At 37.4% G+C, this 236,620-nt stretch overlaps 1 protein-coding gene across 9 annotated transcripts; it reads left to right on the top strand.

The window, feature by feature from the left end:
* Positions 1 to 55,819: 55,819 nt before the first annotated feature.
* Positions 55,820 to 230,853, top strand: Pcnx1 (pecanex 1). 9 transcript variants are annotated; one of them, XM_074067662.1, is made up of 38 exons: positions 55,820 to 55,974; positions 86,724 to 86,932; positions 98,036 to 98,141; positions 103,903 to 103,948; positions 104,671 to 104,760; positions 109,741 to 111,447; positions 118,854 to 118,986; positions 124,525 to 124,709; positions 134,797 to 134,887; positions 136,761 to 136,818; positions 138,337 to 138,554; positions 151,364 to 151,517; positions 156,359 to 156,391; positions 158,966 to 159,137; positions 159,613 to 159,723; positions 161,247 to 161,338; positions 164,501 to 164,610; positions 165,091 to 165,196; positions 167,572 to 167,664; positions 170,375 to 170,525; positions 172,631 to 172,772; positions 174,106 to 174,283; positions 177,009 to 177,117; positions 177,864 to 177,993; positions 180,626 to 180,684; positions 183,024 to 183,239; positions 189,507 to 189,760; positions 190,927 to 191,157; positions 193,085 to 193,185; positions 193,934 to 194,084; positions 195,625 to 195,855; positions 197,109 to 197,383; positions 200,181 to 200,386; positions 202,403 to 202,845; positions 203,251 to 203,391; positions 203,583 to 203,619; positions 211,984 to 212,059; positions 216,032 to 216,713. In XM_074067662.1, the coding sequence occupies exons 1-38, from the start codon at positions 55,822 to 55,824 to the stop codon at positions 216,072 to 216,074; spliced, it is 7,041 nt and encodes a 2,346-aa protein (XP_073923763.1). In that variant the 5' UTR covers positions 55,820 to 55,821; the 3' UTR covers positions 216,075 to 216,713. The 9 variants fall into 9 exon arrangements, with proteins under 9 accessions (XP_073923763.1, XP_073923765.1, XP_073923762.1 ...); XM_074067664.1 differs by lacking the exon at positions 211,984 to 212,059 and having other exon boundaries at positions 216,032 to 216,712; XM_074067661.1 differs by lacking the exons at positions 203,583 to 203,619; positions 211,984 to 212,059; positions 216,032 to 216,713 and adding an exon at positions 230,674 to 230,853 and having other exon boundaries at positions 118,857 to 118,986.
* The last annotated feature ends 5,767 nt before the right edge of the window (positions 230,854 to 236,620 follow it).

Genomic DNA, 236,620 nt, shown 5'->3' with positions numbered 1-236,620 from the left:
TCAGATATTATCACCAGAGCAGAGTTCTTTCCCCTATTCCATGCCTCCTTTCACATTACAATTTTGTTTTCCTGAAATACAAGAATTTTCTTACTCTCACTATATAAATGTTTCTTTGTACAATAAATATTTAACAAAGAATCTAGATGCAAAAATCCTAAAGTATTCACTTCCACTAATATTCAAGATCTACAGATTATGTCATTAGGGATACAGAATCCAAATAGCATAACTTAATGCACACCCAAATCTTAACTAATTATAACAGAACAAAGGAAGCTGCCAGTACTTTGTTGTTGTTATTTATTTAGTTGGTTTATTTATTTATTTATTTATTTATTTATTTATTTATTTATTTATTTATTGGAGGCAGTATCTCCTTGATTGATTGATTGATCAATTGGAGGCAGTATCTCAGTATTTAGCCCCAGCTGCCTTATCATTCACTGTCCTCCTGCCTCAGTCTCCCAAGTGTTGGGATTATAGGCATGAGTCACGTCTGACTTTGTTACTGTCCCAAAGTGACTCAATTATATTGTTCAATCAGAACCAATAAGAGGAAATGGCAAGAGATTTGATTTGAGCAATACATTTTTAAAGGAACTGCTCAGAGGCAGTGAGGTCCCCATTGTGAGAGGTCAAACAAAGGTAGAACTAATAACCTTTGGGCAAGGATGTTTTGAAACAGCAGCTCTGCAACTTTCACAAGTACCAGAATCATCCCAAGGACTCTCTCAATGGCTAATAACTGCCTTCTCTAAGTGCCCTAATATGTGAGGGGATGGGATGGGTTGGGATTGGGGACACAGCACAGGAAGGGACCAGGGATAAGGAACCCTTCAAAGGCATGCCCCCAATGACCTACTTCCTCCATCCCACCACCTCACAATAATGTCATCTATGAATCCTTCATTGGACTAATCCATTGATGAAGTAAGGAGCCTTATGATTCAATCACCTCTCAGTGATTAGATCTACCAGCTGGAGAACAAGCCTTCATTGAATACATGAGGCTTTTAGGGGACACTTTCTATCCAATCCATAACCTGAATAGAGAAATAGGTCATCTTACTGTGCCCTTACAGCAGGCAGAGTTTTGGCCTCTGGATATTAGTGTGGTGTCAACTCTAGTGGCTTGAACTCCTAAAGTTTCGCTAGTGTTTTACTTGTATACATGGATATTGGTCCAAAACTCCATAGTGCTGGATGACTAAATCAGGAGAGGTTTCTAGCCATAATTCCGCCCACACCAGCCTTTCCAATAGGTGCTGTCATTGATCCAAATTGCCATTCAGGTTCTTCTTGTTGTCAATTGAGGTTGCCTCTCAGAGACCTTGTTATCCCTTTCTGCCTATGGGTATTGGTTGGGACCATCTCAGGCATCAGAAGAATCAAATAATGGGAGATGTAGTTTGAGTATTGTTAGATCCCTTTCATCTACTGGGGATCCTGGGCCCCCAGTGAATATTTCTCTATCTTCCCCCAGGTCAACCATATACCAGGGATGAGACCAACCTTAGCCATGAAACTCACCTTGCTTGCTTTATTCCTCCAGGACAGTGGCCCCACTTGCTTTAACTTTGCATAACTGAAGAGCCAACTCAGACTCTTGCAAAACGGAATCTTCCCCTAGGCCCATTGTTATACCATCTCAGACACAGACTTCTACTGAAGCCCTTTTGTTTTCTATTTTTAATATTGATTGATTTTGAGTTTGTGGAAGCAGGCTGGCCTCCAACTTACAATTCTCCTAAGTGCTGGATTACAGGTATGCACGCCCAGCTCTGAAGCCCCTTTATAAACAGCACTTTTGCTCTCTTTTATGAAATAATTAAATCTTTATCTTGTTTGGTCCTTTTTGCCCAAGCATTGGCAGCTTAATAGATCATTATTTGGCATATATACAGGACACTCTGCTGGAAGCCAGGGACAGAAATAAGATACAGACTTTCCACAATGAAGAGGATGAAGGCTATACAGGCTGCAACATCAGTCCTAGGTCTCCTGCTACAAAGACGACAGGAAGAGAACAGGAGGGGAAATGAGCCACAGAATAGATAAGAGAGAAGAGGCAGTAAACAGCTTTTGATATCAAAATAGCTATTTTGCTATCAAAATAGCCAAAGCTATCAAAATAGGTCCACTTACTAAATACAAACCCAAACTTTTCACTCCCGCTCAACTCCATATAGAAACATCCTACTAAAATAGTTTTTTTCCCCCAAAACACTTCTGTGAAATACATAGTGATATTTCTGTTCAAAAAAGCAAAATAGCTGAGTGTGGTGGTTCATGCTTATAATCCCAGCAAATTAGAAGGTGGAAGCAGGAGGATCTTGAGTTCAAAGTCAGTCTGGGCCACATAGCAAGACCTTGTCTCAAAACAAAACAAACAGCAACAAAAAAATGGAAGAAAAGTAATTGAGGTGCAGTTGGTAAGGGATTTGCCCAATGTTATAAAGCAAAGCAGTAGAAACACAACAGATTCTTAGGAGCTTGCTGGGGACTGACTTAGATTTCACAAATGGCAGGCCTGTAGGGGAGGATCACAGTTTTTTTTTTTTTTTCATTTTTCTTTTATTATTCATATGTGCATACAAGGCTTGGTTCATTTCTCCCCCCTGCCCCCACCCCCTCCCTTACCACCCACTCCGCCCCCTCCCTCTCCCCCCCCTCAATACCCAGCAGAAACTATTTTGCCCTTATTTCTAATTTTGTTGTAGAGAGAGTATAAGCAATAATAGGAAGGAACAAGGGTTTTTGCTGGTTGAGATAAGGATAGCTATACAGGGCATTGACTCACATTGATTTCCTGTGCGTGGGTGTTACCTTCTAGGTTAATTCTTTTTGATCTCACCTTTTCTCTAGTACCTGTTCCCCTTTTCCTATTGGCCTCAGTTGCTTTAAGGTATCTGCTTTAGTTTCTCTGCGTTAAGGGCAACAAATGCTAGCTAGTTTTTTAGGTGTCTTACCTATCCTCACCCCTCCCTTGTGTGCTCTCGCTTTTATCATGTGCTCATAGTCCAATCCCCTTGTTGTGTTTGCCCTTGATCTAATGTCCACATATGAGGGAGAACATACGATTTTTGGTCTTTTGGGCCAGGCTAACCTCACTCAGAATGATGTTCTCCAATTCCATCCATTTACCAGCGAATGATAACATTTTGTTCTTCTTCATGGCTGCATAAAATTCCATTGTGTATAGATACCACATTTTCTTAATCCATTTGTCAGTGCTGGGGCATCTTGGCTGTTTCCATAACTTGGCTATTGTGAATAGTGCCGCAATAAACATGGATGTGCAGGTACCTCTGGAGTAACAGTCTTTTGGGTATATCCCCAAGAGTGGTATTGCTGGATCAAATGGTAGATCGATGTCCAGCTTTTTAAGTAGCCTCCAAATTTTTTTCCTGGATCACAGTTATATATTACGGCATAAAAAACCACTCCAAAACTCAGCCACTTGAAACATAGTTCTGCACTTGAAACATGGTTCTGCCCATGGTTCTGCTGGGTTTCCCTGGGCTCTTCTGCTGGAAAGTGACTGGAGTCACTCATGAGCTTGCAGTCATCTTGTGATTTGACTAAAGGATGATCTAAGATGACCTCACTTACAGGGCTGCGACTTTGGCACTAGCTGTTGGCTGTTCTTCTCAGTTCATGCCGGTCTGTAGCCTGTTACTATCTAATATGGTGACAAGAACATGTCAATAGTGTCCTGGTAGAAGCTACAAGGTCTGCCTCTCTCCCCCAGCACACACAAAGGAAAGCCCATATGAGGTGGTTACCAATCCCCTGGCTGGGATCCTTCTCTACCTGGTAGGAATCGCAGATAGGTGCGGAAAAGCTCTTCTGCTTGTCTCAGGCCCGTGGTGGCTCTTTGTAATTCTTAGCAAACAGCAGCTAGCAGCACTAGGGGCAGCCTCTGGTGCTAAAGCTCTTGTGCTGGAGCAACAAGTGTTTCAGCCCTTGGCCTCAAACGTTGGGACCCTTAGCTCAGCGACAGGTGTTACAGTTCTCTTCCGGAGGCCAGGGGCTGCCCTTTCTCTTCTCTCTGGCTCTTCTGGCCTTCTGACTGTCTTTACCTCAGCTCTCCACCCCTTCTCACTTTCAGTTTCTACCATCATGCATTGTCTCTGACAATTCTGCTCTCCTTTGCTGTTACCCTGGCCACCATCATCACTGCTACCCCCTGCCACCATCACAGTCACCACTGGGTTGGCTGCTCCGCCATAGCTTCTGTTCGTTTGTTTCTTCTGGTGGCCCTGGGGTACAAACTCAGGGCCTCATGCTTGAAAGGCAGGTGCTCCTACCACTTGGGCCAATCTTCCAGCCCTGTGCTATAGCTTCTGGTTCCATGGCTGTCTTTTACTGCTGCCTATGCTATCACTGCTACCACCACTACTCTGCCACCACTGCCACTGGCACTGTCTGTACTGTCACCACCACCAGTACCAGCTCCACTGCTGCTCCTGCTGCTGCTGGGGCAGCTATTTTTAACCCTGATACCTCTTCTCTTTTCCTTGTGTTACCAGCTCTGCTACTCTACTAATCAAAAGTCAGCAAGAAAAGATCACTTGAGAGGAGCCTTTATTGGTGTTGCAACACCAGGGGGCATCACAGGATGGTATCTCAGGCCAACTCACAAAGTAAGCCAAAGAGCAAGCTTATATAGCCAGAAAGGGGGTGTGACAAGGGTCTCTGCACCAATCATGGTAGACTTTCATGCAAATGAAGAACTGTTTGCACCAATCATGGCACAGTGTCTCAAGTCTCCAGTCATAGCAGTCCCTTATGCAAATAAAAGGTTGTTTTTATATCAGTCATGCATCTTCTGTGGGCCACCAGGTGAAGTGCCCTCCCTCTGGCCTCAGAGGGTGGATGGAAATGTCTGTAGGGTCATCTAGAGTTCACTGAGGCTCGTGGTGGCAAAAATTCTGGCATAAGCTATTTGCTGGGACAGTTGTCATATAGTTTCCTTAACATGTCTGTAAGGTGTTCAAAGCAGCTGGTGTTGGCATGAGTGCAGTCCAGACGGCTGCCTGGCTGATAGTCCTTCACTCAAATCAGCCAGAACTACAGGGAAGGGTATTAACAGTTGTAAATTATGGAATCAAATTGCCCAGTCCTCAAGAGCTTAGCTTATTTAAAGGAAAAGCTTAGAGCTGGATGCCAGTGGCTCATGCCTATAAACCTAGCTACTCAGGTGGTAGACATCAGGAAGATTGTGGTTCGAACCCAGCCCAGGCAACTAGTCCACGAGCTCCTATCTTGAAAATACCCAACACAAAAAAGGGCTGGTGGAGTGGCTTAAGTGGTAGAGCACCTGTCTAGCAAGTGTGAGGCCCTGAATTCAAACCCCAGTACTGCCATTAAAAAAAAAGGAAAAATAAACATTAAAAAGGATGCTTACAATAAAGGCGATTATTAACATTAATGGTGCTTTAACAGTATTTAGTAGTGCATCTAACAATGCTTAACTCCTATCCCAGTGCTCCAGGAGAGGTGAGTCTCTCTAATCCATCTCAAAGCAACTATCCACAAGCTAGGAAGATGATCAGAATAGGAACCCTGTGAGGACCTTGACTATGGACTTTCTGGCTTCCACAACTGTGAGAAAATAAATTTCTGTTCTTTAAGCCACAGAAACTGTGGTATTTTGTCATGGCAGCCTGAGCAGACTAATACAGGTTGTTTATAGTTTAGACTATAAAGCTGCTATGAACTTGTATACAAGTCTTTATGTGAAGATATTTTTTCATTTCAATTTTGTACATACCTAGAAAGTAGAACACCTGGATTATACAGATGTGTATGTTTACCTTTTAAAGAAATTGTCCAAACTTCTTTCTTTCCAGAGAAACTATACCATTTTGCATTCCGAACCAGCAGTGAATGAAGCTTCCAGTTGTTTTACATCCTTGCCAACACCTGGTATAATCCATTTTTTAAATTTTAACCATCCTGCTAAATGCATAGTGGTATCTCATTGTGGGTTTCCTTTGAATTTCTCTAATGACTAAGATGTTGTTCATCTTTGCATGTATGTATTTGCCATCTCTGCATCCTCTTTAGTGAACTAGCTGTTCATACCTTTTGCTCCTTTATTATTGGTTGAGAGTTAATCAAATACAAATTTGAGTAAACATAAGCATAGACAATCATCAATCCAGAATCTTACTGAACTGTCCAAGTTAGGCATGCCTTGGGGACCAGAACATATAGGAAGAGTCTCTGGCCATTAAAACTTGGAGGGGACAGGGTGCTGGTGGCTCACAGCTTTAATTCTAGCTATTGTGGAGGATGATATCAGGAAGACTATGGGCAAACAGTTCATAAGACCCCCATCTCCAAAATAGCCAGAGCAAAATGGACTAGAGTTATGGTTCAAATGGTAGCATACCTGCTTTGTGAGTGCCTGCTTTATAAGCTCAAAGGCCTGAGTTCAAACTAAAAATAAAAATTAAAAAAAAAGAGAAAACTTGGAGGTGTTGTGAGGCTTGGAAAGAAAATAATGAGCCTGAAGATAAATTTTTCCAACTTTATAATTTTGTCCTAACTTAATCTTGAGGCCTTCCTAACGAATTTCTTAACATTAGCACTGAATTCCAGCCCCAGATCCTCTAGATCCCCAATTTCATGACACTTTCAAACACTGCAGGAGTTTCCTGGGTTAGGAGTGCATCACCAAAGGTCCCTCTTGCTGGAAGAATTTTGCCACATTTATAGGCAAATAAAAAGACACCCACAAGAAGTACCTTGATAAGATTTGGCCCAGAGTCTTGTCTGGGGGCAGAGCTGAGCACTAAGTGATGTCTAAAACACATTCCACTCAAATGAAGACCTTGGAAGGAAGGAATGGTGAGGAAGGACTGAGGAGAGATAGGAGTGAGGACATGCGATAACACTGGCAGCTACAATCAAGGACACTGTGTTCAGCCATGGATAACTCCATTCCGGAAGGAGATAAGTGGGAGAGAATCCAGGCCAGAGCAGCATAAATGATTAAGGAATGGGGAAGCTGATTTGTGAGACTGATTTAATAGAGTTCACCAAAGCTCATTCATTTAAGAAAATGTAACTGAAGCTAATTTTCCATCAGAGCCTGAAAGGCAATGGAAATGCACACAAAAAAGATTAAGGAAATAGCAAATAAAAAAGTCAGTTTGTCTAGCAAGCCCAGTAAGCAAAATGAGCACAATTTCTGCATTAAGCTGGCCAGTTTTTAATCTAAATTTTAGTCTGTTTGTTGCAACAGCCTCTTGTTGACATTTTCTCATTCTCTTCCACATTTATCTTCATTCCCTGTGTTTTCCTTTTTAGGTCTGATGAATGTTATAGGCAGACCCCTAGACCTTAGTTCTTATTTCTTTACCTTTTAGAGGAATCTTCTGACTGGATTCTGTTCATGGCTCTACCCATCTAAGGCATACTTGTATTGCTTGGGATGCTCCCAGTTAGTCTAAAGTTTATCCCAATATATCCCCAACTCCTCTTTGAATTCCTCAAGCCAAGAGCTCAGGAAAGACAATGATCCTAATTCCAACATCTTAACACAATTACCCATAGCATTCTGTAGCACTTTCTTCTGATCATTTCTTATGCATGAGAACTACTTGGGCCAAACCACATTATCTCAGTGCATACACCGGAGAAAACATTGTGAACGGTTAGTTTTATGTGTCAACCTGGGTGGACCACGATGCTCAGATATTTGTTCATTATCCTAAATGTTTCTGTGAGGATGTTTTGGCAAAAGATTTATATTTATGCCAACCTTTAGGGAGAGCAGATTGTTCCCATCAATAATATGGTGGACTCCATCTTTTCACTCAGGGCTTGACTAGAACAAAATGCTGACCTCTCCCAAGCAAGAGAGAATTCTCTAGCATATTGCCTTTGAAAGTGCAACATCAGCACTTTCTAGATCTATAGCGGACTGCCTTTGGACTTGACTGCAACTCTTTCCTGTATCTCCAGCCTGCTGACCTCCCCCACCCCCATTAAACTTTGTATTCACCCATCCTCCATAAGATATGGTAAGGCAATTTGTTAAAATAAATCTCTTCATACACACATACCACACCACATCCTATTGGTTCTATTTCTCTGGAGAACCCTCTCTAATACAAATTTACACATCATTAAATATCACTAGTGATGTAGGCAAGCATTCAAAATACTAAGAATGTGATCATCAGCTTCCTCAATTAAAGAATCCAGAACCAGGAGCTTTTAAGTTCCTGAAATTATGATTTGTGCAGGAAGAAGCTTTTGCAAGCAGATGAGGCAATAGTTTTTGGAGATGTTTTCAATGGCACAAAAGGCCATTGGCAAAAACATATGTATTTCAACTGTCTTTGAACTTTGTGTATTAAAAATAAAAATTAAAGTGTCTTAGTTTCAGTATGATCATTAATAAAGTTGGCTACTTTGCATTTAGTCCTCTTGCAGCTTCCTTATTTTGAGAAGAAAGCCCAAGGTATCAGTTGTACACAGAAAAAGAAGCTTTAGCAAATGAGATCTTATAAGATAATAGAGTAATGACCTTATCATCAAGATGCTTTAGTAAGTGTTCTTTTACATGTGACACTGTACAGATATTATTCAAAGACTTTTTCTTAGCAGTTCATATCACATAACAATGGCTAACAATTACCACTTTAAAAGTTTTATATGTATAAATGTCTCATTCTCACAATAAATCTGTTAAGGAGTGTTGTATACTAAAAGAATTTTTCTGGTCTTCTCCCTGTTTCTTGCGGGGTCGTGGGGGAACTAAGTTCTTAGAATTTCCTAAGTGATAGGAGTGTTTTGTTATTCATGGTGGAGCACACTTGGGTTTATGATAATGAGTACACTTCCATTTAGGCTGATGAGATGACACAAGGTGAAGTTTGTTCATACTACAAAGACAACTCATGTGATTAGAGTGTTGGGACTTTGACCTTGTGATGTCACTCCTGGTAGTGATAAAGGTGGGAAGGAAGACTGGAAATTGAGTTTAGTCATGTGGTCAGTGATTTGATCAATCATGGCTATGCAATGAAACACCAATAAAAACTCTGGAAACTGAAGCTCAGTTAAGCTTTATGGTTGATGATAAACACTGTGGACTGAATATGTGAGTCTTTCCTCTCCCCTCAATGCATATGTGGGCACCCTAATTCCCAATGTAGTGGTATTTGGCAGTGAGGACTTCAAATAGTAAAAGGCAGTGCTGGCTTTTCCTACACCCTCAGGAGTGGGATTCATGACCCTAGAAGAAGGGGCATAAAAAAGGTCCCTCATTCTGCCATGTGAAGATATAGCAAGAAGGTGTCTGTCTTTCAACCAGCAAGAGAACCTTCACCAGAACCTGACCATGCTAACACCCCGATCTTGGACTTCCCAGTCATGAGAACTGTTGTATAATCCACACCACTCTACGGTCTCTTGTTATAGCAGCCTGCACTGACTCAGATACACACTGATATGCTGGGAGCATGTCTCCTTGATGGCATGGAAGCTCTGTGTTTGATACCCTCCCAGACCTGGCCCTATGTGTCTTCATTTGGTTGACCCTGATTTGTACCCTTTATAAAAAGCCATAATCATTAATATAATGCTTTTCTGGGTTCTGTGACTTGCTCTAGTGAGTTCCCAAATTTGAGAGGTGGTGGTGGTAGGAACCTTTGAATTTGTTGCCAGTTAGTTAGAGGTGTAGGTGACCTGGGAGCACCAAGCTTATGTCAGGTGTCTGAAATGAGGAAAATCTTATAAAGGACTGTGTTCTCAGCCTGTGAAATTCTTCCTAAGGGTAGTTCATTAGTGTCAGAATTACACTGCAATAGATATTATTATTATTGAACATAAAAGAAAAATAAGGCTTGAAGAGGGGAAGCAACATGTCCAAAGATATATAGCTCATGATGGACAATACCAGGTTCTAAAACAGATTCATCTAATTCCAAAATTTGCCCTCTTTCTAGCATTCTGAGATGAGCTGGATCTCTGGTTCAGTCTGATAGATTTGTTGTCAGATTCTCTGTCTCTTGGAATAAGTTATTTATTCAATCTACAATGATTTGCCCCATAAGGATTTGCTTGTTCATCTAGAGAGTGGTAGTAAAAGGCCAGGTTGGCTCTGGCAGGAAGAAAGGATGCACCTCCAATCACTACAGTAGGGCTCAGGCTTTTGATGCTAAAATGCCAGACTCACAAATTGAGAGTTGTCTTACCCAATTTTGTTTTATAAAGGGCAAGAAATTTGAACAGAAACATCAAAGAAAAAAATGCACATAGCAAATAAGCACATGAGAAGATGCTAAATATCATTAGTTATTAGGGAAAGGCAAAATAAAAGTACAGTTAAATACCATGGCAAATCCATTAGAAGGGTTGACATGATAAATAAACTAACAAAAAATCAAGTGCTAACCAGTGAAACTAGTATTCTCATATTTTGCTGGTGGCAACACAAACTAACACATATGTTGGAAAAGTTTCAGAAGTTTCTTAGAAAGTTGAATGTATACTTACCTTATGGCCCAGCAATTAATTCCCAGTTAACTACTGAAGTGAAATAAAAAGATTTATATTCATGTAAAAATCTGAACATGACTATTTGTAGTGATTTTATTCATAGTCACCAAATATAGGAAACCACTATCTCTAACAGGTGAATTGATAAAGTGTGGTAAATCCGTAAAATGCAGTACTTCTCAGCAATAAGAAAGAACAAACTCACACCAATGCTTATAGCAGTATCAGTTACAATAACCGAAAGATAGAGAAGCAGCCCAAATGTTCATCATTGGATGAATGGACTTACAAAATGTGGAGTATACATTCAATAAAATTCAGCCTTAGAAATGAATGAAATTCTGATCTGTGCTATAGTGTGTATCAGAATTATGCTAAGTGAAACAAGTCAGACACCAAAGGAAAAATAGAGACAGAAAGTAGAAGAGAGGTTACCAGGAGATGGGAGAGGAAAGAATGGGGAATTATTGTTTAATGGGCGTAGAGTTTCAGTTTTGGAAAAAGTTCTAGAGATGGATAGTGGTGATGGTTTCACTACAAGGTGAATGCACTTAATAACACTGAATTATATGGTTAAAATAGCTGGGCCCAGTGACACGTTTGTAATCTTAGCTACTTGGGAGGCTGAGATTGGGAGAATTGTGGTTTGAAGCCACATGGGCAAAAATCCAGAGTCTCCATTTCAACCAATAACTGGGTGCAAGTGGCACGCATCTGTTCCCCCAGGGAGTATGAGATAGAGAGAATCATGCTTCCAGGACAGTCTGGGCAAAAACATTTGCAAAACCCCATCTCTTCAGAATAAAACTGGGCATGGTGGAGCATGCCTGTCATCCCAGCTACAGTGGAAGCATAAAATAAGAGGAACATAGTCCAGGCTGGCCTGGCAAAGGTGAGACCCTCTCTTCAAAATAATCAGAGCAAAAAGGGCTGGGGATGTGGCTCAAGTAGTAGAGTGCTTGCCTAGCATGCATGAAGCCCTGAGTTCAAGTCCCAGTACTATAAAAAAAATAAGATTAAAATGGCAAATTTTATAGAATATATATTTTTACCACAGTTTTTTAAAAATAAAAGGACCAAGCTACTGATATGTATGTGTGGATGAATCTCAAATACATTGTGTTGAGTGAAAGAAGATAGAGCAAAAGTTTACATGCTATCATTACATTGGTATTTTTGTTTTAATTCCAAAAGGAAAACTATAATTGTTTGGGGCTGGGGCCAGGCCAAGGACTGACTACAAAGAGATACTGGGGAATTTGGAAGAGTAATTGAACTTGATTGTGGTGAGGTTTCCATGAATATATACTTTTGTTAAAACAGACCTGCACACTAAAATAGGATCAATTTCACTGTAAGCAAATTTGACTTAAGTCTATTTTCTGTTGCTATAACAGAAGACCTGAGACTGGGTTATTTATAGAAGAGGCCAGGAAGCCAACATTGTGATGCCTCATCTTCTCAACTTCTGGTGAAGGCCTCGCGCGACTTCAGCTTATGGTAGAAAGAGAAAGGACACACAGGCACTAGTGAGAGAGAAAGGGGGAATGCTAACCCATTCCCAGAAGAAAGGTATCAATCCACTCATGAGTGCTACACTCCCATGACCAAGTGCCTCTCGCTCGATCCCACCTCCCAACATGGCTGCATTGAAGAATGAAGGTTCCAACACGTGCACTTTTGAGAGGCACACTTGAATCATGGCAAAATAGTATCTTAGCAAAAACAATGGAGGGGAATGTCAACAGTTGTAGCATACACCTATAATCCCAGATGTTAGAGGCCATCCTGGGAAAGTTAGTGCTAGACCCTATTTTTAAAACTAACTAGAAATGGAAGGATTAAGGGTGTGGCTCAAATGATAGAGCACTTGCCTAGCAAGCATGAGGTCCTCAGCTCAATCCTCAGTACCACAAAAAAACAATGTGGGGAGTATTAGTTTTGAAAGTCTATATTAGTCCTCCACAAAAATGAATGCTAGTTAAGATATAAGGACTTACAAGAGGAAAGTGCCTGGATTAAATATCTCAAAATATGAAACAATTTGCTGTCATTATGAATTGTCCTCTGCTACCTTATCTACCTTATTCATATGTGCTGATGTCAGAACCACGTTAAGTAGCTTTATCCATGCCACCACCTATCATAAGAATGCCAAAGTCCATGCCATGGTGGTATCTTGGATCTTCCTGAAGTGTTTTATTAAGAGGATATCAGAGTGGACCTGAGTTCCATATGAAAGCCCAAAGAAAGGCCTCCTTCCTGATTGACTTTAAACCACACTAAGCTTGGGCTGACTTATCCATTAGGCACAGGGGCCCATGAAATAGTTTCATTTCTTTTAAAATCAGAAGAAAAAAGTGAACTTTAGGGTCAAAAAATGTTTTAATGTGTGCGAGAGTTTGGATGTTGAGTGTCCCCAAAGGTCTATGTACTAAGGATTACATAGTGTAGCCATTAGTACATAGGGTACTATGTACATGGGTGGTGATGGAAGCTTTAAGGGATGGAGCCTAGTGGGAGGTCCTTAGATCAACAGAACATACCCTTGAAGAGGAAACTGGGACCTCAGCCCCTCTTCCTCTTCTCTGTTCCCAGACTCACGATGTTGGGTTTTAGTCTCACTTAATGTGTTGCTTTATTTACCACAGGCCAAAAGGAATACAGCCAATTGATCATAGATTGGAACATCCAAAACTGTAAGCCAAAATAAACCCTTTTCTCTTTATAAGTTAATTATTTCATGTACTTTGTTATAATAACCAGACGCTGACTAACACAATATATAATATTAATATATTCACCTTTAAACCAATGTAGTTGTTACATATAATTTTTTTATGGAGGAAGAATACCTAAAACATTTTAAAGTCATAATGCATCCCTTCCTAAAGCAGTTCTCTGTGTGTCAGACTTAGAAAGTCTCTCTTGAACGTTAGGCCATCTTTTTGCTGTTGATTAGTTAACCATAAGGATTCAAGCTAGATCAGATAGCAATCACACAGCTCTTTCCTCTTCTTCCCGTCTTTTCCTGCTCCCTCCTTCACCACAATTCCGCTCCACTTCTCAAGTTACAAAACCAAAACCATGCAGGCAAACAAATTCCAATCTTCTTTAAGAAGTTGTTTCTTTTACCTATGATGTTGGTAATATGTATCCTTTTGGTCCAAAATTTTGTGCTTAAATTGAACATTTGAGTGTGTGGTGTTTCCCCCTTCATTCTCAGATGATCATGGCATAAAGGCCAATGCCTACAGCGTTCCTCTCACAATTCAAATTCAAGTACTAACCATTTCAGGTACTTGGGACCGGCATGCAGAGAAGTCTGCAGAGGCATGTGAGACTTTAGCTCTCCTGGCATCCACAGAGAAAAAAACAAAAGGATTGACTCTGTCTGTGTCAGGGGACTTGGGAACTGGTCCCTGAGAGATATGAATAAGGGCCAAAGGGAGTCAGGTGGGGAGAGATGAATGGCCCCACCACCTCCACCACCTAGGAAGGGCAGCAACAGGCAGCATATTGAGTTCTAGAAGATGCCAACAGTGAGTGGGGCAGGCTGAGTTCCTTCCTTGGGAGTGCAAATCACTGCTTCTGCCACTGTGAAGACAAGGGAATAGAGAGGCTTCCTTACCCCACTCAGCCACCTTGTATGATCTGGTAAAGGACCAATGATGTACACATAGGATACACACTTCCCTCCCACCACTCACAACTCTGCCTGGCTCAGGAGCTCCAAAAGTTTCATCAGAATGTCAAATTCTTATGAGAAGTCACCAGATATAGATGAAATTGTCCTTGACCTTCCCAAGAAATGTCCCAGCTAGTTACCTCTTTTCATATGTAAGGAGTAACTTGGATTCATAACCCATTAGGAAACTCACCAAGCTTAGGTAGCCTTTTAAAAGATGAGTTGAGAGCTGGGCATGGTAGTACACACCTGCAATCCCAGCCCTCAGAGGCAGGAGGATCAAGAGTTCAGTCAGTTTGGGCTACGTATCAAGACCCCTGTCTCAAAAACAACAACAAAAAAATGAGTCAGTGAACTTAAGAAAATCCATTGATGCTGAAACATAAATATATGCATAAACATAGCTATTCCACAAGAACAATGAATGCCAAAGTCTTAAACTGATAAAATCTAGTATATGACAAAGTAGGGATGACATTTCTCCATCCTGTTCACATAGTTACAGTAAAGGGTAGAGGAATCATCTGGGAATTTTAAGTGCTGGATTCATCTGACTCTGACTGCTTAAGTCATTTTATCATTCAAGTTTCAGTCTCTGCATTGGAGAAATAAGGATTGTACCAAAAGATTTCATCAAACTTCACTGTATTATTTGCCTGGTTCTACTATAAAGAAGTACCCACAAGATGGGTGGATTAAACAACAGAAATTTATTGTGCCACACAGTTCTGAAAGCTAGAATTCTGAAATCAAAGTGTCCTTAGGGTGGATCCCTTCTGAGGGCTGTGAAGAAAAATCTGTTCCTTGTTCCTCTTCTAGCTTTTGTAACCTCAGACATTCCTTGGCTTATAGATGAACATCTTTTCCTATGTCTTCATATTACTTCCCCACACTCCTGTGCATGTCTTTGTTCAAATTTCTCAGTTTTATAAGGACACCAGTCCTAACTTGATCATCTGCAAAGACCCCAAGTTCAAATAAGGTGACATTCATAGGTTTTGGAGAGGTTCAAACTTCAATGTCTTTTTTTTTTTTTTGGCAACACTGGAGTTTGAACTCAGGGCCTCATGCTTGCTAGGCATGCATTCTTACTGCTTGAGCTACTCTACCAGCCCTTTTTTGTATGTTTTTTTTTTTTTTTTCAAGATAGGGTCTTGCGAGCTATTTGCCAGGGCTGACTTCAAACCTCAATCCTCCTGATCTCTGTTTCCTGAGTAGCTAGGATTAGGTGTGAGCTACCAGTGCCCAGCCAAACTTCAATGTCTTTTGGCAGGGACACCATTCAATCCATACACTAACTTTCTAAAAAAGGAAGGATACACACGAACCCAAAAATAAACTAAATACCTACCAGGAGGAGATGGAAGGAATGTTAGTAGATGGGTAGGTAACCACAGATGACTATTAGCCTGATCTCTACCCACTGTCTCTCACTGGCTCCTTTCTTAGAGATGACAAATCCAGGGCAGGGAGAATGCCCAGAATGGAAAACACACCATTCCCAGAGGCTCAGCAAATAGTGCCAGGAATACGTACCTAAGAGTGCAAAGGTATATGCAGCTTTAATTATTCTGTACATCTAGACACAGAGCCACCAATACTCAAGTACTTACAACCACATTTACACTTTGAGTGAGAAGCCAAAATGAGTCTCTTGTTCATTCAGTAGCCTAAACCCCATCTTTATTTTGCCTGCTGGGTGAAAATGGAAATCTCACTGGCTCACCCTAACCCTCAGACCCTCAGCAATAAAGAGTGAACCTTTCATGAGCTGCAGTGTGTAGGCCAGAACTCAGAGACTCCTCTAGGTCCTGACCAAAGGTCAGTTCCCTTTCTGCCTTTGCCTTTCACCTGTATTACCTTCTCCTTTTTTGCTCCTGTCCTATGAGAATTTCCCATGCCTCTCCTTTTACACAGAGATGTAAAATATTTAGTGAGTAGTAACCTTTGTAACAATGAAAAAAAAAAACAATTCCTCCCCAGATGACTTGGGACAGATTGGAGCCAAACCATTTCCTTCAGTCCCTGAGCACATTGTTTTCCTCCAGTAACTTCTGCAATCCAGAAACAGCTGCAAATTCCAGTAAAACAATGTTCTGATCCTGTCCCTCCAGCCATCTTTACCCTTTTGTTTTTGTCTGTGGAGGGAAGAAAGAGAAAAAAAAATCCCTGAAAAGCTGCCACAGTGCATTATTTCCAAGCGTCTGTTGATGGAGGCGTGAGCCAAGCAGCCCTTTTTATTGGAGGAAAGAAAGAGAGAGTAAAAATGGAAGAAAGAAAGGCATAAAAATGATGGAAAAAGGCATGGAGAAAAATCTGAGTGAGTGGAATAAAGTTACACAGTGGAAAAAGAATTGAGCAAAAACAGTGCTTATGCAATTGAAATGTGTTTGTTCAGCCTGCTTAATTCACCTGCCTCTCACTTTGGGTGAGCCAGGAAGTCATTCTATTTCAGTATTTAATTCAGGCCATTCTTACTTGAATCTAACCTATTAAAGGAACATCCTGATATAAAAAATGATTCTGCATAATGAGGATATTATGTCACAAAATAATTTCCAGTAATACTTTTGTAATTTGCATCCTCTACAATATACTTAAATGATGTATTGATTTACAAGTAATCTTGCACTTGCCCTTTCAGACTCACTTATTACTTTCATCCATTCCTTGCTGTGTCTGGAACACTGGTCTCTAGATGGAATCAGTGCTGGCCCTCCAGCTTCTGCTTGGGTTAGCTAATGGGAAGCATCACCAGGAGACAGAAAAGTGGAAGGAGTGATGTTGAGGGATTTCTCATTGTGGGTCCCTCCATGATGGATCATCAAGAGTTAGATATTTCTCTCTGCTAAAGGTCACAGCTCCTGGGAAAGGGGTAGATACCTCCTTCTTCTTTTCTTTCTTTTTTTGACAGTACTGGGGGTTGAACTCAGGGCCTTGCACTTGCTGAGCAGTTGCTCTACACTTGAGCCACACTTCCAGCCCTGGACCCTCCTTCTTCAGGCAGCTAGTTCTGTCTTGCCCAGCATGTTTTGGGGTTATTGTACTGTTGTTAGCCCCCAGGTTCCTGCAGTATATTTTTCTAATTCCCTAAACCTCACCAACATCTTTATAAGTAGATTAGTCCCTTAAACTCTCCATGGTGTCCAGCATGACTGTGCTCTGTTTCTAGAAGTTCCCTTACTATTACAATGCATCATTTTACTCTCAGTGAGACTATAATTCTCTTGAATGCCATATTATCAGATGTTCTGTGTTTCCTTCAAAATATGTATTGTGATCCCACCTACCATACAAACATTTGTCATTCATTGTGTTGATCTAGGGAAAGTCCCTTCACTTGGTCTGGTGTCCCTCTTTCCAAGGTCCCACTTCCAGACCCATTTAGTGACTCATACATAATTCTATCTGTTCATACAAAATCTGCTCACCATTGTTGGCCAGTATCGGCTTTGAAGGGATTTTTTTGTTTATGGAGAGTAGTTGACGTAAGAGACATGCTGTCGGTAGGTTCAGTCTCTGATCAGAAGATTTCTAAATTCTTTGTGTCCCACATGGAAACATCCAGGCAGGACACATGGTATAGTAAGGAAGATAATGGCACTCGTTAAAGATTAAGGAAAGGGGTTACAAAAGACCATGGGGAACCAGGTAGAAGCTAGAAGCAGAGAAAGAGTCTTTCTTTTTTCTGGTGCTTTTAAAAACCAACACTAACTTATGGGAAGGGAAAAATCTGGTGATTCCTAACTACCAATAATCAATGAGTGATGAAGGACATGGATGGTCCCTGGGCTGAGGTGGGGGTGGTTTGAGTTGTCCCTGCACCAGGGTGTGAATAACCTACACACATTTAGAATTGAAAAGAAAGCTCACAGAAAGAGAGGAATGTTTAATCTGAAATGCAGTATTAAGTCATATATATTTTAAAACTCCTGAACTTTTCCTATCCTAACCTGCCTCAGACACAGTAGGTGTTTTGGGACCTTACTGACTCAAGTTCAACTTCCATTTCTGTTGCTTACTAGTTGGGTCCCATGGGGAAAAATACTTAAAGTCCCCCAAATCACTATCATTATATATAAACGTGAAATGCAGATTTGCCACATCTCTGCCTCCCTCTCCCCCTGCTCCTTCCCCATCTTTACCAGGACTATTCTGCACTCTTCAGGGAAAAGCCAGGTTCCTGAGGAAAAGGGGATAGAAAAGAAAGAAGGGAACATGGCACAAGGTATAAAGAAAACAACAAGGCTATGACCAATATTTAAATATTATTTTGGGAGATGTGGGGGAGAATGTGATACCTAAAGAGGCTGATGAAAAAACATAAGAGGAGGTATAGAAAGCGAACAAGATGGAATACTCCAGAGTTGCTTGTCTGAAGCAATGGTGCTGTGTTATTCGTCTTTCATGGAAAGCTGGCTGAAGGAGGGAATTTATTAAATGTAGATACTAGGGCAGTAAGCAGAGAACATATTCAAAAGAGAAACACACAAAGTGACCATGATTCCTTCTACCCTTTAACTGAGCAAGTTTATGAGTAACTCATAAATTCCAACCAAAATGGAATTTAAAATTTCCCAACTCTACCAACAAAGTGAGCACCATATTGCAGAACTCTTGGAACAGATAACTTACTCAATTATTTTCTTTGTAGATAAATACTCAGGGTTAGCTTTGTTGGGTGGAGAAAGAAGTTTCCAGGCATCCCTGCAAGGCAGACTTGAGGTAAACTAAAAGACAACCCAAAGGAGGAAGACAGGAATGTTTGCACCAGAGTGTCTCCATCATTGACTGTGGCTAATTGTCTTCTTTCAGGCAATGGGCCAAGCCTGTTTGCTTGTCTGGCTGTTGTGAAGAATCACCACAGGGTCATAGGTTATAACACCTTCTTCATGGGGTTGCTATGAGACAGTAGAATAACACACACAAAGCACCTAGTACTCAACATATAGCTGGCACTCCATACATGTTTTTATTTTTGGTAGGGGTTTAGAGACTGCAGGGAAAAGATCAAAGGCTTTTTAAAAATTAATTTGGAAAATCATTATGATTGACATTCTTCTAGTTGCTCATGCCAACTATTGCAATGGCCCCTCAGGGTTATTTTCCACCTCCTTCCACTTAAGAGACCTTGGATCCATGATAAACGTGGAGAGGATCTAACAATACTCATTGTACCAAATGGTACAATAGAGTTATAGTACACAAACATTTAAGTTGCTTGAATTCAGATATATGCTCAGCAAAACAAAATAATCCAGATGAATATATATATATATATATATACATCTATATCTATAGATATAGATATAGATGTATATATATATATTTACAGTCCCCCTACAATATGGCCCTTAAATTCAAGCCAACTTCTTCATCTGGTGCTCAACCAAAGAAACAGCCATGGCCATCTGTTCCAACTCTGGAGGGAAAGCTGGCTGTGTTGGATTTACTGAGATGGCACAGAATGCATAAAACCATGTAATTTGTACTATATGGGTGATTTAAGATATTTTCAATGTTGTTTTCTATATAAAATTTTTACCATATGTGTTCATTTTAGTCCCCAAACTCTAAGCATGTATGTCATTTCAAATTGTCATATGCTAAGAGCATATGAAAAATGACTCTTAGCAATACCCAGTATTACTCTAAGGTAATTACTCTAAGTCCCTAATTTAGGGACTGGACAACCTCATTCCTGCAAAAATGTCTATATTACCTTGCACCCTCCAATCAATTCCTTCTGCCAGTACTGACCTTATTGATAGTTCCAATTTTTTATTAAAATAAACACTTATGGAATGTCTATGACCTACTAAGCCTATGTGCAACTCTAGGAATATTGAAGTTAAAAAAGAAGACTTGATATTGGGTCTCTATTAGTTCACATTATAGGGGGATAGTCAGGAGCATCAATCAATTGGTCACACGAATTCTTATATTCATTCCACAAATATTCACGAAGAGTCCAAGCATGTGCCAGGTCATTGTACTAAGCCTTAGGACCATATTGTTAACTGAACAGAAAACTATCTTGTAGGGAGCTTGCATTCTATTATGAAAGACAGAAAGTAAGCTGAATGAATATGGAAACTATATAATAGATCTTTATAAAGCCTGAGGAGCAAAAACAAAGAGCAAGAAAGTAGATTATCTACTTTCTGGAGGGGCCAGGTGTGGTGGCACACACCTGTAATTCCACCTACTCGGGAGGTAGAGATCAGGAAAATGTCAGTTGGAGATCAAGAGGGCAGAAGTCAAGAGTCTGGTGAGGAAACTGTTGTAGTAACTCAGGCAGATATGATGGTGGCTTAGATGTATAGGCCTGAGGTGGTTGAATTCTGGATATGTTTTGAGAACTTTCTGATAAATCAAAAGTAAGTAAGGAGAAAAAGAGAAGAAGCAAAGATATTACCAAAGTTTTGGCCTGAGCAATGGGAAAGATGTCATTGATCTAACTTAGAGAAGGAGCTCATTTCAGAGACAGGGTAAACTAGTTTAGGCCTTCATGGAGGCTGGCTTGCCTATTGAAGACATTCTAGTAGAGGTGTCCTGTAGACTATTACATAGATGGGTCTGGGGTTCAGAGAAGATGAAATTTGAGAGTTGTGGGACACAAACCACAGGACTGAATGCAGAAAGAAAAGAAAAGCCCAAAGATTGCTGAGAGCTCTAACCTTTAGAGTTCAGGAATATGACTAGAAACCAGGAAAAAAAAAAGGCTGAAAAAGATAACATAGGAAGATAGAAAAAAAACACATGGTTTTCTTGGAAGCCAAGAGAAGAAAGTATATCAAAAAAGGAGAGATCAATTATCAAATTTTTATTAGTGTTACTTGGGAAAAGTATGGGGTTTCATGAAAGAGGATAGCAGAGCATACAAGGCGTACTGAAGACTCAGGGAAGTGATGTTCACGCTGAAGGCTAAAGAATGACCTTGACCTACACAGTTCTCTTCCTTTCTGAAGTCATCCTTGCTTCCTCCCAAGGCTGTCTCTGGTCAGTTATACATACAATCTACCTGTGGACCTATAAGCCCACCATCACAGCCACCATGTTAGATAGCTGAGCAAGGAGGAGGCTTGGAGGATGAGAATGAGTAAGGACAGAGAGAGATGCTCAGAACAGCTTTCTCAAGTAGGACATATGGTATAGCCATCCCCAGCCAGGCATCGTGGTCATGCCAATAATCCCAGAATTTGGGAAGCTAAGGCAGGAGGATTGGGAGTTTGAGGCCAGCCTGGGCTACATAGCAAGACCATATCTCAAAAATAAACACTCAAACAAACCAGCTACCCTATTCTCAATGTTGCAGTCACTTGGATATTATTTCTGGCAGTTAAGTATCCATTTAGTTCCACAGCATAAGGCACTGTTTTTACACAGGGGTTCCTGGCCAGTGTTGGTTGGCTACCTTTGCAGATGTGCCCACTCAGTTTTTCATATCTAAGCATCACTAGGTGGGTCCTATTTTCTCTAGGCAAGAAACCAAGAATCAAAGAGAGGATGGAAAGAAAATCTGATGTCAAGGTATTTTAGAGAAACTAATAGAATCTTAAAGTCCATATTCACAACTACCATTTTAAGGAAAGCAGGCTCAGGTGCTCCTGGCAGGGAAAATCATACCCAGCTGCTCTGGCACAGATGATTGGACTAAGGGCTATTGCAACCAGGACAACTCCCTAGGAGGAAGCCAAACACAAACTACAAAGAGGAATATTCTGGATTGGACAGTGGCAGGGTGACTCATCAAACCCCTTTGGGAAAGCTTAAATTCTACAAATGAGTAAAGAAAAGCAAGAGGCTGAGTGAACACTTCCACACCCAAGTTTTTAGAGGCACTATGCACAAAAGCCAAGAGGTGAAGCAACCCTGATGTTTATCAGTAGATGTTTTCTCTCTTGTGCTCTTTTTTTTTTTTTTTTTTTTGCAGCACTGAGGTTTAAGCTCAGGGCCTCACACTTGCTAAGCAGATGCTTTTACCATTTGAGTTACTCTGCCAGCCCTTGTCAGTGGATGAATAGATATGTGGTCGATACATACAATAGAATATTACCCAGCCTTAAAAAGTTGGGAAATCCTGTTACATACCACACTATAGACAGACCTTGAGGATATTATGCTAAGTGAAATGAATCAGTCACAAAAACTCCACATACTGTGATTCCATTTATATGAGATGTCTAAAATAATCAAATTCATAGAAACATAAAGTAGAATGGTGGTTTCCCAGGGCTTGGGGGAGGGGAAATGGAGAGTTTCGCTGCAAGATGGAAAATATCTAGAAATCTATTGCAAACAATGTTCATACACTTAACACCATGTAGTTGTACACTTAAAATGATAAAGGTGGTAAAATAATATATTTTTAAAGTCCCATTAAAATAGTTTTTTAAAAAGAGGCTAAACTTTTCTGTTACCTTTGAGACTCACTTCATTACCCAGTATCAGAACTAAATCTAGAACCAAGAAGAACTGGGCCATAGATTAGACCATATTCTGCATCATGGTGCACATAACCAAATCACCAGGTCTGCCTTTCCTTAAAGAGTGTGACCAACTGGATGAAGATGTTTAAGAGGCCAGCCAGAAAATCAAACTGATACTATAAGCTAGCTAAAAACTGGCAAAAGAAAAGAATATGGTACCTATTTACTCTAGGGTTGGGATTATTGAAGGTCCTGATAGGTAGATAAGAAGAGGTAAACTTCAAGGGAGAATCCAAAAGATGGGGATTTCCTTTACAGATAAAAGTTCTCTCTCTCCTCTCTCTCTCTGTCTCTCCTTCTCTCTCTCTCTCTCTCTCTCTCTCAATAAAATGTTCCTAGTAAGAAAACCACCACCACCACTCAAGTTGTCATTTATATGGCATAAGATTGCTGGAGCCTTGCCCCCTAGTTTATAGATTTAGACACCTTTTCACCTTTGCAAACTGATATTACTTCTCTAATCAGAAGTAATAAATTGAAATGATTTTTAAAATAAGAAATCCATTCTACATAAAGCGTGACGCTGAGGGCACATTGCTTCATATTCTTTGTGTCTCCTTCCCTGGTATGGGTTCTTATACATTGTAGACCACAGTTCCTGAAAAGTCTTGCATTGGGTGTGAATGTGTTTGTTTTATCAAGGGGGAACATTAGAATAATGATTTAGAATAACCATTATTAGAAATAAGATATAAAAACATGAGATTACTAATTTTGTTTTCAAAGTCTTACCTCCTCCAGTCGTATTTTGAAGTCCTGATACCAATAGCCCCAGAATGTGACTGCATTGGAGTCAGCATCTTCAAAGAGGTAATAAAATTAAAATGAGGTTATTAGTGGCAATATGGTGTCCTTATAAGAAGAAGAGATTAGGACACAGAGAGATGGCCATTTGAAGACACAGGGAGAAGATAGCCACCTACAAACCAAGGAAGAAACCAACCTTGCCAACTCCTTGGTCTCTGACTTTTAGCCTCTAGAATTGTAAGAAAATTAATTTCTGTTGTTTAGGCCACCTAGTCTGTGGCACTGTCTTATACTCGTCCCTAGCAAACTAACACTAGGGTTAGAACTCAGAACCTTGTGCTTACTAGGCAAGGACTTTCCCACATGAGTCATGCCCCAGCCCTTACTGCTTTTGTTATTTTGCAAATAGGGTCTCACTTTTATGCCTAGGCCAGGCTGGGCCAGGATCCTCCTATTTACACTTCCCATGTAGCTGAGATGACAGGCACACACCACTGTGCCCAGCTTTTTATTAGTTCTTATGAACTTTTTGCCTAGGCTGGTTTTGAACTGTGATCCTCCCAATCTCTACCTCCTGAATAACTAGGATTGTAGCCACTACTAGTGGCTCCTAGTATTTTTAAATGCATAGAATAGACCTGTTTTCAGAACATTTGCACACAAACAAGTGCAAAAATAATGTCCAGGCAAAAAACTGTGCAATATAGATCATCCCAACTTATGATGCCTGATGGTTTGAGTTACAATTTTTCACCTTTACAATGGTGCAAAAGCAACAGGTACTCAGTAGAAACTATATGTTGAATTTAATTTTCATCTTTTCCCTGTGATATGACTTTGTCTCAAAATGCTAAGCAGCAGCAGTGAAGTATAACACCCAGTCAGCCACACAATCGCAAGGGGAAACCATCAATGTGCTACAGTGGGCTGTTGCTGTTAAGCATAATGCGATTTGGTAAGTTAGGAATATTAAATGCATTTCTGTGTGTGTGTGTGTGTGTGTGTGTGTGTGTGTGTGTGTTTAGTACTGGGGACTGAACCTAGGGTTTCACACATCATAAGCAAGTGCTCTTGAGCTATGTCCCCAATCCTATAAATGCACTTATGATTTTTAATATTTTCAATTTACAAAGAGTTTATCAAGACATAACCCCATCATAAATGGAGGAGCACCTGTACACTATTGGGTGATCTGCAAAAAAAAAAAAAGCCTTAGATCAAAATGTGGCTTGAAACGACACACCCCAAACTGTTCATCCATAACGTCAGACAGAAAGCAGCTGAGCTATCTATATGCTTGGTCTCAGGGTTCACCCAAGTTTTACCACCTCTGGCAGCCCAGAATAATGTGCTAACGGGTAGGTTAAGATAGGAATGCTAGCTCCATGTCTTTCCTGGGTTTGGGACAAGACTATGTGATTGTATAAGCCTCCACTTCATTCTCTGTAAAATGAAAGTTGGTCAAAAGACACAAAATTTGCTGGGCGCTGGTGGTTCATACCTGTAATCTTAGCTACTCAGAAGGAAGAGATCAGGAGGACTGTGGTTCAAAGCCAGCCCAGGAAAATAGTTCATGAGACCCTATCTTGAAAAACCCTTCACAAAAAAGGGCTGGTGGAGTGGCTCAAGGTGAAGGCCCTTAGTTCACACTCCAGTACTGCAAAAAAAAAACACACAAAATTTCACTTAGATAAGAATAAATTCAAGAGATCTAGTATACAACGTGGCAAATACAGTTAGTAACAATGTATTATGTTACTGAAAATTACTAAGAGAGTGGTTTTCAAGTGTACTTACCACATAAAATAAGTTTGTGACATAGTGTATATGTTAATTAGCTCAGTTTACCCAGTCCCTGACGTATGCATGTTTCCAAACATGTTGAAAAAATAAATACAATAAAATGGAAGTAATGATAGTAACTAACTTTAGGGATTTTATGAAGACTTAAAATGATAAAGCAAATCAGGGATGAAGCTCTATGGTAGAATGCTTGCTTGGCATATGTGAGGTCCTTTGTCTCATATTGCCCAAGGTGGGTTGGGGGTTGGGGGGAGAATGGACTGAGAAGGTGTGAAGCTTTCAGTACAGTATTTACTACTTAAATGTTTTTGTAGATCTCTCTCACCTCTGGAGGTGAAGGAAAAATTAGTAAAGAAAAAAACAATTTAAACAAATGATCCTTTTTACCTTAATGATACTAAAAGGATCAGAGAACCTCAAGCCAAACTGAAAGCCAAGTCAATTTAATTGTCTGACTTATGGGACACAGGATTTCAAGTACCTATATTGCCCACAAATGAGCAAGGTGATCTTTACATATGACCACAATCTCAGTGCTGTGAAAGGGAGTTACTGTGTGACAGAGTTTCACGCACATGTGGATCTGACCTGGAGAGTTTCTCATTAGGCCTGCTTGTGGAGAAAGGGAGAAAGTACTGTTCACGTGATCCCTTCCTCACAGCTTGAGTGGGACCAGCCTTCTCCCAAATCAGATGAAAACTAATGTCCATTGCGATTGTTAATGTTGGTTGCCAACTGAACTGGATTGACAGATACCTGGGGGGATTAGTAAAAGCACACTTCTGGGTATGTCTGTGAGGGCATTTCCAGAGAGGATTGACAAATGGGAAAGCAACTGAGGGGAAAGGCTACCCTAACCATGATGCTAGTCTTTATACTAAAAGTTTTCTGTTAAAAAAAACATAAGACCCAACCTGAATAGGTTGGGGGAGGGGTGCAGATGGAATAGAAGTGGAAAAGAAAGCCAGTCAGTAGGCACAAGCTCCATTCTTCCTAGGAAGAGTGTTTATTGTTATTGTCATTGCCTGTGTTCAGCAGACTCCAGCTTCTTCAGCCTTCAATGCAAACTCATATCAGTGACTCTCCAGGGAGATTCTAGGCCTTAGGCTTGGACTGGGGCTGCATCACCTGTCTTCCTTGTTCTGAGACTTCTGGCTTCTTGAACTGAGCCACAACTTTGTTCTCTGACTCGCCAGAGGGCCATTATTGGACTACCCAGCCTCTGTTCATGTAAGCCAATCTAATAAATCCCCTTTTATAATTATGTATATATACACACACACACACACATACACACACACACATTCTATTGGTTCTATTTCTCTAGAGAATCCTAATACACAGATAAAAATTACAATTTAATACCCAGGGCATGTTTTCGTGAGAACAATCTTCAGCTTTAAGAAATACTATAACTTCTGGCTGGGACTAGTGGTTCATGTTTGTAATCCAAGCTACTTAGAGTAGTGGTTCACGTTTATAATCCCAACTACTCTGGAGGTAGAGATCAGAAGGATCACAGGTTGAGGTCAGCCCAGGCAAAAAGTTAATAAGTTAGTGATGCCCCATCTTACCTAGTAAGTCAGGCATGAAGGCACACATCTATGATCTCAGCTATGCAGGAGGCTATAGGTAGAAGGACTTATGGCCAGAACCATTGCCTCTAAACCCAGACTGACAGCTTTGCAAACTGATGTCTGTCTTTTAACTTGATTCAGAGCTAACAGGGGAACTGAGATAAGTGCTGATGAGTGGAGGCTGCTGCAGGACTAAAGGTATACCTGAGTTTGGAGGAGTGCAGGAGAAGTTAAAAAAGGGTGACCCGGGCTGGGCTGAGTGTGAGAAATGACAAGGTCAGAGGTGTGAGCTAGGGAACAAATGGTGAGGTAAACGTGCATTAGAATTCTCTATAACTCCATCTCTTCACAGCCTACAGATTTACAATGCATTATTACTCTTTCCCCAAGGAGCTCCCAGGGTTAGAATAGGTGAGCATGTAACACTGAGATACAATACACTAATGCATTAAATTAATGAGTACCCATAATGCCTTGCACATAGCATTTAAATGGAAGGCAAGGCTGGATGCCTGAGTTCCCCCATGAGAACAATGGTTCTGCAAAACTATCAACTGAAAGCTACCTAAGTTTATTTATCTCCTGTTTCTGAACAAACACCTACACAGGACTGCCTTTCCTGAATCCAGGAGGACAACCGTGCAATCTCTTTGGTTGTATTCTTACATTCATTCATTCAACCAATATTTTTTTTGAGCTCTGTAAATGAATAAAGCAGAGGTTGAAAATGATAGAATAAAAGAAAAAAAATGTTTTTTGCCCAGCGTAGTTTATAGTCTAGCAAGATGAGAAGAAACAATAGTCAAGTAAATACATAGATGTTTCCATGTGATAGGGGCTATGGAAGAAAAAAAAAGTAGAGTAAGGGCAAAGAGATAGGGGGCAGTTAGAGACAAATTTTTAAAAAATGTTTTAAAAGGATGGTCAGAGTAGGCTTCTTTGAAAAGGCAACATTTGAGCAAAGACTTAAATTGACCAAGAGTAAGCCATGCAGATATCTGGGGGAAGAACATTCCAGCCAGAGAGAATAGCCAGTGCAAAGGTCTGACGTGGGAGTAGTTTTGGCTTTTTATACCACTTGGTTAGTCTGGGCTACATAGTGAGACTGTCTCAATAATAACAATAAAAAAAAATCCCTGAATGTATTTCCATGCCTGCTGTATTGGACGTACCACACCAGCCCAAACTCATCAGTGTGGAAGAGAATCTGGTAAAGAATGAGTTTGGGGGTGCAGGATCACAGTTGACTTGCCTATGGCTCCCATACGCAGAAAAGGTAGGTGAATAGCCATGAGCCAATGATGGGTCACTAACTCAACAAACACTACCAAGTCTGTGCACTAGGCACTGAGAATATTAAGATGAATAAATCATGGCTTGTTCTCAAGGAGTTCCACGTAGTCTAAAAGTTTGCTACCAAACAGTCATTCTTAGCCTTACTTGGAAGCTTGCTAGAAATCCTAACACTCAGACCCTATCCCAGACCTAGGAATCAAAATCTGTTTTTTAAAAAGGACTCCAAGTATTTCATATGCATACAGAAATCCCAGCAGCACTCTTCTAAGCCAGATAGCTAAACTAATACAGGTAATTCTGGTATAATATCATATATGCAGCCCTGAAAAACCTCACAGTTTACAAGATTATGCACTAAAAGTAACTAAAAGTCTGTGGGGGAAAATAGGGTTAGAAACAGAGTTTTGAAAACCAGAGCACTAACAAAGATGATCATAATCTTTGAGCTTGTCGTGGTGGTACACACCTGTAGTCCCAGCTACTCAGGATGTTAAGGCAAGAAAATTACTTGAGTCCAGGAGTTTAAGGCCAGCCTGGGCAACATAGCAAGACCCTGTCTCTAAAAACAATAATGAAACAAAATCAGAATTCAAGTAAAAATAATAATTTAAATCGACTTGGTTTTGCACCCACTGTCAGTCAATTCTATGCTGTCTTTAACCTGGGGAATCTAGACTTCCTTTGAAACATAGGATCTAGTCATAGGTATTTTTATTAAAATTAGAATCATGATCCATGTAGTAACCTTTTTTAAATTTTATCCACTGTATTATTGCAAGAAGAAATGATATCACAGCTTCCCTTGCTGCACTCAGCTTCCCCAGGTAGTTTACCTGGTGGAAAGCAGCAATTCTTAAAGTCATTAAACAAAGCAGAACTAGGGCTGGAGATGTGGTTCAAGCAGAAGAGTACCTGTTTGCAAGCTCAGAGCCCTGAGTTCAAACCCCAATCCCAACAAAAAGAAAGAAAAATAAAGCAGAATTTGCACTGTCAATTTTAACTTGTTGTCAAGGTCTTCAAAAGGCTATGGATTTTTCTGTAAACATGGAAAAGCTCACTGTAATTACTTGAAAAATTTAACTTTCTGGGGAAATCATATATAAATCAATGGGACTTTCACGTTACATAGATATCATGCATGACAAAGAAATGCACACTGTGGCAAAAATAACTGTAACTGTTATGTACTGAATTGTGCCCCCAAATCTGTATGTTGAAACATTAATGTTAAACTGTGATGGTATTTGGACATTGGGCCTTTGGGAAGTAATTAAATTTAGATGATGTCATGAGAGGGGGATTAGTGTCCTTATTAGAAGAGACACCAGGCAGGTGTGGAGGCACAATCTGCAATCCTAGCACTTGGAAGGCTGAAGCGAGAGGATTGGGAGTTCAAGGCTAGCCTGGCTACACAGTGACACCCTGTCTCAAAAAAAAAAGTAAAAACAAAAAGTACAGATATCAGAGCTGCCTCTCTCTCTCTCTCTCTCTTCCCCCTGCCTTTCTTCTCACATAAGGGCACATCAAGAGGCAGTTATCAGCCAGGAGGAGGGCCCTTACCAGAACTGGATCATGTTGGCACCCTGATCTTGGACTTGCAGCTCCAGAACTGTTTGAAGGAATGGGGGTTGGATAGACATTTGTATTGGGAAGAGGAGAAAGGTGTTAGGAAAGTCTTCACATAATAAGTGTTTCTGGCTATTGAGTCTAATCCAATGGGATAGATAGCAGTTCTTCAAATGGTCTCAAGGCAGAGCTAAGAGCATTAAATATGGGATAGAGTAGTAATCTTTGTTATAGACTGTCAACCATTGTGGAACCTATAGCTTCACACCTGTTGGTCTTCCATGAACTCTGCAATGATGTCTTGGGCTGTGTCTTCATGTATAAACACAATATGACTGACTCACTCCCATGCAGCATGTACTTCCTGTGGTCTCATTGTTTCCTACTAAGGTGGTAGGTTTGCACTGCTTTGATCAGCCTCCTCCAACTGATCACCTGAACAATGGAGGCACTTAAAAGTGTCTGGTCAGGTTCAGCAGAGCCATCTGTAGTCATACAATAGATGAAGAAGGTTCACCATATTCTGAAATTGAAGCCATGACCCTGATTTTATCAGAAAGTGCTCTAACCAATTGAACAAACTAGGCCTAGATGAAGCTGGAATTAGCTGCAAGATTCTTACAACACAGAGCAGAACATTCACTCTCCTGCTTGCATATGTACCATGTGTGTGTTCCTCTCCACCAGTTTTGTACATTTCCATCTCTGCCTTAATTATATTCAGATAGTATTATATTTAAATGCTTTTAATTATAATGAAGAAAAAAAGAGGAACTAAAATGGTTCCATTCCATTCCTCACTAGAAAGTTGGAAAAGAGCCGCTGGATCTACCAATCCAAAACCCTCCCCTACCTCTGACTTCCTGTATTCAAGTCAATTAATTTCATGATGAAAGCTAGTGTGAGGTTGGGTTGCATTGGATTTTCTGTTACTCACATTTAAAAACTTCCTATTGACACAGCCTGTTGAGGTATCAATAAGTTTATACCAAACACATAATATGAGCAAGGCATTTTGCTAGACACTATAAGGTTACCAAAAGGGGAAAAAATCAGATGATTCCTACTCTCAAGAGACCCTTCAATCTAAAAGAGGAGAAAAATGTGTATATAATTGACTATGATGAAATATATGAAACTGTTAAGTGTTAACAGTAGGTGCAGATAAAGTGCCATAGCAAAACAACAAAAGAAAGAGACGATGTCCATTTGAGAGGATTAGGGCCATTTCTGCAGAGAAGATGGATATTTGAACTAGATCTTAGATGATTCAGAGTTGGTACAGATAAAATGAGTATTCCTTGCAGAGGGGAACAGAAGCAAAGGCTCAGCAGAAAACCACAGAGAATGGACTGAAAATAGTTGGCTGGGAAATACAATTGCAACTTTGAAGAGTCATGGGGAAGGGATGTAATTCCTGGTCAAGGTATTATTCTGTGGGTATTAGGGTGGATCTTGAATCAGGTATCAGCTGGGCAGTAGAGTGTGATTTGTAAGAAAGGAAGAGTATTCCAGAAGGGAGCAAAGCAGGAGCAGAGATACCTGGGTGGTATCTCTGCAATCGTGAACCAGGCTGGAAGATTCAAATGACTCTACTTGTGAGGCTTAGAATGAAGGGTAGTGTGATTTTTAACTTTAGGTGTCAACTTGACATTCAGGAATACTTAAAAATATGGAAAAGCTTTATTTTAGATGTGTTTGTGAGGGTATTTCCAGAGAAAGTTAGCATGTAAATCTGAATGGACTAGAAAGGGGAGCCCCACATCCAATGTGGGCTGCACTATCCATCAGCTGGGAGCCTGAAAGAACAAATGCAGAAGATAGACTTGGATCCCACCTAGAGAGCTGGGATACTCTCATCTCCTGCTTTGGACATCAGATCTCCAGGCTTGCTGGCCTTTGAACTCTATTTGTTACACCTGGGGCCCCTTCTCCAGGTACTCAGGTTTTTAGCCTTAAACTGAACATTACAATGTTAGCTTCCCTAATTTTGAGGCCTTTGGATTTGGACTGAACCATACTACCAACATTCCTGGGAAGCAGCCACCAGATGATCTGTCATGGAACTTCTCAGCCACCCTAACTGCATGACCCAATTCCCTAATAAATCTCCTTTCATATATCTATATACAAATTTATTGGTTCAGGAGAACCCTGGCTAGAATAGGCAGTTACTCAGAATCTGGGAGTATCAAGCCAGTATCTTGTTGGTCAGGCCCAGCCAGCACTCCTGTGAGCAATAATATTAGGAAAGCTCTGGATCAGAACCAGGTGGGCCAACACGAAGTAGGTGAGTGCTATATGTATCCAGGGGTCAAACAATAAAGAAGTCAGAACCCAGAAGTGACACAAACCTGGATAGGAGAGAGGCCATCCAGGAGCTGACTGGGCAGTGGCATCATAGGCCTAGGTAAAGGGTCTAGGCAAAGGCTCAAGAGTATTGGCAAGCTGTCAGGACAACAGCTGTGGTGTAGAGACCAAGTGAAGAAAGTACAGGCTTCAGAGTCCAAGGGACTCAGGTTTGAACCAAGGATATTTTATCTGCTGTGTAAACTTGGGCAAGTCACTTAACCTCTCTGGGGCCTCTGTTTCCATGACTAAAAAAGAACATCATAATGTCTATCTCATGGATTTATTATAAGTAGTATAAATAATGTATGATCAGTGCCTGGCACTTGGGACACTCCGATGAGAGCTATTGTTATTATCTACATCATCCTCATTATTTATATTGAACAATAGAGATTACTGTAGTAATCTCAGGCTAAGATAATAAAGCAAGTGAGAGAGGTATTTGTTAAACAGAGAAGCCAGGAGGGGGAGCTGGGCCTCTCCAGAATGGATCACAAATGACTTCTGTGGTTTACTATTGGTTATTTGAAATTGTTGATTTGTGCTTTGGTTCTTAAATTTGATGATACTAACACCATTGTCACCATTCTCTTCAGCAAAAATAAAATGAATACTAGATTTCCGTTAAGCCAGCCACGTGGCCTGGGTTTGCCCTTAGCACATCCATTCATCTTTTCTGTAGGGTGAGTTGTCATCAGTGTTCAAGGATACATACCACCTTCTCTAATGATCATATCATATCACCTGATCTAATGATCATCTCTATGGTTTCTAGCCAGACCTTATTAGCTAAGTGAGCTAAGTGAGGTCGAGCCCAGTGAGGTTAACTGACAGGCGAGATGGCAGAAGACACAGGGAGACAGACACAGGTGGTTATAAGAGATGGTGCTTGTGACAGGAGCACATGACTGACCCAACCTGGTGGTATGGGGAGGCTTTCTGGAGTAGAAAACTAAGGTTGCAATTTTCTACAGTCTTTGGGGACTCCAGTGACAACATATTTCACCAAATGGGGACGTTGACCACAGTGATCCCACATTTCTGACTGAGGTAGTTTGCTCTCTTTATAATTTTTCCAGGTAGTAGTGCCCAATCCAATAATAACCAACATTTATTAAGCCCTCACTGCATACCAGGCTAAAGATAGGCTAAAATATTTTACTTTCTGTCCCACTGAAGTCATTCTTACTGTTTCCTCTTTTTACAGATTCATAGACCCTCAACGAGGTTAAGCAACTTATCTAAGGCCACATAGCTAGTAAAACTGTTGAGCTGGATTGGGAACCTGGGTTTCGCTGATGATAAATCTCCAGGTCTGAATTATAATGCTAACTTGGACTTCAATGTGTGTACCGGTCACCAGGAGATTTGTTAAAGTGAAGGTTCTGATCCAGATATGGCCACGACGCTCTGTGGGTGCTGTTGGTCTATCGAATGTACTTTGAGTAGCAAAGTGGTTGGTAAGCTTCTCTTTGAAAGGAGATTAGAGTTTGGTGTTAGATAAGGGACTTTTAAATAACAGGGGCTTGGGTTGTAGCTCAGTGGTAGAGTGCTTGCCTGGCCTGCATGAAGACCTGGGTTTAATCCCCCGCACTGCAAAAAAGAAATAACAACAACAACAAAAAATCCCATTGTTTATGAAGTGTGTATCTAGTTCCAAGCCAAATAATAAATTAGGAGCGCCACATTTTCTCACCATTTTTACACACACAAACACACACAAAATAACAAGAACAAAACCATGAAGTCTGGAAAAGGCAATTCTCTCTCAAAGACTGAATCAAAGTGTCTGCCAGACTCTTCCTTCCTTTTCCTGTTTTTTGTTTTTGAGACAGGGTCTCACTATGGCTGTATTCTTATCTGGAACTCAAAGCCCTGTCCAAACTCCATCAGGTGTCCTAGGATTCCATTTCTTGTGGCTAGTATATTGAAGCCCTGTTTCTTGGCTCCTCCGCTGGAGGCCATTCTCTATTCCTAGACTGCTGCATTTCTTGCAATCTAGCCCTTCTATCTTAAAGCAAGCAGTGGAGAATCTCCCTTTTGTTGAATTCTTCCCATATTCCAAAACTCTGACTTTTCCTATCTCTGACCTGTAGACCCAGATTTAATGGGCTCACCTGATTAGATCAAGTCCATCTAGAGTGTTTTCCTATCTTAATGTCAACTGATTTTAGAACTCAATTGTATCGGTAAAGTCCCTTCAGAGCAGAACCCAAGATAGTGTTTGGATAACTGGAAGAAAGAAGGTTCATGGGTTCCAAGGGCAGGAAATCTCATGCCTGTTTCAGAATTCTGGCTGTCACCAAGTTTTGGTTTTTCCCAGATGAGCTGAATTGTTGATCACTGTTTTTAGGGTCATGGATAGTGAGACTATAAAAGCTGCCTAATTTCTGCTTTCATTTCTACTTATTTGTCGTCAGCCTATCCTTTAGTGTACAACTTGCCAAAAATGGTTTCAAAATACAAATGGACCATCAATTTCCAGCAAATGCAACTAAGCTCTTTTTTGTTAGTTTGTTGTGTAAACTGAAAGTGTAAGATAGCAACTGATTCATAGATCATTTGTGGATTTTCACTGACTCATTAGCAGTGTCCAGGAATAAGTCTCTAGATGTTATTATGAAGGCAGCTCTTCTTACTCATAGAACCCTGGGTGCTCACAGATGATGTGAGCCAACAACTCAAGGCCCTGTGTTTTGATGATGGAGGGTCTGTGACATCCTGATATCAAAGATCTGACTGAGATCACAGGAATTGAGCCCATCTTTTCTGATTTCTCATCCCAATGGCACATCCAATGTTGTGTGACTTAGAAAATATTAGTCCAGCATTTTTTCCCCAACTTGATTCTAAGAGAAGTCAAAGTAAGAAGTGAGAAACAAGTGCTGGAAACCTCAGAGGAGGGAGTTCCCAGGGGTTTACCATACTGGGAAGAGTTCATTTCTCCCCAAGCAAATGAGAGAGAAGCAACATACCCTCTCTGTCTTAGTCCCTTGGGGTTGCTGTAACAAAATGTCATAGATGGAGTGGCTGATAAGGAACAGAAATTTGTTTCCCACAGCTCTTGGTGGTTAAGACATCCGAGATCAAGGTGCCAGTAGATTTGGTGTCTGGTAAGAGTCTGCTTCCTGGTTCAGAGACAACCAGTTTTCATGGCAGAGGGATAGGGAGCTATTTGGGGTCTTTTCCATAAGGACACCAACCTCATACATGAGGGCTCCACCTTCACGATCTGAGCACTCCCAAATACTGTAATATGTAGGATTAGGTTTCAACATAGGAGAATTTTGGGGGACATGTAGTCTATTGCAGTGGCCAAAAATAGTTCCCATCAAGGGGCAGAGCTAAGCAGGATATAATACTGGTGATTTTGTTTCATTGCAATTCTTTTTAGTACCTCCAAAGCTGCATAGTAACATCGTGACACAGAAATAGTCATAGTTTTCTTAGCTCACTCAAGGCATAGAGCACATTGAAGTAATGGCTGTAGGAAAATCCAAGTGTTCATTGCAACCTCAGGATGGGGCGGGAAACTGATCATGATGTCACCTCCTCCAGAGTTTAACAGGCACAGCTGAGGTGACTGCCCCTAATGACACTGTTCCCAACACACAACAAGCTGTGCTTTGCATTTTTGGTCCCATGGCATCATTTTTGAAATATGAATCATAAAAGCAGTACATTTCTTTTGTGCCTGCTGAGACTTGCTTTATCACCCTCCCATCTCAGCCTCAATAAAATGATGCTGTCATTCCAGCTGGGAGGTATTTTGATTGTTCCAGACAGAGAACTGGATGATCACTCTGTGTGTGTGTGTGTGTGTGTGTGTGTGAAAGAGAGAGAGAGAGAGAGACTGAGAGAGAGAGCGAGAACATGTGCCTCCTTTCTGGGGCACAGAGGGATATTGACACATCTTAGCAAAGGATAGATACATTTTGATGGTAACCGATTACTAAGTTGAGACTTTCTATTCTAGCGTCATAGCAATTTATCAACAAAGAGAATTCCTTGATAAAGGCATCATTAGCAAAAATTTTTATGCCACTTGCTTCTAAATAGAAGCAAAAATGTAGGGTTTAGTAGTCTTTAGTTTTTATTCCTAGAAAACTAAAGACTAGGAATAAAATAAGAAAGTTGGAGTGAATGATTGTAAGGGCCCTTTTGATTTAATGAATCAAGCTTAACATTGGGAAGCTTAGAAATGATGCTAAAAGCCTGAAAAGGGAGAACATAAATTTAGGAAGGAGTTGAAATTTGGGTGTTTATACTTGTGTGTGTCTTCTGTGTCCCTAACATTGAGCCATCATTCTGATGGCTCAGAATGGAAAGGATTCTGAGGCCAGCCAGAAACCTAGGAGCAAGGCAACTGTTCCCAGAAGGTCTTGGCAGCAAGAGTCAGACTGAGAAGCAGGCTGGCTGGCCAGTTCTGGGAGCAGGGGAGCAGGGAGTGAGAGATGAACTGAGGTGGGTGGAGCACAAGCTGTACAGTACAGAAGTCTGGGAAGTCATCAAATCTGAATTGGCAGCTCTAGGTAGTGGGCAGCAGGTACTGTACTTAGAGGGTGAGGTATAGGGGAAGCATTTGGGTTCTTAAGAGGATTAACAGGAGCAAGAACACAACATCTAATCTATAACAAATGGGATGTCAGCAAGAATTACTAGAAAAGAACTTAGAGACAGGCTGTTAGGGACTTCATCTCCTAGTATAAGGCTGGCTACCAGAATCAGGGAGAAGATTTGTGTAAGTTTAGTAGTGAGGCTGATTTGATGCTATGCTCTTGAGAAACTGGTTTAAGGCTCCTTAAATTCTCCCAGGCTATGCAAATCCTCTAGGGACTAAGTAGCTCCCAGGTGGGCTCTTTGCCAAATAATAGAATTAGGAAGGAGATACCAAGAAGCTTAAGATGTGACTCCTGTCCTCAAGGAGTTTGTTATCTATTTAGGAAGGAAAGGCTGATCTCAACATACGAGAAAGAGAAAAATTTGTCTATGTTATGTATAAGTTACAGGTGTTAAGAAAAAAAAAAACTTGGGGACTAGGGATATAGCTCAGTGTAGAGTACATGCTTAGCATGCATAAGGCCCTATGTTTAATCCTCAGAACTGCAAAAAAAAATTAGTTTGTGATGGAGAGGTCAAGGAAGGCATCATAGAAGAGGTGAGGCTGGAGGGATGATTTGGCTTTTTTGTTTTGTTTGTTTTAAACAAAGAAGGGCAGAATCTGGGCCCTGAGTAGGAGATATTTATGGAAGAAGAAAGAGTAGAGTAAAAAAGCATCCTGAGATATCTTTTTCATCCTGTTTTTACCCAAGCAGAAATAACTGAACCTCTCATTCCTGTAAAGAAAGTCAGTAGGGGAGCCACTAGTGAGTGCTTAGAAAGTAGAACACAAAGAAAGGAAATAAAGTTTGCTTGATAAGAGCAGAATGTGGTTAGGATGACTGTGGAGGTAGCTCCCAGCCTCTTTCTCTGGGGCTAAGAGTGTGTTTCAATCCTAGATGGACCTGGCTTTGACTTCCAACAATGCTGATTTCTAGTCTCCAGGGCATCTTCTACATGCTTCCTGTCTGTGCTGCCCATCCTTATCACCCCTGCTCCTTGTTTTCCTCTGCTGAGTGAATCAAATTTTCCTATTAATTAGAACTCTGGGATCTTGGAGTCTTAGTCATCTTCCCCCCCATACATGACATAATGATTCACATTGTGTTCCAACGGCTTTCAATCCCACTGCTGACAGCATAGGTCACCTGCTTAGCATCGTCAGGATAAATGTCACCACCAAGTTGATTATTCTATATTGAGGAGTCTGAGTCAACTTAGCATATTTGTCTATCTTCGTGACTTGTACTGTTAAAAAAATAAAAAAGAGTTTCAACATACTCCTTAGCACTGGCACTTGACTTTCTCAGTCTGCCACTGTTTAAGAAATTCCTAATGGTTAATGTCAGATCCCAGGGTACTGGCCTATAATGCTGAGAAAGAAACAAGTGTCAGAGAATCTTGGCTCTTAGCTGCTGTCTTACTCTGTGGGAGTAGAGAGAAATCTGAGCAGTGATAATTCCTTTCCTTTAGCAGTTGCTTAAGCCAACTGGACACTTGGGTTAGGAAAGAATATGAACTCACCTCAATTTAGAGAAATTATGCTTAACTTCAAGAAAGTAATATATGTACTGCACCACTGAGGGGGTCTCTTCCATGGACTTATAGCAGGGGAAAAACAGACACCCTAGAGCACTACCCTATAGGCTTGGGGAGTTATACACAAGGCTCTGTGGCAGTGGGAGGTAATAACAATGATTGATACTAGTCTGGTTCTTAACAGCACATTGCTTTCAACCTCTTTTAATCTTCTCAACAAGTCTGAGAGAAAAGAGTTCTTTTATTATTCTATGGGTGAAGAATTAGACTTACTTTCTTAAGCAATAGTCAGTGAGTTGCAATCCAGAAAAGGACCCAGTCTTTCTGAATCCCAATCCCACAATCTTTCCAATAAACCAGAGATTATATTTCACTGTGTGGCAATCATTTGAGATGTATCACATCATAATTTATCATTAAGAAAATTAGATTTGTTGGTGATATACTAAAGAGTCATTAATCAGAGTAGGCAGTATCTCTCATTTTTTCATATTCAAATATGCTTTTGATCAGGGAGAATGGGTCAAATTGGAGCAAGTTACCAGGGGAATCACACATCAGTTTCAGTTGTATGATAGCACTAAATGACCATGGTTGAGGGAAGCAATAATAGTTGTCATGATTATAAGTTATTGTCCTTTTCTTTCCTGTAAAAGACTGGGTTTTACCAGTTTCAATCTGAGTTCTTCCATGAGAGTTGGTTGTATGAACGTCATCCATTTTGAATACCTCCAAAAGATGACAGAGGAAAATGTGGTTCATTGTGCAGTCTTCTGGATGGATCTGACTCTGGTAGTACACTCATACTTGACACATACTAATGTAAGGGACTTTTGCTTATAGGGAAAATTTTTATAGTCAATAAAAAACAAAACAAAACAAAACAGGATCTCACTATGTCATTCAGGCTGGTCTCAAACTCCTGGGCTCCTCCCACCTCAGCCTCTCTAGTAGCTGGGACTACAAGTGTGTACTGCCATACCCAGTACACACTTATAGCTAACTTTCAATTAAAACAGTAGTGTTTTATTAATGGCAATACTATTACTATGTAAATATAAGCTATAGAAAACTGTATGCACAGCTATTACACAAATACAATGTAAACATTCTAGAGGAACTGGGGACTTGCTGGGGCATCACTTCTGGTCACTCTCCAGAAGTTCAGAAATTGTATGATTTAGTGTGGACAGTAGAAACCCATGAAATAGTTTTGGGAGAAATTTTCACAAAATAGTGTGCTGCTCTCTCTCTTTTTTGAAAGATTAAATAGGGCACATTTTGATGTGAAAGGCAGGACATGAGTGTGCACTGAATAAAGATGTAAATCTATACCAGAAGTTTTCAATGCCCGCCCCACCCAAGGACATTTGATAATGTCTGAAGATGTTTTTGATTTCCACAACTGGGGACTCGTGTGCTAATGCCATTGTTATCTAATGAGTAGAGGCCAGAGATACTGCTAAACATCTTGCAATACCCAAGACTGCTTCTCTTTCCCACAGCAAAGAATTATTTGCCCCCAAATGAAACAGAGTTGAGGTAAGGAAGCCGATATGCACTGATACTAAAATGCTAAGCATGTTGAGAGATATCATATTTGATTCAGCTAAACAAACTGAACCAGGTTCAGTCATAGAAGGCAAACAAAACAAAAGCATGTGTTACTATAACCCAAGTGTTCCTATATCTTTGAACTTGTTTGGGGAGCCATTTTTGCTTGAGCCTCCAGTCCATGGTAGAAAGTCACAGTCCTCCCCACCTTCTACCCTTGTAGTAGCTGTGGGCTTATAGGTGACTTTTGTTTTACCTGTGAGTGGGGGGTGCTATTTGTTTTACTGCTATTACTGTTCCAAACTACTGCTTTCAGCTCCTGAACCTTCTATATCTTCCCAGGACCACTGTGTTTCAGATTGAATATCATTCCTCTTTCTTCTTCCCTAAAAACATCTCTTACATGTGCTTATTGTGGGCTACAAACTATTGCTGACAGTTCAGGGTTATTTTTGAATGTCTCAATTCTTTCTCACCACAGGAAATGTCCCATTGCCCATAAATTGGCATGGGATTTAGCTGTCCCACAAAGTTGCCAGAGTTCCTTGCATTCTCATCTCTTTTTCAGATCCTTGTGCTGTCTTTTGAGCTATCAGGTAAAACTTTGTAAATTCCTATTTCTTTCTTATACCGAGCAATTTATCCTTCTTTATTTCTCTTCCCTCGTTCTGGGTGGGGTAGGAGTGGGATTACTCAAATAGGAACATCAAAACATTCTCCTAGACAAACAACTACAATCATAAAACAAAACCCTTATCCCATAGGGTAAATTATGCTACTCTTCTGATGGCACAGTGTAAGTACTGTACTTGTTTTATGTAGAATTTTCTTCTCTACACACTAGAAAAAAATAATGTAGCATAGCTGTTAGGAAGTATGAGTACTCAGGTTAGACTGCCTGGATTTGATTCTTGCCTCTGTCACCTATTATCTGAATACTGTAGTTTGGATCTTGACTGTCCCCCAAAGACCCAGATGTTAAGTCTTGGTCACCAGCATTGTTCTATGTGAGAGGTCTTTAGGTCATTGGGGGTGTGTGTCCTTGAAGGGGACAGTGGAACCCTAACCCTCTCCTGACTCTTTCATGTCCCGGCCATGAGGTGAGCAGTGCTGCTCTGTTACACCTTTTCTCTGTGATGTGCTGCCTTCCCACAGGTCCAACTAGTCATGAACTGGAACTTCTAAAAACACGGCCCAAATAAACATTTTTCTCTTTTTAAGTTAATTATCTTAGGTATTTGTTACAATAATGGAAAACTGACTAACATACTCTATGAACTGGGGGCAAGTTTAACTTCTCTGTCTCTTATTTTCTTTACTATTACAACGGGGGAAAATAATAGACCTTAACAGAGGTGTTGTGAGAATTTGCAAAAGGTAACATACATGAAGGGCTTTAGTTGAGTGTCTGACATTTGATAACTGCTCAACAAATAGTATATATAAGCTTACTGCTCACATAAGAGAGAGTGAGCAGGCAATAAGCACATTCCAGCAGTGAGGAGTGTATTAAGTTATATGGATGAAAAGAGGACAAAGAGCTTCTGCCCTTAAAGCACTTCCTGTCTCCTGGGAAAGACAGGAAAGCAAACAAATAACTATAATGCAATGTGACAGTGCTACAGAAGTCTGTTTGTATTTGTCAAAAGATTTTTCCTCAGCAGTGACCATGACATCCTGTTGTTGTGGATAAATATCAGTTTCTGTCCCACTAGAGAATGACAATGCATATTACGTTTCCCTGCAGTGAAAGGACCTTACACAGAGGGTTCCTGCGTATACGGATTTGGCCAGTCCCATTGTTCAGATCCACAGCTTACAGAACCAACATGTGTCTGCTCATCTTTGCAGCTGAGCTCCCTTCTGTTGGACAGCTTCTCATATCTCCTAGTGGCTGTTTCTTGATTAAGACTCTGAGGGTTCAGCAGCATCTTTGAATGCAACCAAGCATAAGAGAATCCCATAAGAGAATAAAAGAGATTCATCATGCCACATCTAAAAAGAGTCTATAGGGCTGGTAGAGTGGCTCAAGTGGGAGAGAGCCTGCCTAGCAAGTGTGAGGTCCTGAGTTCAAACCCCAGTACCACCAAGATAGATAAATAAATAAATAAGTAAAAAGAGCCTATGCTAATGGTGGAGTGGCTCAAGTGGCAGAACATCTACCTAACATGCTTAAGACCCTGAGTTCAAACCCCAGTATTGTACAAACAAACAAAAACTAATAAGCTAATAGGTAGGATTTTAAACATGCTCCAAACATAAATCACTGAAACTATATTTTATTGTTTTTAATGATTTGTATGGTGAATAAATGTCCTAAGGACATTTCTAAATAGCAATGGCTATGAAAATGCAATGAGCATTATTCTTTGTATGATTTCAAAATCTTTTTACCTTATTCTTCCCCATCTCCAAAATATATCATAATCTAGGGTAGGTTACAGAAACTGTGAGTTACTGTTTTGCTAAAGTTTCATGTGTAACAGGGCAGGGTGAAGAACACTTGTAATCCCAATACTCAGAAGGCTGAAGTAGGAGAAGCATGACTTTTAGGCTAGTCTAAGTTACAGAACAAGACCCTGTCTCAAAAAATGAAAACACAAAACAAAACACAAAAGTTCTAAAGCTGTCTGTGTGTGTGGTGCTAGAGGTTGAATCCAGTGCCTTATGCATGCTAAGCAAGTGCTCTACCACTCAGCCACACTCCCAGTCCCTGTTTTGCAATTAAAGTCAGTAAAAATGTGTACTTTCTTTTAAACATCTGTAGAGAACACTGGCAAAAATTTGGCTGTCACAAAATACTTAGGGCATCATCATGAAATAGTATGAAAGTCAGATGGAAATAAATTACTTGAATTTATTCATTACACCTAACCAGAATATTTAAATGTATAAAATGAAACTATCAAAATTTTGGAAGAAACTAAAGTAGAGTTATTCACCATAAATATGGAAAATTAATGATCACATTAAACACAAAAACATAGAAATAAAAGATTGTAGGGGAAATGTTTCAGGAGATTGTAATGGGTAAGGATTTTTTGGACAGGACCCCAAATGCACAGGAAACAAAAGTAGGAGAATGGGATTATATCAAATTAAAGACTGTGTACAACAAAGGAAGCAGTCAACAACGTGAAGAGATAACTTACAGAAAGGGAGAAAATATTTTCAGACTATACACATGACTGAGGTTAATATCCAGAATATATATAAAGAACTAAAAAAAAGCAAAAAACCAACAACCAAATTTAAAATATCAATAGACTGAAATATGCATTTTCTCAAAAGAAGTAGTACAAATGACTAAATAGGTTTATAAAAATAGGCTCACCATCATTGATCAAATCAAAACCACAATAACATATCACTTTGTCTCAGTAAGAGTGGACAAATAGACTAAAGACAACAGTGCTGGTGAAGATGTGGGGAAAAGGGAACCCTTACATACTGTTGGTAGAAATGTAAATTAGTATAGCCATTATGGAAAACAGCATGGAGGTTCCTCAAAAAATTAAAAATAGAACTACCAAATGGGCCAGCATTCCCAGTACTCGGTATATAACCAAAGAAAATGAAATTAGTATGTCTAAGAGACATCTGCACTCCCATGTTTTTTGCAGCCCAATTAATAATAGCCAAGCAGTGGAATCAATCTGTCTATCAACTGATGAGTAGATAAAGAAAATATGGTACAAATATTCAACTGGAATATTCAGTCATAAAAAAGAATGCAACATGGGCAGAACTGAGTATCATTATGTTAAGTAGAATAGAAAGAAAAACACCACATGTTCTCACTCTTGTAGAATATAAAAAAGTTGATATAACAAACTTGAGATTAGAATATTGGTTACCGGAGGCTGGGGGAGTGGGAGTGAGGGAGAGATGGGGAAAGGTTGATCTGTGTACAAAAATACTAGGAGTGACAATTAGGAGTAACAAGTTCTGGTGGGTTATTGACATTGGATGGTTATAAATAACAGTAATGTACTATTTAATTCTAAAAGGTAGAAGAAAGAATTTTGAATTGTTTTCACTTCACTTTTCATAAAGAAATGATGAGAGTTTGAGGAGATATGTTTAGCCTGATTTATGTACAATTTTTGTGTTTCAACATTTCAGTTAAAATACATTTGCACTTGAAAAATAATAAAAAGAAAAAATATTGATACATTTAATCTCATAACATCAAAATAGTGCATGGGGGAGAAAAGCTATAAGCAGGATCAAAAGACAAGTGACAAACTGGATGGAAATATTTGCAGCTGTATTGCAGACCAAAGACTAATTTTTCCAAAATATAATGAGTTCCTACAAATCAGAAATCAAGGATTAACATTACAGTAGAAAGAGAGGCAATGAATACTAACAGACAGGGCTTGGGGGAGGAACTACAAATGGCATTCCCCCAACGAAAATGGCTCAGCCTCACTCACTAAAGAAGAAATTTGAGCTAAAGTTACCCTAAAATATCAGGTTTTGATTATCAAAGATCCAAAAATCTGACAACAAGCTCCATTGAAGATGGTATTCTGAAACCAGCAGTTTTGTACCCAACTAGCACATAAATTAGTCCAACAGCTAAGGAGAATAATTTGGCACCAACTCCAAATTTGAGGAATTTATATATCAGAGAAATATTTACCAAATTATAAAATTAAACATATATGATATTATCCATTATACCAGTGCTTTTTTTTTTTTTAATTGTAGTGCTGGAGATCCAACCCAAGGCCTTTCACATACTAGGCAATTGCTCTATCACTGAGATATACCCCCTAGCCCTGTACCAGTTTTAAGGCAAAACATTATAGCCAGCTGCATGCCTATCCATGGCCATGACATCAGTTATGGCACATCCCTATACTGTAATACAATGCAGTGAAAAAAATGATGGAGGTTTTAATTTATATATGTATGTGTACTGTGCATATATAATATAGTTCTTTCTCATATGTATTAAATATCTGTTTGGTTGGGGTCAGGAGTAAAGCGATGTACTATATCCCCTTTTATATATATTTATATGTATCAAATATCTGTATTTACATAATTTTGTTTCGGCAGAACTGGGGTTTGAACACAGGGCTTTGTGCTTGCTAGACAGGCATTCTACCTCTTGAGCAATGCTTCCAGTCCTTTTTATTCTGGTTATTTTTGAGATAGGATCTCACAAACTTTTTGCCTGGGCTGGCCTGGGACCATAGTCCTCCCCATTTTAGCCTCCCAAGTAGCTAGGATTACACACATGTGTCACGGGGCCTGGCCCTTTTTATATCTTTTATTGATTACTGAACTAGTGAAGCTATTGATTATTAAAACTTTAAAAACTAAAATTAAAAATAATAGGCTGGAACTTGTTTAAAGTATATATATGTATGTATGTGTATGTATGTATAGATATATATGTGAAGATCAAGTTTCTGAATTTCTATGTAGTTGTTTGCCTGTTTGATATCTATTTCTCATCTCAGATACTTAACATAATATGGTTTTACATAGGGATTTACCACTCCCAACATATTCCCTGGGCCTCAGTCCACATCTGAAATTGACCAGCCTAAGGGTGATCATATTCTCCTGACCAGAATCAATCTGTGTATGGCAGAACTCTTAGGACAGAGGCTGGCTCAAAAGTAGGCATGTGAACAAAGATATGCTGAAGGTTCTTGGGAAAGAAATTTCCTTGTTCTTGGGTGAACTTCCAAAGGATGGCATCTCTAGGTAAAACCATTAACAGTTATAGACATTTTGCCTCCATGAATGAAGTGGCCCAAGATCAAAACAAACACATGGATGAGACCATCTCAGGGTATTGCAGTTCCTGAATTACTGCCTCTGAAGTTGGCCTACCTCCTGGACTTCCAGTTACACAAAGTGATAATTTTCATTGTTTATGTGAGTTGGAATAGAATTTTCTGTTACTTGCAGCTGCAGGCTAGTACCCGTGTAGCACAAAGAATGTTTCCAAGAATCTAAGTGAAACACATGGGTAAGTCAGAAGGAAAAAATGCTTCTTGAAGTTTCTCAGACTTAGCAAACTGCCAAAGCACATGGCATGTGTTGACATAAAAAATTTCCAAATCATATTCTGGATTCCAATGAGAATATAGTACAGAGCTGAAGGGGAAAAGGGATGTAGAGTCTGAAAACAAAGATCTCACATATCAACTGTGGTTGTGATTTGGTAGTGGGTAATTATTAACTTTCTTTTATACAGTTTTCTCAGATATAAATATGAATATATTACTTATAGGATTAAACACTAGCCAAAAAGACTAATTAGATGTAAAATGGCAGAGGGTCTGGCCCAAGCACACCCCCAATAAATTAATGTCAGGTTTTCAAAACACAAGCCAGGGACTAAGGTTATAGCTCAAAGGTACAGTGCTTGGCTAGCATGTACAAGGCCCTGTGTTTGATACCAAAAACAAAACAAATGACAAAATACAAGCCCAAAGGTTGAATACATAAATGATGCTTATTTTAAAAAACTTCATAAATTAGAAATTATGAAGTTTAGGAATCCTTACTATACCTGAGGCATTAGCAGTGAACCTCCCCCCCCCAAAGCAAGTTTAAATCATAGCTCTAAAGGTAAAAGCAGAGACAATGATTAGAAATACAGATTTTTAAATTCTAATCATTTCTCATAAGTAGTTTTTCTGGTAATTTTGGAGGTTGAAGGTCACTACCTGATTCAGATTGGGAAGGTATAGCATCTTCTGGATCAAAAAGAATCCTGGAAGTGGGATTCCCCCCCCCCACCCCGCCCCCTGCACCCATTAGTCTTTGAGGAGTAGAAAGAAGATGAAGAGACTTGAATCTAGGGTGATCAGGGGTTAAATAGGGTTAACAAAGGTTAAATAAGACAGAGACTGAAAAACACCTGCTGAATTTGGAAACTAGGAGATAATCGGTGCTGTGGGCAAGAGCAGTGATGAGACTGGAGTTGAAGGCAGGGCGGGACAGCCTTTCACTCTTAAGAAACTTGGCTGTACTAGAGAGGAGAGATGTGGAAGCTAGCATAGGTGTAAAGATACTAGTGCCTGTGGGGTGGGTGGAAGGAAAGTGCCAGTAGAAAGGGAAAGCTTGTGACATCTGGGGTCAACACTGAGTGTGGGTTGGAGTCAGGAGATGAGTGGTTCCAGAGCACAGATGAGGGAATTTCCTTAGGCAGAACAACACCTCTTCAGCCAAGAAAAGAAGGAAGAAAGGGAAGGATGAAAGCATATATAGATAAATTTAAATTAGGGGAACAGGAAATTGAGGAATCACAGTCTGATCTCCTCTGTGTTTTTTTGTAAAAGTGTCTTGAGAATGCTGTTGGGATTTTAAAAGTCATTAAGAGAGACAAAAGAAATACTGAGTAAGGACCAAAGAATTGCCAGGAAGAGTTTAGGTAACAGTGGAGGTTTGAATCTGGAAAGCTAGCCTGTGTGCTAGAGGAAGATCCATCCCAGTGTCATGGTCATGGTTCTGGCTGATGGCAAGGTCCAGGGGGAAAGAAATGGAATTGCCAGCCATGAAGTTGCAAAACTATGAGATCTAAAGTGGATAAAGAAATGAAGAGGAGCTGGGACTCAGTGGTAGAGCATGTGCTTAGCATGTTTGAGGCCAGGGTTCGATCCTCAGCACAGGAACAAAAAAAGGGAAGAGAAGTGGTGCTGGTGGTAGTGGTATGAAGTCAAGAGAAAGAAAAAAGAAAAGGAAAGGAGAGGTCAAGCACAATGGTTCTTAATACTAATTTGCAGACGAATAAGGGAGCTTGTTAAAAAAAAATACAGATCTCTGGGCCCATGGGAGAGATTTCAATTTGGTAGGACCCAGGAATCTGCATTAGTTTTTCAAGTTATTAATTACCTCCTTAAAATGTGCATGACTTAAAATTCAGAGAATACAAAAAGATATTCGAAGAAAAGTTAAGTCTTTCACTCCTGTGGCAACTCCATTTTCTCAGACATCCTATTAGGGACATTCAATATACAGATAATCACATGAAATAAAATAATTCTTTTTCTTCTTCTTTCTTCTTCGGGATTGGGTTTTGAACTCAGGGCTTCAAGTAGAGCACTTGCAAGCGCTCTTCTACTTTAGTTATTTTTCAGGTAGTGTCTGGGGTCAGCCTCAGACCATGATCCTCCTACCTACAGCCTCCTGTGTAACTGGGATCACAGGTTTTGTGATCTATGAACTACGTTCACCATGCATCCATCTTACCTTGGGTAACTGGATTACAGCTGTGAGGCACCATGTCTGACCTAGAAATTTTTTCTTTACAAAAATAACAGCATATGACACATGCTATTCTATACTATTCCTCCCCAAACCTTTTATCAAACATTAAAAAAATTTTTCATTGCTTATATACATATATAAGAACATTTACAAAAGTTCTTACAGTATATCATAGTTGAATTTACCCCCTCCATCATTTTCCTTTATCTCTCCTCCCCCATTCCTAGAGTAGTTTCAATATGTCTCATTTTTTTCATTTACATACATGTGAATACAACATTTTCACCCTCCTACACTCTCTCCTCACATCCTCCCCCCTCCCACTGGTACCAACCCCACCAGAGATAACCTGTTATACCCTCCTGTTCTTCATTTTTGTAAAAAAAAAAAAAAAGTGACGTTTTGTTTAAGATAGCTATACATTGTTTTCCTTGTCTCATTTCCTTGTGACAGTTCCATGCATATATGTACTATAACCTGAATTGGATCATCCTATTCTCTTCTTTCTATCCTAGTCCCCTTCTTATGATGATTTTAACAGCTTTAAAAATTCTATATTCATTCTTGTATATAAACTATGTTCATTTTCTCAACTTGTCTTTTACTCTCTCTCTCTCTCTCTCTCATGTGACCTCCCCTTATCGTGATCTGTTTTTCATAATATTGCTTGCATTTGTATTCCACATATGAGGGAAAACACGTGGTCTTTCACTTTCTGAATCTGGCTAACTTCACTTAAGATGATGTTCTCTAGTTCCATCCATTTACCTATAAATGACAAAATTTCATTCTTCTTTATGGCTGAATAAAATTCCATTGTATATAAATACCACAATTTCTTAATCCATTCATCAGTAGTGGGACATCTTGGCTGTTTCCATAGCTTAGCTGTTGTGAATAATGCTGCAATAAACATGGGTGTGAAGATGTCTTTATTGTAACCTGACTTACATTCCTTCAGGTACATCCCTAAGAGTGGTATTGCTGGATCATATGGCAGTTCTATTTTTAGTTTTTTGAGGAGCTTCCATATTGTTTTCCATAGTGGTTGTACTAATTTACAGTCCCACCAGCAATGTATGAGGGTTCCTTTCTCTCCACATCCTCATCAACATTTGTTGTTGTTTGTATTCTTGATGGCAGCTATTCTAACAAGAATGAGGTGGAATCTTAATATGGTTTTGATTTGCATTTCCTTTATGGCCAGGGATGTTGAGCATTTCTTCATGTGTTTTTTTTTTTTTTTTAACTGTTTGGACTTCCCTTGAAAAAGGCTCTGTTCAGTTCATTTGGGTCATTGTTTTTCTTGGAGTTTTAATTTTTTGAGCTCCCTGTATTTTCTGGTTATTAATCCCTTGTGAGATGTATAGCTGGCAAAGATTTTTCTCCCAGTCTGTGGGCTGCCTCTTCCATCTGGTGATTATTTCTTTTGTTGTACAGAAGCTTTTTAATTTCATGTAGCCCCATTTGTCAATCATTTCTCTTAGTTGCTGAGCCTTTTAAGTTCTGTTTAGGAAGTCATTGCCTATGCCTATTAATTCCAGTGTATTTCTTATACTAGCTTCAAAATTTCAGGTATTATATTAAGGTCCTTAATCCACTTTGAGTTGATACTTGTACAGGATGAAAGACATGGATAGTTTCAGTTTTCTGCATGCAGCTATCCAGTTTTCCCAGTAACATTTGTTGAAGAGGCTGTCTTTTCTACTTCATATGTTTTGGGTGGTTTTGTCAAAAATCAGGTAGGCATAGCTTCGTGGATTCATATCTGGGTCTTTTAATCTGTTCCACTGGTCTGCATGTCTGTTATTCTGCCAGTACAATGCTGTTTTTATTGCTATGGCTCTGTAGTATAGTTTGAAGTTGGGCATTTTATCCAAACATCTTATGAGTTCATCAAAATACTTTTTATTCTACTGGCTGCTTGGAATTCTATCTTTGAATGTCAAAAGATGGAAAATAATAGGTGTTTATACAAATTCTCAAATCAGGGATTCCCAACACTAGGGTAGTTTCACCAATGTCCTATGTGTAGATGTACCATAGCTTAGAATTCTATTTTTAAAGGAAGATTGCAATTTTAGTGGTTTGTAGACTACATATTGAGGAACAACTGTCACAGGGCTTAGGCCATATGAGTTTAAAAGATGGAAATATTGAGAGAAATGGAGAGTGAGAAAACTGGAAGGACAGGGAGATTTTGAGTCATGATCTCCACTGATTTGAATTTTCAGCTTGCTGAATGTTGCTGGGAAAAGTTGAATTTTCAGCTTGCGCATGTCACTCCTCAAGGAAGTATATGCAAAAGATACTATTTGTGCACAGTTAGAAAGTGGTTATGTATAGAGCTAAGGGGCTGAATCCCAGTGACACACAGGGAAAACAAAACCTCACCAAAACCCAAACCAAATGAATAAAACAAAATTAGTAAAAAAACACATCACATGTACTGTCAATGTTCCCATAAAGAAAGCTGTGAGAAATCTCCCAGGGAAAAATATTTTTATTACATCATTTGGAAAATTTCATGTTTGTTTATTGAAAAACGCTCCAGCCATCAAAACACAATGAGTCTGCAATGATGAATTCCTTGCGATTCTTTAATTCTCCCTGGATTTCTTCAGTTGGGTCTAGGACTAATTTAGAATGTAGCAAAAGGTGGATCTACATACCATGATCATTCTAGTATGAATAGTACCTTCCCATCAAGGAATGTTCCTAATGTTCCTCGCCAGAGAAGTCCGATATCTGGCTTCCAGAGGTGACAACTCATTTCTGCTTAACTACTGAACAGGTAGGTGATACAGATGACACTGGTAGCTACTAACAGTGATGGGGAGCTCTTCAGAGAAATCACCCATCTACATTAGTTGGCCCAGTAGGTCCTGCTGCAATTAGGCTCTGGGGCAGAAGCAGAAAGGTCAATAAGCTCTTCACATTAGATACCAAACTAACATAGAAGGTTCTTCTAATGCCAAAAGATGGAAAATGATGTGTGCACATATTGTTTCTAATTTAGGGATTCCCAATATTTGGGGAGTTTTGCAATATCCTATGTTCCTCCCCATTTGTTTTGTTGCCCTGACCTGAAAGGGCTATGAGTGAATTTAAGAAAAGTAAATTGTGTTGAGATATAAGAGAAGATACCTTCAGGATGATATCAAACTGTAAGGAAAATTACTGAACTAGTTAGTGTCAATTAAAACACATTTTAAAAGACTTGTCATATGGAACTGACATTTTAAAAAGATTGAATTGAGTGCTGGTGGAGTGGCTCAATATGTAGAGCGCCTGCCTAGCAAGTGTGAGGCCCAGTTCAAACCCCAGTACCACACACACACATAAAGATTGAATTTAGATTTCCAAGAACGATCTTTTCCTAGGTATTAAGAAAACCTTTAATTTTGCTTATTTAATTCCATATCCAGATATGGGTATTCCATAATTATGTAAGATCTGAGCAGTTTCCTCCCCTTCCATCTTTTGACATTTATTTTCCTGATATGTTAGATAGCAAATGGCTAAGAAGATAACCAGGGAATTATTGTAGGGTGCTTCCCTTCTCTTCCTGTGTTTTCCTTTTTTTGAACTAATCTTCTAAACTGGTGGAATGCTTTTAAATGTTGAAGAGCTACCAAATAAATGCTGCAACAGATTAAAACAGCAAATTGGGAAGTCATTGATTTCTGTGCTTTATTCAACTTGTCTGAACTGTATCCACTGATCTTTACAGCTTTCTACTAAGCACATGGAGCATTTTGAGAAATTCTTTGCTCTCAAGAAATACATAGTTCAGGTGCAGGGATATAAAGTAGCATACAATTAAGTGCTAAATAAGTGGAACATGTGAGTGTTCTAGGCTGGCCAAAAAATAGATAGACAAGTTTGGAGTAGTCAATGCAGATTTTAGTAGGCAGGTAGAAGGGTAAGGTTTTCTAGGTAAGGCATTTGGTAAAAGCACAGAGTCAGAATTAATAAATGGGTGGGCTGATAAAAATAAGTAAGTAGGTATGTTGATAATCACCAAAAAAAAAAAAAAAAAGGGGAATGGGCATTTAGGTTAAAGAAAATAGCGACTCAGGTTGCAGGGGACCTTGAATACCTGGCTAGGGAGCAAGTCTTTAGTCCTGTAGGCAACTGAAGGGAATTAAAAGCTTTTAAGAAAAGTGGATGAGGGAGATGAATTAGCTGGTTTTGAAGAGGAGAGAGTATGTGGCAATAAGAAGCTATTGGGTATGAGTGGATGAGGGCATTTACTTGGATGGATGATCTGGCAACATAAAGGAAAGGCAGAGGAAACAGACTATAGGAATCTAGACCATGTGGGAGGGAGAGTAAATTAGGGTCCAAGCCAGAGCAAGCTGGAAAACACTGGTTTCATTAACAGAAAGAAGAGGGGCTGGCTTTAAAGCACTCAGGTCACTGGCAAGACATGTAGACCCTAATGTCTGAAGTAGCTGATTGTCACCACACAACCGACAGAACTGCAATACATATGTATGTCTGTGCTTCCAGGTGGGCTTGGGTGGGTTCATTAAAAGGTTTTGCCCATTCAGCTTTGTTCCTTTCAGGCGGGAGGGAGCATCTGCTGTCCAGCATTTCCAGTCCTCAAGAGGCCTATGAGCTAGTGAGGAAACATGATTTTAACAGGATTAGCTGAAAGATGAGCAGATGTCAGGTGGTGGTTTGGTAGTATGTCATGGCTGCTAACTCTGACATGCTAAGTGTGACATTATTGATGGCTTTTATGCTTGGCTAAGAGGGTTAACACTTAGCAAATTAGATCTCTTAATGTTTGTCCTGCTCTTACTTTTATGGGCATGCCAAAGTGTGCTACCTGGGGCAAATCATTTAACCTCTTTGGGCCTTGGTTCTGTTTCTAAAATAGGAAACTGGTTGTGGCAGGACTCATACACATTTTGAAAGGTACAGATAAAAAACATGCAGATTCTCCCTCCTTCCACATGACTGAGTCATCCATTTTGAAAGGTCAGTCTTTTTTGATTCTTCTATTGCTAACTCCTTAAGTTAATTAATTAGCATTTTTCTAAAATGCTTCTACCAGTCCAGATGAAAGATAAAGACTGTAACTGCCTTTTTTTTTTTTTTAAACCCTGTGGTCCTGCCCATCTTGCTGGCCTCCTTTCATCTAGTGGCTATTGCCCTGTGACTCCTATTCTGGGATCAACCCCATGCATACTGGAGCGGAATTAAGAGTTCTGTACTAGCACTCAGGGACTGAAACGTAAGCTAACCACAGTTCTAGGTAATAAGCCTTTGTCTTCTAAATCTGCCCCCCAAATCTGGCCTTTGGATACTTATCTTGCTCTTCTGTGTCCCAAATCCTGTCCAGTGCATCAGCTGAATTTGGGCCTACAAAACCAGGTTTTGCATTGAGGTTGGCACTCACTATAAGCTGCACATTTTGTCCATGCCTGCCATGAGTTTCCCATTTTTTCCTGCTTCTGGAGCTCCCAAGGCTGTGTTCCAGCTGTCCATTGGCTTACAACACCCACATTCTCTGTGTTGAACCAGCCTGATGGCGGCTGCCTTTCTGGCCTGCTGCCGGCTCCATATTCTCCAGACACTGTCTCCTGGCTGAACATTCACCACACCAGCTGGGTCTGCCTTTCATTCCATGGATGCATCTAGTTTAGTCTCCATTTCTCCTGGTCTACCTCACCCTTATTACAGTTAATCCTTTTATATTAAACCACAGCGGATGTTTGCTGGTGTGGAAACTGATGTGGTATTGGAATTTTATCCTTGTTTACATCTTTCTTTGTGTTGAAAGCTTGGGATCACTTCCAAAATCTCCTCAGACAGCTTTCCTGTCTCCTCTGGTAGAAACAAACGAAAACTTGACAATACCTTGTGTCTGTGATCAAGCTGCAAGCCATATTGCATTATTTAATCTTAACTTTTCTTTTAGACATATTTTTAAAAATATGTTTTGAGCAGTGTTCATTCACGTCTCTCAGTTTCAATGTATTTTATGGACGTAATGGGGTGGTTGTAAGGAAATAAGCCAAGGCTGAGGATGGTGTTCTACAGTGGTAGTTCCTATCTTGCAGGTCCTTTGAAATTCTCTGGAGGGCTTGTTAAAACAGATCCCCCACTGCTCCAAGTTCCTCTGGAGTGGTGCCTGAGAATTTGCATTTCTAGCAAGTTCTCAGGTGATGTCCAAACTTTGAGAACAAACTGGTCATACATTTAAGCTGACCATGGGGAACCAGAAGTTGCTGATCAGCTCAAACACTTACCTGAGTGGACAGCTGGAGAGTGCTAAAGTGCAGTTTCAAAAACTCAGTCCATGATGTGAGGACAACTACTGGTTTCAGAGTTCTCAACCATTTATTGCTTATGAGAACTTGGGCAACCAGTCCCTTTGAGTGCAGGTTCCCTCATTCATAAAATGAGGACACTGCCCTCACAGAAAGGTTTTGAAGGCGCAAAGAAACGGGTGTGGATGGGGTTTGAACTCAGGGACCTTGAGCTTGCTAGGCAGGTGCTTTGCCACCTGAGCCAGTCTACCAGCCCGTCACTAATCTTCTTAAACCATCACCGTTTCTTTGGCTCACTTCCCTCATTAGTTATAGAAACCTTAATTTGGGAATAGAGTACTTTTATTGCTATAATAAACTCAAACTTCAAACTCTTTTAAAAAAATTTCATTCAATGATATCAGACATGCCCTATAAACATTACAGAGCCAAGAATGATCTCCAGTTTTTACAGCTATAAAAAGTACAAGACTCTATTGTAAATTGGCAATAATTTTTCAACCCTGTTTAGACTGGCCTATTAATAAAAATCTTTAAGAGGTATAGCACATTAAATAACAGTCACTGTGCACAAATGATAACTTGTCTATTCCACACTTTCAGATCTCTTGCAACTTGTATTAATTTCTGCCTCTTTGGAAGTAGTAAATGTTCACAATATGAAACGGACGTGGCTCTTTCTCTCACCCAGGTTGCCTCTGTCCTGGCTGCGGCGATCGCCATGGTGCACTTGTGACCATGGATTTCAAGGATTTCCTCAGACCTACCTAATTCTTCCATGTCTTCAGTGACTGTCTCAGACCTTACCTTCAGTCGTTCCTAGGTCTTTAACAAATATCACAAACTGAAGCCAGGATGCTTTTCTGAAAGATTTTGCGGTCAGAAGGACCTGGATTAAAACTGATCAAGAATTTGCCAGGTTTGCCTAACCCGGGGCAGGCAGGGCGGAATGGGCTACCCTGCCGCCAGGTCCCAGGGCCGCGTCCGCACGCGCTTCTCCAGGGCGCCGGCAGGGGGCGCAAGCACTGCCGAGGCGCGGCGCGCACCCGCGGGGACCCGCTCGGGGGGCGGAGGGAGAGGGAGAGCGAGAGCGAGACGGTGACTTAGAAAGGGAGAGAGGAGGAGTCGGAGGGGGCGCGGCTTCCTCCGCGTCCCGCCCGGGCGCCAGGTCGCGCGCTCCGCAGAGCCCAGGCTGGCGGCCGGCTGGGGTCGCCGTGGCGGCGGCGGGGGCGCTGGCGGGCGCAGGCCGGGCTCCGGCCCCGGGTGTTAGGAGACAAGATGGCGGCGGCGTTCCCGAGGCCGGTCTCCTCCTCCTCCTCCTCTTCGCCCTCCTCCGCCCCGCCGCTCATCGCCTCCTCCTCCTCCTCCTCCTCCTCGGTCTCCTCCTCCCGGCTCGCTGCCTCCTCCTCCTTCTGCAGCCACACTAGCGAGCGCCGCGGCGCCGGCCTGCTCTCCCGGAGCTCGGGAGGAGGCTAGACGGGGATAGCGGCGGCTCCGGCGACGAGGCCGAGCTGGGGCCGGGGCGGGGACGGCGGCGGCGGCGGCGGCGCCGGGTGGGGATGGGGTCGCAGACGCTGCAGATCCTCCGGCAGGGGGTGTGGGCCGCACTCAGCGGGGGCTGGTATTACGACCCGCACCAGGCCACCTTCGTGAACGCGCTGCACCTCTACCTGTGGCTCTTTCTGCTCGGCCTGCCCTTCACTCTCTACATGGTGAGTGGGGGCGGGGAGCGGGTGCCTCCCTCCCTCTCTTTACCACCCGTTGCCCGCGCGCCCGGTTCGCCGCCTAGCTCGGCTCGGCGGCGGAGTCGCGCCCCTGCCTGGCGAGCGCCCCGCGGCCCTGCGCCCCCGCGCCCCCCGCGTGGGCGCAAGCTCCCTTTCCCGCCCCCACTCTTTTCTGAGGGCTTCCCCTCGTTCCAGGGGGAGTCGAGGGACCAGTCAACAGCAAAGCAGCCCGCCCCCACCGGCTTCCCGGGAAACCAAGTGGGGTCCCTTCGTCCCAGGGCCTCGCCAACCTTCCTGCCCCGGTGGGCAGACCTCCATCCCATTGGCACTCCCTCCCTGCTGGCGCGGTTTGGGGAGGGGGTCGTCACGGTCGTATTCTGTACGCTGACCGGTTGACGCTCCGCTCCCCGGGTTCGCCTCCGGTTCTATGCGTCCCCTGGGCGCGTTGCACTGCGCTCCGCCCGGGGCGCAGAGGGGCGCGCGCTGCCCGATCGCGATCGCGGGTCGTCCCGGCTCCCGCCTGCTTCTAGCTGGAGGTTGAGACGTCAAGCCTTGGTGTTGCTCCTCCAAGGGTTTTTTGCGGTGGCTTTGGTATTTCCAGGCCAGCCCTGGGGGGAGGGAGCGGAGAGGTTCGGGGGGTCTGGCTGGCATTTCACAGATTTGTTTGGGTTGGGTCAAGGCCTTAGACTGATAGGAAAAAGGAAAGTACTGCCTGTTGCTGCTTAGTTCACTGCGACTAGCGTCTCTGAGTGATGTATGTTTTTAAGGGATATTTTCATGAAAGGGGTGAACGCTTTTTTTTTTTTTTAAATAAGTGCTGTGGGTTAGGGTGCTGCGTTTGAGAAACTAACGTAGAGAGAGATGATAATTAAAGCTTTTGTTAGACTTTTTAAAGTAACCGGAAAGGGAGAAAGGATAGTAACTTTGTTAGAGAATTCCTTTGACTGTATCTCTGGCTAGTTTTGTGGTTCTTTGTGGAGCTAGCATAAGGGTGCTTGCTGGGTTAGAAAATCCCCAAATCCTAGTATGAGACGTGCCAAAGGTCTCAATGACGCGCAGTTTCACTAATTGGCAGGAACGTGCCGCTTGGGGGAAGATTCTCAAAATTTCACATTCTCAAGCAGATTCTAATTTTTCATTGAAATTGTTTTGAAGGTACTTACTGCTTGAGCTTAAAAAAGCTATTTTTAAAAAATGCTGATGGTTTTATTTTATTAGAGGACTTGTTCAGTCTTGTCACATTCTGAACATTTATCATGAAGTGTTATAATTTCAATTAATTCTTGCCTAGGGTGTTCTATTTGTATCACTATACCTTCCAGGAATATGACATCATTAATGAACAGGTTAATTACCTTGGGTGTAAGAATTCTCAGGCTGTCACAGAGCTTTCAGAACAGATTTCTCTTGTACCCAGAAGAGTTGTAGATTTGAAATGATTCTTGAGATGTTAGGATTAGTTGTGGTGTGCCAATGTAAGATTTCTATGTTAGTACCTGCAGTTAACTGTGTGATCATGGTGTATGCTGCTTTATGTAATTAACAAACACTACTAAGGGAATATTAGTGTAAGTGAAAACCAATACAGTGCATTTATCTGCTTCATTTTGGGAGTTTATACAAATTCTCAAATATTTGAGTATCTGCTATGTACTAGACACTTTGCTGGGTTCTTGGAAAATAAAATTGCTTCTCAGACTTGTTTCAACTAATGGCAACTGTACTCTTTTCAGGTCTTTTAAAAGCTCCCTTTGATTCTTTTCTTTCTCTCTTTTCACATTTAGTCCATCAGCTAATCTAGCGGGTTCTGTCTTTAAAACCTAACTAAAATCCAGCTAATCATCACTACCATCAGCATATTTTTTTGGTTCAAGCCACAGTTCTTTTCCTTCTCAATTTTTGCAGTGTTCCAACTGTTCTTTATTCACTGCTTCTGTTCTTTATTCTCCATATAGAAGTCTGAGTGGTTCTTTAGATCATGTCACTCTTCTGCTCTTAGACCCTGCCTTCCCATGTACCTCAGTCCCTACCCCCAACCAGGCACACAAGTATATTTCTGCCCCCAGGTTGTTACGCTTGCCCTTCCTTTTTTGTCTGGATGCTCTTCCCCTTTTGTGTGGATGCCCTTCCAGTTAACTGTGTGGCCTGCCCCACATACTTTGGGTTTCTGGTATATGTGAAGCTTTCCCTGATATGCTGTGTAAGATAGCAACTTCCGGAGAGCTCTTATCACATTCCATGCCCCTCCTATCCTCTTCTTAAAATAGTACTCACCACTAATATATGTAGTTATTTTGTTTAATGTTTTTCTTATCCCAATAGAATATACACTCTAATGGGGCAGGGGCTTCATTTTATTCACTACTGTAGTCTCAGAATGTAGATCGGGTCCAAGCACGTAATAAATAATTAGATGTTAAATGCATCATTAGAAATGAACAAGACATAGCTTCTGCCATCAAGGAACTTAAAGTTTAGACTGGGAATAATAAATAGTTGCAAACATTAGAATGATAATGAAAAGGTGAATGACACTAGTTTATAGTTAAAGCATGGATCCTACTATGTGTGTATGGGGATGTGTGTCAACAAAGAGATTTTGTAAACATTTTAGGAAGTATGCTAGTACTGTAGTATTAAGGTAGTTTGAAGTATATGTCTAAAATAAAGCAAATCTAACATTCTGCATTAAAACAAAATCTCAGACAGCGATGTGTTCTTCCAGTAATAGTTGCAAATGATAATGATTTTATTGAGTATATTGTGTAGGTTCTTATCCCAAAGCCCCTTGTCTTCATGATACTTAGCCGTTAATGACTTGTTTTGTGACCTTAGGCAGATAGGTGAGCTAGAATTTATTACACAGGGCTTTTTGAAGCCAAAACCACTGTACTGGCTACCTAGCCTATATATAATATATGATACATGGTTTATATATATATATATATATATATATATATATATATATATATATATATATATCTCCTGTCAGGTGCTTTTGTGGATACTTTCAAAGGTGAAATTTATAGTTTCTGTAATTCTAGAACTTCTAAGTAGTGAAAATGAAGAAAAATTTATTTCCCTCTTTACTCTGATTATCTTTTATGGTTCCCTTAAGTTCTCATACCCTTTTATCTTGTTATAGTTATTTATGTACCTGATAGGACACATGGTGTGAGCTTTTTGGGGTGGGTAGTATTTTTGCTTAGGGGAAAGCAGACTGGAATTGGTGTTAACCTTGATTTTTGAATCTTGACCTCTGTTGATTGATTGTCTTTTAGGCAAGACACTCTACCTTCTGAACCTTAATTTACTAATAAGTATTTTGCAAGAAAATATTTATCATGTAGTGAAATTTTTTCCCTCAGAATGGCCTTCATTTAGTAAATGTCATCTGAAAGAATGGCTAATTAGAATGTTTCCTCTGTAATGCTGTATGCCTGGAGGAAATTAGATAGTTCTGAATTTATTGAGTCAAAGCATCATCGTAACATATTGCTCAACACATTGTTTCCTTCTATGAAGAGCTGTATCTCTAGATAATGAAATAGAACACTAAATTCTATTTACATAAGGGGGGGAGGTGTTGAGGGTATAGCTCAATGGTAGAGTGCTTGCCTAGCATGCAAAAAGACCCTGAGTTATCCTCAGGACCAACTAACAAACTAACCACCAAAAACAAAAAAAACTTGTTTACTTGTAAATTCTAGTTGACATCAGAATCACTTGACAGTGTTAGAAATGTACTCATGCAAACCCATTCTGATCCAGAAGATTTGGAGCATGTCTGATTAATTTGTGTATTATAAACTCTCTAGGTGAATGTAAAGAACTTGATTGGTATGTCCCTAATTCCCATCTCTGCTTAATTACCAACTGGTACTCAACATGTCCTTTTGGCTGTCTCACAGGTGTCTCAGAGGTAGCATGTCTGAAACCATTTTAAATTTCCCATTAAATTTCCACTCCCACCAGCCCTCTCCCACCTTTTCCTTTACTCTGTCATTTTAATTGATACCACCTTCTTGTTTCTACTTGCTTGTACCATCCCCTCTCCCTAACTAATGAGTATCTCTTAACATTTCTGCTGTCAGAATAGCTCAGACCTTCTTTAGACTTCCTATCCTAGGCTATTTTTCCCCCTCCGGTACTACTGCCTTAGCCTCTTTACTAGTCTTTTTTTCTTCCTGATATTTCACAACTTCCCCCCCCCCCCCCCGCTTTTTTTTAGGTGCTGGGAGTTGAACTCAGGACTTCCTGCTTGCTAGGCAGACACTTTTCCACACTCCCCCTTTTTAAAGGCCCTTTGTGATTTTCTTTAACACATAGAATAACATGCAGCATCCCTACTAAGGCCTTAGTGGAGCTGATTCTGGCTTTTTTTTTTTTTTTAATTACAATTTGTGCAGTGTTCTACCATGCTGGAGTCACATGGCTTCTTTTTTGTTACTTCTACCTACTGGCATTGTCCCTCCTGCAGGCCCTTTGCACATGCTGTGTCTTCTGAGAGGATACTCTTGTCTCTTGTTCTTTTCAGGGCTGGCAGTCACTTGTTTTTTAGGATTGTGCTTAACTGTCATCTCACAGAGGCCTAACCCCAAACCATAAATGGGTTCCCTTTCATTTTCATCATTTCTTCCTGTAGCTTTCTTCCATAGCACTTTACAAACATATGTTTATATCTTTGTGTACTTGTTTGCTGTCTCTAACATCTCTCCCACCCTAATGCTTTGTAAGTTCCATGAGGACAGGTGCCAAGTTTGATATATTGAGTAGCATATATCCAGTGTCAGCTCTGAATAAATACTGGTTTTTTTTTTTTGTGGTACTGGGGCTTGAACTCGGGGCCTTCACCTTGTGCCACTCCACCAGCCCTTTTTGTGATGGGTATTTTCGAGATAGGGTCTCCAGAATTATTTGCTTGGCCTGGCTTCAAACTGAGATCTTCCTGATTTCTGCCTCCTGAGTAGCTAGGGTTAAAGGTGTGAACCACCGGGGGCGCTCGGCTATGAATTTTTTATTATATATGTGAGCCTTCTTTAGACTTACCAGCATAACTGATACCAAATAGTTGGGGGTGGAGGGAGTATTGTAGTCAGCTGTATTATATGGCAGAGTCACATCTGGGAGTTAGTTTCAATGTGAGTGTGCAAGATAAAAATCAAGTACAGAATTACTGAAAAATCAAATGCAGGATGATTCCTGAAACCCCTTACATTACTTAAAGTGCAGAATATAAGGCTCTTTGTGTTAACAACTTTGTGTAGCTGTGCATATGCACATGGTATGTACAGTATATGTTACTATGTAGTTTGTAAAGATTGTATTCACAAACGGAATCATTCATAGGAAATTTATGAAGGCTTTAACTTTTTCTGGTCGTCTCCATTATTTTCTGTAGCTGATCTTTATCATGGTGATTTCCCTGAAGTCTTGAGGTCATTTTCTTTGCCAGAGAATTAAAAATATTTTAAAGACGAATATAAATAAGATTTAGTTAAGGTTCCTAAAATAGAAAATTTCATATTTAAAAATTTCATTTCTTAAAGTACTTTAATTAAAATAAAAAGTTTGGGCTGGTGGAGTGGCTCAAGCACCTGCCTAGCAAGTGTGAAGCCCTGAGTTCAAACTCCAGTACCATAAAAAAAAAAAAATAGGAAGGTTACCATTATAACTTAGCAATTAAACATTTACTGTTTAGTGTTGAGTGTTTTCAGTGTTCTTTAGGAAAAGCTTAGTCAATAGTGGAATGGCCTGTGTCAAACTATACTCTGGGGCTCTTCTTACCAATGTTTTACTATTTAGCATTAAAATGACTATAATAATTTTCTTAATTGGCTATGCAACTTATGGCTCTGACTTTTCTGTTATGGTAAACAAGGTCCAAAAATGTTCTATAAATGAAGTCCCTAAAAAAGCAGTTAGATCATTAACTTGTAGGAAAGCTTATGAATTACAAAAAACAGCAACTGATTCCTAAAATGTCCTATGTTTTGTTAAAGATGGAATGCTTTCTACCATTTGAGAAATTACTGTAAGTCATAAAATCATTTGGCAGTTGAAAAATTAGAGTTTCTGTTTCTTTTCCAGCTTTTGATTATATGCTAACCTGATACTTTGTATTTTGTAGCTTACTCAACTGAAAATTAAAATTCCTAGTATTTTATTAATGTGAATCTTCAGAAATATAGAAAAGTTGAAAAGTTATACACTCTACCTGGATTCTGTAGTCTTCTTCTTTTTTTTTTTTTTTTTTCTGTTACATGTCTTCATTATGCATCTCTCTATCTATCTACTTGTTTGAGGGGGGGTGCATGTAAAGTAAGTTATAGACATCAGTATAGATCACCCCTAAATACTTCAGCAGGCCCATTAGTCCTTTAGTTCTAAAGGCACAAATCTTAAGTGAATCATTGTGTGAGTTTTGATAAATACTTACACCTGTGCAGGGCAATTCACTATGTTGTAGAATATCAGCATCACTCTAGGTAGTTTCCTCTTCCCAGTTAATCTTCTTAGTCTGTTCTCTCTCTTTTGTTTTGTTTTGTTTTGTTTTTGGAGGCAGGGTCTTGCCATGTAGCCCAAGCTGGCCTCAATTCTTTCCTCCAGGCTCCTGAGTGCTGGGAGTACAGGCAGGCCCAACTCATCCCTTTTTTTTTTTCATTGTCTGTTACTTTCCCCTCTTCTAGATTATACATATGGAATCAAGTAGCATATGCTATGCTTTGTGTAAGCCTTTTCCACCCAGCCTTAGCCTCTTTCCAGTTTGGCTACTATGTATAAAGGTGTCCCTATAACATAATGGTAGCTTTTTGTTGTTTTTGTTTTTGGTGCTGGGGATTGAATCTAGGGCCTCGCACATGCTAGGCAAAAGTGCTCTATCACTCATTTTTACAAAACCTCAGCCCCATAGAAGGTTTCATTAGAACTCAGAGGTATTGGAAAAACTTTATTGAATATCAGAATCTTTCTCTTCTCAGATAAGATCATGTTTTAATTTATAATGAATGATAATTGCATACTTCATCCTCATTTTGATTTTAATAATTAGTCTTTAATACCATAAGTTTTGTCTATTTATATTTTTTATTTAGTATTAGATTTTTAGATTTAAATTGATTTGGTTTAGATTTTTTTCTCAATTTTCAGTAGAATCTTTTTGCTCACCTGTTCTGATGTTTTTGGGCTAAATAAAAAATTGCAGAGCCTATAAGAGGATGGCCATCACTTTAGTCTGAACATTTTAGTACCAAATGTTATTTGGACATGTAAATTCTTACACTGTAATGCTTACAAAAATGGGCTCAAAGAATTTGTATTTTAAAAGCCTCTTGTTTTCACTTGTCTGTATATTGATAATGTTAAAGTGATTTTTAAATATCTGTGTGGCAGCCCTTAGTATATGGATGTGTAACAGTGTATCAGGTTATTTTCTTATTACTGGTTATATTGGTTGTTTCCAGTTTTTAGCTGTTTAGAAAACAGTAGGGTGAATATTCTTAGGGTTAAATCTTTGTTTTAGTCTTTTGTATACATTCCTAGAAATAGATAAAGAAGCATGCTTCTTTTTGATGGAGGAGGGGATAAAAGTTGAGGTCCATCTTTTATGATTGTATGATCCCGACATATAACATGTTGTAGCATATTTTCTGTTGGAAATGAGGAGTTGCAGAGGATATTCAAGTGTTGAGAGGATCTGTAAATGTGGAGTGTATTCCTTACTTTGATGAGTGGATGGGGGAATTGACTGTTGAGAGTGGTAGGATGACTGAACTACCTTGAGTTTACTGTTGAGATTAGGGACCTCCAGTTTAGAACATTGAAGAGGAATGTTCAGGAGAGAGATCTGGGTAACACTTCTTGGAAGTTATCAGCATATGGATAATATCTTCTAGGGAGAATTTGAAATCCATTAAAAAGAAAATAGCCTTGGACCAAACTCCAAGGCTCAGTACTTAAAAATTAGCAAAGGAGACAATAATGGTAGGAAAATGAAGAGGGGAACAAAGCCAATAAGAGTATTATGAAATAAAGAGAATGGTCAGAAATGCCAAATTGCCCTCCAGAAGGTGGTGCTGCTTTAAATTTCCATCAGCTATATTGAGATAGGCTAAGTTATTGTTGTCAGTTTCTTATTCAGTGGGATGTTAGAGAAAACCATTTCAATAACATTTTGTCTTTGATAATAGGCAGACTTTTTCTTAAAATACCTTTTCACTCAAACTTTTCTTAGTTCAAATTAAAGATGTTTACTCCACTAATATGTGTCACCCAGCAACTTTGATCCGATTTTTGCTATTCTTTGTATGCAGGTAAATCTGAGGAGATTTCTTACTTCTTTCTGTTATTTTATCTGAGTTAAATCATGCTTTTCTTTGTCTTTGAGCATGGCTGGGGAAGGTGAGAACTAATCAGTGGGTGTGTCAGGACACTTAGGACACTGGAGTAGTAACACTAGAAGAATGGCATAGACTAACAGTGTGGGAAGGGAAAGAGGGTAATAGATCATTCTGTAGGTTGTACCTAGACCTCTTTAGCATGTACATGAACTTAACCAAACCACAGTGACATAGTAGCCACTGATTCTGAGTCCTGTGGTTCCTCTGCCTATATTTCAAAAAGCTGATTTGATGCATTTTTTGGTAGAATTACAAAACAGAGTTCTTCCTTTATCATTGGACCTGAACATCTGCATCTTTCAACTTGCACCACTGATGTTAGTCTCTTTTGTTTGTGTTATGATAAGAAAGAAAAGAAAACCTAGGGAAAAGTAAGCCATTTCCCCTTGAGGATTTAAGGAAAAAAAAAAAAGTCCCATTCTGAAGATCTTTGTGTAAACCAAGTAGAACCTGGGAGCTTACTGAGAATAGTCAGGAAGATTAGTCACCAATTTGAGAAGCTTGAATCACATAGCCGCCTGTTTTCCTTTTTCTACCCCTCCTCACTCCTTGTTTGAGTGTCGTCTAGACATAAACCAAACAGGTCCAACCACCTGTTATCCTCTTTAGAGCTTTACATTTTGACATAATTTTAGATTTATAGACTAAGTTATAAGAATAATTCAAGAGTTTCCACATACCTTTTACCCAGCTTCCTCTCATATTAAAATGTTATATAACAGTGGCATATTTACCAAAGCTAAGACATTAACATTGGCATGATCCTATTAATGGACTACACATTTTTATGTGGATTTCTTGAGATTTCCTTTCCTGCTTCAGGATCCAGTCCAGGATATCTGCTGCATCATCATCCTTAATGTTTTCTTACTGTTTTCCTTTAACATGTCTGGATTCTATTAAGGGTCCTACAATTTATAACAATTTTTCAAATGTCTCCTAGAGGGTTTTTTTGTTTGTTTGTTTATTTTGTCTAGGACTGATACATTTTATATGGATAGAAGAGGAGAATATTCTGAACATTTTGAGTTGTGCACTGACTATTAGCCTGTACTGGGCTATTTTAAAATTAAGATATTTTACATGTGAAGAGTTACATAAAATGAAAATTCTAAAATGAAAAAGACTACACCTTATTCATGAGAATGGGCATCTGTCTCCTCTTGTTTAAAGCAGTATTTCCTAATTTATAAATTAATGGTGATGAGACAAGTATATAGCTATATTACAAGGTGGGATGTGACTAATCCCTTACGTGTCATAAAGTGTTGAGGAATTGAGAGGAAGGTTATTTGCTAGAATGCTTCATGCAGAGAGTAGTCCGTACATTTAAGAAGTTTGCTGTGTGCCAGGTACTGTGATAGGCCTCATGTTGGGATTGTTATGAGGCTTGTTATTTGGCCAGAATGTTTCCTTGATCTTCCTACCAGGCAAATGGGTATTTATTCTGGGGAAAAGATTGTTTATTAAAAGAATGTGTATTCTTGTGTTTAGTATCTTGTTCTATCAAATATTTTATTGTAATAAACATATTAAATGTTTCTCAGTGAGTTATTTTTTTAGTTTCTGAGAATACCATTTATGTCTATAAGAGTACCGTTCCTGGTAAATACCTGAAATAGTTAAAGCATGTAAAAAGAAATAGTTAAGTAAACCCAAAATACAGTAGTTATCATTTGCACACAGCAGTGTTTCATTTATGTCACAAATACACGTTAAACATCATTCCCCTCCAGTCCCACCAAAAACAAAAAAGAAAATTAAACATCATTTCCACGAATATCATCAATCTTCATGGAAAAACCAAAACGAATTTGGTAGGGTAGTAAACAGGGTTTTGTTTTATTTTATCCTTAATGATAGAAAAGTAATTATGGCTAATCTAAAAAAATTATACTGTATTACCAACAAGAGTTTAAAATGTTTTAATTACTCCCATAGGCCATACTCTGTTATGTTAAAAAATAAGCTTAATCTTATTTTCCCATTATCTTGATGATTTTCAGATGAACATCGAAGTTGAAAAATAGTAAGTACATGATCACTCATATCTCCATGTACATTCCACAGTTAGGAACTTTTTTTTTTTAATATACTAGCTTTAACTATATGTGTAGAAATCTGTAGTTTATAATCTCTCTACACAGATGCATAAGACTCAATTAAAGTGTGTTTCAGACATGATACTTCAGCCTGAAATGCTTTAGGGTTCATCTCCTACGTAGTGATAATACCCTTATCACATCGAAGGTAGTTGATAGTAATTCCCTAATCTGTCACATTTAGTTGATATTCAGATTTCCCCAGTGGTCTTAAAAATGTCATTTCTGGCCAGTTTTTCCAATCTGGGGTCCAGTTAGGATATAATCACTTTTCCCCATCAGTTGACTTTTTAAAATTAGGCCAATTATAATCTCTGTTATAGGTTTGTTTAATTGTGGTGTTTTTCCCTCTATTTTCTGTAGCTCCTGTAAACTTAAACCATATTTTACTGTCCAAAATTACAGTTTTGTGGGTTTTTTTTTTTTTTTTTTTTTTTTTTGCAGTACTGGGGCTTGAACTCACGGCCTTCACCAGCCCAATTTTTTGTTATAGGGTTTTTCGAGATAGGGTTTTGTGAACTGTTTGCCCAGGCTGGCTTCGAATCTTGATCCTCCTGATCTCTGTCTCCTGAGTAGTTAGGATTATAGGGGTGAGCCACCAGCACCTGGCATAAAGTTATACTTTGTAGAATTTAAAAATTTAGCCTAATGAGTGTTAAAAACTTCACATAATTACTGTTCTAGTGCAGATTTCTCTTTTGTTATTTTGCCTTTTATTTGGTGATCTTACATAATTACTGACATATTTATAACATTGTTTTGTTCACATTATGCAGTGTCATTTACTCGAGCTTTCATTGTGTAATCTATTTTTTTCCTTATTAAAGAAATAGTTCAAGTCTGTAATCCTAGCTACTTGGGAGGCTGAGATTGGGAGGATTGAGGTTTGAGGCCATCCTGGTGAAGTAATATGCAAGAACCTACCTCCAAAATAACCAGAGCAAACTGTACTGGAAGTGTGGCTCAAGTGGTAGAGTGCCTGCTTTGCAAGCTGGAAGTCCTGGTTCAAACCCCAGTCCCACCAAAAAAAAGACATGGCCACTGGTAAAGTCAAAATGATTATAAAATCAAGTATACCACCTAGCTCTTCATATTACTGCAGGCATTGGCATGTGACCTAAAGCAAATTATACTTTTTTTTTTTTTTTGGCTATTAATAGGATAGGGATGAGGAGAATTAGAATTCTTTATGGTACAATTGCAAACTATATCCTCCCTCCCCCAACCATTTCATTGTGGGACATTGGTCATTTCTCTTCTCCCATAGCAAAAAATTTATATCAAAGAACAGGTTAAAGTGAGGTTTATGCAAGGATGATCCTGAATCTGTTTTTTTTTTTTAAAGGAAGTTATTCACCTGCCTTAGAAGATTAAATTTTTTTTTAATACCTTATAGTTTGTGTCATGATACTCTACTGAGAGAATTGCTGGTTTGTGGCACATGATAGTCTTTTACATAGGTGATTCATAGCACAGAACTATGATTTTCTTCCTTTAAAACAAAACAAAACAAAAGCCAACTATAACTGGGAATTAGCTTGTATGAGGTCTTGTCTGCTCCACCCAGTCATCAATATCTGGGGAAGATTCTGGGAATATGTACTCAGAAAACTCCTCTTAAATGTACAACAAAACATCCCATAGGAAATTCTGATAGATACTCTCGAATTCATAGTCACTACCTTGAGAGACCTTAATCTGTTAATTTGTGAATGTCTTAAAATACTTTCTTGTTTCCTGCTTATGTTGCTGGTTTAATTCATCTCCTTTTCCCAGTAGTGAGTAAATTGCTGAGTAACTTTGATTCTGATGATAGTGTACACCTTCATGGTACTGATAATAATTACATGTAGATAGTGCTTTTTTACTCAGAAGAGAATATTCCTTGAACATTTCACCTTTTACTTAAAAATCTTTTATTAGCTTTCTGTCATGAAACTTCTTGCTGTAGAAACTTCGAGGCAGTAATCAAGTATAGATGGTCTATAGCAGAAGTTCTCTATTTTCTTCTCTCTTCTCCTATGCTACACCAGTTCTCACTCCCCAGAGATAGTGATTATTAGCCCTTGCTATTGAATGCAGACAAACATGCATATATGTACACATGTATTGGAATATCCAGTGGGATTATACAGAACTGCTGGTTCTACTGAAGTACATACGGCTCTTCTGATTTTTTGAACCATGTGTACAGTGATCTATTGTGTGAATATAGTATACTTTATTAGTTCCCAATTGGGGGGGCATTTACATTATGTGTTGTTGTTATAAGGTTTTTGAGTATATAAATTTAAAATATTTAGTAGTCATATTTGCCAGCTTTCATCATACTATAAAGGCCTTTCCTAGAAAATGAAAAAAATTCATCTCACTTTTTTAAAAAAGTAAATTTCATCATTTACTTTTTAAATTTGGCAATAAACTTGCATGATAAATAATAAAAAGAGAACTGTAAGATGTGGTTAAAGGTTGCCCTTCTGTATCTGTCCACATTGTCCCATTTTCCCCTCTTACACTACCTCCTGTGTGAAACCACTGAGAATCAGTAATAGTTCTTATGAATCTCACCACTCATACAGATGAAAATTCAAGTATATTTGTTTCTTTCCCTCACCACATTATTATATATAATGGCTTTTACCCCCCACTTAATGTATCTTCATTCTATTGGTACTTTTATAAAGGGTGTTAGTTATTTTAATAGTTGCATAATATTCCATGGTCTAGATGTTTTATTTAATTGGTTTCCTGCAGGTGGACATTTAATTTTTTTTTTGCAGCTTTTACCAGCAGGAAACATGCTGCAGTAAATAATTTGTAGAAAAGTCATCTTACTTGTGTTCAGGTACATTATCAAGACAAGTTTCTAGAAATGGGATTGCTTAGTCAAAGGGCAAATACTTTTGTTATTTTGGAAGATACTGCTAAATTGCCCTCTAGAGGGTTCATATCACCTTGCTTTCCATGTCTGCAAGCAGTGTATGACAGTGCCTGTTTTCTAGTGTCTCACATCATTTTGCTGGTTTCATGAATAAGAAATAGTACCTTAGACTAGTTTTAATTTGCATTTCTCCTATGGTGAGGGGTCGAGCAGTTTTTCAAAAGCTTAAGGATTATTTTTATTTCATCTTCCTGTGAATACTTCATATGCTTTATCCATTTTCCTACTTGGTGTTTTTTACTGATAATTAGAGACTTTCATATATTAAGGAGATTAGTCCCTTGTGATATCATCACAAACATCTGATATTTTTATAATTTAAGTCACTTGGATTTTTTTTCCTGTAGGCAACATGTCAGGGCTAGTTAAAAAAAGGACTTTGGAAGACAGTTGTTACAGCCAACCTAATTTGTTTAAAAATCTCATTTTTTTCTCAAAGGCTTAAATGCCATCTTTTTCATAATTAAATTTCTACTGAAATATTTTGGACTTTGTGTTCCATCAGTATATCTATTCTTACATGAATCCTGTATTTTTCAGTGACTAGTTTTATATAAATGTATATTTTTTTTCATAGTAATACTCTTACCGTGTTATTCTTTCTTTTCACTACTTTCTGGCTATTCTTGCATGCTTACTCTTCCATTTTGTTTGGTTTCTTAGGGTATTATTGAATTTTTAAAATTGAGATGGCATTAAGTTTGGGATTACTTTGGGGGAGGCGAGTTTGGCATCTGTATGATATTGAGTTAAGGTGATCTCTTCTTTCAAGTTTTTAACATTCTTCAGAATATTAAATTTTTTTTGGATAAGCCCTGCTGTACATTTTCTCTTAGGATTAGCCTTAGATTTTAGTTTCTGGTATTAGTATAAATGGAATCATTTCTTCTATTCTGTTTCTAATTGGTTATTGCTTGTATGTAAGAATACTTGTAATATTTTAAAATAAACCTTTTATTTTAGACTTGTTTTAGATTTGAAGGTAAGTTGCAAAGATAGTACAGAGAGATTCCATATGCCTGCATGCGGTTTCTCGTATTGTTAACATCTTAGGTGACCATGGATGGACTATTTGTCTCAACCAGTGAGCCAATAATAGTCTTACATAATTATTCACTTAAAGTTCATAGTTTAATCGGATTTCTTTTTTTATTTTCACTTTTTTCTGCTCCAGGATCCCATCTAGAACTATCATATATATATATATCATATATATATCTAGAACTTTTAATATATTAATTGTAAACCAGCCTTATAGAAGTGGCTTGTTCTAATAATTTGTGCTGATTCTAAAAGTTGTCAGATGTATAATTATATTTATAAATAACAATTTTATTACTTTTTGATGGTTATCAAAAAAGATAGTTATACTTTTTTTTCTGTTGTTGAAAAATGGCACTTAAATAATACTGAAAATACAGCCTTGTAGTTCAAGGAAAATACTTGCCTTCCTTACTGTAATGGGAATTCAGGTGTTTCTTTTTTTTTTTTGACGATTTTGTGGTCTAAACTCAGAGCCTACATCTTGATCCCTCCACTGTCCCCTTTTGCTTATGTCAGGTGTTTTCTGGATAGGGTCTGGGGAACTATTTGCCTAGGCTGGCTTCAAACCATGATCCTTCTGATCTCTGCCTCCTGTGTAGCTAGGATTACAAGCGTGAGTTACTGGCACCCAGGCACTCTTACGGCTTAAGCCACTCCACCAGCCAAATAATTCAGGTGTTTTAATGGGAATTCTAGTGTTTTTGTTGGGAATATTCATTCTTTTTACTGTGTTGCAGAATTATTTCTCTTTTTATTTTCCAATTTCTCCTGGCCATTCATCAGACTAGTATTTACTTTCATGTATTCTAAGGCCCCACAGATCTTACTTACCTCATCTTTTTTAGTAGCTCATCTGTAGTATCTCTGAACCATATGTACTCAGATGTCTTTTTGTTTGTATATGTTAATCTTGTTACTACATTGCTTAAACATTAAAAACATCACATTTATTGTGCTTTATGTGCCCATGCACCATCTATTTTCAAGTTTTCTCATTTAGTCTTCATCATAGCTTTGTGAAATGAAGGTACTGTCATTCCCATTTTACAGAGGAGGAAACAGGCTTCTAGGAGTTAAGTCACTGGCTCAGGCTTACACAGATTGCCTCTGCCATTTCTTTTCACTGACTTCAGAAGCAGCAGCACACTTGCTTTCTGTCCTCCTATACAGAGTCATGCAAGATGCTTCTTTCTGATTAATCTGGTTTTAAAAACCTACCTGTGATTAACCTGAGATGAAATATGTGTCCCTGATCATTTTCAGAACATATTCTGAATCTAGAATTCTCAGGGCTGTCATTCCCATCACCGTCTAATTATATCTTTAATTTTGGCTCCCCTTTTTCATTAGCATATTATGTGAATGCAGTGGAAAGCCCATTTATAAAGTGTAGTGTTCTCTCAGGGACTTAGTTACAGTTTTCATATATACTTATGGTTAGATAGTTTGTTTCGTTGATCACTCAGGGCAGGGGTTAGCCTTGTTCTATGGTACACATTATAAGTGGATTTTATTAAACTTTTATGTCCTTTCACTTACTGGTCTAATGTAGGTTCTTTCCCTGCTGTGTTTGTGTTAGGTACTATCTCCTTGCCATTGCTGCTGCCATTGAAACTGTGCTCCTTCATTCCAGCTGTGGAGATGTAGCTTTTGCAGTTTGCTTCTATTCTTTCTATTCCAGTTTATTATGAATTGTAGCCCTTATAAATATGTAAATGGGAGCACCTAGTCTCATGTTGCAAGGGATGGAAACGTTTTTGGTGAGATTTTAATATAACTTTGGATTGGCGGTGCTGTTGGCTTCTACTGGAAAGAGGCTAAGCAAGCATAGTGCTGAACATCCCACGCACCCAGGACAGCACCCCACACCCACGGGCTGAGCACCTGCCCTAGAGTATGCATTCTCAGTAGGTGTGATGTGAGGGGGCTGTGAAAAACTATTTCAAATCAGAGTACTGATGTATATCCAGTAATGGATATAAAGTATACCTGAAGTATTAAAAGCTCAGGTATGGGGGGGATCATGTTAGGGAAAAAATGTTGAATAGGGCTCCTTAAGAAGAGTAGCATTTAAAAATAAGGTTGAGAAACCATGCCTTGGACTAAGACCATCTAGTTAATGGTGGTTAAAAACTTAGGGTCTGGAGTCAGACTGTTTAGATACAATCCTGTTTATATCATTTAACCAGTTGTGGGTGAATGAGTTCATAGAATCAATTTTGTTATCTGTAAAATACAGATAATAATAGTACTTTCTTCAAAGGATTGTTGTGAGCCAATCTGTTTAAAACAACAAATTGGTCATTTTCCTAAGAGAATCAAGCAGAGAAAAGTTCTTGTGTACTGCTGCATTACCATTCCTTAGAAAACTATCTGAGACTCATAGGTGTTCAGTAGATGTACATTGAGTGAATGTGGACTGTGTGTGTTGCCTTAATGGAAAACAGAGAAATGGTGATGGTAAGATATGCAGTACTTTCCATCAATCTTTTTTCTGTTAGGCATCTTTCACATTTACTTTACCTCAAATCTAGTGTGTGATCCATTATCCATTTTTAGTACTTTCTTTTAAAGGTAGAAATGGATCATATAGTGTACAGTACCATTATTCTGTTTCAAGTAAATTGAATGAGTTCAGGGCAGATGTGTTAGAAATGATATATAGGTTCTGGTTATAGTCTTAGGAGAGCTAATGTACTCTTTAATTTATAAGTATTATTGATTTGTATTAGGATTTTAGCTTGCAATTTATTCCACTGAATTTTTAGTGAAACATAAGAGAATATAATCAATTAACTTTTGATGATCTAATTTTTATGTGTATTAATATTTAAGATATTTCTTCTTGATCCTCAATTTTAAATCTTTGTTTGGCATAATATTTTGTTACTGAATTAAATTATTTTGAGTTTAAGCCTTGAATTTTTTTATGGCTCCAAGATTTTATTACAGAGGAAATACAGCTTCTTTTGTTTTTTCTTTCAACTTCAATTATTTTTATTAGCATGCATTAATTGTACAGAATAATGAATTTCATGTTGACATTTTCATACATGTATATAATGTAGTTTGATCATATTTACCTCCCAATTGCCTTTTCTCATTTTCTCCTACTAGTCTCCTTTCTCTTCCCAAATAATCCCCCCTTTTACTTCAAGTCTTTAAAAAAAAAAAATCTAGATTCTGCATCTGAAAGAAAATATTCAGTATTTGTCTTTCTGAATCCGGCTTATTTCCTTAACATGGCAATCTCCATTTCATCTGTTTTCCTACACATGATATAATTTTGTTCTTTATGGCTGAATAACAGTCCACTGTATATATATACACCACATTTTCTTTATCCATTCATCTGTGATAAGTACCTATGCTGATTCCATAGCTTGTGAGCCTTAAATTTGAGCTACTGTTACTTAGTGTTAGCATAGTGTACTGCATTTATGAAAGTATATGCTTTTATTTATGAACAAGAAGAATATTATTTTATATGTATTTGACTATAAGGTAACCTCATTAAATATGTCCTGAATTTTTATTTTTTTGAGGTATGTATATCTGTATAGGTATATATGTACATACATACATATATAAAACCTAGCTGCCATTTTTTAGACTTGTAGTCATGTTGACAGAACTTGTTAATGAATGTTTAATCTCACTGAGTCCTGAAAAATTGTTTCAATAGAATATATCGGAATCAAGTAGGATAAAGAAGTAGATCAAGCTGTTTACATTGGACTTTATGAGAGCTTGTGGTCCTCATATTTACCATTTGGAAATTCAGTGTTATCAGTTTACTTAAGGATTTACTTAGACTGATTACTAAAGGAGTGATTCATACAACAAAATGTCATCACTGATTTATAAAAGGAGGTATTAATCAAGATACTTCTTAGTGTAGGACATCCCACTCTCTTTGCAGAATGGTTAGGCTTACTCAGAAAACCACATATAAATCAAAACATTATTGGTATGTTTTTATGAAATAATTCTTTCAGATCTCATTTTGGGAAGTTTTGGGGAAACAATGTCATTCAGTCTTTGAATGATAACCATCTGAATGATACTGAAGTCTGTACAGAGACTTTCTTTTGGATATGTAAATACTCTACTTTTCCATTTTTATTTGCTGTTCTGACATAGTTTAACAACCAGTTATAATTTCCAGACATGGCTTTTTTTTTTTTTATTACAATTTAGGTTTGCTGGTGCTTGATGGCTTGTAGGTTCCTTGATCTCATCAGAAAATAATTTGGGACATAAGATAGAATAGGTTGGGGTTGGAAAGGATTTTTGTGAATCATCAGTTCAGTTATAGGTGATTTAGATGGTGTGTATGTTGTTTTTAGAAGCTTACCTCTTAGTTATCTTCATTTTGAAAAATTCCCTGATGTGCTATCTTTGACAAACCCTTCTAGACAGGAAGGGGATCCTTTTGGTAATTTTGAAAGTTATTCTTGGCTCCTTTTGTTCTCCGCAGTAATTTAAAAATGATTTTGAAAACTGGGGAAAAGCCCTGCTATTAAAATACATTCCATTTTTATTACTTCCACCCATCTTCCACCCATCTTACTCTTGTTTTATAGAATTTTTTTATCTCTTGTTTGTGTATGAGAGATACTGCTATGCAGTTGTCCCTTGGTATCCTTATGGGATTCCAGGACTGTTCCCAGATCAAACTCTGAGATGTTCAAATCCCTTATATTAAATGGTGTAATATAACCTATGCACACCCTTTCATATACTTTAAATCATCTCTAGGTTACTTAACAATACCTGATACAAGGTGAGTGACATGTAAATAGTTGTTACACTATACTGTTTATGGAATGACAAGAAGTGTGTAAATAGTTGTTACACTATACTGTTTATGGAATGACAAGAAGTGTGTACATGTTTAGTACAGATGCACATTTTCCACATGGATTTCTTCAGTTTGCAATTGGTTAAATCCATAGATGTAGAATCCATGGACGTGGAGAGTTAACTATATATTTGATTATAGGACTAGGTTCCCATGCCAGAGAAGTGTCCCTTGGCAAAGAATCATATTGCTTGGTTTATTGCAAAGCCTCTTGTATTACTTGCTACTTGCTTACTTTTTCCCTCCAGTGTCCTTTTGTGTGTCTGCAACAAGATGACTTGGTTTTAAAAATTTTTAAAAAACATTTAACATAGATAATAAGTATTATTAATGTTATAACTAAATAATTTTCAAGTACTGAATACCATAAATAATTGCTAAAGCTTAAGTTAAAAACCAGTTTATGAAGATAGGAATATGTATTTATGGGATGAATGGAAAATAAATTATCCCAATGAAGCACAAATAACATTTTAACTATGAAGAATTGATTTCCACCAAAATTCATAGATTCAAATAGTCTAAAAGCCTTTCTTTTGATTTTTGTTTCTTTAAATAAAAGTATAGGAGAAATCCTATAATGTATATAAGATATTTTTAGTTCATCAGTATGCTTCTTCACCTTTACTTCTTAGGGTTTTTTGGGTGGGACTGGGATTTGAACTCAGGGCTTCATGCTTGCCAAGCAGGCTCTCTACTGCATGAGTCATACCTCCACTCTTTTTTGCTGGTTCTTTTGGAGACGAACTGTTTGCACAGGCTGGCCTCTAACCATGATCCTCCTGATCTCAACCTCCTGAGTAGCTAGGGTTACAGGTGTGAACCACTGGTGCCTAGCATATCCTCGTTTTTCATGTCTGTGCCCTTGATTTGTCTCTGTGCTTTGAGCTGCCCTCTCTAGGTCACAGTATAGTGACTTGCCCAGAGTAAGACATTCAGTATTTGTTGATGATGAATCAAATGTACTTTATTAGTTTTGTCCCTTTTCAGCTGGATGGTAGATGTAAAATTTGAGTATTATCTCTCCATAAGAAGATCATTCTATTGCACTTAAAAATATAAATACAAATATATGTTATAGAGTGACAAATATAAAATACCAATATAAACATAAAAGTAAATAGTATCTAGTGTTGTTAACAATTCTACTTGTATTAAAGTATTTCTTATGTAGAAGAACTCAAATTTCAGAACTGTGGATAGGCTCAAGTTCTAATAGCTCACTTGTAAGCCTGTTGCCTTTGGGGAAACTGTATTCTGAGTTTGTTGGAGGGTCATAGCTGACCCTCTCAAATTAATTTGACACATTGTATAGTAGGATGTATAGAATATTATATATATATATTTTTTTCTATGGGAAAGTATGCCCAAATCTCAACACTGAGAGAATGTTTTTCCTTTTCCTCTACAGTCTCATCCTCTGAAAGGAAACATCTATCTGGAATGCTTTTCCTCAGTTCCCAAAGGAGACTGTGGCAAGAGGGCAGATCCCTAGAGCCATGGCTGCTAACATCAGGGTCTTTTCTGTGTCCTTTGGGAGCAGCTTGTATGTGAAAACTGGAAGGCTTATTAAGAACATTCATTTTCTTTCAGATCTAACCTCTCCTCTCACTCATTTTCTGTATTGGGGCAGTGTTTATGAAGCCCTTTCCAATATTTCCATTCTCTAGAGATGAAAGATGGTATATCTATGAAACTGAATCTGACACGTTGCATCCATCTATCCATCTTGTGAATATGCCAAAGGGATTTTTGCATCAGGATTAATAAGTAGAGGTCTGTCAGCCCATCCCTCAAACCCTCCACCCCCCCCCCCCCCGCCAAGCTTCAGGTGTACAGTAGAAAAGTTTGCTTTTATCTGTTAGTTACATTTTTTTGCTATCATTTTGTATTTAATTTTTATTCCATTTTCTACAAGAGATTTGCAGAGCAGACAACTTTAAAGTCAAGAAAAGCAGCTGGGCAGTGGTGGCTCATGCCTGTCTGTAATCCTAGCTATTCAGTAGGCAGAGATCAGGAGGATCGTGGTTCAAAGCCAGTCTGGGCAAATAGTTCGCAAGACCTATCTTGACAAAACCCATCACAAAAATCAAAAAAGGCCTGGTGGAGTGACTGAAGGTATAGATCCTGAGTTCAAACCCCAGTATGGCAAACAAAATAAAATAAAACAAAGTCAAAAGAAAAGCTTGAGCTCAGTTTTTCTCTCCAAACAGTGATTCTGTTTTTTGTTTTTTGTTTTTTTTTTTTAAACTTAGAGCCTACACCTTGAACTACTTCACCAGCCCTTTTTTTCTGATGGTTCTCTTTTTGAGATGGGATCTCGCAGACTGTTTGCCTGGACTGGCATTGATCCTTCTCATCTCTGAGTAGCTAGGGCTATAGGTGTGAGCCACTGGTGCCCGGCTGTTAAAGTAACTGTTAAAGTACACATTTTCTTACCTTCTTAGTTGGTAACATTCAAAGATCCCAAAGAGAGAAGCCCGAACTTAAGAATAACCTTGATAAATTTAGTGTTTTGAATTTTGAAACAAAATGATTAATCATCTTTTTCTAGTAGCTACATATTAAACTGTAATGCATCATAAGGCAGTAAGTTCTGCCTCAGAAGAGTGACAGTTTTATTAGTTATATATTCATAGTTAAACATTTTAAGGAAAAAAAACTAATTTGAGAGGGTATAGAGAAATGTGAACTTTTGAGTATTACCTTTGTTTTTTAACTTCTATGATTCTCTTACAATTAACCTGCCTCTTTTTTTTTTATTTTTAAATGGCACTGGAGTTTGAACTGAGGACCTCACGCTTGCTAGGCAGGTGCTTTTACTGCTGAAGCCACTCCACCAGCTCTTTTTGCATTGGTTATATTTGAGATAAGGTCTTGCTTTATGTCCTGGCAGTCCTGGGCTGCAATTCTATTTATGCTTTCTGTCATAGCTGGGATGACAAGTGTGCATCACCATGCCCAGCCCAGCCATTGGTTGAGGTGGGGTCTTGTGAACTTTTTGCTGGGGCTGGCCTTGAACTGGGATCCTTCCAGTCTCTACCTCCCAAGTAGCTAGGATTGCAGGCTTGAGCCATGATGCCAAGCCACTAACCTTTTTTTTTTTTTTTAAAGATGAGACTCAGCTTTCATGTTTCTATTTTTACATTTTCCTTTATAGTCTCTTGCCCTTAGTTGTTTGTTATGAAATTGTTAAATAGTGACATAAGACCATTGATGTTTTAGTTATTTTAAGTGATTCTATGGAACCGGTTTTCCATAAACCAGTGTTTTCTAGTGCAGAATGATAAATTTTCTCACTGATGGGGAAGACACCAAAAGCAGAGGTTGTATCCAGAATTATAGCTTCTTATAATAAAAGGTAGCTATGCTTATACTTTTATCAAAAAACTTTTAGAACTACTTTAAAAAGATTATTGCAGTTATTTTGCTTGGAGAATAAGCAAAATGAGCTGTTTTCAGAATTTAATTGTCAAAGGACATTGTTGAATGTGCTTTAATTTCAGGTGCATACATTATGAAAGAGCCGTTACTGGTCTCGATTGCTTGCATCTTCTTTGCTTCACAGTTGGACAAAACCAATGTTACCAGAGGTTATAGATTTGCACTTGGTATATATGAGGTATTAGGGAGAAGTGCTTGATGATCTTTTTTATTTTATTTTATTTTTTAATTATTGATTGGTTAGAGAAGAAAGGGCTGGGAGTGTGGCTCAAAGTGGTAGAGTGCCTACCTAGCAAGCTTGAGGACTTCAGTTAAACCTGTTTCCACAAAAAAAGAAAGAAAATGAAAATAATTTATCATTTAGAGCAGAGTTCAGCAAGTTATGTTCTATGTAGCTAATAATGGCTTTTATATTTTTTTTAATGCTGAAAAAATTTAAAAATGGTATTTTGTGATAAGAAATTTATACAAAATTTAGATTTCATTGTTCATAAATAAGGTTTTATTGGAGCACATCCTCATTTATTTGCACTGTTTGTGGCTACTCTTACCCCTACAACATCAGAGTTAAGTAATTAGAGGAGATCATCTGCAAATTGTGAAATTTTTTTTACGGGGGGTTTACATGAACAAGTTTGCTGATGGATACAAAGTCACAGCCATATGGGAAGAATAAATGGAGATGTTTGTTCAATTACACAGAGGCTGCTTATAGTTAACAAAATTATATCACATAATCAATGTCTAGAGAAGATTTTGAATGTTTTTATCACAATGATAAATGTTTTAAATGATAGATAAGCTTAAGTATCTTGAGTTAATCGATATATAATATAAAAATGTATGAAAACATCACTCCAAAGTGATCACCATAAAGATGGACAGTTATTATCTGTCAATTAGAAAATGTTTTTAAAAAGTTTGCTCACTCCTGACTGTGGAGTAACTGCTTCTTAAGGTCTTATTTTGAGATCAAGTTACTTATTTATCTCATGTGTCTTAGCTTCTCCATCTGTAAAATAGGGAGAATAATAGAGTTAACTTCATGATGTAGTGTGAGGGTTAAATGAGTTACTATATATAAAGCACTTATTAATGTGGATTGCATGGGATAATCACTAAGTGTTAGATTTAGTTGAAAATCACTTTGTAACAGACCAGAAAAGATACACTGAAATTAGTTCAGTAGATGGAGAACCCACTCAAGTATATTAGGGAAGCAAGCAGCCTTTGACAATAGTATACTTCCACATGTTGTCAGTAGTACAGAAAGTAGGGAAGATTAGGAATCCAGAAACAAAACATAGGCAGTGAGCTTATGTCTTTACGTAGCTGCAGAAGAAATGGACGTTACGGAAAGGGCTGTTTCTACCTTGCAGAGTGCTGTGGCTATTGGGGAGAATCATTTCCTTGACTTTCTGAAATGTAGTATATGATAAGGTTACCTCATGATTGTGACAATTCTATTTTGCCTATTTCTGTGATTCTAGATGGCTTCTTCAAAAGTCCTATCACAAATGTATTTGACATCTTGAATAGCTTGAAGCTATCACTTCTGGACGAAGTATCACAATTTTTTATGTTAAGGATAAGCTGTCCGAATTTAAGAAGACTATCTTGAGTTGTGAATGGCTGAGTCTCCCAGCTTGTTTGTCAGCATTTTGTTTTCATTCCTCACTGAAGAGAAGGCAAAATGAAGTAGTCACCCAACTTAAAAAAATTTAGTGAGAAAAATATAAGAAAATTTGCCTTCATAACCATTTTTTTAGTCATGAAAAAAATCCGAACCATTTTTGAGTATATAGTAGTCTTCTTTATCCGTGGTTTCACTTTCTGCAGTTTCAGTTAACTTTGGTCAGTTGTCTGAAAATACTTAGGGGAAAATTCCAGAAATAAGTTTTAGATAGAGCACTATTCTGACTAGGTGTCTTCCTGCTTCCCTTTGTCTAATGTGTCTGTGCTGTATACTGTACTCACCTGGTAGTCACTTATGAGTCCTGGTTATCAGATCCACTGTGGCAGTATTGTAGTACTTGTTCGAATAGCCTTCATTTTACTTGAACACAAAAGCTCCAGAGTCGTGCTGCTGGTAGTTCATAGCTCCCAAAGTGAGGCTGTAAAGCGCTTCCTTTAAGTGGAAAGGTGAAAGTTCTTGACTTAAGAAAAATCATATGTTGAGGTTGCTGAAATCTCTTAGTAATTGTTAATCTCATTCTGTGTGTAATTTATAAATTAAAGAATTTTATCATACAGATAGATAGATAGAGCTCTGTGCTATCTGCAGTTTCAAGTACTCACTGAAGGCCTTGAAATGTGTCTTCTCCGTGGATAAGGGGAGAACAGAACTACTGTTCAATGTGTTAAAAATGTATCTTCAGTTTTGCACAACAGTTCTGTATTTTTCAGCTTATGAAATTGGAACTATACTCATTAAACAACAACTTTTTTCCATCACCCCCTGTGCCTGTCAGCCCCTGGAAACTCCTATTCTACATTTTGTTTCTTTTAATTTGATTACTTTAGATACCTATAAATGATTCACCAGGTGTGTCATCTTTTTGTGACTAGTTTATTTCACTTGGCATAATGTTTTCAAGGTTCATCACGTTGTAGCATGTGACAGGATTTCCTTTTTAAGGCTAGATCATATTCTACTGTATGGACTTTGTTTGTTCATCCCCTAATGGATGCTTCTACCCAATTGTAAGTAAGGCTGTTAAATATGTGTGTGCAAATACCTCTTTGTTAGTCTTTCAGTGCCTTTGGATATATATTTGGATTCATACGCACTAGTGGGATTGGTAGATCATATGGTAATTCTGTTTTTAACTTTTTTGAGGAATATTGTACTGTTTTTATAGGGGCCACACCATTTTACATTCCCGACAGTAGTGCACAAGGGTTCCACCAATTTGTCCACAGTTTAGCCAGCACTTTTTTTTTTTTAATAGTAGCTATTGTGTTTGGTTGGATATGGCTTTGACCTGTGGTTTTAATTTTCATTTCTATCCATCCCACTTTTAAGAGGAGTGATTTTATTAAAAGTATCCAACCCAGTTCTTAGCAAGGAGACTTTCATTATATTTGATGTGAATATCTAGAGCTATCTGATTGATATTGAGACTTTTTTTTTAACTTCTTGCAAATCAGAAAAAAAGGTAAGAAACTGCCTTGATGTAGAACTTGATCTGTTGCTAAACTACTCATAAGAAGATAAATATAGATATCTTTGTTAAGGATAAAAGCTAATGTAGTCTTCTATATTACCATTTTTATTACTATTAAAATTTTAGCTTTTTCCTCTAATTACTAAAGAAATATACATACTCATTATAAAACAAAAATCAAGATGGCTGGAGGCATGACTCAAGTGGTACAGCACCTGTCTAATAAGTGCAAAACCCTGAGTTGAAACACCAATACTGTGAGGAAAAAAAGTAAGGAAGTACAGTAAAGCATAAGCTTGCATTTGGCGTATAGTGTGTTGTCTTTGTACAGTTTGTGCTGCTGCAAATGGGTGTAATTTTTACTGCCATATTCCACTGATAAATAGCTAACATTTCCCGGTTTTCCTTTTGATTTTCAGTTGAGGTTTACAACCATTTGTGGTAAAAAAATCTCCTACTGTTGCATGTGCTAGGGATTTTCCCAATTTTATGCTTATAAGAGAAATTGGGTCTTGGGTTATGTATCTGTTAGTTTATATTGTGTAGCAGTTTTATAGAGTTCTGGTTCTTATTTGGTGTCTTAATTTGTACAAATGAGTATTAGATGATGTATTGAGATTTTGTATTTTCCTCATATTGGTGAAGTCAAATGCATTTTCATGTGTTGTTTTTATTGGCCATTTATATTTCCTTCTCTTTGTAAGCTTGGTCTTTTGTCCTCTTTTATTGGTTTGTTTTCCTGTTTGTTGTTGCTTTTGAAGGAGTTCTTAATGTATTTTTTTTGCACACATACATGCATATACACAGATATATTTTATATACATGTATTTGTATGTTTATGCGACTTCTCTTAGTTTGTGACTTGTCTTTTGTGTTAATTTGTAGCATCTCAATGAGTTCTCACTTTTTAATTCATTAATATTTTTATAGTGTGTTCTTTGAGACTCATGCTTAAGAAATCTTCCATCTTTTAAGTAATAAAGATAGTCTTTTATATTTCTTCTAAAACTTTATTAAAGTTTTTCTCTTGAACTTAAAGTCTTTAATGCACCTGCCAGCTTAAGAAATTAAAATGTGATGATTCTTAAAGTACATAGTTCACATGTATCCTGAATGCTTCTTAAGTCTTTGATGCCAAAAGTTTGGTAGGCTTTGCCTTAAATAATGAGGGAGTTGCAACTGTAAAAGTTCTCAAAACAGATATAAAAGGTGTCTTGAAATAATGATGTGTATTTTAAGAAATTTGTTTAATTTTTTTTCATCACCTTGAGCTCAGTTGTAAAGTGATATCCCTGCCATTCTGTTAACCTTAAGTTACAGACTACTGAATTCTGACTGAACTGGGTTGAATACCTGAGTATCACTACACAATAAGTGAATCTCAAAAGCCAAGAAGCTAACTAATTACAGCATAATAGAATGAAAAATTTGCAGCTTGTTTGCTTTGATTTCATTATCTTTTAAGTTATACTTTTCTTTTCTAGAAGATGTATGAGACACTAGTGCTTAACATGTATGAAGAGAGCTACTTGAAACCTGTGATGACATTGCAGGCCTTTATCTTGCACTTCCACTGTTGTGACCTTTATAGTTATCTAATGAGGGCCTTGTTTGTTCAGCAGTAATATAAATGCTGCTCTGCCACCTTCGATCTATACTGTCCACTCTCTGTTGTATCCTAGGAAAGGAGGAGACCCAGCCTTTCTGTACAAGCACCTTATATCTGTAGATAGACTTTTATGGTAAAACAGATTAGCATTTATTACCCAGGAACTTTTAAGTGCTTGGTTGCATCAGCATTAATTTGAAGATAACATTCACAATAAAATATTGTAACTTAAGATAAATAGTAACTTTTGGAAATACTAGTACTTCTTAAAGTACTGTTTGTTATGGGACATAACTAACCTAAAATCAGTAGTTACCTGTCAGAAAGATTAATAGTAGAGGTTTTAATTAGAACTAGGTGGTTGAATAAGACGTTAAAATTAAGTTTTAAACATAGGAATAAGTGGCTTTGTCTTATAAATTATTTTTTCTTTCAAAGAACCTACTTTCCCATGAACTAATTAGAATTCTGAATGTTTGTAAGAGATCTTTCTTTGAAAACAGTATTTATATTTTATTTAAACAACTATAAAAGCAAATACTGCTTGTTTTGCCCTTTTGTCATATAATCCGTAAAACTGAGGAATAGATGAATTAAATAGTTTTTAGGTTTTTTTTTTTTAATGTTTGATTTTAGGGGGTCACTGAAACCCTATAAAGGAAGAAAGCATTTATTAGTGAACCATAATTATAGGGAAGGTTGATGATCCGTTATGATGAGATGCTAATGTTGTCAGCTGCTCTGGAATCAGCTGGGAGCCCAAGGCTGTAATGCATGTGAATTAGAGAACAAGTTTAAACACAGTCACCTAAGAGCCAGGCTTTGTGCACTTTTACCTCCTTTGGGAAAAGTGAGACTGTCCTGTGTCCCTGAAAACCTCAAGGATAACCACAGACAGGGCTTATGCACCTAAACTTCATAGTGTAAAACAAATGGCAGCTTTTGTAATTTGAGTAGAAAATACAGGTGTTACTCATTTTCAATATGTAATGGTCACTTAAAATTTTCATTTTGTCTTCAGTTTTTTAAAAAAGAAATTCTATACTTCACACTTCAGCACGTTTGTTAGTGCTCATTATCCATTATTCTTAACAATGTGGTAGGGGTGAAAGTTTTTTTTTTTTCCATAATCTTTAGTTATTATGCAGGCAAATGCCACAGACAAGTCAGTGTTAAGTACTCTTTTATCTTTTCCATTTGGAGAGGCCATTGACATTTTCATTGAATTTGTTGTAATTGCAGTAATATTGAGGCTGTTTCCTTTCTGTCCATTTAATGTAACTAGTCATTTTTATATATGGACTGTGGTGAATTAGGATGCAATTGACTTATTTTTATTTATACATTATACTTAAAAGTGGAATTGATAATGCGTGTGACCTCCCTTAATACTGTTAAGATATTATTAAGATGGGTAATCTTGGCTAAGTCATTCAAATTTAGTATACTTCAGTTTCCTATCTGGAAATGAGTTTGTTGAGCCAAATGATCTTTATGAATTCTAATTCTATGTGAACTTTTCAGACAGAGAACAGTACTACACAGATTTTTTGTAAATTCTCTAAATGGGGTGTGGGTGTTGGGGGTATATCTATGTGTATGTACTTGAGGGATATTTTGCTAGAAAAGTTTATTCGGAGCACTTTTGTTTTTATAATGAATGTTAGATTTTATTAAAGTTAAAAAATTAAACACCTAAGAATTTTAAACAATTCTTTACAAATCTAACATTTTAACAATCATTTTAAGAGGTTTTTTTTTTGTATAGCTTAAGTTCTCTTTAACTTGGATTGCATTTATAAATTGAGCATTCATTTTAAAGTACTTAAATGATCTGACAAATCTTTCCAAATACTTAATTCTTCTAGATCTAGTATTTATGAATTTTATAAAACTCGAAATATATTTTTTTTCAACCTAAAATCATTAGCCAGTAGGAATCAGAAGTATAATTTTTTAGATGTATTGATATGAAGAGCTTCTTAATTCACATATTTAAAAAATCAAATATATCCCTATTATGTTCATACCCAACATAAAAGTATTACTCTGTGGGCTTGATTTACTCTTCCCCCCACTTCCTAATTCCAGTCCACACTCTTTCCTTCTCAAGTAACTTAAAAAAAGTTTTTGTTTTCTGTATTCTAAACCTGCCTAGTTGATCAAGACCATTTCAGCTTTTGTCATCCCTATATCACCCAGTTTGAGGTTCCCTTTTTCAAGTCAGTTTGGGGTTATGTTCTCAAATGGGTAATGCTGAATCTTAGGAAAACAAATTAGATCTGGAGCTACATGCAAGGTGACTTTTCTCATGAAAGTGGGGATGAGTTGAGCCTTGCTTTATGTTCTTTGCCTACAGTGTCTGTGAGGCCATCCCTTCCTAGTAGGGCAGTCTCTAATGCTGTTACCCTGGTCTTTAGGTTTCACATTACTTTATCCTAAAGTATAGTGGGCCTGCAGTCTCCACACTCAGGATGCTTACCTGACTTATTTCAGTTCATCTATTTATTGCTTGATTCTGCTTTGAATTCTTTCATCACTTTTATTTGGCATACTATAATTTTTGAGTATTTTAAGGATTTAAATATTTTAAAGCCTACTTGAATTGTGCTTATCTCCCATGTCTTATTTGGTTTTAGACCATTGTCAGAAAAGTTTTAACTTCCAGTTTTCTGGAACACAAGAATATTTTTATCCTAAAGAAAAAAAGATCCCAGACCACATATACAGGGATTATATTTCACTTACAGTAATGTGATACCTTAATTCTTCAATTTTATTATAAGCTTTTTTACATGGACTGTAAGGAAAAAAACAGGTGAAATTTATTTTAATGATGTTTTATTTAACAGTATAATCTAAATGTAATTTTAGCATGCAGGTAACATAAGAGTTGAGATAGTTTATGTTCTTTTTTTCATATCGAGTCTTTGAAATTCAGTAAATCCAGTGTTATTTTGTCCTCACTATATATTTAAATTCTTACTAAACTACATACGTAGCCAGTGGCTTCTCTATATTGGACAGTACAGTCTTTTACCTTTATAATTTAGCACTAGTAACATAATTACTTTGTATGTAAATGTATTTATCGTTTTAGATACAGATTTCTCTAATTAAATAAAATATATTCTAAAATGCCTCTCTTTATATCCTTTTTCTTAAAGGCCCTTCCTTCTTCCATGATTATAGTAGCAGTTTATTGTCCAGTGGTAGCTGCTGTTTTCATTGTTCTCAAGATGGTCAACTATCGACTACACAGAGCTCTTGATGCTGGAGAAGTCATAGATAGGCGTGCAAATGAGTTTACAGATCAGAGAGCCAAAGCTGAACAAGGCAACTGTTCAACAAGGAGAAAAGACAGCAATGGACCGAGGTAAGGAAACCTGAGTGACTCACATTGTAATGATGTAGATTGTGCTGTGTGTACAATGATGTGTTAATTTTGTTGTCCCTATTTCTTATGTGGCTTAAAGGTAAAACCATAAAAATATTACCACTTTGGGTACAATGACAAGTGTAGATTGTAATATTAGAACTGAACAAAACTAACTAGAATGTTTTGGGGATTAAATTAGTACCGTTGACTTCATTGCTAAACAAGTTAGAACAGTTTGCTACCGAATAATAGTTACTCATACCAAAGACCACACAGCTTAAAGAAATAATTAAGCTTGGCTTGTAAGTCTCAGCATTTCAACATTTACTTATATAGAAGCCAGGTATAGTGGTGAAGGCCTGTATCCTATCTGCGGGCTACATAGAGTGACTTTGTCTTAAAGAAATTTACTTACATGAATAAAATGTGTATGTATCTTAAGAAAATGGTGATACTTTACTTGACGTAATCTGCATTTGTCACTTAACCTGTTGTATCTTCAGTTTTATTTTCTTACCTTAGGAGCCTAGTTATTCCTTTCCTCAAACTTCATGAGACTGAGTTCTTAGGATTCATGTCTGGGTAGATGTCACCTTCTCCTAGAGGCTCTCCCTTTGTGTCCCAGCTGAAGTATACCGCTGTTGCTCATAGTCATATAATGTATTTCCTTGGCTCTACCAACTTTCTCTTTGGTAGAGGTATGAACTTTATTTATAGTCAGATTTTTTTGTGACCTTGTAGAAATAACAGGTATCACTAGTATACCTCTTTAAAAAAAACATTTCCTATGTGAACAGTTGATATCTGTAAGCTCATTCAATCCTCAGAACAATTCTGTGAGGTAGATACTGTCATCATCTCTGATTTATAGTTGTGGAAATCAAAGTGAGGATAATCAGTAATTTCAAGAGCTCAAGCTCTGGAGTCCATGCTTTTAGCCACTGTGCTATGTTTCACTTAGTATAATGTGAATAATTTTGGGTATTAAGGTCTGAGTAATATAATGAAAAGTGGGTACTCCTCTGTAACTTGTACTTTTTCTATATGTTCTCCAGCACATTGAAATGTTTAACCCTTTTAAATTACTTTGTTCTTCATGTCTTATATGATTACTTTGTTTATTGAGCAAATATTTCATATTAATTTTGCTCATTGTATTCATTACTACCTGAACTTATCTTACTTAATCACTATTTGCATTTATAAGTTTCTTGATGTCAGAGACCTTTTTTTCTTATAAACAATTATATTCCAGTTCTTGTACCAGTGTCTGGAATTGATAGTTACTCAGCAGATATGTGAGGTAGTGAAACAATTTTTTTGCGATATTGTTTTTATTGATGCATAATATTTCATTGTATGGATGTATCATAATTTAATTATTCTAGTTTTAGTTATTTCCATTATCTTCAAATTTAAATTTCTTTTTTCTTTTTTGGTGGTACTTGATATTAAACTTGGGGCTTTTTTTTTGGCTCAACCACTTGAGCCATTCTGCCAGTCCTTTCTGGATTAGTTATTTTAAGATAAGGTCTTGCTTTATGCCTAGCCTGTAATGGCCTGTGTTCCTCCTATTTGTGTTTCCCCGTGTAGCTGGGATGACAGGTGCATGCCACCATGCACAGACATTGGTTGAGATAGGGTCTTCAAATGTTTTTGCCCAGATTGGCCTTCAAACCTCTCCATCTCTGCCTCCAATGTAGCTTGGATTATAGGCTTGAGCAAACTGCTGGTCTCAAATTCATATTTCAAGGTTAAATCACTGTAGTACTTTAAAATTTAAGTGATTAAGTGTTTTACTATAATTTATCAGAGGTGTAATTACGGGAAAGGTTATATATGTTTCTAAGTTTTCCAGTTTACATTGTCAACTTTCAAAGGTTTTGCCATTTGATTGCTGTGACCAGCAGTTTGTAGTCTTCTTTTTTATACATTTGACTGCATTGGATAGTTAGTATTTTGACAAAACTATTTTGGCAAAACCATAATAGATATTTCATTGTTTAATATTTCTGCTTTTAGATTACTAGTGAATTGGAAGTATTTTTCTTGTGTTATTGCCATTTTTTATTTATTATTCTGTGATTTGTCTACTTTTCTATTGCTAGTATTTTTTCCATTGATTTGGGGAAGATACATATTTAATGCAGAATATTAATTATAATAATTCTGTATCAAATACTTTCTCTCAGTTTTTAGCATTTGTCTATATGCCACAATTTATTTTTATGTAGTGTATTCTATATTTCTTATTTCTGCCTTTGATAGCTCTTTTTATAAGATTTCCTCTTCCCCCCAAATTATATAAATTATATCTGCTTTCATTTTCATCATTGAACATTTTATTTTGTATTCTTAAATTGTAGTCAATTTGAAAATGTTCTAATATAGTTAAGATTTGTTTGTACCAGTCTTTAAATAATAAATCCATTAAATGTGTTTTTTTCTCAGTAATTTTAAATGCCTTTGTTTTCATATAAATGGTGGTCCCTTGGTATCTGCTTGGGGTTGTTTCCATGTTGATCTGTAAATACCACAGATGCTCTATCATACATATATATGTATGTATGTAATATATACATATTCACATATATATGTATGTGTATAATTTTTTTATGATCTGTGTGTAGCCTCCTGTATACTTTAAATCATTTCTAGATATACCTAATACAGTGTAAGTGATATATAAATATACTATCTTTTTTTAGAAAAGAATGACCAAAAAAATCTATACATGTTGAGTGCAGACATATTTTTTTTTTCTGAACATTTTTGGTCCTCCATTGAGTGAATCTGTGAATACAGAACCTACAACTGAAGAGGGCCAACTGTATTTGTGACATCAGTTTCTGGGCTTTGTTTTCTGCCCTATTCATCTTACGCAGTATTGTTTTTATCATAATAGTTTTATAATATGCTTAATTTCTTATTAATGTGAATTATTGTGGTTATTCTCATGCGTATATTTAGCTTTTTGTGAGCTATCCCCTGGTGTACTCATTTTCCAAAAAGTTCCATTAGAATTTTGATGATAATTATATCAAATTTGGAGAAATTAAGCCTTTAAAATAAGAAATCTCCAAGAATGTAGTGGTTGAGATTCCATTTGCTATCCATTTACTTGCTAATATAAAATTTCACACTTTAAAAATGAGTTCTTCACATTTCTTCAGTCTATTCTACTTCTATATAAAAAATACATACTTTTATAAGGTAGGTAGACAGAATGTAGACTCTGTACTTCGCTGAGGTTTGAGTCATTATGTGACCTTTGGAGAAATCACTTGAGCTTGTTATTCCTTGGCTTCCTTATCAGAAAGATAAGGCAAATAATAGTGCTATCTTGTAAGATTATTACAGTGAATGAATGAGATATATAAAGCACTTAGCACATTCCTGACACATAATAATATTTTTTTCCAATTATTTCTAGATATTATACATGTATAGTATGTGGTAATGCACCAGCAATTTATATTAATTGCTTCTGTTAATTGTTTTTGTTTCTTTTAATTTAAAAAATTTATTTTGAAAATGTATATTCCAGAGTATATCAAATACATGTATAATTTAGACAGTGATAATCAGAGGAATTCTTACTTCTTCACCACACAGCTTAACAAATAGGGCAGTATACAAATACCATACAAGCTCTATGAACTCCTTTTACATTTCTTTCCACTCTTCCCTGTAGGAGTGACCATTTTCTTGCCTGCATAATTTCCTTGCTTTCCTTTATTATGCTATAATCTTCGTAGGTGTGCCTAGGACCTGTCTGTTCTAGGACATCCTAAAGTGAATCATACTGTATGTATTTCTCTGTGAGAGTCTTTTTTTGCACACTTTGTCTTATTTTATTGATTTGCTCATGTTGATATTTGTTAGCTATAGTTTATTCATATTTGTCATCATATATTCCATTACTGGAATAGACTACAATCTGTTTATCCATTCTTCTGTTGATAACCTTCAGATTATTTCCAATTTTTTCCTCTTTGATTATATATGTCTTCTGGTACACATGTGTATATCTAGTTTACATAAGTCAATTCATGGACATTTTCATGTTCAGTTTTGTTATTTAATTCCAAACTGTTTGCCAAAATGACTTTTACCAAATATTGTTCCACATGCTCCTAACATTTATAACTTTAATAATTTGCCATTCAGGTGAACATAAAATAAGTTTCCTTGTGACTTTCAGTTAACTTTACTAGTATTAATGAAGTTGAGCATCATAGTTTATGTATAGGCCCCATTCAGGTTCTGGGTTCTTTCCAGTGCCCATTTATGTCATTTCATTTTTCTTTGAAGTTGTTTTTTCTTATTAAGAGAAAAATTTTAATATATTCATACTACTCCTTTATTAGTTACATGTATTACAGACATCTCCCAGTTGTGATTGTCATTTTACTTTCCTTAAGGTTTCTTATGATTGTCATACATTCTTAAATTTAATAAAATGAAATTTGTCATTTAAAATAATTAGCATTATTAGGAAATTATTTTCTACCCAGAAATCTGAAGGATATTCTTTCTTTTTTTTTTTTAAAGTTTTATGTTTCTTTTCACATTTTAGTTCTATCTGAAATTATTTTAGTTGGTAGTGTCAGGTAAGAATTCAGACTTATTTTTTTTCTTTTTAAATTACTAGTTTACCCAGTACTTCTAAGTAGGGCTATCTTTTTCTTTGCAACCTGCAGTATTCTCTCTTTTATAAAGTGAGTTTTTATGTACAATAGTATGTTTCTAGGCTGTCTTCTGTGCCCTTACCACACTGTTCTAATTATTGTAGCTTTATAGTCTGCCTCTTGATGGCTGGTGGGACCAACCTCCTACTTTATGGGTATTTTTTGGTTATTGTTTGTTTTGTGGTACTGGAAATTGAACTCAGGACCTCATCCTTGCTGGGCAGGTGCTCTGCCACTTGAATAACACTGCCAGTCCTACCTTATTTTCTTTAAGGAACGGCTGCTATTTTTGGCTTTTTACTCTTTAATGTAATATAAACTTGGGAGTCTACCAGAAAAGGTCTGTAACCACTTGGTATTTTTACTGGAATTGCTTTGAAAAAATAGGTCCCTTTGCTGAATATTTATCTCTTTACAATATTAAACCTCTATTTATCCATTTTGTCCTTCAAGATTCCTTTTAGTAAAATTTTACCATTTCCTGTGCTAAAAGGAAATGTATTAAATTATTTTGTAGTTTTTCTTCTTTAAATTTCTTTTTAAATTCTACATGTAGCGATTTTATTAAACTTTTATTGATGATACTTTGTAGGTTATTTCTTGATTATCTGTAAATGATGAGTTTTATTTCTTTCCTTTCAGTAGTTCCTATATGTCTTGTTTAATTTTTTCATTGATTATGACTTTTTAACACCAGCTTAAATTGAAATAGCATTGTTGTGTAGTCTTACATTTTTTTCAATCTTAAAAAGGATTTTTCAAGCTTTACTGTGGAGATAAGATCTTTGCTGTAGGTTTTTGTTTTTGACACCTCTTCTTCCTCTCCCTCCCACTTGTGAATCTCACATTCTGTTCTGAGGAAAGGAAATGAACAGGAAACTGTATACTTTTCTATCTAGAGCTGTCAATTTGTTTGCTTGAATGAATGAATATGGTAGGACTACTTGAGCCTTATGGTTTTCATTGACCTTTCTTATGTGGTACAGCAGTTCAGCTTAAATCTTTATCATAGAGAAGGAGTCAGAGTCTTTTAATGTTTATATTACATTTTTAAAGCTTCAGGAGAGAAAGTTAGTATAAGGATTTGAATCCAAGTATTTTGGAGACAATGGTATAACACTTGTAATAATGTAAACTAAAGATCCATTTAGACTACATGAAGCTGAATTTTAGGCTAAGTTTTCTGAGGGAGATTCTATTCTGTTTAGGGACTTTGTTTTAATATAGTCATACTTTATGAGCACCATTATGACTTAGATTAGATTTATAAACTTAGTATTGTAATGGTGCAGCAAAGTTTCTGATCAAAGCCTGAACACAAGTAGTTAATATGATACTGATAACCAACAAATTAGTTTGTGAAGTCTCCTCTGTAATTTAGATTAGACCCCTTCTGCTTTTCTGCCTTTCCCTGTACTTGGTTTTGTTTTTTTTTTAACAGATGGGGAAATTAAGGCATAAAGGTAGAGATTCCCTGAATTTGGTGTATTGCTTACTGCAGTAGATCACTTTGCTTCTGTGAGAATTGTAAACTACTGTACTTTCCAGGTATGTGCTGAAATCTCCATTGCTAAAAACCTGCAAGTCTTGCTAATAAAGAAAAACTCTTACTTAGCTATTTTATATGTTTAGCTATATTTAGGCACATTCAAGTTGGCTGAAAGTTTTACTTCTGAATTTGTAGAAAAGAGCAAAGTATGGAAATTTTACTAGAGGATTTTTTAAAAATAAAGGCATCATCCATTTTTTCCTTTGTCTTTTTGTTCCTTTGATACTCCTTTCCTCCCACTTGATAATGATCATTGACCAGTGTTAGTTTTAGATCATCGGTTTTCTCCTGGGCATGATTTTCCCTCTCCGGTGACATTTGGCAATGCTGGGCAATGTTTCATTTGTCATGATGGGGTGGGGAAACGCTGGTGTCCAGATGGGTAAAGGCCAGGAATGCTGGTAGCCATCCTACAATACAATACTGCAGGATAGTTCTTTACAACCAAGAGTAAAGTGGCCCCCAAACGTTAAGAAACCCTGTTGTAGATAATGGTGCTTACCTTTCAGTTTTGAGCTAGAAAGAACTTGCAGTGCTTATTGTTGAAAGGCAGTGGGAAAATGATGGAGGGGTGAATTCAACTATGATATATTGTAAGAACTTTTGTAAATGACACAATGTACTCCCAGCCCAACAATAATAATAAAATTAAAAAACAAAAAGGCAGTATGTTTCTCAGAAAGAACATGCCTTTAAAGTTTTACAGACCTAGTGTTTAAATCTTGTCTTGGTCTATATCGGTTATAAGTACGTGTATTCAGATATGTGGAAAAGAAAAAAAAACAGATACAATAACACATTGTAGAGTGCTGAGTACAGTTGCACTCTCCCCTTCCTTCTGAACTCAATATGTTAGTGTCCACAATTTATGTTGCTCACTCCTCTGAGACTTTAGGTAGAAGTTTATGCCTTCTAGCTTTCAATTTTTTTCATCTGTAAAATGAGGATAGTAGCACTTATATCATAGATTTTAGGGAAGATTTCATCAGAAAATATAAATAAAACATACTCCTATGACTGGGATATAAGTACTTAGTAATATTTGATTTTATTTACTATTAATAATAACTATTTTGGTTGTAATCACTTGGATTTACTCTCAGAAATAATATATAAAAGTGGGCAAGATTGTCTTTCCTGTGAATGATAAATAAAATGTAGTCTATCCATACAGTAAAGTATTACATTATGAAACATTATGCTATGGGAAAGAATCCAGTCACAAAAAATTACATACTATATAATTCCATTGATATGAAATATCCAGAATTGGCAAATCTATAGCTATGGGAAGTATATTAGTGGTTGCCTAGTGCTAGGGAAGATGGAGAGGAATAATAGCTGAAGGAGTTGTTTGTGAGGTGATAAAAATGTTCTAAAACTGACTGTAGTGATGAATATATTAAAAACAACTGAATTTACAGTTTAAATGGTTGAACTGTAGGATTTGTGAATTACATATCAATAAAGTTGGTATACATATGAACATATGGCATAATGAGGGCTCTCTTGTCCTTTCTGTGGTAGTGGATATTCTATTCCTTAATTTTTACTTTACCCTCTTATCTTTTGGTTCTGTGGGTCTGACTTAGGGGATTCATTCCAGAGCAATAAAAGCATCATTGTTATTATTTATCCTCACTAAGTCAGTGTGTTGGTAGCTAGCTCTATGTAAATTCTTAATATTTGTCCAATTAACAAAAATTTCTCAATTTAGCCTATGTAGCTGATATGAGTTAACTCCAAACAGCTAACAAACTTGAGTGTAGCTCACTTTTCTTACACATGGACATTTGTGTATGAATTGGCCATTAAATTTGTAACCAAGTTCTAATATATTTTTTTAAAAACATTTTTATAAATAAAAATTAGCAAGTTATCTAGTTTTCCTTATTCGTCTAGAATTAGGAACCCACTAAGAAACTCAGGGACATTATACTTATGAGACTTTGAATAACAAAAACACTCTAAACTTCTATAGTGGTAAGTACTTTTATAGAAGATATGCTTGTAAACAAATTGTCTTTTGTTTAAAACTTTTGAATTGCGGCACTATTCACAATAGCCAAGTTATGGAAACAGCCAAGATGCCCCACCACTGACGAATGGATTAAGAAAATGTGGTATCTATACACAATGGAATTTTATGCAGCCATGAAGAAGAACGAAATGTTATCATTCGCTGGTAAATGGATGGAATTGGAGAACATCATTCTGAGTGAGGTTAGCCTGGCTCAAAAGACCAAAAATCGTATGTTCTCCCTCATATGTGGACATTAGATCAAGGGCAAACACAACAATGGAATTAGACTTTGAGCACATGATAAAAGCGAGAGCACACAAGGGAGGGTTGAGGATAGGTAAGACACCTAAAAAACTAGCTAGCATTTGTTGCCCTTAATGCAGAGAAACTAAAGCAGATACCTTAAAGCAACTGAGGCCAATAGGAAAAGGGGACCAGGAACTAGAGAAAAGGTTAGATTAAAAAGAATTAACCTAGAAGGTAACACCCATGCACAGGAAATCAATGTGAGTCAATGCCCTGTATAGCTATCCTTATCTCAACCAGCAAAACCCCTTGTTCCTTCCTATTATTGCTTATACTCTCTCTACAACAAAATTAGAGATAAGGGCAAAATAGTTTCTGCTGGGTATTGAGGGGGGGAGCGGGAGGGGGTGGAGTGGGTGGTAAGGGAGGGGGTGGGGGCAGGGGGGAGAAATAAACCAAGCCTTGTATGCACATATGAATAATAAAAGAAAAATGAAAAAAAAAAAAAAAAACTTTTGATTGTAGCAGTATATCCTAGATGGTTAAGGGAGTTTATGGCTCATGTTACTGAGAAGTCTGCACATGAGGGATGTCTTTCATATATGTCAGGGTACAGTCTCAAACAACCACCTCATGGTAGTGCTTTCCTCCTTTTAACCAAGCTCTGCTTTTTCTGCTCTTTTCTATTAGTTAGCTTTTTATACAGGGTCTTCCTCATGGTTGTAAGATGGCTGCAGCAGCTCTAGTCTTTAAGACTAACAGATATGGACATTTCCTCTCAGGTTTGATTCATACAAGACTGAGTTGGGGTTTGTGATTATTCTAGAACTAATCTCTGTGACCAGAACACTAGGATATACTGATTGACTTTGGCAAATACTTAAACCTGAGGGGTTGGAGTCAGCATTTCTCAAAACCTATGAGAGTTTGGGATGAGGTGGTTGTTTCACCAGAAGAATTTTGGGTTCCTTTTTTTGGTTAAGTAGGATGTTGAATTTGATGCTGGGTGGCAAGACAGTTTATGTTCTCCATACTGTCCAGCCTATATACTAGAACTTTTATCCTGATAATAATAGCTAAAAATTAATTGAGTACATACTCTTTACACCAGGTAGAATGTGTGAACAACTTTGTGTAAAAACTAGGATTATGAGTTGTTTTTTTTGGTGGTACTAGGAATTGAACTCAGGGCCTTAGACTTACTAGGCAGGCACTCTTCCACTGAGCCATGTCCCTAGTCCATGAGTTGCTTTTAGAGTTGTGTTTTTGAGGAAACTTATTACATAACATTTTCTAAGATATTTAAATTAGGTATGAATTTTTTCCCCCCTAATTCTGATTTCCCATTATTTCTGCTACTCTATATGGGTTTCACCAGCTATTTGAACCTAATGCTATTTTCTCTTTTGACTTCTTTTTTTTTTTTTCTTTATTCATACATTCATATGTACATATTTTGCTTGGGCCATTTCTCCCCCCTGCCCCCCACCCTCTCCCTTTCCCCCTCACCCCCCTCACTTCCAGACAGAACCTGTTCTGCCCTTTTCTCCAGTTTTGTTGATGAGAAGACAAGCAAAAATAAGAAAGACAAAGTTTTTGCTAGTTGAGATAAGGATAGCTCTACAGAGAGATTCCTAGCATTGCTTCAATGCACAAGTGTATTACAACCTGAACTGATTCATCTCTACCTGACCTCTTCACTACTTCCCAGTCACCTTCCCATATTGACTTCTGTTGTTTTAAGGTTACTGTATTAGCTCCTCTGTAGTGGGGACATCAAACACTTTCAAGTTTTGGGTTTCCAACCTATTCCCATTCCTCCTGTATGTGATCTCTCCTTAGCATGTGACCCAAGTCCAACAACATTACTGCCTTTGCCCTTGATCTAAAGTCTGCATATGAGGGAAAACATAAAATTTTTGGTCTTCTGAGCCTGGCTAACCTCGCTCAGGATGATCCCTTTTGACTTCTTAATACCTGTTGTTACTACATAGCCTTATTTTACTTTTTAAACTTACGCCTTCTAACTCAACAAACACAAATTTCCATTTTGTAAAATAATTAGTAAGTATCCCAATTAACTTATGCTTACTTAAAAAAATGCAGATACAAATAGCTTCACCAGAATCACTCTTCTCTTATATAGTCATCATTGTGACATGCAACTTGATCAGACTTATCTCTTGAAGACAACAGTTAGTGTGATACCTGATTACTTTCTGTGTTTACAGTTGACCAGTTTCTCTTTGCTCTTGGGAAACAAAAGGCAATAATTTCTTTGCAAGAGAGGTTTTATGGCACATGTAATAAAATATTTAATATGCTACAGTTGTAATTAAGGCCAGTTTCTAATACTGGACTGGGGATAGACAGTTCTGGATAAGAGAATTTTGAGTATTTTGTATGGTTATTAAATGATTCCAGTTTTCAGTCTTTTGTATAAAGAATGATCATTGTTTTTTTCCTCTTAGAAATCAGAACCTCTTGGTTTTATAGAAAAAGATAAAACTTAAAATAATTAAGATACAAAAAAAAGTCATTGGTGTCAGAATAATGATAGTTACTCTCCTTTTCTCATTCTTCACATACAGTGATCCTGGTGGAGGGATTGAAATGTCTGAATTCATTCGAGAGGCCACACCTCCAGTTGGTTGTAGTTCAAGAAATTCTTACGCTGGTCTTGATCCAAGCAACCAGGTAGGACCTCTGCTGTTTTACTTTGCTTTCCCCCCTCTTTCTAACAGTAGTCTGAGTCATTCTTATGTCTTTAACAGTCAGTTGATGTTTATCTTTCTGGTGATTTTTATTTTATTTATTTACTTTTTGTGATACTGGGGTTTAAACTCGGGCTTGTTCTTGCCAGGCAGATGCTCTACCGCTTGAGCCACACCTCCCAGCCCTTTATGCTTTGGTTACTTTTGAGATAGGGTCTCACTTTATGCCTGGGCTGGCCTGAACTGTGGTTCTCCTATTTATACTTCTTGTGTAGATAGGATGACAGGCACAGCACCATACCCAATTTTATTGGTTGAGATGGGTGGTCTCCTGAACTTTTTGCTCAGGCTGGCCTTTAACCGTGATCTTCCCGAGTAGCTACAATTACAGGCTTGAGCCTTTGCATCTGGTCTGATCATTTTTTGATTATTTATACCATCCTTATTCATATTCTTATTTTAACTAACTTCATATTAATAAGTACATATTCGCTAAGCACATACAGTATGCTATCTATGTATATATAGTTTTGATCAAGGCAGTTATGGTGAATGCCTTAGGAAATTTAGCTTCTTGTTTGTTCCATCTTATTTGCCTTCCCATAATCTATCTGTGGCTATCCCTAGTTTAAACATGCCAAAAAATGAAATAACCCAAAATCTCATAGTGTTTAAAATGTTAATGATAGAGCTAGAAGCGAAACACAAATGCACTTTTGACAATTTTAATGTCTTTCTGCTATATAATTTTACTTTTCACTTTTGAGAAAGTGTTTTCTTAAAACTTGGCATCAGCTTGTGTCCTCATTGTGTCTTACCTCAGCTCTGCACATCTCTGGTGCTAATCCTGGTCCTAGTCATTCCTGTTGACTTCTCAGCAGATGGCTTCACTAGGTAGAGTAGAGTAAACTTTGGGAGAAACTTCTTATAGTATAACTTACGAGGTTTATTGGCCAGTGTGTGAGCCCTTCCATTATGTATGAGAAACAGCTGATTTTTATCAGGGTCTGGGCTAGACCTAACTTCCTGAGTCTCATTCCAACATTCCTGTTGTTACATACATAGTTTGTGGATTGAAAATAGTCTTCCTTCCTTTCCCTTTTTGTCCCAGAGAGACTCAGTTCTTATTTTCTGGCCTAACTCTGACTCTGCTTGAAACCACACCTATTCCTCAAGATTTTCAAAGACCTTATGATTTTTCTCTTGCAAAGACCCTGTGGTTAACCCATTCTCTTGCAGATGGAACACTTATTATTAATCGCAGCATTATTTTTGGCAAATGCTGATAAGTGGCAGTTTATAAGCTTCTAGAGAGGGGATTTTCATCTTTCTACTGTTATAATATGTTGCCTTGTGCACAGTTGACTTTCAGTTGATAATTGCTAATTATCTTTATATGTATAGAGATAAAACTTTAGAGGCAGAATTGGACTTGGTTCCTCATTTAACAAATGAGTAAGTAGCAGACCTTATTTTCCTGACTCATAATACTGGTAGCTCAAAACTACTTAAGAACAGTATTATGAAAAATACCATATTCTGTGAGTCAGAATCTTAAGTGGGATCTTATTTCCTAATATGTTTTGATAGAAGATTTGCTTCTATTTGAATTGTAATCATGATTTAAAGTTCAAGTGAGTGAATTTGGTAATAGTTTTAGTTGTGATTTGAGTATAATATAGATTAATTAGGATTTTACCTTCCATAACAAGCTGATGAAATGGGAGATGTTGTGTTAAAAAAATATTGTGAAAAAGGGTTATTCTGTTAATTAGATAGGTACTTTTTAAGTTTCAGGCTTTACAATACTATTTGAAGAAAAATGTTACTATCCGTGATCCTTTTTTTGTTGGCTTTGTGCTTTTCTCAGTATCTTTTTATAGAATGAAATAACTTAATTCTTAAATAAGTCTACATGTTTTATATTCTTAGTTGACACTGGTTTCTTATTGACAGCTGTGTAGGCAGTGCCAGATTACACCGGGGATATGCCCTTCATTTCTCCAGTAATATTTTGGGGTACCACATCTTCTTTAAAGTTTTGCAGAAGGGCAGGTGAAAGGATGTAACAATGGCTGGTCACCGTTGGGTACTCTGTCCTTGGCTTCATTTCTTTTGGAACTGGCCTTACTTGTTTTAGGAAAGGAATTTCCTCTTGACTGTAATTAAAGCCTATGCACTCATAAACGTACACCATACCCAATTAGGTTTCTCTTTAAATAGCAGCTCTTAAATGAAAATGGGCAAATATTGGAGACTGTTGTGCTTCTTGGGTAATAGTGTCTTCATTTTGTTTTGTTTATCATGAACCGTATGGTCGACATTATTATCCTTCAGAGAGGTTGAAGCGGGACACTTACTACACACTATCAGTTATTTATGTAAATGTTGTCTGTAACAGTCAGCTTCTTTACATAATGACTATGTCTTAGTCCTGTTACCATTCTTTCCCTCTTGCTACCTCTAACCCGCTCCCTTACATCTTCTACTCTTATTTCTTTTGCTTTAATCTTTCTTCTCCGTTTATTTCTCTCCTTTACTTCTCTTTTTCCTATTGTATCTTGTCTTCCTTCAAATATTTTAGTCTTAATAGTATTCAAGACATCTTATTTGGTCTTGGATAGGGACTGGTCTTACTTTTAAGAGATTATGATAAAAGTAACCAAAGTTACTTTTAACTAAGAAACTAAGTACAAAGTCCTTTTACACAGTAATAGTTGCCATTAGAATGGTACAGAAAAAGGGTTAACTACAGAGGAGAAATAATTAATTCTAGCTAGAGAGAAAGGCAAGGTTTCATGGGGGTGGTAGCCCTGTTTGATAAGCTCTCTAGTTAGAAATAGCTTTTCTTCTGACATCCATAAGACTTCTGGACCATTTGTATGGCACTTACTAGGGAGAAGAAACACTGGAATGTTTCATTTTATGTGAACCACTTAAAAAAACTTTATACTCAAGTGAAGAAAGATAGTATTTTTTTTTCTTTTCAATCTTAGAAAATTTAACAAATAAGGGTAAACAAAGGGAAGAAAATTAAAATCACTCATGATATATATAATAAAAAAGTCTGTAATCCTAGCTACTTGGGAAGTGGAGACTGGAGGATTGAGGCCAGCCTGGACAAAAGTTAGCAAGATCCTATCTAAAAAACCAAGCTGAGTGTGGTGGTACATATCTGTAATCCCAGCTATGTGGGAGGCTGAGCTAGGTAAGATTATGGTGGTTTGAGGCTTGTAGGAGATCCTATCAGAAAAGCAAACTAAAAGCAAAAGGACTGGTGGTGTGGCTCAAGTGGTAGGGTATTTCAAGTGTGAGGCTCTGAGTTCAGTCTCCAGAATTGCAAATAATCAAAAAACAACTCCCCCCCAAAAAACTTTTAAAACAAAATGAAGTTACAGTGTGCCTTCTCTTTTCTTTACTAGATGAATGTTAATGTTATTGAGTGTTTTTCTGCAATGACACTTTGGGGAATGCACCGCATTTGGGTGTACCGTAGTTTGTATTCTCAATTTCTTCTTGTGTTGCACACAAAGTCATGTGTGTGATATTTTAGGGGGAAGCTTACATACAGAGAAAAGCATGAAGAATCAAATACAACCCCCATGGTGTCCATTATGCTTTTGTCAACAAGTGGTAGAATATTCAGCTAAGAATCATGTAGACCAGTAGGAGTTTGTATATATCACCTACATCTGGAGGTCATTGTATGGCTCAGTAATGCTCAGGTCATGGGTTGGCATTATTACAATCCTTTAGACTTCTTCAGGACTGCAGAGTGAGCACAGCAGCCTCACTCATGATGCTGTGGAAGAGTTTGGAAGCTATGGGGGAAGAGAGGGTCTCCTTGGTCCTTTTCTTTAGACATGAAACAGTCTTTCCCTAAAGTCTTCAGTAGACTTTTCCTCACATCTGTTGAATTGACTGGAGCTAGACAGGGGCTGGCCCACTTCTCATAGATCAAAAGACATATGACATCTGAACAAAGTCAGGGATCTTGGTAAGGAAGGAGAAAGAGAGCACTTAGAGATTGTGAACAAATGATTAAATCCATTTTCAAAAAGGTTTATTTTGGCTGGGTGTAATAGTGCAGCACCTAAGTAGGTTGACAGCAGTCTGGCCCCAGGCAAAAACTTGAGATGCTATTGGAAAGACACCCCCCCAGAACTGTTCCCCCGCCCCCGCCCAATATATATGTGTTTAAATTCCTAGAAGAGTGTTACAAAGGTCTATCTAGGAAGTTATATGATTTTGATAGACAAATAATATATTTTATTTCTACAACTTGCCTAGAAGATTAGCAGGTTTAGTATGAATGAAACTTTTTTTTTGCAATAAAATGTTTTTTGGCTTGCTTGTTTTAAGACAGGGTCTTGCTGTCTAGCCTAGGCTGGCCTTGGACTCAGGATCCTCATATCTTGGCTCCCAAGTGCTTGGACTATAGACTTGCACTACCACACCTGGCTGGCTTTTTTCTTTCTGGCTAATTACAGGGTCTTCCCCCTTCCCCCCCAAGTGTCTTTTATGGTTAATTGAAAGCATAAATTAGGAAAAACTGGAAGAATCAAACTTAATAAGCACTTCAAAAAATGCCACAAGGTTTCTTTTCTATTGGTCGCATCAGCAGTTTATAAGTAGTTTCACCTGTATTTGTATGCTTCTGTTTATTTACTTTTCCACCAACATCTCTATAGCTTACACATCATAGTGAACATCTCAGGTGAATTGTCCAGTGAGTCTTTTGCATTTGTGTATATCCACTCAGTGCCACGCAGGCCAAGAAATTCCCTCCTCTGTCCAAAGACAGCATTGCCCTGTGTTCTTAGTGTATTTCTTCTTGTATATCCTTGTTACAGCAAATCAAGGAAAGGGAAGAATTGGTAGAATATATAAAGAATTTTGTGACTTAAATGTTATCTTACAGTGCTGAGTTTGCTGAACTGTTTTCTTCTTTGAATCCTATGAAAACAGCTCTAGGAAGAGTTGCTAAGACTTTTTGATTTAGTTAACTATCACATTGTAGTTGGTTTTCTTACTCTGCTTGTGGAATTTGTGGTCTTTGTCTATGTGATCTTTATGGTAATGTAATAAGTAATGGTATGATTTGAGGGAAGTCTAATACCATCTTATATAAGTGCTAAAATCTCAGCAATGGCATTTCAGTTTTCTAATTAGTTTGTGCTAAAAATACATTTTTTGTGATGACTTAGGTTTTTATTTTTTTTAAATATTCTGATCATTTAAAAATGATTCCTGTCCTGGAATTAAAGAATTGCTAGTGTATATTAATATACTAACAATTTGACAGTAAGATTTATGTTGCTCTCTATAGCATTTATTAGTATATTTTATCCCCTGAAACTTTCTCTTTAGTCTTGAGTTTATTTCAGATAGACTCAGTGCGTGGCTTTGCTTTTGTTTCTAATGTGACCATATTGATACAGTATAAAAATGGTAATAATTGTATGACACAAAATGCCTGGGGTTGGAGGATTCTAGTCCTGGGCATTCTGAGCATGCAGAGGAATCCAGAATCTCAGCACATCCAAAAGATAACACAGCTTGTGCCACAGCAAACAGATCATGTGGCTCTGATAGAAAATGCCTGGTGGTGACTCTTAGTTGATGTGACTGATAGCATGTTCGATAATATGATAATTTTATTTGCTAGTCTTGCTAGTTTGTATTGGTAATGCCATATAACTAACATTTTAATTAGTTTTTTTTCCCTTATGTCATGTTTTCAGATTGGATCTGGTTCCTCTCGTCTTGGAACAGCAGCAACTATTAAAGGTAGACACGATCTAACTTGAACACTGCCTCTGATTTTCTATTTCTTTTTTAGTTGTAATATTATCTATTGTACATTCAAATGTACTAAAGGAATCCTTCTTGAAATTATAGACAAAATTATTTATCTTATTAAAGGTTGCTTGATTTAAATTGTGTTACCCTCTCATCATCCATATTTCACCAAAATGTTTGATCATTTGTATTATATTGCATGAATTACAAGTTTCAATCTATAAGAACCTTTCCTTGCTATGAGGGAAAACACTTTCATACATTTAGGTCCCAGGTCATGGAAAGTTAATTTGATGTGAAAAACTTAAATGTGAGCATAAACAAAACACTAAAAAAAGGGAAAGTTTTTTTCCCTTTTGTTCTCTCCATCTACTTAAGATAAATTCATAGTATTTTTTCCCTACAGATTTTTTATTTACTAATTTTCCCTGGGAAGAAAAGTTGTGTTATTTCAAATTGTGATAACTTGCATTTGTCTTTTAAATCTTCTTATTTTTAAAGAAAGTTTTACTAGCTAACATTATGAGGCTTTCCATATTACTTGTTTTGTAATTATTTGGTTTGCATTTTCCTAGATAGTAACTCTTGATATATAGAAACTGCATTTATTGATATGTATCTACCACATTCCTGGTATCTTTTCTTAGTTACACTTCTGTAAGCCTTTACTTTTAATATAAGGTCCTCACATATTTCTCTTAACTTCATAGGAGATACAGATACTGCTAAGACTTCTGATGATATCAGCTTAAGTCTGGGCCAGAGCTCTAGTCTTTGTAAGGAGGGAAGTGAAGAACAAGGTAAGCACATTATGCCTCACAGTGACATCATATACTGTGGTGTCCAGGGTGAATTTATGGGATATGTCACTCACATTTTGGTAGAACTTTATAATTTAATATTGTTATTTGTAGGAGACATTAAAATAAAATGATTTACTGGAGTAGTAGTAATACAATATTCTAAGTTCTTTTGCCTTACTGAATTCAATTATCAATTATACAATTTCTGCCAAGTAAATATAGAGAGACATTTTGTGAACATGGGTCCCAGGGTAAGTATAAGATGGGAGATAAGAATCTGTTGTTACTTTAGTTGCCCATTAACTTGGTGTTATATCCAAGTTCATTTCTTACAAGCTTATTTTGTTTTTGGTACTTGGAAGTTTAAATTTGTCACTGTGACTGTTCTTTTTTAGAATTATAATACCCTATCATACTGTATGGTATGGAAACTTTTCTTCCTTTTTTAAAAATTAAAGGTGAGCCAGGCACTGGTGGCTCATACCTATAATCCTAGCTACTCAGGAGGCAGAGATCAGGAGGATCGCGGTTTGAAGCCAGCAGGGCAAATAGTTCATGAGACGCTATTTAAAAAAACCCATCACAAACACAGGACTGGTGGTGTGGTTCAAGGTGAGGGCCCTGAGTTCAAGCTCCAGAACTGCAAAAAAAAAAAAAACTTAAAGGTGAATCCCTTGCTTTGAGAATTACAGCATCACTTTCTATAATAATGTAGTCTGTTATTGCTATTCTTGTATTACTATGAGTCAATATATATGTTGAAAGTAGATAGATACAGAGGACAGGGAATGATGGGGTTTGGGGAAATGGTCATTTAAAATAGAGTGGCCAAGGGAAACCCTCACCTAGAGTAAAGACCTGAAAAAGGAAAAGTTTACTGTCACAACATCTGGGGAAAAGCAGTTCCTTCTATGAAGTTCCCTTCAATGCAGTGTAAAAGCTGTAAAGTGGGAACATACTTGTCAGGTTTGAGAAATAATGTGGCTGGTGTGGAATTACTAGAGCTTAGAAGGCATTTTATTTTATTGTTTTTGCAAAAGTGAAAATTTTATTTATTTTATTTTTATTAGTATATATTCATTGTACGGGGGGAGTCGTTATGCCAGTTTTCAGTAGCCTTACATTGTACATTGGTTAGGTCACCACTACCATCTTCCCCCTGCAACCTCCTCCCTGCCTCACTTAAAGCAATTGCAAGAGGTTTCATCCTTGTATTTCATGTGTGTATATGAAGCCCATCAACCATATTCCCTCTGCTTCATTTCCTTCATTCCCCCTCTCCTTCCCACAAGTATCCCCCACTTACTCTACCTGTTTTACAGTCCTGTCTTTCATTTTTAATTCCAAAGTCAGTGTTCAAAGGGTTTTTCGATGTATCCCAGCTGTGAAAATCCTTAACTTTGGTCAGTTCAACCTCCTATTACTCTCCCTTACCCCTTTCCTCCTACCCCCATTATTCAACAGCTTTCAGTACGTATCTTTGTCTTCTACCTGCAGAGATATAATGCATTCTGATATTGTTAGTTCTATCATTCTTTCCCTTTCCTTTCTCCCCCTGAGTTCTATAGAGTAATTCCACTATTACAAAGATGTTTTATGTGTAAGTGTGTATATGATCATGTTTGTTCTTGTGTATACATTTATCTTTTGAATCTGTCTTCCACATGTGAGAGAAAATATGTGACCTTTGTCTTTCTGAACCTGGCTTATTTCACTTACTGTGAAGTTCCGCAACTGGAAACTATTTTAGATGATAGTCTTAGTTCCAAGTGGGATGAGGAACTGGCAAAGTGTGGCATTACATTTTAACAGAATCACTATGGCTCCTTTGTTGAGAATATATTAAAATGGGGCAAATGCTGAACTAGAGAGCTTAGTTACCAGATCATTATAATAATCAGGGTAATGAGAAGCAGTCTGATATGGTGCATGTGCATGTACGTGTCTGTTGAGAAGATACAAGGATATGTTGATGGATTTGGATACACTTTGTAAGGGAAATAGTAGTTATGGATGACTGTATGAGGCTTTTGGGCTTGGTGACAGGAAGGTCAAGTGCTCCTTAATGGAAACGGGGAAGAATGGGTCCTAGGGTGGTAAGAGAGCAGAGGAAATAATAGAGAGTTTAGTTTGAGGCATAATCTAGTATTAGGTGCAGTCATGCTTAGAGAGCGAGAGAGAGAGAGAGAGAGAGAGAGATCTGGATTTCAGGTAATAGGTTAGTAGGGGGGCTTTAAATTTAGGATATTTCAATGTATTAGTACTGGCCTAGAAAATCAGTCAGGTTAAATATGGGGTTGGATTATTTTGAAGTTACTAAATTTAACAGGGCAAGAGTAAGGTTCTAGCTGGCTTGGAGTTTAGGTGGCCTTGCTCCCTTATCCATGCTTCTTAGTCTTGGCTGTGGTTTGGCACCACCTAGTGGTAACTGTTCATTCTGGCTTAAATACTTTGTCTAAGTAGAGACTAGTCTCAAATAATATCATAACAATATTATAGTAATATAAAACATTTGAGAATCTTGTGATTCTTTGGTTGGTTTGGATTTATAGTATAGAAACTTTTAGTTAGTCAGTAATTAGTTGATTAGTTGGCACTCATTTTGTCACATGATTCAGAATTACCAAGTTGAAATATGAGGATGTGGAGGGTATGTCCTCTATTTTTTCTAAGCAGGAGTTACCCACAGTGTCCCTCCCTAGCCTCACTCATGTCTTCCCTGACCAAGATCAGAACTGTAGACCATCCCCATATGTACAGGGGCTGGATAAAAAATGGAGAAACTAGTTATCTCTCAGTATTTCTGAATTTTTTTTGTGGGGCCAGAAAACTGGAAGAGATCTACAGGGAGTGTGGACAGAATAATGAAAAACTTTAAAAACTGAGCCTTCACCCATTCTAGTTTAAGAAGTCCGGGAGACTGAGTAGGAACAACTGACAAGATAGAAAGAAAACTGTTAATTCCCAGCATATCAAGAAGAATGGATTGGTCATCCTTGCCAAATGCTCCTAATAGGTCAAGAGATGTGAACTGAGACTTGATTATTGTATTTTACCATATAGTGGGTTTTAGTGACCTTGAAAAGTACAGTTTTAATGGAGTGGGGTTAGAGTCTGCTTAAGAGCATTGAAGGTGATGAATACTCTTTCAGTGACTTTTTGTAATGTGGACAAAGACCTAACGTGCTAGCCAGCAGAGAAGGTAATGATGAAGGGAGGTCTTTGAATGTTTTAAAAGAACTAACTAATAGTGTGTTTTTATAATTGATGGGGATGATCCAGTAGCGCCATTGAAAAAAATACATGCATTACAGTAAGTTGGCTGTATCTTTCAAAAATGAAAAACTTAAATTTCTGTTTCCTTAATGACTGTTTCATTAATGACTTAATGACTGAGAAGGGAGTTTTAAAAAGTTCCTTATATATTAGATTAAGTGATTTTTTTTCAACTGTTTACTCAGAGGTGATAAAGTTTTTTATAAAATTTATACACTTGAAATGTGACTATCACACCTTCCGTAATTTGCTTCTTAGCGATTTTGAGTGTTTTAAAGAATGATATGCTGTAATTTAATACTACAAAAAAGTAAATACAGTGCTAAGTAGCTTTTAAATTGAATACTGTAAAATACAAGATAAAGCCCAAATAAGTCATTTATCACAATTTGTTTGGTACATGTAGAGGCTGTCTCTTAAGTTTTAGTTATTTTGATCAAGTCCAGATTTTTTTTAATAAGTATGTATTTTTAGTAGCTTTCTTTCTTTAATCTTAGGAATGTTTTCTTTTGTCATTCAGATTCTACTAAGGGTCAGACTTACTGTAGAATCTATTATTGTACTTTGTCTATGTAGTTATGACAATTCAAACAATTTCTTTTTATGGAACTAACAGCAGGTTCAAGCATTCTTACTTGTCAGAATGATATTAAAAAGTTAGCTTTTGTGTAGTTTCATTGTCAAGCTATATTCCAAGATAAATTACAATGTAGGTAGTTACGTAGATGGATTTATCTATATTTATGTTTACAATCTATAATTCTATTTATATTTACATAGTAAATATGGTAATTCAAGTTATTAGTCACTACCCTAAATGGAGGATTAAAGGAATGATTTTATAGATACAGGAAGATATGTATTTTTTTATGAGCTATTTTGTAATTACATTATCAGTGATGAAAGAGAAAATGCAGTGTTTGCCTTGTAATTATTGTTGTTTTTAACCATTATGAACAGCAAGATACCTTGAATCATTACATCATACCTTGTTTGGTTGGTCCTTTGATTTTTTTTTCACTTTATGATTAGGTTTTTGTTGATTTGTAAAGTAATTGTATTAGTTTTTCAAAAGGACTTCAGTGTTGAGTTAGGTAAAATAATGATAAATAACATTAATTTGACAGCATAATATATGTTATGAACTCTATGTTCCTTGCCCACTACTTAGTAAAGTTGATACCACATTTTATAGACAAAGAAGCAAAGGCTCAGAAGTGTGTCCCCAAATCACCTATTTGGTAAGTTACAGATATAGCTTGCATGTGGACATGGTGGTACACACTTGTAATCCCAGCACTTGGGATACTGGAGCAGGAAGACCTTGAGTTTGATGTCAGCCTGGGCTATGTAGTGAAATGTTGTCTCAAAAGACAAAAGAAAAAAGTAGAGAGAGATTGCATATCTGCCTCCTCTTTCCTCTTATTTTATTGTTGATAGTCTATAGAACCTTTTTTGAAGTCAACTGAAGAACTCATAGATTTGAAAGTTCAGTTCATTCTGTCAGTAGAATGCTCTCTTTGTATAGCTGTGAGCTAGAAACCAGCACTTTGGAATGACTGGCCCTCTGTTATCCAGTGAACTGCTTGACAAATTGTTTGTACTTGATTTACTGTGTGCTATGAATTCTTTCCATTGTTAAACAGTAGAGAGGCAGATCATACTTCTGTGTTAATATTTTTAAATATGTGTTTGAAACAGATTTGGCAACTGATCGGAAGCTCTTCCGTTTGGTCTCCAATGACTCCTTCATCTCTATTCAGCCTTCCTTGTCCTCTTGTGGACAGGACATACCAAGGGACTTCAGTGACAAAGTGAGCCTGCCAAGTCACAGCCACCACCATCACGTCGATCAATCTCTATCCAGTGCCTGTGACACAGAAGTAGCTTCTCTTGTACCTTTACATTCACATTCTTACAGGAAAGATCACCGGCCACGAGGTGTGCCACGGACTTCTAGCTCTGCTGTGGCTTTTCCTGACACTTCACTCAATGACTTCCCTCTTTATCAGCAAAGACGAGGGTTAGATCCAGTTAGTGAGTTAGAATCTTCCAAGCCTCATTCTGGATCCAAAGAATCCTTAGTGGAAACTTCTTGTCTACCTGGGGAATTTCAGCTTGCTGGTGATCTGAAAAACAGTAATTCTCAGCCTCCCACAAAAAGTGGGAAGAGTAAAGCGCTGAATGCAGACAAAAGCATGGATAGCCTGAGGAGTCTGAGCACACGGAGTAGTGGATCGACAGAGAGCTATTGCAGTGGGACAGACCGTGACACCAACAGTACTGTCAGCAGCTATAAAAGTGAGCACACCAGCTCCACTCACATAGAGAGTATCTTGTCAGAGCATGAGGAGTCTCCTAAAGTAGGAAAAAGAAGTGCTAGGAAAAAAGAGCGCTGTGCTGACCCAGAGGAGAAGAGCAGCTGTGCCAGTGACCAAAGGACTAGCAGTGACAAGACTGCCCTGGAGGTTGATACAAATAGTGGGGCTCCAGAGGCCCAGGATTTTCAGGCCTCTGATGAGATGCACAACCAGAAAGCTCTCAGCACCTCTGCCTCTGAAGAAGCCAATAAAAACCCACACGCAAATGAGTTTATTGCACCAGGGGACAGACCACCTGAGAAAACTGCTGAAAACAAAGAGGAACAAAATGAGAAGTCCAGTGTTTCAGTAGATTCCAAAGTTTGTAAAGATGCTGGTGGGAAGCAGAAGGAAGGAGATGTACGGCCCAAATCCTCTAGCTTAATCCACAGGACAGCCTCTGCCCACAAGTCAGGGAGGAGACGGACAGGAAAAAAACGGGCCAGCAGTTTTGACTCCAGTCGGCACAGAGACTATGTTTCCTTTCGAGGCGTTTCTGGAACCAAACCACATAGTGCTATATTTTGTCATGATGAGGATTCTAGTGATCAAAGTGACTTGAGTAGAGCATCAAGTATTCATTCTGCTCACCAGTTCAGCAGCGACAGCTCTTCCAGCACTACTTCTCATTTGTGCCAGTCTCCTGAGGGCAAATACAGTGCACTAAAGACCAAGCATGTTCATAAGGAAAGGGGCACAGACTCTGAACACACACACAAAGCCCATCTGGGTCTTGAAGGAACTGGCAAAAAGCGGGCCACACGACGGACTTCCAGCACAAATAGTGCCAAGACTCGTGCCCGAGTGTTGAGCTTGGACAGTGGTACAGTAGCATGTTTGAATGACTCAAACAGGCTAATGGCACCTGAAAGTATAAAGCCCTTAACCACTTCAAAATCAGATCTCGAGGCCAAAGAGGGAGAGGTGCTAGATGAGTTGTCTTTATTGGGACGGGCTTCCCAGTTAGAGACAGTCACTCGATCTAGAAATAGTTTGCCAAGCCAGGTTGTGTTTCCTGAAGGGGAAGAGCAAGATGCAGTCGTTGGAGGTAAGTAAGCTACAGAAAAAGACTTCTCCAAGAGTCACTGCAAATGTGGAACTGTTTATGACAGTAGTGCTTACCCAAATATGCTTTCTATTAATATTCCTCTTCCACTGTGTTATTAAAATAAGCTTTCCTCAAGAAGAAGGAGATGGTTTGTCTTAGAAAATGTTTTGGTAAGAACATCAAGAGGACATGTTTTCACTGGGTGCTGGTGGCTCATGCCTGTAATCCTAGCTACTCAAGAGGCAGAGATCAGGAGGAATGCGGCTTGACACCAGCTGCAGCAACAAGTTTGCGAGACCCTATATTGAAAAACCCATCACACAAAAGGGCTGGTGGAGTGGCTCAAGGTGCAGGCCTTGAGTTCAAATGCCAGCACTGCCAAAAAAAAAGAAAACATGTTTTCCATTGTCTTATTGAATATATCAGTTTATTCTTGATGGCCTCCACAGTTCTAAGCTAGTTGCCACCCATTAATGTTTTGCCAGGAATAACAAAAATTAGTCCCTTCCTTTGTACAATAGCAACTGCAAAAAAAAAAAGTTACCAAGCCACTTTTAGTCATCTCTTAGGTAGTGTGTGCCACTGAACTTCAACCTATTATAAGTTTTTTCCAAATACTACTTTAGCTCTTATTATGTACTTTTTTGGATCTGATTCTTTGGTTTTATTTCTCGCTTAATTCAATTTTCAGACATTAAGAAAATTTTATTTTTTCTATAACTTTATACCTTCTAAAGTTTATTGAAATTTGTAGCTCATATTGGCATTTTGTGTCCATAAATGAATGTATAATGCCCCCTGTGACAGTGATACTATTTTATTTAAAGTAATAGCTTATTTATTTCAGGTTTATGGGGAATTGTACAAAATTGGATAGGTGATTTATATTTTCAGTGTGTTTTGACCCCTTTATTTCAAGAGTTGTTTCTTACTATTTTCTCCTTCCTACCCAGAATACTTTATTATGTTTGGTCATTATGAAATCTGCTTCTTCAATAGAATCAGAAAAAGTAGGTCTTCTGTTGTTCACCCTTAGCCTTTAAGCCTCTGCCCCCATTCCCTTTATTTCTTTAGTTTTAGTTTATTTATGTCTTTAGTTTTAAAGTTTGGAGTTTTCTGTTTGTACAAATATTCCCAAACATCTGACTGTGCTATTTTTAATTTTTGAGGTGCTGGGGTTTGAACTCAGGGCCTTACACTTGCTAGGAAGGCATGACTGTGCTTTTAATATCAATTTTAGTTTCATTCAGAGATTTTTAAAAGTCCATATTGTACTGTTCTCCTAGGGCTTTTGTTTTCATTGTTTGGTAAAGTTCCTAACAAAGATTAACTTCTAATGGGAATGTAAAGAAATGATCTTTAATGCCTAAGAAAAAAAGTAGTCTGTCAAACCCAACTACTGAAAACAAAACGTATATGAGTGGTTGTTACCTATTGGTGACAATGCAGTAATCCCTGGAGTCTTTGACTTGGATACCATTCTGGTTTTTCTTTCTTTTTTTTTTTTTAATGAACATCTGAAATACAGTAATTTCTCACACAAGTCTTATTGTATATATTCACAATGTGCAAGAAATCATTAGGTTTTAAAAATATAGCTTGATTCTTAAAGCTACAGAAATTAATTTTAAGAGTGAACATGCTATGAAATGTTCTAAATATTGTTGAAATAAGTAACAGACTGTTGAAATGTAAATACTGACAAAATATGTTCAAGACTTCTGGAAAATTTGTCTTTATATAATACTGTTATTTTCTTTCACAGGGTATAAGGGTTTTTTTTTATGGATTATGTGGAAGGAATTATTTACTTCTTAGTACAGTTTTTTGACTCATGTAAGCCTTCATTTTTCCCATTTCCAGCTTTTGTTTTGTTTGTTATCTTTTTCAAAAACCCTATTAAATTAATAATAAATAATGAGCTAAAGTTTTTCCTCTCCTTTGGTGAAAGAAATCTAATACTATGTGGGCTGCTGAAAACCATTTTTGCCAGAGGAAGACATTGCAGGGACTGTTTTGATTTGAGCTTCATTGTGGTTAGAATAAAAATAAGAGCAAAATAAAATTACTTTAATGTGTTCGTGATTTATGTTTGTTTTTATCATACTCAATGCAAGGGTTTTATTGGGGGTTTATTTGGTTTTTTTAGATTGGAACTAGTGGGAGGGTATTAAAAATTTTCATTTAAAAATTACATAGAATCTCATATACTTGTTAAAGACACTTGTTCATAGGAGCATTATTTGTTAGAATCCTTTCTAGAAATATAGGGGAATTGTTTTTAGATTGTCTTTTCTGTCTTACACACTGTAACTACTGAGACATATCCATAAAACATGTTATGCTTTGCCATTCAACGGCCTAGACATAAAAATATAATAAGCAGCTTTTATCTCAGTAAATTTGGAGGTATTGATAAGTTCTCCAGTGACTCATTTTTGTTTTATTTTTAAGGTGGATCATGTTGGTAGTGTGAAGGGATGGGATTTAGCAAATATACTTTAAAGTACTAAACTAAAATATTCTAAAGTAGGAGGTAATTTAGTGTAGTGACGTGGAATCACATGCCTTTGTTAGTATGTATATATTTAGTCATGACTTCTGGAAAGCTTCTAACCTTTAAGCTTTAGCTCCTTAAAATGAAGTGATAGAAATACCTATTTCGTAGGGTAGTTGTAAAGGGTAGAAGAGTTAATACACGTAAAATGCTTAAAATGGCATTTGGCACAGAGTAGATGTTTAGTAGTGCTGCTCTCGGTATTAGCAGCAGGTCACTTTGTTATGCTGCACACATGTACTCTGTCCTGTGTAACCCTATTTAATGGTATTAAATTAAAGCAGAAGAAAGTATTCACAGGCATAAATCAGATATGCTCTAATTGTGCTGTCATGTGGAACTTGACAACATTTTAAGTACATCTAATCTATTGGTGTGGATTTTGTCTTATTGGTAGTAATAAATTTACCTCTTATATTCAGTTTGTATAATAAATGTTTGTTTTCATAGGTCCTCTTACCATTAATCAAGTACTTCAGTCAAAATTGAACATCATCAGTGCCATCTGCAGTTACTTAAGCAGAAACACTTCCTATTCTTCTCTTGTCTTGTACTTAATTTTTCTTTGTAATTATAAGGCATATCTCTAATTTAAGACTAATATTTTAAGATTAAAAAAGCATGTACAGTTATATTTGATAGAAAAGTGTTCTTTTTTTAGCTTATATTACATTAATAAAATCATTTTCTTTTGGGCCACTAAACTTACTTCCTACATAGTTCAATACTATACTAGAGCATATTTTCTATATTAGTTATCAAATTGTAAAGAATAGCTACAGTGTAGGGATTTGTGTTTACTTGTTATTCTTTGTGCAGTTTTCTGAATTTCTTAGCCTGTATTTCTTCAGAAAATTATTTTAAATATAGTGTATGGGTAATTCTATAAGCATTCCTCTCATAATTACTATTCATGTTAATATTATTTATGTTGTGTACCAAAGATAATTTTAAAGGAAGAATAATTATTCAAAGAAAAGTCAAATCTTTTTGCTATTTAGTTTATTAGAGTTTGAACTAGATGTGTAAGTCATAATTCTATTATTTTATGGACAAATATCATTGAGCATTGAAAAGAATAGACAAAAACCACTGAACAGAGAAGAAGCTTGTGAATTAAAGCTTTTGTACTTGAGGAAATAGGACTCTAAAGTCTAATGAATTTGATTTTCTGATTTCTCTGTCTATACGTCATGTTTGAAGAAGCAAATTAGTAGAAGAGAATGGATAGAGGCTGAAGTAATGACAGCAGAAGAAATGCACAGCTAACCAGCCATAAAGGATGATCTGTAATAACCATACACTGCAAAGCAAGAGATGTAATAGAGTGTGGTCAGGAAATGCAGGGACAAACCATACTTTCTATATTAATAATATTCAGTGTTATTGTAGGATCATAGCTTATATTGTAGTGTGGCGTAGTGCTGTCATAAATGTTTATGTTGTTGACCCTGATTCATTAAGAAGCAGTTATGTTTGGGCTATACCATGAAGAAGGCTTAGGGGAATGCTCATGAAATACAGTGAAATGTATTTGAAAAAATAATCTTCCTTTACAACAATATTAAGGAAAATATTAAGGAAATTATATTGATGACATAAATAAGTGTTTATGTTTACAATTCTCAATACCAGTTCCTGCCTAATTTTATCATGTAAGAACAAACATTATACTGTTTTTTTCTTTTTGCAGCAGTGAAATTCTGGATAAAGAATCAATTGAACATCTTAATTACTACCTCTAATTACTGACTGAACACTCTGACAAGCCATTAAATCTGTGCCTCAGTTTCCACAATTGTAAAACAGGAATCATAATTGTCAGGCCTGTCTCACAGTTAACTGTCAGACTGTAATGGGCTTACAATGTGAAAGTGCTTTGTAAATTGTAGATTGATTTTGTAAACAAAACCACCGGTGCCTTTTAATCATTTCAGAAGTCCCCTTCATATGTTGCTTCAAATGTTATTCTTCACAAGTAGCCCTAATAGGTGAATCTCCTGAAAAATTTATACACAATTATATTTGAATCCACTTTTCTGGGAGAAGGTTGTTTCCTTTCATTTTATTTGCAGAGGATGTAAAAAGAGTAAGGATTAACCATAAAAGTAAGTAATCTTACCACATCTTTTAGGAATCATTTAGTTTCTTCAAAGCATTTTATATGCCCCATTGTATTTGTCTGGTTGCTGGAATTATGGGAAATATCAGTAAAGATAGGCAAATCTGCTTTGATTCAAAAATACATCTGATAATTTCTTTGTTGTTTGTTGACTTTTCAAAAGTGCAGTGGTCCTTTATAATTCTTGCACAGATGGGAATTATTTTAATTCAGAATAAATGCTTAGAAATTGTGCAGTGGGTCCCACCCGTTACTTGACTCCAAGAAAATGATGTTTATGAGCATTTGTTCTTTACGAGAACAAAGTCTTTGCATATTGCTGTTAGCACTGTTTATTACTGACATGGAAAGTAAGAAAGGAAAGTTGTTTAAATGAAATGAATTTCATACCTAGGTAAAAACATTTCTTTTAGGACTTTTTTAGAATTTAGAATTTAAAAAAATTGCTTTTAGAATTTTTTTTGCAGTATCATTTGACTGTTTATTTCTTTATATGATAATTCCATTCTGAAGTAAAAATTTCAGTTTTGTTTTGTTTTGAGCTACCGTCTCACTGTGTAGCCCAGAATGGCCTGGAACTCACTATCCTCTACTTCAACAAATGTCTTATTTTTCTGAGATGTGTGTATACTTACTTGTTTTATACTTTTGTCATTTTCTTAAAAATTTAATTTCCTAATAACATCTTTTTCTGTTTTTTTTTTTTTTATGGTACTAGGGATTAAACTCAGGGCCTCTACTAACTAGGCAAATGATGTGCCACTTGAGCCATATCTGTAGCCCTTCTTGTTTTAGTTATTTTTTAGACATGGTCTCGTGCTTTTGTCTGGGTTGTCCTCCAACTGCGATCCTTCTGCTTTTGCGTCGCTCAACAGGCATGTGCCACTACACCTCACCTCTGAACAGTACAAGTTGCTCATCTAACTTTTCATTTCTTCCATCAACCGGTTTGTTTTCTTCTTTGCTTTGTTTTATCGTCATCCAGTGAATGCCCTGCCAGTTTGTTTTCTCGTTTGCAGTGATATAAATTGTATTTTCATTTCATGGAGATTCTGGTTGTCAGGAATTGACAATGTGTTTCATAGATTGTGATTAAAAAAAGTCAACTTTGATTTTTTTAGATGAGCACTAAATATAACTTTCTGTTGGGTGGGACTGTTCTGTGTTTGCATTGTCTAATAATGGTAGCTTCTAGCTCCATGTCACTACTGAGGATTAGAATTGTGGCTCAGAAATGTGAGGAACTGAAGTTTTAATTTCCATTAAATACAAATTTAAATAACCATATATAGGTAGTGGCTCCCATATTTGACAGCACAGTTATATATGACCAGATTTAATCATTATTGTTTCCTTGAACATTTATAGTTTTTGAATACATGAGCTTTTGTCTCACAAATAGCAGCTTTGCTACCTCTAAAGAAATTTATGTTTGGAAAGAATGTTTCTGCACTAACTTCTTTTGTCTTTATTCATATTTAGCATCACATACCCTTTCTCAAAATCAAGATATTCCTAAAATACTGAAGTTACTAGGAAATAGCAGTTATTTAATATTCAAATGGATGAAAATCATTTTACATTTTGTTTTGGAAACCTAGGCTGCACAGTTACTATTATTTTATTAAGTTTATGCAATTCTACTAAGCCTCTGTTTTGATTTTCTTATTGTGTACTTGGTTTTAATTTGGACTTTTTCTAGATTAAGCTAAGAGTTTCTGTGCTTAGTATTTTGCTGATACTTGCTTCCTAATGTTGCTTTGACTGTGGCCAGGGCCTTAGAGTTTTTGAATAAAGTTTGATCTGACAAAGTCCTTTATAGTTAAGATAGATGCTATCTTAAATATTTAACAAGCTAGTTGTGCAACCTGGCAGTCAGTGGTTTCATTTAGTGCTGTCAAATAACAGCACAAAGTACTGTGAGATAAACTCACTGTCTTACTCCTTGACATCTACAATGAAGTATAGAAGTTCCCCAACTTACAGTGGTTTATGATGAGTTTTCAACTTTACGATGGTGCAAAGTGATATGCATTCAGTAGAACCAGATTTCACATTTATCTTTCCCAGGTAAGGAAATCTGATCAGAGACTCTTTTTCAATGTTGGGAAGCAGCAGCAAGCCACAGCAGTTGGTGGTATAATCATCAGAGGAAACAGCCAGTACTCCACAGTGTGCTTTATTGCTAGGCTCTGATACTTTGTAGGTTAGTGTAGTAAATGCATTTTTGACCTTATATTTTCAATATGTAATGGGTATTGGTGTGTAACCCCCATAAATCAAGGAGTATCTGGACTGACTTTGCTGCTTTCATTATTGTCATAAGCATAAGAAACTAATGTCCCATTTCCATTAGTAGAAACTAGCAAATCCTTTTAAGGCTGACTTAAAGGAAGATTAAAGGAATATGTGGCAAAAATTAATGAGACGTTCAGGAAAAGATTTAAAACAACAGAAATTTAAAATAGAAAAGTGGCAATGAAAAGACAGGAAGGTCAGATAATAGAGCCGGCATATTATTTTTCAAAAAACAAATTAACTGGATAAATGACACATTTTTTATGTTCTCTGATACAATAGAGTAACAATGTACATCACGAAATAACTTGGAGTAAGTGGACAATTCCCTTTCCCCATGAGGGTGGGAAATCCAGGGAAAGACAGGCTCAGCTGCTATTTACATCTCTGACCTAGGCTCCTATTTGACCTAAGTCTGTCTTGATGCAGCAGCACAGGCCAGCGAGGAGGCGGTGGCATTTCGCCGTGAACGCAGCACATTTAGGCGCCAGGCAGTACGGCGCAGGCACAATGCAGGGAGTAACCCTACCCCTCCTACCTTGCTCATCGGATCACCCCTCAGGTATGGTATTTTAAAATTCCACCAAGTTTAGCATGCATGCAATAGTCCTTCTCATTTGTTCTGTCAGACCCAAGAAAGTATTTGAAGGACTTTGTTTTCCTTTTCTTTCTGTTTCTCTTTTATACATTTCAGCTCTTTTAGGCTTTTTCTGCATGTTACCGTGAGCCTATTGCATTATGCATGTCTTCCTTATTTTACACTATTCCAACAAAATGATTAGATTGGTTTTGCCCATTTTAGTTGAAAAATCACTTTAGAGCAGTTATGGAAATATAAATAATAGGTCTTAAGTTAGCTTTTTTCCTACTCCCAATTAATATTAATGCAACATCTTTTTCTCAACATCTTGACAGTGATAATGTGAACAATTACGGACTGGTGGGCCTCTTGACCTCACCTTGATAAGTCAGTTTGACTATTTCATGTCACTAAAGTATGGTATTTTATTTTATATTGCTTAAAAGTTGATGCCTTTTATTTCACCATCACCAGGACCTAGTAAATGACATAGAATTAAAATATTTATGTATAGTATGGTCAACTGGACATTTCTGTTGATATGCTTATCTAATTTGAATTTCTCAATCCCTGTGATGTATTAAAAACATTTTTATCATTTCCAGTATTCTCAAGTAACAGACATCCATTCATAGTATTGGAGATAATTTTCCATTAAAAGTTTATAGTGTTTTATTCATAATTGCATCAAATCTAACCAGTCCATGTCTAGAATTAGAAATCTCAAAGCCAGTTCAAAAGACTTGTGCCTTGATTTATTTTAAAAAGACAAATATTGACATAAATATTTGTGGTGGTTTAAGCAGTGAATATATTATGCTACATACTTTTATTAATCTCTGTGCTCCCCAACACCATTTTACAAATTATTTTCCTGCCACATTTTAATTTCAACTTCAAAAAGAAGAACATTTGACAAAATAACTTCTGTTAAGTACATGGTAGGTTAGAAGAGCTGATCCTTCCCTTTCCCTTTTTTAAATCCTTATTCTTAAGAGTAGCAAAATCCTGCTTTAAAAAAATTTCGTAAAATGTTTCCCAGAGATGTGAGACCTGATTATGTTTCTGGGTTTTACATTATAGCCAGGAACTTCATCTTTCAAAATTCCTTCAACAATACATAATTTAATGAAAAGTGGTATGGATCAAACTAATATTTAAAATATGAAAATGGGAAGGCAACCAATTAAAAACATTTCTTCTAGAAACCTTTGCTTTTTGTGATTTCTCCTCTCCTGTGTCCTTTCTACCTCTTTCCTGTCTAAAGGGACTTTTATTTTTGCTGATGAATATGGGGCATAGTCCCAATATGCAGAAAGAGCTGAGTATTTTATTTCTCTATTTTGTTTTTAACTTCTTTTTTGCCTCTTGAATAATACTTGCTAATAGGCAGCTTCTCTGCCTTCCTGCCTACTCTGTGTTTATATTTCTTAAATTTTTTTTTACCTTCTGGTTTTAGTCTTTAAAGTTCTTTTATTAGCCTGTTGAATCTCACTCAGCAAACAAATGTAGATACATTAGTTTTTAAAATTTCTTTTCTCCTTTCTGGTGGAATATAAACGGTTGTTGTTCTAATTCCAGCCAATCACATAGTATATCCCCATCTTTTTCTGGGGCTTTAAATATATCACATCTTGGATATGGTGTTGAACTTAGTTATAAAAGATTCACATTAGACTTCTTGGAAAGTAATCTTCCAATAGTCAGCCTGTATTTTTTGTTGAGGTCCCATGATATTTCCAGTGCAAAGGTTGACTATATCCTAAATAGACTGACCTGTCATGAGTGATGTAAAATAAAAGTTAGTGTTAGGAATTAGGAAAAATACCAATTTGTTAAAAACATCTTTTTGCAATTGTAAAAATATTCAGGTAAGATATATTGGTACTGTTTTTCAGTGTGAGCTATTGAATAATAATCTCATCTTAAAAACAGGGTAGAATGGTCATTTAAAACTTGGAAAGCTTTTTTGTCAAAAAAGAATGGAGTACATGTGGCAACACCTTCCTTACAATTGCTTCTAAATACTAGGAAAATCTAGTGAATAGTTCCCTTTATTCATGAGGGATATGTTCTAAGACCCCTCAGTGGTTGTCTGGATAATGTAAAACCCTGTACGTACTATATTTTTTCCTGTACATACATACTTACAATAAAGGTTTAATTTCTAAATTTAGTACAGTAAGAAATTAATAATAAAATAGCAATTATAATGTGTTAAGATAAAAGGTAGTTAAAACTTATGAACCGTTTATTTTTGGAATTTTTAATATAATATTTTTGGATTGCTATTGACCTCAGGTAACAACAACTGTCAGATAAAGGGGAACTATTACAATTTTTTAAAACTTTTGTGAATAATTTAGCACTCCAAAAATCAGTTGGATAAGATATGTGTTTACAAGGTTTGGGAGTGAATCATTAGCTTCCTCATCAAGAATTTGCATGTTTTTAATAATGCTTTTTGAATAAACTCTTTCAGAATTATTTCTTAAACATTTTATAATTGATTTAGCCTTGTAGGTAGTTTTATAGGCCCTTGCTAATTCTCCCCAGTTACTACAGCTAACAACAAAGATAAATATTTAAAATTTTTAGTAATACAAGTATTAAGAGTTGTATATTTATATTTATTTTTCTAAAGTCATATATTTTTGAGTCCCAGTGAATGGACTGGAATGGAAAGCAATCATCAGTGTAGCTTGGGGAGGGCGAGAAAAGCTTTAGTGTATCTTAGATTTATTTTTAAAAATATGAGATTGAAAGGTCTGTAATAAAATAAGGTTATAATCCATACTTAAGAGTCCATACTTAGAAAATTGTAGGGATCATTTTGTGCTGAGAGATGCATCCACCAAATATTGTTTATGTACTACATTCAGGACACTCTTTTCTCTGGAATCTGGAGATTCTTAGGAATAATGGAATCATACTGAGCTTGGCAAGCTCAGGAGACACTTGCCAAGGGAACTGTGACAGAATAAAGTGGAATGTGCCAAGTACAATTTAAGTGGTATAGAGGAAGGAAAGACCAAAACCAGCTGTGCTTCTGTCATATCAATTAGGGATGTTAGTGTTCTTACATGTCAGAGATGCTAGTGGTAGCCAGTGATAGACCTAGACTTTTACCTTTCCTTTTGCTGTATTATAAAGTAGTTGGCTACCTTTTCTCAAACTGATAATTTTCCACATAATTGAAACTGTAAAAAAGGTACATTCATGCTAATTATCAGTTAGAAATGAAGTGTAACCCCGCTCCCCCAGGAATGGTTCCTGACAATTTATGCAAAAATGACAACTTTTTTTTGTTGAAGGGTTTTGAAATAGGGATTTCAAGGATATAAATATTTTATTACTAGCTTTTGATGTTCAGACTTGACATTTATATTCTCATAGATTTTGGCTAATTTCCTTTTTTCTGGAGTTGGTTTTTATGTACTTCCCAATATTTTGAAAATATTTTCTGTATTTGCATATATATTGTACATCGTTGGATTGAGAATCACTATATTTTTAAATACATTCACATTAAAATACAACTAACTGCAATTTAATACCTTTGCCTATGATTTTTAAGTGAAAATTGATAGAAAATTTTGTGAGTACATAGTCTATAAAATTCTGCTGTCTTCTAAATCTAAAAGGACATGGTATTTGAACTTACTGAAACATCTTTCCTCACTACTTTCTGCTTTGAATTTGTTCATTTTGGTTAGGTTGGGGATAAGTTTAGATAGCTTCTGAGAAACAGCACAGATTAGTTATATATGTACAGAAGATAAAAGTTTACCTGTTTATGTTATGATTATCTCTTCATTATCTATAGTATAAAGATTCTATTCCAAAGTTATTAAATAAATATTTTCATACTTATGACTTAAATAGTATCAGTGCAGAGTCCCAAGTCAAAATTTTGCAGATTTGGTTTTCTCATATGTTTTGTGCATTCCTCTATTCTGCTTTAGAACCCCTACTTTTCAGTGTGTCCTAAAAGAAGCCTGAAAAATGAATGCTGCTGGTTAATAGAACATCCTGTGATGGTAGAAATATAATCTTCACTGTCCTGTATGGTAGGCACTAATTTCTAGCTGTTGTCCACTGTGGTAGCAACTAGCTAAGGCATTTGGTTATTGAACATTTGAAATGTGGTTAGCATGAGCAAGGGCCTAAAATTTCAATTAATTTATAATTGTCCAGGGCTATTGTATCAGGCAGTGTAGTTCCAGAATATTCTGATGCCAAGCCATAGGCTAAGCATTATATACAGTGTTTTCTATTTAACCTTTTATTTTCACAGTTTATAGAATATAAGTTTTAAATAGATACCAAAAGAGCTATTACACTGAATTTGGAGGATTAGAGAGAAGTTAATACTCATCAACAATGATAACATGTAAGACCATTCTAATAGCATTTTTCTTTTTGTTCTAGAGGTCTAATAATTTTAGGAACAGCCTCTGGAATTTTTCAGAGTAAATTTATGTTGACAGAATGCAATATTGCTTGAACACCATGTAGAGAATGATGCATAATAATTAAAATGAAATGTTTTTATGAATTTCATCTGTTTAAATTTAAATATTTTACTAGGAACATTAAAAGTCATATCAAATTTATAAAAATATAAAATGTAAAATGAGTTAATATGTAAAATTTATTTCCATGAATAAATTTGATAAACAATAAATTTATAATCACAAAATGCTAAATATTTTTCAAAATTTAGAAAAGATTAGGATATTCTTTGATCAGTTACAGGTTTGTAAATTATTCAGGTTTTCTAAAATGATGGATCCTTGTTAACAAGGGAACAATATGGATTGGAAAAGGAAATCACAAAATTTGTTAAGGGAACATAATTTTTAATTAATCCTTTGTATATAATCAATGTGGCCTATTTCAGAAATACAGAGGTTTTTATAGATAACACTTCATATTACTTGTCTGGCAATTTTTCAACGGCCATGTGTATTTCAACTGGTACAGTCAGGTTTTCTGGTTCTCTTGCACTAGTTTGTGATTTTCTTTTGACTAAAAATTGTCATCCTGGTTGCATTTGGTAAGATCCTTTGGCTTTCAAGTACGCAGAAACTTTATTTTATTGTGATACTGAGATCTCAGAATATTTTAAGGAAATTTCCAGAATTTCTGTAAGGTTATAAGTAAAAGTGCGTATTTAATTGAAAAGTACGGTTTATCTTTTGGGGAACCTGAATGTATATTCATGATTCTTCTTTGCTGTTGTTTCCTTACCTTAGAATTTAGTTGGCTTGAGATGGAAGAAAGTTGCAAATTGATCGGTGTAAATCTGTATTAATTGTCTATTGCATTCTTCACCATGAATCAGGATTAAAAGGACCAGAATAAGAATAATCTGTATATTTTACAAACTTGGTTGGCTCTTTCTTAGGTTACATTGAAAAAACGTCTTTTTTGAAATCAGTGTTCTATATTGATTTCATTCTAGCTATTTTCTCTTTTCTTCCCTGTAATGTCTTCCTAATCCATGTTCTCTCCTAGCCTTCAAGATGGTCAGCAAGGCCAGCAGTCCACAGCGCAGGTCAAAGTCCAGTCCCGCCCCCCTTCCCAGGCTGCAGTGCTCAGTCCTAGTGCCTCCTTGCTGGTGAGAAATGGGAGTGTCCATTTAGAAGCCTCACATGATAATGCATCTGCTGTAGGCGGTAGCAGTTTGCACGATGAACTTGGTATGCAGGCCTTATGTAATCTTGGTGATACAAAACTTTAATGCAGCAATTCTTTCCTGAGATTGCTTTATTTTGGGACTGTGCATAGGAACACTGCTTCCATAGGATTTGCCCCATGTGTAAGGAAAATTTGACTTTTGCTTTTTACTTTTCTGTTTCTTTCTGTGTTCCACTTTTTCTTTTGCGCCTGCCCGTTATTAATAGGTAGGTAATATGTTAATAAATGTTCATACTTTAGTAATTTCTCAAAATAATATGGACAATTCTGTTACTCCCAGGCACTTATACCATATGGGAAAATGTGGATTAAAAAATGATTTTGACTAAACCTTAATTTCTTTGAATTCTTTGAATGGTTTATATATAGGACAGGCAGAAGTGCTTTCTAATGATTTGTTACTTTAAAAAAAAATTTCCTAATCTTTTTTTTTAATATGTCCGTATTTAGTAGGATTTATTATAGTCCTAAATGCAGTGTTCTGCAGATATCATGGCTCTGTGTTAATATCAGATAAGTTTACAAAATATATTTCTTTTTCCTTTTAATATGTCTAGAAATATACATCTAAGTTATTAGCTAATTTTTGGAGCTGTAGTATAGTTTAAAGCCTCAATAACTCATATCTACTCAAATACCTGCATTATGCATTATTAAACAATAGAATTTTATACTTGGATTTCTATTTCTCTACATGGTCCAGGTTTCTTCATGCTTAGGATGCAAATTAATAGTGCTTTAAGTAAATCTAGTGAAGAAAATCTTGTTATGCCGAAATATTCACTTCAAAGCATTTACTCACTATGGTTTTATTTATCCGTGCTTTTTACTTATAAAGATGACAAAGCCAGCTGATCTGATGTGGTGTAAGGTGCCAAAATTAGGTTTAATAAAACCTCATGTGCTATCTATTCTTGGAATCCTTTTACATTTTGTAAAAGTCTTACAAAATGGGTGGGAGAATTGGTAAATGTGCATATTGATGAAAATAATCATCTTTAGCAGATCACACAGAAACTTGGAAATGGTCATCTAAGATATGTATGAAAGTACCATGTGTGTGTGATCATTTCTAAATAACATTAGGAAACAGTGAAACACTTTAATTTTAAATGTAGACTGCTTTTGCTTTTGCCTTTATAATTCAGAGAGGTAGGAGTGTGCTTAAGGAGGGTACTGGAGAGAGAATAAGGTAGATTTCAATTTAGTTGTTTTAGTTGCAAGTAATACTTTTTAGTTGCAGATAAAATCAGTCATGTGATAGTATCGATATTTATCACTGGCTATCCCAAAGTTCCTTTGGACAAAGGATTTGTGAATCTGAGTATAAAATTGTCCACTGGCTTCATGGTAGTAGTAGATTGGCTAAAGTGAAGTAAAAAAGATTCGTTTCAGATTTTTAGATTTACCAGAGCAAACATAGGAGATGATTTTCCTCAGTAAAAGTTTATAGTTTGCTTAACATATTAGTTAAGCAGCTTTAGTTATAAAGTCTTATTTTAAAACTACATACAGAATGTTAGAAATACAGATGTCTGAATTGTCTTACCATTCTTAGGGCAAAAAGTCTCTTCTAATTGGAATATAGTTCAGCATTTGTTGGTGGACACTCAGGACAGTCTTTTGAAATCTGGGTTCAATCTTTTGTGTTTATCTGCCTTCTGATAGCTCGTGTTGGCCTATGATAGGTTAATGCTACCACATTGAATGCTTAGTTATTTAATAATTAGTACAGAAGAAACAATGAATGGAAAGTGATACCTACTCCATACCATATAAAGTTGTTCCAGAAATTTACCAAACAGATATTTGGTAGAGAAACTATAGTACTTTTGTGGCATGGTTTAATTTTCTTGGTGGTTTTAAGTAGCAATATTAAGATAATTTTGTGAGTGAATTTGGGTACTGTATACTCAAGTATGTTAAAAGTTACCCACAATGTTCTCTAAGAGTGTGGAATTTTTACAAAGGATTCCTAGCAAATGAGAAGCCCTGAGTTTAAAACCCAGGACTCCCAAAAAGAAACAAAAATAAAAATAAATGGTGTAATTTAGAAGATAAACTTGAATTACTGCTTTTCTCAGACTTCCATTTCCATGAAAATGTAGTAAAAATTTTTTTAAAGCTCAAACAACATAGTGATGAATAAATTTTTAAATTAATATTTTTGAAAATATAATTTTCATCAGAATTTCCCAAATCTTTCAGTGTAATATATTCTTTAAATGTCATGTCTTAAAAGTCTGATTTCATTCTGATCAGTGTCTTATTGAACTTTTTTATTGAAGTGATTTCATGCTGTTTGTGGGTAAAACTGCAACAAAAATAAGCAAAATAAACTGGCATAGTGCCCAAATGAAGTCACGTAAGAGACTCTGAGTTTGGAAGGTCTTAAAATTATACTTTGTGTTTGCAGAGCCTTTTCTATAAATGTTAATAATCACTTGTTAGTAGTTATGAAATTTCCTCTTCCAGTTACAGTGTCAGTATGTATCACAGCATCTCAAAAGAAATGTTCTAGATAATATCAGATAGTATAGAAAAATTGGCCTGTGGGTTTTGTTTTCTTGTGTGTGTGTGTGTGTGTGTGTGTAAATGGTGAGGATGTAAAATTTTTTTTATCTCCATTTGAAAAATTAAAATTGATGTAAACAAGTACAAGGGAGTGGGATTTTTTTGTTTTTGATGGGTTTTTTTGGTAGTATTGGGGATTGAACTCTGGAGCCTTGAGCTTGCTAATCAAGCACTCTACTACTTGAGCCATGACTCCAGTCTGGGAGTTTTAAATTTATCAAGAAAAATAAAAAATATGTAAATATCGTAAGTTGTTCTTCTCTGATTAAAGCTTTCTTGCTTTGTTTAATGTTTTAGGGGTTTAAAATTGATTCTCGAATTGATGTTTTGAGGGTTTTTTGTTTCATTACTGAACAAGTATTAACAAACTATTCTTAGAGATAGTCTACTACAGAGTTTTAAATTAACTAGAAGATGTAGTCAGCTCCAGAAAACTTACAGGAAATCTGGCAACACTCTGTTGAGTGTTAACTTCTTATTCAGCAGTTGTGCATTATTAAGCAGAAGTATACTTCAGATCCTTTAAATTTTTTTACTATTAAAAGCAGAGACTGAGATGACTTGAAATACTTTAGTGATTTTTATTAGAGTTAGTCTTGGTGTTTATAAAATATGTGTACTACTCTGTCTATTTGGGCTATATTGTAATTACTTTTCTTGGTCTCTGTAAGTACAGAGTTAGAACTTTGTGAGACATTAGAGTTTATTCTATAGTTCTTTATGTTACGGTAGATCATTTTCATTCATCTGACAAAAAAGTTACATTCTTTGTGCAACAACCTTGATCTTACCCTTTTTAAAAAGTGTTTTTGAGTATAAAGTGATAAATTCTCTTTTTAATCCTTTCTGGGGGGTTGAAAGGCAGCATAAAATAAAGTATAAAAATGAAACTAAAATATTTATTTTTATTGAAATAATACAAATTTTATTATTTACAGAATTTTGACTTATAGCTTAGAAGATGCCATATGGCTGCAAAAGAGTCTAGGAAGTGGTTCTAACTAGGTGGACCTAGCATAGCTGAAAATCAGTTAGGAAAGGGTGCTATTATTAAAAGGAATAAGGAGAGGATGGATACTGGAGGTCAGTCATCAGTTTTGGCACGATAAGATGATAAGGATTTCACATCAATATGATGAGGAATAGTGAACTATGGAAAAAGCTGTTTTACATTGATGGGCCAAACAGTCAACCTTGCTTGTCATTTTTTAAATTGGAAATTTAAAACAGGATTGAGATTATTTTTCATCTGTTGAAAGTGTAGTGGTGTCTATTGTTCATAAAGTTTTGGAGAAATGACTAAATAAGAGAACATTTTTGAATGGCAAATGGGAATTATAAACCAAAAATGCCCATGTCTTTTAATGTACAAATTTTATAAACATGCAAGTTTAAATTCACATAAATATTCGTTGTAGCAATGTTCATAATTTTGAAAAACTGCACAGAACTTTTAAGTGCCCACCACTGGAAAACTGATAAATGATGATACACATAATGTAGTAATTCATGACTCATAGTAATTGATCATGCAGTATTTAGAACTCAGTACATCTGTATTATTGACATTCATAAGGGAAAAAATGAAACATCATAAGTGTACATATGAGGAAAATAATCCATTTGTCTTGGGACAAAATGCATATAAAAATTGTTCAGAATAACAAAGATTATGTTCTTGGTAGTAGCTGTCTCTGGGGAATGGAGAACTTTCTTCGTTTTATATACTCTTTGACTCGTCTAAAGAAAATATTTTAAAAATGGAACAATAAACAACAACAAATACCAATGACATTCTCTACAGTCTTGGTTAGAATTTTGTGAAAATTTCACTGACTACACGCTGTCTCATATTCATCCGTCCGCTTGGACTCTTAGCTAAGTAGTCTTTTTTTCCTCCAGTTTTATGGATATATAATTTAGATATAATAAATTTTACCCGTCTAACATGTACAATTTCATGAGTTTTATCAGATATATACACCTGTGAAATACCACAGTCATGATGCAGGATGTTTCTGTCACTTTTAAAAGATTCTTTGTGTGCCCCAATGCAGTCCCTCCCTGTTCTGCCTCTGGCCATGGGCAAGCACTAATCTACTTTTGGTCACTGAGGTTTTTCCTCTTCTAGAAGTGGACATAGATACCATCATATAGTATGTGACCTTTGGTGTTTAGTTTCTCATATAGCATAATGCTTTTAAGATTTATCATGTTAAATGTTAGTTTCTTCCCTGTTGCTAAGTATTACCATATGAACATACTATATATTGTTCCTGTTGATGGAAATTTGTGTTGTTTCTAGGTTGGGGGTATTGGAAACAAAATGTCTGCATTGTTTTTGTTTTGTTTTGTTTTTAACAGTTCTACATTCCCACCACTGAGTTCCAAGTGTTCCCATCTTTGCCAACATTTGCTGTCTTGGTGTTTATAACTTTAAACCTAATGGGTACACATGATGATATCTCATTGTGGCTTAAATTTGCATTTCTGTTACCATTTGGTGAGCATCTTTTGATGTGTTTATTGAGCACATAAATATCTGTGACCACAAATATGTCATTTGTGTCCATATATTTTACTCATTTAAATATGTAGGTTGTTGGTGTTTTAACTGTTGAGAAATAAGAGTTTTTTTGATATTTTAGATTCAACTTATTTGTCTAGTTACAAATATTTTCTTCTTTTATGTGACTTACCTTTTTGTTTACTTGACCAATCTAAATGTCATCAACATTGTTACCGTAGATTATTTTGCCAAGATAAGAAGCACATGCCCCTTTGATGTAAGCAGATGCTGAAATCAGCAGAATATGAACTAGTACATGTACTTTGGAAAGTTCAGCTGATCTGGGGATTAGGGAACAGGAGTGGAGTGTTAACAATGAATTCAGAAATGTCAGAACCAGAGAATAATAGGGCTATTCAGTAAAATATATCAGTGTGTAAATCACTTTTATTGTCACTAGTCCTCTAAAGCTGTCTTCTAAACCATCTTCTCATTCCTCCTCTTTTCCTTATTCTCCTATTTTAAAAATGCAGCACAGCATTATACATATCAGGAAGAAGGGCTGGGGCTAAATATTGAAACTTGAAATTACAAATTTTCCATTATATCACAAAGATGAAGAAGTTTTAGAACCCCAAGGCTCTTGGTCTAGGTAAAATGGGATTGACAGACTATAGCTGTGGGCTAAGTCTAGCTCAATGCCTAGTTTGTAAGTAAAATAAAGAAAATAAGTACATGTTTTATGTTATGTGTTGTCTGTGGCAGCTTTATGTTCAATGACAGATTTGAATGGCTACAGCATAGACTCTTGGGCCCACAAAGCTTACAAAATAAATACTTGGTTCCCCATAGAAAAAGTTTGCTGACCCTGGTGTAGAGAGAAACAGTTCTTAGCCTATAACCAGCAATGTAGTGAGTTATTTTTGTCTGGGTGTAACTCATGATGTTACCTCTAGACTTAGTGTCACTACTCATGATAGTAAGGGGAAATCCAAGAAATTAGAGCTCACCGTAAAAATGTTATTATGCATTCATTGAGATAGCATTGTGAATACAGCATGCACCATCATTAAAAGTAAGCACTGTTTCTAGTTATTGAGAGTACTTGTTAGTCATATAGCTGTGTATGGTCCTCCAACAGTCTTCTAGAAACCACTTTTTAAATTTACTTTGCTTTCGTTAGCCACTTCTTGTCCTAAGAGTAGTATTAGAAAAGCGAGAGGTTTTCTCTTGCTTAGGACAGTGTGTCAGGATTGGAATTGGATGACACAGAATGAGTGGAGTAGGGTTGGAGGTCAAAGAAGAAAAGTATCCTAGAAATTGAACAGGCCTCCTTTGTTGTTGGTTTCTGGAGGATTAGGAGAACCCTCTAGCTTGCCTAGTAAGGGTGAGGTCCTGAGTCTAAATCCCAGTCTCTCTCTCTCTCTCTCTTTCTCTGTCTCTCTCTCTCTTTCTCTGTCTCTCTCTCTCTATCTCTTTCTCTAACACACACACACACACACACACGCACACACAGGAAAATCCTGTAGATGATTTATCCCTGGTAACCAGCTCCATCCAAATCACATAGATATCTTTAGAAAAATGAGTGACCTCAAGAATGCAGTAGGAGTTTCCTAGGTTAGTGCTATTCTTGATGTGCTTGTCTTTGCATCATATAGTGAGTCTTATTGATAGGACAAGTTAGAGAATCCCATTACTTTCCCACATTTTTCATCTGTATCTTGCCAGTATTTGTCTAGAATTTGTCATGCCATTCATGGCTTCAGGCAAAAGCTTTAAGTGTCCTTGGTCTCATAGTCAGTATCTAGTTTCCTTTGCACATCACTCACTTATTGACCTGTGCTTACTTTGAAATTCTCCTATTCACAAAAATCCTTTTGTATAATTAACAAGTTTACTTTTTCCATACAATAGCATTAATTTCTAAATATTCAAAAATGGAAAATGCCAGGTACCTTAAAATTGTGTGTGTGTGTGTGTGTGTGTGTGTGTATGTGTGTGTGTGTGTGCATGTGTGTTTAAAGATGCTTTCTTATGGCCAATACCATTTTTCCAGGTCTGAAATTCCAGCTTCCAGTTTGTTTATTTTGTCAGAAGTTGATTTTTTTTTTCTGCCTTAAAATATGACAGAACCATTCTATGATATGTAATTTTGAACTGGGAGTTGAATTATGAGATGGTTTTGTTTATAGTCACAACTCATGTGAAGAGGACATATTTCACTGATGTTTTGCTTTCATCCCAGTTTATAGTCATTAGAAATAATACTTAATTTGAGGTATTTTTCTTAATATAGGATAATATTAAAGTAGGGTTATAGTATTTTGAATCTAAAACTTAAATATAGTTTTGATTTCAAATTAGATAGAAAACTTATATAAGATATTTTAATTTTTATAAGTCAATAGCAATATATACTTGTTTATGTTTCAGTTATTTTTAATAGACTTGGTAGCTTATCCTTTGGTAGATTTTCATATTAGTACATTAAAGTGTTGCTGAATTTTTCACTGGATCTTTAAGCTATACACTTTTAGTAAGATTTTTTCCTGATTTGCTTATCTTCAAAGTGAAGTTTGGTACTTCTGAAGTGCTGTCAGGTGCTATACCAACTGGGTATGAAATTGTTCTTTCATGTTCATGCATCATGAAGCCTGGTTACAATATGTTTGTTCGGACAAGTTCCATCTGTAGTTAATACTTGAATGTGTTCTTCAGGAAGAAAAAGCGCTGTTAAAGTCATGCACATTTGTTAAAGTTGTAGTCTTTTGATCCTTGAACTGTTCTGTGCCTCTGTTTAAATTAGAAATTTTAAATTATTTAAAATGTAACTATTTCTATTAAGTTTAATGTTAAATATGTGTACATAAAAGACAACATGAAGTAAAATGAATTAATAATCTTCACTGTTCCCTTTGAAAATTACAAAGATAATATCTTTAGTTGTATGTAAACAGTTTTAATATACTAAAAAGAGAACTTAGTTTACTAAAAATCCTATGGAAAGCTGAAGTATTCAGAATAGACTGTACTAATTTAAACTGAATACAGAATTCACTTATTCTGAATACAGAATTCACTTACTGAATACAGAATTAATTTATTTTGAAAATACATATAAATTGTGGTGTTACAACCTACAAGTGTATACATTCTTTCCTTACTGAATGTCCCACGTGGTAGTCAGGCCCCCCACTCTTTGTTAGTTTTTGATTTAGTCACAACATGGGCTTATAATTCTGCATTTTTGCAATCTATGGTTTTGATCAATGTTTTTTCTGTATATCTAAGTTTAATTATGACAGCACACCCAGTCTTTGTTTATCCATGGTAAATGAGAATGGAATTAAAAATTACAGTTTACATTCTAAAATTTCAATTGAGCCAGTATTTTTATTTTTCACTAGCAATTCGCCAGTCTTCTGTATTACTTCAGAAAAACTTTCAGTGATACATCTAAGGAATAAGCAAGTTGACACATTGTATCATTTCATTTTTGTCCATTAATCTGGTTTCTAAATGACTCATGACTAAAGGCCTAGGAGAAAACAGAGACTTAGGTAATCAACACTAAATCATCCTCCCTTGAAAAAATACAGCAAATGAACTAAGTATATCATAGAAAGCTTTTTTCCCTAATTTATCTTGCGAATATGTTATTCTGACCAAGAAATGCTACTACAGATAACACTATAATAAAATAAAATTTTACATGTTTTATCTCATTATTGATAGAATGTACTTACTCTTAATTTATTAAAGTATTTTATTCTGGGTCTAGTCCTTTTAAAGAATGAAGTAATGGTAGAAATATCCTGAAAATCCTTAGTTATAATGTTAATCTATTATGGGGTCCTTTTATTGTTATTTTTTCAAATAGTTCATGTAAATAAAAGTCCTTATTGTATATTGTTTCCATAATAGGCATGGAAAAAATTTGACTTTTAGCCCTGTCATCAAGTTAAAATTGCCCTTTAAGATTTCTCATATTTAGAACCTTAGTTATTCCAGCTAATAAAATAAGAACTTCATAAATACTCAAAAAGCAACCTGAACTAGGCCCTAAGGGTTGCAGGGCATACCTCATCTCTTTGCCCTACTGGAAATTCATATTAATTTATTTATATGCCCTCCTCATTGATTTGTCTTTATAGATCCTCAGGAATACATTTTAGGCAATATCTGGATCTTTAAAATTCCATTATTGAAAGTCATTTTGTATAGTAAAGGTCATTGTAAGACAGCTGGGTTTTTGTTCTTACTGCTTATTTGTTCAGGAGAACCACCATGTTGAGAGGTATAGGGACCATTGCAACAGGGTCTTAAAGCAGGGAAAAGAGATTGGACTCCACTCATCGCTGTTTTGTTTTGTTTTTTAATCCATGTTCATTTGCATTCAATTTAATTTCTGAACTTTTTTTTTATCAATTTGTAGAGATATTTGGCTATAACAATTGCTATTCCTAAAGTTTTCAGAGCTTTTGTGGAAGAATCATACAAGTAATGTTGGTTTAGTATTTTAATTATTACCACCATTATTATGGCTCATTCAAATCCTTGAGCTTCCTTAAAGCCTTTATGACTTCATTTCTTCTTAAAAATAAAAATAAAAGTTTTTTTCTCTTAAAGTTCGAACTGTGTTAGAATTTAAGCAGCTTTACGTAGGACTACTACCACCTACAGGTGTGGTTAGGTGATCTTTAAACAATATTACATTGATTCATATGATTACTTGTGACAATGCTGGGTTGGAGAAAAGAGAAAGCTGATGTGCATATTTTACGTTTGATACCTGGTCGTAAATGTTGCTACTTTACCCCGTGGTTGATCTAGCACTCTTTTTCAATTCACATCTTTCTAAATAACATGCAGATCCTTTTTTAAAAATACATTGGAAAAGTTGTAGTATTTTTTAAATATAAAAAGTTAGGAAATTTAGTGTATAATGAAGGAAGACTTCTGAGTATTCTAATGGCTTTTTTGACATGTCTTTTATTTGCCAGGTAAGTTCTCATCTACACTCTATGAGACGGGTGGCTGCGATATGTCACTTGTGAATTTTGAACCAGCAGCACGAAGAGCATCAAATATCTGGTATGTATGAAGACTTTAGGGGTGTGCATATAACTTGCGAATGTTTTCCATGTTTTAAAGGTATAAAAAGTTTGCTTTAAAATTATTTTTCTGTTTGATAAAAATGATATATACTTACAGGTATACATGATGTTATAAAATATCGTATATATTGTGAAATGACTAGATCTAGTTAATCAACCATGTCTTTCCTCACATACTTATTTTTTTGTGGCGAGAACACTGAAAATCTACTCCTAGCTGTTTTCAAATATACAGTACCTGTTACTATGTATAAATCACCATCTGAAATATAAAAGTTATTTTGAAAATGTTTACATTAGTGTTTTTAAATGTAAAGCTGTTATGTATAAAATGAAGTCAAAAATTTTTTAGTATGGGAAAGTTTTCCTAGTTTCAAATTTCACTATAGATTTCATGCTCTTCTATATTTCATCAGAAAAATGATTACATAACTAAGTTCAGAGTTACCGGTTTTCTTTATGAAAATTTCAAGTTTTATTTCCTTGTAAGGGTTTGATCAAGTACCTTTTTTGGGGCGGGGACACTTGGGTTTGAACTCAAGGCTTCCTGCTTGCAATGCTGGTGTTGTACCACTTGACCCACACTTCCAGTCCCTTTTGCTCTGGTTATTTTGGAGAGGGGGGCCTCTCAAACTTTTTGCCTGGGTTAGCCTTGAACTACCATCCTCTTGATTTCAGTCTCCCAAGTAGCTAGGATTGCAGGTGCAAACCATGGGTACCTGACTTTAAGCACCCTTTTAAACAACCAGCTTTGTCTTAAAAAAAAAAAAAAGTTTCTTAAAATTGGTGAAATGCTAACATTTAGCTGCTTTTCTTTCTTCTTAGGAAGGAAACAAAGACTTTGGGAGAAAAGCAAATCTGGATCATATAACAATCAATTGTAGTTTTAGAATGTGTTAACACCAGCTTTCTAAAATTTTTAATCTTACTGTTCATTGGATTCAAATTGCTGCTTTGAAATCCATTATTAGTTAATTAGTTCACATTCCTTACAAAGATCATTTGTTTCATATTGTAGGACTTCTGTTTAATAATGAGCCACATCTCTCTAAATGTTGTACAGCTTTGCACAGTCGACTTACTTTTTAAGTTTTGAAGGGCCATTTAAAGCACTAGGATCTTGGAGTCATTCAGTTCAGCATGCTGAACTCACTGGCAAAAAATTATTAACTCGGAGTGTTAGCTGATTCTGTAACAGTGGAAATACGGGGGTTGAGAATGGAAACCCTTAGTCACCACATCTAGTGTAATTCAAGAGAAGAATAATTCCTTACACTTCAAATGTGATAAAGCCTTATTTTGAAATCCAGACTTTACTGGGCTGTCACATTCTAGGCTATTATATTATATCTTAAGTTTATTTTGTCTACTCACTCCAGTCAGTTTGTTCATTGTTTTCGTTGGACTATCTTAATTAAATACTTTCATAAGAACCTTGTGGTACAGGCACTATTATTTTGTTATTGGTGAGGAAACTGAGCTATAAAGAAGTTAGGTTGCTTGTGCAGGATTTTAGTCAGCTGAGGAAGAGATCTGAGCAAAGTCAGGATGGGGGTGCATGCCTGTAATCCCAGCACTTGGGAGGTTGGGCAGCAGGGTCATGAGTTTGTGACTAGCCTGGGCTACATAATCAGACCCTATTTCAACTCCCCCCAGAAATGTGAACATGAGGCCTCTGACCCAGATGCTAAGTAGTAATGGCAACTCTAGGAAAATGCCATTTTGCATTTTGAAGTTTACACAGAAAAGTGAAGATAGTGTAAATATCATGTAATTGCTGAAGGATTTATTTTTCTTTCTACTATTTGACAAGTTGTTTATTACCTAAAGTCTTTTTCATTTTATTTTAGTGACACGGATTCTCATGTATCCAGTTCTACCTCAGTTCGATTTTATCCACATGATGTGGTAGGTTTTTCTTCATTTTGATAACATATTTTCAGATTCAATCCAAAAAATATATAGATAGCTGTAAAAGTCTGACAAATTGTTGGGGTCATAAAATGTCAATTTTGTTGAAAACTATGGCAAAATGCTTTTAATATCTAATATATCCTTTGGTAAGACACAAATAAACCAAGAAATTTAATTAGCCATAGTTATGAATCAGCAATCTACATACTCTTGAGAGTATGTACTCACCATCATTATACTCTAGTTATGCCATTTTTAATTGTGCCATTTGGCAATCTTACTTTAAATGTTATTGTAGTTATTTAACTATTGGTTAACTATTACAACTGTGTGTGGGGCAAACTTAGTAATGACATTTTTTATGTAAAAATTTGCCATATGTGATACATTGGGATTTTTAAAACACTACATTTGTCATCAAGATGTATATTTTCAAGTTGGAAAAGACAAAGTCCTTAAAAGCAACATGTGGAGTTATATACAGATGAATTTCATATCAAAGAGATTAATTTTTAGTAGCTTTTTGAAGATGAGTTATGAACAGGGCTTTAAGACCATAGATGTGAATTGGCATAGAGCAGTGGAAACATTTTTGCTTGTCATAACTAGCATTACACTACTGGTATGTCGTGGGTAGGGGATAGGGATGCTGTGAAACATTCCACAGTGGATAGTACAGCCCCCACAACAAAGATTATCTGGCTTCTAATGTCAGTAGTGCCAAAATGAGAAACCTTGGTATAAATAGTAAGAAAAGAGTGGGAGTATTCATCATTGCTTAGGGTTAGAAATGGCTATGTTGTATATGGGAAGCAAATTGCCTATACCCATACATGTTTTTAATGCAAAGACTCTCTCGACTTTTTTACTATTGTGCGTATTCTGGAAACACCATAGGAAAGCAAAAATTGGAACCTTGAGATAGCAAAATGTTGCCTAGTGCTATGCCAGAGATGGTCAATTTTTTGATACTTTCAGAGGGAAGAGAAACTGCAGAACAGATCAACAGATGAGCAAAAGCTAAGAGAAATGTAGTGTAGTGATTCCCATAGCCTCAGGTGAGGAGCCTGCCAAAACAAAAATGGGGGTGGGGTGCTTGAGGTGGTAAGTAGATAAGAAACTGCAGGAAATATGAGAGATGAAGGATTCGGATTTGCCACTGACAGTGATGTTCATAGCTTAATGAGAAAAGAGCATAAATAGGACAGGGAGAAGAAAGCCACAAATGATCTACTCAAGTGATTTCATGGTATACATCCATAAAATTTTAAGATTTAAAACATTTTTCCAATAGAATCTTTCCAAAAAGTCTGTTTATTAGTTTTTGTTTTAGTTCACTTTCTGTTGTCAATTTCAGTGGTTTCTAATAATCTTCAAGTTTTCACAAGGAGTGGACTAGAGTAGAGAATTAGAGGTTTAGATAATCTAGATGCTAACTGATAAATCTTGAGTCATTAGAAATATTTAAATTAAAGATATTTCAATTTGTTCAATGCTGATTTTTTTTTTAAGCTCTCTCTCCCACAGATTCGATTGAATAGACTGTTGACCATTGATACAGATTTGTTGGAACAACAGGATATTGATTTAAGCCCTGACTTGGCAGCCACTTATGGTCCAACAGAAGAAGCCACTCAAAAGGTTAAACACTATTACCGCTTCTGGATCCTACCCCAGCTGTGGATTGGCATTAACTTTGACAGACTCACACTTTTGTCACTGTTTGACAGGTGAGACCATAGTGTGATAGTAAAGATACACAAAGATCTTATTTTTATGTTGAAGTGAGATTTTTACCTGATTATTATGTTGGAAAATGTTTCCTTTTTTTGTCCTCTTGAAGTAAAACTTAACAGGGCTTTCAAACATTGACTCTTTAAGTTCATTAAAAACTTTTTTCTTATAATTTTAACAGGTTTATGTAAAGATATGATATATAATATATTATCAATAAGATTCATACAATTGATATTTAAGAGCATATTGAAGCATTGATGATCTTTGGGTTTTAGGTAGTTTGATTCTAAATATAGAAATTAGAAGAGGAAACTTCTGTTTTGCTGTTTCTTAGAACTACTGTCTTAGTGGTAAACACATTAGTCTTATTACAAATTTGGTAACCAGCAGTTGCTTCTGGTCAACATGGAGTAGTAATACTGGATTTACCTGCTCATGTAAAACAAAGAGACAGACAAAATACATGAAACAGTGTTTTTCAAGACTTTGGAGGTAACCTAAGAGATGGAAACGGATGGTATGGGTCCAACAACCACTCCAACTTAGTGCTTTATAAGAGTTCCAAGGCCATGACACAGGGAGGGGCAACTGAGGAGAATTCAGCATACTTCCAAGTTAAGGAGATAGAGCTGAGGGTACAAAGACAAGGCAGCTAGAGTCCATAGCACAGAATATCAGAGAAGAGTGATCAGAAAGAGAACCTCACAGGTCTGTAGTGGAGCCTCTGTATTCAGCAGTATTGATAAGTTCATGTATATGAAGAAGCCATTTGCTCAGGAAGATCCTGTCTCAAAAAGAGGGAATCATTAGCCCCATGTGAGCATTACTTCAGACTCACCTAACACTTCACAAAAATAAGACCTGAAGAGATTGAACTGTTTCCAAGTAGCATAACAAACTCAAGAAGATTTATAGGAATGCCCACCACCAACAAGTTAAGATTCACATCTGGAAAAGAAGTAGAAAACATGACCTATAATATGGAGAATAATAAACTGATCTGTAACTGAGATTAGGCTGTAACTGGCACAGATATTAGAATTAGCAGACAAGGACATTAAAATAGTTATAACTATCCCATTTGTTAAAAACTTAGGTAGAGACATGAAAGATATAAGAAAGTAGCTCCCCCCAAAAATACATACAGTAGGTAGGATTAATGGTAGATTACACATTATACAAGAAAAGAATGAATTTGCAGGCATAGCAATAGAAACTGTCAGTGAAACAGAAAGGAAAAAAATGAATCATCCCACTCCAATCCACCAATGAAAAGAGCATAAAAACAAAATGAGAGTAAACTGTGAGGTAACTGCAAGAGGAGATATGGAAGCAGAAAAAGTTTCAAAGAAATAGTAGTAGAAAATGTTCCAAATTTGATGAAAATTGTAAATACCACTTAAGAAGCTCAGTGAAAGAAAAGCACAAGAAGACAAAGAAACCAACATCAAGGCACATCATTGTTCAAACCCAGTGATAAAATCTTAAAACTATAGCAATAATAGTAAGAAAATACATGCTTTATGTGGAGGAACAAGGGTTAAGGATATCAGTTTTATTGTTTGAAAGAATGCAAGTCAGAAGACAGTGGAACAACACCTTCAAATTATTGAAAGAAAAAATTATCAATGAAGCAAAAATACCATTTTTTAAACCAAGGAGAAATCAAAATATTTTTTCAAAGTAAGAAAACATGGGAAGACTTCAGAAGTAAACAATGCACGAAAAATGTTCAAGGATATTTTTTAAGCAAAAGGGAAATGATACCAAATAAAAGTGTAGCCTTAGACAAAGTAGCAAAGATCATTAGAAATGGTAATTACATGAATAAATACATAAGATTTTTCCTTAGAAACTAAATCTGTTTAAGAGCCACTGACTATTTAAACAAAATAACAAGGGATTGTGTGTTCCATACTGTGACTCACAATTTTGAAGCTTTCTGTTCATGGCCACTGGTCTTTTGCTTTTGGGCCGGTGAAAGGCAGTAGTCATGGTGAGATCATGTGGTGGAGGACAGGGTCTCAGTGTGACCCATAAGGGCGTACCCCTGATGACTTGACTTTCTATTACTCAGTCTCAACTCCTAAAGGTTTCACTGCCTCCCAATAGTTTGGTGGGCTGGGGATTAAGACTTCAACCCACAGTCTTCTAGGGGACATTCACAATCCAAGCTATAACAGTGAGAATATAGTGGACTTGAACAATACTGTCAGCCAACCTGGTTTGGTTGGCATTTATGGAACACTCCAGCCATAATGAGAATTCTTTTAGGTGTCCATAGAACATTACCAAGATAGGTCATATTCTGTGCCATAATGATAGGGTCAACAAATTTTAAAAGAATTCAAATCATACATTGTATTTTTTTGACTACAGTAGACTTAAACTCTAAATTAATAAAAAAAGAAAAAAGAACTAGAAAATCTTCATATGGTTGGAAACTAATATATCTAAATAACCATGGATTAGAGAAGAAATCAAGAAGAAAACTAGAAGGTATTTTGATTAAATAAAAATGAAAAGAATATGTCTGAATTTTTAGGATGCCCAAATTTAGTACTTGGGAAAATATATAGCACTAACTACCTAGGAAAAAGAAGGTCTTAAATCAGACTTCACTTGAACAAGAGCACATTAGATCCAGTAAAGGAAGAGAAAGAAAATAGTAAGAAATAAAATAAAATTCAATGAGGAAACAAAAGCAATGGAGAAAATCAAGGAAAGCAAAAGCTGGTTCTTTAGGATTGTCAGTTAAATTGATAAACCTTTAGTCAACCTGATCAGAAAAAAGACATATCATCACTGCAGCTTCTACAGGTATTAAGAGAATGTTTAGAATAGCTATGCGGAAATAAATTTGACAAGGGATAATTGAAATGGATAAATTTCTTTTTTTTTATTGTTTTATTATTCATATGTGCATACAAGGCTTGGGTCATTTCTCCCCCCTGCCCCCACCCCCTCCACCCCCTTCCTCTCCCCCCCCACCCCCTCAATACCCAGCAGAAACTATTTTGCCCTTGTCTCTAATTTTGTTGAAGAGAGAATATAAGCAATAATAGGAAGGAACAAGTGTTTTTGCTGGTTGAGATAAGGATAGCCAAACAGGCAGTTGACTCACATTAATTTCCTGTGCGTGTGTGTTACCTTTTAGGTTAATTCTTTTTGATCTAACCTTTTCTCTAGTTCCTGGTCCCCTTTTCCTATTGGCCTCAGTTGCTTTTAAGGTATCTGCTTTAGTTTCTCTGCGTTAAGAGCAACAAATGCTAGCTAATTTTTTTAGGTGTCTTACCTATCCTCAGCCCTCCCTTGTGTGCTCTCCCTTTTATCATGTGCTCAAAGTCCAATCCCCTTGTTGTGTTTGCCTTTGATCTAATGTCCGCATATGAGGGAGAACATGGGATTTTTGGTCTTTTGGGCCAGGCTAACCTCACTCAGAATGATGTTCTCCAATTCCATCCATTTACCAGCGAATGATAACATTTCGTTCTTCTTCATGGCTGCATAGAATTCCATTGTGTATAGATACCACATTTTCTTAATCCATTCGTCAGTGGTGGGGCATCTTGGCTGTTTCCATAACTTGGCTATTGTGAATAGTGCCACAATAAACATGGGTGTGCAGGTGCCTCTGGAGTAACCTGTGTCATAGTCTTTTGGGTATATCCCCAAGAGTGGTATTGCTGGATCAAATGGTAGATCAATGTTTAGCGCTTTAAGTAGCCTCCAAATTTTTTTCCAGAGTGGTTGTACTAGTTTACATTCCCACCAACAGTGTAAGAGGGTTCCTTTTTCCCCACATCCTCGCCAATACCTGTTGTTCGTGGTGTTGCTAATGATGGCTATTCTAACAGGGGTGAGGTGGAATATTAGTGTGGTTTTAGTTTGCATTTCCTTTATTGCTAGAGATGGTGAGCATTTTTTCATGTGTTTTTTTGGCCATTTGAATTTCTTCTTTTGAGAAAGTTCTGTTTAGTTCACTTGCCCATTTCTTTATTGGTTCATTAGTTTTGGGAGAATTTAGTTTTTTAAGTTCCCTATATATTCTGGTTATCAGTCTTTTGTCTGATGTGTAGCTGGCAAATATTTTCTCCCACTCTGTGGGTGTTCTCTTCAGTTTAGAGACCATTTCTTTTGATGAACAGAAGCTTTTTAGTTTTATGAGGTCCCATTTATCTATGCTATCTCTTAGTTGCTGTGCTGCTGGGGTTTCGTTGAGAAAGTTCTTACCTATACCTACTAACTCCAGAGTAGTTCCTACTCTTTCCTGTATCCACTTTAGAGTCTGTGGTCTGATATTAAGATCCTTGATCCATTTCGAGTTAATATTGGTATAGGTTGATATACATGGATCTAGTTTCAGTTTTTTGCAGACTGCTAACCAGTTTTCCCAGCAGTTTTTGTTGAAGAGGCTGCTATTTCTCCATCGTGTATTTTTAGCTCCCTTGTCAAAGACGAGTTGGTTATAGTTCTGTGGCTTCATATCTGGGTCCTCTATTCTGTTCCACAGGTCTTCATGTCTGTTTTTGTGCCAGTACCATGCTGTTTTTATTGTTATTGCTTTGTAATATAGTTTGAAGTCGGGTATCGTGATACCTCCAGCATTGTTCTTTTGACTGAGTATTGCCTTGGCTATTCGTGGCCTCTTGTGTTTCCATATAAATTATATAGATTTTTCAATCTCTTTAATGAATGTCATTGGAATTTTGATGGGAATTGGATTAAACATGTAGATTACTTTTGAGAGTATAGACATTTTTACTATGTTGATTCTACCAATCCATGAGCATGGGAGATCTCTCCACTTTCTATAGTCTTCCTCAATCTCTTTCTTCAGAAGTGTATAGTTTTCCTTGTAGAGGTCTTTCACATCTTTTGTTAGGTTTACACCTAGGTATTTGATTTTCTTTGAGGCTATTGTAAATGGAATTGTTTTCATACATTGTTTTTCCGTTTGCTCATTGTTAGTGTATAGAAATGCTAATGATTTTTCTATGTTGATTTTATATCCTGCTACCTTGCTATAGCTATTGATGATGTCTAGAAGCTTCTGAGTAGAGTTTTTTGGGTCTTGAAGGTATAGGATCATGTCGTCTGCAAATAGGGATATTTTGACAGTTTCTTTACCTATTTGTATTCCTTTTATTCCTTCTTCTTGCCTAATTGCTCTGGCTAGGAATTCCAGTACTATGTTGAATAGGAGTGGAGATAGTGGGCATCCTTGTCTGGTTCCTGATTTTAGAGGGAATGGTTTCAGTTTTTCTCCATTAAGTATAATGCTGGCTGTAGGTTTGTCATATATACCTTTTATAATGTTAGGTACTTTCCTTCTATTCCTAGTTTTCTTAGAGCTTTTATCATAAAATGGTGTTGGATCTTATCAAAGGCTTTTTCTGCATCTATTGAGATGATCAAGTGGTTTTTGTCTTTGCTTCTGATGATATGGTTTATTACATTTATTGATTTTCGTATGTTGAACCATCCCTGCATTCCTGGGATGAAGCCTACTTAGTCATGGTGAATAATCTTTTCGATGTGTTGTTGAATTCGGGTTGCCATTATTTTGTTGAGGATTTTTGTGTCAATGTTCATTAAGGAGATTGGCCTATAGTTCTCCTTTTTGGAGGTGTCTTTGCCTGGTTTTAGGATAAGTGTAATACTGGCTTCATAAAATACTGGCTGTTCTATTTCATGGAACAGTTTAAGGAGGGTTGGCATCAGTTCTTCTTTAAAGATCTGATAGAATTCAACAGAGAATCCATCAGGTCCTGGACTTTTCTTTTTGGGGAGACTCTTGATTGCTCCTTCAATTTCATTTTGTGTTATAGATCTATTCAGGTGATTAATTTCCTCTTGGTTCAGTTTTGGATGATCATATGTGTCTAGAAATCTGTCCATTTCGTTTAGATTTTCAAATTTATTTGAATATAGGTTCTCGAAGTAGTCTCTGATGATTTCCAGGACTTCCATGGTGTTTGTTGTTATCTCCCCTTTTGCATTCCTGATTCTACTAATTTGGGTTTTTTCTCTCCTCATTTTAGTCAGGTTTGCCAGGGGTCTATTGATCTTGTTTATTTTTTCAAAGTACCAACTTTTTGTTTCATTAATTCTTTGTATGGGTTTTTTTGGTTTCTATTTTGTTGATTTCAGCTCTTATTTTTATTATTTCTCTCCTATTTGTTTTGGGATTTGCTTGTTCTTGTTTTCCTAGGAGTTTGAGATGTATCATTAGGTCATTGATTTGGGATCTTTCAGTCTTTTTAATACATGCACTCATGGCTATAAACTTTCCTCTGAGGACTGCCTTTGCTGTGTCCCATAGGTTCTGGTAGGTTGTGTTTTCATTTTCATTGACTTCTAGGAACTTTTTAATTTCCTCTTTTATTTCATCGATGATCCATTGTTCATTAAGTAGTGAGTTATTTAGTTTCCAGCTGTTTGCGTGTTTTTTGTCTTTATTTTTGTTGTTGAGTTCTACTTTTACTGCATTGTGATCAGATAGTATGCACGGTATAATTTCTATTTTCTTATATTTGCTGAGGCTTGCTTTGTGCCCTAGGATATGATCTATTTTGGAGAAGGTTCCATGGGCTGCTGAGAAGATTGTATGTTGTGTAGAAGTTGGATGATATGTTCTGTAGACATCAAGTAGGTCCATTTGATCTATTGTATATTTTAGATCTTGGTTATCTTTATTGATTTTTTTGTTTGGATGACCTATCTATTGATGATAATGGGGTGTTAAAGTCTCCCACAACCACTGTGGATCTTGGTTATCTTTTAGATCTTGGTTATCTTTATTGATTTTTTTGTTTGGATGACCTATCTATTGATGATAATGGGGTGTTAAAGTCTCCCACAACCACTGTGTTGGCATTAATATATGCTTTTAGGTCTTTCAGGGTATGTTTAATGAAATTGGGTGCGTTGACATTGGGTGCATACAGATTGATTATTATTATTTCCTTTTGGTCTATTTCCCCTTTTATTAGTGTGGAATGTCCTTCTTTATCTCGTTTGATCCATGTAGGTTTGAAGTCTACTTTGTCAGAGATAAGTATTGCTACTCCTGCCTGTTTTCGGGGGCCGTTGGCCTGGTAAATCTTCCAGCCTTTCATCCTAAGCCTATGCTTACTTCTGTTGGTGAGATGGGTCTCCTGTAAGCAACAAATTGTTGGATCTTCCTTTTTAATCCATTTCGTCAAGCGGTGCCTTTTGATGGGTGAATTAAGTCCGTTAATATTAAGTGTTAGTACTGATAGGTATGTGGTGATTCCTGTCATTTAGTTGTCTTAGTTGTTTGAAGGTCTGATTGTGTGTACCTAAGTTGAGGTTACTCTCTACTTTCTTGCTTTTTCTTTTCCTGTGGTTTGGTGCTGCCTGTCTTTTCATGGTTAAGTTGGGTTTCACTTTCTGTGTGCAGAATCCCTTGCAGAATCTTTTGTAGTGGTGGCTTTGTGGTCACATATTGTTTTAGTTTCTGCTTATCATGGAAGACTTTTATTGCTCCATCTATTTTGAATGATAGTTTTGCTGGGTAGAGTTTCCTGGGGTTGAAGTTATTTTCATTCAGTGCCCGGAAGATCTCACCCCACGCTCTTCTTGCTTTTAATGTTTCTGTTGAGAAGTCTGCTGTGATTTTGATGGGTTTACCTTTGTATGTTACTTGTTTATTCTCTGTTACAGCCTTCAGTATTCTGTCCCTAGTTTCTGAACTTGTTGTTTTAATGATGATATGTCGTGGGGTAGTTCTATTTTGATCTGGTGTGTTTGGTGTCCTGGAGGCCTCTTGCATCTGTATGGGAATATCTTTCTCTAGATTTGGGAAGTTTTCCATTATTATTTTGTTGAATAGATTACGCATTCCCTCCGCTTGCACCTCTTCTCCTTCTTCAATGCCCATGATTCTCAAGTTTGGTCTTTTGATGGAGTCGGTTAGTTCTTGCATTTTCTTTTCACAGGTCTTGAGTTGTTCAATTAATAGTTCTTCAGTTTTTCCTTTAATTACCATTTCATCTTCAAGTTCTGAGATTCTGTTTTCTGTTTGTTCTATTCTGCTGGATTGGCCTTCCATTTTGTTTTGCAGTTCTGTTTTGTTCTTTTTTCTGAGGTTTTCCATATCCTGGGTGGTTTCCTCTTCAATGTTGTTTGTTTTTGTCCTGAGTTCATTTATCTGTTTATTAATCGTGTTCTCTGTTTCACTTTGGTGTTTATACAGTTTTTCTATGGTTTCCTTTTTTTCTTCTTTTGCTTTTTCAAATTTTCTATTTTTGTTTCTTGGAATTTCTTGAGTGTCTCCTGTACATTTTGGTTGACCATATCCAGTATCATCTCTGTAAAATTGTCATTGAGTACCTGTAGTATGTCTTCTTTTAAATTATTCTCGTGGGCTTCATTAGGTTCTTTGGCATAGTTTATCTTCATTTTGTTGGAGTCTGGATCTGAGTATCTGTTTTCTTCATTTCCCTCTGGTTCCTGTACTAATTTTTTGCTGTGGGGAAACTGGTTTCCCTGTTTTTTCTGTCTTCCCATCATTGTCCTTGGTGTTGTTACTGTCCCTGTACTGTGTGCAATTAAGTATTTTCTGGCTTGTAATAATAACAATGATAATATTTAGAATGGAAGGGTGAGAGGAGATGGAAAGCAAGAAGTTAAAGAAAAGCGAAAAACAGACAAGTAGGAAAAAACAAAAGAAGGAATCAAACAAGAAAGTTTCAAAGCTATAAACAGGGAGCATTAGTGTATTAATTGACAGTAAGCTGAACAGGCCTTAGAGAGACAGAGAGAGGACTGAAAATAAAAAATAAAAAGAATAAAGACAAGAATGAAAATAAAAAATAAGTAAATGAAAGTAATACATATATAAAAGTAAAAACAAAATGAAAAATAGAAAATAAAAAATAAAAAATAGCAAAAACAAACAAACAAAAAACCTTGAAGTTCAAATGCAATGAAGTTTCAATCTTAATAATTTTGGTGTCCATCTCAGTCTCCAGTCCTGGAGATGGTGCCTCAGATGTTGTTCTGTAGTTGTCTCATCAAAGGGGATGCATAAAGTAGAACAAAACTGCACACACACACACACACACACACACACAAAAACCCACAAAATGTCACAAGTTCAAATGCAATACAGTTACAGTAAGTTTTTCAGCATGCAGGTGTAGTTCAGTTGTTTTCTCATCAAAGGAAGGAGAGAGGGAAAAAAAAAACAGTCTGGAGACAGTTCTGTGAATGGTATCTGCGGCTGTGGCTTGCCTGCCTGCTGCTGTCAGCCTGCTGTTGCTGGAGGTGTTATTTATGCAGATCTCAGGGGTGAGCTTAGCACTCACCTGGCCCCACAGTCTTTTGTTTACTCAGAGTTCTCCTGTGTGCAGGAGCCTCTGCTACAGGCTTTCCCTTTTCCAAGCACACTGGGGGAGGTTATGCTGCACCCGCTTTCTCAGGCCTGTGTGTTTGTGTACAGTTCACGTGGGAAGTGGGTCTTCCCCCCTCTCCTGTGGAGTTTTCCTCCCACCACCACTTTTACAAGCTTTCCGGCTCCTGATTACTGGGCAGTGCTGCTGCTTCTGCCAGCTGCCATTTTTGTTTACAGCTCACGTGGGAAGTGGGTCTTCCCTCCTCTCCTGTGGAATTTTCCTCCCTCCACCACTCTCACAAGCTTTCCTGCTCCTGGTTGCAGGGCATGCGCCCCTGCTCCCGCTGGAGCCTCTCCAGCCAGCCCGGCTTTTTTATTTACAGTTTCAGGTAGGATTTCCCTTCCCCCAATTTTGGGTTCTCCCCACCCTCTTTCCCACATGTCTTTATTGTTCTTATTGCTTATTACTCAGTTTCTCTTTTTTCCCTGGGTGGAGGTCAGTCTGTCCAGGGGGCTATGCTGCTCTGGCCCAGGGTTGTCTGTGGGAGTACCACGGTACTGCTGAGCTCACCTGGTCCGCGTCTTCCCAAGCCATATGGGCGCGGGCGACTGGCAGCCTGGGGGCCCTCCTGGTTTCTCCATTTAACATGAAGTGGAGATGCCCTGCGGCGGCTGGAGGTGTGGAGGGGTCAAAGTTTTACCTCTTCTCGGTGGTTTTGCCTGCAGGGTGTGTCTCCATCGTCTCTCCAAGATTTCACTATAGGAGGCACACTTTCTGCTTCCTCCCTCCAACTGCCATCTTGGAATCCCTTGGATAAATTTCTTGAAAGATAATTTATCAAAGTTCATTCTAAAAGAAATATATAACCTTATTCGTCTGCTCTCTATATAAATAAGTGGAAATTGTAGTTAGTTAGAAAACTTCTGTATTAGTCAGACTTTTTATCATTGTGACAGAATACCTAAGAAAACTGAAAGGAGGAAGGATTTATTTTTCTCACAGTTTCAGAATTTTGAGCCCATCATGCAGGGAAGGCATGGTGGATCAGAGCAGTTTACATCATGGTGGTCAGGAAGCAGAGAGGGAGAATGCCTTATTCTTTGCTTTCTCCTTTTCCCCCTTTTGTTCCATCCAGGGCCTCAGCCTGTGGAATGGTGCTACCCATATTCAGGGTGGGTCTTCTCTCCTTCGTTAATTCTTTCTGGAAATTCCCTCACAGACACACTTGGAGGTATACTTCACTAGTCTAGGCACTTCTGAATTCATTCAAGTTGACAATCAGAATTAACCATCTGAACTTCTTACAAAGAAACTCCAGGCCCAGATGTCATCAGAGAAATACACAAGTCAGTAAAGTGAAGGGTAGTCTTTCAGACAAATGATGCTAGAACAATTAGATTTCCATATGCAAAAAATAACTTGCATCCTTACCTGTACCATGTTATAAAAATTAATTAAAAGTGGATCATTGACCTGAATGTGAAATTCAAAACAATAAAACTTGTAGGAAAAAAAGAAGCCACATAGTTGAAAATTTTTGTGAACTCAGGTTATGCACAGTTTCTTACTTATGACACCAAAAACAAGACCAGTAAAAGAAGAAATTGATACATTGGATTCATCAACATTGAAAAAATTTAAGAAGCCAAAAGAGTGCATATATTCAGTTAAAAGGGAAGCCAGAATGCCAGGCAGGACAAGAATTGAAAAGAGGTCATTGCTTGAGCAAATCTGGAATCATGTAATCTGCCATTTAAGATGTGAGAATACTAGTAATTTGCTTATTTGAAAATATTGTTGAACCTTTTTAATCTGGTAGAGTACTAAATAAAAAAAAGTATTAAATGGAACAATACTGATACTTATGAATTTTAGGCCTAATTGATGACTATAAATTTGACATTAGGTTGATAAAAGTTAATTTAAGAATGTTTATGACTATATGGCTTTGAAAATGTTATAATATTTTATTGCATGATAATTTTCATTAAATCATCAAATAATGTTAAAAAAAAAAAGAATGTTTCTGACTATAAAAGTAATTCTTTACCCATTAGAGAAAATTCAACTATGTAGAAAGTTTGAAAACAAGAGAGACCATTAGTAGTAATATCATTTTTGGCATAGTGTATCTTTCTGTACACATGGTTTTGTATCCTTGTTTCATATAGCAAATGTGAAAAGCATATTCCATATCATTTAATATTCTTTAAATACATGACTCCTAACATGTATTTGCTTAACATTTTGTGAATCAAATTTCTTCAGGAAGTAATGTGATAGAGCCTTAGCTTTTGACATAGCATAAAAATCACCTTCATTACTATATGTAATTTAGGGTATCATATTATATCTTTTATGTGTCAGTTTGCTAGTATATAGACTTGTCCCAGCAACTTCAGTAGAGGCAGAATTGATGGTTTTTGTTACTGCCTTCATTCTCAAGATATGTGAGAGCCATATTTAAGTTATTCTAGAAAGTGAGATTTTAGATTATTTCAGATTACTTGAGAGACAGAGAAAATGAAACCACTTGATAATAAAATCTGGTTGCAAACTTTGTCATATAAAGTAACATGTTTTAAACTTAATTTTTTAGAAACTGTTGGGATTTTGCCTTTTAAACTAACTCCTTTCTATATCTACATTATTTTCCATCCAGGTTGGTTAGTTATTTTGCAGCATATTTGACAGAAAAGCAAATGTTAAGATAAGTTCTATGGTACTGGAGTTTGAACTCATGGCTTTGTGCTTGCTAGCTCTGCTGCTTGAGCCATACTTCCAGCCCTTTTTGCTGTGGTTCTTTTGGAGATAGGGTCTTGCTTTTTCCCAAGGCTAGCCTGGACTGTGATCCTTCCATCTCTTTGCTTCACACCATAGCTAGAACGGTAGGTACATGCCACCACACCCAGCTTTTCAAGAAGTTTAGAAATAGAAATTAGAACTTCAGTATGTGTTGTAATTGGAACTCCATAATCTACTGTATCATGCTTTATTTGTATATAAGAATTTGTGTTAGCTGGGCACCAGTGGCTTACTCTTGTAATCCTAGCTGGAGGCTAAGATTCTGAGGATTGAGGCTCAAGGCCCAGGTGAATAGTTTACAAGACCCATCTCCAAAATAACTGCAGCAAAATGGACGGGAGGTGTGGCTCAAGTGGTAGAATGCTGCTTTGCAAGCATGAATCCCTGAGTTCAAACTCGGTCCCATTAAAAATGAAAAGCAAAAACAAAAGTCCAAAACAAAATTAAAAAATTGTGTTGTCCACACACAGTTTTCCACAAAAAGAAAACCAGTTTCTTTTTCCAAATGGTCAAATCTTATTCAAAGATAGTATCCAAAAATAAATCCCAACAAGCTTCACTTTAATGCCTTCTGTTTTTTCAGTCTGGTTAATTTCTCATATTCATGATATACTTACAAATTTTTCCATCTGCAGAAATCGTGAGATCCTGGAAAATGTATTAGCTGTCATCCTGGCTATTCTTGTGGCTTTTTTGGGATCCATTCTTCTCATACAAGGCTTCTTCAGAGACATCTGGGTCTTCCAGTTCTGCCTGGTCATAGCCAGCTGTCAGTACTCACTGCTCAAGGTACCGTCTCTTCTTTTCATGTTGTAGAATAAATAGTATTTGTATCAAAAGGCAGAAGGTTTCATACCATTCTGAATTAGAGCAAGGTAATAACTTTTAGGCTTGTTTTCTTTGGAGGTTTAGGTTAGATTGTGTAGGGAACAGAAGGAAGACATAAAATGTTAAAAAATTATGTCACTCGAGTTTCCTGAAAATTATTTCTTTGTATTAAAAAGAGAATATTCATTAAAATCCGTTCCCTTTTTTGTTCATTTATTCACATGTACATACATTGTTTGGGTCATTTCTCCAACCTGCCCCCCTCCCCCACTTCCCCCCTCCCCCCGTCAGTTCCAGGCAGGTCCCGTTCTGCCCTTATCACTGATTTTGTTGAAGAAAAGACATAAACATTATAAGGAAGACAAAGCGGTTTTGCTGGTTGAGTTAATGATAGCTATTCAGAGAGATTCCTACTATTGCTTTCGTTTACCCATGTGTTCCGACCCATGTTGATTCAACTCTAACTGATCTTTACATTGGTTCCTGGTCCCCTGCTCATGCTAACCTGTCGTTTTAAGGTTTCTGTATTAGTTCCTCTGGAGTGGGGACATCAAATGCTTTCATGTTTTGGGTTTTCTACCTATTCCTATATCTCTCATTTGTGCTCTCCCCTTGTCATATAATTCAAGTCCAACCGCATTGCTGTATTTGCCCTAGACCTAAAGTCCGCATATGAGGGAGAACATACGATTTTTGGTCTTCTGAGCCTGGCTGACCTCACTCAGAATGATGTTCTCCAGTTCCGTCCATTTACCTGCAAATGATAATATTTCATTTTTCTTCATAGCTGAGTAAAATTCCATTGTGTACAAATACTACATTTTCTTGATCCATTCATCAGTAGTGGGGCATCTTGGTTGTTTCCATAACTTGGCTACTGTGAATAGCGCTGCAATAAACATGGGTGTGCAGGTGCCTCTGGTGTAACCTGTGTCGCATTCCTTTGGGTATATCCCCAGGGGTGGGATTGCTGGATCATATGGCAGGTCTATGTTTAGATTTTTAAGAAGTCTCCAAACTTTTTTCCAGAGTGGTTGCACCAGCTTGCATTCCCACAAGTAGTGGATTAGGGTTCCTTTTTCCCCACATCCTCGCCAACACATGTTGTTGGTGGTGTTTTTCATGATGGCTATTCTAACAGGGGTGAGGTGGAATCTTAGTGTGGTTTTGATTTGCATTTCCTTTATGGCCAGAGATGGCGAGCGTTTTTTCATGTGTTTTTTTTTTGGTCATTTGAATTTCTTCTTTTGAAAAAGTTCTGTTTAGTTCAGTTGCCCATTTCTTAATTGGTTCATTGATTTTAGGAGAGTTTAGTTTCTTAAGTTCCCTGTATATTCTGGTTATCAGTCTCTTGTCTGATGTATAATTGGCAAATATTTTCTCCCACTCTGTGGGTGGTCTCTTCAGTTTAGAGATCATTTCTCTTCTTGTGCAGAAGCTTTTTAATTTTATGAAATCCCATTTATTCATCCTTTCTCTTAGTTGTTGGGCTACTGGGGTTCTATTGAGGAAGGCTTTGCCTATACCTATTTGTTCCAGAGTGTTTCCTGCTCCTTCCTGTAGTAACTTCAGAGTTTCAGGTCTGATATTGAGGTCCTTGATCCATTTTGAGTTGATACTAGTACAGGGTGATAGACATGGATCTAGTTTCAGTTTCTTGCAGACGGGTAACCACTTTTCCCAGCAACATTTGTTGAAGAGGCTGTCTTTTCTCCATCATATATTTTTGGCACCTTTGTCAAAAATGAGGTGGGTATAGTTGTGGGGATTCATATCTGGATCTTCTGTTCTGTTCCACTGGTTTTCATGTCTGTTTTTGTGCCAGTACCATGCTATTTTTATTGCTATTGCTTTGTAATATAGTCTATTACAAAGGTATTGTGATACCTTCAGCATTGCTCTTTTTGCTGACATTAGAAGCAAGAAGAGCATGGAGTGGGGTCTTCCAAGCACTGAATGAAAATAACTTCAATTCTAGGATATTCTACCCAGCAAAACTGTCATTCAAAATAGAACAATAAAAGTCTTCCATGATAAGCAGAAACTAAAACAATATATGACCACCAAGGCATCACTACAGAAGACCAAGGAGTTCTGCACACAGAAAATGAAAGCAAAGAAAACCATGAAAGGGCAGGCAAAACCAAACCACAGGAGAAGAAAAGGCAAGAAAATAAAGAGTAACATTGATTCAGCTACACACAATCAAATCCTTAATCATCAAAGACAACTACATGACAGGGGTCACCACGTATTTATCAATACTAACACTGAATGTTAATGTTCTAAATTCCCCCATCAAAAGGCACCAACTGGCAAACTGGATTAAAAAGGAAGATCCAACAGTCTGCTGCCTACAGGAGACCCACCTCATTGACAGAAATAAGCACTGTCTGAGAGTGAAAGGCTGGAAGAAGATTACCAAGCCAATGGTCCCTGAAAACAGGCAGGGGTAGCAATACTTTCCTCAGACAAAGTAGACTTCAAACCTACATTGATCAAACGAGATAAAGAAGGACACTCCATACTAATAAAAGGGGAAATACATTAAAAGGAAATAACAGTTATCAACCTATATGCACCCAGTATCAATGCGCCCAATTCCATTTGCTTTTTTTAAAAATTATTATTTTAATTTTTTGCAGTGCTGAGGATTTGGACCCAGAGACTTGCACATGTTAGGTGAGGGCTCTACCACTGAGCTACATCCCCAGCCCAGAATTTCCCTGCTTAAAATTTATTTCTTTTTATTTATCAATACTAACTTTCCTTCTATCTTTCGAGTCTTCTATTCTGTGCATAATATTTATTGAAATCTGTTGTTGGTAGATAGAATGTCAAAACCTAGTAGATAGGTTTTTGTTCTTTTGGACTTTACAAAAAGGAGATTGTTGTCCTTTCCTTGCTGTTTTAATACTGACTCAAAATACCAAGTCAATTTTAAACTTTCAAAAAAATAGGATAATCAAACACATCAACTCATGTATAACCATAATTTTCACCTAAGACTTAAAATTAATTTGGACTATTAACTGTTTCCTTTCCTTTCTCTCTTAATTATTAAATACCCTTTGCTTTACATAGGTTATTTGCGTCATATGTGCTCCATGTGCACAGCTTTCCTCTAGGCTGATAACTGTTTGTTTAGTTCTATTTATACTATCAGTCATCCTTTCTATTTTTTCTTCTGTTTATAGCTAAACATCTGGAAGCCATCTAGTTCATCTGTTCCATTTCTTTAAGACCCATACTTTTTTCCTTATTACAATACTGAAATTACAGATTTTGTGTCTGCTAATCAATCATCCTAATTGCTAAATCTATATCCTTTCTCACTGCCGTATTCTCTCTGGGGCTGTGCCATTCAACACCTGATAACACTGTCTTCCATTTTCATGCTTGCTACTGTTCTGTGTCTTCCCATACCCAGGATGGTTCTCGATCTCCTAGATGACTCTCCTTCGTTGATGCCTTTAGTCTCCTTTAGTCTTTCAATCATAATTTATGAGAATTCTCTTGGACTTTATTTAACCCTCTTCTCAGTTTACAGTTTCTTGCCAGTGATGTCATCATCTTTTATTACTTTATGGCTCTTCTATAGGAGTTATGTCCAGATTTATATCCCAAAGTCTTTGTGTCTTTCCCAAGTTTTTAGTCCTATGTATCTAACAGACAGTTGGACACATTTGAAAAATAGTACATTATCATTTTCTGATTAATATTTTCCCTTCTCCAGTTCTTTGCTTTTTGACAATAATATTCCAACTTAAATATCTTCACTTCTCTTCCCTCCATCTCTCAATATCAAGAACCAAATCCCTTTGATTGAGTTTGGTGATGCCATGCTCAAATCATTGGTCTGTAATTCTTGCCTTTCCTTTCAACCACCTTAATCTATCCCTTTATTGCCTTAAATAATTTAAATTCATTCTATGGCTCTAATGTCATATTAATTTTGTTCACTGTTTCATGTTAGCATGGTTAAATAAGGAAAAAAAATGACTGAGACTTACTAGTTGACTAGAAAAATAGTAATGTCATTAACAGAAATAAGAAAGTCTGGAAGAAAAGTTTTTAGAGGATAAGTATTGAAATGGAAAGAGTTTAAAGATTACCTGGACTATAATCCAGCCAAGGGTCAAATATAATGCAGTGATGTTGGTCCAGTGTGGAATTGTAGGGTGGTGAAATTTCATCCTGGTGAAATTGTTTGGTATGCTGTTGCAAATGACCTGGAATTTGGGACGAAAGTTATGGTTTGGAAAGTAGCTGAATAATACCTTTAGAACATTTTATGGGAAATTAATAAAGTCTCTTTTAAGTGTATAGCTGAATTTTCTTAATTATTTTAATGGGTAAACACAGATAACTAATTCAAATACCATTGTTTAGTAAGCTTGAAATTTGTGGGAAGAACTAGAATTCAAATGCACTAACTCATGTTATTACGCAATTCCTGAATGGAGCAATGGCCCATAAGAAAGAAATCTTCCTTAACTATACTTCACATATAATAATTACCCAGGTAGTAAGATAGATCTGTCTGCCATATGCCATTTCAAAAACACTAGACAGATGCAAATTATTAATTAACCAAAATAAACAAGTGAGGAAAGATGTGAGCTATTTTTAATATTACTATGACACCACTTTAGGAAGCTGATGTTTCATCTTCGGAGTACAATTAGTATAGGCCAATTTTTGATTGTGGAATATTTACCTGAAATTATAAGGCATTTAAAAACTTGCTTATAAAATTATCAGAACTTCAGTAGTATAATGTCTTTCTGTTTCATTTTTAGAGTGTTCAGCCAGATTCTTCTTCTCCTAGACATGTAAGTCCCTCCTAATATGGCTGCAATTTATAGTTTCTCATTTATCAAAGCCTTTTTTTCTTTTGGCATCCATCTGATTGAAGTAAGATTTATGTTATTATTTTCTCATCTTAGTTTTGACACACTGTATAAGTGATTTATTAGCATGAAATAAAATGACAGTGTAATGATAGACAAATCTTGGTTGAAAATGAGAATAATAATTCATTTTTTGAAAGTCTGTTTTAGTAGGATATCAGTTATGTAGGCATAGTTCATATAAACTCAGTTATTTTCATTTAATAAATTTTGACTAATAAGTTTTGGATGGGTATTGAAAGATAGAAGTGGGAAAAGCTTTATATTATTTTGCTTTGATAATCATTAGGAGCAAGAATAAAAAGTGTTTGTGATTTTGTAGTAGGTAATGTGATGAAAAGCTTGTTACTCATTTTGTGTATTACACAAAAATACTGTCTGCTTAGCACTTTTTATGTGACATATCTGATTTTGGATATAACTTGAGTTATGCATTTAATAGAAAGACCAAAAGATCTCCTGAGAGTACTTCTGAAATAAGCTCCAAAGGGTAGTATATGGCGATGCTTTCTGTCTTGAATCTAATAAATTTTTTTATCCATGTACTGGGATAGTTAACAATGGGAATAGAAGAGCAAAACAAATCAAGGGGGAAATGGGTTTTTGTTTTTGTTTGTTTATGTTTATTATTTTGTAAAAATATTTTTGAAGTGCAATGATACATGGAAGCATTGCTTTTTAACTTTGGGTTTTGATGTGATTTCAGGCTTACTGAAAAGTTTGAAGGATATCATAAAAATTTCTGATAACATTCACCCATATTCCCTGTGTTAACATTTTCCCGTATTTGCATATTTTCTGTCATGTGATCTCTGCTTTTTTGCTCCCTCTTTTCTTTTCTCTTTCTTTGCATATATAATGCCCCTTTACCTTCCAGTAACTCAGTGTTTGTTTCCTAGAAATAGTTTTACATTAATTCAGCATAATTATCAAAAATTAGAATATTAACACTAATCTGATGCTCTTCTCCTTCTCTAGCTGTTTTTCAGGTTGTCCACTCTCCTGTTCTGTCTCTGATTGTGCATTTGGTCTCTTAAATCTCCTTTCATTTTGAGCAGTTTCTCAGTATTTGTCTGTCATGACACCGAAAGCTTTTATAGATACAGGCCAGCTATTTCATAGAACATCCCTCAATTTGTGTTTGAAGTTTCTTTTTAATTACATAGAGACCACACTTTTTGGCTGAGAGTGCTATGAAGGTGATGTTTTCAGTGCATCATGTAAGGATACCCATGATGATTTATCCTCTTATGGGTGATATTAACCTAGATGTTTTGTGTAAGAGTAGCATGGGCAGGGTTTCTCAAATTGCTGTAATACTAGAATTTTGGTCTGGATAATTCTTTTTTGAGGGTTGGGGTACTGTCTTGTGCACTGTATAATCTTCTCTGACCTCACCCACTAGATGCTAGTAGCACCCTCACCCAGTTGTGGCAATAAAAATGTATCCAGATATTGCCACATGTCCTCTGGGAAGCACAGTCCCCACTTTTGCTCCCCTTAGAACTTATATCTAATGTTACTACTTTTCTGTCCTACTTCTAAGTATCTCCTTGGGATAAACTTTGAGACTGTCTATATGTCTTACTGTTTCAAAAACATCTACCCACTTGTTTTAGTATCTACTGATGTTTCTTGCCTGAATCAGTTATTATTTGGTGGTTACCAGATAGTGATGTTATAATTCTGTCATTCCTTCTACATTTATTAGTTGACTTTTTACTGAAAGGAGTAGTTTCTCCTTCTATCTAGTTTGTTTGTGGTGCTGAGGATCAAACCTAGGATCTTTTATATACTAGACAAGCACTTTATCTTTGAGTTACACCCCCAGCCCTCCTTCTGACTTTATGCATGTATATATGTGTGTATGCATTGGTGTGAATTCATGATTATTTTATTCAGTGGACCATAATGTCACTAATACTTATTTTGATGCTCAAATAATCCCTGATTTGGCCATTGGGCGCCCACCAAGCTGCCGTGTATGTGTTTTTGACATATCCCTATGATTCTTTACAGGCTTCCTTTTTGTAGCAACAATATGTTCTAGGTTGATCTTACAATTCCCTACCCTAACCCCAAGCCAGCCTTTTTTCTATGAAGCCCTGGCTCTTTTTATGAATAATGGTATTTATAAATTAAGATCATCATACTAGTGATCCTTATTACCAGAGTATCATCATTTCTAGGTCCTGTCAGTGGATAAAGACAAGAAATGCTTATGTGGACCTACTGATACATGTGTGCACACATTTCTATTCCTGAATATATCTATATGCATGCTAAAAATAGAGTTCATATTGATACCTCTAATATCAATCCAGTATCACAAATCTAATTCTATTTTTCCTCCTTTACATATTTGTCCTTTCTACCTTGCCTTTCCGACTGGAAATATTTTGAATCCTTAGAATATAAGCCACCAACAGTTTCAGTAGGTAGTTGTGAATCTTAAAATTAACTAAACTGACTTTTAAAAAAATATATCATTTACAGGGTCATAATCGTATCATTGCCTACAGTAGACCAGTTTACTTCTGTTTATGTTGTGGTCTTATTTGGCTCTTGGATTATGGTAGCAGAAACCTTACTACAACCAAGTTCAAATTATATGGAGTAACTTTCACCAACCCACTGGTGTTTATATCAGCCAGGGATTTAGTTATAGGTGAGTCATCTTTAAAGTATCTCTGAGTCTAATACTAACTTTTTTTGCAAACATTTCACTGATAAATAAATCAATTATATAGTTCAAAATAGTTTTCATAAGCTTATTTTGCTGTCTATTATAGCCTTGTTTGAGGAACAAAACTGTAGAGCTACTAAGAATGGAAAAGCTAATGATGAGTAATTACTATAGTAATTCTTCTGTTCTTAAAGAGGATGCAATGGAAAGGTTTTTCTTTTTTTTAATTCTATATTTTAGATTCATATTATGTGAAAATGGCTGAAATGATATTTAAAAGTTTTTATAGTTGACATATTTTGTTTAATATCAGTTAGCTATGTAGAGATAATTTTAAATGATATCGTTTAAAAATTGCATAATAATTTAAGCTTAGATTTCTTTTCATTGCTATGCTCTTTGAATGAAAGGATGGATGCTGTATATTTTTTTAACATACTTTTCATTCCTTCTATAGTGTTTACACTCTGTTTCCCAGTGGTATTTTTCATTGGTCTCCTGCCTCAGGTGAATACATTTGTAATGTACCTTTGTGAACAATTGGATATCCATGTCTTTGGTGGTAACGGTAAGTCCTTTGTTTAAAAATTACAGATTACAGTTTCACTTTTATAGATCTTAAATTAATAAACTAAGCATTAAAATACTTTCCCAGTTTTCATTTTAGAATTGAGATTAGGAAAAAAGTACTTAATAATTGAAGGCTGTGAGGCAATAATCAAGTCTCCTACTTTAGTGACTGATCCAGGAATAATAGAGTCAATGTAACAAGTAATAAAACAATGTCTGAAAGCAAAAATCATACAGTAACCCTTCTTACCCGACAAAATCGTCATGTCCAGGGTGGTATGGCTATAGACCATCCCTCTGATCTATGAGTGATCATTCAGAACCCCCAGTGGATACTTCAGATACTGCATCTGGTACTGAACTTTATATTACACTGTTGTCTGTATATAATACATGCATCTGTGGAATGGAGTGATTTTCAGAACTTGAAAATCACCACAATTACATTGCAGTATTAATGAGCCATTTAACATTTTATTGAGAGAGGATTGTGCAGCTAGAGAAAATATTTCAAAGAGAAAGAAATTTCTGAAACGTCATAGTACAGTATTCTTCGCACTTCATGTTTGCATTCCTCATAACCTTCCAGGTGTATGCACTGAAATCATCTGTGCTGATAAAATGTTGATGTTATGGTTTTAATTTTAAGTAGGAAATAAACTTTTGTGTTGCTAAGTATAATACTAGAGTGTTTTAATGTTTTGGAATTTTTGAAGGTATGTGATTTAAAACAGCTGGTTTCATCAATCAACATATCTTAATGGGTAGAAGACAGTTTAGTATTTAGGAACTTCTGTTGGTTCTGTTTATTTAAATATTATGTTGAGGGTTAATGTAGGTAATTTATAGTATTGGGCTGTGTTATAAGTTACAAACTTGTGCAGAGTGTTTGGTTTTTTATATCTCATAAAGAAATTCCTATAAATTTCTTTTCTGATCACGATATGAAATTACATTAAAGAAAGTCTATCACCCATATTTTAAAAGTAAAGAGTAGCTATCTTAATCGTCCCTATTCTTTTATTAGTAACCCTATTGGATCTATTTTTTGTTGATAATGCTAGTAATTAGATGTACACTTTTGTGAGAATTAACCCATGGGAATACAGATTTAGTTCTGTGAGTAGTACAAGTTCTTTTTATATAGACTAATATCTTTCAGTGATTAATTAATACAGCTCCAGTTTATTTTCAGGCTTCTGCAAGCTTGATTTTCCAGTGTTTTTTGTTAATATAAGACAATCTCGAGACATAATATAGGTCTGATTTTTCTGCTGTGTATAAATGTTCATACTTCTGAGGTGAATATATTTTATCTTTGTCAAATATTGAAAATAGCATATCTTTTTCTTATCAAAAATCTTATGAAAGTGCAGGATGAAGTAACTGAGTTTTTAAAAGACAAATGAGTAAATACTTAATTATAGTTGACATTATATTTTAAATGCTTTTCAGTGACCTTTAATTTTTTTCCCATGGATGTTTATAAAACATTGCTTTCTTTTTTCCTTTACTATCTAGCCACCACAAGCCTGCTTGCAGCACTTTACAGTTTTATCTGTAGCATTGTGGCAGTAGCCTTATTGTATGGATTGTGCTACGGAGCTTTAAAGGTGAGCCATAGACTGTAGTATATTTTGTCTCTAAGGTTATGTTTCTATTTGAAAACTGTCTAAAATTTACTAATAATGATTCTTCCTTCCTGATGCCACTTTATTATTAATTTTCATTGTCCTCATGCTCTTATTTACTTTGAATTTAAAAACAATTTAACAGTTAACCATTATTAAGTGAAAATTCTTTTCCAGACAGTAATCATAGGTTAATATTAGATATAGTTTATCAGAAACTAGCCTTATCTGGGATAGAGGTAGATACAGTAATCACAGAACATGAAATGAAATTTATATTTCCAGTTCAGAATTTTTATAACTAGTATTTCTCATATCAAGATTTCTTTAAACTTATAAGAAGAAGTTCTGGTTGGCAATATAGCTCAGTGGTAGTTCAATTGTCTTCATGTGGAAGACTCTGGGTTTAATCCCTACCCTCCTACCCACAAGTTCAGGGACTGCAGTTTAAGATACATGCCAGTAAAAAATAATATACTGAAATTTAATGTCATTTCTTTGTTTTAGAAAGATTTGATTAACCCCTATAGGCTTGCTTTAAAATTTCTGTCCCCAAATTATAAACAAAAGTTTTTAAAATTTAACAGATAGTTCACAACTCCTCACACATATTTCTTGGTTCTAATGATTAATTCAAGCTGATCAGAGAATGGTAATGTTGAAAGGAATATGAAAAGTGACTCACAATATCATTCTTTGCTTCATTTATATACTAACCTTTCTGTGTGCCAAAAACTATGCTAAAAGCTATTTCCTATCTTTATGGAACTTACAGATTAGCTGTAACCAACATATTCAATACCCAGTAATGAAGGTTATGAAAACAAAGTGCTATGGATATATAAATTGACTACCTTATTCAGGTAAAAGGGATTACAGGGCATTTGCCAGAGGGATAATCTTAGCCAAATTTTAAGAACAAATAGAGATTCAGTATGCATTATGTAGAGGAAACAGCAACTAATTTAGAATGGCTGGAGGTTTGAGTACAAGAGGGAAGATGGACTTTGATAAGGCCGGACTATGAAGTACATTGTATCTAGATCATGTTGGATTATCAATGGAAGACCAACATTTGAGTTAATGAAGGAGATGATCAGTTGTGTTTTAGAAAGATTATTGGTCTCCAGTATAAAGAAGATTGAAGTCTAATTAATAGGAATCAAAGCAGGGAGACTATTGATCTCAAACCTTCAAGTTTTAAGAGACTTAACTAAAATTGGATTCCAGGAATATATTTGGACACTATCTGGATAAAGAAAAAAGAGACAGAAGGATGTCCAGGATGATTTCTGGATAGGGTCTGGCTTGAGCTACTGTCTAGACAGTGGAACATATTACACAAGACTTTGAGTCACTGAATAGAAAGACAAAATGCAATCCTGAGAGTGGTTGGTGGTACATGTCTGTAATCCCAGCACTCAGGAGGCTGAGGCAAGAAGATGGAAAGATTGAGGCCAGCCTGTGCTAATTTAGTGAGACCCTGTCTTAAAACAGAAATATACAAACAAGCCAAACATAATCTGAGTTTTTAATGAACTCTGATTCAGAAATGGGAGAAAGAACAGAAACCATAAAAACAAAAGCACTTAGGGAACCTAAACTAAATTCAAAGATTAAAAGGTACATTTGTTTTACCCACTCCAGTAAGCCTTGTCCACCAAGGTCTAAATGTTTTTGCTATATTGCATAATAACTCAAATTCTATCAATCTTTAAAAGCTATGAGAGTCAAATATATCTATTAGACCTTACCAGGAAGAGCAATTGTCTATCCTGTTTTCCCTTCCTTAGAGTTACTTTCAGCTGTTGAGCTGATTCTTTTGGTATTTACCTCCATATCTCAAGCCTTTATTTCTCTGTATATTTTCTTAAATTCTGGGCATTATCCGTAGATTGCCCTTTATGGAAGTTGCAGATTTACCTTTTTCTGTCCAGTCCACACCTCCACCATACACATAGCCCTGCTTCTTTCTCATATATGCTTGATGTGTTTACCTTATGCAAATCACTATGCAACTATTCTTCCTGCACATACTTTTTCTGCTTTACTTGTATTAGTCTTTTATTCTCTGTTTCCATATTATTTAACTTTCTTGTCAGTCCATTCAGTGGTATCAGAAATTTAGTTTATGATTCCTCTACTTTTACTGGACAAATTACTTAAATTCTCCGCTCCTTAGTTTCCTCATCTGTCTATAAATTGGGAGTAATAGTATATATTTCCAAGAGTTATAAAAATATTTAGGAAATATGAAAATGTAGGAATCTGACCTCTACACACAGTGTTCAGTACAGTGATTATAAGGTCTTGATTTAGCCATTATAAAAATGTCTACATTGTGATATGAAGCAGTTTACAAAACTATTTTTTGAGGATAAAATGCAAGTTGTATTAAAAACTACCACTTGACTTCACCACTTCTATCATTTTCCTTTTGCAAATCCCTGAGAAAGATGAAAAATTAGAGTGGTGCCCACTACACAGAATATGACCACACTATTCCAATTGTCATGCCAGTGGACTCCACAGATACTACAGTGGGTCATAGTGACATGGCATATACATGTTTGGTTGGCCTTGGAAGTTTATCCTTTATTTCTTCCTGGGAATGTACAGTCATTCTCCCAGGAAATAGTTGCTAAATGCCGGCTAAGTGCTCTAGAAGATCTAATGGCATCATTGCTTGAGCAGAGGTATCAAGAAAGTGGCACATCAGATGTCAAGATTTTCTTTTGCTTAATGTGTTCTGTCATGTATTGCCTTTTCCTCTACCATTATTGCTATAATTTTACTATACCAAGCTATTTCATTCTTCAAAAAGAAGAATACAGTTTACTGTAAAGTGAATAAAGTTAGTTCTGCTTAAAATACAAAAGAAATGATTATAGCAACATGATTAGAAGCAAACTATTCCTTTTAAATAAGTGGGGATTTAATACCAAAATAAATCTGAAGCTTTATTACCAAAGGAAATCTAGCAGCTAAATTCTAGCTCATCATAAAATAATAAGTTTAAATTTATTTGGAATAAAATACAATTAATAATTTGGCTAAATTTTTTTACTTTAAATTTATTGACTCCAAAATATTGACATAAAAGGAAATTAGAAGCATACTACTCTATTAATTTTTTTTTGACAGGATTCATGGGATGGCCAACATATTCCAGTACTTTTCTCTATTTTTTGTGGTTTGTTAGTGGCAGTATCCTATCATCTCAGCCGACAAAGCAGTGATCCATCTGTACTTTTGTAAGTGAAACCAATAGTATTGTTAAAGAAATTCGAGGAGGCATGGCTCACGTGGTAGAGCACTTGCCTAACAAGTGCAAGTCCCTGAGTTCCATCTTTAATACTGCCAAGAAATTCAGACAAGTTAGCATTTCTTTCAAATAGCATCTAAGACCTCTGTTTTTTAGTGTCTACCCAAAACATTATTGGCCTATTCTGTAATCTGTATTCAAAATATATTAACATTGGGTCGTGCTAGTCATTTTGGATGAGAATGTTTCTTGGTTTTTTTTTTTTTTTTCTTTCAGGTATTAAAACCATGTTTTAGTAAAAAGATTTTTGCTGCATGCTTATTTTTATCTTAAACTTTTTATAATTTATTATTCCCAGTGACTAAATATATTTGGGTATTTATCCTAAACTTTGCTATTTAGATTATTGGTGTTCAGGTTATATATGTATTTTCTATTAATGTTTTTCTATTAATTTTTTAATGTAAAGCTCTTTGGTGCAATCCAAGATTTTCCCAAAAATGGAAGAGAAAAATCCAGAAGACCCTCTGTCTGAAGTAAAAGACCCATTGCCTGAAAAACTTAGAAATTCCGTTGTAAGTTTTATCTTTTTAATTTTGAACAAGTTGCTCATGCTGTATAATGAATACTTTTTGAAGGTTTGTAGCAATTGGGGAAAAGTATAGTGACATTGAATAGGATTAGGCATTGCTGATTGCCTTTATTCCAAATTTTAACATTCTGGTTTAGCATCCTTAATCTTAAAATCCAGACTGCTCTAGTATCCAGAACTTTTGAATGCTAACATTTTGCCACAGTGATAAATTCCACCCCTGATAGGTCACAGTCAAAACACAGTTGCTCTAAATATATTATATAAAATTAACTTCAGGCTGTATCTATAAGGTGTTCATGGAATAAAAATTAATTTTGTTTTTAGGGTTGGCTTCTATCCCCAAGATAACTTAAGTATATGCAGATATTCCAAAATCTGAAAAAATCCAAAATCTGAAACACTTCTGGTCCTAAGTATTTTGCATGAGATACTCAACCCTGTATAAGAAGTGCTCATTCCTCACAGTTGATGGAATGGTATGTCAAACATTCATTTTCAGGTCATGCAATAGTATAAAACCTCTTTGTCTTTGGTTTCATTTTCCATGATTTCAGTTACCTGTAGTCAACTATAATGCATAAACATTAAGTGGAAAATTCCAGAAACATACATTTTATTTACCATTCTGAGCAATATGATGATATCTTGTACTATTCTATATCTTTGTTCAGCATATCTATGCCATGTACCTTACCCACCTGTTAGTCACTGATAGCTGTCGTGGTTATTGATAATAGTATATAGAGTTAGGTACTTTCTGCAGGTTTAGGTATCCACTGAGGGTCTTGGAATATATCATCGGAGACTAGTATATTAACATAAATTAGATTTGTTTTATGGTTATTGTTCTTGTTGACTAAAAAAAGCCTATGTTCATGAAGTGTTTTATTTCTCAAAGGCAATCTGAAAAGTATGTATATTTTCCAGGCTAAAGGAGAAAGCAATATTATAACTTAATATACTTAAGTAAATGCAATCATTCTTTTTAATATCTAATTTAATGAGTTAATGATAATGCCTTATTCTGTTGGTAATTATTTGAAAAATGAATTGTATAGAGTCATAACTGTTTCTGGAATAAAACATTTTAGATTATTTCCAGTTGTGAAAGGCTGAATTTACGTAGCTGTTAAATTGTACATACATACTTTCAGAGGGCATGAGCTGTTCACAGATTCTTCTTTTTTTTGAATCAGGGCCTTCTATGCAGCCCAAGTTGGCCTTGAACTCAAGATCTTCCTGCCTTAGTCTAACAAGGGCTGGGTTCAGAATGTGCACATCATGCCCAGCTTTGTACACGTATTCTTTAGAAAACTTAGAAATACAAAACTGCCCCAAGAGAGAATTAAAGCAATTTTCTTTCTTTAGTTTCCATGTCAGCAAAGGATATTTCATGTTAAGCACAGTAGGTTGTTACAAATCTAGCTTACAAGTATAAATCTTATGGATCACTTGATGACCAGAGCTGTCAAATGGTTTCTCATTTTTACTACAGGTTGAATATTCTTCTTCTGAATATTCAAAATCATAAATGCTCCAAAATCGGCATTTAGAAAGTTTCATATTTTGGAGAATTTCAAGTTTCAGATTTTCAGTTTAGTGATCCTCCACTGGTAAAAAAAAAAAAAATCTATATTAATATGCCAAATCTTAAAAGCTCTGAAATCTGAAATAGTTCTGGTTCCAAGAATTTCAGATAAGGGAAACCCATCCTGTATAGTCGCTGAAAAAACCCAAATCCTCCTAAGTGAAATAGGATATGTAAAAAGTTGACATTCAGAAAGTTTCATATTTTGGAGAATTTCAGATTTTCAGTTTAGGGATCCTCCACTGGTAAAAATGTATATTAATATGCCGAAGTCTAAAAAGCTCTGAAATATGAAGCAGTTCTGGTTTCCAAGAATTTCACATAAGGGACACTCACTCATCTTGTGTAACCACATAGGACATATACATGCTATTTTAATTCTTAAAAGACCAATTTTTATTTAAAAATGCTAAAAAAAATACCTCTTATCCAAAACCATGCACCCTATAAGTAATATGGTAAGTTAAGTACCATGTGTTTGTTTTGTCCATGTAAAAAATAAAGCAAATCAAGGGAGGGTGAGGGGGTCAGTCTTCTTGAAGACTTTACTGTGATATATTTACAGCATGTCTATAATTTCCTTGGCATTGCAGTGCCAAACTAAAGTGTGAGTAAATTGAGGAAGGAAATAAGATTTATTATAGCTAATTATTATATGTAAGAAATGTCTAGAAATGCTAATAAAATATCTCTTAAAACTGGCCTCATTAGGAATAAAAGAAAGATTTTAAAAAATTATCTAATTCTTTTTTATTTTTGTCCCACAGAGTGAACGTCTACAGTCTGACCTCGTAGTATGCATTGTAATTGGCGTGCTGTATTTTGCTATTCATGTAAGCACAGTGTTCACAGTATTGCAGGTAAGGAAAATCATTTTGAGTTTTTTATTTGAGAGAAAATCACTTTGTTTGGACTCTTCTGATTTGACTGTTATATTTGTCCATATCACTGAAATAGGACTTTGTTTGTTTGAGATAGGGTCTTATTGTGTAGCCCAGGCTGACCTGAAACTTTCAGTCCTTTTGCTTCTACCCCCCAAGAGCTGGGATTACAGGTAGGCACCACCAAACCTGGCTTTAGCTTGGTCTTAAGAACAAAATTAATTTTCTCATGGCATTTCTGGATCATAGATTTGAGAGTAGATTAGCTGAATCATTCTAGGTTATGGTATTTTTTATGTTGCTGCAGTTGTCTGAGATTAATTGTTTTCAGGCCTCATTTTCATGCTTACTGCTGGCTGAAGGCCTTAGTTCTTCTCCATGTGGTCTTCTCTACAGGCTACCTGAGTTGTGAAGTGGCAGGTGGTTTTCGTCAGAGCAGGTGATCTAAGAGTGAGAAAGCCCAAGACAGCTGCACTCTTTCATTGCACTCTTTCATAACCTGATATGGAAATGATATACCCACAACTTCTTCCATATTCTGTTGGCCACATAGACCAACCCTGATCACATGCAGTGTGGGAAGAGAATAAACACAGGTCAAATACCAGGAGGCCACAATAATGGGGATCATTATATGCAAGATACACTTACTCTTTCCTAAAAATCCGGAGTCTTATTTCAGTACATTTCTTAGAAATGCAAAGGCTGAAAGAATTTACAGATTCACAGTACAAGAAATGTTCTAGGGGATCAGTCGGGTTGAAGAAAAATGATACCACATGGAAACATGGTTCTACACAAAAAAATAAAGAGTACTGGGGAAGTGGCTTAACTAGTAGAGAGCCTGTCTCACAACCTCAAGGCCCTGAGTTCAACTCCCTCTCCCCCAGCACTGCCAAAAAATTGTGCCAAATCATAAGAATAAGAGCAGTAAGCATGGTAATTACACAGCCCATAGATGAGAAGAATTCTTTGAGTAATTGCACTTTAACCATGTTTGAGGTACCTCACTTATACCTGAACCTGATTGTTTTTGGGGAGTGGGGGTGGTAATAAGGTTCCAACTCAAGGGGGCCTCAAGTTTGCTAGGCTAGACCACTGGAGCCCACCCTCACCCCTTTTTGACTTAGTTATTTTTCAGATAGGGCATAGTGCTTTTGCCTGGGGCCAACCTACTACTTCTGCCTTCTGAGTAGCTGGGATTACAGGAATGCAACACAAGGTCCGGCCCCCTGTGTTTAAATAGTATCTGTTGTTTTCTTTAAATTCATTAATCTCTTCTGTAATGTGTAATATGTCAATCCCATTTGATGTATTTTTCATGTTAGAATTTATAATTTTCATCTTTAATAGTTTACTTAGGCCCTTTTTTTCTTATATCCCCCATGCCTCTACTTAATTCTTATACCTACAGAATTTGGTGATAACTTTCTTTGTGTCCTCGTCTTCTAATTGTATCATCTGTATCACTTACGGATTGGTTCTGGTTGACTGATTTTTTTTTTTTCCCCCACTGTGAGTTTTAGTTTCCTGATTCTTTGCACATATGATAACTTTTGATTAGATGCCATAAATTTGATTAATATATAAACTTCTCCTTATGGGGTGTTGCATAATTTTTTTTATCTCCAGAATTACTCTTGAACTTTGTTCTAAATACATTAAGTACTTACTAACAGTTTGATCCTTTTGGATCTTGCTTTTAAGATTTCTGCTAGAGCTAATATTCCCTAATAAGGAGGTCTGTAGCCAGTGTGAATCTTGGCTTTTTCCAGTCTGGTTTGTGGTCCCAAGGGACCATCTATACATCTCCAAAGTCGCTCTGTGCAGTGTTCCTTTGGTACTTTCTGGTAAAGTCTGGCCACCTGGTCTCTCCAGACTTCCAGTGCCATCTCCCTAGGAGCATCGAGCTGGGAAGTCCAAATGCGCTCCTTCTTTATTCCTTTACCTTTAGGTTTCAGGTTTATTTCTCATCTAATCTGTCACAAACCACTAGGTCATAAAATTGGATTCAATTTTGGTTGTTTAATGGGAGTGTAAATCACTGGTACTCCATTTGGCTAGAAACAAAGACTTATTTAATTTCTCCTCTTCCAATTTGTACTATTAATTCCTGAACATTAGAAAATGAGGCAAGGTCCACTGGATTATCAAGGTGCAGATGGAGTCTCCTTCATGTCCAAGAGGTTCCAGAGTTTCTAAATATATGACTTAATTTGAATATTTGAAGAAATGATACTTAATTTCCTCCCTTGGGAACTTGGTCACATGAAAGACCTCTCCTCTAATAATGTGAAGGTAAAAGATAGCAAAATACTTTCCCTCTCATTCCATTCTGCTTTTCGTTCCCTACTTAGGGTTAAGATGACTTATGTTGCTCTGAAAGTCACAGAGAATATGCCTGGAGCAGGATGCAGTACAAGTCTGGCCACCCTCTCATTCTACAATAGTATGAGACACCAAAGTAGTTAACATACTTCAAGTATCTATAATGACAGTCACTAACTTTCATGGATAAGTTAATCTGAAAAAAGCTATAAATACAGAAATGCTCAACTATAGACAAATGTTTATTTCTTGTGACTTTGCTGTTCTGCATTATAAAATGGAAAATTGAACCAACAAATGAGGAGTTCTGCATTGAACCTCACAATCACTCCTAATTTTCTCACCTTTACTTTTCTTTTAGCCTGCTCTCAAGTATGTGTTATATGCATTGGTCGGCTTTGTGGGTTTTGTAACTCACTATGTGCTGCCTCAAGTTAGGAAACAGCTACCATGGCACTGTTTCTCTCATCCTTTGCTGAAGACAGCAGAGTATAATCAGTATGAAGTTCGAAGTAAGTATTTCGTTGACACTCTTTATTCTGATAGATGACTGAGTTAAATAATATCATTGAGTAACACTTTGACATGTGTCCCTTGACCTTAGATTTGATGCTGTCAGTGAATCAAATCTCTTGCAGGATGCTGTGTTTTCAGCTGAAATAAAAATGTCAGTGCTACAAGGCCAACTTTCCACAGAATAGAGTTACTTCTTCCTTCTATCAGTTGTTTCTCATCAGTTGTCCCTGATGGATGCTGTGCATGCTTCTTTCTAGTCCCTACTCTTTCTGCTTATCAGTTTGTATATATCAGCAACTTAGCCCTCTTAAAGGCCTCTGTTTGAAATGGTTTTAACTTAAAGCATAGAGAAGAAAGAAAGCTCTTTGTTCCTAGAGAAGAGTGTAAGGGAATTGATAAAGTGAAAAGTTAGAAACCTTTTGTAATTGCTGTTTTTAGTTCAGATTTGGGATAAATTGTAAAATAATTCAAAAAGAGATAGAAGAAGTCTGTCTGATAAGCTTCTTCCATGCCATTATAAACTCTGACCTTCCTATGTTAAGTATTCAGTTCTTGTTCTTTGGTCCATGACCTATAATATGCTATACACCATACCTGTGCCATTTATTATATACCAGTGATTAAATACACCAACTTTTTCTCCTCCGACTTTTCTTTCAGTCAGTGAATTGCAACAGAGATTGAATCAGTCAGTCATTTGAAGATGAATTAGCATTTTCAGAGAATTCTGAAGCCTTCAAAAGGTTTCTGTAACAAACTTTACATTCTCAAAGCACATTTCTTGGGCCTCTTAGTGAAATTGACTGAAATACCATGTTACTTTAATCTTGATCACCAGGTAAATCCTGGTGAGATAATTAAAACTTTTGAATCAGCATAACATTTTTTGACATATTCAAAGTACTAGGTAGTAGCAAATTTAATTCTTTTCTTCTATGGATTTTGGCAGTTGAAAAAAATATTGGGGCCGGCAGAATGGCTCAAGTGGTAGAGTGCTTGCCTAACAAGTGTGAGGCCCTGCATTCAAGCCTTAGTACCACCAAAAAACGAAAAAAAAAAATATTCATTAGAGAACTTCCTAAAAGCATGGCAATATATTTTTTTGATTGCGAAAAACCATGTGTTAAATCTTTTAGGTTATCTTTGATAACTTTGTTGACAATGAAAATGACTCATGTAAGAGGGGATGAACCAATTCTGGATAAAATACCTATATACATAGAAATGTCATAATGAAATCCTCTGTATAGATATTTTAAACAAAAATGTCTGTTTTTTTTTTTTTTCAAAGACGGAGGACAGGAATGTAAAATAGGTCGTGTTTGGGGATTGGTATCTGTGGGAAGGGAGAAGATAAAAGGAAAGGGTGTAGGAGGGTGAATATGGTGGAAATATGTACTCATATATGAAAATGGAAAAGTGAGACCTGTTGAATATGTTCTAACAATGGGGGAAGGCAGGATAAAAGAGAATGATAATATGATAAAATAATTAAAAGGAAAAAAGAAAGTGATTCATGAAGTGTGTGAATTCAAATCATATTTGGTATGTGTATATATATAGATACAGATCTTAGCATTTTAGAAAGAGGTAAACAGATCCTTTATTTTAGAGTGTGGGATAGCCTAATAACTTTCAATAACCTTTTCTCTGTAAGATAAAGGGATAGTTGTTACAGACCATTATAGTTAAAAATGAGGTTTGGGACTGAAGGTATGGCTCAAGTGGTAAAGTGACTGCCTAGCAAGTGTTGTGAGTTCAAACCACCACCACCAAAAAATAAAGAGGTTTCAAGAATTACAATTTTAGACTGAGGATATAGCTCAGTGATAGAGCATTGCTGAGCATGCACAAGGCTATAGGTTGGATCCCAGCACTGCAAAAGAATTTTTTAATGAAAGTCATCTAAATATAAGCCATGTCTAAGTTGAAAGATTGTGTCTCAGCGTTCATAGAAGTTGACAGTTAAGTACTTGGAATTTTTACACTTCTTCACTGAATGTCTAGAGCTAAATTTGAGTTGTAAGATTTTGCTTCCTTCTCACATTGCCGGATTACTTTGTGTATTAGATAATGTGGTCCTCTCAATTTGCCTTGTTAGATGCAGCCACCATGATGTGGTTTGAAAAACTTCATGTGTGGCTTCTTTTTGTGGAGAAGACTGTCATCTACCCACTGATCGTTCTCAATGAACTTAGCAGTAGTGCAGAAACAATTGCCAGTCCAAAGAAACTGGACACAGAGTAAGTAACAAGTCCTCCAGTCTAAGTCATTAGATGATAAGCAATTATTAGTAATATTATTGCCATTAAAGCAGTGTTTTAAATTACTGATGAAATATCAAATAAACATTGAATGAGTCTTTGGTACAAGGCACACTGTGAGATAAAAAATTCAGGTGAAAATGATGTCCTTTTTTTGAAAATCCATTTTTGATCTTGTCATATTCACTACCCTAAACATCTCATCATCGACTGATAGTTTACCAGAGGACATTTACTAAACAAAGTTAATTGTTAATATTAGATGGCAGTGTGAATAGATGGTTATTTTTGTGTACTGTGTAAACCATACCATATAGATAAGCAGTTGCTCACATGATTATCCTATAGTCCTACCACTAGTATAGGTACATGTTGTCAAGTAAATGGTAATATATTTTTCATGTGCCTAATGCAATTAATGTTAAAGTGATAGAAATATTGAGAAATAGAGAACCAGATTCAGAATTACAATTTTGTTTATTTTTAAAACATGCTTATTTATATAGAAGGTAAGAATCATTACACACACACACATATATATGTGTGTATATATATATATATATATATATATATATATATATATATATATAATGCACACTATTAAAAGAGAGAATTATTGGCCAGGTGAGGTGATCATGGAGGATCACAGCACAGGTTGTTGCAGCCTGGGCAAAACAGTAAGTGAGACCTCATCTCAAGAAAAGCTGGGCCCGGTGGTAATCCCAGCTCCATGGTAAACCTAAGTAGAAGGATCACTGTCCAGGCCAGCCTGGGTAAAAACACAAGACCCTACCTCAAAAATAACCAAAGGAAAAAGGGTTGGGAGCATGGCTCGGATGGTAGAGTGCCTGCCTAGCAAGCATGAGGCACTGAGTACTGCCAAGAAAAGAGAGGGAATATTTAGTTAGACATGTTGGTACATACCTGTAATCTCAGCTACTCAGCAGAAAGAGATGAGAGGATAGTGGTTTGAGGTAAATACAGGCAATAGTTAGTGAGAACCTCTCTGAAAAACAAACTAAAAAGCCAAAGGACTGGGAGTATGGCTCAGGTGGTAAAATACTTGCCTATCAAGTGCAAGACTGAGTTCAAACCCCAGTACCACCAGACTGGCCTTGAACTCACAGTCATTCTGCCTCATCCTCTCAAGTGCCAGAATTATAGGCCTGGCTCTTAGAAACCATTTTAGAATTTAAATTTGACTTACATATTGTAAATTGAGTAAACTGAGTGGTGACTTTCTAAAAGTTTGGCAGATGGTTTCCGTGTGTTCAGCCATGAGTCAATGAGCAGTGCTTCCTTTCTATTGCAGATTCGGTGCTTTAATGATCACCATTGCTGGCTTGAAGTTGCTGCGGTCCTCTTTTAGCAGCCCTACATATCAGTATGTCACAGTCATCTTCACTGTGCTCTTTTTCAAGTTTGACTATGAAGCTTTTTCAGAGACCATGCTACTAGATCTCTTCTTCATGTCCATACTGTTCAATAAGGTAACTTATTGCTGAAAGGAATACCTCTGTCTGTAAAACCTGCCATCTTCAGTAATGCTCAATTAGTGAGGATCACTTACCTGATTTGATTTAATATCTTTTAAGTAGTATTTTCAATCAATCAGTTATTTTGGAGCACATTAGAATCTGTAAATAGTGTTATTCATTGAGATTCATAAAAGGTATACTCCTTGTTGTAGCTAGAAAAGTAAGATTTAAGTTATAGAAAAAATAGAGAAACACTAATAAAGTGTATATTTTAAATAAATAAGAGCTTCCAAATGGGGTGTGGTTTTGAATAATTTTAGAAATAGAAGTTTTAATAATTGTATTAGACTCTAGGCAGCTGGCTAAATGGAGGAATCAAATTCTAATGCAGGATAATAACCAGATAACTAAGCAGAGGCAATGAGGCCATGTGGGAGAACCAGAAATTAGCTTGAGAGAGTACTCTTTAAGTTTTCAGAATGCTTCTAAAATTCATTACTCACCCATAATATAGGTGTTAATAAAACCTAGGTACTTCACCTCTTCAGTCCAAGGATATTTTTGCTAAAGCACACAGTCTTTCTAAGTGAAATAGATTGTACATTCACATTGTTTATAAATTAGTAATTAGATTTCATATTAATACTGACTACATACAAAGGACTTTGACCTGTATTATCCCATTTGATAGGTAACAGAAAGCTGAAGCAAATGAACAGCTACAAAACACAATGAAAGCCCAATTGTAGGCAAGTTAGCCTGGTCAGCCACATTTGGGATGGATTGGGGAAGAGAGAATCTAAAGGTATGGAGAACAGTTTGAGAGATTGTGACAGTGATCCAGGTGTGACAAGATCTGACCAAGGATGAGAAAACTAAAAATGGAAAGCCATTAATCTGAACAAGGCTTTAGTGATAGTCAGTTTTCAATTTGGGATAATTACCTTGTAGAGTTTTTCAGTATTGTTTAATCATTAATCTGTATGCATTTTTATTATTTATTTCCTTTTTTTGTAAGCCACGAAGTTAAGCAGAGAATTGTTTGTATAAAGAAGCATGTGGTCTTTCACAAACTTAAAAACTTACATTGAAAATTATATTGTATTTTACTTTACTGACTGGGAAAAAGTGAAAATTGCAGTAAAATATATGCCAAGTAGTCTTTGAAGTATAAGTACTGTTCTTAACTTTAGTTACCTTGTATTTCTTTAATACTTCCATTTGTTAAGTATTGTTTGAAGAGAGCATATTATTTTCCATAACTATTCGAGTTGCTTATGCTGTACCAGTAAACAAAGCAGAGAAGCACTGTCTTTAAGGAGTCCCCCCTTTATATGGTCAGTATATAGAACTTAAACAAACAATATTCAAAAGATGTCTTTTGTTGTATTTTTTATTGTAACATATCACCATTGTAAGGTGCACTATCAATTTAATAATCTTTCAAGAAAAAGTTAAACATATATAAAAAATGTTGTTACTCACCAGCCACCTACCCATGTAAGTACATAGCAGTTTTTCCTTCAGTATTACAATAAAAATTTGAGTACAGTGTATCTCACATTTAGAATCTGGAGTTTTCCAAGGCACTACTTTTTAGTAGCTGTCATGGCATCTTGATAATACTTTTTGTTTCATGTGGTCTTGACGTTAGTATTGAGGATTGCTAACATAATTTTGAGTCATAGCCAAGAATACTGGGGCTTGTTTGCCTTTTCTAGTTGGCTGAAATTGTTACTTATTTATCTGATTGATTGTAATGCTGGGAATTGAACCCAGAGCCCTACCACTGAGCTACGCCCCCAAGTCCTGATTTCTTCATTAAATTGGAAGTCAAATAAGTTCACTTAGAAATCAGCTTAAGTATTTTAAGAGATGAGTGTTGTGTGATTACACAAATTAGTCAGATGATACTAAATTAGTCAGAATCTTTGCTTTTAAGATTATGTGTCCTAAGAGTCGGGCTTTGCATTCACAAAGGCAGTGTTGGGATAAACACAACATCCCTGTTTCAGCATTGAAGACATGTTTAACAGTAACTGATCCAAAGTTAAATAAGATTAAAATGTGTATTGTGTTTCCACTAACAACAATTGCGGTTTTGAACAGATGCCTAGTACACACAGTGAAATTCCTATGCAAACAAGCAGTGGCAACTGTATTACAACTGTTGTTTTCAAATTCTTTTTGACATACTCAGTTTCCAAAGCACTAAAATTTGAGGTAAATGTGTCCTAGGATAAAATAAATATATATGTATTACTTAAGCTTTATGGGCATCTAGATTTTTTTGTTGAAGGACAATTATTTTGTTGCCTCCTAACTTTATTTTGCTCATAGTAGTAATTATATGGCTGGCCAATAGAGGGCATAGAACTTTTTAAACACAAGAAACACAAGTCCTCAAGTCAACTGTCTTTACATAAAAATAGTTTCCCTATTTAAAAATAAGTTGGTTTTTAGCAATTAATAAATCATACCCTATTATGCAAAGAGAGAATAAATTTCAGTGCCATTTCCCTGTTAAGAAGGTAATACAGGGCTGGTGGAGTGGCTCAAGTGGTAGAGTACCTGTCTAGCAAGCTTGAGACCCTAAGTTCAAACCCCAGTACCAATAGATACTAGATAGACAGACCGACAGAAAGAAAGAAAATAAATACATTTTACAAGTCTTTCACATTCTAATTCAGATATCTCATATGTCATCTACTGACCATTTTCCTTTTTTTCCCTGCAGCTTTGGGAACTCCTTTATAAGTTGCAGTTCGTGTATACCTACATCGCCCCATGGCAGATTACATGGGGTTCTGCTTTCCATGCCTTTGCTCAGCCTTTTGCAGTACCCCGTATCCTTCTAATTAAAGTTTTATTAGAATGGATAGTTATATACTTAATGAGAAGTTCCATTTATAGGCAAAACCTTCCATAGTTACAGAATATATTATTTTATGATAAATCATCAAAAAACTCACAGTCTTCTGAATCCACATCTATCTTGATTTAGATTGTTGTATTGATATCTGCAATCCATAGATCATCTGCACATGAGAAAAGTATTAAGGCTTTGTAATTAAATAGTGCTAATTAAAAATTTTATATTTGAAATATGTTATTATGAATGTTATTAAAGTCTAAGGAATTTTAATGCATGCACTATATGTTTAGAAATATTTTAAACTGAACAAAACATTTTTTCATAATGATTATAATTAAACATCTGTCTGAAATTTTTCACTCTTCTTATTTCCTAAAAGTATTTTCTAAATACCAGTAAAGGTTAGTGGTCCCCGTGATGTTGAAATGCAGGCTTTGGGTATCTGCAAATTTTAGTTTTAACCTTCTGGAAAATTAAACTGAAGCATTTCTTCCCAAGACTGAGATAGGAACTTTATCCAAATACTTATTAGCAAATGTTTATTGCTTCCCTCCAAGGCATCATACCAGATTGCATGTTCCTTGTTCTTTCTCTTTTATGCTGTCCAGTGAACTTCGTTTCTGTTAACTGCTGCAATCTAAATGTGTCATGAGACTTTTTTCTCTTTTTCCTGTGTGTCCAGATGAATATTAAGTTCCTTAATCAGTTTTCGCATAGATTCTGCGATGTTGTTCATTCAGGCTGCTGTATCAGCCTTCTTTTCTACTCCACTAAACCCTTTCCTGGGAAGTGCAATATTCATCACTTCATATGTTAGACCTGTGAAATTCTGGGAGAGAGACTATAAGTGAGTAAAATAAAATATTTAAAACAATTTCTTTCTCTTTTACAAGGAAAAACTATTGACAACACTATAACAAGTTATTTATGGTTCATAATTTGTTGTGTTGAAATATTTATTTTTGCTAAAATTTATATTTTTAAAATTTGAAAATTATATAAAAGAAGAGTTGGGGAAATTACTCTTTATTTTCTCAACTTTTCTACTTAAAATTTTTCCCACTTCTTGTAAGATTTTTTAAAACATAGTTCTGCTTGAACATACTCATTTTTGCATAATTTCTCAGTGACATTTTTAAAAATTAGTTCACAATAATAGTATGAGTCTTTATGCCATATAATGTTACATCGTTATAGCATTCTTAGAAATAGCTAAGAACTTAACTATTTCTGCAGATGAACTTTTTATGGGTTTCTCCTTGTCATGAAAAAATTTTAATGACCATATTTGTACATAAAGTGTTTTCTCCATGTAGACTTAGTTCCTTAGGCTATTTATCTAATGCTTTGAATCTATCATTATATGGAATCTGTTCAAATTTCATTTTATTTAAGGAAGAGTTCCTAAAAGAGAAATAATAGAGTTATGGAGCATAAACATTTTAAACACGTTTTATGTATGTATTAACAGATTGATTTACGAAGAGCTTATGCTAATTTAGAATTCTGCTGATCATCGCCATGATTACCTTTCTCACTACACCATCATGCACTGAATTTTTTTACTTGGAAGAAATTGTGATCTCAACTTTGAAACAATGAACTGACTTGTGGATTTGAACTTTTAGGCTGGTTCTTTACCTTAAACCACACATGGTGTGTCCCATTTTGGTGAATTTTCAGTGTTATTTATATCCTATTCTTCTGAGCCATCTTCTTGCCCAAAGTACTGTTTTGTGGTAACAGTTTTTAATAGTTTTGATCTTGGAACCTGGAACCCCTTTATACACTTAAACATTATTAAAAATGCCATAGATTTCTTATATGAGTTTTATCCATCAATATTTACTTTTGTACAAAGAAAAACTGAAAATATTTCAAATGTTTATTAATTTTAAAATAATAAGCATATCCTTTGCACCTATAATCACAGTACTTAGGAAACTGAGGCAAGAGGATCACAAATTAAGGCCAGCCTGGCCTACATAGAGAGACCCTGTCTCAAAAAAAAAAAAAGACCATTGCATATTAACATAAATAACATTTTAAAATTAATGAAAAAAGTGGCATTATTTTACAATTTTGCTAATCTCTTACTGTCTGACTTGTTAAAGACAAATGGAGTCTATATTCAGTCTGTTGCAATATGTTGTTTTGCTTGAATTATATGAAGAAAATTTGACCTCACAGATAATGTATTTGAAAAAGGAAGAGGTATATTAATAGACTTTTAAGACAATTGTGGATAAGTTCCTTGATCTTTCACTAAAACTCAAGTTTTTTAAAAGCTATGTGCAATGAGGAATCTCAACTGTATCTGTGAATTTTTGGAACTGTGTTATGTCAAAATATATGCATCTATCCATCTTATACATTGAATGGATCTTTTACTCCTGCATAATTTTATAACATTTTTGGTCATTTAGTAAATACTGGTTTACTGAATAATGTAGATCTTTCCATCTTTTGCTTGAAAACTTGAATTTTATCATTGTCAGCAGAAATAGTTCTTTTTTTGAAATGACAGATTCCTATTCCTTATTTTTTGAGAACTGTCTGTTAAATAACACATCTGAATAATCTCATAGTTTCTTCATCAGCTAGTCAAGAAAAAATGGTGTTCCAAGAAAATAACATGTAACACTTTCCCTTGTGACAGGCATTGTACTTCAGAATGCAGTATGTTTTCTCATTGTGCCATATTTCTGTGTGGCGTTAAAGAGGCCTGTACTAAGGAGTTGAGATTTAAGAACGCTAACAGTTTTACTGCTTCATTAGAAGCATTGTAAAGTGAAACAACTTGTTTGCTTTATTGTGCATGTCATTGTTTTTTTTTTTTTTCTGGTGGTACTGGGGTTTGAACTCAGGACCCTGACCTTGCTAATAAGCATGTGCTCTATCACTTGAGCCACATCCCAGTCCCCATCATTACTTTTGCAACATCAGTGCAGTTGTCAGCACAGTGAAAAAGTGCAAACAGCAGCTAAATGTTATTGTGAGAATAATTTTGAACTAGAAAACTCCCTGAAATAGTCTTGGGTTCTAAGGGCCACATTTGGGGAAACTTCATTCTAAAGACCACAGCTTCACTTGGCTTTAATATATGTGCTCTTGCAAAGAATGTGTCATACTCTGTGAACTGAGAACCATATGCAGTCTGCATTTTTTCATCCTGGTCTGTTTTTTTTCTTAGCACATTCATAGCTTTCCTTGGGTATACACTGTGCAATAAAACAGTATTTGAGGGGAAAAAACTGTTGTGTTTATGTGTTGTGAAGGTGAGAGGGGGAAAAATAAAATTAAAAAAACTTATCCCTAAAAGTGCGCTATCAAGGAATTTATCATTAAAATAACCACAGACTTTTCTCAAAGACTTTCCTATAAAGATATTATCAATATCTTTTTAGTTTCTTCCTTGCTCTTTATTATTTTTTTTTAAGTGTAAAGTTACTAAAAATGTTTTATTTTGTCTTCTTCAGCACAAAACGAGTGGATCATTCGAATACCAGGTTGGCTTCCCAGCTTGATAGAAATCCAGGTAATAGCTTATATTTCTGAGTATTGAGACAACTCTTAATGATTTGATTTATATGTATGTATGTATGTATTTATTTACTTATTCTCACTCTCAATTTGTTGAGAATCCTCTGTGAATTCCAAATAGTCTTTTATTTTATTTTTAATTTTTTGAGACAGGGCCTTGCTATGTAGCCCAGACTGGCCTTAAACTCAGTCCTCCAGCCTCTGCCTCCAAGTGCTGGGATTATGGGTGCATTTTAAAAAAAAACCTAAATATCCTTTGCTTTATTTTGTTATTGTTTAGCTAAGTGATATATAGAATTAGAGTATTTTCAGTTTATATAACCTTACTTTTTCAAGTGCATTTTAAGAATGCTGATAGGAATAAAAAATGACACTCAAAGATTGTTCTTACGTAGGTTAAAAAGTAGAATGCAGTTGTAGTAAAACTAGTCAAGAGTGTCAGGGTGTGCAGACTGATACATATTTCATTAACATGTTTGCTCCCACTCTTCTCAAATGTTTAGGTAAATATTAATTTTATTTAATTGATTGTACACAGAGGTGGTCACTTAGACCAGCCTAGATAGCCACTCAAGATAGGGCTTTAGTGGGTGGCACTTTGGTGATGATACCATATCTGAAGTTTGGTTCTTAGTTTTGTCAGTTTGGAAGCAACGTTTTATCAGCCCATCCCATAGAAATCTGACACTTGTCTGTGAATCTCATGAGATTTGCAGCCATAAGAGACTAATGAATCAGCCAGAACTTCAGGGCACAAATTTACTAAAAGAAACATTACTCTGCCAGGTGCCCATAGCCCACACCTGTAATCCTAGCTACTCAGGAGGCAGAGATCAGGGAGGATCACGGTTTGAAGCCAGCCCTGGCAAATGTTCTTGAGACCCTATCTTGAAAATACCAAACACAAAAAAGGACTGCTGGAGTAGCTCAAGGTGTGTGCCCTGAGTTTAAGCCCCAGTAATGCAAAAAAAAAAAAAAAAAAAGTCACTCCCATAGAGACAGGAGTATTTGTATCCATTTCATGCGTAGATTCCCTCAAATGCTCTGTTCATATAAGAAACCAATGTATAAGAATCAGATTGGTTCTCAAGTATAAATTTAGATTTATTTGATATTAGTAGCTATTATCACATTCTGGTAGAGAAAAGAAGAACCTTAGCTCTAGTATATGTCTCTTAGGGGCTAGAATTCTCAGAATGCTATCAATGCCATCCTGTGTAACAAATTAATACACTTTTGTAATGGGCAAACATTAGAATGTAGGGTTCTCCTTCATTATTTTAATATTTAGTTAGACTAAGTTTAAAATAGTTACTAATGTTTGAGTAACTTCCCAGTTACATTCCCTAGTACTGTACTTGTACCACTTACTTTTATCACTTATTGTACTTGTATAACTTACAGGTTATTGCTTTGGATGGGCTACTTCTAGAGATGGTTATTTATTGGGTGATGTTTTAGAGTAATGTTTTTCTTACAGGATTGCTATGATACCCAGTTTTGTCAGTACCTTATTACTGTTATTTGTGTGTGTAGTTTATTTCTGCTTAATATTAGCCATCTTTTTGTTCTCTTCCTGAATTCTTTTATCATTTTTTTCCTTTTTGGGTGGATTTCATTATAAGGCCTATTTCATTGAATAATAACAGTCCAAGAACTAGAAATTATGAGCTGATAAAAAAGTAGAAAAGTTCTTAGAATACATCTAATCAAATTCCCACATTTACACAGATGGGACCCCTCAAAAAGGTTACATGACTTTTAACTCTCAATTCTGAAACTTACTCATTATCCTATGTGTGTTAGTCAGGTGGATGTCACTATGATAAAATATCTGAGATAAACAACTTTCTTATTTTGGTTCATAGTTTGAGAGATTCAGTCCATGGTTTCTTAGCCCATTGCTGTGGGCCTATAGTGAGGCAGAACATCATGGAAGGGAGCATATGCCAGAGCAAAACTGCTTACCCTCATGGCAGTTTTCAGAGAGGAGAAAGGACAGGGGTTCTAGGATGCTCTTTAAGGAAACACCCCAATGACCTCTTTCTTCCAACTAAGTCCTTCCTCCTGTGTTTCCAACATCTCCCAATAGTGCCACCAGCTGAGGACCATGCCTTCATGACATGAACCTTTTGGGGTACACTTCATATCCAAACCACTGTTTTATTTTTACATAAGAAAATTGTAAGAGTATGTACATCATTTTTCTTATCAAATAAACTCAAATACAACCCTAACTGGAATTTACTGTTAATATTTTTAACAATCTTGTTTATCAGTAGAAAGGGGACTTAAGATAAAATTTAATGTTTTTTTTTTAATTCCTTCTTATAGGATCAGATGACAACAACTTGAATTCCATCTTTTATGAACATTTAACCAGATCCCTACAACACAGTCTCTGTGGTGATTTGCTACTAGGACGGTGGGGAAACTACAGTACTGGGGACTGTTTCATCCTTGCCTCTGACTATCTCAATGCATTAGTACACCTCATAGAGATAGGCAATGGGCTGGTCACTTTTCAGCTGCGGGGACTTGAATTCAGAGGTAAGACATTGACCCTTTTATAGCATGCACCTATGACATCTGAGTTTTATGTGTGTATATCTCAAATTAAGTTATATAATTAGATTTTTGGGTTTGTAGAATGACAAAAATTTTTAAAGGTAATAATTAGACCTTTCCGACAAGTTTTTGTGTTCAAAGAGTTTTTTTTGCCATATGGTGTTGTATGTGAAGGTAGTGGCACTTCCTAAAGATACTGAACTTCTGTACTGTGCTCAGCCTATTACCAGGCCCTTTTGTGACCAGTTGCACATGTTTGCTGAATGGCTAGAGGCATAAAATGTTGAGTTTTTGTATGAGGCAGAGAAGAATTCACTGAGTTATGGTCATAAAAAGAAACCATACCATTGTATTCTATAGTTTTTTTTAAATTGAGATGAAATTCATATAACCTAAAATTAACCCTTTAAAATGGCATTTAATAATTCATGGTTTGTGTAGCTACTACCTCGGTCTAGTTTCAAAGCATTTTCATCACTTCAAAATAAAACCCCATACTCATTAAGCAGTTACTCCTCAATCCCACTTCCACTAGCCTTTTACAGTTTTATATACTGACAAAGTCTTTTCTACACAGAAAAGTATACATTCAGAAACATACCAACTTGATGTAATCAACTTCTGTAAAGTTGAATAATTTGTAAGCATTAGCAGAAACATTTTATAGGAATTTCAAGTATTTTATTCACTACCTTTCTGGCCATGGAATATTTATACATAAGAAAAAGGTTAGATCAAAAAGAATTAACCTAGAAGGTAACACACATGCACAGGAAATTAATGTGAGTCAACTCCCTGTATAGCTATCCTTATCTCAACCAGCAAAAACACTTGTTCCTTCCTATTATTCCATATACTCTCTTCAACAAAATTAGAGATAAGGGCAAAATAGTTTCTGCTGGGTATTGAGAGGGTGGGGGGAAGAGGGAGGGGGCGGAGTGGATGGTAAGGGAGGGGGTGGGGACAGGGGAGAGAAATGACCCAAGCCTTGTATGTACATACGAATAATAAAACAATAAAAAAAAGAAAGAAATTTTAGAAAGTTTTTAATCAATTCTAAAAAGTTTTTTTGGAGTATTTTTAGTCTGGAATAAGAAGCAGGGAAGCAATTAACTCAAAAGAGAATCAGGCCAGATATATACCTGTGATGGTTAGCCTTGATTGTCAACTTGATTGGATTGAGAAGTATTTAGGAGATTAGGAAAGCACACTTCTGAGAATCTTAAGTGAGCATACCCAGAGAAGATTAACTAAAAGAGGAGGACCCATCCTGAATGTGGGCAGTACCATCCCATAGGTTGGGGGCTGGGATGGGCTAAAATGAATGCCGGAAGCCCACTAGCCCAGGCAGGCATTCTCTCCCTGCTCTCTGGCTGCTGTGCTTTGCCATGCCCTATTCTCCATGGTGGCCTGAAACCATGAGCAAAATAAATCTTTCCTCCCTTTGGTTCTTTTCCTCAGGTATTTGTCATAGTGATGAAAAGTCTAATAGCTTTCTCAGTACCCTAATAGGTTTTATTTTTACCCTGGTATTGAATCAGAATGCCTGTACCTGTACTATGAAGAATCTGTATTGGTGGAGCAAGTTCTTCTCTAGAAGCTACTATGTTCACTAGAAATAATACTTGGGCAGTACTCAGATTAATGGAATAAGTATTGATATTTGGTATTCATTTGTAACCCTTCTCCTGCCCCTTCTATTCTTAACATATATCTCTCTCTCTCTCCCTCACCTACTTTCTTTGTCATTTGGTAGTACTGGAGTTTTGAATTCTGGGCCTTGCAGATTCAGTTTTAATATTCCTATGCTTGAAAGTTTTCAGTGACTTCCCTTTGCACTTAAAATACAACTTAAATACCTTAACTTGTCCTACACCACTATGTGGTCTGGCTCAGCCTTTTCTCCACCTTTACCTTACACCACCTCACCCATTGTTCGTTCATTTTCTTAGATGTTCAAAAAAAAAATTTTTTTTTTTTGGTGTCTGAACTCAGAACCTCATGCTTGACAGGCATTCTACCACTTGAGCCACCGCACCAGCCCTTTTTTGGGGTTGGATATTTTGAAGATAGTGTCTCATGAACTCTTTGCCCGGGCTGGCCTCGAACTGCAATCCTCCTGGGTCTCTGCCTCCTGGGTAACTAGGATTTCAGATGTAAGCTACAGGTGCCCAGCAGATGTTCAGAACTTTTTACTAAGTGCTCATTATTGCCCTTCAGAGAACTACCAGTCATCTGTCTCCTTCCACCAGTCTCCCATCTGCAAGTCCTTAATTGTTGTTAGAAATTACCCTAAATATCATTTCCCGGAGAACCTCCTCTAACTACTTATCCCACACACTTCTGTCTCATCTTACAATGTTTTTACTTCCTTAGCAATGTATTTGTACATATGTCTAAAGCTTATTTCTTCTCTATGCCAGGAATTGGTACACCTTTTTCTGTTAGACCAGATGGTAACTATTTCTGGCTCTGGGAGTTCTGCACATTCTCTGGTGCACATTCATTGTTGGTGTATTGCCGGTGTTCTTTGTGGTGCCAGAGACTGAACTCAGACAGGCCTTTATTTTTTATTTATTATTTTTTAAAATTTTAAACACCCCAAGCCATTCTTTGCTTGTATTTGGCCCTGGGTTGAGGTTTGCCAACCTTTGCTCTGGAGTATAGACTCCTCAAGGGCAGGAATCACTTCTGTTCAGTCATTACTTTGTATCCACACCTGTAACACACAGCAATTAGTATATAACAAAGTTTTAGTATATAGTTTATAATTTTGGTTGGTTTCCTTTCACTTTTTGTGCAAAGTTAATTTTAACATGTCTTGTTTTGTTGTTGTTGCTGTTTCGTTTTTTTGGTGGTGGTGGTGGTACTAAGGATTGAACTTAAGGTCTTACTCACTAGGCAAGCTCCCTACCACTTGATTCACAGCCCAGTCCTTCTGTTTTCAGTTTGTTTTTCAGATAGCATTTCATCTTTTGCCCAAGCCAGTTCCAGACCTCAATCCTGTCATCTCCACCTCCTGGGTTTACAAACATGTGCAACCATACTTGGGCCTTAACATGGCTAGTTTTTAATATGTAATGTATGTTAAATTTGTAGATTGGTTAAGTAATGCAAGCATTTTTCTCCTTTTCTTTATTTTAGAGCTCTCATGGGGTATGATTATATTCTTGCTCAAATATTGATATAATACTGGATTTTTTTCTTCCTTTACAATGTTATCCGTCTCCTACTTCCCACCTACCCAAACATTAATTAAGAATGTCATTATCATATGCAAGGAGCAGGGTGGTTGGAGGGAGAGTGTGATGCACACTTATGATCCCAGCACTAGGGAGGCTGAGGCATGAGGATCTTGAGTTCAAGGTCAGCCTGAGCTACATATTTAAAAAAGCCCAAAAAAACGAAAAACAAGAAAACGAGGGCTAAGGATGTAGCTGATAGGAGAGAGCACTTGCATAGCATGTACTAGGTTTGATCCCTAGCATCACAGAGACAAAACAAAAAGATCTTGTCTTGCCAGGAGGATATTTGGATCTGCTGAGTGTTTTGATACATTTTCTTGGCATACTCCATTAAGCTAATTTGATTTAAGTTCTTTGCTTTTATTTGTGTATTGTGGTGGTTACTTAATTTTAAGTAGTAATTAAACAAATTTCTTAATCAATTTCCTATAGGTCTTGGTTAAACCCATTCATATTTTGTTCATTTGTGTTTATATCAGTATTCTCAAGATTTCACATTAAGTTTTATGTGAAAAAAATTTTTTGGCATTACTGGGATTTGATCTCAGGGCCTTAGGCTTACTAGGAAGGTTCTCTACCTCTTGAGCTAACCCCCGTCTGTGGCTTTAGTTATTTTTCAGATAGAGTGTGGCATTTTTTTGCCCAGGGCTGGCCTAGATCGTGATCCTTCTACCTATGCCTCTCACATAGCTAGGATTACAGGCGTGTACCAGCATGCCTGTCTTATTGGTTTAATTGGAATCTCATATTTTGCCCAGGCTGGTCTTGAATTAGATACTCCTGATCTCCACCTCCTTAGTAGCTGGGATTGCAAGCATGCACCATCATGCCTACATCTCCTCCCAATGTTAAAGTTTGTGATACTTCTACCAGGAACAATTTTCTAAGTCAAGCTTTATACATCAAAAATTTGTCATATTGATTAGATTCCTTAAACTTTTTACTCAAATTAATTTTAGCATTTTTTCCATGATTATGAGTTTTGTTTATTTTTGCCAGTAATAGTCACTGTGAAGTGGCTGGAAGATCTAGCTAATTCAGGGAACAATTTTTCATAGTTCCTCATAAATATTCTAGACTCAGTTTCATAAGTCTCCAGATTCTTTCTTCAGTTGTTACTATAATTCTTACATTAATTATTGACTTCATCTTCTGAGGAAAATGTATTACTAGGGCATGTTGGTATTGTAAGTAGTCTTGTGGGGTTGGAATGGTAGAGCAAAAACATCTTTCTTTAATTCATTTACCCCATTCCCCTCGTTCTGCCTGAACTAAGGCTCTCATTGAGTCATTATCAAAACCTCATATTCCCTCTTACCACAGCTGTTCTCTTTCTGTCACTAACCAAGTGACCTGTACAGCATATCGCTTTCATCTTAGTTCCTCATTTAAAAGCCTTTCTTCAGCTTCCCAGAAAAGATGGCAAACTGAATCAAATGACATAATATATAAAACCAAAGGGATATTCTCAACCTAATACTGTAATTTAAAAACAAAGATAGACTGGGGACATTTCTTCTAGAATTGAGTGATTCTTTTGGCTTCTGACATGTTCTATCACATGGATGAAAAAGAAAAACTTCTCAAGGCTTTTTATGAAACTAACGCTTATCAAAATATGACTAAGCTGGCATTTAAAAAAAATCTGTAGTTTAAAGTTCACTTGTGACTATATATATAAAAATCCTCCAATTGTAGAATAAGCAAAATCTAGCAGTACTTTAAAAAATTTCAGCTGTTTTTTCATTTTTGAAATTAAGTATTAGAAATCAACTCAATAGAATTTACTCTATTTCAGTAAACCACAGAAGAAAAGCATATAGTTATCTCATGATATGACAAAGCATTTGATAAAATTTCATTTCCCTTGAAGACACTCTATAAAATTGCATGCATTTTTATTATGTGGTAAAGCATGTATGTGTGTTTTTAGTGAATATTATGTATAGTAGTCAACCACAGCATGTATTCCCATAAATGCCAAGTTTAAGACAAAGGTTTTTGTTATCACTATTTTTTAACATGAATTTGAAAGTGTTGGACAGTGTAATTAAGAAAATAAAATAATAAAATCATTGAGGGTTCTAGAGTTATAAATAATTCATTCCTTTGCTTGGCCAAAATAACCTCTTTAGCCTTATCTTTCATCATCATACCACCACTATCTTTTTATCTCAATTTTCTCACAAAAAGTTAACATAAATTAACATTAATGGAACAGATACTATTTTGCTGGCATTAGACTTTTGTGTTTCTACTTTTATATTTAATCTTCTTTGTATTTTAATTTCAATAATATTAATGCAAAGAATGCCTATTTAATAAGTATCTTGTATAAAAGAATATCACTTTCAAGATTTGTTTGCTAGTAAGAATAATCAGCAGGCAAGTCTTAAATGCCAATAATGTAATCTTACCAATTATTGTTAGAATTGGCAACAAAAAATTTATGTATTTAATATTAAATAACAATGAGCTGTTACAAGTTATACGCCCCAATAAAACAGAATATACATATTTCTGCTTATAGCATGGACGCAGTACTAGTAAAAGGAGCTCAGGTTCTTTGAGTTCTGCATGTCTACTTGTATTCCTGTGTCTCAGATGATTCAGTTCTCATTCCACTGTTGTTCTTTTTGTTTTGAATTAACTCATATCTTTAGTTAGACATGCATTTACTCATTGGCTTTCATTTGATGTGAATGAAATTGTGAACCCATTTGAAAAGCTTGGAAATCCATGAGTTAAAAATAAAAATGTTACTTTCCTGCACAAATTGCCAGAGCCTTTAATGTGCTAAAGTACACTCTGATTCTGCAGGATGAATATATAGTATGCCTGGTTTGGGGAGTCTGCTACAATTTGTTAATGAATATTCTAAGGCAGATGAATCATACTTTGAACTACTATAAAATGTGTCTTTTTTCCCTAAATCTCTTGTGTCCTCAAAGCATTCATTTTTCCCACTTTCTGGTCTTTGTAATGGTCTCCATTTCTCTTTAAGGTACCTACTGTCAACAACGGGAAGTGGAGGCCATTACTGAAGGTGTAGAAGAAGATGAAGGATTTTGCTGTTGTGAACCTGGCCATATTCCTCATGTGCTTTCATTTAATGCTGCATTTAGCCAGCGCTGGCTAGCTTGGGAAGTAATAGTCACTAAGTATATTCTGGAGGGTTATAGCATCACTGATAATAGTGCTGCTTCTATGCTTCAAGTCTTTGATCTCCGGAAAGTCCTCACCACTTACTATGTCAAGGTAAGTATATGTGCCTACTTAGGTCTTTGGATAACTGAGACATTTCTTGGAAAAACACACACACACACTCTCTCTCTCTCTCTCTCTCTCTCTCTCTCTCTCTCTCTTTAAACTTGTGCTTTTCTTCTAAGTAGTGATTTAAATTCTCTAGTGTCCAGAAAAGTCAGCAAAAATATACCTATAAAGACCTTGCTGTTTCTTCAGTGGATCGTATCCCATTTGTTCATTAGTACTAGTAACTAGCATTTGTATGTATGTTTTAGGCATTGTGCTAAGGAATATTCACGCACACACACACACACACACACACCTTGTTCAATTCTCTAAAGAGAGTTAAGTCTCTATTTGGGTATAGTCATGTAGACATGGTTTGCTACCCATATAGCTGACCTACGTCTCCAGGAATTCTAGAGGACAGTTTGAGACTGTGGGGCTATAGGCCCCCATTCGAAAAAACTTATCAGGCAGGCATTCCAAGGGCTTAGAGCTTACCTCCTACGACTTGAGGGAAAAGGCCAGACCTCTCATTGGGTCAAGTCAGTACTTTACTATATTAGATATTCTGTCTTTGCTAAAGGTCTTTGAGAGATATAGCATGATAGTAACTGGGGACTTCTAAGTGAAGCTGGTGTTTTTAAGAAGAAAGCATGTGATAAACTTTAAGGACCCACATCTGAATTTTCCATATGTTATGCGTTTCACCTTATTTGTGTGATTGGGTTGAACCTTGAACCTTCCATTTAATGTTTAGTAATCCCAACCTTGAGAAGCTAGAGAGATTGATTTTACAACATTTTTTTTAAACATGAGTGTGTGTGTGTGTGTGTGTAATTTTATGTAATACATATTTTTTCAAAATAAATGCAGCATAGCAAATTTTTTCACCTCTCTTAAAATATCCTAAATGCAACACATTGAAATCAATAGGCTACATGTTGTCTTGCTGAATTTATGGTTGTGATTTTAAAGTTTTAAGTATTGTTTCATCTAGGAAGGCCTGAGGTATATTATAGCATCCTTGAAATGTATACACAGAAAAATAAGCTACAATAAAATATTTTTGAGTTTTATTATCTGAAGAAACAGTTGGAATTTATTTCACTGAGGAATTAGAATTAATTCAGATTCTGATTTATCTGAATTTTTTTCCTTTGTTTTCACATTAGGGTATTATTTATTATGTTACAACCTCCTCTAAGTTAGAGGAGTGGCTAGCAAATGAGACAATGCAGGAAGGACTACGCCTGTGTGCAGATCGAAATTATGTTGATGTGGACCCAACATTTAATCCAAACATTGATGAAGACTATGACCATCGGCTTGCAGGCATATCCAGGGAGAGTTTCTGTGTGATTTACCTCAACTGGATTGAGTACTGCTCTTCCCGAAGAGCAAAGGTAGGGTAGGTTTACTTCATTTGCAGCTCTTTAAATTCCAGGTTTTTCCAAAGGTGGAAAGGACATCCCTTTAGTTATTATGAGCTCACTCTCCCAAGCTTCCTCTTTCTGACCTTCTGGGTTAGAGAACCTGTCTGGGTCATTATGTTTGGGCCAAATAAACATGTTAAGGAAAATGCCCTCTTCCCCCCACTCATTTTTTTTAATCCTAATTTCATAGCCCCTCCCCTCTGCAAATGCACATGAGTATACGCAAACTCACATTATGTGCTTTACCCTCCAATATCTAGTCCCTTCTTAAGGTCTGCTGTCCACCAAACTCAAGAATAATTATCTTTGTCCCAAATACAAAGTCTAGACTAACGCTCTCTATAAGAACTTTTAGCTATTGGATGTATCCTCTGCTGTCCAGCATCACATGTGAGTTTACATACTTGAAATGTGGCCTAGTACAACTAAAGAACTGAACTTGAAATTTTGCTTCATATTAATTGATTTAAATGTATTTCCTCTTATGGACAGTATACCTGTAGTCCACTGTTACTTTTTAAAATGAAGATTCTTGGACTTCTGAGAAATTCTGATTCAGTAAGTTAGGTCAGGGATACAAAATATGAGTCGCCTGGGTGACTTTAATTCAGGTGGCTCCCCGATATACATTAGGATAACTTGTCTTATCCTAAAAGTGAAATGAGTTACAAACTTTAGCAACTATTATTTGTTCTAGGTTTTAGGATGCTCATATTCTTGGTGAAACTGTAACCACAGTACCAAGGTCTGTGATTCCAGAGCTAATCCCTGTCACCACTATTACTTGCCAGGCAAAAACCTGTGGAGTTGAACAACCAGCTTCCTTTTTATTTGATATAATGGAGCATAATGAGGCACCTTGACAACTAGTGCATTTATTGTAGTTTGGGACATAACACACCTGCAGCATTCAGATTTAGTACCTGAGTTAGCCATTACTCTCCAGCTGTTCTAAGGCATCCCATTTATCTCAGCATCTTTTCTCTTTACTTGCTTAATAAGAATGAGAGTATCCTGTACTTCCTCTCTGACAGTGGCCTTTGACCTTTTTACTAGATGTGCAACGTATACTAATCAGAATAGCATATTTTTAAAGAAGGAATAATGAGTGAAATAAATAACCTCCTAAGAGGCTCAAAAAAAGACTAGTAGACAATTGAAAATGGAGAACCTCAGAGTTTAACTTCTTTTCTTCTAAATGTGTAATAAGTAGTATTTTTTCATACACAAAATATACTTAAGATGTTTTGCATACTATTCTCAAATCCTTGTACCTTCTGTTGGTGGAGAGGGCTTTGAGAGGAGTAGTCATATTATTTCTAATATTGCTTCTTTGCCCTAGACTTTATCAGTCCTGTCTACTCACTGAGATTTAGATTCAAAAGGTTTACCTCCAACATGGGTATTACCCTAGTCTCTTCAGAGACCTTGTTATCACCAGGTCAGCCAAGTATATATTCTACTTACTCCAATCTCTTATAAGAAAATTATTAGTATTCTTTTAGCATTATACTCACCCTTCTGCTGTAGTTTTTCTTCCAACAAAACTAATGCCTACCTCCTTAAGAGTATGCATTCTGTTCTCTGAATTACCATTTCCAAAATAATCCCTTCCTAGGTAAGTTTAGTAAGCCATAGGAATTTGCTGACTTCAAGCTTGAGTACCCTTTCCAGAATATTAAGAATCTGCCTCCTGCCCTTCTACAGTTTCCTTCCAAGGCAGTGTTCTAACTTGAATAATTACACAGAAATGATAAAAAAAATCATCCTTTCTTTCTATAATAGTGTATTAGTTGAATTCTTTATCTTCGCTCTGATTTATTAATTACATATTTTCTGATTTGTTGAATATGTAATATATACTTTTCTGATAACTAATGTTCTCTCTTTTTTAAAGCCACTGGATGTGGACAAAGATTCATCCTTGGTGACTCTTTGTTATGGACTCTGTGTTCTGGGACGGAGAGCTTTGGGAACTGCATCCCACCATATGTCCAGGTAAAGCAGATGTTTTTATTTTTAGGAAGAGAGTATGAGAAGCTGTCTAACCTACTGAAGTCATTTTTTATGGAAGCATTCATTTTATGCTACCTCAATGCATAAATTTCTTTACATTTTTAATTTCTATAGATCTTACCTAAATGTAGTTGAATTCTATTAACTGGTTAACAGAACTAGTTTGTTTTTTTCAAATTCACATGTGAATAGCTATTGATAATGGTAATGTAATGGATTTAAGATATTTTATAATCACCTCATAAAATTTGGTCTCCTCCCATTTATGTTTTTCTAACAAATTTGCCTGTTTTTATTTTCCATATTTCCTTTTGATCTCTGTCCAGTGCATTTATATTTTAATATAGTATGTATTTGATTTGAGACTTAAATAAAAACTGAATTTTCTGACATAAATATCCAAATGAATTAGAATTAAATATTGCACATTTTAAATTTAAATTTTTCTTCTAAATTTTACATATTTTACATTAGACTCTCCTTAATTTATTTTAATTTGTGAGTTCTTTGCCTGTTGTTTATTTACACAGACTATGGCAGTGGTTTATAAGTGAAGGTCCCAGGTCAAACAGGACTTATCTCTTGTGGTTCTTATTTAGGACTTCTGACTTTAGTTTCTGGAATCTTTTTTTCAAAACACTCCCAGATGATTCATGCACAGCCAAATATAAGAACAGTGTCATGAGTACCTTTGCCAAAATATGTGAACTTTTATCTCCAATCTTAACAGTAATTTAGAGTCATTCCTCTATGGATTGCATGCACTATTTAAAGGAGATTTCCGTATTTCTTCAATTCGAGATGAATGGATCTTTGCTGACATGGAATTGCTAAGAAAAGTAGTAGTCCCAGGAATCCGTATGTCCATTAAACTTCATCAGGTAAGAAGGCCAGATTTTTAAAAATTGATTACTGGGGTTTATTGGTACTTCTTTATTTGGCTTCCACATTTTGCTTTTTTAGGAACTTGTTGAAAATGTTCTCATCTAAAAACTAATGATTCATGATAAGACATTAAATCTTAGAATCCTGAACTTGTGTTTCTAATGGTAACAATAATAGCAAATTTATTGAATATTAGTATTAGACAGTGACTGACCTATACATGAACTTGAACAAAAATGTAAGCAGTGACAAGCTAATAATAAAGATCTTTGACCTCTTATAATACTTGTATTGATTTCATGTGATTGTAATTCATGCCTCTTCCCTGAATGAATGAATACCTGACAACTCTAAAAGCAGCATAGTAACACTTCAGAAGTGGTATACATGCTACTATGACTGAACTGTGTTTCCTTTGCTGTGTTATGTAGAATAATAGAGCAGGTTTAAGCTTAATTAAATAATCCTAGCAGAGTAATAAAATTAAAGTGAGGTCCCACAATGCATTCCCAAAGCCCTGGATAATTTCAAGAATGCATTGAGAAATTGCACTTGTTTCTGTCATCATTAACCCTTGGCTATAGTCATCAGATCTGATGGTAGGCACCACATGATAAATGCCTCTGCAGTGCCCAAGTTGGACTGAATCTTTTTTCCCCAAATAAATATTGAATTACTCTTCAAGTGATTTTACTATGTTCTAAAGCATCAGGATTAAGTGAAATCCCATGTTCTTTAGGAGCACTACTAATAAGGTATGATTTATTTTAAAATCTCTGAAAATACTGTTTTAAAGATGATGGAGAAAATATTCATGTGAGATTAAAAAAAAGACAGTAACTTGAAAATAAGATGTTTTTAAAAGTTCATAATTTTTCACATTTTAAGCCCCAGTAAAAAGAACTATTCGAAGAAGATTAAACATCCTCCACTTTAAGCATTCCTAATTTCCAACTTCATGTCCATTTTATTAAGAATAATTATTGCCTATGTCTGAAACTTTTATTTTTCATTCAAACAATTGTATTAATACTAGTATACAAAAGTGGTATTCCTTCCCTGGTGTAAATATTTGCTAAAGACAGCATATCGTGTCACATCAAGTATCTGTTAGAACAGGAACGTGCATATTCAGTGTTTAAGGTAAGAAGTGCTATTATGTGATGTTCAGAAGTCCAGGACTGCTTTTCGGTTTGGTAAGTGAATGAATGCAGTCTCAGACCAGGTTCTGTAGAAGCAAAGTCAGGGTCCAGTGTTCTTATGCAAGAGACTAAGGAGGGGAAGGGGCAGGCATGGTGGCATCCCAGTATTCCCACACTGAGGCAGGAGGATTGCAAGTTTAAGGCCAACCTGGGCTACATAGCAAGTTCCAGGCCAGCTTGGGCTATATTCAAGACCCTGTCATGAAGGAGAGAGAGAGAGAGAGAGAGAGAGAGAGAATTTTCACTTAGTAACTTTGTAACTACAGAATTTATCATTCTGGAAGTCATTCTCTTTTTTTCCTAAAAATACATATATTTTATATTTCTGTGTTAGGATCATTTCACTTCTCCGGATGAATATGATGACCCAAGTGTACTCTATGAAGCCATTGTATCTCATGAGAAGAACCTTGTGATAGCCCACGAAGGAGACCCAGCGTGGCGTAGTGCAGTCCTTGCCAACTCTCCCTCCTTGCTTGCTCTACGGCATGTTATGGATGATGGCACCAATGAGTATAAAATCATCATGCTCAACAGACGCTACCTGAGCTTCAGGGTCATTAAGGTATGTTTGTGAGCCATTCACTTGTGGAAATTTAAGTCGGATAACTTGATACAAACTTGTAAAAAATCAATTGAAACTTTCTTTTTCATTATTTAGAGAACACTTTATTAGTTTTTGTAATCAAACCCATGTAGATAAAGCCTTACATATTTAATATAGTGCATTACCCCTTGTACAAATGGGAAAAAATTAAGTTTAACATTTCTAGACCAGTGTGGCTGTTAATTTCTGCACAATGCCAACTCAACATGGTAAATTGAAATACTTTTTTCCAAAGTTGACAGCACAGCTAAAGTTTCCAAAAGTTCAAATTATATGTATATGTATGAGTATGTCTGTAAATATGTATATATATTTATATAAAAAGACCAATAATAGCAGTATGTTATACATCAATAGCAGCCACAGCTTTTCCAGGTTCTGCAGCCATCTGAACAAAATTGTAGAGACATCCAGCACACTCCATTAAAAAAAGAAAAGTAAAAAAAAAACCAGAAAACTGATTGAAACTTTTTATAGAAAAAAGGACCATACTACCTTAGCATTAACTGTTTATGAGTAATTTACTCTGTCCTCTGAAACTTTCTCATGTACTTAAAGTTTTGCTTATTTCATTTTGGGTGATCTTTTTTTATACACTATATTCCAGGTCTTTTATCTTTACGTATGCAGTCAAGGCAGCATCCCTTCTTAAAAAGTCAGCACCATATTGCAAATGTGATATGATCCCTAGGTAAAATAATATCATAGCTCATGCTTAGTAGTAATTAGAAATGAGCTATAAATAGATCACTGTTATTTTTCCATATGTGTCTAATTGTGTGTGTGTGTGTAAACATCTCAGGGCTTAAGGAGACTCAGCCTCTGAAATTTGTTTTGATAGTTTATAGTGATTCATTTTTATCTGCATCATTTAATCAACCTCCCAATAGCAATATATTCATTTCAACTCGAAATATATGTTCTCTCTCATTTCTATCAAAAATATTATCTAATTCACTAAACTTAGTCATTAATCAATTTGAAAAACTAATTGGACTACATTTTACTTGATACTTTTACAAGATAGAGCAAGGAGAAGAGTGCTGTAGATTATTATTTAGCAGTCTGCTAATGATAAAGGAAATTGGTTGTCTCCTATTCAGATGTGATCTACCTATGTTTGTTTCCAACTTTTCACAGTTGGTTGTCATACTGTTTCTGTAAATTTATTCTTGGTCCCTCACCTAGTTCCATTGTGCTTCGGCTTCCAGGTGAACAAGGAATGTGTCCGAGGTCTTTGGGCTGGGCAACAGCAGGAGCTTGTTTTTCTACGTAACCGTAACCCAGAGAGAGGTAGCATCCAGAATGCAAAGCAAGCTCTGAGGAATATGATAAACTCATCTTGTGATCAGCCTATTGGCTACCCAATCTTTGTCTCACCCCTGACAACTTCTTACTCTGATAGCCATGAACAGCTTAAGGAAATTCTTGGGGGACCTATCAGCTTGGGAAATATCAGAAACTTCATAGTGTCAACCTGGCACAGGTAAGCAATGGGCAATGTATCCTGTAAGTCGCAGCTATCTTTGCCCTCTTTATCTAGACAGTGTTCATTAACTCACCTGGGAAACTTGTAGAAAAAAAGATAGATGCCATGATACAATATGAACTTGGTCTATCTGAACTTCAAGAAGTAGAGCATTTTGTCTCTAAATCTTAGATAAATCTAATGTATAACTGTTTAAGAACAGTTACTATAGTATTTGATAGAGCTTTGAATAATTCCCTTTCCTTTGTTTAATTTTTTTATACTGTTGCAGAGTATTGCCACTGTTAGAAATTGCTGTTTGTGTCAACAAAGAGGGCAGATTAAGAGCATAAGAAATACGCAGATTGGTTACATCTATTTTAGCATCCTGTTCCAGCAGTTGAGGGTCGGGGGGGTGGTGCATTCTATACATATTGAAACACTTGGGTGGGCAATGCAGAGATTCTCTGCCTTTTTAACAACCCATCTCCCCAGTCTCAAATCTGTAGTGTGTTCAAGTATGCAAGTAAATTTTTTTCTCTCCCCTTTGTCTAGTAAATTATGACATACAGTATAGGAACATCATAGTTTGGTGAATAATGAAGAAAAATTGTAGATCATTGTTTTCAGTTTCTTCCAAGAGTTGTTCAGATTCTTAAAATATCCAAGCTTAAGGGAAACAGGATCTTATGATTAAAGCAGCAAACTTTTTATTTTTATTTTTATTTTATTCATATGTGCATACAATGTTTGGGTCATTTCTCCCCCCTTCCTCCACCCCTTCCCTTACCCCTTCACCCCCTCTCTCTCCCCCCTCACCCCCTCGCTACCCAGCAGAAACTATTTTGCCCTATCTCTAATTTTGTTGAAGAGAGAATATAAGCAATAATAGGAAGGACCAAGGGTTTTTGCTAGTTGAGAGAAGGATAGCTATACAGGGAGTTGACTCGCATTGATTTCCTGTGCATGTGTATTACCTTCTAAGTTAATTCTTCTTGAACTAACCTTTTCTCTAGTTCCTGGTCCCCTTCTCTTATTGGCCTCAGTTGCTTTACAGTATCTGCTTTAGTTTCTCCGCATTGAGGGCAACAAATGCTATCTAGTTTTTTAGGTGTCTTACCTATCCTCATATCTCCCTTGTGTGCTCTCGCCTTATCATGTGATCAAAGTCCAATCCCCTTGTTGTGTTTGCCCTTGATCTAATGTCCACATATGAGGGAGAACATACGATTTTTGGTCTTTTGGGCCAGGCTAACCTCACTCAGAATGATGTTCTCATTTACCAGCAAATAATAACATTTCGTTCTTCTTCATGGCTGCATAAAATTCCATTGTGTATAAATACCACATTTTCTTAATCCATTCGTCAGTGGTGGGGCATCTTGGTTGTTTCCATAACTTGGCTGTTGTGAATAGTGCTGCAATAAACATGGGTGTGCAGGTGCCTCTGGAGTAACCTGTGTCACATTCTTTTGGGTATATCTCCAAGAGTGGTATTGCTGGATCAAATGGTAGATCAATGTTTAGCTTTTTAAGTAACCTCCAAATTTTTTCCCAGAGTGGTTGTACTAGTTTACATTCCCACCAACAGTGTAAGAGGGTTCCTTTTTCCCCGCATCCTCGCCAACACCTGTTGTTAGTGGTGTTGCTAATGATGGCTATTTTAACAGGGGTGAGGTGGAATCTTAGTGTGGTTTCAATTGCATTTCTTTTAGAATCTTAGTGTGGTTTCAATTGCATTTCTTTTATTGCTAGAGGTGGTGAGCATTTTTTCATGTGTTTTTTGGCCATTTGTGTTTCCTCTTTTGAGAAAGTTCTGTTTCTTTATTGGTTCATTAATTTTGGGAGAATTTAGTTTTTTAAGTTCCCTATATATTCTGGTTATCAGTCCTTTGTCTGATGTGTAGCTGGCAAATATTTTCTCCCACTCTGTGGGTGTTCTCTTCAGTTTAGAGACCATTTCTTTTGTTGAGCCGAAGCTTTTTAGTTTTATGAGGTCCCATTTATCTATGCTGTCTCTTAGTTGCTGTGCTTAAAGCAGCAAACTCTTAATGGGTGTTTTAAAATTTTTCTAAAAGTACCTAGTGCTTAAAAAGTAAAGTTCTACCATTTTAACATCAATCTCTATCCAGACAGAAGGAGAAACATAAGCCAGGGTGTTCAAAGAAATGTTCTTTTAAATATATATATATATATATGTGTGTGTATATATGTATGTTATACTGTATATATATGTTATATTGGAATTACCTTGAAGAAGTTAGGCTATTTCTCTTTTAAGAGAAATGGCATAAACATGGAAATCTGATTTGCTTGGAACTGAGGCTTTCTTCCAGGCAAGACTTCCAGTGCCAGATTGAGACAGTCATGGCCAACCTGGGACAAAAAACAAAACATGAAAAACAATTGCAGTAGCTCTCTTGAAGTTGCTGCAGTAACAGTATAAATAAATAAGATTTGGGGGTGTTGCATACTTCAAAGCCTTTGAACACACCCCAGCAAGAATTGTTTCCATCTCTGATCTTAATGGTACAACTGTCTTTTGCACAGTTCTTCATTGTGGTATAGGAAAAATGATAGAGTATATAAAAGTGAAGTAGGCTGGAAAGATTTGAGGCAGTGGATAGAAGAGGAGTATGCTTCTTTAGCCATTCTTTGAAAAGAGACTTGTTTTGTTCCTGATATTAATTGCACCATAAAGATGTTCAAAGGTGTACGTTAATAGCATTAACAGCTCAAAATGAATAGCTGAAATAGGATAAACTATTTTATGTGATCTTGGGATAATGTTTCCTACTCTGGTATTTATTCCTAGGCTAAGGAAAGGTTGTGGAGCTGGATGTAACAGTGGTGGCAATATTGAAGATTCTGACACTGGGGGTGGGACTTCCTGCCCTGGCAACAATGCTACAACTGCCAGTGATGCCCACAGCAACTTATCCCAGGGAAGCACTGGAAATCCTGGGCAGGGATTGGGAGCGGTACTCCACCCACCTGTCATGTCTTATCCTGCAACACTAGGTAATATAAAGCAAAGTTATATGTGTAATGTTGTGGTAGGAAACAGTTAGTATGTGTGTAAAAGAGGAATACGTATTTTCTACTTGAAAATATATGAATAGGATATTTTACTTGACTTTCAGTTGTATTTGTTTATGTCATTTATATATATAATCAATATATTTAATTGATATTTGACATATTTACACAGGATATTAAGGATTTGAACATATAATCTAAAGACTGATATTTAATTTATCTATCTTATTTAACAGGAGAGACTTGGTCTCTCCTGATGAACATATTGCCATATGTTATAATGATCTTTTATGTAAATCTTTGTGATCAGTTATGACTTTACTATCCTGCAGACTTTAAAAGTGGAATCATTAACATAGACCTTACAAGGATAAGTCTGTTGATACCTAGTGCCAAAAATCATTCCAGAACGTCTTCTAACCAGTTGATACTCTCAGCAATCATAAAGGAATGCCTGTGTCATTGACCTTAGGCATTTACGTGGATTAGATAAAATGTTAAAACATTTACTTAAGTTAAAAGAATTCCAGTGAGATTAGAATTAAGGTGTAGGTGGATCAACATTTAAGATGTTTTTTTTCCTTCTTAGCAAAAACCAGAATTTTTGTTTGCTTGTTTTGTTTTTGGCCATGAGCTTAGGGCCTTGCTCATGCTAGGCAGGCTCTGTTCCACTGAGCTACACCCACAGCCCACAACTGGGAACTTAACCTGCTTCTTTCATGTGCCTTTTGTTCTTGCTTTGATTAGCTCTTTTTATTTTGAGGTATAAAATATATGTAGCTAAGTTTTTAATATAGTTAATGATTATTTCCTAATAATCTTCACATTACTCTTAAGAGTCAGAAAAAAGGCAAGTGGAACAGACTGAAAGGCCAGTGATAGGCATTGAGAAACATAGCTGCCGAGCTTGTCACGTTTTAGGTCCTTTATAAATACTTGTCTTTTCCTATTTGACAAAAATTATATATTTTTGTTATACAGTATGATGCTTTAATATGTGACTATGTTGTGAAATTGTTAAATCAAGCTAGTTAACATACATTTATAATTTTGAGGGGTCAATACTGGGGTTTAAACTAAGGACCTCATGCTTGCTAGGCATGAGCAGTACTATTTAAGCCACTCTCCCAGTCCCATTTTTGTGTTGAGTATTTTTTGAGATAGAGTCTCATGAACTAGTTTGACTTTGAACTGAGATCCTCCTGATCTCTGCCTCCCAAATAGCTAGGATTGTAGGTGTGAGCCATCAGTTCCTATTAAAATCATACAGTATTTCTTAATAACTATTTCTGACTGCCTCTGTGATACTTCATTTCTGATGTATTAAAGAAGTATTTTTGTTCCAATTTTTTGCTCCAAAATAATTCTGTGAAAGGTGTTTTAGGATTTACCCTAACCTTAAATCTTGATTTTACTATGAATTTGTCTTTCTTATGCCTCAGAATTTGAAAAAGCCTTACAAAAGAGAAACTTGTAAAAACCACACAAGAAAACAAATGTTTATTTCTTTTAGTGCCTTTAAAGTTTTAGGCCTAGGGCTAGGCACAATGTTTTATGTCTATAATCATAGCTACTTAGGAGGTGGAAATCAGGAAAGTCATGGTTAGAGGCTGGCCAGGGCAAAAAATGTTAGTAAGACTCCATCTCAGTCAATAAGCCTGGCATGGTTGTATGTGTCTGTCATCCCAGCTATTCAGGAGGTATAGGTTAAGAGGATCTTGGTCCATGGCCAGCCCCGAGCAAAAAGCAAGACACTATTAGAAAAAAAAGCATAAAGGGTGAAGCTGTGGTTCAAATGGTAGAGAGCCTGTCTGCCAAGTGCGAGGCCCTGAGTTAAAAAATCCTGGTGCTGCTGAAAAAAAAAATTTTAGGTATATGTAGTAAGTTCTATACATTTACCAAGTGATTGCTTAGAGGAGAAAGACTTAGAAACTGAAGCACAAAAGCCCCCAGTGTGACCCGTCCCCTATGAGTGAGGGCTTCTCTTATTCCCTCCAGGCACCAGCCACAGTGCTCACTCCGTCCACTCAAGCCTGGTCAGACAATCCCCCGCTCGGGCTTCCGTAGCCAGCCAGTCTTCCTACTGCTACAGCAGCCGGCATTCGTCTCTCCGGATGTCTACCACTGGATTTGTGCCATGTCGGCGCTCCTCCACTAGCCAAATATCACTGCGAAACTTGCCATCATCCATCCAGTCCCGCCTCTCCATGGTGAACCAGATGGACCCCACCAGTCAGAGCGGAATGGCCTGTGTGCAGCATGGCCTGCCCTCCTCCAGCAGCTCCAGCCAAAGCATCCCGGCCTGCAAACATCACACTCTTGTGGGCTTTCTTGGGACAGAGGGAGGTCAAAACAGTGCCACTGATGCCCAGCCAGGCAGCACCTTAACTCCTGCCAGTAATTCACATGCCAGAAAGGGGGAAGTGATTTACAGAGTCCAAGTGAGTTAAGCCCAGATATCTTCCTGTACTGTTGCTCCTTTGTTTGTATGTCTTCTTTGTTGAGTAAAGGTCTCTTGTGAAAACACATTTTATGTTTTTAGGCTGAGGGATTAGAGCGCTTTCAAATGTTGGAGAAAAAGTTTCTGCCTCCAAAACGAAAGCAAGCAGTTTTTGTAGTAGTGATACGTGCTCCCTATCAGCATTGACACACAGCAGTTGCAGGACAGTCCACTAACAGACTGAAAAGAAGGGGAGGTGGCTTTTCAGATTTTTTTTTTTTAATTCTACTGTAGACAGTGGGGAACTTGATGTAGAGTCCTGTGAAAGAAATTTTGTTTGGAATTATATTTTTTATCAGCAAGGAAAAAATGAATTGGAAGTAATCCTTATTTACTTACAATTTAGATTGTGGATCCCAGTCAAATTCTGGAAGGGATTAACCTGTCAAAAAGGAAAGAGCTGCAGTGGCCTGATGAGGGAATTCGGTTAAAAGCTGGGAGAAACAGCTGGAAAGACTGGAGTCCTCAGGAGGGCATGGAAGGCCATGTAAGTTCTCTTATAAAGTTGCCTGATGCTCTGATTTTTTTGTAGTATGACTCACTCAAAAGCATGGTTTAGCTGATTCCTATCTTTATGCTTTATTCTCAAGCAGAATCGCTCCCTCTACTGAGCAATGAGAGCTTGCGAGTGCATTCAAGGTCTCTTCCACTAATGTGTGTTTTGTTCTGAGTCATTAGGTGATTCACCGATGGGTGCCTTGCAGCAGAGATCCAGGTACGAGATCCCACATCGACAAGGCAGTGCTTCTGGTCCAGATTGATGATAAATACGTGACTGTAATTGAAACTGGGGTACTAGAACTTGGGGCTGAAGTGTGAACTGGTGTTTTGTAGCTACATTTCCTTTCCCACTCACTTCAAGACTTTGGAAAAAAGAGAGGAGTGAGCAGAAGATGCTTGTAGGGGTCACTTCTATCCTTTTGTGGGAAACTTGAGAACAGTGGTTTGGTTAAGCTCCTCTCCTTTGCCCTTCACCCTGACTCCTGTCACTGTCTCCATCCCCAAATAAAGCTGAAGTATTTTTTTAAGTTAGCTGCCAAGAAAACATTTTGCATGAAAGATAAAGTTCTGTTAAAATACATCTTTAATAAGTTTTTCCTATACATTGACTGTACTTTAAATCAACAAATTCTTCATTTCTAAACTGTGATTTCGTATTTTTCTAGTTTCTTTTCCAAAGTAATTGCCATGTTTTATCATAGAACATGAAATCCATTGACCTTGATTTTTACAAACACACCCATGGTAAACATTCAGTTGGACACATAGAGGTATAAAAGCTTAATGTACAGTAAGAGAGAAAATGAACATAGATTTATCTTACTCCTTGAGCGCTAAAAACTTTAATGAAAAAACTGCACTAATTTTTTACAACAATGCACTAAATCTGAGATTTCTCAGAACATTTATTTATATATAAAAATAAAATACCATTATTTAAATTGCCTTTGGGATTAACCCTTCCCTTCCCTGATAAATACAATAAGCAGGAACTGTGCTGCTTATTTTTCTGTTAGTGGTCTATGCTCTTGCCAGTACGTCAAATGTGACCCTTAAGAGGAATACAAAAATCTCAACATATACATAGCTTCATCCTTGACATTTCCCGGAGCCAGTGGTCAGTGGATTGGCCATGTGAACACTGCTGCCTTCGTCCTTGTCCACATCTCAAATGGGCTCATCTCAGTGTGTACTCGTGCTTCCCCTGTTTGGAGCAAGCTCTGCTGGGGTCTGTTCTGGAGAAAAAATATTTTTGCTTTTCAATGAAGATGAACAGCCAGGAGTTAAAAAAAAAAAAAAAAGGGATTGGTTGACTTTAAGAATTCCTAGCTCTTGAAGTCGTTCACATGAAGTTCAGTTTCTCAAGTAAAAATTTTTCAAACAGAATTATCCATCTGGTGCAGTTCTTTGTTATATCCCTCTTTAATAACTTTGCTTTTTGTTCCCCCTTCTTTCTGTTACTTGAATTTTATTTCCTATAATTTATGGTATATACTTATAATTTCAAATATTTATAACTGACTAAGTTCATATGTTGTCTCATAAATTATATTGGTTTTTGTTTTGTTTTTTACAAAAAGAATGTATTCAGGGAAATATATATCTCAGATTTACAATTAGGTCACATGGGAACTGCAATTTAGGTTTAATTTGAAACTTTGAGTATTTTCTAAATTCTTAAAAAAAACTTCCCTTTCATCTAAAACTCAAAAGAAATTTGTACATTTCTTCTAAGCAATTGAGAGCAGCCATCTTTCTCTTCCCCTGTGAATAAATAGTAAAAGGAAGCAGGTAAAGTTAATTTTGATACATTTTATTTAATATATCCAAAGTATTACCATTTCTACATGTGGCACTGGCCACATTTCAAGAACTCAGTAGCTACTTGTGCCTAGTAGCTACTGTGTTAGAACACGCAGGTTTACAGTATCTTTTGATGAGGTGACAGGAGAGAGCTATTTTTCCTGCTGGTTCTGATACAGATCTCACAGTATAGCATAACATTGCAATAGAGGTATTGAAAACTAAGAAAGTAAATAGCTGATACACAGAATCTTTCTGTAGTTCCATTTCAAAACCTTTTTATTTTCCTTTTTTCTAATTTTAAAATTTTGTGGTCATTCAGAACCCAATGTGCCTTGTGTTGACATTTCCATAGACTTCACACTTTGCAAATTTTACTGTTTAAAATTAGTTAACTGAACCTTTACACAAAGGAGCCCTTTCTAAATTTACTGTTTTAAACTGTATTTTCCTAATACTGTCATTATATTCTGCATCTGCCTCATTTTGGCAAAGCTGTAGTGTACCGTAAGTTCAGTGTCATTTTTTTCTGAAGCTGATTGTCTGTCTGTATCTGTTTTTTAAATCTTTTCAAAGGAATTATGTTCCCTGCTGCTTGCTCCCTCTGAAATGAATACGATCTTTTCATGGTCATTGCCTAGATGGAGAGATAAAAGGAGGCTTTCCAATCTTAGATGGAAGATACCTATTTTCCTACACAAAAGAACAACAAAAAATCTGAACTTTATATGATACAATCAGAAGGGCTGCAATTATTCCTAGCTCCCCTACTCCCTCTAACACCCACCCCCACCCCAAATTTGTTATATACATCATATACTCTGAGAAGTCACATTTCTTATGCAAGACTAGATTTTATATGGAACACATATATCAAGTCTTAATTTGGGATAGCAATTAATGGACATTTTTCTTGAAACAAATTAACTTTTGTTATAACTCTTTATAAATTAGGAACCCTAAGGGAACCCCTATTATTTTTTGAGTCTAAAACTGATAGACTTTTTAAAAATCATACTACTTTTTTAATTACAGCAAGAGAAATAGTGAAAATTGAAGATTTATGTCTTAAGAATAAATTGATCTAAGTTATTAAAAATGTTTATTTCTAGATAATTATTAAATTGATCTTAAATGTCTTGTTTCTGTTGCTCCTCAGAGAATAGTGAATTATTTTAGATTGTCTGCTTAACCTTTTTTATTAAAGTACAAAACTCCAGCGTACAATAGTGGGTTTAGTTCATAATTGCCAAAACTTTCAGAGTTTCCTAGTGTGCAAATAAAAAAGATATAATTCAAACACTAACTTTTTCTTTATTTCTTCTAAGTGGAGCTGCATGATTGAAACCTTGCTTTGTTTTGTTTTCTTGCTTGATTTTCTTTTGAAAGGACAAGCCTGGAATGGCCTTTTAAATTTTTTTCCTGTTATTCAGTGGCAAAAAAAAAAAAAAAGCAAACAACATTTTATAACTCTTAATTAAGCTTTTGGTTAATCTTCCAACTTACACCTTGGTGTGAACTCCATTTTTACACCATTTTCAACACTCAATAAAACTTTACATGTTGGCTTTTTGCTAAAGAGCTTTAATTTTTTCAAGAATCTAGATTGACATAAGATGCTGATATTTATGGAACTTGGACCGAGTAGTGGTAAGGCTCTATGTATATTTTTAAAGATAAAATAAATTGAATTACCTTTTAAGAAATTAGTGAATAAGCTTAATAAGTGTTCTGCCTTCTTTGCATTTCCATTGCTAGAGGATTAAATTCCATTAGATTTGAAGTGCTTTGAAAAATATTTCAAGTATATCTGAAATACTTCTATTAATCCTTGAACAAAAGATATCAGACAGCATTTCTATCTTGAAGAATACATGGAAAATTAGTCTGGGTACCAAATGTCAGGCAATGAAAACATAAGTTTTAGGTAGGAAACTATAGGTGATTAAGAAGATGTATTTTTGTTTCTGGATTAGTTGATTTTCCCATCTCCTATCAAAATATAAATACAGCTTCACATCCAAGCATGGGTATGAGTACCTTTGCCTTAATAAATTCTACTTTGCTTCTAAGAAGCATCCTTTTGCCTCTGCTTAGAAGCTCTTCATTGGGTGAATTGCTGTATTGAACCATTCATCCAGAACTGGACCTTTCAAACCTATGATTTGCCCTGCATTTAAAATTGTCTTTTTATTTATGCTTTCGAACATTCTTTGTCCTAAATAAATATGTGACTTGAGAAGAAAGTAAGTAGTGTTATGTAATAATTCTTCTAATTTATGTTTACCACCTATTAAAATATAAACTGCCCAGTTTATTAATTACTTTTGTATTATTTTAATTACTTGTTCACAAATGTAAATGAATCTCTGGGATTTTTTAATTGTTTTTAAAGTCAGTATTCATTTTCTTTTGTAGTGTAATGCAATCATATAAAGTTACTTTGCATGTAAACCTCATTAATTTTTTTCTTTCGATATGATACATTGTTCACTTAAGATATAAGATTATCCCCTCCCCCCCCCAGTTTTTTTGGTGGGACTGGGGTTTGAACTCAGGGCTTCTTTGCACTTGCAAAGCAGGTGCTCTACCGTTTGAGCCACACCTCCAGTCCGTTCTGCTCTGATTATTTTGGAGATGGAGTCTCACTAACTCTTTGCCTGGCTGGCCTCGATCCTCGATCCTCCCAATCTCAGCCTTCTAAGTACCTAGGATTACAGGCGTGAGCCACTGGTGCCCAGCAAGATACCCCCTTTTATTCTAGAGGCTTTCCCTTTAACTCCAAGATGAGTGGAGGCGATATCAATCAAGGCTAAGATGGTACATGAAACCTGTTAATGGAATTTGATCTTTTCTGTTTCAGTCTTCTGTGGATACTGAGTTCTATTGTTCAGGGGAAAGATCAAAAATAGATACTACCATGTATTTAGGCCACTTCAATTTTAATAAGTATATGGCTTTTTAAAAAAATGAATATTAAAATAGTAGGCCTTCTTCATTTCCCTTTTCAAAATAATCTATAGTGGTAAACACCTAGGTCTTCTCATTTTAAACTAGCTAAATGTTTAAGAATTTGATTGGAAAAGGATTATCATAAAGTAGATCTGGTAAGATATGAATAGAATATTAGTTTTGCTCAAAACCAGAGGTATATTTTCTGCTATAAATCACCTCACCAGAATCATGTTTAAGAATTCTGCGTGTGGTAGAATTCCTCGTTACTGTTTTTAAGCCAGGTACTCTTTCCAAATTAGGACAGATAGCTAGTTTGTGAACTGAGTGTCGTGACCTGCCGTTTTGTGGAATCAACCTAATACTCTGGGGAGCGCAAGCTGATGGGCACTGCAGGTTCTCCAGCAGCTTTGTTGTGACTTACACCTATTGTATTGGGTTCTACTTTTTCTCTTATGCCTCAGCTCTGTATCTGGCAATTTGTGATTCACTGGAGCCAAGCTAGATGAAAAAGGTTATCTGACAGGTGATAATTATGAACTCCTGTGTGTCACCTGCACAGGTAACGTGATACCCTGGAATTCAACAGAGAAGTAGTAGAAAAGGAGATGGCTGCTCCAGATGACTTGGGCTTGGTGTACTTGTGACTGTACAGGATTTTTTTTTTAGATATGAAGCTTGATTCTACAACCAAAATAATAAAAATGGGGAAATCATGTCTGCTTATGCTTTTTTAAAGCTTAAAGTGTAAGTAAAAGTAAATTGTAAAAATTGATGGTAACCCTATACAAGTCTGGCAATGAGCTCTATATGAGGAAGTGGAAGGAGGAACATTAAAAATTATTCTAGAAGAGTAAGTGTGGAGGAAGCAACATGGGTTTCTCTTTTCTGATAATGGGCTCTGGAAAGTATTCATTGCCTTTACCAGCATTCAGTACAAGCCAGATAAGAATACACTACTTGCGCGTGTCTGTGAGTGTGTGTGTCTGAGTGTACTCTAGACAGCTTGTAAATATTATAGTTATTTAAAATGGAAAATAAAAGTTGAGGAATTTTTTTTGGCAAATATATTGCATCAAAAATAGAGTATTGACCATGGATAAAACACAGGAAATAAATGTTTTTCATTTTTCTGTCTGTCCATTTTTGTCTAATTAAATGCATTATGTTAAGTTTTGTGTGGCATATTCTTAAAACATATACTTGGATCTGAGATTATCCTTTCAAACAGAAGCTTTGACCTATAAACATTTGGTTCAGCTCAGTAGATCAGAAGTGTACAACACTATTAAAAGAGGATCTTCTTCACAAAGATTATAGTGTCCATTCTTCGAATTGATTTGAAGGTACATACTAATGATACACTAGTAGATGGGACATATAGAATGGTAAAAATGTATATGTTTAGTTACACACAATTACAGCACAGCAGAAGAAAAGAACATTGGATTATGGTCAAAATTAGGCAAGTGCCAACTTGTTTAGTATACTTGTGCTGCATACTAACCCAATGACTTCACTTGTATTTAAAGAAGGTGCTGACTTAGAATAGTCATACTGTTGATAAAAGTCACTTGTTAAGCCCTTAATTTATCATTCTAACCATCACTTAGTAACTGGCAGTCAGAACCAGCAGGACACAGTGTTAGGAAAAATGCTGCTCACCAAGAAAGGTCACAAGAAGAGGCTCACGTCCAAGAGCAAAGTTTAATGGCAGGCCCAAACTGCCAGGCTGGCTGGGGAAAGATGGTGCAGCACAGACTCTGGGGCAGGCGTGGCTTTTATAGAAGAGGGAGATTAAGGAAGTTAGCGCATGAGCGGTAGTCTCTGGTAGGGGTGGGGCTGTCCTTGGAAGTTTCTCAAGTGAGGTCTGAGGATAAAATGGCCACCGATTTACAAATGGCGGCATTATTACTCTATCATTCCCCCATTTTTTTCTTTAATGATGAGGGCAAGAGCTGAGGATCGGGAATTGGAGCAAAGCATCGGCCTCTTAGCTGCTTCCTGCTGGCAGGGGGTGCTGTATAAAGCAAGATCCTCAGACTCCTGTGGCGTCCTGGTGGGGGGCCCTCATAGCAGTCCTCTGGATGGTTTTGGAGAGGTTGATATCCCTGGAGGTACAACTGGTTATGATACAAGGGAGGAAGCTTAAGAATAGCAGAGCAAGAAACATAGGCATTAGCCAGGAGAACCACTGTGAAATGTTACTCCCTAGAGGATTCCAAGAGTCTGTTCCTTGAGAGGTGCTGCCAATGGGGGATCCCATTGAGCTTGACAGCCAGTGGCTGTTATGAGAATGACTAGATGAGGGCTGGTCCACCAAAGTCCCAATGGAGAGGGTAGAAAATCCTTTAGGAAAACAAGATCCCCTGGTTTAACAGAAATTGTTACAGGATGGGGCAGGATCTGGTCTGCATGCTCTCTGAGAAGTTCCCTGAGAAGATTAAGATAAGGTAGGTAGTCAGCCAGAGGAGCAGGGTCTGTTGGAGGCAAGTTTATTAGAAGGAGCATAAAAGGTGTCCGCTAGAGGATTTCATATCTAGGGGTACAGATTCTGCAAAACCCTGTAACTCCCAAGAAAGCTCTAAGATGCCTTATGGTATGGGGGATAGGGAAACGGAAGATTGGGTTGATGCACTCATGACTCAGGGAGTGAGTCTATCTCTTTAAGGCCATGCCTAGGTAGGTGACCTGAGGGAGGCAGGGGCTGTCAGGATTTAAATGTAACACTCTTGGATAAAAGAGAACTCTAGCTCATTTTTATGTAACTTTGTAAATGTTTATACCATATTTAGATAAAGTATAGACATTACACTTTTACAGGGTGGTCATTTAAGACACATAAGCAAATATGTAAATGAACTCTGATTTAGTAGTACTTAAAGCTTGACAAGATCAGTAGAAAACACAATTTCTTTGATAAAATCTGTAACGGTTTTTTGTAGATTGTTCTTAGAACAGAACAATATTAAGATAACCTTGTTATTTTATAGACATAGAGAATTTGGTTTTAGTTTGACATGACTCTAAAAATCTTTTAAACATCTCTTAGATTATACTCAACTTTAACTGTATTACACACCGAAGCTTTTTATTATACACTTTTAAAACTTACTCAGACCTTTATACAACATACTAAACCCTGTGATGGCTTGTCCTTATCCCTCCTATTTGAAACAATCTTTAGGACAAACCCTTCTTTACAAAACCCTTTCTCATCTAAAAACATTCCCTTTAACTTCTCAAAAAATACATTCAGCACCTATATCCTTTCTGGTTGTTTATTTTGTAACTTGTATTTTAAAATTAACTTTTATAAGAATTTTAAATTTATTATATGGGCTGGAGCAACTAATTAGTAGCTCTTGGGGGTTTTTTTGTTTGTTTTGTTTTTTTAGGGAATTTATGATAGGCATAAGGCCTCATCATTCCTCAGGCTTGAGGGGGTATTGTTTTGGGTGTGGAAAATGTGAGGGATTTTTGAGTTTTATTTGAATAGGGAGGGCCATCCAGGCTCTATTTGTTCCTAAAGGAGGGAGCAGCAGAGATAGCTGCTGGGGGGGGGAGGGGGAGAGGAGAATTTGAGCTTTTAGTTGAGATAGTATATCCCATCCCAGCAGAATCACTGGAGTTTTAGAAACTGAGGAAAGAGTGACAGAAGAGGAGGTCTCTCCAAGAACAGGGTAAATTAGTCCTCTAGGGGCTGGCCAGATTTGCCCCAAATGATAACTTTTGTCGTTGGACCGGGAACCTAGAGAGAAAGGTAAAACAGAGTGTTTTTGTCTAGCCGCAAAATGACCCTTTGTTTTTCTTCCATCATGAGTACTCCAAGGCTCCTCAACAGCGATGCCAAGAAGTGGAGCGTGGACAGGAGGCCGGGGTCCATCAATCCATAGGAGGTAGCACCTCACCTTCTATATGGAGATGGGGGGGCACTTAGACCTCCAGTGGTTACCTTTGCAGAGAGAGCAGGGTCTCCCAGGCTGTCCCCCTTTAGAACATTCTCTGCAGAAATGCCCCTCCTGTCCACCATGGTAGCAAGTTCAGGATACAGGCCCCAGTCGGGTGGGGGTAGCAATGAGGTCATGTCTCTTATCTTTCTGTTAGTAATGTCCCAGTTACAGTATACAGACGTGGCTAGTTGTATTAGTTGATCCAACGACTTCTCCTTCAGCCAGAGTGGGTTTTCTACAAATATCTGGGGCTATTAGAAATTTATCTTTGAGGAGAACCTCTCATCTGTGACTCTGGGTCCACTGTGGTATACTTTCTGATAGTGTCCTTAAGATGCTGCAGAAAGGTAAGGGGATTTTCTTCATGATGTTGCTGTAAAGCAAAGTTGTTATTTCACATTGACACTTGACATTCTGGAGAGCAGGTCTCTAAACTGTTCTGAGCCTCAGTTTCCTCACTTGAATGAGGGATCTGGTCTAGATTAAACTACCTTCTTCCATTATGAGATGGCTGAAGTGACATTAACACCACTTACCTACCTTACCTTTTTTTTTTTTTTTTTTTTTGATTTAGCATTCAACCTGGGGCTTCACACATGCTGGGCAGATATTCTCTCACTGAGCTACTTCCTCAGTCCCAAATCTCTTTTTCCTCTTTCCTTTGGCTGCACTGGGGCTTGACCTCAGGACTTTAGGTCTGCAAAGCAGCACTCTACTGCTCGAGCCATATCATCAGCCCCTTTTGGTGTGTATCTGTCAAGGGGACTTCCTGTGCCCCTGTAGGTAGGCACATTTATTCCCTCATTTCCAGGTGCCACTAATATTGGGGCTCATTATAAATGGTAATCATTTTCAACCTGAGCGGCCTGGGCCAGAACCCATTGCATTTCTAATGAGGAAAGAGTCTGATCTAGTAGAAGCATAGTATCCTTTTATATCAATTGAAAGATTTGGATCACAGAGATAAAGGCTTAGATGTATTGGTCTGGGGCATCAGTATAGCTGTCTAGATGTTTTTAAATTTCCCTTAGATCTGAGAGCTGGAAGGGGACATAGATTTGCCCTCTTCCTACCATTGCCTGTTGAAGGGGGAAGCACCCATTAGGAGGTTCTGAATATCGGGGTAGCTTAGAACATAGGGCAGAGGGTGGAGCAGTAGGGGTGGGCCTTGTCATTGATAAGGGGCTTTTCTGGTCCTCCTTTCCATGTTTAGCCTGTGGCTTACAAAGAATGGCCAGCTTTTGAGTATCTAAATAGCAATTGTGGAGCCAATCTGAGATGAAAGAAAATTTGTATAGGGGACCTCAGTTCACTTTTTCCCTTTTATAGAAAAGGTCTAATTGGAGTATGGTATTGTAATTTAAGGAACCCTGTGAAGGCCACTTCTCTTGGTCACCCAAGGCATAGGCCAGGCCTCAGTACAAAGCTTCAAACATCTACAAGCCAGAAGACTGGAGGGTGCAGGTCCCATCTAGAAAGAACAAAATGTTAGGATCCTGTCTTTTAGCTAACAGCAGGCAACCTCTTTAATAAAGGCTACTTTTTAAACAAAGGAATAAATTGTCTGTAAAATTAGAGAAGGACATTCAGAGGGCATCCCTGGCCAATAACAGTACCATAGGGGACAACTAGTGTTAATATTTGAAGGGAAAATTTATGTTGAGGCCAAAAGTATAGAAAATTTTAAATGAGAAGTTTAGAGACCACAGTAATGTCCATTTTGTGATTTCTGGGACTAACGATTTCTTGTAAGCTAACAATTGGCTTACAAAGGCTGGGTCTGGTGCCCCAAGGTGTGAGGCAGGTGCCCCAAGGTGTGTGGAGCAGGGCATGTGCAAGGCACCGACCCCCTCCACACACACTCAGGTCAAGCAAGCCTGTCACCCCTCCCCCCTTCCTGTGTACTCTGTGCGCATTTTATTCTAGGGGAAGTGGTGGCCCATGTGCAGCTGGCAGCCTAGGATGTGTGTTGGGTTGGCCTATGGATTCTCTTAGCTATGGCAGGTGTTCCTGCTGTGCACGAGCATGCTTGTCTTCCCTCCTCCCCTTTTGGGGGTGGAGTTAGGGCATTTGTGTGGCAGCCACAGTTTTTTTGTAAGCGCTTTTACCTAGCAGCTGATTTAAAGTTATTTTAGACTGAGAGGCCTGGCAAACTAGTTGGAATAACTTAAGTCATAAGGTACCATGCTACAAGTTTTTCATGGGATGCAGGGTCCCAGTAAGCCCAGGGAGGGGAAGACAGAGACAAAGGACATGTGGTGATACCATGGAGGAAGCAGAAAAAGTCCTGACATCTTAGGTAAGGGAGGGGAAGGCAGAGCCTGAAAGCATGACAGATGCCTGAGGGATTAGGCATCACCTGTGCCTCTAGGTCACTCCCATTGACTGGTACTGGAACATTTTCAGCAAAACGAAACCTCCACTGTCCGGTTACTGTCTCAGGAAAAAGGGGCATTAGACAGGGGGAAAGGAGAAGCAGTCATCAGATGCCATAATCAAACAGGACTTCCCCCATTGTAGCATGAGGCATACCTGAATAAACCCCAGGCTTGGTCTCAGCCCACAGGGAGGGAGCATGAGCTCTCCCAGAGCTGGAATCGCCTTGAGGCCAGAGTTGGCAAGGAGTGGCTTGACACCATGATGGGAAAGTCCCTCAGGAAGATAGGAAGAGACAAGTAGCCTGAGCAGCGCAAGAAGTCTGCTTACATGGGGAAGGAGGAGGTTCAGGAGAGGATTTGGTTCATTTAGAAGTTGGTTTAGAGGCTAATAGAACCTGCGCAGAGGAACAGGAAGTACAGAGTTTGGTGTGGAGATAGGAAAAGGATTGGGTGTAGGGAAGTTCCTTCCATTTACCCAGCGCACTCACAGAAATTGTATAAATCCCTTAAAATATTGGGATCAAAAGTGCCATTAAGTGGCCATTTGGAGGCATTGTCTAATGGGTATTGGGGCCATGCCTGATTGCAGAGAAAAATGAGCTTTCGTGGCTTAAGATCAGGCGTTAGGTGGAGGGGGCCAAGGTTGGCAGGGAGACCATCCCAGTGGGGAGTCTGAAGGAATTTGGGACAGTCCAACTCCCATGGTGAGGCCTGACCTGAGAAGAGATATGGCGGGCATCCCCAAAATATCAAGTCCTCAGGAGAGAGAGATGTGGAGTACCCAGAGGGAACGTCTTCACCATGGGGGTGGGTCCATAGTCCGTAGTGGGGAACCCGGTTCCCCGGGACAGGAGCGAGCCGAGACCTAGTGCTAGGATTTCAAGGAAATGAGAGAGAGATCACAGCTCTGCATGCGAGGACTCACAGAAAGAGAACCTTGAGGGAAGATTGGCCGGTGGTGGATGGCAGTTGGAGGCACACTGGGGTGGAGGAATTTCCCTGTGAGCTAGTGAGGGAGCAGCGCTTTCTAGGATCAGGGGTTCTGACAAAGCAGCTCAGATCCCGGAGGAAGGGAATGGGAGTGAGGGGGGGGATGAGGTGGGGGAGGCCAAAAGAACAAGGTCAGTGCTGGGAGTGCACCCCAATCCGAGTCACAACACCAAAATGTTAGGAAAAATGCTGCTCACAAAGAAAGCTCACGAGAAAAGTCTCATGTCCAAGAGCAAAGTTTAATGGCAGGCCCAAACTGCCAGGCTGGCCAGGGAAAAGATGGCACAGCCCAGACTCTGGGTGAGTTATGGGTTTTATAGAAGGGGGAGGTCAAGGAAGTTAGCATATGCACAATAGTCTCTGGTAGGGGTGGGGCTGTCTTAGAGCACAGGAATTTCTGTTAAGGACAGGGCTGTCCTTGAGAGTTTCTCAGGTGAGGTCTGAGGATAAAATGGCCACCGATTTACAAATGGCAACATTAATGTTCTATCACACAGATTATTTACTTTCTGCCTCAGAGTTCCCCAAAAATTTGCTCTCTCCCTTCCAGATCACAGTGCCACAATTGGAAATACAGCAGCATTTTTCCTTAAAGGTGTTCAAAAAACTCAACCCCTAAAGAATCAACACCCCAAAGAAGAAATGGGCACATGAATTAAACAAGGAATTCTCGAAGAGATACAAATGGCCAGTAAACACATGAAGTGTTCAACTTCCCTAGCTGTAGAAGATGCAAATTGAAACTACACTAAGATTTCATCTCACTCCAGTTAGAATGACCATCTTCAAGAGCAAAAACAAATACTGGTGAGTGAAACAGGAACCCTTATACACTGTTGATGGAAATGCAAAGTAATACAACTATTATGGAAAGCAGTATGGAGATTTCTTAAAAGGCTAAAAATAGAACTGCCATATGATCCGGTGATACTGCTCCTAGGCATAAATCCGAAGGAATGTAAGTCAGGATATAATGGAAATACTTTCACACTGATGTTCACCACAACACGTCGCAATAGCCAAGGAATGGAAACAACCCAGGTGCCCTTCAACTGATGAATTGATCAAGAAGAAAATGTGTGTGTGGAATTTTAGTCGGCCAAAAGGAAGAATGACTGTTTCTTAAAGTTTAGTTACAACATGGAATCCCATTTGTCCTGTGTAAAGTTACATTAAAATCTCAGTTTGCCTTACTTAGAATGTATCTTTAACCAGTGCATGATTTATTAGTTATTTAGCAAATAATTGGCTCCCTGAGTTACACAGATATTCCAAATATTGGTATGTTTCATTACACTAAAACATCACATTTGTCCATATCAACATTGATTTAATTAGGAACACTTTTATTAGGAAGCTATAAAGCTAAGAGTGGCGGATAAAAGTTTTCTAAAATTCTAATTTTTGCTTGAAAGCTCAAATTTTATCATTGCAGTAAATGTCATTTTTCTGAAGCAACAAGCTAGCTTCATTTTGAAGAACTGATCTGTCAGACTGACGTCTGAATCATAGTATATATCTTAGTCATTCAAGTAAATATGACATTCTGTGAAAAAATGACTAGCTTTGAGAAAACTGATCATTTGAAGAATGCTTTATACCTCCCATTTTGTCACATAGAACATTAAAAAGATGAGTCCTAAACATTAACCATTTTTACTTCTTCATAAAGAACATTCTTAAATTATTATTTTTTTTCTCCCCCTGTGAGTATGTGGTGTTAAGTGATAAAATGGCTACTACAGGTTGAGGATCCTTAATGTGAAAATCAAAAAGATACAGATTTCAGATTTTCAAATTAGGGATACACAACCCAGAAAGTCTATATGCAGATATTCCAAAATCTAAAAGATTCCAAAGTCTGAAACACTCCTAGTCCATTTGGATGGGACAGCTCAACCTGTGCTAGTTTGGTGCCATTGTGGTGATGCCTAAAGCTCCAGGGATCACCACTACCCCTGTACTCCCATCAGGTTAACCCAGTTAGCAAAAGGGCAGATGATGTGTCAGTAGCAGTATGGACTTCCACCTAATGAGGCAAAGAACACTATAAAGGTGGAACTCAGGCGTCATGCTTGTTGGGCACTCTACTATGTGAGCCACTCTGTCAGCCCTGTTTGGATATTTTCAAGATAGGGTCTCCAGGGCTGACCTTGGACCTCAGTCCTGATCTCTGCCTCCTGAGTAGCTGGGATTACAGGCACCCAGTTTACCTTCTCTTTCTTAATGAGGCTTAGTAGGAGATCATCTTTTCAAAGAGCCATCTTTGGATTGGTCGTTTGTATTGTTTTTGTTTTGTTTTATTCACTTCTGCATTTGTATTTGTTGCTATTCTTTTGCTAATTTCTTGAGAGGGACTCTCAATTCTTTAGTTTTCAGCCTTTGTTTGTTGTATGCACTTGAAAAGTACGGATTTCTTTTTAAGTATTGACCTTAGCTGGGTCAGATAGGTTTTGATATGCTGTATTTTTTATCATCAATCAAATCAAACTTAACTAATTACAGTTTTTTATTTGACCCATTGGTTAACCAGACCCTTTTTGGTTAATTTCCAGACGTTTGGCAGTTTTCTAATTGTTGATTAAACTAGTCAGAGAAACATTCTAATTCTAATTCTTTGAAATTTGGCTTGGTGACTTGGTTGTCAATTTTAGTATTGCAGTACTGATTTGGGGAAAATGCATGCATTCTGCAATTACGAAAGCCTTTTATACCGTAATGTATCAGATCATCCAAGTTTTGTGATGTTATGCATATTCTGTGTGCATTTATTAATAATTTTTCTGGCTCAGCCATGTCTTAGCTGTCAGCTAGTCCATGGCTTGTACTCAGCCATGATAAAGAGGGTTGGAGGTAGTGAGTGGAGTATACGAGGTTTCATGGTACGAAGCAAGTCCATTTAAATAGCAGGAGCTGAGGGGACACAGGATTGAGTAGCCTCGAAAGTGAGTGTGGATCTGACAGCTGTCCTGAAGTTCATGTCTCATCAAGTCCAAAATGTATCTTAGAAGGAGGCCAGACACCTCAGATAATGTGAGTACAATGTCTAAAGCAGTGGAAGGCACCCAGCCTCTTTGATGAGATTGCAGAATCCATTACTTGTGATTTAGAATCAGTGTTTTCCTTGCTCTCTTTCCTAGGCCTGCAGTCATTTTTTATTCCCTGTATCAGATGTAAAACACAGGGATGATACAGCTGCAACAATAGAAGAGACAGGAAGTAGCCAGTGTGAGCACTTTCTCAGCCCTGAGTCTAACCTTTGATTCACTCCAAATGAAATAAAGTCTCCACTAATAGCTGAAGAACAAAAATGTGCTTCAGGTAAAAGCTAAGTGAATTTCATCTTTTTTCTGAGTTGGATAGGATGGATGTTTGATCTTATTACTGAAGACCACTAACTTCACACTCTTTCTTCACTTCACTCGCTTTCTGACCATACACTTAGTTTTCTTTGAAGGGGGGGCGTGCAAAGAACAGGAGACCAAAAAAAAGACAACTTCACTTGAATCATACCTTCTTTCTAGAAAACTATTCGAGTCCCAATGTGCCCCTTAATGTCTCTGTTTTGAACCTGTATGAGGTCACTCTTGCAATTCCAGCTAGAAAGAACATCTACATGTGATTTGGGTCATGAGTGATAAGGACAAAGAAATGAGAAATGACAGCTACTGAAACTGAGGGGAAGCCCACCATTATCCTCTCCAGTGATTGGGAGAATAGATCTTAGTTGGAGGTGTGACTTACTGGTTTTAAGCCTTGGGAAGTCCCTTTATGTTGCAGCACAGAGGCCATCATTTTGCTGCAGCTCCTACTTCACAGGAGTGGCCAGTGAAGAAGATGGCTGACGTCAACCTGTCAAATCATCTGGAATGTTCCATTGTTGAGTGCCTCCCCCACAGTGGATGCTCCCTTGCAGGCATTAATGTGCCCTCTCCATAGCTCCTGCCATGTGCCTCCCTTTCCCCAGTCTTCCCTTTCTCCTGCCTCTTACCAAGCAGACAGGCCATTCGCTACTCCACTGAGTTCGTGCTTTTTCTGTCCTCAAGTGTCCTCTTCACATGCAAAGTGGGTGACCAGAGAGCCTTGCAGTGTTTCCCTCCCAAGTATCTTGAGGCGCCAACTGAGTCCATTTTTGGCTTGCATCTACATCGTGAACCAACACATCTGTGAACCAAACTTGGCTTTTTTCCTCCTCCATCAGTTATAAGGGAATCACTTCTCAGTCCTGTGTCCTTGGTGTGAGCTAAGGGAAGGGACTTGAGTGACAGTAGTGAATGGCATGGGAGGGAGCCTGGTCCGCCAGCTCAGAGTCTGCCTATGCCCCCTGTCTGCATGCCCAATACATCTGCTTCCATCTTATAATGACGTGCTGCTGGGCCCACTCAGACTTACCTTTTGGGTAGACACACTCTCTACTAAAGCCCAGAAGCAAACGAGGAGCTTTTAAAATTGGCATGTAGTTATCTGTTGCAAATGCTATGACCTTCCAGAACCTTGAGTCTACACTATCATTTTCCAGTTAGTTTTACCATAAACTCTTCAGCATTTTCCCCAAAGATAATCATAAGACAATCATAAGATTACCAAATTGCATGGACCAAGTGACAAAGCTGCTTATACCACATTCTGGACTGAGTGTGGAGCCATTTCCTGCTCTGAGACCCACCTCACTCAAAGCTTGTAGCTTTCCATGTGGCTTGGCAAAGGGATAAGAGCAGTGTTCCCATAGATGGAATATGCTGACCTCAAGACCCACACTGATGTCTGGGGCATTATGATTTCTTTTCCACAATTGGATAAATGGGTCCTTTAGTTCAAAGGGGATGTCCCAACACATTCCTAAATCTTTATGGGAGTTATCAACCACAGTACTTCCCACTTCCTGCTCATTCAGGCTGATTAACAAAATGTCACCAGTGTAGTGGACCAATGTTAGGTTCTGTAGCATGTCCAGAAGGTCCAGTGAAATAACCATAGGACAGGTCTGCCACCTGGTATGCCCTCTGTAAGACCTGTACCAGAATATGGTCCCCATATCTCCTTCCCCCCCTACCCTCACAGAGGCTTTGGTGCCCGGTTTCAATGTCAGCCTGGGCTTTGAGTCTGTTCAACCAGTCCTTAAGACCTGGATTGTCCCCTTGACCCCTAAGTCCTTTCAGGAAGGCAGAGGTCATTGTACCACACACCTTTCTGTGCTGTTACCCTGATCTTGAAGGCCCAGCTTTTCCTTCAATCACCAATTCCATGTCTGAAAGTTAGCCCAGGTTCAGAAACTGAGCAACGTATTGACTCCTATTATAAGTGCTTCCCTCAGCCTCCTTGACTCCTTGACTGTCCTGATTGAGTGGGGGCCTTGTTGACTGCCCATCTATCTGTTTGCCCTTTTGAGTGCCACATCCTTTTAACCATTTCAACTTTTCCTCTGACTCAGGCTCCCTGGTCTGCCACTCTTGACTTCGTTCCTTACTGCAGTAATTGCATCCACCTTGCTTCTGGTGTCGCATGCTTCCTGGCCTCTCTTCATTTGAGATCATGTCATCCCATTGCTGTCAGGGAAGCCAGTTCTATGACAGCAGCTGCTAGTTTCCACTCTGGCCTGCAGAGAACAGCCATCCTGTAATGCTGGGGTCCTGCAAATCAACACATTTCTTACCACTTGGCTAAACAAGGTGTCCTTGCTGACTGTCCCCTGTGGAATGCAGTTGACTGGTAGATTATCTGACCATATGTAGTATGTCCATTTTAACAGGACTACTTCTCTGGCCCATGGATTCCCTCTTCCTACTTCTTATACAATGGCAATTTTGGCAATTCTACTTTATTTAGTGTGGACCATTGCTTTTCCCTTGGCTCTTAGGGACCAACCTAGAAGCATATTCACATATTCTTTTAAGGACTTTTCCAGAGTATTATTCTGTATCATAGATACTTATTCAACTTCACATCCTAATTCTCTTGATTCAGCACCCTCCAGAGCTAATCCCATATGCATTCTCCCCATTGCTGCCAGTACATACTGGTTAGGACTTACAGCTCATCTATGTATAGTTGTCCCCTTTCCCCTCCCAAGGGACCCAGCACTTTCCTGGCCAGGTTATATTGTAGGTTGGACATGGTGAGAGTAGATCATGAAGGGGATGAGCAGCCCATGAGTTGTCATCAAGCAGAGGGGAGTGAGTCACCTCTGAGGGCCCATGTTTGAGGAACTCTGGAGTTTCAAGGTTCTCATATACATCTAGTTGAATATGTCAATCTTACAGGAAGCTCAAGATAGGAATTTCATCCCAATTTCAATGCCCTGCTTCGTGGCCAGGATCCTTGATTTGGAATGGCAGACTTGTCTGAGGGGACAGTCCATAAGTAGTCCCAGCTGCTTCTGTCCTCTGGTGGAGGAGATGAGAATCTCTCCCCGACTTTGACATTTCACTTTAAATAGATGAGTAATCGCCTCAGCCCTTTGCAGTCTCACCAGGGCATGGATCGCCTTCTATCTGTAAAGACTGACAGAAGCACAGTTGGGCAGAGGGAGGAGCTGAACTGCTATGCAGTCACAACACAGGCCTCTGCCAGTCCCTCTGCAATCTCTGAATCTCCAGGGTTCTTCAGAGTTGTCTCTATACAAGTACGGGGGTGAGGGCCACCATGGCCAGTATTGAGCAGTTAATGGACGTGGGCTGCTCCCAGGAGAAGACTTGTCCTTGGGGAAATCCACTTCCTTTGGCTGGAGGGCGATTCCTGGGGAGGGACTTTACAGTCAAGGGGAATGGGCATTCATCTCATTGTGAAGGGAAATCCAGTGCACCAGCATCCATGAAAGGGACTGAGAATAGAGAGGAGGGCCGCAGATGAGAGAATGATTTCTGGAAGAAGAGTTGGCAAGGCGTGCTGGCCAAGGAACATTCAATACCTTTTCTTTGCCTAGCTCTGTGCCAGGCACAGGTTATGGACATGAAAGGCCCTTGACCTCAGGACCTCATAGTTGGAAACCGCAGGCCAACAATGCATCAGGATGGATCCCAATGAGCTGCAGTGGGAAGCTAGATATGGTTTAAAAAAAAAAAGACTAGACAAGTCTTTGATGCAGTGGAGCTGTTGATCAGCTTTGGAACTTACTGTTTTTCCTTTCTCAAGATGCTCCCAAATTTCTGGTTATGAAGGAAACAACTTCCTCCTGGAGAATACTAGTGTTTGTGCTCCTGGGCTATTCCTGCCCTAATCCACAAGGACACATGCACCCTACATGCATTGTCCTATGCTGGAGGACTAGAGAGCTCAGTGATGGTGCATGTTGAGAGAGGCCAGGTGGTAACAGTGCTTCCAACCTCACCTATGACAATAGAGTGCTAGGGTAGCCTTGAAAGCTCCCCTGTCTGTGCAAATAAAATGTGAGGAAAGGGAAAGAAGTGGCTCTACCTCTGCAGTTCCCTGTCAGATACGGCCACAAGATGGCAGCAGGTGCTCAGCCCACACTTGACAGAGGCTAGAGGGGGCATGGAGAAAAAGCTGGGCAAAGTGGGAATGATTTTCCTCAAGATAGACCTCTCCAAAAGTGAGGTGAGGAATGAAAAATGAATGAATGAATGAATAAGAGTCTCTTGGGCTCTGTTGAAATCAAAAGTCTACCCAATGGTAAGTTCCCTGGTCACTCAAGTCTTATTGCTTTACTTCTATACCTAGTTGCATGTGCCCCACTTAAGTTCTTTCTCTCCAGCAAATGTAAGTGTGAGTCCTGAAATCATAAACCTTGAAATCAAGTTGTGCATTGTAGCTGGCAGTGTTGCTCAAATGGTAGAGTGCCTGTCTAGCAACCATGAAACCCTGAGTTCAACTGCACTACTGCCAAAAAAAAAAAAGTCTATGGCACAAAGTGCTTTACAGTCATTCCTCCACATCCATGGAGGACTGGTTCCAGGACACCCCAAATCCCTGGATGCTCCATCTCTTGTGTAAAATAGTGTAGAATTTGCATACAACCAATGCACACCCTCCCATGTACTTTAAGTCACCTCTAGATTACTCACCATACCCAAAACAACATTAACACTATAAAAATAGGTGTTCACATGTATTGTTTGGGGAATAAGACAAGTCTTTACATGTTCAGTACAGATGCAGTTTTCCCCCAAGTGTTTTCCATCTGGATGCAGAGCCCATTGATCCAAGGGCAGGCATTTCCCATTGCTTCCTGAATCCCACCAGAGGCTTCACACAAATCCTCAGAGCTGGTGCTTCTCCCAACAGCCAGGGACAGCTGAGGAAGGTTCTGTGGTCCACCAGCCAGTTTCTCTCATGAGCATGTTTCTGCAGGACAAACCACAAACTGCCCTGCTTCCTTCTTGACTGATGTGGACAGGGGGAATGTGCTACAGTGAAGGACTGCCCACATCCTCAGATAGGGGATATATACACACAGATCTCCATCTGAACACAGGCAGGACAGCACACAATGGCCACATGGGGATATTTCATTCAAGAAGGTGCTTTGAGGAGTTGGTTAAACAGGCCAAGGAGAGTTGAGGGAGCCAAAAGGGACCCCTGAGATAAGAGTATGGCGAGCAGGGAAAGCAGCTCCATCCCAGGGCTAGGGGACCAAGGGAAAGAAACTTGAACATATTAATTGTAATTAGAATATTGGATTGATTACTATAATTGAGACCTAAAATAGCACCGGCTTAAACAGAGTAGAGATATATTTCTTCCTGGAGTTTAATAGCCTGGCTTAATCTAGGGCTGGGATGATGTGGGGTGTTGTTCCATAGTGTTGGGAACCCAGGGTCCCAACACTAGCTTTGTCTGCACAATGGTAGAGAACTCCTCTCTACATCCCAGCCAGAGCCATCAGGGAAAGGGCTAGGGACATGCTCCTTCCCTTGAAAACCACAGTCCCAGAGTTGCTAAATCCCATTGACAAGAACTTAGTCACATGACCATACCCAAATGCAGGGATGCTGGGATATGTAGTTTTTATTCTGGCCAGCAAGTGCCAGGAGATATAGAATATAGAACTAAAGAAAGCAGAGATGTTGGTTAGCAGAGACCATTGAGCTATCTCCCCACACTCATAGATGGGAGATTAGGTGTAGGCATAAAGGTATACATTGCAGCATTTGCTGTCAATGAAAAACCCTAGTAACAGTCCAAATGACATCGACTGGTAGGGAAATAATTAAAGATTGATATATTTGTCCAGTAGAATATTATGCAGCAGTTAAACATAAATGAGGTAGATATTTATTTATAAGAAGATTTCCAAGTTATATGATGTGGAGTTACAAAACTATTAAATTTAAAAATTTAAAATATATATGAGCAAAATGAGATAAGAAAGCTTATCTTCCATCTCTTGCTCTTCTCATTGGTTCTTACTAGATGCGTGACTACTTTTTTTAAGGTAAAATAGATTTTAGAAAAGGAGGCAGATTCATAGGAACTAATATGGAAAAATTTCAAAACCATATTTAGCAAAAAGCAACTTTGAAAAATACTGTCTTCTCATTTATGTGAAAAAGAAAAAGATGCATGTCTCTGTGTCTATGTATACTCAGAATAGCACCTGGCATCCCATAGGCACAGATCTCTATCTGCTATTGTTTTACAAATGTAGCCATATGGAAAGGCCTGGAGCTCACACACCACACTGCCAACGCTGGGTAAAAGGCACCCATGAGAAGTGGGGATATGTCAGAGGTGATTCACTCTGTTCTGTGTACACTCACAATGTTTGCATTTTTACAGGCATACATTCAGGTGTTTGTTTAAAATTTTAATGAAAGAAACCTGGAAACACATGCAAAGTTCATGATGTCTGATGCATTTGGGACTCAGTGCACGAAGTCCAGGACCTTATTGTTTCCCTGTCCTCCAGCCCCTTGTAGTCAATTGCCTTTAGAGATTTAGATAACTGTAATTTAACCCAGGTCCTGGGCCCTTCAGGAAGCCCTGTGTCCTACTGACTTTTGAGCCTTCCCAGGGATCCCCCGAGTGTCTCTTGTCATATCTGGTACTGTACTGAGGTATGCAGCCTGCCTGTCACCTCCAGCCAGCCAATCTGCCCTTCTCCAGGCCATGTCTCTTTCCCCACCCCCTGCCCTACCCTGCCCTGTCAGAGCACAGAAATGATCAATTCTTGGCTGGCTCTTGCTGAATGAAGACTGGGTACAACTTCAGAAAATTAGGACAAGGGCAAGAAAGACTGACAATTCTTTCTGGGATCAAAGAGATGTGACCTGGTCAGTTTATGAACCCCTTAAGTCCCTGGTTCCTGATTGTAAAATGAGAGTAATAATAGCACCTGTGCCCCAGGCTCTGAGGGAGATGCTCTAGGTCTCCAACATGGAATACACATAAGAATGCATTTCATTTACTGTTTAAAATAAGTGACTTCAGCCCTATGTCACCACCATGATGCCAGTCCTCCTCTTGTGGGTGTCCCTCCTGAAAACCCCATGTAAACAGAATCTTAAAGCAGAATAGCTCCAGGAATCAGGCCCACTGCAGCCTCCTTGTAGAGAGGAACTTTAGAACTATCTTTCCACGTGGAGATCTGGGAGGCTGCTGCCATGTAGGGTCACAGCTGGAGCTCAGGCCGCCCTGCCACATCCCGCTCTCCTGCCTGTGGGCTTGTGAAAAACTGAAGGGATGGGGGTTCCTGCTGGTTGTTGCAAGCCCTGTTCACCCTGGTCTCAAGGACAGTGAGGAGGGGGTAGGGAGGCCATGACTGACTGCAGAGTGGCTTGCTCCACATCCCACTGACCTCCATCTGCATGACCTGGGCTAGGGACCCTGTCACAGGGATGTGCCTTCTACTTAGTCCTGTGACCTTGTAGTCTATCCTCCATTCACGATCCTTTTCTATAGTACAATAAATTAGGTATGAAAAAATTTCCAATCTAGATCACATGTGGAAATTCCCCACTCTCTCCCCAAATTGTGGTCAGTGACCCGCCCCCCACACACACCCAGTGGAAGCCATCCGCTCCCAAGACTCACCAGGCTTCCCAGAGTGAGCCATCCCTGTTCTGGGGTGACACCATTCCTGCACCTAGCATGTGTCTGACACATATGGGGATTCTCATACAATGAATGGTAAATGAGATTGTTTGATCCCTGATTTTACACCTGACCCTACACAACCTGGTGTGACCTATGCCATGCCCTGCTGGAATGATGCTCCCTGGTCCAGGGCCTGCACTGGGGGCACCAAGGTTACTGCCTCTTTTGTGTTACACCCACATACTTTGCTGCTGTTTCCTAAGCATGGCTGTCAGGCCAAGGTTCTCACATTTTTGGGAGCTACATATCATGAAACAACCCAACCCTCATCTATGGACAAATTAGTCTGTGTGAACCCTTCCTTCCAACAGACTGTCACACTGGGGGCCTCTGGTTCCTTCTGTTGACAGTAGAACTCGAAAACGACTGTCTTAGTCTATCAGAAAGTTTTAATACTATTGAGCAATAGCAATGCACATTTTGTCTCTGATAATACTTAAAAGCCCAAATTTTAACTGAGCATGTGCCATATTCAGATATTAAAAACATACCTTTCTTACAAATATATGAGTACTTTATTCAACACACTCATGAATGGGAAACAATAAAATAGTAAGGTTGGTTCAAAGAGCATGTGAGACTTATTGGTACTTATACAGTCCTATGAAAGAGCGAATATTAGCTACATTGGCTAATACAAAACTGATTAATGTCTTACTTGGCCATTAAGCCTAACCCTTGAGGTTATCTTTTTTTAACTGGACAAAAATTATTTGCTTCTCCATAACTTTATAGGCTAACATAATTTCACAATCTGAGCCATGAATTAATAATAATTAACATAACCAAACAATAGTACATTCTCTTAGAAGATCAATTATCATTGAGCAAGGCTGTTAAATGATATTTCACCCCACCTTTGAAAAGACATGAAAGGAAAACATCCTCCTGGCCCTTTGTGCAGGCTTGGGGTGGTTTTTCTCAATATTTGTAAGCCAATGCTTACAGTTGCACCAGCTGCTCAGGGGCCTGGCCTCAGAGCCCTGGGATACTGAGCAGCTCCTTCAGTGTCCGGCAGGGAGGGGAGAAGAGACTGGAGTGGAGGCAGAATGCCAGGGAAGTAGGGCCAGGCCTCCCAGTTGTCGGCAAGCTCTGCCACCCTCACTGGAAGGCCAAGGTGATCTGCTACTTTCTAGGTTCCCACAGTTGTCCAAAGACAGGGCCAGAGGAATCCATCTCTTTTCTGAACACCCATACTGCTCTATTTTCCTCATGCCCTTTCTACCAGTGACTTCTGGATCTCTTATGCACAAATGTATTATCATCTTAATAGTGTTTGCTTTTCTTAGAGATGCTATCAGATCAGCAGTCACAGGATGAAGGTGCTTGTGTTCCAGTGACCCTTATTATACTTAATAATGGCCCCTGGCTAGAGAAGTTGAGAGGTGGCACAGGCCTGTAATACCAGCACTTGGGAGGCTGAGGTAGTCTTGGCTACATAGTGAGATCCTGTCTCAAAATAAAACAATAAAATAAAAAGGTCCCAAAATGTAAGAATAGTGATGCTGGCAATTTTACTACAGTATGTTGTTATAATTGCTTTATTTTACTATTAGTTGCTGTCATTTATCACTTGCTTTGCCTAAAATTAAACTTTATTGTGGGTATGTATGAATGGATGGTTTTAGGTACTGTCCGTGGTTTCAGGCACCCGCTGAGGGTCTTGGAGCCCCTGTGGATAAGGGGAGGCTACTGTGCTGGCTGCCCCCTCTGCAACATGCCCTCAACTTCCCCCTTCCACATTTTCCCCACAGAGTTGATCCTCTCTCTGCTTATCTCCACCCACCACAGTGCTGTGCATGGCATCCTTCTTCTCCCACTCATGTTACCTCATACTGCCCCCTCCTCCTCCTCCTATTCACCTGCTGTGGACTGTATTACATCTACATTTCATGCTGCCACAAGGGAATGGGCTCCCAAAGACAAGATGAGGTGTCCATCATCTCTGTGTTCATGGCACCTAGCACATGTTCTCTGACTCAGAGGACATCCACATCACTTCAGGGGAGGTACCAAGCTCTGTCTTGGCTGCTGTTGGCACCGTTCCAGGGCCTGTCCACCACCTGCAGGTGTCTGGCCTCAGGCTGAGCAGGGGACATATGGCGCTTGCCCTCTTCCAACTGTATGAATCCTCTGTGAATGGCTGATCTTAGCTGGAGTGTGTCCTTTTCTGCTAAATCAGCAGCTCCCAAGAGAGAGAGAGAGAGAGAGAGAGAGAGAGAGAGACAGCTGCTGCCTTTGCGAGACAGGGAGCCTGGACTGGATGGAGAAAGCAGGAGTCCGTCAGGGTGTGCCAGAGAGCCTGGTGGTTCCTGTGAGCTTTAGCTGGGAAAAGACCTAGTGCTTTCCTGGCAGGTACGCACTCCAGGAGAAGCAGCAGAGGCTTCTGAGCTTGAACAGAGGAGTTCTAGATGCAATTTACACGTGTGGTCCATGAACCAGTAGCAAAAGCACCACCCCACAGAGCTCTGAGGTGTGCAAGACCAAGGGAGCCCCAACGTCCTGGGAGCTCTGACACACCCCATGGGCAATGTCCCCTCTCTTGAGGGTTCCAGGGAGGGTGGAGGGGCAAGGCAGTCCTGGCACTGGGTGTGGGAGAAGCAACGAAGCAGCTTCACAAACCTTTAGTGGCAGCAGGCTATGTTAGGCAGAATGCTGAGTTCTCAGGGGGAGGATTTGCCTTGTCTACTCAAGTGACCAAAGACACTTTCTTTTGAGATGCTTTCTGTCTTTTTAAAAATTGCTTTATTGAGTTATAGTTTATGTACTGTAAATTCACTTGTTTAAATGTACAATTCATTGACACTATCAGTGATTGTTGGTATAGTGACAAGGTTATGTAACATTCCCACTATCTAATTTCAGAATTTTCACACTGCTCCTCCAAAAAGGAGCCTTGTGCCCCTTTTTAGTCACTTCTGTTCCTATTTATGGTCACTTCCGTTCCCATGCCCAGCCCTTGGCAACCATGAATGGACCTTCTGTATCTCTGGGCTCGCCTTCCTAAGTTCAGGAACTTTCCTTATCTACATTTCCTAATTCTCAACCTCTGTGGCTGGTTTCTGCTGCCAGGGAACAGAATGATTTAAAAACAACTGGAGATACCACAGTGCCAGGCACATAGGAGTCATTTGATAAACATTGTAGCGTAATCCTAGCTTCTCACGATCTCCTCGAGATCAGGAGGCTCACGGTTCAAAGCTAGCCCCGGCAAATAATTTACAACACCCTGCCCCATCTTGAAAAAAATCACAAAAAAAGAGCTGGTGGAGGGGCTCAAGGTGTAGGCTCTGAGTTCAAACTCCAGGACCGTAAAAACAAACACCAAAAAACTGTGCTACCATTTTAGGAGTATTTTCATTTTATAAGGTGGGAAGTGACCTCAAAAGAATGAGCACTTTCACAGGGGTATTTCAGACCCTACGGCCGCCACAAACCACACAGCTGGGAGGGGTTACCACTGCAGACAAGCCCAGTGTGCACCTGGAGGGTCAGGACCCAGTGTCTTTGAGGACAGGGGACTCTGCCTACTAAGCCTCTAGAGCTGGGGACATTTCACCTGGGCCCAGCCTGACTCCCAGCTCTCTGAAGAGGTACAGATTAGCTCAATGCTTATCTGCGTCTGCCCTGCCATGTGACTGCAGGTGTCGCTCTCTCTCTCTTTTCTTCAGTGTTTCCACATCCAGCTTCCTGCCTGTTCTCCCCGGGCCCTTGGCTGTCAAAATTTATTGTTTTGATTCCCTGCAATGCCCTCCAGCCCTTTTCTAGAACCAGAAGCCTCCATCCCTTGGGGACCACTCACCTGCCTGTGACAGCCACTGTCACTCTGCTCCCAACTCACCCGCTGTGCCTTGCTCTGGGTGTCAGGTGCCACAGCTTATTTTTGTGTTGCTTTCCTTGCCATGGCCTTGGAGAGGAGGGAAGGCAGGGGGAACAGATGATAGATATTTTGGGTTTTGTTCATGGTTTCTGGCGCTTAAGTCCCTCCCCAAGACAGGCCATTGCAAAGTAGAAATTCTCTTCCCCAGTATGAATCACAGAAACACTTATCTTTCCCTGCCTTTCTGTCTTGGAGCTGGCCATAAAGAAATTCTGACCTCCCATATCTGATAATTCATCATAAGACCCTTCTCATTCCAGAGGGGTCCTGCCCCATACCCAGGAGGGTGGAAGGCTACACAGAGAGGCAAGAAGAATGCTGGCGCAGGTGGCTTCCCTGACTGGTCCATTAGCAATCAGGATTGTACCTTGAAGTCTCCAGAGAAACCCAAGAGGACAGGGCTCAGACAGCTTTTGGATAGCTGAGCACATGGAGCTGAGCTTCTGGATAGCTGAGCTTCTGGATAGTAGTGCACCCAGGGAAGGTATGGATCCTCTACCCTTTCCCCATACCTCATCCTGGTACCTCGTCATCTGTATCCTTTGCAATAATATCCTTTATAATAAGCCAGCTAACAGAAGTGCTTCCCCAAGTTCTGTGAACCACTTGAGCATGTGAGTGGAACCCGAGGATGGGGTTGTGGGATGCCTGATGACCACTGGTGGTCAGAAGTTCAAGTAAAATGACCTGGGGCTTGTGACTGGCCAGTGGAGTCGTGTGTGTGTGTGTGTGTGTGTGTGTGTGTGTGTGTGTGTGTGTGTGTGGTGGGGGAGCTGTCCAGGGACATAGCCCTCAGCCCAAGGGATCTCCAAGTGCAAAGCATCAGAACTGAATTAGAGACACCTAACCCATGTCCACTGTTGCTGAATTGCTTGCTTGCTGCTGGGAGAGGTCACCAAGCCTCTTAGGGTCATGAAAATCTCTGTTGGTTGTCATAGAACAGAGGAAAAGTAGCCACTCTGTTTTTTCTGCCCACACAAGGGTGAAGGAATTTGCTTCTTCCTATGGTTTTTCTGTCTACTTATATTTTGGATTTTTTTCCTCAGCTTTATTGAGATAATTTACATAGTACAAAATTCATCCATATTAAGTGTACCTTTAAAAAATTGTCAATGTAAAGAGTTGTACAACCAACACCCCAATTGCGTATTTCCATCACCCCATAAGTGAACCCTGAGCCCATTAACAATCACTCACTATCCCCACTACCCTTACCCCCACCTCCACCCTAGGCAACCACCAAGCTATTTTTTGTCCCTATAGGTTTGCCTTCTCTGGGTGTTTCATTCAAATGGAAACATGCAATCTGTGTCCTCTTGTGTCTAGCTTCTTCACTTAAATAATATTTTTGAGGTTTACCTATGTGTTAGCATGTATCATAATCTTTTCGTTTTGATTGGCGCATAGTGCTCCATGGTGTAGCTATACCCATTTTGTTCATCCAACAGCAGCACCTGCCTATGAGCTGCATCAGGGTCGCCTGCCTATGACAGCAGCTGAATCCATTTGGCAGTTTTTCAACTCTTATTGAACCAGGTTCATTTCATTCCCCTCAGAAACAATGACCAGCTGGCACTTCCTCCTTCAAAGTCTGGCTTCCTCCCTTAAATTTCTAAACATTAACTGTTTCAACCTCTTCCTTTCCTTTCCACAGCCCTAGGGTTAGTAGCTATTTCAGAACCTGCCAGCTGATCTGTGAGTTCTCTTTTTATCTTTTCAGTTACTCAATTCACAATTCTCTACATGATTAGAATTTCCTTGTGCTGATTTTTCTCTGTTCACATAACTGTGGTTGCTGTCCTTTGATCTGATTTTAATGTGTACTCAAACCTTCTATGGCATGTCTCCTTGGAACCTGGCTGACCCACAGGTGAGCAAGCTGAGTCAAGTGGATGACCCAGATTTCTTCCCTGGAAGTTTAAAAAACTGAGACCTGGTAAGAGATGAAGGATGAGTGATGCCTTTTTCCTCTCTGCTGGTGGCCACAGAGAGCTGCCTCTGCCCCACTTCCAGCTGCCTGGGGATGCAGCCCTGAAGGGACAGCCAGAGAACAGGTACACGAAACCACAGACAGCCTCTTCACAACACTGGAGGGTGGGTTCCAGTGAGTGATCCCTGTGCCAGTGTAATTGTGTGAATGAATTTATCTGTTTCTGATAAATGTCACCTTCTTCCACCCACACCCAACTTAACTGAACTGGGTTTCTATCGCTTACAACCCCAGAAATACAAATTAACACCCCAAGAATGGAATTTCTTGCCTATGGATTTGATGCCCTATGACTTAAACTTCTCCAACGCCAATCAACAGACCGCTGCCCTATCTGGACTGTACCTGGACAATAGAGCCCTTGGGGCCAGGGCTGAGTAAGAGCTGCGAGGATGTCAGCCCCAGAATGAACCACGGCACCTGGTTGATACGGATGGTTTCTGTTCATGGCAGGTGGCTGGTACAGGACGGTGGCTCACAATGAGGGCTCATCATTGACTGGGATAACAGACAAGTTAGAGTTAGATCAGAGCCTCTGGCCACTTTCAATCTAATCTGAGAGGCAGTGGGCGGCATCCTTGCAGGTGGAGCCAGTGTTATCCTGCTTTGAGAGCTAGTGGGGCAGCTCCATCCTCTAGGGATATAGCTATTCACACCTCTGCTCTGATTGTCTCTGTGCAAATCAGCAAACTCTAATCTGCTGATCTGGGCTATGATTACTGCATCAGCTGGCACTGCTTCCTCTACCCACCCACTGGCCAGCAGGCTTTTACAAGGATACAAATGAGGCAACCCTAATGTGGTGGTCCTTTCCAGGTGGCCAGCAGCTCTTGTGTGTTGTGGATAAGATGCTGCAGCCAGAACTAGGAATTAGAGTCATAATTCTTATACTCATACACTCTACAGTGCATTTCTTACTCTGGTGCCTAATAATAACTGAGCTGTCATTTATTGAATGCTTACCACCTGCCAGGCACTGTGCTCAGGACTTCCCATATATTTTAATCTTCACAATGCTATGAGGTAGATAACCTCTTCAAAATGAACTTTTACATTTTAGAACAGTTCTAGATTTACAGAAAAATTACAAAGATAATGCAGAGAGTTCCCGTATGCTGCACATCCAGGTTTCCTTTTTGTTAACATTTAGTGCTACTGTGGTACATTTGTCATAACTGATGATTCAATATTGATCCATTATTGTTAATGGAAGGCCACATTTTATTCAGATTTCCTCTGTCCCTTTTCTGTTCCAGGACCCATTTAGGATATCACATATTTAGGCTTCTCTTGCTGTGACAGTTTCTTAGATTTTTCTTGTTTTTGATATTCTCCTGGTCAGGATGTTTTGTAGAATATTCCTTAATTGTAATTTGATGCTTTCTTTAACTTTTAAAACTTTTTTGGTGCAGTACTTGGGATTGAACCCAAGGGCCTCCTGCTTGCTAGGCAGTCACTCTACTATAGCAGGGAGGAGGATCAGAAGAAAACAGTCTAGGCCTGAGTCCTGAGAAAGTAGCAGGGAGGTAGGGATGACATAGCAGAGAGATAAAACCCGAGAAATCTGAACATGAGGAAGGTCAAGTAGCCCCAGAGAGAGGAAAGTCACATAGCACTAGGTTAAAGTAGCCAATAAAATTAAATATAACCATATATGGATTAGAGCTTGCTTTTTGCTTCTGTAACCTGCTTGAAAGGGTATATAAGGAGAGACTCCTTTATTCTCGGGGCTCAGCCTTTAGACGTGAGTCCGCTGAGTCTGTGCTGGCACAATAAAATGTTTCCTGCTAATTGTCTCAAAAGTCCCATCTCTCAGCTAGCAAACTCCTACAACACCACAACTGAGTCACACCCCCAGCCTGATCCTTTTCTTGTGATTAGACTGGGTTGAGTGTCTTGGAGAGGAAGACCACAAAGGTCAAGTGTCATTTTTCATTGCATCTTCTTAAGAGTACACACTATTAAAATGGTCGGTCACTGTTGATGTTGACCTTGACCATCTGGTTGAGGAAGTGTTTGTTGGGTTAATCCACTGTAAAGTTATTCTCCCCTACCTTTTCTGTGGAATGAAGTCACTACGTGCAGCCTATACCCAGGGAGGGGGAAGTCATGAGGGAGAGAATATATGTTGGAATATTTTTTTGAGACAGGCTGGTCTCAAACTCATGATCCTCCTGCCACCACCTCCTGAATGCTGGGATTGGAGGCATGTATCATGCTTGGCAAATAGTTTGGAATTCTTTTTTTTGTTGTTGTTTTGGTAGTACTGGAGTTTGAACTCAGGGCCTCATGCTTGGTAGGTGCTGTACACTTGAGGCACTCTGCCAGTCTCCCCCCTTTTTTCGGTGGAACTAGGGTTTGAACTCAGAGCTTCCCACTTGCAAAACAGGTGCTCTTCTGCTTGAGCACACCTCCAGTCCATTTTGCTCTGGTTATTTTAGAGATAGAGGTCTCCCAAGCTATTTGCCTAGGCTGGCCTTGAATGGTGATCCTTCTGATCTCAGCCTCCCAAATAACTAGGATTACAGGTGTGGAATTCTTATGTGTGAAAGATTTGCCTCTTCTTGTCCATTTATTTATTCAAGTAATCACTTATTTCATCTATATGGGCTAATGGATTTTATTTTATACTTTGAGTTGTAATCTCTATTACTTTATTTTGCTACTCAGATTTTTCCAACTTTGGTTATCAGGAGCTCTTTTTAGTTCTCTCCATCATCATCACCACCTTTACCAAGGGTAAGGTACTGTTTTATTTTTAAGTACTTTCTTGTATTCCAAGTTATTCCAGGCTTATCTTATATATTTTCAATTGTGTCTTTCAGAACCCCTGGGTCCTTCTACTGGAGAATAGTACTAGAAACTAAGACTTGGGCACTAGGTATGCTCATGTTGAATTTTATCCCTAACTTCAGAGAAGGAAGTTTGGAGAGGTTAAACAATTTGCCCAAAGTCACGTGGCTATGATATGCCTAACTGCTGATTTCCTTAACAAGCATAATCTGTCTGCCTACTTCCTCCTAATTAATAATCTCACACTAATCACAATGTATCTAGGTTGCAGGAAGAGAGATTGCCCACACAACACCTGCTCCTTGTAAACTGCAAGGCATGATAACATTTGAGTTTTTAATTCTCCTTTAGCAAAAGAAAGTTTGTGTGTGCATGCCGGGAGCCCCCAGGCACATGGCATACAGAGAACCCCTAAATCAAATGGGAATTTGCCTGGCCTCCCTTGTGTTCATCCCACACAAGAGCTGAGTCAGAAGCACTCTCTGAGAGTCTCTGCCAGGCCCCCAGCAGTTCTGGAGCAATAGAGAAGACCAGAGCTGGCAACAGCACCCGCACTGGCCAGAACTCCTCTTCCATCTGGACAACATCAGCAGCCACTGTTGAGGGTGGGAAGGGGATTAACTTCTGGAAATTAACAGAACTCATCTCATAATGCAGACAGAAAACCTGAGAAATGAGAGGCAGAGGCAGCCAGATGAAGTGGGGGAATTGCAGGCCTGCAGGTAGCTGTGGGTCTCTGCTCCCTGGTCCCACTGTGATGACCATTTAAGATGGGCTCCCAAGTAGGGGTGATCAGACCCACTGCAGTGCAGCTTTGGAATCCTTCAGCTACACACTCATTGGTGATCCTTTGCCCTCCTTCTGTCCAGGTAGGGCCTTCCCTGAGGAACCAGCTCCCTTCCATCTGGTACTTTTCTTTGATGTTTCCAATGGGAGAGGCTGTGGATAAGCCTCGTGCTCTCTCAGACATCCTGAGACTTGGAATGGCTTTCTCTTCTACCCAATCCTGTTCTACCATGGCTTTGATGGTAGGTTTCGGAACCATGTAGAGCGTCTGGGGGTGGCAGCTGTGTCTCCTGCACAGGCATGTGTTGGGAGATGTGAATAACAAGTGAGGTCCAAAATGCCAAGGTTGAGGGGGTCTCAGGCAAGTGGCATCATAGGTCATTTTGTACTTTGTTTAGTCCTCAGAATATCTGTAGTGTGGCACCATCTTTATCTTCATGCCTAGGGGAAACCCTAGCACAGGTGCCGTGAGCTCATCAGCCTGAGGGAGGCAGACTAGTTTCCAGGTGAAGTCTTGGCAGAAAGAGAGGAACCTAGGGATGATGCAGCCACTGCAGGTGCCTCTTTCCAGAGGAGTTTGCTGAGTAGTTCACTTCCCTCTGCAGTTGGCAGGGCCTGTGTTCAGCAGGGGCCATCAG

Source organism: Castor canadensis, chromosome 3, assembly GCF_047511655.1.
Source record: "Castor canadensis chromosome 3, mCasCan1.hap1v2, whole genome shotgun sequence".
NCBI classification, from domain to species: domain Eukaryota; kingdom Metazoa; phylum Chordata; class Mammalia; order Rodentia; family Castoridae; genus Castor; species Castor canadensis.
Note: the sequence above shows the minus strand (reverse complement) of the source record. Positions and strands in the feature narration are given on the sequence as shown.

What these genes read in the sequence shown, in the direction of transcription:
- Pcnx1 (XM_074067660.1), top strand. Translation starts at nt 55,822, where the DNA reads ATGGGGTCGCAGACGCTGCAGATCCTCCGGCAGGGGGTGTGGGCCGCA. An exon ending in CGAAGAGCATCAAATATCTG is followed by an intron (nt 134,888 to 136,760) that starts GTATGTATGAAG and finishes ATTTTATTTTAG; the next exon opens with TGACACGGATTCTCATGTAT. An exon ending in ATTCTTCTTCTCCTAGACAT is followed by an intron (nt 156,392 to 158,965) that starts GTAAGTCCCTCC and finishes TATCATTTACAG; the next exon opens with GGTCATAATCGTATCATTGC.